This window comes from Leucoraja erinacea, chromosome 23, assembly GCF_028641065.1.
Source record: "Leucoraja erinacea ecotype New England chromosome 23, Leri_hhj_1, whole genome shotgun sequence".
In the NCBI taxonomy this organism is placed as follows: domain Eukaryota; kingdom Metazoa; phylum Chordata; class Chondrichthyes; order Rajiformes; family Rajidae; genus Leucoraja; species Leucoraja erinaceus.
Genome location: NC_073399.1, coordinates 5,465,181 through 5,753,538, shown reverse-complemented (window position 1 = coordinate 5,753,538; position 288,358 = coordinate 5,465,181). Strand labels below are relative to the sequence as shown.

The window sequence follows — 288,358 nt, the reverse complement described above, 5'->3', positions numbered from 1 at the left end:
ATCCAGTCTGAAATGGAAGAAACTATCCAGGAGTCAAGAAATGCTGAAGAGAAAGCCAAGAAGGCTATCACTGATGTAGGTCATAAATTATTTTAACAATTTGAATTTAGTTTTCAAATATTACCTCAATTAATTACGTTGATAAAATTAGAATTTTGAACATGTAATGATTTGCCCAATTGTGTCATATTGCAAGGCTGCCATGATGGCTGAAGAGCTGAAGAAGGAACAGGACACCAGTGCTCACCTTGAACGAATGAAGAAGAACCTCGAGACGACAGTGAAGGACCTGCAGCTTCGCCTGGATGAGGCTGAGCAGCTGGCAATGAAAGGAGGAAAGAAACAGCTCCAGAAACTGGAGGCCAGGGTAAATCCTGAGACTGTTTTACTGTGCACACTGAAACTTTGGATATAATATGAATATTATGGAATAAATCCCGTTTTGTGGTTGTTTAGGTGCGCGAGCTGGAAAATGAGCTGGAAGGCGAGCAGAAGCGAGGTGCTGATGCTATTAAAGGTGTTCGCAAGTATGAAAGAAGGGTCAAGGAACTATCTTATCAGGTACTGTACAATTAATAATCAATTGGTGCACTTAATTCAGCCAAAGCTCTGGAAGGATAACAGTGTTCCTGTAGCTATACCCCTGCAGTCAGCATGATTGGTGTCCTGACCACCCTACAACATTTGCTTTGTCCTTTGAGGTTAGCCCATTCCCCGAAAGGTCCTGTTTGAGTTGTTACTTTCCCAATCTTGGTTGATTGAAGAAAGTGTTGTCATTTGTATGCACCAAGTAACAGAAGCTTCCAATAGAAGGAATCTGGTGGGCATAACACAAGTCTTGTGGTAAAGGCATTTTGGGGTTGTACAGACAATTAACCTTTGACTGGGTCACTGAAAAGAAACCCTTTCTCAACACTAATCAGAGGGAGGGTCCTGCTGTGAGATGATGAGTGGAGCCAGAAGAGGCCATTGGTAATGAAGTGAGTGGAGCACTGAGAAGGCAGCAATGTAAATATCACAGAAGGATGAGTGGGTCAGCAAGAACCAGGATATGTATCTTTAATGCGCTAGTAGGCATAGCATGATTGTGTCATAAGAATACAATAAAATGAAAAATAAAACATTTCAAATGTTGCTTCTTTTGTGACATTCAGTCAGAGGAAGACAGAAAGAATAATCTGAGACTACAGGACCTGGTTGACAAGCTGCAGATGAAGGTTAAGGCCTACAAGAGACAATCGGAGGAAACTGTAAGTTATTATGACTATAACTGCAATTTTTCAAGAAAATTATTTTGTATGACATTAAATTTTAAGATTTTTGTATAATATAAAGAAGAACTTAACACAATCTACATTAATAGTAAGGTGGGAATATCATGTCTATGGGCAGAGCATTAAAACACCATCTCTATTCATTGTTCTAGAAATGTTTCAATTAGATTCTTTCCCATTGCTCTAATCTCAAAAGAATAGAATCCTTGTGAATATCTGAGCTCTGAAATATTTGTCATAATATAAGGCTCATTATCATAATTCATGAAAAGCTTGTTTTTAATGGGCCAGTTAAAGATTAACAGCATTATATGTAGGACCAGGTGTAGCATAGTAGGCTTATCAGCCTTCACCATTCAATAAGATTAAATCCGTTCTTTAATTTTTCTATCCATTTTCCCGTATCGAGAAATCCACCAGGTCCAAGCTGGAATGGACTTGACAAAGTCTTTTGTGTTGGAAATTCTAAAAGTATTTGCTTTTTCTCAGTCCTAAAGTTATTCTAGTCTCTTCAGGCAAATTCTCATCATCTACTTTAACAAATATCTCAAGAATTATAAATAGTTCAAGAATACCATCTCCTGTTGTTCAAAATTCCAAAGAATGTGAGCATGTTTTATTATGTACAGTATCTGCTCACATGACTGGTCTCACCTCAAGAAAATCATAAAACGGGCAAGTGGAATGCTAGCTTGATTCAGAGGACTGAAGGACAATTTATATTGCAGTTCCACAAAACATTGATTAGCCCACAGCTGAAATAGTGCAAACAGCTATGAATGCTTTACCCGAGGAAGAAAATATTTTCCTTTGGATGAGATTAATCAGAATGACACCTAGACTCCAAAGGTTACATTTTGAGGGGTTTACCAAACTAAGATTCTATACCATGAAATTTAGATTAAGGGTTGCCAAGATTGTGTGGAAATCAAGAGGATTGATGTAGGAAAACTGTTACTATTTGAAGCCAAGCACTAGTAGGCATAGCATGATTGTTTTCCACATTAGAAGTAAATAGCTAATCATTTCTTTGAATCCATGTGATTTACTAATAAATTAAAGTATCTTAACCCCAAAGTGTAAGAGATCAACACAAAGAATGTTTCAGAAGAGACCTTCATCCAATCTAAACTAAGTAAAATCATGTATTTTGTGCAAAAGATTGATTAGTGCAGATTTGTGCATTATCCAATCTTGATATTCAAAAAGTAAAGCCGGCAGACCTTCATCCAATAAAGCTCAAAAACTGTAAATTTCTTAATTAGTTGGTCATCAAAAGTATAATGGTGTTTAGCAATCACCTGGTAAATAATTTTCATTCTAAAAATCTGAGCTTTTACACTGTTTTCCTACAGGAGGAACAGGCCAACGTTCACCTGTCCAGGTTCAGGAAGGTTCAGCATGAACTGGAGGAAGCCGAGGAACGTGCCGACATTGCCGAATCTCAAGTCAACAAACTTAGAACTAAAACCCGTGACATTACTATCAAGGTACAGTAAAAAGTATTCAAAATGGTGATTTATATCAACATGGAGGAATAGATAAAGCGATCCTTATTTCTGTCATTAATCAATGTATAAGTAAATATGAAAGGCACATTTATAATCATTTGCATTTCCTTTTTACCTATCAGAGCGCTGAAGAGTAGATGACAACTTGAAACGGTCCAAAGAAGAAATCTACAAAATGTGTATTTCTTTGTAACATAGTTTTATAAATGTAGCAATATCAACAAAAATAAACGTGCAACACGAAATTGTTTCCTTGTTTTATTAAGACGATGCAATAATTATAGTCCATCTCAAAGCCTCTTAAATGCCACCATTAAATCGTCCTCCACTGCCACCCCTGGCCGCACATGCTAAGCACCAACCACTCTATAAGAAAGAAAACTTACCCTGCATGCCTCCTTTAATTTTTCCCTCTAACTTTTAAGATGTATCCTATGGTCTTTGACAGTTCCACCCCAGGAAAATGGTTTTGTCTACTGCATATAATTGTGTATATGTGTATACCCCTCATAATTGTATAGACGTTTATCAGGTCTCCCATCAACCTCCAATGTTCAAAAGAAAACAATCTAGATTTGTCCAACCTATCCTTGTAGCTAATACTTCACCTTCCTTATGGCTCTGACAAAACATTTTATGTGGTTAAACAAAAACTTCTGTCTTCAGTCATTATGTTCGTTTGCAGAAACAATACCTTAATAGATCACGTGCATTTCCTACGCACCAAAATATCTGGAAACATACCTAAATAGTTCATTTCTTCCTTATTTATATTCCTCAATTTCAGGTAAAATTGAATGTTCTAATTTAAGTAACTAACCAACAATAACAAACCTTTCCCCTTCCCCATCTCCTTCCACCTATATATCTCTTCCTCTGGCTTCACATGTCATGCTTCTTCTCTCCTGATCTCATTAGTTCATAGCCTTTTGTCTTTTTCCATCTCTGGAATTTGTCCACCCATCTACTAATCATCACCTGTATCCTTGCATTGTCTAGTCCCCATCTCTCTTCTAGCTTTCTCTTCCCCCTCCACCCCCCCAACTACTATCATCTGAAGAAGGGTCCCGACCCAAAACGTCACAGCCATGAAACAGAGAGACATTTCAAATAGGTGTCTTTGAAGCCTGGGAATTTTGTCTCCCAATGGGCCTCATGGATATAAATTTGCTGAATCCAGTCCAAATAATGAACATTTGGATGACATGAGATTAATTTCAATTTTAGGTCATTTCAATCATTATAGCATCAATCATTATAGCATCCCACTTTTCCAGCTACACATTATATTTGGCAAAATTCGCAAGCCAATTGTTTCAACAGATGCCCACAGTCATTTTGAAAATAATTTCATGAAAATGTTTCCTGGTCTTAATGTTATGGAAACATTCGAGGAAACATCAAAACTCAAAATCCTCAACTGGAAGAGAGATAATTGTGATAACTGCAGTCCAAAGTGATCGGGAACATCTGGAACCCTTGGATAACAATGGGATAGTTACTAAAATAAATAGAAATGGCGCATGCTAAATTTCGACTATTGAAAAAAGCAAGAAAATAGGCAGTGCAGATGGTGAAGAGCAGCACCGAGTGAAGATCGCAAGGATGGGTTAATATACGCACCTTTTTGAGCCAATGATCATTTCATGTGTGATGGCAGCCTTTATTAAATTTTCCTTCCTACAAATTTATTAAAAGAGAATTTGATTACAAGACTGATATTCCAATTGTATTAACCGTTGTGATAATGCATTTAGAAAATTGCGCACAGCTTGGATTCCCAAACTGAGAAAAGATACACATATAAGTTGAGTACAGCTGAGGTTCACCAAATTCATTTACAATATATATTAATAATTTATTCGAGGGAATTAAATGTAACATCTCCAAGTTTGTGGATGACGCAAAGCTGGATGGCAGTGTGAGTTGTTTCCTCCTGGGTGAGGAATTTTCAGTCAAGTACACACAACTCCAAGAGACTGCAGATTAAAAAATAATGTTTAAGCTTCTGGAATTATACCCATTGTTTTATTTAATAGCCTGGGATATAGTAGCGTTGGTTAAAGATTTTATCCGGATATATTTAGCTGCTTTCAAAGATGCCAAATCCCTTAATATCTCCTATTCTATATGGCTTATTCCATCCAATATTTTACATATTTTCTCTTTAGCTAATGCTTCACCACTTTTCCTCTCCTTTGTAAATAAAGTAACAAGGTATCCCTTTAGAATGTTACTTTAGCTATGCAGCCGCACATGGGTTATTCTTTTAGTCCCTTTGTCATCCTCTTGCCCTTTATATAGATCACATGTTTTTGTTTCTTCCTTGATATTACCTTCCTGGTAAAATTTCTCTAGTAAAAATACATGTATACATACATAATAATAGATACAAATATTTAAAAAACAAGTATTTCTTACACATGTTTAAAGAGAGCTTCATTTATTATAAATACCATCTACCTAACCTTCAATGGTACTAACTTTAAAATTTTAAACGTTCAGACCAGATGTAATTGGTTTTTGTTTAGTTTAGTTTATTATTGTCACGTGTACCGAGTAAAGTGAAAAGCTTTATGTTGTGTGTTATCCAGTCAGCGAAAAGACTATACACGAGTGTACTGTACGCCTTGCTGCCTTACAGGGCAGTCCCGGTGGCACAACGGTAGAGTTGTTGCCTGACAGCGAATGCAGCGCCAGAGACCTGGGTTCGATTCCGACTACGGGTGCAGTCTGTATGGAGTTTGTACTCCATGATCTGCGTGGGTTTTCTCTGATATCTTCCGTTTCCTTCAACACTCTAATGAAGTACAGGTTTGTAGGTTAATTGGCTTGGTAAATGAAAAATTGTCCCCAGTGGGCGTAGGATAGTGTTAATGTCCGCTGGTCGGCACGGACCCAGTGGGCCGAAGGGCCTGTTTCCGCGCTATATCTCTAAACTAAATTAAACTAAATGAGTCTGAAGATGGGTCTCGAATCATTCCCTCTCTACGGAGATGCTGCCTGTCCCACTGTCGTACTCCAGCATTTTGTGTCTATCTTCAATTTAAACCAGCATCTGCAGTTCCATCCTACACATACATAATTACAATCAAGCCGTCCACATTGTACCGATACAGGATTAATAGTATAATGTTTATTGCAAGATAAGGTTCACTAAAGTCCAATTAAAGATAGTTCAATGGTCTCCAGTGAGGTAGATGAGAAGTCAGGACTGCCGTCTAGTTGGTGAGAGGACAATTCAGTTGCTTTATAACAGCTGGGAAGAAATGTTCCTGAATCTGGAATAATATGCTTTCAAACATCTGTACCTCTTGCCTCGTGGGAGAGTGGAGACCACGGCGTGACCAGGATGAGACTTGTCCTTGTTTACCTTGGAGGCCTTGCCATGGCAGCATGAAGTGTAGATGGAGTCACTGGAAAGGAGGTTGGTTTGCGTGATGGTGTGGGCTACGTGCACAACCCTTGGCAATTTCTTGCAGTCTTGGATGGAGCTGTTCCCAAACGGTGCTGTGATTCATCCCGATAAAATACTTTCTATGGCATCTGTAGAAATTGGTTAGGGTTGTGAGGTTGTGAGGACATTCTGAACTTCCTAAGCCTTCTAAGGAAGTAGAGACATTGGTGTGCTTTGGAAGCCATAACTGCGATATGGATTGTGATATTTATCATCGGAATCAAGGTATATGGGGAAAAGGCAGGCACGGGTTACTTATTGTGGATGATCAGCCATGATCACAGTGAATGGCAGTGCTGGCTCGAAGGGCCCAATGGCCTCCTCCTGCACTTATTTTCTATGTCTCTATTGCTAAGAACTTGAAGCTTTCAAGCATCTCTACTTCGGTGCAATCAAGGTATACCGGGGTGTGTGTGACATTTCGCTTCCCGAAATCCTTCACAATCTCCTTCGTCTTGTTGACATTGAAAGAGAGGTTGTTGTCTTGCAGTACGAACTTTCAGCATGAACACTGAAAACTAGATTCTCAGAATAGGTTCCTGACCACTGTCAGCATTCTTTATGTCCACTGACCATTCCTCAAATGTTTCACCAACATATGTCTGTTAAAGATACTACACTACAGTGGAGTCTCAGAATAAAATGATGTAACTTTAGAAAGGAGATGAGGAATAATTTATTTAGTCAGATGGCAATGAATGCAGGATAATTTCCATTGTGGAGGATGATTTCCATATGCAAGTCCTCATGATTAATGGAGAAGGCTGTGTGGATGCCAAGTCAATGGATAAAGATACTACACTACAGTGGAGTCTCAGAATAAAATGATGTAACTTTAGAAAGGAGATGAGGAATAATTTATTTAGTCAGATGGCAATGAATGCATGGGATTAATTTCCACAGAAGGCTGTGGAGGCCAAGTCAATGGATAATTTTATGGTGGAGATTGATAGATTCTTGATTAGTACAGGTGTATGGGGTCGAGTGGGGTCAAGAGGGAAAGATAGATCAGCCTTGTTTGAATGGCAGAGTAGACTTGATGGGTCGAATGGCCTAATTCTGCTCCCACAACATATGAACTTATGGAGTGTATCCCTAGGCATATCTCCAGGTGGTACAGTCCCTCAATATGGCAAAAACAAAATAAATTGCCCCATCCACCAATGACTGTAATAATTTCTTAGTTTGGTGAAACAATAATCATTTTAATCTGCTTGGGCCAAGAAAAAATCTTCACTGAGGAGTCATTTCCAGACGTCTCATTTACCACCCCGAAATCCCTTTCACCATTTTGAATCGTCAAAGCCAGAGTTCACAGATATCGACAGCCTTGAGGCTGTGCATCTAGAGCACACAATGCCCCACCTTAAGCAGTGGAGGAAACACCTCAGAACTGCCTACCCAATCACCCTGAGAGTCACCAACAGTCTCACCCATGTAAAAGTCTGTAATTCTCACATTGGCCTCTTCCGCCACCTCAGACCACACAGAACTGGAATGGCAATGAGCCATCCTCAATCTGGAGAGAATCATTATGGGGGCCTGTGATTACATCATAATATTGTGATCCTGTAGGCCAATTTACTTTGTAATTACCTCATCAGGGCATTCTATGCATAGTGAGCTAGCAGATCAGCTGTTTTCACACTTTCAAGCCATCACCATATTCCTATGATGCAATTTAAATTGGTATATTCATATTAGAAGTGTAATGTTACAAGAAACTTTATAATGGTTTATTTTTCAAGCACTTTTAGAGTCACTCACAACCATTGAAATGTTTGGCAAACAAAAAAAATATTGACATGTTTTGCAGAGGACACAATAATTTCTACAATCTTCAATTAACAATGGAAGGTAACAGAAAAAAATCCTTTCCAAAATACAACTGAAATTAATCTTGCAATCCCATTTCGCAGTATGAGAAACATAGCAGTTGCTTAATGTCAAGAATAATCAAATGTTGCTAATAGATTTTAACATCCTGTCGACATAGTAAGTTTTAAAATGCAATACCTTGTTCATCTGAAGCCTAATAAATAAGTTTAATATAATATTTAATTTTCACCGAAACGGAAATGAAACGTTCCTCTTCCCATGGTCACTTTGTTATTACTCTAAATAATGTATTAGGATATTTGATAAATTATAAATAAGGAATATATCATCCCTAAAAGAGCTTCAACGTTATTTTGCAACCTTAATTACAATCTTCTAAGTTAATTCCCCTTTACTTTGTGTTATATGCCATCCAGGTTGCCTCCCGAAGTAGTCTATACTCAGATATAACTCTTAACCTTTAGACACTAAGCTCATGGATAACAATAAGTGTCTAAAGGTCAAGAGTTATATTACAGTGTGTGTGAAAATCTTTAGAACATTGAATTGCTGTGAGTGCTTTTAGTTGCGGACTATGATGTCGGCTCATTCAGGTCTACAACTCAGCACGTGTCCTAGCCAGGTGAACATATGCGAACCCATTTTCAAGGATGGTTAACCCCACATTGATTAACAATTGGACACAAAAAAGGTAGATATTTCTTTAGTGTGATGAATATTGCTGGATTTGAATATTTCAGGAAAGTAACAGAAACAAAAATATCAATAAATTACTTAAAATTAACAAACATTAAACGGTAATAAAATAATAAATAATACCAGAAATAGGTAAATATTTTCATTTCAACAGCTTGGAACAGTTGTGTGTCAACTTCGCCAATGAAAAACTGCACTGGTTCTTCAACACCACTTTTGTTCCAGAACAAGTGTATGGGAAGAAAATAATTGTTAGGGAATTCATTAACTTTGTATGGAATTGGTTGTTTGCAATAAAATCATTGAGAAGGTGGGTACTATCATAGAAAAGACCAATAAGAGGTGAATAAGAGTGTGAAGACAAGAGTGTCAAGTTTGTTTAAATATCATATGCACCAGGAATGGAACATTGACATTCTTTCTTGCTGCAGATTTACTGACACAATAACACAATACCACAAATACAAATATAATAATCAATAACTAAATATATTATCTGTCATACCAAGTAACCAGACAATAATTGTACAAACGGAAGTACATCATGCATCCAAAACAAAATCCATAGTAAATTGTAGCTGAGGTAGGGTTGTAGTTAGGGTTGTGTAGTGTGGTTAAAGAAACCTGATGGTTGATGGGATCTGGAGGGTCTCGGTTCTTACACTATTTTCCCAATGGTCATAGTCATAAAGTCATACAGTAATTGAACCTTGTCTGGACCTTGAGTCCATAATAAAGTTTATTATTATTATTATTAATAGAGTGGGGAAAGAGGCCCTTCAGCCCAACTCGCCCACACCCGCCAGCAATGTCCCAGCTACACTAGTCCCACTTGCCTGCGCTTGGTCCATATCCCTCCAAACCTGTCCTAACCATGTCCCTGTCTAACTGTTTCTTAAACAATGGGATAGTCCTAGCCTCAACTACCACCTCTGGCAGCTTGTTCCATACACCCACCACCCTTTGTGTGAAAAGGTTATTCTCGGATTCCTAAATAAATCTTTTCCCCTTTACCTACTCTGGGCAAAAGACTGTGCATCTACCCGATCTATTCCGCTCATGATCTTATAACCTCTATGATATCACGCCTCATCTTCCTGCGCTCCATGGAATAGTGACCCAGTCAACTCAACCTCTCCATATATATCTCACACCCTCTAGTCCTGGCAACATGCTCGTAAATCTTTTCTGAACGTTTCAAGCTTGACAATATCTTTCCTATGACATAGTGCCCAGAACTGAACACAATATTCTAAATTCGGTCTCACCAACATCTTATACAACTTCAACATGACCTCCCAACTTCTATACTCTGTATACTTTTGGCACTTCTATACGAAAGTGCCAAATGCGTTTAGACCACCTTATCTACCTGCGACTCGACCTTCAAGGAACCATGCACCTGTATTCCTAGATGCCTCTTCTCTACAACACTACCCAGAGGTCTACCATTTACTGTGCAAGTCCTGCCCTTGTTCAACGTCTCAAAATGCAACACCTCACACTTCTCTGTATTAAATCCATCAACCATTCCTCCGCCCACCTGGCCAATCGATCCAGACCCTGGTGCAATCTTTCACAGCCATCTTCACTATCTGCAAAACATCTAACTTTTGTATCATCAGCAAACTTGCTAATCTTGCCCTGTATGTTCTCATCCAAATAATTGATGTAGGTGACAAACAGTAACGGGCCCAGCATCGAATGCTGGGGCACACCACCAGTCACAGGCATCGAGTCTGAGAAGCAATCTTCCACCATTACCCTCTGCTTCCTTCATGGAGCTAAATTGCTATCCATGCAGCTATCTCTCCTTGGAACCCATGCGACTTAACCTTCCAGAGCAGCCTACCATGCGGAACCTTATCGAACGCCTTACTGAAGTCCATGTGCACAACATTTACAGCTCCGCCTTCATCAACCTTTTTGTTCATGTCCTCAAAAAAATCAATCAGATTTGTGAGACACGACCTCCCACGTACAATACCATGCTGACTATCCCTAATCAGCCCTTGCCCATCCAAATGCCTGTATATCCTATCCCTCAGAATACTCTCCAGTAATTTACCAACGACAGATGTTAAGCACACCGGCCTATAGTTCCCAGCATTTTCCCTGCAGCCCTTCTTGAAAAGAGGTACAACATTTACCAACCTCCAGTCTTCCAGCACCTCTCCTGTATTTAAGGACGACTCGTAAATTTAAACAGGGCTTCCGCAATTTCCTCTCTAGTTTCCCACAATGTCCTCGGATATATCAGATTAGGCATGGAGATTTGTCTACCTTCAAACAACACAGTACCTTCAGTACTTCGACAGTAACACTGACTGCTCTCAAGACACTTCCAGTGAGAAATACTCATTTAGTACCTTGCCCATCTTCCGTGGCCCCACACAGAGGTGAATGCTTTGATTCTTGAGAGGTCCCACTCTCTCTCTAGTTACCCTTCTCCCCTCATGTATTTTTTAATTATTTTGGGATTGTGCTTAATGCTACTCACCAGAGCTATCTCCTGGCCCATTTTTGTCCTTCTAATTTCCTTTTTTATTTTACTCCTTAGCTCCCGAAACTCCGCCAGGGATGCACTTGATCCCAGCTGCCTATACCTGTCCCATGCATCCATCTTGTTTTTGACTAACGTCTCAATTTCCTTCGTCAGCCAAGCTTCCTTACGTTTGTTTGTTTTGCCTTTCACTCTAACGGGGATGTGCGTATCCTGAGCTTTTGTCAGCACACTTTTAAAAGCATCCCACTTGGCCAATGTTCCTTTCCCATCTAATAACCTGCTCCAGTCAGCTTGAGCGAGATCTTCTCTCATACCCTCAAAGTTGGCCTTACCCCAGTTGAGCATTTTAACATGTGGACCCTCTCTGTCCCTATCCATACCCATCTTAAACCTAATTGAACTGTGGTCACTGGTCCCAAAAGGCTCCTCCACACACACTTCATTAACTTCCCCTTCCCAATATTCCAATACAAGATCCAGTGTTCCCCTCTCACGTGAGAGGGCCTCCACATACTGTTTAAGAAAACTCTCCTGAACACTTTTGAGGAATTGCACCCTATCTAAACCCTTCACGCTATGATTTTCCCAGTCTATATTGGGAAAGTTGAAATCCCCTACTACAACAACCTTATTAGACCGGCAGCTGTCTGCAATCTCTCGGCACATGTGGTATCAGCGTGATGAGAGCATGGCCAGGCTGGAGTGAATCTTTGATGATATTAGCTGCTTCTTTGAGGCCAAGATGCCCAACTAAGCAACTTCAAATTGCATCCATCCCTCTAGAGATTCCCTGTCAAAGTACCCTGTCCAAACGTCTTTTAAATGCCTTTACTTTACCTGCTTCAACCATTTCCACTGGATGCTCAGTTCACATGCATACCACAAAAAAGTTGCCCCTCAGGTTCCCTTTTAAATCTTTCCACTCTCACCTTAAACCTATGTACTCTAGTTCCCCAACACTACGAAGACTGTGTGCATCCACCTATGACCCCCATGATTTATACACTTCTATAGCATCACCCCTCATATGTTCCAAGTAGTAAAATGCTAGCTAGCCTGTCCTACCTCTCCCTCTAACTCAGCCCTTGAGTCTGGGTAACATCCTCAAATCTTATCTGCACTCTTTCCAGTTTAAAGTTTTCCATTCAGAGTTTTTTCCAACACCCTTTTGACCAAGAAAAAAAAATTTTTCCACCTTTATGGATAAACCCAGCAATGAAAGTAATTTGAACCTGATTAGTGGGAAAATATACAAAAACAACAAATTTAGTATGAATTTGTTAAAGGCATACATTACCTAACCTAGCGCAGGCTCGGCGATCGTTTCACTGAACACCTCTGCTCAGTCCGTCTTAACCTACCTGATCTCCCGATGGCTCAGCATTTCAACTCCCTCTATTATTCCCAATCTGACCTTTCTGTCCTGAGCCACCTCTGTTGTCAGAGTGAGGCCCAGCGCAAGTTGGAAGAACTGCACCTCATATTTTGCTTGGGTAGTTTAGACCCCAGCAGTAGGATCATTGACTTATCTAACTTCAGATAGCCCTTGCTTTCTCTCTCCACCCCCTTCCCAGTTCTCCCACTAGTCTTAGTCTCCGCCTACATTCTATCTTTATCCCGCCCCCTCCCCTGACACCAGTCTGAAGAAGGGTCTCGACCCTTCTCTCCAAAGAAGCTGCCTCACCCGCTGAGTTACTCCAGCATTTTGTATCTACCATTACCTAACTAAGTTGATAGAATTTTAATAAGTGGCCAATAAAATTAATTGCTGGGAAGATTGAGGTTGTTTTGGCAGGATGTAGGGCAGAATACCAGTGGGCAGAATACTTTCCCTCAGTTAAGGCTGTGTCACACCTGGATGATGTTTACTGTATAAACTTTATATTCAGTAGAAATCACATTACTGCCATTTCATCAACTTTTAGTTCATCCAGAGATACATCTTAGGTACAACTTCCTTCATTAAGACACCAGCGCCATTTCTATCCTGGGTGAAACTTTATGTGAAATACTCATTTAGCAGCTTCACCAATCCCTCTCCCTCATTTCCTTGAGTAAATTTCCTGTTTGGGCTCTGAATGGCCGAATCCCTGTGTTCCACATCTTTTCATGTGCTTCCCTGTCCACATGTTGTTGAATCCCCTTTAATGCTTATTGCCAGTCTGGCCGAGGTCCCCTTATGAGCAAGCTGATAAATCTGGGCAATTTGTTAAACAAGTTTATCACCAACCATTTCTTCTTTGATCGTCATCCGTCCCATCTCATGACATTAACAATGATCTGGTACCATTGATAACGGAGGCTCTCGTTCGCACAGGCATCGTATTTAAACACGTCCCGAACTTGCACGTAATGTTCTTTAAGGTATATCAAATTTGTGTCAAATGTACCCGTCTATATTTTATTAAGATGTGGAACACAGTGCAACATTTGGAAAGTTTCCTCAATTATCTGAGCACGTTAACAGAAGTTACTTCAATCTAACGATTCCCGCTTTGAGATTTTTTTAAATATTGACTAATTTCTGCGCTGATGTAAATTCAGGAAAACGCTCGCGTTCTGCGCAGTAGGATATATAAAATGATGCAGCTGATTATGCTAATAGTGATATAGGACCCTGTGAAGGTCATTTCTTAACCAGCTGTTTGAAGGACAATCAGTGTGCCAGTCAACAACGTGTAACATTGCAATTGATCATAATCAATTTTCCTATTTAATTCTATACAAACGGTTATTTTACCTTTCACGCAATGCAACTTGTCTGATTCCGCCGATTCCTCTTCATCCAAAGATGCGGTAACAATCTGCAAGAACAGAAATAAAGAGGAACCGCCGTGATTATTAAAACCTAGAGGCACATTTTGGAAATGATAACCACAGGGTTTGTAAATTAATTTCATTTCATCGGAGCCATTATACAAATACCGTCTCAGAATATAATCGCAAATGAAAACCAATACAGATCCATCATGTTATGCATAACGGAATATGTGAACAACTAATTTACAACACGGCAAATTTTATCGTGTATAATTATACCAAAAACTCCCGATTAGCGTGAAGAAAGTCAGGGAGGAAGAGACCCGTTGGTTGCACCCCAGAAGCCGCCAATGTACTGTCAGGCAATTTATATACCCCTTTTATTGCCTGTGCAGCAAGCCTGGTCCCTATTTGGACTTTGGGAAGCACGACGGGTGGATTTGGTTGTGGGATTAACTATCGTTTTCTCGTATCAGGATAAATTTAGAGAAGCTATGTCAGTAGTTTTGGAGGAATTCTTCAGCGATTAATCCAATCATCATCATGTGTCCAGAGACTTTGCACGGAAAACATGTGACATGTTTCTGTGGTCATAAGAAACTTCCAACAGATGGAACATTTGGGCGAAGAACTCTGCATCAGCAGAAAGTACAAACACGTGTAAAATGCGTTACCGTTTCCTAATCGTTGCTGGTTTTAAAGACAAAACCAGAAACTTAATTTGGACGTTATGCTAATATATGGCGTTTTCCTGAATTGTATCCAATAAATGAAAATACAGAGCGTGTTTGCCCCCAAACTTTGCACAAACCGCTTGCAGAATAGCATGGAACTAGATTGAACGGGTGATCGGAGTGGACTCGGTGGGTCGAAGACGGTGCAGAAGAAGGGTCTTCAGTCTGCCCCCTTGGTAATCAGGCATCCCTGTAGAATGTGTCAACTACACTTCGGAGTTCAGCGTGGACGGAGGAAGCGCGGTCTGACCAAGCCAATCATAGAATTTGTAAAATCATTTAACCAGCAACTACATCTTCAAACCAGCATGTTATTGATATAAGCAGTGGAGAAATACATTGATTCACCGTGACAAAGATGGATCCAACCTCCTGTCTACATCTTTAGTTATTAGCAGTTATGGACAATGCAGAACTTACATGATGCAGGACCAGATATTGGTGGTGTAATAGCTGTGTCAGTAACTTTCTTGTAATCAGTTTCCTATCTATTCCTATAATTATTATATCCTTACAGGATGGATATTCCAATGTGGTAGTTATAGGGATTTTGCCAAGTAAACTGCATTCCTGTTAGACCAATGGAAAGTTCTGCATTTCATTTCTGGCATTTACATGTTAATTCTAAGAGAGAACAAATTAAAGCCAGATATCCAAGTTGTCTACTGACAACCTTGCACTAATTGGACTAAGTTTTCTTAAGATTCTCCTAAGTTTTCTGAAAATCAATTTAGAAACAATACAGTGGCAGTGATTATTTATGACCACAAGAACAACTAGTGTAAGATGCAGATATTTGTGTCAATAGAACTTCCTAGATGGATCTTTATGAGAGGGCAAGATACAAGAGCAAGATCTGAAAGTCTGGAAGAGATAGTTCATGTTCATAAGTTATAGGATCAGAATGTTCTATACTTCCCCATTTTCCCGCCTCATAACCCCATAAGAATGTATCAATCTCTGCCTTAAAAATAATCCATTGGCTTGGCCTTCATAGCTTTCTGTAGCAATGAATTCCACAGATTCACCACCCTCAGACTCATAATCTCCTTTCCAAAGATATGTCCTTTTATTCTCAGGCATTGCCTCTGGTCCTGGGCTCTCCCCGTACTGGAAACACCCTTTCTACATCCACTCTATCCAGGTCTTTCACTATTCAGTAAATTTCAATAGATTAGCATGGGGCCCCTATGCTCATGGGGCCCCATCAACTGCCCAGCGTGCCCTTGCGTTAAGACGGCCCTGCTTCTAGTTCTCTCGAAATAAATGCTAGCATTGCATTTTCCTTCCCAACTACTACTTCAACTTGCAAGTTAACTTTTTGGTTGAATAGGCACTTCGGATCTGTCTTCACTAAGGAAGACACAAACAATCTCCCAGAAGTACCGGAGGACAGAGGATCTAAGGGGGTCGAGGAACTGAAAGAAATTTTCATTAGGTGAGAAATTGTATTGGGTAGGCTAATGGGACTGAAGGATGATAAATCCCCTGGGCCTGATGAACTGCATCCTAGGGTCCTCAGGGAGGTAACTCCAGAAATAGTGGATGCATTGGTGATCATTTTCCAATGTTCAGTTCCTGTGGATTGGAGGATAGCTAATGTTACCCCACTTTTCAAGAAAGGAGCGAGAGAGAAAACTGGGAATTACAGACCAGTTAGCCTGACTTTGGTGGTGGGAAAGATGTTGGAGTCAATTATTAAAGAGGTAATGATGGAGCATTTGGATCGCAGTAAAAGGATTAGTCCAAGTCAGCATGGATTTATGAAAGGAAAATCATGCTTGAACCATCTTCTGGAATTTTTTGGGGATGTGACAAGTAAAATGGATGAAGGGGAGTCACTGGATGTCGTGTATCTAGATTTTAAGAAAGCCTTTGATAAGGACCGCACGGGAGACTGGTGATTAAAATTAGAGCACATGGTATTGGGGGTAGGGCGTTGACATGGATAGAAAATTGGTTGATAGACAGGAAGCAAAGAGTAGGAGTGCACGGGTCCTTTTCAGAATGGCAGGCAGTGTCGAGTGGAGTGCCGCAAGGCTTGGTGTGGGGGCCGCAACAGTTTACTATATATATTCATGATTTGGAAGAGGGAATTAGGAGCAACACTAGCAAGTTTGCAGATGACACAAAGCTGGGAGGCAGTGTAAACTGTGAAGAGGATGTTAGGAGGTTGAGTGAGTGGGCAGATGTGTGGCAGATGCGGTATAATATAGATAAATGTGAGGTTATCCACTTTGGTGGCAAAAACAAGGGGGCAGATTATTATCTCAATGGGGTTAGGTTAGGTAATGGGGAGGTGCAGCGAGACCTGGGTGTCCTTGTATACCGGTCACTGAAAGTTAGCATGCAGGTACTGCAGGCAGAGAAGAAAGCTAATGGAATGTTGGCCTTCATAACAAGAGGATTTCAATATAGGAATAGAGAGGTTATTCTGCAGTGTTTAAGAAGGAACTGCAGATGCTGGAGAATCGAAGGTACACAAAAAAGCTGGAGAAACTCTGCGGGTGCAGCAGCATCTATGGAGCGAAGGAAATAGGCAACGTTTCGGGCCGAAACGTTGCCTATTTCCTTCGCTCCATAGATGCTGCTGCACCCGCTGAGTTTCTCCATCTTTTTTGTGTACCTTCGGTTATTCTGCAGTTGTATAGGGCTCTGGTAAGACCACATCTGGAGTATTGCGTACAGTTTTGGTCTCCTAATTTGAGGAAGGACATCCTTGTGATTAAGGCAGTGCAGCGAAGGTTCACAAGATTGATCCCTGGGATGGCGGGACAGTCATATGAGGAAAGATTGAAAAGACTAGGCTTGTATTCACTGGAGTTTAGAAGGATGAGGGGGGGGGGGGTCTTATAGAAACATATAAAATTATAAAAGGACTGGACAAGCTAGATGCAGGAAAAATGTTCCCAATATTGGGCTAGTCCAGAACCAGGGGTCACAGTCTTAGAATAAAGGGGAGGTAATTTAAGACTGAGGTGAGAACACACGTTTTCACCCAGAGAGTTGTGAATTTATGGAATTCCCTGCCACAGAGGGCAGTGGAGGCCAAGTCACTGGATGGATTTAAGAGAGAGTTAGATAGAGCTCTCAGGGCTAGTGGAGTCAAGGGATATGGGGAGAAGGCAGGCACGGGTTATTGGTAGGGAACGATTAGCCATGATCACAATGAATGTCGGTGCTGGCTCGAAGGGCCGAATGGCCTCCTCCTGCATGTTTCCATATTTTCCATGTTTCGATGTTTCTATGTGATACCGCCACAGAAGAGGAGGATTTGTGAAGTAGATCAGCCATGTTCCCATTGAGAACATGACAGTCTTGTGGAACCAAGTGGCCTACTCCTACTCCTCACCATTATATTTTGGTGCTATTACTGTTCTCTTTTAACCAGGATTTACACCAGGATATAGGGTACAAATTACATCGGATGATAAGAAAGGCAATGTTACGTAAGGTGATCATGGGGGATTTCAATGCGCAGGTTGACTGGGAAAATCAGATTGGTACTGGACCCCAAGAGAGAGAATGTGTAAAATACCTACGGTTGAGTGAGAGGTTAAAAATGTCCGCAAAAACTCCAGCCATTCTATAAGATATCCCCTCATCCTTCTAAACTCCAGTGAATTCAAGCCTAGTCCTTTCAATCTATCCTCATATAACAATCCCACCATCCCAGGGATCAATCTCGTGAACCTACGCTGCACTGCCTCAATCACAAGAATGTCCTTCCTCAAATTAGGAGACCAAAACTGTACACAATACTCCAGATATAGTTTACAATTCCCTGATTGTTCAAGAAAAATGTATCTACTTCCTAAAAGCCCCCACTGATCCAGCCTCCACTATAAACTGGGGCAGAGTTCACCAATCTCCGTCAGAAGAAATTCCTGTCACTTTTAAACTACTTGGTCCCCTAATTTGAGGAAGGACATTCTTGCTATTGAGGGAGTGCAGCGTAGGTTTACAAGGTTAATTCCCGGGATGGCAGGACTGTCAAATGCTGAAAGAATGGAGCGGCTGGGCTTGTACACTCTGGAGTTTAGAAGGATGAGAGGGAATCTTATTGAAATATATAAAATTGTTAAGGGTGTGAACACGCTAGAGGCAGGAAACATGTTCCCGATGTTGGGGGAGTCCAGAACCAGGGACCACAGTTTATGAATAAGGAATAAGCCATTTAGAACGGAGACAAGGAAACACTTTTTCTCACAGAGAGTTGTGAGCCTGTGGAATTCTCTGCCTCAGAGGGAGGTGGAGGCCAGTTCTCTGGATACTTTCAACAGACCCACTGCGTACTGATTGGGGATGATCAGCCATGATCAAATTGAATGGCGGTGCTGGCTCGAAGGGCTGAATGGCCTAATCCTGCACCTATTGACTATTGTCTATTGTCTATTGTACTTATTTTGAATATGATTATCTCATTTGTGGAAACATCTGAACACCTTGTTCCCTGAGGATTTAAAATGTTTGAATAAATTTACTTTTATTTATTCTAAACTGCAAAAATACATATCTAATATTATTTAGCTCATTGTGATGGGACAACCCAGGAATTAGGTTTGTGAATCTCTTCTAGGCTGCCGCATAGAGTCATAGAGTCGTAGAGTGATACACTGTGGAAACTGGCCTTTCGGACCAACTTGTCCACATAAGCCAACATGTCCCAGCTACAATAGTTCCACCTGCCTGCAATTTATCACATCCCACCAAAACTGTCCTATCCATGTACCTGTCTAGCAGTTTCTTAAATGTTGGGATAGTCCCTACCTCAACTACCTCCTCTGGCAACTTGTTCCATACACCCACCATCCTTTGTGTGAAAAAAAGTTACCCCTCAGATTCCTATTAAATCTTTTCCCCTTAAACCTACGGTCCTCGATTCACCTACTCTGGGCAAAGACTCTGTGCATCTACCCGATCTATTCCTCTCATGACTTTATAAACCTCAATAAGATCACCTTTCATCCTCTTGCACTCCAAGGAATAGGAGTCCCAGCCTATTCAACCTCTCCCAATTGCTCAGACCCTCTAGCCCTGGCAACATTCTCGTAAATCTTCTCTATACCCTTTCCAGCTTAACATTATTCCTGTAACATGGTGCCCAGAACTGAACACAATACTCAAAATGTTACCTCATGAATGTCGGACACAACTGCAACATGACCTCCCAACTTCTGTACTCAATATAGACTGATGAAGGCCAAAGTGCCAAATGCCTTTTTGACCTATATACCTGCGACCATGTTCAAGGATCCATGCACCAGCTCTCCTAGAATCCTCTGCTCTACAACACTCCCAAAAGTTCTACCATTCATTATGTAGGTCCTGCCCATGTTAGACTTCCCAAAATGCAACACCTCACATTTCTCAGTTTAAATTCCTCAGCCCATCTAGCCAATCGATCAAGATCCTGCTGCAATTTTTTCACAAACATCTTCACTATCTGTAAAACCACCCACTTTTGTATAATCTTTATTGATATGAATGACGAATAGTAACGGGCCCAGCACTGAACCCTGAGGCACACCACTCGTCACAGGTCTCTAGTCTGAGAAGCAACCGTCTGCCATCACCCTCTGCTACCTTCCATAAAGCCAATTTTCTACCCATTCAGCTATCTCTCCCTGCAATCTAACCTTCCAAGGCAGCCTACCATGCGGAACCATCGAATGATTTGCTATACAACATCTACAGGTCTGCCCTCATCGACCTTTTTGGTCATGTCTTCAAAAAACTCAATCGGATTTGTGAGACATGACCGCCCATATACAAACCCATGCTGACTATCCCTAAATAGTCCTTGGCCATCTAAATGCATGGATAACGTATTCCTTAGAATAATCTCTAGTAACTTTCCAACTACAGATGTTAAATTCACTGACTTATAGTTCCCAGCATTTTCCCTGCAGCCTTCTTGAATAGAGGCACAACATTTGCCACCCTCCAGTCTTCCGGCAACTCTTCTGTATTTAAAGATGACATAAATTTCAACAAAGGCTCCCGCAATTTCCTCGCTGGTTTCCCACAATGTCCTAGGATATATCTGATCAGGCCCTGGAGATTTGTCTACCTTCTTGCCATAGACATTCTTGCCATAGAGGGAGTACAAAGTGGTGGAAGAGGGAGAGAGGGATAGGGGAAAGGGGTGGGGGGGGAGAGGGGTGGGGGAGAGAAGTGGAAGAGTGGGGAGGGAGGGGAAGAGGGGTAGGGGGTGGTGGAAGAGGGACAGAGGGGTAGGGGGAAGGGGGCGCGGGATGAGAGGGAAGGGGTGCGTTAGAGAGGCTAGGGGGTGGGGGAGGGATGGGGGTGAGAGGAGGAGGGAGAGGAGTGAGGAGATGGGGGGGGGAGGAGAGAGGGGAGGGGGAGAGAGGTGGGGGGAGGAGGTGGGAGGGGGAGGAGGGAGATGGGGTAGGGAAGAGAGGGGGAAGAGTGTGGAGGGAGGGAGGGGGAAGACTGGGGAAGGGGTGGGGGGGAGAGGGGAAGGGGTGGGGGAGAGAGGGGGGGGGGGGGGGGGGGAGAGAGGGATGAGGAGAGGGAGATGGTGAGGGGGGAGGAGAGAGGGATGGGGAGGGAGGAGGGGAGAGAGGTGTGGGGGAAGGGGGGGAGGGGGCTTGGGATGGGGGGAGGGAGGGAGGGGTGGAGGGGGATGGGGTAGAGGAGGGAGAGGGAAGAGTGTGGAGGGTGGGGGGGAGAGGGGGGAGAGGGGGAGGAGTGGGGAGGGAGAGTGGAAGAGGGAGGGGTAGGGGCAGTCCATCTATTCCCCATTCCCTAACACCCTCAATCCTCTTTCTCTATTCCCACACACGCGATCACGCACTTCGACACAGGCTGCCGGGGGGCTGGGGCTGGGGCTGGTGCAAAGGCATATGTAAATGAGATCCATTCCAATTGGACATCTGTGAGGGATAGCATTGTGACATCACACGATGGAACGTTCACCAACATTCTATGGGTGAGAGCTGTTTTTTTTAAATTTTGGGGTGGGGGGTGGGGGGGGGGGATGGATTTTATTTAAAATGTGTACATAAAGACGACAAAATTTAATGAGGAGTGGTTTTGAGAATGTAAAAGTGAAATCTCTACCGAAATACAAAAAAAACACGGAGTTTCAGCGAATGGTGTTGGCGGACCAAGGAATCAAAGGGCAAAAATCTAATCTGAAAAAATATCTGAAAATGGAATCTGACATACACACACACAGAGGATAGATAGATAGATAGATAGATAGATAGATAGATAGATAGATAGATAGATAGATAGATCGATAGATAGATAGATAGATAGATAGATAGATAGATAGATAGATAGATAGATAGATAGATAGATAGATAGATAGATAGATTAGCTAAAAGGAGCAGTTTCATGAATGATTGATTTCATGAAAAGCCAGTGGTTTAGGGGAGACCTGACAGTAGTATATAAAATTGTGAGAGGCAATAAATTGGGTAGTCATAACCCTTATCCCAGGGTGGAAATATCAAAGATTCGAGAGCATAACTTTAACGTGAGAGTGGCAAAGTTTAAAGGAAATATCTGGGGCTTTTTTTGTACCCAGATGGTGGGGGGTGTCTGGAACACACTGCTAAGGGCAATGGTGGCATCAGATACAATAATGGCATTCAAGAGATTTTTGGGCAGCCACATAGATATGTGGGGAATGGAGGGACATGGATCAGTGCAGGCAGATGAGATTAGTTTCTCTTGGCATCATATTTTACACAGATATTGTGAGTCAAAGCGACTGATCCTGTTTTGTAATGTTCTATGTTCTTATGAATAAAACATTATATTATTGTAGGGTTAGCATAAATAGTTGGTTGATGGTGTGTATTCTGGGTTGAAGAGCAATTTATTTGTGCTGCATCTCTATGAATCTCTCCATGAATCTTTGACAAACATAACTTGACAAGCTGTCATTCCCTTGCGCAATAGCTTATGAAAGGGACATAAATACTCTGCATATAGTATTCAAATGTAGGTATTATATTACTGGATTATCATAACTCAAATAAGTGTTATATTTCACACTGAAATGTAAACAAGACTTGCTAATGCTAACAGGCCTAACATTTGCACCATCCACATTTTAGAGGCCAATGTAATGTAAGCTTTTAAAAATATTTATAGATTTGAGGAGTCAGTTACTCTAGAAGAAAAATGATGTTAGTCCTTCCATACATCTGTAGATTGATTGAAAATTATTTAATTTACTCTCTGTTCAATGCATATTTAAAATAGGCAGCCTATTGTAGTCAGAAGAAACTACATGCAAGAATCTTAAGCAAAAAAAAAAGCTACTAAAGGAACTTAGCAGGTCAGGCAATATCAATGAAGGGTCAGCACCCTTCTTCATCAGCAGCTTTCAGTTCATCCAGGTTTATCTTTTACCTTTATTTTTTGATATTTTTAATCATTTTCAGAACTTCCCCAGGATGCCTGCAGTCAAGACGATAATCAAATGGAAAACAATAAATGGCAGGAGGATCGGGCCTGGCAACTTAATATTCAGGGTTATACATCCTATAGAAAGTACAGGCAGGTGGGCAGAGGCACCTGGGCATAATCCGGAAGACGCAGGATCATTTCATTCCAAAAAGGAAGAAAGATTATAAGGGGAGTAGGAGGCAACCGTGGTTGGCAAGAGAAGTTAAGGAATAGAATAAAACTAAAAGAAAAGATGTATAACACAGCAAAGAGTCTCAGGAAGCCAGAGGATTGGGAAAATTTCATAGGACAACAGAAGGAAACAAAACGGGCAATACGGGCTAAAAAGATGAAGTACGAGGGGAAGCTGAATGTAAAGAAGGACAGTAAAAGGTTCTTTAAATATGTTAAGGGAAAAAGAATAGCAAAGTCAAATGTGGGTCCCTTGAAGGTAGACACGGGTGAAATTATTATGGGGAACGAGGAAATGGCAGAAGAGTTGAAGAGGTACTTCGGATCTGTCTTCACTAAGGAAGACACAAACAATCTCCCAGAGTACTGGAGGACAGAGGATCTAAGGGGGTAGAGGAACTGAAAGAAATTAGTTGAGAAATTGTATTGGGTAGGCTAATGGGACTGAATGATGGTAAATCCCCTGGGCCTGATGGTCTGCATCCCAGGGTCCTCAGGAAGGTGGCTCTAGAAATAGTGGACGCATTAGTGATCATTTTCCAATGTTCAATAGATTCAGGATCAGTTCCTGTGGATTGGAGGATAGCTAATGTTATCCCACTTTTCAAGAAAGGAGCGAGAGAGAACACAGGGTATTACAGACCAGTTAGCCTGACTTCGGTGGTGGGAAAGATGCTGGATTCAGTTATTAAAGAGGTAATAATAGGGCATTTGGATAGCAGTAAAAGGATTAGTCCAAGCCAGCATGGATTTATGAAAGGAAAATCATGTATGACTAATCTTCTGGAATTTTTTGAGGTGTGACAAGTAAAATGGATGAAGGTGAGCCAGTGGATGTAGTGTATCTAGACTTTCAGAAAGCCTTTAATAAGGTCCCGCATGGCAGACTGGTGACTAAAATTAGAGCACATGGTATTGGGGGTAGGGTGTTGACATGGATAGAAAATTGGTTGGCAGACAGGAAGAAAAGAGTAGGAGTGAACGGATCCTTTTCAGAATGGCAGGTGGTGGTGAGTGGAGTGCCGCAAGGCTCGGTGTTGGGGCCACAACTGTTTACCATATATATTAATGATTTAGAAGAGGGAATTAGGAGCAACACTAGCAAGTTTGCGGATGACACAAAGCTGGACGGCAGTGTGAACTGCGAAGAGGATGTTAGGAGGTTGCAGGGTGACCTGGACAGGTTGAGTGAGTGGGCAGACGCGTGGCAGATGCAGTATAAGATAGATAAATGTGAGGTTATCCACTTTGGTGGCAAAAACAAGGGGGCAGATTATTATCTCAATGGTGTTAGGTTCGGTAAGGGGGAGATACAGCGAGACCTGCGTGTCCTTGTACACCGGTCACTGAAAGTTGACATGCAGGTACAGCAGTCAGCAAAGAAAACTAATGGAACGTTGACCTTCATAACAAGAGGATTTCAGTATTGGAGTAGAGAGGTTCTTCTGCAGTTGTATACAGTAGGGCTCTGGTAAGACCACATCTGGAGTATTGTGTAGTTTTGGTCCCCTAATTTGAAGAAGGGCATCCTTGTGATTGAGGTAGTGCAGCGTAGGTTCACGAGATTGATCCCTGGGATGGCGGGACTGTCATATGAGGTAAGATTGAAAAAACTAGGCTTGTATTCACTGGAGTTTAGAAGGATGAGGGCGGATCTTATAGAAACATATAAAATTATAAAAGGACTGGACAGGCTAGATGCAGGAAAAATGTTCCCAATGTAGGGTGAGTCCAGAACCAGGGGGCACAGTCTTAGAATAAAGGGGAGGCCATTTAGGACTGAGGTGAGAAAAAACGTTTTCACCCAGAGAGTTGTGAATTTGTGGAATTCCCTGCCACAGAGGGCAGTGGAGGTCAAATCACTGGATGGATTTAAGAGAGAGTTAGATAGAGCTCTGGGGGCTGCTGGAATCAAGGGATATAGGGAGAAGGCAGGCACGGGTTATTGATTGGGGATGATCAGCCATGATCACAATGAATGGCTGTGCTGGCTCGAAGTGCCGAATGGCCTCCTCCTGCACCTATTTTCTATGTTTCTATGAATGGATAAATCTTGGGAAGACAAACATGATCTTCTATGGTTATTGCAAACTGTGTTCCCTAACCACTGACTCCATCCTTCATCCTGGTCTCAGTGTGAGACAGAACAAGACTGGCTGCACCATTAGTGGTTGTTTTGACCCAGAGATTGAGACTGTACCTCATATCATTGCTGTTGTTAACACCACCTAACTCCACCTTTGGATTATCGCCATGGTGAACATATTCACAGAATCAACAACTTCTGTTGAATATTGACCAGGTGGTCAAGATGGGGAGGCATAGCTCCAACCAAAGATCCCTATAAGATCTTTGCCTCCAACCCTCTCACCCTGAACACATTATCCCCCCAGGGTTGCGTCCTCTGCCCCCTACTGCATGGGCGTAAATCACTTTTAAAACATGGGGGACACACATTTCCTGGCGGCCTGATGACAAATGTGCATGACAACTAACAACTTTATCTCCTCCCACTCCACCCCCCCCTCCCCCCCACCGCACACAACAAGCTCCCACGCACAAAACACCAGATAATCTGTATTTTGTCAATTTATTTGCAGTTCGTTTGTTTTTTTTGAACTCTGCGCATTTAACAGCGGTATTTTAGCAGCGGTGTCAAGTCATACATTTTTTCCCCCCAGCAGGTACAGCTGAAGGGATTTGGCACTCTGAACATTAGAAGATTATCTGAGCATCTTGAAATCAATCTCATGAGCACGAGTCAGGTAGTGAAAGATAGCCGGGCGGCGGGATATCAATCAGCCCACGTCGCACAGAGTGGAAAGGAATGAAATGGAAATTGCAAATTATTCAACTGCAACTTTCCACCTTCCCTGACACAAAGGCAGCAATAACATATTTGCCACATGTTTAATCTTTTTCCCAAATATGCATAAATGAGGCAGTATATCTATATATATTACCTCCCCCTTCTTCTGACCATGTCTTATGCAATATTCAGCAAGCCAACCTGGACAATTAGTTTGGTGTATTACTTGTGTTGGAAGGAACTACAGATGCTGGTTTAAACCGAAAATGGACACAAAAAGCTGGAGTAACTCGCACCATCTCTGGATAGAAGGAAAGGGGGTCTTTTTGGGTCGAGACCCTTCTTCAGACCTGAAGACAGAGTCCGAAGGATCTTGACCCGAAAAGTCACCCATTCCTTCTCTCCAGAGATGCTGCCTGTCCCACTGAGTCACTCCAGCATTTTGTGTATATCTTTGGTGTGACAGTTGTCTCATTTTATCGGCTTCATGCATTGCACGCATGGAAGAGATGCTAGACATTTACATGTTTACATGCTGCTTGCATCTATTCATCCAAGTGTACTCTTAATTAAATCGCAAATCTTTGCGAGGGAGGGATGGAATGGATGTAACCACCGGCTAAAGCAAAGGCATAATTAGGACAGGGAAATAATCCCACCACTTAATTAACTAGGCTCCCGAATGTAAGAACTATTTATACATGTAGCATTTTTGTTTTAAAATCAATGTAACTCTTTATTGAGTTTAAATGCCAAGCTAAAATCCCGTCCTGTGGGAAGGGTTTGCGGCAGCTGGTTTCATAGTGCCTTCATTGTTGGCAGGTGCTGACCTTTCACATGGGCCGCTGTCAGTGACAGTTTTACCAATTTCCATAGCCGCTCTGCATTAGTGGAGTCAGACGTGAAAGTATCACTTGACACTGGCGCTCGAAATTTTCAGCATGGAGGAAGCCGTGCTCATAAACATAGCAAGTCATAGAGTGATCCAGTGTGGAAACAAGCCCTTCGACCCCTTGCCCACACCGGCTAACATGTCCCAGCTACACTAAATCCACCTGCCAACATTTAGGGGTGTAATATGAATTTAAAATATCCGATTGTTTTAGTCTTCCAAAAGCTACAACCAAAACGTGATAAATAACACTAAATAAAACTGAAGCAAATAAAGACAAACAGAAAAACTTACCTGGGGGGGGGGGGGGGGGGGGGAGGAGAGAGAGAGAGGGGGGAGAGGGAAGAAGGGGGAGAGGGAAGGAGAGAGAGAGAAGAGAGAGAGAGAGGAAGAGAGAGAGAGAGAGAGAACACACACATACATTTTTCACAAACTAACAAAAACATACATAAAGAAACTAACAAAAATAAACTGACTAACACATTTTTAAAAATTCATATAACATCCCTAAATGATGGATAAATTTACTAAATAACGTGGGTGAATGAGGGACTGTACCTGCACGCTAGGAAGAATACCGTGCTCGCGGTCTGGAGCCCTTAATGACAGTTTTAAGAAATTCTCAAAACACAATTATATTTACTGAGGAATGCATATCAATGTATTGGTGACACATTGTATAACTACTTGTTAGCTACTGGCAGTGGTAGTTAACAAATCGTTTTTGTCTCAGAGGAATCAAGTTATACACGACTCCAGTCGTTCGCTTTTAAAAAACAAAATTCCAAGGTGATTTTGAATATTACTAAACATGGGGGGGGGGGGGGAGGGAATTTTCAAAGCAAGGAGCTGATTGGGGACTTTCCCACCCAGTATTTCCACCCATGCCTTTACTGTACGCCCACAACACATGACGAAGACGTATAAACCATTATCAAGTTTGCTTTGAAATGCTGCACTGATCGAATGGAAGTCCTACCTGGAGGAGGTGGTGGTAACTCTGGTGCACAACTTCCTGTTTGCACTGTATATTGATTTTAGATAAAACGCTACCACTTACGGCTGTGATCTTTGGCCATCTTACTCAGTTCCCTTCCGCTCATCAGGTGCAGATGATTCTTCCCTTCAATGAAAAATAAAAGTGTTATTAGTGTTTAAAAAAATGTTGAGAATCTCACTCCTGTCAATCATGCCAGTGAAGGCCATGCCCTTTCCAGTGGGAGGGGGAGGGATTATAAAACCCGAAAGTGTGGGTATGGCTCAATCTCTGCAAGATGGGGGAGGGAGAGGTCACGACTGTCTGAGCTGTGAATCAACTGAACACACTGAATGTCTACTGAACTGTGAGTGTGGTGTTTATGTGGTGTTTTGTGTGGTTTTATGGTGGTTTCACCCTGCTTGAAATGGAATGAAACTGCATTTGAATGTGGTGGCCTTGCACCCTGCATGAAATGGTATGTAACTGCACTTCAGTTTGACTGTCTTGCACCCAGCTTGAAGTGGTATGAAACTGCACTTGAATTTGGTGGCCTTGCACCCTGCTTGAAATGGCATTAACAGCACTAGCATTTGGTGGCTTTGCACCCTGCTTGAAGTGGTAGGAAACTGCACTTGAGTTTGGTAGCCCTGCACCCTGCTTGAAGTGATATGAAACTGCACTTGAATTCGGTGGCCTTGCACCCTGCTTGAAGTGGTCGGAAACTGCACTTGAGTTTGGTGGCCCTGCACCCCGCTTGAAGTGGTTGGAAACTGCACTTGAGTTTGGTGGCCCTGCACCCCGCTTGAAGTGGTCGGAAACTGCACTTGAGTTTGGTGGCCCTGCACCCTGCTTGAAGTGGTATGAAACTGCAGTTGAATTCGGTGGCTTTGCACCCTGCTTGAAGTGGTAAGAAACTGCACTTGAATTTGGTGGCCTTGCACCCTGCTTGAAATAGGATTTCAAGGAATAGCCATGAGTCAACTGCTCGCCCACCAGCCGTGAGTGAGCTGCCAGCACATCAGGCTTGAGTGACTGAGCTGTCACCCCAAGAATCCATTTGTCCCACAATGTCCATACTAGCCCTCTGGAAACCAGTCCCTTCAGCTTAAAATACCCATACTAGTGCTCCAGAAAGCCCCCCCCCCCCCCCCCCCCCCCACCCACTGGCCAACAATATTGGAATTGGTGGATGGGGTGGAATATTGCGTTGGGGGACCAGCCCTATCGTGTGAACATGGGACCCAACAGGTCCCACTTAGTCTAGTATGTTCTACATCTCTCTATATCACTGACTATATCTCTCGTTTGCCTTTCTCCTGTAACTGCTTTCAAATGCTGCACTGCAAATGGTTGTGGGTGGTAGTAACTGCTTTCAAATGCTGCACTGTAAATGGTTGTGGTAACTGCTTTGAAATGCTGCACTGCAAATGGTTGTTGGTGGTGGTAACTGCTTTGAAATGCAGCACTGCAAATCATTGGTGGTGGTGGTGGTAACTGCACAACTTCCTGTTTGTACTGTATATTGATTTTAGATAAAACGCTACCACTTACGGCTGTGATTTTTGGCCATCTTACTCAGTCCCCCTCCGCTCATCGGATGCAGAGGATTCTTCCCATCAATGAAAAATAAAAGTGTTATTAGTGTTTAAAAAAATGTTGAGTGTGGGTGTGGCTCAGTCTCTGCAAGATGGGGGAGGGAGAGGTCATGACTCTGTCTGAGCTGTGAATCAACTGAACAAACTGAATGTCTACTGAAGTGTGGTGTTTATGTGGTGTTTTGTGTGGTTTTATGGTGGTTTCACCCTGCTTGAAATGGTATGAAACTGCATTTGAATGTGGTGGCCTTGCACCCTGCATGAAATGGTATGAAACTGCACTTCAATTTGGTTGTCTTGCACCCTGCTTGAAGTCTCGACCTGAAACTTCACCTATTCCTTTTCTCCAGAGATGCTGGCTCACACGTTGAGTTACTCCAGTTTATTGTGTCTATCTCGAGTCTGACAGGATGGATGTCATTGCCCTGTTTGCCTTTTGTGCCAAGTGAGAGATAGAATGCTTTAAGTTCAACAAGGAGGGCCACACTATCACCAGCGATGGTGCCTGACCGTATTGCAGCCATTTGTTGTATTCAGGCCTTGCCACAGTCTACGGGTGTCCAAATGATTCTACTGGGACCCAAGATTGTCCCGGTATTGTGTCTTGGCATTCCTGATGACTTTGCGAAGATCGTAGTGAGTTTTCTTGTACTGCTCGAGATCATTTGACTTGTACACAGTTATCTAGACCTTCACCTGGGAATGTACCAATTGTTCATCCATTGAGTTTCTGAAAATCTGGGACATCCGGTGGCGCTGTTACTGGCTGCCTCTGCCTTCAGTCTGGTATCTTTTTTATTTTTTGGTGTGTTTAAAGTATGTATGTTCTTTAGGTTTTTTTGGTGTTTTATGTGGGGGGAAGAGGGCAAGGGGGAAACCGTCCTTCAGTCGCTTCCTGGCGAGGATGCGACTATTATCCGAGCCGTGCCCTCGCCCCCCTCCTCGCAGTCTACTAACTGGATTGGCGCGGCCTTTCCTACCGGGACCGACCGGAGCTTCATCAGCAGCGGCGCAGCGCTGGATACATCACGGAGCGGGCGATGCCTCATCTGGGATCGCCATTTGGAGCTCCGGAGTATTGGGCCTGCTGCATCGACATCGCGGAGCTGTGGTTCGCGGAGCTCTCAGCGTTGGCAGTGCTGACTAACATCACGGAGTCCTGGGACCCTTTGTCAGAGGTCACCAGCGTGAATCTCCGCCACCTCGGCCTGTGGACTTCGGGAGCCGCGGACTCCGGTGGGAGGTGGCCGATTCAGAGGTCCAGGCAGCTGAGGATGTCTTATCTTTTGACGTCGGGGTTCCATCATTCCCGGCGAGAGGGCCTGAACATCAGGCCGCCCGTAGCGGCAACTGCGGGGACTCGGGAGGCCACGACCATAGGTGAACATTGGGGAACATTAGCGAGGAGGTTGACTGGACTTTGGTTCCTTCCCTCACAGTGGGGAACTTTGGTGCCGTTGTGGGGATGTTTGTGCTGTGGACTACTGTATTCTGTGTTTTGTGGTTTTTTAAATTTGTATGACTAAGGAAAATAGTATTTTGTTGTCTCTTAATTGAAGACAATGACAATAAATATGCCCTCCTCTGGAAAACTGCTCCAGACCATCACAACTTGGCCTGATGGTGCCTCTCAGCAGCTGCAGGACTGCTTCGACAGGACCAACTGGGATGTGTTTGAACACCAGGACCTGGAGGTGTTCACAGACAGTGTACTATGTTACATTAAAAACTGCATGGACACTGTCACAGTGGACAAACGCATCCGGGTCTACCCCAACCAGAAGCCCTGGATGACACGGGAGGTCCAGCGGCTGTTAAAAGAGAGGAACACCGCTTATTACTGGCGATAGGGCTTTATACAGCACGGCCCGAGCTAACCTGAAGAGAGGCATCAGAGAGGCCAAATCAGACTACAGGAGGAGGATAGAGGACCACTTGGACAGTAATAACAGCAGGCAGGTGTGGCAGAGGATCCAGTATCTCACCAACTACAAGACCAACCTTGGAGCTGCTGAAGGTGACGCCTCGTTGGCAGAGGAGCTGAACCTCTTCTTTGCTCGCTTTGAAGTGGAGCCACCAGAGACAGCCACATCACACCACATGGTCCACAGCAGCTTAACCCTCAAAATAGAGGAGCATGAGGTGAGGCGCACGCTGCGGGCCATCAATCCGAGGAAGGCTGCTGGACCCGACGGCGTCTCTGGACGCGTGCTGAAGGACTGCGCAGACCAGCTGGCTGGAGTCTTTACGAGGATTTTCAACCAGTCTCTGGCCCAGTCCACTGTCCCACCCTGTCTGAAGTCCTCCACCATAGTCCCCTTGCCCAAAAAAACCCACATCTCCAGCCTCAACGACTACCGGCCAGTCGCACTCACACCAGTGGTGATGAAGTGCTTTGAAAAACTGGTCCGGGGTCACATCACATCACTCCTGCCCCGAAGCATTGACCCCCACCAGTTAGCGTATAGAGCGAACAGATCCACAGAGGACGCTGTAGCCACAGCCCTCCATGCTGCACTGTCCCACCTGGAGCAGCGGGGGAGCTACGTGCGGATGCTCTTTGTGGACTACAGCTCTGCTTTTAACACCATCCTTCCCCACAAACTGGTGGACAAACTGGGGGACCTGGGACTTCCACACTCCATCTGCATGTGGATAAATAGCTTCCTGTCGGGTCGCAGCCAGAGAGTCAGAGTGGGCCATCACACATCCACGCTCCTCAGCCTCAGTACCGGCTCTCCACAAGGCTGCGTGCTGAGCCCCCTGCTTTACACCATCTACACATATGACTGCACCCCCGCCCACCACAGTAACACCATTGTCAAATTCGCGGATGACACCACGGTGGTGGGGCTCATCTCTGGGGGGGATGAGTACGCCTACAGGGATGAGGTGGAGCAGCTGACAGTGTGGTGTGGAGAAAATAACCTGCTCCTCAACACCTCAAAGACCAAGGAGCTCATAATAGACTACAGGAAGAAGAAAACGGACATTACACCATTAATCATCAGAGGGGACTGTGTGGAGAGGGTGGCGGATTTCCGCTTCCTGGGAATCCACATTGAGGAGAACCTGACATGGAGCGTGAACACCTCTGTGCTGCTGAAAGAGTTCCAGCAGAGACTGCACTTCCTGAGGGTGCTCAGGAAGAACAACATCACCCAGAGACTGCTGCTGTCCTTTTATCGGTGCTCCATAGAGAGCATCCTAACATACTGTGTATGCGTGTGGTACACCAGCTGCACAGCGGCTAAGAGGAGAGCGCTCCAGAGGGTTATTGACAACGCCCAGAAGATTGTCGGCTGCCCTCTCCTCACCTTGGAGGACCTACACAGTTCCCACTGTCTCAAGAAATCCCAGAACATTATAAAGGACATTTCCCACCCCGGACACTCCCTGTTTGAAATGTTGCCGTCAGGCAGACGGTACAGATCAATGAGGACAAGGACAAACAGACTCAAAAACAGTTTTTATCCCACAGCACTAACTACACTTAATATAGCCACCAAATGAGCGCAGGTGCGCTACATACCAAAGGGATTGTGCAATCGACAGAAGAATGTATGGTTGTGTGTTTATGCTTGTTTTTTTCATGTTATTTATTTTAGTTGTTTATTTCAGATATCTCTCTTTTACGTATCGTTAGCTTTTAGATAATGTGTGAATGGTGCACTGACTGGTTGGCATTTTAAATTTTGTTGTACATGTTTACATGTTATAATGACAATAAAGCACCTAACTAACTAACCTAACTAACAATGACAATAAATTGAATCCAAATCCAAAATTGAATCCAAAATAAATAAGTTTGAAGTGTAAAATGCTTCATATTATCTATAGACTTGAACTTCCAGTCTTAGAATTGCCATGGTGAAAGAAGTTTGTCATGGATTATAGGAAAATTGAAATACACATGATTAAGAGGATGCATCGGATTTTGCATTCAAGATGATGCTGCCTTGGATAATATATAGATCTGATCGCACACGTTGGGTGAAACTTAGATTATTTCCAATACTTCTATCCCTGCTAATTTAAGTTCTATGATCTGTGGGGGACTCATCTTCCACTCTCATCTCTCCCTGATGTTTTGTGCTTCCTTCCCCTATGACTTCTCTATGGAAGACCAATGAAAACCCAAAGGCATCTAGTGGGTGCCATGCATTGGGGGAGGGTAACAAACAAGGCAATCCATCACAAGTCATGTGACATGGCACATGTTTGAGAAAATTGTCAAGGGTTTCATTATCTTGTGTTTGATGATTGAAAGAATTAACTGAATTCAATTTGATTATTTCTGTTGAAAGAGGCTATGAACAAGAAATTAATTGAAAGTAAAACAGAACTTTGGGTGCTGCTGAAATTTATGTTACAGAGTCTCACAGCGTGGGAACGGGCCCTTTAGCTTAGTGAGACCATATTAATCAGCAAGCACCTACTTACTCCAATTCACAGTAATCCCATTTTCCTGATGCGGGGCCTCGAACTGAAGTGTTAGCTATCCCTCTGCCTCCACAGATGCTGCCTGACCTGCTGAGTTCCTCCAGCAATTTGTTTCTTTTTCTCCAATTTTAATTCTCTCCACAATCCTGCTACTGACACTGCAACTGTCATCATTCTAAGAGAAATCAGAACAATACTGGAATTATTGTCAATTCTGATTGAAGCATAACAATGTGGTAATGATAGGTTTCATAGAAACATAGAAAATAGCTGCAGGAGTAGGCAAATTGGTCCTTCGAGCCAGCACCACCATTCAGTATGATCATGGCAGATCATCCAGAATCAGTATCCTGTTCCTGCATTCTCCCCATATCCCTTGATTCCATTAGCCCTAAGAGCTATATCCAACTCTCACTTCAATACATCACTTTGTTATTCCACTGTTGCAAAAGAAGGCTTTTAGTTTACAGATACAGTGCGGAAACAGGCCTTTTGGCCCACCAGTTCCGTGCCGACCAGCGATCCCCGCACATTAACACTATCCTACACCCACTGGGGACAATTTTTACATTTACCAAGCCAATTAACCTACAAAACTGTACGTCTTTGGAGTGTGGGAAGAAACTGAAAATCTCTGAGAAAACTCACGCAGATCACGGGGAGAATGTACAAACTCCTTAGAGACAGCACCCATATCTGCAGCAACTCTACCGCTGTGCCAACATGACCACCTTTATGGTTCTTACTAATTCAGAGACAGCTCAGAAAAATTAGCTTTCCTTTTCTAACTCTTGATTGAAAACTAGCTTTAAATTCCTCAAACTCCCTTTTCAAAATGAATGTGAACGTGACATGGAAGTCCCCCTTGGATTCTATTAAAAGACTAAAACATCAATATACTTTAGACATTCTCAGAAACACGCACCATTTCATTTAATATGTCTAGCCAGAGGCAATGCAATGTATCATCACCATTATAGAAGCCAAAGCAATACCAGGAATATTTCTATGTCACTTAATATATCACAGATTAAAGAATAATTTTATAGTGGTGCCATTCAAGTCTTATATTTTATGTGAGCCATTAAATTCATAAATTAATCGTGGGGATCATGTTTTCTTCACAATGAAAAGTTAGATCCCATAATTGTGTGTTAAAGTTATTAACATTTATCAATGTAGAAATAATGTTTTATCATACGATGAGCCTCAAGATTAGATTTCATGGGCATGGGCCTCACTTTTGCAGGGTAGGATGAAATTAGGGTGGATTAATATATGATAATCATGCAACCCAAATTATTTCAGTGCATTCTTGAGTACTGCATCCATCAAAGGCAGAAGTGGATTTAAGTAGCAGGATTTGGTGCTCGTAATTGGTAAAGTTACCAGAGAAACTAAGGAAAACCTGGGATAACCCCAGTTACAAAAAAAGCCTCAAATGGAATGAAGCTTCAGTACTAGATCTTTTCCCATGGTTACACTTTCCTGACATTATAGAGTAATTTGGAGAGAAATCGAAAAGAACACCAAAGCAAATACTACAGTGGTTGTAAATCTGAAATTAAAACAATATATTTGAACAATATATTTGAAACATTTAAGAACATGAAATTTGAAACATATAAGATTGTTATTGAAACATATAAGATTGTTAGGGCTTGGACACGCTAGAGGCAGGAAACATGTTCCCGATGTTGGGGGAGTCCAGAACCAGGGGCCACAGTTTAAGAATAAGAAGTAAGCCATTTAGAACGGAGACGAGGAAACACTTTTTCTCACAGAGAGTGGTGAGTCTGTGGAATTCTCTGCCTCAGAGGGCAGTGAAGGCAGGTTCTCTGGATGCTTTCAAGAGAGAGCTAGATAGGGCTCTTAAAAATAGTGGAGTCAGGGGATATGGGGAGAAGGCAGGAACGGGGTACTGATTGGGGATGATCAGCCACGATCACATTCAATGGCGGTGCTGGCTTGAAGGGCCAAATGGCCTACTCCTGCACCTATTGTCTATTGTCTATCTATTGTCTATTGCATATCTTGCTGCCTAACCTATCCTAATGAATAAAACTGAAACTTTTTGGTTGATAATTCCTGTAGGTAAATTGTTGGTCTTTACTGGGCAAAAGAGGAGGGAGGTGAAAGTCACAGAAGCAGCAATGTATTTTCGACAGATCTTGAACATTCAGCACAAAATGCAGCTTGAAAAATGCCTTCCATAACTAAGAAGATTTGTAAGAGGGATCAGTGCTTTTTTCATCCGTTAGGGCAGTACACCTAGTGAGGAGATAACTATTTGTGGATCGCGGCAGCTTCCTTGAGGAAGACTTGGTTCGAGGTGCGATGATATGATGTTCACTATCAAAGTTGGCATTGCATTGAATTTCTTCACGTACACACTTCCTTCCCTGCCCTCAACAACCACCCCCCACCACCACACATCCATCACCACTACTCTTCAAGCAGAGACAGGTGAAAGTTTTCGAGGATTGTCATGGTATCTCATGTGTGGTCTTTTGTCTTCTACAAATTCAATTGACTCCAAGCTTCTCCATCAATTCCAAACAGCACCAGGGCTTCAAGGAATGGGAAAATTAATCATTAGAATATGTCTTGCATCTTCTCACACGTTAAGGAACTTCAATTTTTTTTTTTTTAAACCAAACCTATCTGTTTTAACAAATTCACTAATTATGGGAGCAGAATTAGGCCATTCGGCCCATAGTCGACTACATCATTAATCATGGCTGATCTCTGCCTCCGAATGCCATTTTCCTGCTTTCTCCCTAAAGCCTAGGACATCTGTTCTAATCAAGAATTTGTCTGTATCTGCCTTACAAAATACCCAGTGACTTGGCCTCCACAACCCTCTGTGGTAATGAGTTCCACAGATTAACTACCTTCTGATTAAAGACGTTCCTCCTCACCTCCTTTTCAAAAGAGCACATTTTAACTCTGAGGCTATGACCTCTGGTCCTGCACACTCCCACCAGTGGAAACATCCTTTCCACATCCACTCTATCTTTGCGTTTCACTATTTTGTAAGTTTCAATGAGGTCCCCCCTCAACCGTCTAAACTCCAGCAAGCAAAGACCCAGTGCTGTCAAACACTCATCATATGCTAACCCACTCATTCGTTGAATCATTCTTGTAAACCTCCTCTGGACCATCTCCAGAGCCAGAACATCATTCCTCAGATATAGGGCCCAAATTTGCTGACAGTACTCCAAATGCGGCCTGACCAGCAACTTATAGAGCCTCAGCATTACATCTCTGTTTTGTATTACAGTCCTCTCAATATAAATTGACAGCACCTTAATTGATGGATTGAAAGATACAGCATGGAAACAGACCCTTTGGTAAATCGAGTCCACGCCGACCATTGATCACCCATTCATACTAGTTCTACATTATCCCACTTTCGCATCTGCTCCCTGCACTCTTAAGGAAATTTACAGAGGCCAATTAACCGACAAACATGCACGTCTTTGGGATGTGGGAGGAAACCAGATCGGTTACAGGGAGAATTTGGAAACCTCATTCAGACAGCATGCAAGGCCGAAATTGAACCAATGTCCGTCTGATACTGGAGGAGCTGCACGCTGTGGTCGACAAACACCAGACGTCTTACCCCGAGTCATTTACAACCATTGCTGGGGACTTCAATAAGGCAAACCTCAAGAAATCACTCCCTAACTTCCACCAACACGTCTCCTGCTGCACCAGAGGACCTAACACCCTCGACCCAAGGGTTCCCAATCAGAAACCTTGGGTGAACTTTGAGATCTGCACTCTTCTGAAGTCCAGACACAGGGCATTCACTTCCGAGGATACAGTGGCCTACATGAAGTCCAGATACAACCTTGGTAAGGCCATCAAAAAGGCCAAAAGCGACTTCTGCTCCAAACTGGAGGATGAGACAGATGTTCGGCAGCTGTGGCGGGGCCTGAATGCAATCACCTCCTACAAGGCAAAACCAGGAGGCAGCTCGAATGTCGGCGAAACATCACTCCCTGGCGAGCTCAATGCGTTTTACGCACGCTTTGATAGGGAGAATACTGATGTGCCTTCCCGACTCCCCATTCGCTGTGATGGCATTTCAGTCTCAGTCACAGAGGCCGACGTCAGGAAATCCTTCAGAGGGGTGAACCCCCGAAAAGCACCTGGACCTGATGGTATACCCGGTCGTGTTCTAAAAACCTGTGCGGACCAACTGGCTGCACTTTTTACGGACATTTTCAACCTCTCACTTCTGAGGTCTGAGGTCCCCACCTGCTTTAAAAGGGCATCAATTATACCAGTGCCCAAGAAGAGTAAGGTGACGTGCCTCAATGACTATCGACCAGTGGCACTAACGCCGGTGGTGATGAAGTGCTTTGAGTGGTTGATCATGGAGCAAATCAACTCCTACCTCGACAAAAACCTGGACCCACTGCAGTTTGCTTACCGCCACAACAGATCAACGGTGGATGTGATCTCGCTGGCCCTCCACTCCGCTTTGGACCACTTGGACAACAAAAACTCATATGTCAGGCTGTTATTCATCGATTATAGCTCGGCACTTAACACAATCATCCCCTCCAAGCTGGTTAACAAACTCGCAGAACTGGGTCTCTGCGCATCCCTCTGCAATTGGATCCTCGACTTCCTCATTCACAGACCACAGACTGTTCGTATTGGTGGAAATGTGTCAGCCTCGATAACAATCAGCACGGGAGCACCTCAAGGCTGTGTGCTCAGCTTCCTGCTGTACTCACTCTATACTCATGACTGCGTAGCCAGTCACAGTGCGAACTCCATCATCAAGTTTGCTGACGACACCACTGTTGTCGGGCGTATCACTGATGGGGATGAGTCAGAGTATAGAAGAGAGATCGAGCAACTGTCCATATGGTGCCAGCGCAATAACCTGGCCCTCAACACCAGCAAAACCAAGGAACTGATTGTGGACTTTGGAAGGAGTAGGAGGGGGACCCACAGCCCCATTTATATCAATGGGTCGATGGTTGAAAGGGTCAAGAGCTTCAAATTCCTGGGCGTGCACATCTCTGAAGATCTTTCCTGGTCCGAGAACACTAACGCAATTATCAAGAATGCTCATCAGCGCCTCTACTTCCTGAGAAGATTACGGACTTGACTCCAGGACATGAGCTTCTCAATCTCTCAAGAATGAATTTTTGGTAATTTTTTTTTGCACATTCTGGTTAATAACGAAACAAGGGCCAAGTTGCTGAAGATTTGCTTTTATACTGTAGTACAAAGAATCCTTAAATTATCAGTCCAGGCCAAATACATTTTTCAGCTTCAACTGATTACATTTACATCGCATGGGATTCAAGCAGAGATAGCTGAATATATAGAAAATTGGTTTCATGGAAGGAAACAGTGGGTGATGGTGGAAGGTTGCTTTTCAGACTGGAGGCCTGTGACTAGTGGCGTGCCTCAGCGTTCAGTGATGGTTGTTATCTATATCAATAATTTGGATGAGAACATACGTGGCATGATTAACATGTTTGCAGATAACACAAAAGTGGTTGGTATCATAGATAGTGAAGATCATTGTCAAACATTTCATTAGCATCTTGATGCAATACAGAAAAATGTGAGGTTTTGCATTTTGGGAAGTGTATTCCTTGGTGCACAGGCAGATAAGGGGTGATCTTATAGGGGTGTACAAAATCATTAGAGGAATAGATTGGGTAAACACATAGCATTTCTTGCCCAGAATCGGGGATTTGAGAACCAGTGGACAAGATTAAAGGTGAGGGGGGGGGGAAAAAGATTTAATAGTAACCTGAGGTGTAACGTTTTGGGTTGGGTTGGCGGCGCGACCGACGTCACAGCGGCCTCTGCAGTCCGTCAGTCTTTTTTTTTATTTTTATTTTATTGTCCTGTTGAGTGTATAGTTTGTGGTGGGTTTTTGACTGTGTGTGTGTGGGGGGCGGGGGGGTGGGTGGGGGAAACTTTTAGATCTCTTCCCTGTACGGGGACCCGACCTTTCCCTGTCGGGTCTCCGTTGCCGTTGGGGCCTAGCAACCGGAACGACAGCTCAAATCACGGAGCCTGCGGAGCTGCGGACCTACCATCGTGGAGCTGGCCGGCTTCAGAGCGTGGAGAGCTGCGGTGGCGCACTGCTGCGACCCAACTCTGGTGGATGGTGACACCGGGAACTCGCGGGTCCCCGGTGGGAGACCGCTTTGCGGGGCACCAGCAACGGCGACTTCTCCCGCTCGAATTGCGGGGTTGAACGTGACCTGGAGCTGGGCCTTACATCGCCCGGCGCGGCTTTAAGTCGCCGTGGGACTTGCTAGCGCCCACCGGGGGCTTTGACTTTGACTTTGGGAGAGGAATGGAGAGCAGGGGAGAGACAAGACTTTGCCTTCCATCACAGTGAGGAGGAGATTCACTGTGATGGATGTTTGTGTAAATTGTGTTGGTTTGTGTCTTGGCTCTTTACTTGTATGATTGCAGAAACCAAATTTCGTTTTTTAATTTCATGTGAGGTTCAAATGACAAATAAACGGTATTGTATTGTATATTGTATTGTATTTAAACATAGGGTGGTGGGTTTATGGAATGAGCTGCCAGAGGAGGTGGTTGAGGCTGGTACTATCGTAATGTTTAGGAAATATTTAAACAGGTCACGTGGATAAGATAGGTTTACAGGGATATGGGCTAAACACACAGGCAGGTGGGACTAGAGTAAATGAGACATGTTGGTCAGTGTGGGCCAGTTGGGTCGAAGGTTCTGTTTCCACCCTGTATGACTCAATGACTCTCTATGACTCCATGGTGTAATTCTGGCAACAATTTAAATCACTGCAATGCAGCACCTCTTGTTCCTTATCCACTTTGTCCACTGTTCTGTACATTTGACCAGCCAGATTCCTGGCTGCCAACCTATGCCTTGCTGGTCATCCCCCTGAACACTACACGCTATCTCTCAGATGATGACTTGGTGCTCCACAATGCTGAACAATGACTGGAAGAAGCAATAAGAGAAGCAAGATGGCTGAATATACAGCAACTGGTTTATGAAGCCATCGCACCGACTGAGCTCACCCTATCCTGATGGATATGGTCTGCCAGAATGGGTCTCAGGCAGTTGGTGAGTGAACCAACACAAGTTTGATAATTGACTTTGTTCTCATCGGTCTACCTCTGGCAGATTAATTTGTCCTTGTTTGTGGAAATGACTGCTGTACAGGACTTAAGACAAAGTCCTGTCTTCACAAGAGAGACTTCCTCCATCAGGTTGTATGATACCACAATCATGCATAAAATCAGAAAAGATCTGGTATTTTATCAACGGGCATTCAGGAGACAGTGGAAAGATTCACCAGTACAATCTGTAACCTCTCTCCCAGCATATCCCTCACCATATAAGCATACATATTTTTAGCTAATAACTAAAAAATGACTACTAGCTAGCGATAAATCTGGGTTCAAGAACAATTGTAGAAAGGCATGCTGAAAACAGCACGAGCCATACCTAAAAATGAAAGCACAAGAGAATGCAGATAATAGAATCTTGAGCAAAATACAAAATTCTGGATGAACTGGGGAGGTAATGGACATATGTTAGTTTCAGGTCGGGGCCCTCTGCAGATTGACTGACATCATGGAGAGAAATCTGGATAAGATCTGGGTTCGAGACACAGCCTGACAAATGATAGGTGAATACAGGTGAGGGGGTTTAATTAACAGATGGGTATGGTAAGTGACATGAGCTTGATATAAAAAGGTTGTCGGAAGTAATGGAGAGATTCACCAGTACAATCTGTAACCTCTAAGTGAAATGTAAAGGCAGAGGGAGGGATATGGAGGAACAGGCCAGAGGGGAAGGGAAAGGGGAAAAAGTGAAGAGGAATTTGGGGGTGGAAAATGGATGAAGGTGGGGAAAGATGCAGGGTGAATGAGAGATGGTGGGATAAATGAGTAGGGGTGCGGGGCTTAGGAAAGAAAGATGTGGTGGAGGGGATATTAATTGAAGTTGAAGAATTCAGTGTTGTGCTTAAAAGTGGTGTGGCTTGAGCTTAATGATGTTGCAGCACAGAGCTACATCCATAGTAAACTGCAAAAACAGCATGATATAAACAAAGCCACCTGAATTAACAATCAACAGTTCAGATCCAAACTTTGCAATTCTCCTATACCTAGACATAAATGGTGGAAAATTAACCAGCTAACAGTATGAGGGACATCAAAGAACATCCCCATCCTCAACAATAGCAGGATCTAAGATGTGAATGCTAAAGTCAAGGCTGAGCCCTGGTGAGCAATGCACTGCAGAAGGTCCCAGTGAGTCGCATGTAGTAGAAGGCCCTGGTGAGCCACGGCCTTGCCCCAACAGCAGACTGGCCGTGGAACCTGGGGAGGGAAGCTACTGAGCTCAGCCATCGTTCACCCCAAAGACTGGGAACTGGAGCAGAGGTGGGGGAAGTCGCCAACGGCCGCAGACGCTGGGCAAGAGATAGTGGGAAAATCCAGGGTCTTATTTTTCCGTGCCTTCAAGGTTGGCAACGGGTGCTGCCCCTGGGACACGGATGTTGAAGATGTCCGGGCAAGGAGGGGGACGATGGTTTGCGGAATGACCCTATGGAAGCGATGGCTGCAACAGGTCTTTCTGGCCAGCTGTCGTTGAGACTGTGAAATGGAGCCAAAACCTGCCGACTATTGTCTATAGACTCAGTGGTTTGTTTCTATGCAAATGTGCTTAACAGGGAATGATCTTACTAATCTGTATACAAACAAAAATCTCACTGTACCTTGGTAGACAAGACAATAAAAGATCCATTGAATCATTGTATTGGCAACCATGTTCAGATCTACCTTGACTTCCTCCTGTGACTATCACTGTCAAAGACAGTTTCAACTAATTGATTCACTCCATCAATACTGGACAAAGAAAAGATTATGGCGAACAGAAAATCTACCAGCTGTAGTAAAGATCTACTTGTCAGAACAGGCTGTGCTTCTACCCATGCTGTACCAATACAGTTACACCATTGGCACCGACCCAATAAAGTAAGAAATTGCCTTGACTTGCCCTGTCAACACATAAGCAGGACAATCAGCTATTTATAAAAGATTAAATAGCGCCACATTTTGAAAGCAGTAAAAGGATCAGTCCGAGTCAGCATGGATTTACGAAGGGAAATCATGCTTGACTAATCTTCTGGAATATTTTAAGGATGTAACTCGGTAAATGGACAAGGGAGAGTAGATGTAGATGTACCTGGACTTTCAGATAGTCTTTGATAAGGTCCCACATAGGAGATTAGTGGGCAAAATTAGAGCACATGGTATTGGGGGTAGGGTACTGACATGGATTGAAAATTGGTTGGCAGACAAGAAACAAAGAGCACGGATTAACGTGTCCCTTTCAGAATGACAGACAGTGACTGGTGGGATACCACAAAGCTTGGTGCTGGGACCACAGCTATTTGCAATATACATCAATGATTAAGATGAAGGGGTTAATAGTAACATTAGTAAATTTGACGATGACACAAAGCTGGGTGGCTGTATGAGCTGTGAGGAGGATGCTATGAGGATGCAGGGTGACGACTGCAGGTAGTATGAGTGGGTAGATGCATGGCAGATGCAGTTTAATGTGAATAAATGTGAGGTTATCCACTTTGGTGGCAAGAACAGGAAAACAGATTATTATCTGAATTGTGTCAAGTTAGGAAAAGGGGAAATACAATGAGATCTAGGTGTCCTTGCACATCAGTCATTGAAAGTAAGCATGCAGGTACAGCAGGCAATGAAGCAAGCTAATGGCATTTTAGCCTTCATAACAAGAGGAGTTGAGTATAGGAGCAAAGATGTCCTTCTGCAGTTGTACAGGGCCTTGGTGAGACCACACCTGGAGTACTGTGTGTAGTTTTGCTCTCCAAATTTGATGAAGGACATTATTGCTATTGAGGGGGTGCAGCGTAAGTTCACGAAGTTTATTCCCGGAATGGCGGGACTGTCATCTGTTGAAAGAATGGAGCAACTGCGCGTGAATACACTTGAATTTAGAAGGATGAGAGGGGATCTTATTGAAACATATAAAGTTATTATGGGATTGGACACGCTAGAGGCAGGAAACATGTTCCCGATGTTGGGAGAGTCCAGAACCCTGGGGCACAGTTTAAGAATAAGGGGTAAGCCATTTAGAACGGAGATGAGGAAAATCTTTTTCACCCAGAGAGTTGTGAACCTATGGAATTCTCTGCCTCAGAAGGCAGTGGAGGCTGATTCTCCGGATGCTTTTAAGAGAGAGTCAGATAGAGGTCTTAAAGATAGTGGAGTCAATGGGATATGGGAAGAAGGCAGGAACGGGGTACTGATTGTGGATTATCAGCCTCAGAGTAAGAATGGATCGACTGGGTTTATTGATATGTATCTATATTACTAAAAGTCTGATCTTGACCACTTCCTGTTGTTCTGTATAATGATTTTAGAAAACAAACGCTGCCACTTACAGCTGTGATTTTTGGCCATCTTACTCAGAGTCCCCCTCTGCTGCGCAGGACAAGAGGATTTTCCCCATCGATTAAAAATAAAAGAGTTATTAGTGTTTAAAAAATGTTGAGATTCTCTCTCCTGAAGGCCATGCCCCTTCCGGAGGGAAAATAAAACCCGGAAGTGTGGAGGTGCCTCAGTGAGCTGCCAGCACAACAGGCTTGAGCGACTGAGCCGCCAGCCCAAGATTCCATTTGGCCCAAAATGTCCATACTAGCCCTCTGGAAACCAGTCCCTTCAGCCCACAACATTGGATTATATGTGCCCTCAAAGAGCCTTCGTAAAACTGAAGTCAATTGGCATCAAATATATAACAATGAAAATGAAAGATGGTTGTGCTTGTTGGTTGTAAAGCAGCTTAACGCCTTGGCAACATTGCAGAATTTCCTTAGGGCAGTGTCCTAGGCCGAGCGCACTTCAGGTGTTTCATCAGTGATAGCATTCTGCCATGGGTTGACAACTGGCAAGGAATACTCATGATACAAAAGTGTCTGGCAAAGTCCATCTCCAACAAGAGAGTCCAAACATCTATCCATTCTATTCAATAATGTGATCACCACCGACTCTTCCACCATTAGTATCCTTGGGATTAGCATTGACTAAAAATTTAACTGGACCAGTTGCCTAAATACCACGGCTAAAAAAGCAGGTCATGATATCCTTTGGCAACACCCCAAGATTGTTCTGCCACGCTCAAGACACAAGTCCATATTGTGATATAATTTAATTAAAGTGGAGATTACTTTAAAATTATTTCACGGTCCCCATCTCAATCAGACATCCAATTATTATTTTACAATTGTTTTTCTTTTTTGTAATTTCCATAATTCTCAGATCTCTCAGGATTTTGGAAAATAAAAGTGGTGAGAGCTTGCAATGTGTTTGTGCCATGATTTTTAAATTTAGATTTGGAATGTCCACGGCATTTGACACAATTTGATTAAGTAATGAGATGGCAGGCCAATAGACAATTTGGCTATTTTACAGCAGCAATAAAAATATATGAGTTATCAACTAACTCACTTGGAAGACATCAGTGGCATGATGCCAGAACAATGTATTTTTGTTATTACTTTACTCAAACATTTAATGTCAATAGTTTGGAGACACAGCATGGACACAAGCCCGTTGGCTCATGGTGTCCATGTTGACAAGCAATAATTCGTACACTAGTTCTATTCTACACACTAGGAAACATTTACAGATGCCAGTGAACCTACAATCCTGCACATCTTTGGAATGTGAGAGGAAGCATATAATATTACAAAGATTAGTGGGAAACTAGAGCATTGGAAAGCTTTGAAAAACCAACAGAGGATGACTAAAAGGTTATACAGGGATAAAAGATTAAATATGAAGGTAAGCTAGCAAATAATATAAAAGAGGATGGCAAAAGATTTTTCAGATATTGTAATAAGGTCAGTCATACGCACAACATGGTACAACGTGTTTATTAAAGTCCACTCACAGTATACTTCAGCATGGTGTTAAAGCCAGCTTAGCAGCTTCTCAGACTGACTATATGAAGTAAATTCCGATAATATAAACCGCGTAGTAAGCGGAGCTTCTACTAATAGAGCCCTACAATTGGTTAGTATGAAGTAGCCAATCTACATCTTTCCTTGTAGAAATATGATAAAAACATAACTAAATTGCGAATCAATAAGCAGGAATATATTAATACGTGATGGCCAAATAATACAGTCGTCGAATTGGTATAAATGCATACACAGACGTATAGATGATTACACAAAATCTCCATATCTAAGGGATGGCCTACAGACCCAACCGGCGTGCGTGCGGTATAAATCCACGTCTCCTCCTTTCTGGGAAGCGACTGGGGAAGTGATCGGTGACCCGCAGGGAGGAGGCGGCGAGCAAGGCGCAGAACGTTGTGGAGAGACCGCAGGTGTCATGGTCAATGGTTGTTGTGCAGCGCACAACATGGTACAACTGGGTGCGAGGGAGCAGTCGGCCCGGCCGTGGGAGGGTACATCAACCGTGCGACCTCTGGATATGGAGCAGCAGGACGTAGTTCCTTCACAGGAAGGAGATGTTGACGGTTGCGTCTGTAAAGGCCTCCATCCGCGCTTACCAGGGAAGAGAGCGTTTTTTTGGCAGGGCTGTGAATGTGGCCCAAACGGCCATAGCCCTTGTCGGTCTGAAGGCGAACGATCTGTCCACTGGAGAGAGGAGTTTTAAGTGGTTTGCTGATCGTTTTTGTGCATCACGTTTCAGCTGGAGTTGTTTCTGGACCACGGGTGATGAACAGACCTGTGGCTGCAGCAGCTGCTGGGGTACGGGCAGGGCAGCACGGGTTTGGCGGGACATCAGTCGTTGGGCTGGAGAACCCAGTATGTGATCGCGGGCAATGTTCCTCAGGTTGAGCAGGTCCAAGTAGACATCAGATTTAGCAAGTTGTGTACGCTCCTTTAATTGTTTTGTGCTCTGGACAGCCCGTTCTGCGAGTCCGTTGGACTGTGAAAATTCAGAGCTGCTGGTGATATGTCGAGAATCCCATCGTTGAGTGAAGTTTCTGAATTGCTGTCTGGTGAACTGACTGCCGTTGTCAGATAGGAGATGTGCAGGTGAACCGTGCATGGAGAGTGGCGTGACAACTTCTGGATGACTGTTTCAGATGTGATAATTTGGAGTAAGTCTGTCCATCCTGGCCAAAATAGAGCTAATATAAATCAAAGATTCATGCATCTATAGGGCCTGTTGGAAGAAGCTGCAAGCTGGTGCCAGAAAGTCCAGGTTCCAGATCAATACACCAGATAGGAGGGTCCAGCTGTCCATCAATTGATAATATGTATGAGGACCTTGCAGAGAAACTCTAGGGTGTTGCAGATGCATGGGTTTGATTGGATTACTGCAAAAGGATTGTAAATAATGTTGCAAGACAGTTGGTCTGCTGTTTGGTGATTAGCCGAAGTATGAAGCCCTGGCTGAATTGTAAGTAGTGCCAGGGTAAATGTTGCATTATTCAGTTAACTAATTCATTATCCAGTTTCCTTCCAGAAGCTTCTGGAGAAACATTGTTTGGGACTCTTTGTAATTGTGTTGGGGGACTGTCAATAATACTTTAATGTAATCGATATGTGTAATTGGCTTGTAGGGGGAACCACTCCTATGTAGTTCGGCCCCTCAGGATTTGTTGATCTATAAAAGGTAACCCCCATTTGGATCGGTGTCGATCCTCTGGAAGGGCACTTGGGACTGCGTAACCTTTTGGTAATGCCTGCTTGCACGAGGCTGAAGGGCTTGGCCAGGCAGAGACAAGGATCGAGGACGCGGTGGTTTAGATATCGTATAGGGGGATTTGTTGTCCATTCAAAAATAAAGTTTAGTTGTTCCAGTGCTTGACTCAGTGGTTTTACTGAAATAGTCTAAGGAGGGTTAGCTTTAGGAGCGTATTTACAGATCAATTTCGAACCAGCCCGAATACGAGTCGACGAGAACTATGTAGTGTTTTCCATGCCATTCGAATATGTCGATGGCGATCATGAACCATGACAGAGGAGGAACCGGGTGCGAGAACAAAGGTTGTTTCTGTTGGTGTGGCGCTAGGCTGTTGCAGATTGCGCAGACTGCAGCTTTTTCTCGTATATACTTGGACATACCAGGCCAGTAAAACATGCTCTGCGCCTGTTGTAAGATTGCCTCCACACCGGGATGGCCCCTGTGGATGACATCATAGTATTTGTCTCGAAGAACAGCTGGGATGACTGTTTTGTGACCCTTGACTATAATCCCGTCCTGTAACACTTGTTCATCGCGAACTATGTAGTATGGGCGAATCATGAGTGGGGTACTGTGTTGTTTATCCGGCCAGCCACGCCGAATGATGGAAGACAGCAATTGTAGAGTCTCGTCAGCAGCCGTATGCTCTGCCAGACTGCTGAGGCATTCAGTGGGAACATACAATACCTTCATTACCGAGAACTGGTCCTGTTCAGAGGACTGTTGTTCGCAGGTTTTGCGTGGGGCCCTTGATAGCATGTCAGCTATGTGCATGTCCTTGACCTTTTTGTAGACTATGGTGAAATCGAAACGTTGTAGCTGCATCATCATTCGTTTCAGGCGAGCCGGAGCGGCGTGGATGGGCTTGTTTAAGAATGTGACCAACGGCTGGCTGGTGGTCTGTTTCCACAGTCACAGATTTTACAAAAATAAAGTTCTTGAATTCCGTGCAGGCAAAAACCACTGCAAGTAACTCCTTTTCAATTTGGGCGTAACGTTGTTCAGTATCAGTCAGGATGAGGGAGGCGTATAGCATCAGGCCTGTGGTCACCATCGGTGGAGGCTTGGAGGCAAGCAGTGCCAAGTCCGTACTGGGACGCATCACATGTGAGCGTCACTGGCAACTTTAAAGCAAAGTAAGCGAGGGTGGGAGTGCTGGCCATATGCAACTCGAGGATCTCAAAAGCTCTCTGGTGCTGTGAATACCAGGACCATTCAGTGTCTTTGTGTGTCAGTTCCCACAGGAGGACAGATATATCGCTGAGGTTGGGAATACTTCAGCATGGTGTTACAGCCAGCTTAGCAGCTACTCAGACTAACTATATGAACTAAATTCCGATAATATAAACCGCGTAGTAGGCGGAGCTTCTACTAATACAATTGGTTAGTATGAAGTAACCAATCTACAGATATATAAAAAAGTAAGAGAGAGGTAGAGTTGACTTTGGGTCACTGTAAAATGATGCTGGAGAAGTAATAACGGGGATTATAGAAATGGCAAATTAATTGAATATGTTTTTATGTCAGCCTTCACAGGAGAAGACACCAGCAATTTGCCTGAAACCTCAAAACGTCAAGTGGCAGAAGTTAATGGAGTTGCTATTACTTAGGAGAAGGTGCTTAGGAAGCTGAAAGGTGTGAAAGATAAGTCACTTGGACCAGATGGACTATTTTTTAGGGTTTTGAAAGAGGTGGCTTTAGACATTCTAGAGGCATTAGTAGCGATCTTTCAAGAATCACTAGAGTCTGGTCCTACAAGATTAGAAAATTGCAGACATTACTCGGCTGTTCAAGAGTGGAGTGAAGCAAAATAGGAGAAACTATAGGCCGGTTAGCCTGACTTCAATGGTTGGTAATATTTTAGACTCCGTTATCGGGTTTCCGAGTACTTAGAAGCACAAAAAATAGGCTGAAGTCAGTATGGTTTTGTGAAGGGGAGATCTTGTCTGACATATCTGTTGGGCATTCTTTGGGCAAGTAAATGGCAGGATAGACAAAGGAAAGTCAGTGCATGTTGTTTACCTGGATTTTTAGAAGGCCTTTGATAATGTGTAACATGTGAGGCTGCTAACGAAGATAAGAGACCATGGTATTATAGGGAAGACACTAGCATGGAATAGAAGGTTAGTAAATGGCAGAAGACAAATAAAAGTTATTTTTCTGCTTGGTTGCTAGTGACTAGTGGGTGGGTGCTGATGCCGCTGCTCTTCACGTTCTATATCAATGATTTGGATCAGGGAATTGAAGAACAGGTTGGAAAAATGGGCAAAGAAGTGACAAATTAAGTACAGCATTGCAAATTATGTAGTCATGCATTTTGTGAGTAAGCACTAAAGGTGTACACTATTTTCTAAATGGGAAGAGTATTCAGAGATGAGAGGTGCAAAAGGGCTTGGCAGTCCTGATGCAGGATTTACAACAGGTTAATTTGCAAGTTCAATCAGTAGTCAGGAAAACAAATGCAATGCCAGCATATATTTCGAGAGGAATAGAATGTAAAAACAGCGATGTAATGCTGAGGCTTTATAATGCACTGGTCAGGCCACATTGGAAGTATTGGGAGCATTTTGGGCACCATATCTGAGGAAGGATGTGCCAGCATTGGAGAGGGTCCAGAGGAGGTTTATGAGAATGATTCCGTGGCTGATTGGATTCATATATGATGAGAGTTTGTCAGCACTGGGTCCATACTCGCTGGAGTTTAGAAGGATGAGGGGGTACTTCATTGAAACTTACCGAACAGTGAAAGGCCTGGATAGAATGGATGTAGAGAGTCTAGGGCCAGAGGGCACAGCTTCAGAATTAAAGTACATACCTTAAACAAGATGAGGAGGAATTCATTGTCAGAGGCTGGTGAATCTGTGGAATTAATTGTCACAGACAGCTGTGGAAGCCAAGTCCTTGAGTATTTTTAAGGTGGAGATTGACAGATTCATGATTACTAAGGGTGTTCAGGGTTATGGGGAGAAGGTAGAAGATTGGGGTTGAGACGCAATGATAGATCAACCATAATTGAATGGCGGAGTAGACTTAATGGGCCGAGTAGCCTAATTCTGCTAAAAACTAGAAACCAGAGCACCCGAAGAAAACAAAGGCAGCATAGTGAGTGGCACAGCTTGTAGAGCCACTGCCTCACATCACCAGAGACCCGGGTTCAAGTGTCAAGTGTCAAGTGAGTTTATTGTCATGTGTCCCTGATAGGACAATGAAATTCTTGCTTTGCTTCAGCACACAGAACATAGTAGGCATTTACTACAAAACAGATCAATGTGTCCATATACCATCATCTAAATATATACACACATGAATAAATAAAATAATAACGTGCAAATAACAGATAATTGGTTATTAATAATCAAAGTTTTGTCCGAGCCAGGTTTAATAGCCTGATGGCTGTGGGGAAGTAGCTATTCCTGATCCTGGTTGTTGCAGTCTTCAGGCTCCTGTACCTTCTACCTGAAGGTAGCAGGGAGATGAGTGTGTGAGCGTTTTTGAGGCAGCGACTGCGATAAATCCCCTCGATGGAAGGAAGGTCAGGGCCGTGTTTACTACTTTTTGCAGTCTTTTCCTCTCCAGGGCGTTCAAGTTGCCGTACCAAGCCATGATGCAACCGGTCAGCATGCTCTCGACTGTGCACCTGTAGAAGTTAGAGAGAGTCCTCCTTGACAAACTGACTCTCCGTAATCTTCTCAGGAAGTAGAGGCGCTGATGAGCTTTCTTGATGATTGCATTTGAATTTGAAGCTCTTGATCCTTTCAACCATCGACATGTTTATATAAATGGGCCGTGGGTCCCCCATCCTACTCCTTCCAAAGTCCACAATCAGTTCCTTGGTTTTGCTGGTGTTGAGGGCCAGGTTATTGCGCTGGCACCATATGGACAGTTGCTCGATCTCTCTTCTATACTCTGACTCATCCCCATCAGTGATACGTCCCACAACAGCGGTGTCGTCAGCGAACGTGATGATGGAGTTCGCACTGTGACCGGCTACACAGTCATGAGTATAGAGTGAGTACAGCAGGGGGCTGAGTACGCAGCCTTGTGGTGCTCCCGTGCCGATTGTTATCGTGGCTGACACATTTCCACCAATACGAACAGACTGTGGTCTGTGAATGAGGAAGTCGAGGATCCAATTGCAGAGGGATGCGCAGAGACCCAGTTCTGCGAGTTTGGTAACTAGCTTGGAGGGGATGATTGTGTTAAATGCCGAGCAGTAATCGATGAATAACAGCCTGACATATGAGTTTTTGTTGTCCAAGCGGTCCAGAGCGGAGTGAAGGGCCAGCGAGATTGCATCCACCGTTGATCTGTTGTGGCGGTAAGCAAACTGCAGTGGGTCCAGGTTTTTGTCGAGGTAGGAGTTGATTTGCTCCATGATCAACCACTCAAAGCACTTCATCACTACCGGTGTTAGTGCCACTGGTCGATAGTCATTGAGGCACGTCACCTTGCTCTTCTTGGGCACTGGTATAATTGATGTCCTTTTAAAGCAGGTGGGGACCTCAGACCTCAGAAGTGAGAGGTTGAAAATGTCCGTAAAAACTCCAGCCAGTTGGTCCGCACAGGTTTTTAGAACACGACCGGGTATACCATCAGGTCCAGGCGCTTTTCTGGGGTTCACCCCTCTGAAGGATTTCCTGACGTCGGCCTCTGTGACTGAGACTGAAATACCATCACAGCGAATGGGGGCTCGGGAAGGCACATCAGTATTCTCCCTATCAAAGCGTGTGTAAAACGCAATGAGCTCGTCAGGGAGTGATGTTTCGCCGACATTAGAGCTGCCTCCTGGTTTCGCCTTGTAGGAGGTGATTGCATTCATGTCCCGCCACAGCTGCCGAACATCTGTCTCATCCTCCAGTTTGGAGCAGAAGTCCCTTTTGGCCTTTTTGATGGCCTTACCAAGGTCATTATCTAGACTTCTTGGAGGCCACTGTATCATCGGACGTGAATGCCCGGTGTCTGGACTTCAGAAGAGTGCGGATCTCAAAGTTCATCCAAGGTTTCTGATTGGGAAACACTCGGAAGGCTTTTGTGGGGATGCAGTCCTCTACACATTTCTTTAAGAAGTCTGTAACGACTGTGGCATAATCGTTCAAGTCCACTGCCTAGTCCTTGAACATAGCCCAGTCTACAGACTCCAAACAGTCCTGGAGTTGTTCCTCTGCCCCCCCCACCCGACCAGATCTGTACTGTCCTCACTTCTGGCGGTGCGCTCTTCAATTGCTGCCTGTAGGCAGGAAGAATTATGGTCGGATTTACCGAAGTGAGGGCGAGGGATAGAACGATAGGCATTCTTGATGGTGGTGTAGCAGCGGTCGAGGGTGTTAGGTCCTCTGGTGCAGCAGGAGACATGTTGCTGGAAGTTAGGGAGTGATTTCTTTAGGTTTGCCTTATTGAAGTCCCCAGCAATGGTGGAAAACACCTCGGGGTAAGACGTCTGGTGTTTGTTGACCACGGCGTGCAGCTCCTCCAGTGCCAGACGGATGTCTGCCTGGGGTGGGATGTAGACCGCGGTCAGGATAATGGAGGTGAATTCCCTTGGGAGGTAGAAGGGACGGCACTTCACAGCCAGATGTTCGACAGCTGAATTCTACAGCTGAATCCATTTTGTAACTTTTAAATCTTTTAAACTTTCTCATCCTTCCTCTTTATCAGTTATAACATTCACAATCCTCGGTAGGTACATAATGGTCGCAACAGTTAACAATAAAAATCAGAGAGATGATTAATAAAAAGATAGAGCCATAGTGTAATAAAGTATTCCAGAGTCTATCAAACCAACTGAATGGCCAGCAGCTCCCCTTTCCTTCATTGTACCCATGCATTTCACTGCCAATCTTATTCTCAAATTCTTGGGAAATGTGGGTAGCAAGGTCCGTGATATTAGAGGATTCTTCAGGGATCTAGGCACAACTCTCGTCTTATTACAATACAGGTGCCTCTTTGTTGATCTTTATGATCAATACTTATTTTATAGTAAGAAAGTTTTTTAATATACAATAGTTGTAAAACAGTGAAAACTATTACGTACAAAGATTATCAAGAATTTTTGCAGTTTGACAATGACAATAACCTGGTCGAAGACTTTTGTCAAATTCATGTTGTGAGATTAAAAACGTAAATAGCATACTTTATGACAAAACAGTAGGAGTAAAATTTTGTGTCTCCAAAATTATCACATTAGTATTTTAAACTCTATTAATCTCATGGTCATTCTGAAATGAGGATGGAATGATTACCTAGCTCTTTGTGGGTTGTGAATCTGCAAAGATGGTCTTGTTGAAGTTCATCCAAGTACTGTAGCTGTATGACAAAAAGGACACTCAAAAGGACCCTTCCATCCATAGAATTCAAATAAGACATTTGTGCAAACCTAAAGAATTTGGTGGATTAACACTCCCTAATTTTTTGTATTATTATTGGGCAGCAAATGTCAAAAATATGATTCACCTGTTGGACAACTCTGCCCAGCAGGTGGATTGGATAGTAATGGAGAGAGAGGATTACTCCCCTTTTAATATAGGAGCAATCCTTCTCTCACCAATAAAATTGAATAATACAAAATACAGTAAAAATCCAATTATTCATAGTACAATTAGAATTTGGAAACAAATAAAATTAACATTAAAACTAAAACCTATCGCTTCTTTCTCCAATAGTTAATAATCCGTTGGTTAAACCATCTATTATAGATAAATCATTTACATACTGGGAAAGCAGAAATAGGAGGATATATGTGGTAGAGGGAAGGGTACAAGAGCAAAGAGGCAGGGGGGTGTAAAATGAGGGTAGAAGAAAGAGGTAGCAAGGTGAAAAGTAAAAGTGGCAGGCAGACAAAACCAGGGCAAAAATCAAAAAGGGCCACTTCTCAACATAATTGTATAAGGGGTAAGAGAGTTGTAAAAACAAGCCTGAAGGCTTTGTGTCTCAATGCAAGGAGTATTCGTAATAAGGTGGATGAGTTGAACGTGCATTAATGATTATGATATAGTTGGGATCACGGAGACATGGCTCCAGGGTGACCAAGGCTGGGAGCTGAACATCCAGGGATATTCAATATTCAGGAGGGATAGAGAGAAAGGAAAAGGAGGTGGGGGTAGCGTTGCTGATTAGAGAGGAGATTAACGCAATGGAAAGGAAGGACATTAGTTTGGAGGATGTGGAATCGGTATGGGTAGAGCTGCGAAACACTAAGGGGCAGAAAACGCTGGTGGGTGTTGTGTACAGGCCACCTAACAGTAGTAGTGAAGTTGGAGATGGTATCAAACAGGAAATTAGAAATGCGCACGACAAAGGCAAAGCAGTTATAATGGGTGACTTCAATCTATATATAGATTGGGTGAATCAAATTGGCAGGGGTGCTGAGGAAGAGGATTTCTTGGAATGTATGCGGGATAGTTATCTAAATCAACATGTAGAGGAACCAATGAGAGAGCAGGCTATTTTAGACTGGGTATTGAGTAATGAGGAAGGGTTAGTTAGCAGTCTTGTCGTGCGTGGCCCCTTGGGCAAGAGTGACCATAATATGGTTGAGTTCTTCATTAGGATGGAGAGTGACATTGTTAATTCAGAAACAATGGTTTTGAACTTAAAGAAAGGTAACTTTGAGGGTATGAGACGTGAATTGGCCAAGATTGACTGGCAATTAATTCTAAAAGGGTTGACGGTGGATATGCAATGGAAGACATTTAAAGACTGCATGGATGAACTACAAAAAATGTTCATCCCAGTTTGGCAAAAGAATAAATCAGGGAAGGTAATGCATCCGTGGATAACAAGGGAAATCAGGGATAGTATCAAAGCGAAGGATGATGCGTACAAATTAGCCAGAAAAAGCAGCATACCGGAGGACTGGGAGAAATTCAGAGACCAGCAGAGGAGGACAAAAGGCTTAATTAGGAAAGGAAAAAATGGATTATGAAAGAAAACTGGCAGGGAATATAAAAACTGACTGCAAAAGTTTTTATAGATATGTGAAAAGAAAGATTAGTTAAAACAAATGTAGGTCCCTTGCAGTCAGAAACAGGTGAGTTGATCATGGGGAACAAGGATATGGCAGACCAATTGAATAACTACTTTGGTTCCGTCTTCACAAAGGAAGACATAAATAATCTGCCGGAAATAGCAGGGGACCGCGTCAAAGGAGTTGGAGGAATTGAGTGAAATCCAGGTTAGTCGGGAAGTGGTGTTGGGTAAATTGAATGGATTAAAGGCCGATAAATCCCCAGGGCCAGATAGGCTGCATCCCAGAGTACTTAAGGAAGTAGCTCCAGAAATAGTGGATGCATTAGTAATAATCTTTCAAAACTCTTTAGATTCTGGAGTAGTTCCAGAGGATTGGCGGGTAGCAAACGTAACCCCACTTTTTAAGAAGGGAGGGAGAGAGAAAATGGGGAATTACAGACCAGTTAGTGTCTTGTTCAAGTGAATATGTTTTTTAAATATTTTTTTCAAAATAATAGTTGGTTTAAGTAATAATGATGAATAATTTTTTTGTAGATAATGTCATGTAAAAAAAACGAATTATCATGAATGTCATTCTATTTGTCAAGCATATATAATATTTTGTCGAGATGACAGCATGGACAATGAATTACAGCTGCAGTGGGAGACCAGTGAAATCCCCAATTGCCTCATCTGCTGCAATTTTCCTGGGTCATGAGGAATTTTGGGTCAGAGTTCCAGAGCTGAATTCAAATTACATGCCTTCAAAGCTGTCACTGAGAGTCAGAATGTGAAAGGAGTCAACAGAGTTTCATAAAACTAAAGTACTATTTAGATTCTGGAGTAGTTCCTGAGGATTGGCGGGTAGCAAACATAACCCCACTTTTTAAGAAGGGAGGGAGAGAGAAAACGGGGAATTACAGACCAGTTAGTCTAACATCGGTAGTGGGGAAACTGCTAGAGTCAGTTATTAAAGATGGGATAGCAGCACATTTGGAAAGTGGTGAAATCATTGGACAAAGTCAGCACGGATTTACGAAAGGTAAATCATGTCTGACGAATCTTATAGAATTTTTCGAGGATGTAACTAGTAGCGTGGATAGGAGAGAACCAGTGGATGTGGTGTATCTGGACTTCCAGAAGGCTTTCGACACACAAGGTCCCACACAAGAGATTAGTATACAAACTTAAAGCACACGGCATTGGGGGGTTCAGTATTGATGTGGATAGAGAACTGGCTGGCAAACAGGAAGCAAAGAGTAGGAGTAAACGGGTCCTTTTCACAATGGCAGGCAGTGACTAGTGGGGTACCCCAAGGCTCAGTGCTGGGACCCCAGCTATTTACAATATATATTAATGATCTGGATGAGGGAATTGAAGGCAATATCTCCAAGTTTGCGGATGACACTAAGCTGGGGGGGCAGTGTTAGCTGTGAGGAGGATGCTAGGAGACTGCAAGGTGACTTGGATAGGCTGGGTGAGTGGGCAAATGTTTGGCAGATGCAGTAAAATGTGGATAAATGTGAGGTTATCCATTTTGGTGGCAAAAACGGGAAAGCAGACTATTATCTAAATGGTGGCCAATTGGGAAAGGGGGAGATGCAGCGAGACCTGGGTGTCATGGTACACCAGTCATTGAAGGTAGGCATGCAGGTGCAGCAGGCAGTAAAGAAAGCGAATGGCATGTGGGCTTTCATAGCAAAATGATTTGAGTATAGGAGCAGGGAGGTTCTACTGCAGTTGTACAGGGTCTTGGTGAGACCACACCTGGAGTATTGCGTACAGTTTTGGTCTCCAAATCTGAGGAAGGACATTATTGCCATAGAGGGAGTGCAAAGAAGGTTCACCAGACTGATTCCTGGGATGTCAGGACTGTCTTATGAAGAAAGACTGGATAGACTTGGTTTATACTCTCTAGAATTTAGGAGATTGAGAGGGGATCTTATAGAAACTTACAAAATTCTTAAGGGGTTGGACAGGCTAGATGCAGGAAGATTGTTCCCGATGTTGGGGAAGTCCAAGACAAGGGGTCACAGCTTAAGGATAAGGGGGAAATCCTTTAAAACCGAGATGAGAAGAACTTTTTTCACACAGAGAGTGGTGAATCTCTGGAACTCTCTGCCACAGAGCGTAGTTGAGGCCAGTTCATTGGCTATATTTAAGAGGGAGTTAGATGTGGCCCTTGTGGCTAAGGGGATCAGAGGGTATGTAGAGAAGGCAGGTACGGGATACTGAGTTGGATGATCAGCCATGATCATATTGAATGGCGGTGCAGGCTCGAAGGGCCGAATGGTCTACTCCTGCACCTAATTTCTATGTTTCTATGTTTCTATGAAAGAATAGGAATTGAAACGTTTGGAGACATGTATGATAATGGAAATGTTTTATCGTTCCAACAACTACAACTTAAATACAATCTGAGAAGTAATCAATATTTTGAATATTTTCAAATCCATGACTATTTGAAAAAATATACACAAGAATATCAAAATTTGTCTCCAGACCTATTAGACGAAGCAATGAATATAAAGGCGGAATCAACTAATTTAATATCATACTTGTATAATATCATCCTGGATATAGAAATACCATCATCCGATAGATTTAGAAGAGATTGGGAACAAGAACTAGCTATAAAAATTTCGAAAGAGAGGTGGGATAAACACTTGCTATATGTGCATAAATGCTCGATCAATGTAAGACATATTCTAATCCAATTTAAAACTTTACATAGACTATATTACTCAAAACTAAAATAAGTAAACTTTTTCCAAATGTCTCCCCCATCTGTGATAAATGTCTATCCCAAGAAGCAACTACAGCACACTCCTTTGTTTTTTGTATAAAAATCCAAAAATTTTGGAATTAAATCTTTGAAATTTGTACAAAATTATTTAAAATAAAACTGAAACCGAACGCAGAATTGATTATTTTTGGAACAATTGAAGCCAGCTTTGAGCTGACTTCATTCCAAAAGAGCTTCCTTAATTATGGCTTAATAATGGCAAAAAAAACGTATACTTAAATTCTGGAAAAACGCTCCCACACCAACGATAAAAATGTGGATTTCAAATATGTCCGAAATGTTACACCTGGAAGACATGAGATTCCTCCTAGCAGGCAAATCAGACTATTTTCAAAAGATTTGGTCTCCATTTATCAACTTATTACAAGTATAGGGTGCAACATAACTTTGAAAATAAATGGTTTCAGGACCTGGTGAGGGGTGTGTAAAGATATGAAGTAGGTATATCCCTTTTATCTTATTTTACTTTCTTATATCTTCTGTTCTCTATTTTTCTCTTTCTTTTTCTTTGGTTTACTTTTTATCTCTTTTTCGTGTTTTACGTTTCTACGGCTCTCTCTTGATCTCTCTTTCACGCACTTACTATCCTAACTAACTCTCTCTACTTTCCTTATTTTTAAAGTTTAAAACAAGAAGTGGTACAGGAAATGTATTATGTTATTTTTGGCTTATATACTGTAATGTACATTCCACCTAATAAATAAAATATTTTTTTTAAAAAGGACCCTTCCAGCTCTCCCACAAAGCCTACTGTCTCCGCCTTTTCCTTTCTTTTTCCCGTCCTCTCCCCGCTCCCCCTGCCCCCCCGGAACATCAGTCTGAAGAAGGGTCTTGACCCGAAATGTGGCCTTTTCCTTCTCTCCATAGATGCTACCTTACCCGCTGAGTTCCTCCAGCATTTTTTGTCTACCTCAAATCTTAGGTTGTTCCCAGGGATGCCGACTGAGACAAACGTGAATTGGTGCTGGAGGATCATTAACACAGTAAATGACGCACTGTGTACTGCCTGAAACTTGTTGGTCTTCTTGTGCAACATGATATACTAGCAGAAACAAGGATTATATACCGATAGCTTGTATCATCCTAGGCCACATGAGCGGCAAGGTGCTCGATACACAGAATATATTAACAGTGCAGATGTGTAGAAACAATTACACAATGAGTATATAGATTATTAGCATAATGAAAGCCATATACTGTTTTTGTATTCAAGAAGGAACTGCAGATGCTGGAAGATCGAAGGTACACAAAAATGCTGGAGAAACTCAGCGGGTGCAGCAGCATCTATGGAGCGAAGGAAATAGGCGACGTTTCGGGCCGAAACCCTTCTTCAGACTGATGGGGGGTGGGGGGGGGGAGAAGGATGGAAAAGGGGAGGAGTGCTCTCTCTCCCCATCCCTGCACTCGCAACAAGGGCAGAGTCCCTCTGGCCCTCACCTTTCACCCCACCAGCCGGCAAATACAACACATAATCCTCCGCCATTTCCGCCACCTCCAACGTGACCCCACCACTCGCCACATCTTCCCATCTCCCCCCATGTCTGCCTTCCGCAAAGACCGCTCCCTCCGCAACTCCCTTGTCAATTCTTCCCTTCCCTCCCGCACCACCCCCTCCCCGGGCACTTTCCGTTGCAACCGCAAGAAATGCAACACCTGTCCCTTCACCTCCCCCCTCGACTCCATTCAAGGACCCAAGCAATCGTTCCAGGTGCGACAAAGGTTCACCTGCATCTCCTCCAACCTCATCGACTGCATCCACTGCTCTAGATGTCAGCTGATTTACATTGGGGAGTCTAAGCGTAGGTTGGGCGATCGTTTCGCCGAACACCTCCGCTCAGTCCGCAATAACCAACCTGACCTCCCGGTGGCTCAGCACTTCAACTCCCCCTCCCATTCCCAATCCGACCTCTCTGTCCTGGGTCTCCTCCATTGCCAGAGTGAGCAACAGCGGAAATTGGAGGAACAGCACCTCATATTCCGCCTGGGGACCTTGCGTCCGGATGGCATTAACATTGAATTCTCCAAATTTTGCTAGCCCTTGGTGTCTCCTCCCCTTCCTTAACCTTCTAGCTGTCTCCTCCCACCCTCCCATCCGCCCGCCCTCGGGCTCCTCCTCCTCCCCTTTTCCTTCCTTCTCCCCCCCCCACCCCCCATCAGTCTGAAGAAGGGTTTTGGCCCGAAACGTCGCCTATTTCCTTCGCTCCATAGATGCTGCTGCACCCGCTGAGTTTCTCCAGCACTTTTGTGTACCTTACTGTTTTTGTATTTCTTGTCGATATTTTTTCAATAATGGTTATTTTTGAAATATTAAAGAAGATTCTGTATGGTCAACTCCTGCCATTTCTTATGTTCTTTGGCAAGCTCTTGTCCATGGTTTGTACAAAACTAATACTGCAATTTATTGCCGGTAAGAGTTACTAGCTTTTGTAGTCAGAATAATAGTGAGGATGATCTGTATGTAAATGGTGTAAGGAACGATGAGAGGCAATTACTGTATACATTAATCCTCATCATTCTGAATGACCACATGGATTATCAGAGCACCTTGCAAATCCTCCAGGTGTTTCAAATGCGTATAGCCAATTATGTTTTTTTCTATGTGTAGTCACGGGTGGAATATAGGAAATCTCAGACAGATGTTTTCTGTGAATATATATTTGCCCCCCACACACACAAACACTATTTGTTGCTTTATTATTTACATACAGGTCACCCTCAACGTTACTATGAGTATTAAATCAGGTAAATCTTCTTATATGTAAATTTAGCTGGTTCATATGAACTATGGACAAGAACTTACCTAAGAAAATAAGAAATAGGACAATTTGATTATTCAAATTTGCTTTGCCTTAATTATGGTCATAACTGATCTTTTTTTCTCAATTACATTGTCTGACATTGTCCCCGTGTCTTTTTAATTCCTCCATGTCCAAAACAAAATGACTGAGGCTTCACAGTGCTAGCAAATTCCATATTTCAACCCTCTGAGTGAAAAAATGTCACCTTTCACAACCATAATACTGAAACGTTGGTCTTAAGCTGTGCCCTCTGGTCCCAGACTCCTCAGCCATGGAACATTTTGCTTTAATAGTGCCCTTTTAAACCTTGTTATGTTTCAATGAGATCATCCTCATCGAAAGATTACAATCAGTGTGGATCGGTAATAAATTCTAATGCACAAGAATGCAGGAAGGTGAACAGAGTGCTAGACTCAGCCTGGCCCATCAGAGGCAGAGCCCCATCCACCTCCACTATAGGATATTTGCTATCCACCATCGAAAACATCTAAATAAGGTACAGCCTCAGAAAGTCACATGAGTGGCACGGGTGGGGGACATTTTTGTGGAATTTAAAAGACATAAACTGTATTGAACAATCTCTATAGCCTACAAAAATGTCGGATGGAATTTTCGAACTGTGCACACATTGTATATATTTATTACTTGGACAGGGGCCACGAGTGGGGGACAGTTTTGGTGGAATTTGACGAATGTAAAAATATTGTACTGAAAAAAAAAAATTGTATAGTCTCCGAAAATGTCGGATGATTTTTTTTTGTTCAAATGGTTCATGAATTGTGTATATTTATCAATTGAATAATGTCTATTTTGAAAAAAAAACAAAAAAACATCTATCATCAAGGATCCCCACTATGCAAGCCATGCCTTCTTCTCACTGCTACCACTGGGCAGGCAATACAGATGCTTTAAGCCCCACACCACCAGATTCTGGAACAGCTACCTTCGTACATTAACCTCACCCTCCCTCAGCAGTGGAACACGGTGGACCACCTCTTGAACGACTAAGGACTTGCTTTCGCATTGTGTCTTTTTGAACAATTGTCCGTTTTTGGAGTATTTTTCTTTTTGTCTTGCTAAACATCTGTAATTTATGTATGGTTTATGCTTTTGTGTGCTTTCTAAGTTGATGTGCGCTTGATGCTGCTGCAAGCAAGGTTTTCATTGTACGTGTGACAATGTAAAGTCAACTTGACTTGACCTTATCTTGCTAAACTCCGAAGACTATATCCATTGTTTACTCAATCCTTCCGAAAACAAATCTACCGGCACTGGATCGAGTCGAGTGTGTAGCCTCCCCGCAGCCCCATACAATGAATTGAGCGCTATGTAACATTTTCTAACATTTGTTTTACCAAATTATGAACATGTGCAATGTTGCCTTTTAATTAAACATACACATACTATGTCCATGCAAGTATCGTGGAACAAAGTTTCATCGTCGATATTAGGGACTACAAGGGAATTTATAAACTTCAAGGTTTGTTATTGAATAAACATTAACATTATAAATGTAGCTTGCGCTTATCAAGAAAGCACCGTATGGTCAGCAGAAGACTATTTTAAAGATTCAATGGAATTAAGATACTAAAACGTGGGTTTGTTATTTGTCAGCTTTACAGCTTCAACTTATATGGCTACGTGTGGTGTCAATCGGATTACTGCTAATGAATTCCAAAGCAAATTGCTTATGTTGCTTGTCTAATTATATCCCGATATTAGAACACCAGTCAATGCAACAAGAAAATCTGCTCATCAGGCTTTTGTATACTAATTATAGGAATCGGACATGCTGTGCTCACAAAAAAAAAGTATATATAAGTTGACCGGAGCACAGAGAAAGCTGCTGGTGCCCAACCATCGGGGTAAGTTTCTCACTTTCTTCATAAACATTCACTGGCGAAGCCGGGAAGGGGAGGGGGGGGACCCCATCACTTCTCTCGGGTAGTAAATGATGAGGAAGAAGAAATCTATCCAGAAAACCCCCACAATTAGAATAGACCAACCAACATAAACATTTTGGCTCATGTAGATCAGATCCCGAGATCAGATCCCGAATGATGTAAATTAATTAATTTATTATTTTCTTTTGCTAGAATTGAGTGGAATCTTTTATTCTTCACTGGGACTGAAAAAGGTAAAGGATGATTGAGCAAGCAAATGTTCTAACAGAAACTTGTGATTGATGAAACTGCGTTTGATTTTTAAGAATTGATAATCGTTCGGTGATAACGCAGAACATTCGAATACGTATAAATGCACTTTAATGATAATAATGTACGAGTTGTTATTGAACACCGCATTAAAAGTAGTTGCTTCAACATTCACCGGCGCAGCGAGATGTATCATGTATCACGAATAGCATAAACGCTGCACATATTCTGTGCAACAGCGGCGAGGTGATCATCATTCTCTACAGTTACAAAGCAAACGATTCACAAATATTTAATACCAATGAAAGGTGACCAGTGCATATAATTTACTTTGTAATCCGTTAACACGATATTTGGCATTCTAGAAACGGCAGGGGGTTGGACGCTGCATTCGAAAGATTTGTTATACGCGATTCTCGAACTATTTTATCGTGTATATTTGCTCTGCCCTGGATTTTGGATTTTGGACAAATTATGCGCAGGCACTTTTTTAAATTTTGCAGAATTACAAATTTGGGATTCCGGTGAGAAACATTCCCGTTGAAAATACATGGCTCGTCACAGGCCTATGTTCTGAGTATCTTGTCAATCTCGTCACAAGGATAGTAGGCAGTTGAAATTTACACTGAGCAAAAAAAGGCTATATTTAAGTTAAACTGGTAACGCGGTGCTGTGCAAATGAATTTGCCAAAATAAACTAGCCAGGCATAACAATATTAAAAATGAAATAATGAAGATACAACGTCAAAAGAGACTGACAAGCTGATTTCATCCATTCCGTTGTGGTTTGTTGAAAGAATGTAATTGTTTTCCCAACAAGTAATAACTAATTAGGTGTAGTTCGAATAAGAGCCCTGTTTCCTTCTCGTGATTCATTTACTTATGTTAAAAGGAAATGCTTGAATGCCGCTGATGTGATTATGTGCTGATGCATTTTCCTTGTGCTATCCAGCAATAGACCGAAGCCATGGGGGATGCGGAGATGGCAGTGTTTGGGAAGGCGGCGTCGTATTTACGGAAGACTGATAAAGAAAGGCTTGAAGCTCAGAACCGACCGTTCGATGCCAAAACCGCCTGCTATGTTGCCGATGAGAAAGATCTGTTCGTGAAGGGAATCATCAAGAGCAAGGAGGGCGGCAAAGCCACCGTGGAGACCTTATTAGACAAGAGGGTTCGTTGAATAGTTACACATAATACTGTATTCGGAAATGAATATTACTGTGTGTCTGCAGCGTACGCCAATGACACATTTCATTAAATTTGATTGTTGATTATTTTCAGACCGTTACTGTTAAAGAGGCTGACGTCCTGCCGATGAATCCTCCAAAATACGATAAAGTAGAGGACATGGTCATGATGACTCACCTGAACGAGGCATCCGTGTTGTATAACCTCAAAGAGCGTTATGCTGCCTGGATGATCTACGTAAGTACAGTTGTTTGATCTTGCAAAATGACCATGCTGGCCATAATGATCAGAATTTGCCTGATAAATGCTCATTACATTCTCCCACCTTAGACTTACTCTGGGTTGTTCTGTGTCACTGTGAACCCCTACAAGTGGTTGCCAGTGTACGACCCACAGTGCGTGACGGGATACAGAGGGAAGAAGCGTCAAGAGGCTCCTCCTCACATCTTCTCCATCTCTGACAACGCGTATCAAGCCATGCAGACGGGTAGGTGGTCAATTGGTATTTTTTTCGTTTAGAGCCTAATTACATTCGAATTGTAATTTAAATATGGAGCAAATTCATGAAGCAAACAAACAAAATAACCAGCGTCTATAGTCCTTGTGTCTCCGACGAAACTATCTCTGTGGTTTGAACTCTGGATACTGATGTTGTTTTCTTTTCCCCCAGATCGTGAAAACCAGTCCATCCTGATTACGTGAGTGTTACTGAGTTCAGAGCTTGCGATAGTGTGACTATTTTCTGATAGAGGTGTCATTATTTATTTTTGCATATCCATCACATCGTTAATATCATCACGTAAATACATTTTCTGTTGAAACCCACTTTCCTGCTTCCTCGTCGACCCCAACTGCCGTCCACTTCTACAATCCAAAAACCTCTTCAATTCGGGGAAAGCGGAGCAGTCCCCCTCCCCATTCATATCCAGTCATGTTTACTTCTGTGCTCACAACCTTCCCAGTAGCGACACCTCATTAATTTTCACAATTTTTCCCTGACGTTCTCTTCGGCTATATCTTCTATCCATGTAATCAGCGGACATCTGCAATCATTCAATTATACTCCATGCGGGGCTGATTTTAAATCACTCTACGTTTTTCAAAAATAAAAATAAACGATAATTGTATAAAATAATTCCAAAAGTTTGCTTCTTACGCATGATCAGAGCTGAGTAGTGTTCACAACACCAGAGGGTTTCTTCGGAGTTTATACATAGTCTCATCGACCTCCCTTCCAAAACCCTCAGTGTTTCTTCTTCATGGCGATGTGAAACCACATTCATTGACCAAGCTTTTTTTGGAATTGTAGTTCACTTGAATATTTATTCCTTCAGTCTGTCTCGCTGTTAGTTTGGTAATTGTTCACTTCGTCACGTTCTTCATGCAGCGGAGAATCCGGTGCCGGGAAGACTGTGAACACGAAACGTGTTATCCAGTACTTCGCTTCGGTTGGAGCAGTTTCCGACGCCAAGAAGAAGGAAGCTCAAACTTCTGGGAAGATGCAGGTGAGACAGAGTTGGTACCACGCACAATCTGACACCTTCCTGCAGTTTACTTCTAACTTAATTTAGTAAATTAGTAAATTCTAGATTCTAATATCGAAAGTATTTTTGCAGGGATCACTGGAGGATCAAATCATCCAGGCTAACCCACTGTTGGAAGCCTTCGGTAATGCCAAGACTGTGAGGAATGATAATTCATCTCGTTTCGTAAGTTTCCTGAGCAGTTTCATTACCCTCTTGTGTGCAGGCAATGATTAACAGAGCAGTGTTGATTAAAATGTTTCACACAACTAAATCGGTTTCTGATATGCATGTTCTTTATATTTCAAGGGTAAATTCATCAGGATTCACTTCGGTACCACTGGTAAACTGGCTTCTGCTGACATTGAAACCTGTAAGTGCAGTGGAACTGGATTTGTAAATATTGTTTGTAAATCAAATTGTTGACTAGTTTGACACGTTCTTTGTCAATTCTATATTTGTTTGTCTCACCAGATCTCCTGGAAAAATCCAGAGTGACATTCCAGCTGAAAGCTGAAAGGAGTTACCACATTTTCTACCAGATGATGACCAATCACAAACCTGAAATCGTTGGTAAGATTCAAAGTGTTGAACTGAAGAATTAAAAGTAATTGGGTTACATGTTGTCTTTCTGTAGTTGCTCACAAGTCTTTCCACAAAACATTTATTTTGCAGAGTCATGTCTAATTACCACAAATCCTTATGATTATCCTTTCATCAGCCAGGGTGAGATTACAGTCAAGAGTATTGATGACACAGAAGAATTGGTTGCAACTGATGTGAGTAGTTGCTCTGCATATATTTGTACCTTCTTAATTTGACTAATACATTATAATACATTAATATATTCAAGCCATCATCGACATTAATCTATATTGACACAAAAGATATTCATAACTGAATGAAGATGATTTGATTTAAAGAAAAATAGTGAAAATAATTACAATGGTTGACCTAGGAAGTGTTTATGTATATGGAAATAAGAAAAATAAACCTGCCATCTCAGACTTTCAGGTAACACATAGTAGGCTGGATTGCACCCCAAATGTTGGGTTGGGAACAGCTCTGCCCAGATCACAAGAAACTGAGAACAGTTGTGGATGTAGCCCAATCCATCACAAAGACCAGACACCCCACCATTGACTATATCTAAATTCATGGTGGCTTGGAAAAGAGTCAATATAAACAAAGACTTGTCCCACCGCTCTCATTTGTTCCTCTTTTCCACTCCCATTGGGCAGAAGATAAAGAAGCTTTAAAGCGCACACCACTAGACCCAATAACAGCTTCTTTCCCTCTGTTATTAGGTTTCCGATTTGACCTTCTGTAAATATATGTAAATTGGAGCGTTGATTCGACAGTTTCTTCATTTTCACCTGTTTCAGACGTTACCCTTATGGTAAAACTTGCAGGATTCTCCAACACCACTGTGAACGAGTCGGGGTAGATGGACTCCAGCGCCATTAGGGTACAGTTAGGGTACTGTCTGATTCACCTTAACACCATTGTGGACATTGGACTTTGTTTCTGGAACTGATGCACACCAATGCAGATAATTATATTCTGCACTCTGCATCTTTCCTTTGCTCTACCTATTGTACTTGAGGGTGACTTGATTGTATATATGCACAGTATTATCTGATTTCATTGGGTAGCAGGCAAAACAAACATTTTCACTGTACCTTGGTTCACATGACAATAATAATCCTACACCTACAAAAATGACTACTCAAAATAGTTTTTGGATGTGTCTACAGGTACTAGATAACTGATGTGTTCAATGCATTAATATTGTTTTGGATTCTAACCATTTTGTTGCACAGACTGCCATCGATATCCTTGGCTTCGTCATTGAAGAGAAGTGGGGCATCTACAAACTCACTGGCGCAGTGATGCACATGGGCAATATGAAATTCAAACAAAAACAGCGTGAAGAGCAGGCAGAACCAGACGGCACAGAAGGTAACAGTTCATTTCACTTCCGCATTTATCATTATTTACAAATTCAAAATAATACGGACCTTCAGTATAATGTAATCAGTGCCAAAATATTTTTGAAAGATATTCCACCTCCCTAACAAATATCTACAGAGTTAATGTTCGCCACCAGAATGTTGCGCTGTTCTGTGTTCTTTTTCCACCCTAGGCCCATCACAAACCAACTCATTATATTGTTCATCAGTAATTTTATGTTAGCTACTTGGTACAATATTGATATATTGTGAAGAAGATGTTAAAGTAAGGTTGGTTGAATCAGGCAAACAGCTTGCTGTGCACAGATCCAGATATTCCAGTGTATTGCCAGCAGTTCCACACAGAGAAAATTAAACTTCCTGGCAGTTGTTTAGTGAAATTTCTTGAGTGAATGCCTCAGTGTATAGAATGCTGGAATGCAGCAAACAGCCCGTGAAGGAATGGGCATAATGACATTGCTTCCAGGGGAGCTAGCAGGATTCAAAAGGCTTTTTGGCTGTCCGTGTGTCTTTATGAGAGAAGATAACATACAAAAGTTATTTTCTCAAAAGAACACAATTCACTGCCATTTCCAAATGTAATAATTTGCCTTTGTCTTATGTTAGATGCCGACAAAGTTGCCTACCTGACCGGCCTCAACTCAGCAGATTTGCTAAAGGCATTGTGCTATCCACGAGTAAAGGTTGGCAATGAATTTGTGACCAAAGGGCAGACGGTTCGACAGGTACGGTTACCATGATAGTTCGTAAACTTTTAAAATACTTTATTTAGAGTGTTACCTTCAACTAAAACACATATTATATTCTTTTAGGTCACCAACTCAGTTGGTGCTCTTTCCAAATCTGTTTTTGAGAAAATGTTCTTATGGATGGTCATCCGTATCAATCAACAACTGGACACAAAGCAGGCCAGACAGTATTTCATTGGTGTGCTGGACATCGCTGGTTTTGAAATTTTTGATGTATGTTTCAGAAATATAATCAATAACAAAATACATAATTATAAATTTCGAACAGTAAAGACGAGACACTAATAAGTGAGTTGATGATATGTATTTGTTTAGTACAACAGCTTGGAGCAGTTATGTATCAACTTCACAAATGAGAAACTGCAGCAGTTCTTCAACCACCACATGTTTGTTCTGGAACAAGAGGAGTACAAGAAGGAAGGAATTGAATGGGAATTCATTGACTTTGGTATGGACTTGGCTGCTTGCATTGAACTCATTGAGAAGGTAGGTAATATCATGGAAGACATAAAAGAAAGTAGAATGTAAATCTAATTTTATATTAATGGCAAAGACTTAAAAAATAAACATTGGCATTGTCCACAGCCCATGGGTATCTTCTCAATCCTCGAGGAGGAGTGTATGTTCCCCAAGGCCTCAGACACTTCCTTCACGAATAAGTTGTATGATCAGCACCTTGGAAAGTCAAACAACTTCTTGAAGCCCAAGCCTGTCAAAGGAAAGCCTGATGCTCACTTCTCACTGGCACATTATGCTGGCAATGTGGACTACAACATTACTGGCTGGCTGGATAAGAATAAGGATCCACTGAATGAAACTGTAATTGGGCTGTTCCAGAAGTCATCAGTGAAACTGTTGGGTGTTCTCTACGCTGCAGTCCCTGAAGGTAAATCTCTGCTATAAACAGCTGTTAGCAATGGTATTGCTTTCTCGCCTTTAATAATTTGTTAAGAACAATTAAATGTGTTGCTTCTTTGTCACAGACAGTACAAAGAAAGCAGGCAAAAAGAAGGGTGGTTCATTCCAGACAGTGTCTGCTTTGTTTAGGGTAAGATTTTTCCTTGCACATTCACTTATCACTATGTATTGAACAAATTATATGAATCGTGAATTAATTTGTAAATTATTGACTGAAATGCATCAGACTAATGTACAATTGTGTAACTGTCTGTATTTTTTAACATCACAGGAAAACTTGGGCAAGCTGATGGCTAACCTGAGAACCACACATCCTCATTTTGTGCGCTGTCTCATCCCCAATGAGACAAAGACACCAGGCAAGTCGTAGTTCCATCTATCCAGTCAATGTGTCATAGAAAATAATGTTGTATTCTACTTTAGTTGTTTTATATTAATGTTTTAAACACCAGGCATTATGGAAAATCACCTTGTCATACACCAGTTGAGGTGCAATGGTGTGCTGGAAGGTATCAGAATTTGCAGAAAGGGATTCCCAAGCAGAATCATCTACGGAGACTTCAAGCAAAGGTGAAATATCTCAAATTCTACATTTTTATTTTCCATTCAACTAAATTGTTCAATATATTTAGTTCTAATAAAAATCACCAATAATGTATATAAAACTCTCATGCAACAGGTACAGAATTCTAAATGCAAGTGCCATTCCTGAAGGCCAGTTCATTGATAGCAAGAAGGCATCTGAGAAATTACTGGGATCCATTGATGTAGATCATACCCAGTACAAGTTTGGACACACTAAGGTAATTATGTTGAAAGTGTAAGTTTTGTAATGTGAAATAACGAGATGAATCAACAATATACTTTTGAATGGAATCTTAGGAACAGGTGATTTGAAAAGCATCTTTGTTAATATGTAAGTGGATATATGGGGCAAGTACAAATCCACTAAAACCTGCTCCATTTGTTCAGTTCTGCAAAATACTTATTCTATGTTGACATTCTGATATCTATTTTTATGAACAAGAACTATGCTCCTAAAATGTTTATGTTTTCAGAATTAAATACTGAAACCAATCCCTTACTTTGTTTAAGGTGTTCTTCAAAGCTGGTCTCTTAGGGCAACTTGAAGAGATGAGAGATGAAAAGTTGGCACAGCTCGTTACCCAAACTCAAGCTATATGCCGTGGCTTTTTAATGAGGGTTGAATTTACGAGAATGATGGAAAGGAGGTAAATAATACCTAAAAATATATTTACACATAAACAAAAGTTATACATTCATAGATCATTTTACTAAATAAACAAAATATGGTTATAATCTCTATTCATTTCTCCATGGCATTTAGGGAAGCTCTATATACTCTACAGTACAACATCCGTTCGTTCACCAATGTCAAACACTGGCCATGGATGCAACTGTACTTCAAGATCAAACCTCTCCTGAAGAGTGCTGAAACTGAAAAGGAAATGGCAAATATGAAAGATGAGTTTGAGAAAACTAAGGAGGCACTTGTTAAATCTGAAGCACGGAAGAAGGAATTGGAAGAGAAAATGGTGGCTCTTGTGCAAGAAAAGAATGATCTCCTACTTCAAGTCCAATCGGTACCCACATTGGCTATCTTTGCATGGTTATACATGTATACAAAACACATGGCCTGGTATAATTCATTGTATCATTTTATTGCAGGAAGGTGAAACTCTGGCAGATGCAGAAGAAAGATGTGAGGGGTTGATTAAAAATAAGATTCAACTAGAGGCTAAAATGAAGGAAGCTAATGAAAGATTGGAAGATGAAGAGGAGATGAATGCTGAGCTGACAGCTAAGAAAAGGAAACTGGAGGATGAGTGCTCAGAACTGAAGAAAGATATTGATGACTTGGAGCTCACATTAGCCAAAGTTGAAAAAGAAAAACATGCCACTGAGAACAAGGTATTTAAGGGTGATCTTGATGTCAAATTGATGTACTACTCATGAAAGATTTCTGATGATTGCATGTCATTATTCTATTTATTTTGTTTTGCTGAGCATAGGTTAAAAACCTCACTGAAGAGATGGCTAGTCTTGATGAAAGCATTGCTAAAGTAACCAAGGAAAAGAAAGCTCTCCAGGAGGCCCACCAGCAGACCTTGGATGATCTCCAGGCTGAGGAAGACAAAGTCAACACTCTGACCAAAACAAAGACTAAGTTGGAACAACAAGTTGATGATGTGAGTATTTTAAAGCATAACTAAATCAAATATTTGTTTTTACAATTATCATTGCTTGATCTAATAAAACATACTGTTTCTTAAAAAGCTTGAAGGTTCTCTGGAGCAAGAGAAGAAACTCCGCATGGATCTGGAGCGTGCTAAGAGAAAGCTTGAAGGTGACTTGAAGCTGTCTCAAGAAGTAACAATGGACTTGGAGAATGACAGGCAGCAACTGGATGAAAAACTAAAGAAGTCAGTATTAGATCTTTTTCACAATTCTCTGTTTAAAATTGTATCCCACTTGTCTTGTTCATGTCATGCAATGCTTATTTTCATTAGATGTATAACTTCTGTTGGAAAATATTAAGTTGTACGTATTTAAGATTCTGTGATTGTGCTAAATTCTCATTACTTAAATGTACATACTTTCAAAGAAAATATGGTGATAAATTTAAGGTTTATATTTGGTATCTGTTACCACTATTAACTATTTAATTATTTCTTCAGAATGTCAGGGGAGTAAGACACTTTTGTGCAAGTTTATTCAAAATAAATAAGTTAAATATTTATTTAATTAACTGAATTCTGCATTTTCACTATTAAAGGAAGGAGTTTGAAATCAGCCAGCTTCAAAGCAAAGTTGAAGATGAGCAGGCTATGGGTTCCCAACTGCAGAAAAAGATTAAAGAATTACAGGTGATGGATAAGTCCAGTAAAATTATCAATGCCTTTCAGTGAAAGTCATGCACATGAATTGATAATACTGGTTCCATGATTATAACCAATGCATATTTATCTTAAGGCTCGTATTGAGGAGCTTGAGGAAGAAATTGAAGCTGAACGTGCCTCTCGCGCTAAGACTGAGAAACAGAGAGCCGATCTTTCTCGGGAACTTGAAGAGATCAGTGAGCGACTGGAAGAAGCTGGTGGGGCAACAGCAGCTCAGATTGAAATGAACAAGAAACGAGAAGCAGAATTTCAGAAAATGCGCCGTGACCTGGAAGAATCCACCCTCCAGCACGAAGCCACAGCTGCTGCTCTTCGCAAGAAGCAGGCTGACAGCGTTGCAGAACTTGGGGAACAAATCGATAACCTGCAGCGGGTGAAGCAGAAGCTTGAGAAGGAAAAGAGTGAACTGAAGATGGAAGTTGATGACCTCGCCAGCAACATGGAATCAGTGTCCAAAGCTAAGGTACAGTGATAGAGGACACTAAATACTACACATTTATAGTTAACTTTGAATTGTTGGTGTTGTTCGGTTGGTGTCGCAGCTCTTGAAAACTGGTTGCTTTGGTTTCAGGCAAACCTTGAGAAAATAGCACGGACACTAGAGGACCAGGTCAGTGAAATGAAGACCAAACACGATGAACATCAACGGTTGATCACCGACTTATCAACTCAAAAAGCCCGTCTTGCAACAGAAAACGGTATTGATCTATACCTAAATATACTTTTTATAACGTGCAAGAAAACACAATCTCATTTTTTTATTTTTCACTTGCAATCTCGTGTAATTTGCAGGTGAGTTGAACCGCCAGGTGGAAGAGAAAGAGGCCTTGGTATCGCAGCTGACAAGAGGAAAACAAGGATATACCCAACAACTTGAGGAACTGAAGAGGCAGCTGGAGGAAGAAACAAAGGTAGCTGTACCAAACTAATGTGGATTATTTGTCTCAGAAAGGGAAACTTTACAAAAATACATTCGTCATAATTTGATTTTTAAAACTGTGGAACTATAAATTAATTTATTGTGAAGTAAGGATATCCAATAATAATTTATTTTTCAATGTGACCAGAAGCAAATTTGCAAGATTTAGTTACCTACTGATAATTGCAATGATATTGAATAACACTTCATTCATGCCAAATTGTAATCATTTCAGGCTAAGGGAGCCCTGGCCCATGGTCTGCAATCTGCCCGCCACGACTGTGACCTGCTCCGTGAACAATATGAAGAGGAGATGGAGGCAAAGGCTGAGCTCCAGCGTGGAATGTCCAAGGCCAACAGTGAAGTGGCTCAGTGGAGAACAAAATATGAAACTGATGCAATCCAGCGCACAGAAGAACTAGAAGAGGCCAAGTATGTAACAAAGAGGAGCCTATGTTCAAGCACCATATTCTGTCAAATGGTTTTACTGTAACATTCTCTGGATTTGTACTTATCAGGAAAAAACTTGCTCAGCGTTTGCAAGATGCAGAGGAGCATATAGAGGCCGTGAACTCCAAATGTGCTTCACTGGAAAAGACTAAACAGAGACTGCAGAATGAAGTGGAGGATCTGATGATAGATGTAGAGAGGGCAAATTCAGCAGCAGCAGCTCTGGACAAGAAACAAAAGAACTTTGACAAGGTAAGAGCCACATCCCAAAGTCAGTCATATTACCTATATTTTTCCTAATATTTGTAACATGATATTTCCAATTTTAAAATAAAGGTTCTGGCCGAATGGAAGCAGAAGTTTGAAGAATGCCAAGCTGAACTGGAAGCAGCACAAAGGGAATCTCGCACTTTGAGTACAGAGACCTTCAAAATGAAGAATGCATACGAAGAGTCTTTAGATCATCTTGAGACTCTTAAACGAGAAAACAAAAACCTGCAGCGTAAGTCTTGTTCTTTTGATTTAATGTTTTTTAGAGATCTAAGAATATTATCATTTTAGAATACCTATATTAATATCAGAGTGTTTTTTCTGACAACTCTGTGTAATATACATTTTATTCTTAATAGAGGAGATCTCTGAGTTGTCGGAGCAGTTGGGCGAAAGTGGTAAGGCTTTCCATGAGCTGGAGAAAGCAAAGAAAACAGCTGAGCAAGAAAAATCTGAAGTCCAGTCTGCTCTGGAGGAAGCAGAGGTAAACATCAAAATTACTTCTGAAACATTCATTAGACATTTATTTTGGAACAGAATGTTGAAATTAGCTATTTATATTATAAATAAATCTTATATTAAAATTTTAATAGCATAAAAAAGTTATCTGTCTGCAATGATTAGTAATGATTTTTGTCAAATATTTATTGTCAGATATATCAGGATGTTGCATTATTTTTTTGTATCAACATTAGTTACAACTTGACACACACCCTGTCACCCAGATCTGCCATCACTAAAGGTGCAATAGGTTACAATAATAACTCCCCTAGCAGTTATTTTATTACATGGTTAAAGCAGTCAAACCACTTGCTCTCATCACTACTATCTATTAAGCCTGGCTTTTGTTTCCTCAGCATTGCTCCAATTCAAGTCACTGACTCTTGCAACCTTTATTCACATCACCATCTGATTCCATTTTTGCGTTGTCAGATGCTGGGCAGCTCTGAACCTTTACTCAAGCATATCTTTCTCTCACCTCTCAGGTCCGAATCATAATTTAAAAGTTGTGTTTAAATAGTCCAACAGTCTTTTGCAATCTTCAATCTGCCTGCTCCAGTTTATTTTTAAACCATTCTGACATATGGCCCCGAGATCAGAGAGACAGCAATAGATGGACATGGCAAAGCAGTAGGTGATGGCACAATTATTATAGTACAGGTAGAAGGTTCATCATCAAATTTCCGTGAGATGTCTATTAGTTAGTATATTTTGGAGGCAATAAAGTTGCAATATTAGTTTATGAATAATGCATTTAAAAAATTTCAATCCAGTCATCTAAATATCTTTGGTAAATTATAGGCTGAGTGATACAGGAGAAAACATTGTAAAGGATCTTTCAAAGTACAGTTCACTTAACCTTGGGTCAAGATTATTAATTTTCAGTCAAGACGCATTCTAAGTTTGGTTGAAAATGAATCTTCTTTTTGTGAAATTTAAAGTGTTATAATATGTTCCTCATTAAAAAGCTGGTTATAATGCATCGCTAAAGTGGGAGAAATGTCGATAAAGCATTGAAGGAGTTTCTAGCTGCTTTCAATTGATCCCAATTTTCATTAACTAATGTATTTTGAAATCTGACATTCAATATATAAGGGCAATTGACTCATAAAAATACTCATCAACAGAAACCATAAACTTTCTGCAATCAGTCTCCTCTCCATTAAAAATAACATAGAACAGAATAACGTAGGGATAGATCCTTCAACCCACAATGTCCCAGCCGAACATGATGCCAAGTTAAACTAACCTCCTCTATGTGCATGTCATCCATACCCCCCATTCCCTGCGTATCCATATGCCTATCCAAAAGTCTCCTAAATGTCACTATCGTATCTGCTTCCACCAACACCTGTGGTGTGTTTCTGCGTATTTCAGGCACTTTCTTTGTAAAAAAGCTGCCCCCCCACATCTCCTTTAATCTTTGCTCCTCTCAGCTATGCCCTCTCATCTTTGATATTTCCAACCTGGGAAAAATGTCCTGTCTACTCTTTCTTTGCCTCTCATATTTTATATAATTCTAACGGGTTTTTCCAAAGCCTCTGACGCTCCAGAGCAAACAATTCAAATTTGTTCAACCTCTCCTTATAGCTAATACCATAAAATACTGGCAGCATTCTGGAAAACCTCTTCTGCACCCTCTCTTAAGCCTGCATATTCTTCATGTAAAGGAGTGACCAGCCCTGCACACAATATTTCAAATGCAGCCTAACCAAATTCCTACAACACTGCAACATGAGTTCCTGACTCTTAAACTCAATAGCTTGACCGATTATAGCAAGCATACCATTCGCCATCTTTTCACTTTATCTATTTCTGTTGCCATGTTCACGGAGCTATGAACATGTGCATCAATGCTGTTGAGGGTCTTGCCATTAACTGCATACTTTCTGAATTCCATACTCATTTGAATTCCAAAGTGCAATGCCCCACAAATAAAGAAAAGTTTGCAAAGAAAGGTTCCTACAGCCCAACACGGACTTCCATCTGTATATATGTATATATGTATGTAGCGCCGCAGAATGTGTGCACCTATTCCACCCCCCATCTCCCTTCTGTTTTTTGTTTTTTTCTGTTTCTTGTTTTTTGTGCTAAATTGTATGTATGCACTGAGTACGAGCAGCTTTCAGTTTCACTGTACATGTATAGTGACAATAAATGGCATATCTATATATCTATATCTATAATAGGTGCATAGCAAGATTCAAAATATGCCATGTGTGAACCTTTTTGTGTTTGGCAGGCATCTCTGGAACATGAAGAGAGCAAGATCCTTCGCGTTCAGCTGGAACTGAACCAATTGAAGGCAGATGTTGACAGAAAGATTGCAGAGAAAGATGAGGAAATTGATCAGCTGAAGAGAAATCATCAGAGAGTTGTGGACACAATGCAGAGTTCTTTGGAGGCTGAAGTCAGGAGTAGGAATGATGCTTTAAGAATTAAGAAGAAAATGGAAGGAGATCTGAATGAAATGGAGATTCAGTTGGGTCATGCTAATCGCCAGGCCTCAGAAGCTCAGAAACATCTCAGAAATGTTCAAGGTCACATAAAGGTCTGTACTATAGGTCATTGGTGTTTGATTTTTAACTATTCATATTTAAAATCTTATGCGCTTTTAAGTAAATGCATTGTTTCTTGTCAATATCTTTGTAATTTGGATCAGACTTTTCTGGGTTTCCATGGCATGTGGAATTGCAAAAAAATCTCACTCTAAATGCTGGCAAGGTTTGGGATTCCTGACTTAGTGTAGACCAGCTACAAGCGCTACAGAGTCTGCGTGGAGTCAAACAGCAGATTAATAACTAATATTCCCCAGCAGAAATGCAGGATATGTATTAGTATCTGTTCATTTGAACAGATATTGCAGGGCTACATGGAAGAAAAGTAAGAGTAAGGTAAATTACATTGCCATTCATCCCCTTCCCCCCATCTGTATCATATCACTTGCAAAGCTTTGCCACACTCACTTCTCTCTTTTCTAGCATTCTCTCCCTTGATCCAAAATCTGAAGAAAGGCTCCGACCCAAAACATCATGTGTTCATTTCCCTCCACAGAAGCTGCTTGTCATGCTGATTTCTTCCAGCACTGTGTATTCAGCTGAATCTTCCAGTATCTGCATTCTCTATCCCTTCTTTTGCTTTTGTTTGGTTCATCGTTTTTGATTTTTAATAACATTTATAATCATTAGTGATTTTTACTTTATCACTGAAGAAATTTGACAGGCTGCACAGCTATGGAACTGTTTTTGCCGCATGTTAATAATTTCCAGAGGAGTTTTCTGAATTTTTTGTGGTCTGCCCTAGTTAATTGAGGTTCTGTCTACTCTCTTGGTGTGCCACTCAGCTGCAGAAATATCTGGTTTAGCAGGATTAACTTTCCAGAGCTGGAGAAGATGTTTGTATGAATGGAGATTGTATGCAATGAATGTATGTTGTGGTTTCCATTAAAGAAAATCCATTCTTGAATGTATACATGCTTACATATGTTCCAAATGTTAAATTTACAATCAATTCTTACATCCTTATAATTGTTTCTGCTTCTACACAGGACACCCAGTTACAGCTGGATGATGCCTGCAGAAGCCAGGAAGACTTGAAGGAGCAACTGGCCATGTTGGAGCGCAGAAGCGGCCTGCAACAGGCTGAGATTGAAGAAATGAGAGCCGCTCTAGAACAGACAGACCGAGCTCGCAAAATTGCTGAACAAGAGCTGGTCGATGTCAGTGAGAGAGTTCAGCTGCTGCACTCTCAGGTTTGTTCATAAATTTGTGTAAATTGGATGGACAATGTTTTTTTACGGTTTACATATCCGACAAAATAACTTGTTGGAAATTGTTTCATCTTGCAGAACACGAGCCTCATCAATACAAAGAAGAAGCTGGATTCAGACTTGAATCATCTCCAGTCTGAAATGGAAGAAAATATCCAGGAGTCAAGAAATGCTGAAGACAAAGCCAAGAAGGCTATCACTGATGTCAGTCAGAAGTTATTTTAACAATTCATTGAATTTTATTTATAAAAGTTACTTCATTTAAATTACATTAATATCATTTGAGTGTGAATAATGATTTGCCCAATTGTCTCATATTGCAAGGCTGCCATGATGGCTGAAGAGCTGAAGAAGGAACAGGACACCAGTGCTCACCTTGAACGAATGAAGAAGAACCTCGAGCAGACAGTGAAGGACCTGCAGCTTCGCCTGGATGAGGCTGAGCAGCTGGCAATGAAAGGAGGAAAGAAACAGCTCCAGAAACTGGAGGCCAGGGTAAGATGCAATACCCTGCTGTCGTATGCTGCATCCTAAAGCTTGCGGATATGTTATAGCTCTGAAACAATTAATCCTACTTTGTCAATTATTTAGGTGCATGAGCTAGAAAATGAACTGGAAGCTGAACAGAAACGGGGCATTGATTCCATCAAGAATGTTCGCAAATATGAAAGAAGAACGAAGGAATTATCTTATCAGGTACAGCACACGTTTTGTTATGCCCATTGTAGATTTCCTAAAAGCCAAATTATCTGACAATGTATTATAATTGATTAAATATTATTTTCATGAAACATGGAAAAAATATATTGTTCTGTGCTTTTTACAGTCGGATGAAGATAGAAAAAATATACTGAGACTACAGGACTTGGTTGACAAACTGCAGCTGAAGGTTAAGGCCTACAAGAGACAATCTGAAGAGACTGTAAGTCATTTTTCAGGACACCTGTTACATTTAGATTCTCTTAAGATATGTTTATATCATGAAGATATATAGTAAAGTTGTTCAATATTGTTTCACTCACATCTGCAAGGATAATCCAGTTTTTGTTGTCCCTTTACAGTTATGAATGTATTGTTGCATAATGAAAAAGATTAACGAGAAAAGACACCTACAAGGCATTTATTTGTGAACTGCCTTAATGTTTAAAAATGGGTTTTAAATGCACCAAAATTCTTGAAAGGAGTTCAAGCACAATACCTATGCCTTCCCTAACCACATCATAAATTGCTTTGCTCAAATTGTTACTTTCTCTTTCTCTGATGAAGGCAGAGAATCCATTGTTTATGTTATATTCGATATTCCAGTCATTGTTTCAACCTGCGTTCCCGTCTTCACAGTCATAAATGAATTATTTTCTAAGACCACAGGTTAACACAGACAGATGGCTTATAGTTACTGAACTCTAGACTTACATTTTGAGCAAATCTTCCAATTTTGTATTTTTGTCTAAATCGGGGAGCTTGCTTCAATGTCAACTGTGTTGTTCAGAATGTTAAAGATTTGAATCATGCCCTTCAAATAGTCCAGTGGTGGGGAACCTTTTCATTGTGGAAGGCCGCATTAAGTTAGCTGTAATCTAATAAGGCCGCACCCAAGAAACTTAATTTAGATATACTTCAAAATGTTTTAATTGTGGCCGTCAGTCAGAGAGGATTATTTAGTTGAATCTTCTTTTACTCTTTGATATTTGAAATGCGTTCATTTTAAGATTTAAATAAAAATAATAAAAGATGAACAAAAACATAATAATAATAAAAAGATTTGTTCTACTAAATTTGGATTCATTCAAAAGGTCACACTTAATGGCATAGAAGGCCGCATGCGGCCTTAAAGCCTCATGTACACACTACATGGTTTTGTGAAGTAAGGAAAATTGTTTGACATGCAGATCTCTATATGCATTAATAAAGGAAGAGTCTTGATATAATGAACAAAATAGTTGGTCAGCTAACTTTGTAAAGATGTAAACGATGAAAAGACAAAACAAAACCTTTTCACTTCTTCATGAAATAAAGTCAAGCTAATGTAGCAAGATCATGGTAATTGTAGTTACATTAGAAGTCATAGATAGAAGTGCATGACTTTTTCTATGATTCTATCCATGACTCCAATGCAAATATAGTTCCTTTTTTGCACCCTGCTGTAGGAAGGATGTTGTTAAACGGGAACGAGTGCAGAGAAGATTTATAAGGATGTTGCCAGGACTTCAGGGCCTGAGCGATTTGGATAGGTTGGGCAGGCTAGGACTTTATTTCTTGGAGTTCATGAGGATAATGGATGGCCTTCTAGAGGTGCATTTGATTATGAGGGGGATTGGGTAAATGCACAGTCTTTTATCCACAGAAGGAGAATCAAGAACCAGGGGACATACAGTATGTTTAAGTTAAGAGGGGAAAGATTGAAAAGGAACCTGAGGGGAAACCTTTTCACACAGAGAGTGGAGGGTATATGGAACAAGCTGCCAGAGGAGGTACAGTAGTTAAGGCATGTACTAAGGCATGGATATGAAAGATATGGAGCGATAGGAAAGGTTTAGAGGTATGTGGCCCAAATACGGGTAGATAGGACTGGTGTAAAGGAGGCATCCATGTTGCATGGGCAAATTGAGCCAAAGAGCCTGTTTCCTTGCTGTAGGACTCTATATTCTTATTCTAGAGCTTATCCCAAATTGTAAATCAACTGAGCAAAATGCCAATCAAATTTCTCCCTGGGTTGATAGAATATTGCCTTTTGACTGGTCGTTAATTATAGAAAATAATATGTTGATTTGAATCTCCACAACAGATCTAATCTAGATGGAACATTTTTGTAATTGTCGCAATTATAAAATAAATTTATCCCAGTTTTCTAATAGGTCAGCCTGGAAGCCAACCATCCAAGATCCAATCTTAAGTTTTAAGAGTGTCTGTAAAAGTGTGTTTGCTATTTGTGAGTTGTCACTGGATTTTCAATCTCAGTTTGTTGTTGTAAGCAATGGAAAACATTTGCTGGAACCATTTTTTTATGCATTCCCTTTAGGAGGAGCAAGCCAACATTCACCTGGGCAAGTTCAGGAAAGTCCAGCATGAGCTGGAGGAAGCTGAGGAACGTGCTGATATAGCAGAATCCCAAGTCAACAAGCTTAGGGCTAAAAGCCGGGATGTTAGTGTCAAGGTAATGCAAACAATTTTAAAATCGCTGTACTGAATTACAATAAGGCTCCCTTATACTACCATTTTAAAATTAATGCAAGGTCATTTGAATGCAGGACAAATCAAAAATGCAACATGGGAGCCAGATCTTTCAATTGACTCTCAAGAACACTAAAACAACAATTTAATGTTTACTTTGAGTATAACAAACCTAATGTAATGTCCTCAAGTTCCATTCTGTTACTCGACAAGGTGAACTAGCTCAGATCCACTGACTAATTATTCAATTCAATAAATACTGTTGAGAGACTGTTATATTTTTGTGGTTTAAATGATTTAAACATTCTTTATATTAATTTAATAACATGCATTTTCTTTTTCACATTAGGCAGCTGAAGAGTGAAGAAAAGTGAAATAGATCCCAGCACATTCAGTCAAGAATTGTAGAAGAACCTTCAAGCTCAGTGCGCAGGCAAGACGCGGCATACTTCCAAGCAGCTTTGGTGTGGTAATCACATACAAAGATAGACACAGTTATTAAGATGAAGTAAATCTGTATTTTAGTAAAGATTAAGGAGACATCAGTTTCACTAGTTTGATCTATATAATGAGGGTTGGGGTGGGAGCGGAGGGCACGTAATCCCTCATCGTAACTCCTCATAAAATACAGATCAAACTTCGAACTGGTAAGTTCTCGTTTAATCTTACTATTTTACTTCGGAGTCACGTGAGTGATTCCGTGAAGACTTCAAAGGTCTGTGATTTCAAACCGTGTAACAGTTTTATTTCACTCACTGCCGAAGTTCTTGAGGGAGGAAGTGTTATCGTAATCAACCAATGGATCTGTTTTTTCAAGAAACAGAAAGGTATTTATTAACAATAACAAAAATAAATAGCTCCCCTGAGCTTAAATTAAATATTTGCAGTTTGTAATATTCTGTCTGCAAATAAGTCAGGCTTTATCAACGGTTTATTATAAAAACATTCTGAACGTCGTTTCCCTCGACCATCCTGCCGTATTGAGAATGTGGTCAACCGGGACGTCCATTCGTTCAGCCACTGATGTCGATGCTGCCCTAGTGGAATGGGATTTAAATGTATTAGTGTCTATTCCGGCAGCTTTCAGTACCTGTTTGAGCCACCGTGAAGTGGTTTGGCTCGTTACCCCGCCATGAGGTTTCTTGTGGCTGACCCATAGGGCTTTTTCTCTCTCTCTGAGATTGTGGGTTGTGTCTATATATTGTTGTAGATGGGTCACCACACACAACCTTGGCTCCGGTGTGTAGGCCCAGAATAACACCAGTGAATTGGGCGTTCCTGGCCTGCTTTGTTGCACCAGACCTAGAATGATAAACGTAATCTGGTCTGGGGCGACCTCCATGTTGTCCAGTCTTAATTTGTGCAGCAACTGGATCCTCTGAGCGGCTGCGAGTGCCATTAACATGAGCGTCTTTAATGTAGATATCTCGAGGCTGAGGGATCTAGCTCGTGGCCATTCCCTGAGGTATGTCAATACCACACTGATATCCCAAATATGGGTATACCTGGGTTTAGGGGCTTAATATTAAAATTGCCCTTCATGAGTTTTACCACCAGAGGATGGGATCCCATGGCCTGCTGTCCTGCTGGTTTTAGGTAAGCAGACAGGCCGCTTTGTGCTGTATTGATGGCACTGTAACTGATCCCTTCGTCATGGTGTAGATGGGCCAGGAACTCCAGCACGTCGGTGGTTGTGGCAGTTGCATATGTTGTCCCTGTTTCCTGGCAGTACTTCTCCCATTTTTGATACAGGTTAAATACTGCCTCCTGGTGGATGTTCGCAGGGATGCCGACATGGTGGTGATAGTTCATTCGGATAATCCCAGTCCCTGGTAAGGTCTATTCAAAACCTACAACCCAGGAGTTTGATGTTTTCATGGCATGGGTGGCTTATGCCTGATACTGGGTGAGTCAACAACCGTGGTCCACTAGGGAAATCCATAGGTGACTCGACCACCATGTCGTGATGAACTGGGAACCATGGCTGTGTAGGCCAGTCGGGCACCATCAATATCCCAGAAGCAGAGTCCATCTGTATTGCGAAGTACCCGACTGATGAGGCAGAAGGGAGGGAAAGCAAAAACCCAGAAATTCCCCCCCCAATCCAGCGTGTAGGCATCTACCGCTGCTGCCTCTGGTCTGGTTCCCAAGTCACATACATAGGTAACTGGTGATTCCGTCTTGTTGCAAACAAATCGATATCTGGCGTTCCATATTGCTTAATAACTTTAGCAAATATTTTGGGTTTAACATCCATTCGATGTTATCATTAAATTTTTCCGTGACCTGGTGTCTGCCACTGTATTTAGCTTACCTAGTAGATAGGCAGCCGATAGTAAAATATGTCTTTCGACACACCATTGCCAGATCTGATTGACCAATTTGTCGCACGATAATGATTTTATGCTCCCCATATGGTTAATATAAGCCACCACCGTAGTATTATCAATCCGTAACCGCACATGCAAGTGCTGCATTTTAGATGCATATGCTTTTAAAATCATAATACTCAACATTTCTAAATTGATGCCCAGTGTGTGTGGTAATGATGACTCTGGTTAGTCCATCTGGCACCTGTGCTGGATATGGAGTTAGTTGCCCCCCCCCCCCCCCCCCCCCCCCCCCCCCCCCAGGCTTGAGCACTGGCATCTGATTAATAACTAAAGTAGGGTTAGTGGTGATGATAGGGCTGAAACTGTGCCACACATTCTCTGCCCCCCCCCCCCACTGTAGCTCTGATATAGCTCCAGTGGGTAATTTCATGATTCGATCATAGTGACCCGAATATCGTTTTAGTGCATGTACCTTTGTTCTTTGTAGATTTTGATAGTGCAAAGGTCCGATTTGTCCATGGTAGTACATGGCTTCAACCTAGATTTATCTGGAGTAGGACGAACCCCAGTGTTTCAAGGAGCTGTTTTGTAGCTAATACTGCTGCCACAGCCAATTCCTTTGTTTCCCTACTATGAGAATATCATCCAGATATGCTATGACAATATGCTTTTGTTTCCTTAGTATTCCCATGGCTACTTTTAATATTTTGGTGAATTGTCTAGGGGCTGGAGTTAGACCATTGGGCAATCTCTATACTACCACAGCTGCCCCAACCAGCTAAATTTTAGGTATCTGCAATGATCCTTGTGGTATGGGTATTAGATAGTAAGCATCTTTAATATCAATGCTTGCTATAAATTATCCTTTGGAGATCAGTTGTCTGACAGTAACAAACGTCTCCAACTTGAAATGTATATACTCAACAAACTTATTTAGTGATGTTAAGTCAATGATGATGCGACTTCCACCATCTTTTTTGGGCCAATGTTGAACATGGCGATAATATCTCCCTGATATAACTGAATTTTGCTTGTATCCACTAATGTTGTTGAGTATATACTAGTTATTTGTGACATTCCCCCATGCTTCTTTAAACCAGTGTAATCGCCCCCTGTTAGTAGAGCACCCTTGTTGTCTATATGCTGGCAGGAACCAGACCCACCTACCTCCATGGTTATGGGTATTCTTCTGTTTCCTCCTGGTCCAACGAGTCTTACACGTCGTATGACGTGGTGGGGGTGGCGCATTTTCCCTGGGGTCTGCTCTGGGCCCTGGCCTGAAAGGCTTACAGGATTGGCATGCAGGCCCCGAGCTTTCAGATTCAGATTCAGATTCAGATTCAATTTTAATTGTCATTGTCAGTGTACAGTACAGAGACAACGAGTACCAGTACCATAAGGTATACCCAGCTGGTGGATGCATTAGAGGTACTGCTGACTGGTTTACGTGTGGTGCTCATTCCAGACACTGCCGCCTTACCCCGATATTTTTGACACGTCTTCCAGTATTTTGAAAAACTTTGTTTGAAGAAGGGTTTTTGGCCCGAAACGTTGCCTATATCCTTCGCTCCATAGATGCTGCTGCACCCGCTGAGTTTCTCCAGATTTTTTGTGTACCTTTTTAAAAACTTGGCTTGATCACGGATCCTTCTGTCTGGCTAAGTTGTTGTGTCGGCGTTCTCACAGTCTTGTGAATTTTGGTTGAAGGCAGGTTTTATAACTTCCTGAGAAGTTGCGGGGCACTGCGAACAGTAGGGTCAGGTGTTTTGCCATACTACCCTGACCTCTGGAAGAGCATGTGAATGATAGCCGACATCAGGCATATCAAATTCATTTTTAAATATTGGGTGTTTTGAGAGCGATGCTCAATGTATCCCCCAATAATGGTGGGCACTTTGAGTAATGTAATTTAGGGGAGGCGTGATGAATCCAACACCTCATGACTACCTGTCTTGGAGAGGTTCTTTTAAAAGAACAGGTAGTAAGCTGGTCTGTCAGTCGAGACTGAAATTTATCTCGCTAGTGGTGAAGCCACATAGCGGCCACACCCAGCAGCTGTTCCTGATCCTGTACCTCAAGCATACTCCGGATGTTGTTCAGCCAGTGACCCCTCTTCTTTGACCAGCCCAGCTCTGGTCCCATCAATCCCTCGACAAGGGAGATGGCCAGTGCAATAGCACTGGAGTGGGAGTGTTAGCTCCCTTGGCAGTTTTTCTGGAGTTTTTAGCTCCATGACCTCCTCTGGCTTGGGGAAACAGACATACTTGTTTTTTGTATGAAGTGCTGATCCCATCTTCCGTGTCTGTCTCCAGCCTGAGGTTTGGTCTTACCTTGTTGTTAGAGGCTGTCTGCCGTTTTTGGGCGGCATTTCAGCGGTTCTCGGGCGGCGAGTCTCCTTGTCGGGAGTCTGCAGGGGTGCCGGCCGGTTTTTAAATTTCCCTCCGGTCCGCTGCTGTTAGTCAAACAGCTGTTTAGCGGACCGGGCATCAGCGCAGCACCCGTGTCTGTGGACCGCAGCGTGTGCGGTCCCGTTGCCGCCTCTCCCCCCTCCACTGTCGGCTCCTTCGCTGGAGTCGAACGGGGGCCGCTTCCCTCTGCAGCTTTGCTCCCCCTGGAGCAAAAACACAAGGAAAAGACCGATGAAGGTAAGTACTTACCTAACGTTCCTTTCTTTCAGGCTAGTTGCGGGAGCGCCCGACTCCCGTCTGGCCGCTGTTGCGCTGCTGGCGTTGATGCCGCGCCTGCGCACTGAGCGGGTTCTTCACGGAATCACTCACGTGACTCCGAAGTAAAATGACAAAATAAATCAAATGAGGGTTCATGGATATGTGAACATTGCAGGCATTCAGATAAATAAGAGGAAGGGAAAAAGACTAATCAGATTGCTCCCCTGGAAGCCAGCTTTGACACAATGGGTCTGAATAGCATTCTTCTGTGCCATTATAATCAGATGCATAAGAAATAATGATAACCCATGTCAGCCCCATCCTGTGCTAAAAACCATCGCATAGGCTCATCTTTAGGTAATCCCATTCACTCAGGAAATAGCAGACATGCCTTGGCTCTAATAGTGTCTTGGAAAAGTGCTCAATATTTATTTTCAAGTAATATATCTTGCCAAATCATGTTGGCACAGTTACAGAAAAAGTTACTCCAGCACTTTGTGTCTTTTCCTGTACTCCAAGGATCTGCTCGACATGCTGATTTTCAGCACTTTGTGTCTTTTTTTTGTACTCCAGTGATGCTGCCTGACCTGCTGAGTTACGCCAGCACTTTGTGTCTTTTTTGTCAACCAGCATCTGCAGTTCCTTGTTTCTACTGTTACAGCTACAGTATTGGCATCAACATCAGGTTGTGGAAAATGGCCCGAAATTGTTCTGAGCATCAGCAACATGATAAATCAATTTTGGCTAGTGATCATCATCCAACATTGAGGGTTTTATCATTAACAGTGCCATCAAGTGCCTCTTAGCTGATTACAATTCATAATTTATCTAACCTCGTCCTTGCTTCTCCTCCCCTCTACCCACACAGACCCTCTCGCTCCTTCCAATGTCCTGAACTCCCTATACAATGATCATCAGTCATTTTCTCACCTCACACATCAAGGTTTTTCTCGAAGACAGACACGAAATGCTGGAGTAACTCAGTGGGCCAGGCAGCATCTCTGGAGAGAATGAGTGGGTGACATTTTGGGGAAATCTGCAGTTCTTTCCTACACAAGGCATCTTCATTTTCAGTCACCCCTTTTTCTCATTATTTTTTATTAACTATCCTCTCCAAATATTCTCACCTTCTTATCATCCCTCAATCTCTCAATCACTATGCTTTGCCTGAGATGCTCTTACCCTGCTGAGTTCTTTCAGCAATTTATTTTTTGCTGATTTCAGCATCTGCAGTCTCATGTGTCTCCATACTTCTCCTTCATTGTAAATTCTCTAATCTATGCCCGTTTTTCTTCCCCTCTTCGACATGAGTTCTGTAAGTCCCTCTCTACTGTTTGCCCTTTCTTATTTCTATTTTACTTCTGCTCTTCGACAACATTTTTAAAAAGAACTGGACAATCTCTCATATTCTGGCCCCTGTTGGAACAATATTGCTTTTGCTCAGCTTCTCCATTTCCACGACATCCATTCTCAAGATGAGGTTTTCCTTCTTCCAGAAACACAACTTCCCTTCAGCCATAAATGTGAGTGCCCTGCATACATTTCCTCCCTTTTCCACATGTATGGTCTCGCACCACTCTCCCCAGGTCAAACAGGGATAGAGTTCCCTTCCTCCTCCTCTTTCATCCAACTAGCTTCCACATCCAGGATAGCATCCTTCACCACCTTTGCCAACTCCATTAGCATCCGACCACCAGTCACATCTGCCCCGCTCCCACATCTCCCATATCTCCCTCCACTTTCTGCTTTCTAATGGAATCACTCTCCTGGAAAAATCTCTGGTCCTCTCATCCTTTCTGTAATTCAAGGCATTTTCCACTGTAATCATAGGAAGTGCTGCACTTGTCCCTACATATTCTTCCTCATCACCATCCAGGGATGTAAACAGACCTTCCAGCCAAGATGGAGATTTATGCGCACCTCCTCAAACTTGGTCTATTGAATTTGAAGCTTATGAATTTGCCCCTCCTCTACGTTGTAGACTAAGTGTATGCTAGACGTTTTGTGAAGCACCTGTTCCCTTGTCCGCAATAGCCATCAGGAACTTTCAATTGCATGCCATTTTAAGTAGACATAGGTAACTGCAGATGCTGGAATCTTGTGTGAAACACAAGGTGCTGGAGTAACTCAGCAGGTCAGGCAGCATCTCTGGAGGGCATAAATAGGCAGCGTTTTGACCCTTTGTTACACTGAAATTCAATGTTCATATCCATTTTCCTTATCAATGTTCTCTTCATCATCTCTCTAATGGGAGTTCTGTGAGACCTCTCTCTCATTATGCCCCCTCTCTAAAGAAGAGTTCTGACACAAAATGTCATCTAACAAAGAGTTTAAAATCTCTGTGTAGCATCTCTGTCCCTATCTTCAAATTACCACTTTGAAATAAAATACAATTTTCGAGTTAAAAATTTTGTAGCAGGATCGCGATTAGTCGATTCCCACGTATTTTCAATCATCGTTCGATTCAGTGTAATTTTCACACCTGGTTGATATAGTTTTTTTTTAAATATACAATACATTAAAATAAATAGTTTCAAGCATACCCGGTACTGAACGCATGAACATTAAGGTGGTTACTGATGTTACAAACTGTTATAAATGAATATAATGTCAAAGATTTAAATCAAAGTGAAATAGGAGATTTCCGTGGAAAGATTATTTAACCAGAAAATGGTGAGGTCGCTGCAAAATGCTCACTTAAAACAATACGCCGTCAACTCAGGGTTGTTTCTTAGCCCGCTGACAGGTGTTTCAATCTCACCTCGTAGCTCGCTGTTAATCGATTCATAGCTATTAATTTTCATTCCTGGTCCGTATCGAACTTCTACAAATGTAAACGCTTCAAGTTACGCTTCTTGTGTGGTGGTAAGGGGGGGGGGGGAGATGCTAGGATAAAATACCATATATTTGCATTTATATAGCGATCCTGCTGCGAAATTTTTAAGTCGAAAGTTGTATTTTATTTCAAAGTAAGAATTGGAAGATGAGGGGAGAGAAAAGACTTGCCTTCCATCACAGTGGCTTCACTGTGATGGATGTTTGTGTGGATTTAATTATGTGTATGTCTGTAAGACAGTGTCTTTGTTTGTATGGCTGTGGAAACAACATTTCGTTTGAGTCTCACTGGGGCTCAAATGATAATAAATTTGTATTGTATTGTATTGTATTGTATTGTATTGTATAGGGACAGAGATGCTACACAGAGATTTTGATAGGAAGGAAACATTACAACAGCTGAGTAAAAGATCGGTCAAATGGAAGATTCAATGAAGATCGGGCGAGGGGGATTGGGGTGGGGGAAAAGTATCTGTAGCTTGAGACTTGCCTAAATGAGCACGAAGATGGATTATCATTCCACACCAAATTTCTTATACAATAATACCTTTTATGCAATTATCACAATAGTTTGTTGGATATGGATCAACGGACTCTGTATGGTACATACTCGTAAATTAGTAAAACAAATGTTCTTCATTAAGTACTGTTGTGTCTGGGATGGGGTGACTGATGACAAATAACCTACATTCTATATTTTGTCATAATGTGGCTGAAACAATGGCATATTTTGTGATATTTATTGAGATAGAAAGATACAACTGAGTTTGGGCAAGATATTACCTTGCAACATTCTGTATGTCTGATACATATCTTCTTGTTTCGTGTGGCGTGCACAGCCTAATGTTGTTGGACAACTTGTTCTATTTGATCTTCCGTTTGTGCACGTTGAGTAGATCGCATTAGTCGAAACAGGGCGGACCACGTGAAGGTTGCAATCTTCCACCCCCTGATAGATATTGTGAAATGGTACTCAGAAATTATGGGAGGATTACATAAAACTACAATTCAAAGGTAATGAATATACAGAGTATTCTTATTTCCATCATGAACATACAATAGTGATATAGGACACCAGGTCCTACTACGGCATACTCACGAGCTGCTACGGTATGACTATGTGTTAAAAAGTATCACATTTTTACATCCTTAGTATATTTTACTCATGGACATTTTTCAACATGTTGAAACATCTTCACGAGTTATCACGTTTCCCAAGTACCTGCCGTTAGCACTAAGAAATGGCATGTTGGCCTTTATATCAAGACAAATCGAATATAGGAGCAAAGAGGTCCTTCTGCGGTTGCACACAGTTCTAGTGAGACCGCACCTGGAGTATTGTGTGCAGTTTTGGTCCCCTAACTTGAGGAAGGACATTCTTGCTATTGAGGGAGTGCAGCATAGGTTTACAAGGTTAATTCCCAGGATGGCGGGTCTGTCATATGCTGATAGAATGGAGTTGCTGGGCTTGTACACTCTGGAGTTTAGAACGATGAGGGGATCTCATTGAAACATATAAGATTGTTAAGGGCTTGGACACGCTAGTGGCAGGAAACATGTTCCCGATGTTGGGGGAGTCCAGAACCAGGGGCCACAGTTTAAGAATAAGGAGTAAGCTATTTAAGACGGAGACGAGGAAACGCTTTTTCTCAGAGTGGTGAGTCTGTGGAATGTTCAGCCTCAGAGGGCGGTGGAGGCTTTCAAGAGAGAGCTAGATAGGGCTCTTAAAAATAGCGGAGTCGGGATATGGGGAGAAGGCAGAAACAGGGTACTGATTGGGGATGATCAGCCATGATCACATTGAATGTATTTGATATGAAAGTGAATTAGGTTTCGAATTAAAAATCTTTTTATGCTTATCTTATCATGGGATAAATTGCAGACTTGATTTTTAAAATTTCAAAATTTTGTAACATTGCTAGAAAATGTACCCGCATCTTGGAGGCCGAGGGTAGCCAAGAAAGATAGACTTTGTTATCCCTCAGTACAGCAACATCAAGAACGAAGCACAAGGCATTGGGGGTTCAGTATTGATGTGGATAGAGAACTGGCTGGCAAACAGGAAGCAAAGAGTAGGAGTAACGGGTCCTTTTTTCACAATGGCAGGCAGTGACTAGTGGGGTACCGCAAGGCTCAGTGCTGGGACCCCAGCTATTTACAATATATATAATGATCTGGATGAGGGAATTGAAGGCAATATCTCCAAGTTTGCGGATGACACTAAGCTGGGGGGCAGTGTTAGCTGTGAGGAGGATGCTAGGAGACTGCAAGGTGACTTGGATAGGCTGGGTGAGTGGGCAAATGTTTGGCAGATGCAGTATAATGTGGATAAATGTGAGGTTATCCATTTTGGTGGCAAAAACGGGAAAGCAGACTATTATCTAAATGGTGGCCGATTAGGAAAGGGGGAGATGCAGCGAGACCTGGGTGTCATGGTACACCAGTCATTGAAGGTAGGCATGCAGGTGCAGCAGGCAGTAAAGAAAGCGAATGGTATGTTAGCTTTCATTGCAAAAGGATTTGAGTATAGGAGCTGGGAGGTTCTACTGCAGTTGTACAGGGTCTTGGTGAGACCACACCTGGAGTATTGCGTACAGTGTTGGTCTCCAAATCTGAGGAAGGACATTATTGCCATAGAGGGAGTGCAGAGACGGTTCACCAGACTGATTCCTGGGATGTCAGGACTGTCTTATGAAGAAAGACTGGATAGACTTGGTTTATACTCTCTAGAATTTAGGAGATTGAGAGGGGATCTTATAGAAACTTACAAAATTCTTAAGGGGTTGGACAGGCTAGATGCAGGAAGATTGTTCCCGATGTTGGGGAAGTCCAGGACAAGGGGTCACAGCTTAAGGATAAGGGGGAAATCCTTTAAAACCGAGATGAGAAGAACTTTTTTTCACACAGAGAGTGGTGAATCTCTGGAACTCTCTGCCACAGAGGGTAGTCGAGGCCAGTTCATTGGCTATATTTAAGAGGGAGTTAGATGTGGCCCTTGTGGCCAAGGGGATCAGGGGGTATGGAGAGAAGGCAGGTACAGGATACTGAGTTGGATGATCAGCCATGATCATATTGAATGGCGGTGCAGGCTCGAAGGGCCGAATGGCCTACTCCTGCACCTAATTTCTATGTTTCTATGTTGCTGTACTGAGATATTGCCAAGTCAATCCCTCATTGCTAGCAGCTGATGGGAAGCGGCTGTGAAGTGGGAAGCGGCTGTAAAAGGACAGCGCTGCGGGGGGCGGGGGAGGGGAGTTCATTTCACTGCGTGTGGGTAGTCTGTCCAGGGGTAAAGTTGCAGGGAGGGCAGGAGGGTTGAGATGGAGGGGGTCGGCAGGGGATTATCCAGCTCAAGAGCGGGTCAGTGGAGCTTACTCCATATGTCAGGGCGAGTAACCTCAATTGATCCCTTGTTCGCGCTGTCACAGAAGTAAGCTCCATCGCCCGCTGTGATGTTATCCATCACCCGCTGACCCACTCCGCTCTATGATCTTTGCTCTTGAGCTGGTCCCCTCACTGTTCAGACGGAGAGCACTGCCAGAGGTGAGCGGGCCGGCAGCAGGAGCTGGGTTCAGCTGTCCGGTGATGGAAGCCACTGGTAGCCACACGAGCTGCTTCCCTCCCCGGGCAGCGGTGAGTGAGTGTTACTGGCATGAACCCCGACCCTCTCCTCTCAATGCTCCCGCAACTTTATCCCTGGCTAGACTCCCCACACGTGACTTCTTTATAATTATTTATTTATATTTCTACGAAAACATTTCCCAATTGGGCCCCGCACCTCGTCAGGCCGGCACTGTGTACGTCACCGATAGATCACAGCGCAGCTCTTCCTCACGCTCCACTGATTCGTTGACTTTATAAATGCTCTCCAGCACGGATGGAAGTCGATCGGTGCAAGACGGAGACCAACCGCCCCCTCGCGCCCTCTCCTCCCCGCGCTCTCCTCCCCCTCGCGCCCTCTCCCCCCCCTCGCGCCCTCTCTCCCCCCCTCGCGCGCTCTCTCCCTCCCCCCGCGCTTCCCCTCCCCCCTCGCGCCCCTCCCCCCTCCTCCCCCTCGCGCTCTCTCTCCCTCCCCCTCGCGCCCTCTCCCCCTCCCCCCCTCGCGCTCTCTCCCTCCCCCTCGTGCTCTCTCCCTCCCCGCCCCCCCCCCGCGCACCCTCTCCAACCCCCCCTCCCTCCCGCGCTCTCTCCTCGCCCTCTCCCCCCCCCCCCGCGCCCTCACCCCCCCCGCGCTCTCTCCTCCCCCCCACGCTATCCCCCCCCCCCGCGCTATCCCCCGCACGCTCTCTCCTCCCCCTCGCACCCTCCCCCCCCACGCTCTCCTCCCCCCCCCCCCCCGCTGTCCTCCCTCCCGCGATCTCCCCCCCTGCGCTCTCCTCCCCCCCCCCGCGCGCTCTCTCTCCCCCCACGCGCGCTCCCCCCCCGCACTCTCGCGCTCTCCCCCCGCGCTCTCCCCGCGCGCGCTCTCACCCCCCCGCCCTCTCCCCTCCCCCCACGCGCTCTCCCGCCGCCCGAGATTCAAATCGAACGCGGGTGTCGCGCGCGGCCAGCTCGTATCAAGCTCCTCTAGTATCTTTGGTCCGGCCCGATCCTCCAGTAACTTTGGGCCGGACTAACTGACTCGGCTCCGCTCGCGTTATCGCCAACGGCCCTACCGGCTGGACCCTGACTCGGCGCCGCTCTAGTTGGCGGAGGTACATCGCTCTCCCAACCGCATCAGCAGCAGGTGCACGGGCTCCCCTCCTGTCACTCACCGGGAGCTGCCTGCGGCGGGTGGTACCTCTCAGGCCTGATGCTGGCTGTGAACATCAGAGTAATTACAACACCGCGGGGAGCAATATTTTGTCCCAGCAGTAAAAGCAAAGTGAATGCACCATGAAATCCTCCCTTCGCTGGCACATCTCAGAAGTAAGACTAGTCCACCCCCCACCCACGCCAATAATTTTGGATGACATTGATTGTCAGTAAATTAGTTGATGACATCAAAGTTGATGATGTGGTGGACAGTGAATAAGGCAGTGAATAATTTTACAACAGGGTCAAGATCAGTTGGGAAGGAGGCATGGTAAACGGAATTTGACATAAATGAGAGATGTTTCACTTTGCGTCAGACCCCCAGGGCAGAGTCTGCACAGCAAATTGAGCTATTTGGATAATTGGATCCTCGACTTCCTCATCCACAGACCACAAACTGTTCGAATTGGTGGAAAAGTGTCAGCCTCGATAACAATCAGCACGGGAGCACCTCACCTCAGGCTTGCTCTGCCCCCTGCTGTACTCACTCTATATTCATGAATGCGTAGCGGGTCATAGTGCGAATTCCATCATCAAGTTCGCTGACGACACCACTGTTGTGGGACGTATCACTGATGGGGACGAGTCAGTGTATAGAAGTGAGATCGACCGACTGACCAAATGGTGCCAGCACAATAACCTGGCCCTCAACACCAGCAAAACCAAGGAACTGATTGTGGACTTTGGAAGGGGTAGGATGGGGATCCACAGTCTCGTTTATATCAACGGGTCGATGGTGGTTCAAATTCCTGGGTGTGCACATCTCTGAAGATCTCTCCTGGTCCGAGAACACTGATGCTATTATAAAGAAAGCACATCAGCGCCTCTACTTCCTGAGAAGATTACGGAGAGTCGGTATGTCAAGGAGCACTCTCTCTAACTTCTACAGGTGCACAGTAGAGAGCATGCTGACCGATGGCTTGATTCGACAACTTTAGTGCCCAGTAGTGAAAAAGACTACAAAAAGTAGTAAACACTGCCCAGTCCATCATCGGTTCTGACCTCCTTACCATCGAGAGGATCTATCGCAGTCGCTGCCTCAAACACGCTGGCAGCATCATCAAGGACCCACATCATCCTGGCGACACACTCAGCTCCTCGCTACCGTCAGGTAGAAGGTATAGGAGCCTGAAGACTGCAGCGTCCAGGTTCAGGAGTAGCTTCTTCCCCACAGCCATCAGGCTATTAAACTCAACTCAAACAAACGCTGAACATTAATAGCCCATTATCTGTTTATTTGCACTTTATCTGTTTATTTATATAATGGTATATGGACACACTGATCAGTTCTGTATTCATGCCTACCATATTCTGTTGTGCTGAAGCAAAGCAAGAATTTCATTGTCCTATCTGGGACATATGACAATAAACTGTCTTGAATCTTGAATATGATAGTCCCACCTGCCTGCATTTGGCCCATATGCCTCCTATCCATGTACCAGTCCAAATCTATTTTTAAAAGTCATTATAGTACTTGCCTCAATTATCTCCTCTGGCAGCACATTCCATATACCCACCACCCTCTGTGTGAAAGCGCTTCCTCTCGGGTTCATATTTAATGTTTTCCCTCTCACCTTAAACTTATGTCCTCTTTTTCTTCCTTCCCCTACTCTGGCTAAACGACTGCGCATTCACCCTATCTATTCGTCTCATAATTTTGTACACATTTATAAGATCATCCATCAGCCTCCTGTGCTCCAAAGAATAAAGTCCTAGCCATAACAATCTCTTCCTAATAAATATTCTCTGCATTCTCTCGAGTTTAACAACATCTTTCTTATAGAGTGACAAAAAATGAACACAATACTCTAAATGCGGCCTCACCATCATCTTGTACAACTGTAACATAACATCCTAACTTATGCACTCAATTTCCTGACTGATGGAGGCCCATGTACTGAAAGCCTTTCTTGACCTTTCTCTACCCGTGATGCGACTTTAAGATTTTCCAAAAAAAAGAGCATTTAAATCATCTTGCGAATGGGCTTTTCTGGAACCCGATCAATTGGAACGTTGCATTTGCAGTGAATTGGAATCCCATATCGGCAGGAAAAACACTGCCGGTTCGTATGGGGCCCAAATCACATTTTAGCAACGTAACATGAGATTAAAGTCATCCCAAGAAGCAAGTGTAAAATACACGACTTACGCTTTATTTTGTCCAGTTCTTACGATCTGTCACGTTGTAGGCGTTGAGGGCGTAAGAAGTCGCTTTTTATTTTAATCTAATTATTAAATTGTCTCACGATTTTAAAAAATTGGGTACGGAAGTCCGATCGATTATTCTTCAGCAGCTAGCAGCACGGGGAAATCCGCCTCGGACAGGCAGTAGAAAACTGGATTTTAATCCCGCCCCCCCCCCCCCCCCCCCCCCCCTCAAAATCACGCACACGGCCAGTGGCAGAACTGCAGTGCCGCTGAAGTTAAGTTTTGTAACATCGCTAGTAGATGGAGTTTATCCCGCACAAGTGTGAGGTGGTACACTTTGGGAGGTTGAATGTATGGGGAGAATATACAATTAATGGCAAGATCCTTAGCAGTATAGTTCTGCTGAATGACCTTGGGGTCCAAGTTCATAGCTCACGAAAGGTGGCATACGGTGGTAAAGAAGACATATGGTATGCTTGGCTTCATTGCTAGGTGCATTGAATATAAGAGTCAGGAAGTCATGATGCAGCCCAATACGACTTTGGTTTAGCTGCATTTGGAGTAATGCATGCAGTTCTGGTCACCCCATTACAGGAACAATGTGGAAGCTTTGGAGACGGTGCAGAGGAGGTTTACCAGAATGTTGCCTGGATTGGAGGGTTTCATCTACAGGGAATTGTTGTCTCTGGAGCATCGGAGGTTGAGGGGAGACTTGATAGAAGTATATGTAAAATTCTGAGAGTCATAGATAGGATAGACAGTTAGAACCTTTTTCCCAGGGTGGAAATGTCCAACACTAGAGGGCATAGCTATAAGGTGAGAGGGGAGGAAGTTTAATAGAGATGTATGGGGCTTTTAGATAGACACATGGATTTTCAGGGAATGGAGGGATATGGATCACTTACAGGCAGATAAGATAAGTTCAGCTGGGCATCATGTTCACCACAAACATTGTGGGCCAAAGTGCCCGTTCCTGTGCTGTACTGTGCTGTTCGATGTTTGATGTTTTGTTGAGGAATTATTTGGTATATAAACAATTGGAAACAAGTATCATTAAGGGGGAAAATTTTCATGCTCTACCCTTCAATACATTACATTTTGATCCTAAGTACCAATTCAAATTCCTCAATGCTTTTATTTATTCAGTTAAAGTTTCAATATGTTCAATGCCAGTTAAGAAAACCTATGGTCCTCTTGCCTGCTCTTACCTAATTTATTATAGTCAGAAAGGACTTGTGTGCAGTTTTGGTCCCCTAATTTGAGGAAGAACCTTATTGCTATTGAGGGAGTGCAGCGTAGGTTCACCAGGTTAATTCCCGGGATGGCAGGACTGACATATGATAAACGAATGAGTCGACTGGGCTTGTATTCACTGGAATTTAGAAGGATGAGGGGATCTTTTAGAAACATATACAATTCTTAAGGGATTGGACAGGCTAGATGCAGGAAAAAAAATTCCCAATGTTGGGGGAGTCCAGAACCTGGGGTCCCAGTTTAAGAATAAGGGGAAGGCCATTTTGGACTGAGATGATGAAAAACTTTCTCACCCAGAGAGCTGTGAATCTGTGGAATTCTCTGCCACAGAAGGCAGTAGAGGACAATGCACTGAACGTTTTCAAAAGAGAGTTAGATTTAGCTCTTATGGCTAAAAGAATCAAGGGATATGGGGGGAAAAGCAGGAACTGGGTACCGATTTTAGATGATCAGTCATGATCATATTGAATGGCTCGAAAGGCTGAATGGCGTAATCCTGCACCAATTTTCTAAGTTTCATTTAGAACATTGTAAGAATGGAAATCATGAATTATTTTCCCCATTTGAAATCTTTGAGCAATTAGAACAAATTATCTATTAGTTTTGTCAAATAGGGCAGTCTTCTAAAAATATAGAAAGTATTCAAACTGCTTCACTTTTTCCACATTTTGTTACGTTACAGCCTTACTTTAAAATTGATTAAAAAATGTTTTTATCATCAATCTACACATAATACCCCAGAATGAAGAAGCAAAAACAGGTGTTTAGAGTTTTTGCAAAGTAATTCAAAATAAATAACTGAATTATCCCATTTACATAAATATTCAGACCCTTTGCTATGACACTCAAAATGAGCTTAGGTTCATCCTGTTTCCATTGATTATTTTTGAGTTGTTACTACAACTTGATTGGAGTCCATCAGTGGTAAATTAAATTGATTGGACATGATTTGGAAAGGCACACACCTGCCTATATAAGGTCCCACAGTTGACAGTGCATGTCAGAGCAAAACCCAAGCCATGAGGCAAATAAATTGTCCGTAGACATCCGAGACAGGATTGTGTCAAGACACAAACCTGGGGAAGGGTATAAAACAATTTCTGCCGCATTGCAGGTCCCGAAGAGCACAGTGGTCTCCGTCATTCTTAATGGAGGAACTTTGGAACCACCAGGACTCTTCATCGAGCTGGCAGCCTGGCCAAGCTGAGCAATCGGGGGAGAAGGACCTTGGTCAGGGAGGTGACCAAGAACCCGATGGCCACTCTGACAGAGTTCCTCTGTGGAGATGGAAGAACCTGCCAGAAGGACAACTATATCTGCAGCACCCCACCAATCAGCCCTTTGTAGTATATTGGCCAGACGGAAGCCACTCCTCAGTAAAAGGCACATGACAGCCCGCTTGGAGTTTGCCAAAAGGCATAAGAAACAAGATTCTCTGGTCTGTTGAAATCAAGATTGAACACTTTGGCCTGAATGCCAAGCGTCACGTCTGGAGGAAACCAGGCACCGCTCATCGCCTGGCCAATACCATACCTGGTGCATGGCGGTGGCAGCATCATAATGTGGGGATGTTTTTTAGCGGCAGGAATTGGTAGGAATATAGGAGTTTTCACCTTTCCAACAGGACAACAACCCTAAGCACACAACCTAAACAACTCATGAGTGGCTTCGTGACAAGTCTGTGAATGTCCTTGAGTGGCCCAGCCAGAGCCTTGAACCCGATCGAACATCTCTGGAGGGACCTGAAAATAGCTGATCATCGACGCTCCTCATCCAATCTGACAGAGCTTGAGAGGATCTGCAGAGGAATGGGATAAATGACCCAAATACAGGTGTGCCAAGCTTGCAGCATCATCCCCAAGAAGAGTTGAGGCTGTAATCATTGCCAAAGGTGCCTCTCCAATTTACTGAGTAAAGGATCTGAATACTTACGTAAATGTGATATTTCAGTTATTTCTTTTTCATTACTTTGCAAAAAGTTCTGAACACCTGTTTTTGCTTTTTTTTATTGTGGAGTATTGTGTGTAGATTGATGATTTAAAAAAAATGAATTTAATCCATTTTAGCATAAGGCTGTAACGTAACAAAATGTGGAAAAAGTGAAGGGGTCTGAATACTTTCTGAATGCATTGCCAATCATTAAATGCTTCTGCTCATATTGCTGAACAGTGAAAAGTGAATGTTGTTATTCATATGTATCCTCCTGATTCAATGTTGTTTTTTTCCGCAGTTTGATTCATTGGTCAACACATAAGCATCTTTGTTTTTTGGAGTTTTGCTGTATTCATATTACCTATCTGCATTACAACGCTGACAAATGTTTAACCCAGACTTCATGAAATGTAAAGTGATCTTGGATATCCTGACATTGGGGAAAGTGACATGCCTGGATTGGATAAAAAATATCCTCAAACACTTTGTGCGGAAAACTGATTTTTCTTTGGCCCAATTCTATTCCTATGACCTCTTCTTAACTAATTTTTAAGTTTAGGGCATGTACAATTGATCATGCATCATTGATTCTTTTCTTACAAAATCCACTTTTTTGACTCCTAACCCATCGCATTCTACATCCCACTCTGCTAAAGAACGGTCTTGATCCGAAACGTCACCCATTCCTTCTCCCCAGAGATGCTGCCTGTCGCACTGAGTTACTCCAGCTTATCTATGTCCACTCTGCTGAAACCCTAACAGCTCCCCCTCAGCCCACTGTCTTCGCCTCTTCCTTTCATCTTCCCGCCCCTCCCCCCACCCTCACATCAGTTTGATGAAGGGTCTCGACCCGAAACGTGGCCTATTTCCTTCGCTCCATAGATGCTGCCTCACACTCTGAGATTCTCCAGCATTTTTGTCTACCTTCGATTTTCAAGCATCTGCTGTTCCTTCTTAAACAAGCTCTGATCTATGGTCACCTCGCCTGTGACTTCCTCTAACTGCAAAGTCTAGGCCTGCATGCTCTATTGCACACAATCAGAAAAGCAAACGAAACCCAAATCACATATAATTTTCAAAGGAAAGTTGGATAAATATTTATAGATTAAATCTGCATGGCTATAGGGCAATGCTGTCACAGAAGTGATACAGGAATGATGTGGAGATAACCTGTTTAAAAACAACTTGTTCCATAATTCTTCTTATACTGTTTTAAATCAAGACAATCTTTATAAATATTATGCTTACACTCATTTTCATGCCCACATATCATTTGGGCAAGTATGTGGAACACGAGCAGTGAGAACATTTAAGCATTTAAAGGACTTGTTCTAATTAAAAATGGCAGAGCAAATTACAGTTTTAGCACAATATAATGTTGTCCACAATGACCTACACTGCACAAGGAGTATCGCACTACTGCTGCTCTCTCCAACATTCCAACAATTTTAACAGCTTTCCTATTGCATGGAAATTAATTAATTTAATTTGAAATCTCCTTGCCATTTATTTTGGCCACTGGATAAGTATCATTGGCAATACAAATGAGAAATATAATTGGTTTACATATCATTTTGATATCCAATGGCAGATTTATCTTTTTTTCTCCCAAATGGTTCAGCACTACTGTCAAAAGGAAAGACATGACAAATTTCAGCAGGTTGAAACTGTCTTTATTAATAATGCATTACCAACAAAGCCAACTTACTATACAAAAATAAGTTACAAAGAAATGCACATTCTGTGAATTTCTTCAGTGAACTCTTCAAGCTTGTAATTACTCTTCAGACTGGACTACCATCTGTAAAGCAAAAGATTTCATTTACCAACCAAAGATCCAATAAATGAACCATATTTTAGGGAAGTATTTGCATCTATGTACAACCCCTTACTGCCATTTCTCAATAACCACTATATTTACGTGAGAGCGTGTTCACAATACAAAATAATTATTTGCTGTGCAGTCACGCAAAAGTGCCACTATACCTCCAGAGTAATAAACCAATACTAGTTTGAGAGTCTACAGCCCTCATTCGTTATGCCTGAAGTCACATTACTTGCTTGATCAAATCTGGTTTGGAAATCCTTACAGTTCCAGTTAATATCTGCTATTATTCCAACTTTATAGATATTTTAGCTTTTAGGAAAGAATCAGCTCATTTGCCTTTTCTTCGGGCATCCCAACAAATGATCCTGAACATGATCACTACTGGCAGTCAGATAACCTGCAGCTGTCTAGCTGGATTCAGGTTGCAGTTCTGGTTAGGATCTATCTATTGATCAATGTCATATATACTAATGGATGTAAGATTACAATAGGCACTCATATTATTAAACATATTTAAACCAAAGATTTTACCTTGATGTCACGACTTTTAGCCCTGAGTTTGTTAACCTGGGATTCTGCAATATCCACACGCTCTTCAGCCTCCTCAAGTTCATGCTGTATTTTTCTAAACTTGGACAAGTGAACATTAGCCTGTTCCTCCTAGAATCATGTCAAAAAGGGTTACAGTAAGGGATATTATTCACATGTTCATTTTTTGAGTGGTAGTATTGCACATTTTTTTTCTTTGGATATTACACATTTATTAGCTAATTATCCAATTATAATTATCCAATGATACTTACAGTTTCCTCTGTTTGCCTCTTGTAGGCTTTAACCTTCAGTTGTAATTTGTCGACCAGATCCTGCAGCCTCAAGAGATTTTTTCTATCCTCTTCAGACTAAAAGGAGTGTAAAGGACATAGATCTTTGTTGATCGCAAAATATATTGAATGGCAGGACGTCAATGTCATTCATTTGCAATGTTTGTATTTCAAATATAAAGTTGAATTCCCCACCTGATAGGTAAGCTCCTTGATCCGTCTCTCATATTTACGAGCACCTTTGATAGCATCAGCACTGCGCTTCTGCTCTGCTTCAAATTCACCCTCCAATTCATGCACCTAAGGCAGGAGAGCATTCACATTAATAACAAGCAAAACAATTGTTGCTGATTTATCTTTTTGCATTCATAGAAACATAGAAACATAGAAAATAGGTGCAGGAATAGGCCATTCGGCGCTTCAAGCCTGCACCGCCATTCAATATGATCATGGCTGATCATCCAACTCAGTATCCTGTACCTGCCTTCTCTCCATACCCCCTGATCCCTTTAGCCACAAGGGCCACATCTAACTCCTTCTTAAATATAGCCAATGAACTGGCCTTAACTACCTTCTGCGGCAGAGAATTCCACACATTCACCACTCTCCGTGTGAAAAAAGCTTTCCTCATCTCGGTCTTAAAAGATTTCCCCCTTATCCTTATACTGTGACCCCTTGTTCTGGACTTCCCCAACATCGGGAACAATCTTCCTGCATCTAGCCTGTCCAACCCATTAAGAATGTTGTAAGTTTCTATAAGATCCCCCCTCAATCTTCTAAATTCTAGCGAGTACAAACCGAGTCTATCCAGTCTTTCTTCATATGAAAGTCCTGACATCCCAGGAATCAGTCTGGTGAACCTTCTCTGTACTCTCTCTATGGCAAGAATGTATTTCCTCAGATTAGGAGACCAAAACTGTACGCAATACTCCAGGTGTGGTCTCACCAAGACCCTGTACAACTGCAGTAGAGCCTCCCTGCTCCTATACTCAAATCCTTTTGCTATGAATGCTAACATACCATTCGCCTTCTTCATTGCCTGCTGCACCTGCATGCCTACTTTTAATGACTGGTGTACCATGACACCCATGTCTCGTTGCATCTCCCCCTTTCCTAATCGGCCACCATTCAGATAATAGTCTACTTCCCTGTTTTTGCCACCAAAGTGGATAACCTCACATTTATGCCCATTATACTGCATCTGCCATGCATTTGCCCACTCACCCAGCCTACCCAAGTCACCTTGCAGCCTCCTAGCATCCTCCTCACAGCTAACACTGCCCCCCAGCTTCGTGTCATCCGCAAACTTGGAAATGTTGCATTCAATTCCCTCGTCCAAATCATTAATGTATATCGGAAATAGCTGGGGTCCCAGAACTGAGCCTTGTGGTGTCCCATGAAACCTTCAGCCATTATAGATTGAAGCATTCTGAAACAAATACAAAACATCCTACCTGGATGACCCGAAACTAAAGCACATAACTAGCCAATTACCCAACTGCAGCCAATCACAAAAGTGACCATTGTGACGGAAATAGTAACAAACACCCATACTGCCCTGAAAATTCAAAAATGTGACATTCTCAATATCACAACCTTAACATTATTCAATCGAGTAATTTATGCTTGAGTATTCTTACATACCCTGGCCTCCAGTTTCTGGATCTGTTTCTTTCCTCCTTTCAAGGCCAGCTGTTCTGCTTCATCCAGGCGATGCTGCAGGTCCTTCACTGTTTGATCAAGGTTCTTCTTCATTCTCTCAAGATGGGCACTTGTATCCTGCTCCTTCTTCAACTCCTCTGCCATCATTGCAGCCTTATGGTAATTACATATGATATATTCAGTCATATAATCAGCCTAAATTATCAGAGAGCAACTGTGAATATAAAACTTACATCAGTAATTGCTTTTTTGGCCTTCTCATCAGCATTTCTAGCTTCCTGAATGGCATCTTCAACTTCAGACTGAAGCTGGGATATGTCTGTTTCAAGCTTCTTTTTGGTGTGGATAAGATTGGTATTCTATTAAAAATGAAACAGAAGCCCTCGATGACATTGGAGCAGAATCAATTGTTCACAGGAAATAGCATTTTTAAACAATGGTGCTCATAATCTGTCCTGCATCAAAGTACCTGAGAATGAAGAAGTTGCACACGTTGATTGGCATCAGTCAGCTCTTGTTCAGCCAGCTTGCGAACTCTTTCTGTTTGTTCCAGAGCTCCTCTCAATTCCTCTATTTCAGCTAGCTGAAGATTGTTTCTGCGTTCGGCCAAACTCAACTGCTCCTTAAGGTCTTCATTGCTTCTTAAAGCATCATCTATATGTATCTGTGCCTCCTTAATAAAGATATAAATAAAAGGAAATAAATTGTTGCAATTACTATAAGTACACTTTGTAAAAGCATTTATTCTGAAAACTGAAACGGCAGACTTTGCTGTTCGGGTGAGTGGGCAATATTTGCCACGGGATTCAGAAAAAGAATAACCTTATTTTTGCCTCGGCCTTTATGTCAACTTATTGGTAAGTAAATATATAATCCAAACTACCAAAGCCCTGTGCAGGACAAGGCCTTGTGCTATCATGTAGATATGTGACAATAATCCAAACCCATGATTCTGCTTAACTAATCTTTGACAAATGGCAAAGCTTTTATGGCTGTCAAATGTGTAAAGTACTGTGAATGCTTCTGAATGCCCTTGACATTAGTAGTTAACAATAATGCAATAATTATCAAATAAATATAATTTAACTTCTACAAGTCACTTAAAACACTTTTAAACAATTAAAAATTGTGAACAATTAAAACTATTTCAAATGGCATATATATTACCCTAGGCCGTAAGATCTTAATTCATTCAAATGAATGGGCTCAGTGTTTTTGTGCCAATTTTAGCTCGCTCTAGCAGGTGAAGTCATCATAACTAGTGGGGATTCAGCAAGTCTGCACTACGTTGCTGGATTCTGGGAGGAGTCTAACAGCAGAATGAAGCTGAGAAATCGTCTGATCAGCTCAGCCAGCAAGTTCAAGATTTCTATGTTCATATGCAAATCTCAAACCTGGTGCTTCTCATGGAAGGAGAGGTAACCTCTTGTAGTCGGGCGTAGAATTGTATGCAATTTTTCAGTAAATTCTAGATGACCATTTTTCACCTGGGGGTTGCTAATTTAATTTCAATATTCATTTCAGGGATATGAAGTGATATGACAAAGCAGAACTGTACATTAAATTACCCATACCTTAAATTGAGCCTGTATATTCCTGAGATGCTTCGTGGCTTCTGTAGCCTGGCGGTTTGCATGATTCAACTGAATCTCCATTTCATTCATATCACCCTCCATTTTCTTTTTGATTCTCAGAGCATCATTTCTGCTTCTGACTTCTGCCTCCAGTGATGCCTGCAGTGCTTCCACAACTCTCTGACTGTTCCTCTTAATTTGATCAATTTCCTCATCTTTCTCTGCAATCTTTCGATCAATTTCAGATTTTATTTGATTTAATTCAAGTTGTATACGAAGGAACTTGCTTTCTTCATGTTCAAGAGTTGCCTGTACAGAAAGAAAATGTTCACATGAGTATCTGCATGTTTTACTCACATTCAAAATTGTTGGAAATGATGGAATCCTGTCAATGATAATATTGACCATCACTAACATACCTCTGCTTCTTCCAAGGCACTCTGGATTTCAGCCTTTTCTGTCTCTGCCAATTTCTTAGCCTTTTCAATCTCATGCAAGGCTTTGCCACTTTCTCCAAGTTGTTCAGTCAAATCAGAGATCTCCTCTGAAGAAAATAATATTTTCAGTGAAGTTAGTTCCTCCTTAACAACAATTCTTATAAGGTGCGTTAACGCAGTGAAATAAAATTTGATACCAAGCAACTGAAGATGGTTCAAAAAGTTATGTTTTAAATCAAATCGTATTGATGGAGCCTTGAGGCAGTATGTTTTAGAGCCCTTGCGTCATTGGGCTATACAGTGCAGAAACAGGCCATTCTGCCTACCTCATCAATGCTAACTATGAAGCCCATCTAAGCTAGGCCCCTTTGCCCACATTTGACCCATATATTCCTCTAAAACTGTCCTATCCATGTGCCCAGGTACACAAAAAAAAAAGCTGGAGAAACTCAGCGGGTGCAGCAGCATCTATGGAGCGAAGGAAATAGGCAACATTTCGGGCCGAAACCCTTCTTCAGACTATCCATGTGCCCATCCAGTTGTCTTTTAAACATTGTTATTGTACCTTTCTCAACCACTTTCACTGGCTCATTCCATATATATACTAGCCTCTGTGCAAGAAGGTTGCCCCTCAGGTTGCTAATAAATCTTTCCCTTCTCAACTTAAGTTCATGCCATCTGGTTCTTGATCTACCCGACCCTGGGAAAAAGACTATGTATTCATCGTATCTATGCTAGTCGTGATTTTATTCACCTCCATAAGATCACCTCACCATCTCCTAGTCCTAACCCCAATCTCTACCAATAATTGGCCATCAAGACCTAGCAATATCCTCAAATTGTATTTTTCTGAACTCTTTTTTGTATTTTAATGCCACTTTTCCTATAGCAGGCAACCTCACCAACAACTACGTCTTCAGTGAGACCATATGCCTTTTCACTGTACCTCAGTACATGTGATAATAAACTAAACTCAAATGCCCTGTAATTCATAACAAATGAATTGCAGGGCATAGGGCCTCACTGGATGCATGACTGTAGATGTTTTAACAAAATAAAATCAACATTGAAAAAGAGACCATAACAGACAAAACTAAAGGATGGTTGCAAAATAACATACGTTGAAGATTCTTGTTCTCCCTTTTCAATGTTTCAAGATGGTCCAATGATTCCTCATAAGCATTCTTCATTTTGAAGAGTTCAGTACTCAAAGAACGAGATTCCTTCTGGGATGCCTCTAATTCAGACTGACATTCCTCATATTTTTGCTTCCAGTCCGCCAGTATCTGACAGCACACAAGTGTAAACAATTTTCAATTTATTTTGGATGAAATTGACTCTTATTTAAAATCTTACCTATTCAATGCAAAGATCTGATTTATACCTTGTCAAAATTCCTCTGCTTTTTATCAAGAGCAGCTGCAGCAGCATTAGCTCGCTCCACATCGATCATTAGATCTTCAACTTCATTGTGAAGCCTCTGTTTGGTCTTTTCTAATGAAGCACATTTTGAGTTCACTGCCTCAATGTGATCCTCCGCCTCTTGGAGTCGCTGGGCAAGTTTTTTCCTGGAAAAGATCAATGTGCAAAGTTGCAATACGGCGTGATTGTGCAGAAAATTGTACTTAAACAATGAAAGGATAAAGCACTTTCATTCAAATGGAATGAATCCTGACTATGCTTGCTTAGAGTGATGCAAAAAATTAAATTGTCCTTATTACCATAAAATGGGGCATAGAGAAAGTGTAACAAGATATACAAGAAGGATTGTAGCATTGAGACGTACAGTAACTATCATGAATTGTTTAATGTGCTGTAAGTCTTTTCTCAAAAACAGAAGATTGTATAATTGAAGTAATAAATGTACTGTGGATGATGAGCAGCGCATGACTTATCTTGTGAGATCTTCAAGAACTAAAAGTAATTGATGAAATGTAAGGAATTGTCCATTTGAGATGGTAATGATGTGAATTTTTTTCCTTCAAAGGGATCACTAAATTTTCTTTTTTTTTTCTCAGGGGACAGTGACATTTAAATATGTTAAAGTAAAGGTAGATAGATTTAATGCAAGCAAGGGCTGAAAGGTTATCTGAGGAGGTAGGAATATGGAATTAAGATACCATCACATTAAATGTACTCAGTGAATGGCAGAACAAGACTGAAGGGCTTCTGCTCTGAATGTTTATGTTCATAAGTTTGTTAACTGGTGAAGAGTTTTGATAACTCAACATTAAAAAAAAATCACTTATGGTGAATGTCAAAGCAAAAGAAAACACTGGAGTAACTCAGCGGGTCAGGCATTAGGTCTGGAGGGAATCACACCACTAGGTCGGGATCCTTCTTCAGACTTTGAAGGCAGGTCCCGACGTGAAATGATACCGGCTGGCCTGCTGAGTTACACCAGAACTTTGTATTTTACTCATTATTCCAGCATCTATTGTTCCTCATGCCTCGCTATAACATCTTTATTAGTCTTAATCATCAATCAAAGTGGAAATTCCAATTTTTTAGTCAGCGAATGTTTAGATGGATAACAAGGAATAGTTGCAGCATATTGAATAGATATGTTTATGGGAAATATGATAAATATATGAGGCAGAAGCTAATAGATATGTTGATAGGATTAGATACTTTAAGGTAATATGGATCTAATGTAGGATATATAAACATTGGCAAAGCCCAAATTGCCCATTTGGCTAAATCACTCATTTCTGAGTTTTTAAGTTGTAAAACAAACAGCAGAGAATGTGGTCATTAAAACACACTTGGCCTCTTCCAGTTCCTCTGTGCGCTGGATTGCATCAGTTTCATATTTTGTTCTCCACTGAGCCACTTCACTGTTGGCCTTGGACATTCCACGCTGGAGCTCAGCCTTTGCCTCCATCTCCTCTTCATATTGTTCACGGAGCAGGTCACAGTCATGGCGCGATGACTGAAGTGCATGGGCCAGGGCATTCTTAGCCTTTACGTAAGTAACAGATATGGTAAAAGGTCAATTGATAATATTAAAATGTTATTTTATTTCCAATAACATAGATATCAAGCATTCAAGAGCCATTACATCGTGTGGAATAACCTGCCATGCATCAATTTACTGCATTATATTCAGTGTAATAAATTATAAGCATTAATGCAAAGAGTAAGTTAGACAATGTAAATGTTAGATATTATATTTAATCAAGATGTTATTAATCAGCTGATGGCACTAGCATGCCACTAGCATGTGCAAAACTTAAAAGATACACTTGATACCTTGTCAAACTGTTTCTCATTTCAGCTCCTGAGCGTAAGAGCCAAATTGCCAGAAGAATTACCTTAAGTTCTTCTTCCAATTGTCTCCTTAGCTCTTCATTCTGCTGAGTGAATGCTTGCTTTCCCCTTGTCATTTGAGAAACCAGGGACTCTCTCTCTTCCATTTGTCGTGCATATTCACCTGGAAATAAATTCACCTGGAGTTAATGCCAAGTTCAATGTAAAAATATGTGGTGAGATCAAATGTTGTTAGAATTCTTTCCAGGTCCTACCATTTTCAGTCTGCAGTCGTGCTTTCTGGGATGATAAATCATTAATTAACCGTCCATTCTCATCATTCTTTGCTTTAGTTTCACTAAGTTGGTCCTCTAGGGCTCGACACAGCTTTTCAAAATTTGCCTTGAAGGAAATAATAGTGGTACGTTATTATATATATACTATGTATACTATACTATATCTATATATATATAATGAAACCTCTGATCTTGACCACTTCCTGTTGCACTGCATATTGATTTTAGGAAAAACGCTCCCACTTACGGTTGTGATTTTTGGCCATCTTACTCAGAGTCCCCCTCCGCTGCGCAGGGAAAGAGAATTTTTCTCATCAATGAAAAATAAAAGACTTATTAATGTTTAAAAAATGTTGAGATTCTCTCTACTGTTAATCACGTCATGAAGGCCACACCCCTTCTGGTGGGAGGGGGGAGGCACTGGTGAGCTGTGAACAATACTGAATACATGTCTACTAAACTGTGAGTGGTTTTACTGACCTGTCAGTGCTCTTAATGTGGTTTGAAAATGTAGTTTAAAAATGCAAAAGGTTTGGTTTGAAAATACAACAGGTTTGGTTTGAAAATGCAAAAGGTTTGAAAATGCAACAGGCTTGGTTTGAAAATGCAAATGGTGGTTTGGTTTGAAAATGCAAATGGTTTGCTTTGAAAATGCAAAAGGTGGTTTGCTTTGAAAATGCAAAGGCAAGTGTGGTTTGCTTTGAAAATGCAAAGGCAAATGATTTAAAGTCAAATCTTGACCACTTCCTGTTTGCGCTGTATATTGATTTTAGAAAAATCGCTACCACTTATGGTTCTGATTTTTGGCCATCTTACTCAGAGTCCCCTCCAGCTGTCAGAGCCAGAGGATTTTTCCTATCGATGAACAATAAAATACTTTTTTAATGTTTAAAAAATGTTGAGATGCTCTCTCCTGTCAATCACGCCATGAAGGCCACGCCCCATCCAGTGGGAGGAGGAGGAACTATAAAACCTGGAAGTGTGGACATGCCACAGTCGCTGCAAGATGGGGGAGGGAGAGGTCACAACTCTCAGTCTGAGCTGTGAATAAACTGAACACTGAACACATGTCAGGCCTGAGTGACTGAGCTGCCACGCTCAGTGACTGAGCTGCCAGCCCAAGAATCCATTCGGACCACAATTTCCATACTAGGCCTCTAGAAATGGCCCACAAAAAACCCAGTTTAGCGCTCCAGAGAGCCCCCCCACCCCCAGTGGCCAGCAATATTGGAATTATTGAAGGTGGAATATTGCATTGGCGACCAGCCCTCCCATGTGAACATGGGACCCAACGGGTCCCACTTACTCTAGTATATATATATAAAATTAAAGAACGTCATTATTTCTTAATGTGACCAACAATAAAGGACTTTTAAACTAACCTTAGATTTCGAGACAGATTCCATGTTGCTGGCGAGGTCATCAACTTCCATCTTCAGTTCACTCTTTTCCTTCTCAAGCTTCTGCTTCACCCGCTGCAGGTTATCGATTTGTTCCCCAAGTTCTGCAACGCTGTCAGCCTGCTTCTTGCGAAGAGCAGCAGCTGTGGCTTCGTGCTGGAGGGTGCATTCTTCCAGGTCACGGCGCAGTTTCTGAAATTCTGCCTCTCGTTTTTTGTTCATTTCAATCTGAGCTGAAGTTGCCCCACCAGCTTCTTCCAGTCGCTCACTGATCTCTTCAAGTTCCCGAGAAAGATCGGCTCTCTGTTTCTCAGTCTTAGCACGTGCGGCACGTTCAGCTTCAATTTCTTCCTCAAGCTCCTCAATACGAGCCTAATATGCAAATTTACACATTTACCAACTGTAGGGTGAAATTTACTCAAATTGGAAGTGTGAAAATTACTCAAAATCCTATAAACTATGTTTTTATATTAGGACTTGCCTGGAGTTCTTTAATTTTCTTTTGAAGCTGAATGCTTAGAACCTGCTCATCCTCAAGCTTGCTTAGAAGTTGACTAATTTCAAACTCTTTCCTGCAGTGCAAATAGATTAAATTAATGCCTTCAGAAAAAATAATACAAACAATTCAAACCAATAGCACCAATTCTCACTTTTTCAGCTTCTCTTCAGTTTGCTGCTTGTCATTTTCTAAATCCATTATTGTTTCTTGGGATAGTTTCAGATCACCTTCAAGTTTTCGCTTGGACCTTTCATGATCCATCCGTAGTTTTTTTTCTTGCTCCAGGGAACCTTCAAGCTGATTAAAAGCAAATGTATATTCAACGAAAACTCTGGAATAAGGACATGAAAGAATGATATTTTGTTGCAAAAGATGCTTACATCATCAACTTGCTGTTCCAACTTTGACTTAGCTTTGGTCAAAGTGTTGACTTTGTCTTCCTCTGCCTGCAGATCATCAAGTGTCTGTTGGTGGGCCTCCTGAAGTGCTTTCTTTTCCTTTGTTAACTTAATAATATTTTCATCAAGGCTTGCCATTTCCTCTGTAAGGTTCTTGACCTGTTTTTGCCAATGTGTATATCAATTACATCTCCATCTACTGCAGTAGCATTGCCCATATAAGTGAACTATTTTATCATGTAAGAGGAAAATAAATCTGCCATAATGCTTTTTTACCACCCTGTAAAAGGTCAATATTATCCGGTTCTAAAACCATTGCATGATTGGCATACTCCTGGCATCTCCAAATAATAATTTTTAAATGATGTATTTTATACCTTATTTTCAGTGGCATGTTTTTCCTTTTCAACTTTGGCTAAGGTGAGCTCCAAGTCATCAATATCTTTCTTCAGTTCTGAGCACTCATCCTCCAGTTTCCTTTTCTTAGCTGTCAGCTCAGCATTCATCTCCTCTTCATCCTCCAGCCTTTCATTTGATTCTTTGAGTTTCGCCTCCAGCTGAATTTTGTTTTTAATCAGCCCCTCACACCTTTCTTCAGCATCTGCCAGAGTTTCACTTTCCTAGCAGTCAAAATGTACAAATTTACCATGTTTTAAACACAAACAGAAATATAAAGAAACTCTATGAGCTGTAAATGTCATTGTACTGTATAAAGACTAGATCAAAACAGGGTTGCTAAAGATCTTAAACAAATACAACATTTCAAATAAGCTTAATTATGGCAATAAGTTAATGTATTTTCCAACTTCTATTATTATAGACCAGTGATGTTAAGTTGGTCTTCTGAGCTCTAAGACCCATTCTGTTGAGATAGCTAAAATGAAATTACCTTATTTCTAAATTCTATGAGAAAAGTTGGCATAATCTTTTCTCAGCACAGAATTCTCTTGGTTTGACAGAAATTTGAAATATCTCCCAAGGGTTTAAATATGAGTGACTGGAGTAAAAAGTGGAAATTTATTTTCAAAGGGCAGCACGGTGGCGCAATGGTAGAGTTAGTGCCTTACAATGCCAGAGACCTGGGTTCGATCCCGACTACAGGTGCTATCTGTACAGCGTTTGTACGTTCTCCCCATGGCCGGGTCTGGTTTCCACTTACTCTCCAAAAACATACAGGTTTGTAGGCTAATTGGCTTCAGTAAAAATTGTAAATTGTCCCTTATTTGTAGCATAGTGATAGTGTCTCGGCATGGACTCGGTGGGCTGGAGCCTGTTTCCAATTCTGTATCTCTAAAGTCTAAAGTAAATTCAAAACTATTATCAAAGGCAATCAGTGTGTGCAAAATAAAGAGGATGATTTATTTGTGTGACAGCAAGGCAAACATTTGTTCTTCTCAGTAAGTACAAAATTACAATGATAAATGGCGCGTATTAAATGAAATATAAGAACAGTTAAAATATTATATTTAGCCAATCATTTTATCAAATATATTGTTGATGAATGTAAAAATATATGTGATATTTTATCCAGGAGAACATACCGCCTGTACTTGAAGAGCCAGGTCATTCTTTTCCTGTACCAGAGATACCATTTTTTCCTCCAGTTCTTTCCTCCGTGCTTCTGATTTGGCGAGTAACTCCTTAGTTTTCTCAAATTCCTCTTTCATGTTCTGCATTTCCTTTTCAGATTCCGCACTCTTTAGAAGAGGTTTGATTTTGAAGAAGAGTTTCATCCATGGCCAGTGTTTGACATTCATGAATGCTCGAATGTTGTATTGCAAGGTAAATATCGCTTCCCTAGAAGAAACAGATACAATCTCAATTGCACCACCAATGGCAAGGTTTACTTTTCTTTAATTAGCATTCCTTAAAACAAAACGTCACATCATTTGTACATTCATTTTACCTTCTCTCCATCATCCGCTTGAATTCAATCCTCATGAGTACTCCACGGCTGACGGCTTGTATGCGAGTTACAAGTATTGCCAATCTTTCATCTCTCATCTCTTCAAGAGTACCCAGAAGACCAGCTTTGAAAAATACCTGTAATGGAAATATACCTGCATGGTAATAACAAGAAGCTGTAGATGCTGGTTTATTCCAAAGATAGACAGAAAATGCTGGTGTAACTCAGCAGGCCAGGCACCATCTCCGGAGAAAATGAGGAAGGGTCCTGACCCGAAACGTTACCAATCCATTTTCTCCAGAATGGTGTTTGAACCGCTGAGTTACTCCAGCATTTTGTGTCTTTCTACGGAAGAAGTAACTTCTTCCGTAGAAAGAATGCATTTCGTTGTCTCTGTACTGTACATTGACAATGACAATTAAATTGAATCTGAATCTGAATCTGAACTTCAGGTTGTAAGCAGATCTCATTTTTCTCATTATAAGTTAACTGGAATACATATTTCTTAATTGTTTTAATTCACTTTATGGATGTCAATTTCAGGCCAGTACATTGCTCATCTCTAACTGAGAAGTGCTGATTCACCATTTCCCTATATCTTTGCAGTCTGTGTGGTGAAGCTAAAGAGCTTTAGCATTCAGACATCATGATGATAATGAGGAATGTATGGGAATATATTTCCAATATTTGTAAAATGTGTGACTTGGTGTGAGTTACATCTTCTCTCCTTATCCTTCCTCGTGATAAGAGTTGGCGCTGACAATGAAGCCTCAGTGAGTTACTGAAGTATATTCTGTTAATGGTACACACGACAGCCACAATAAAATTGTGGTTGAACCTATTGTTTAGGATGATACATATTGTGCCAACAAAGTAGGAAGGTATGGGTCATTGCAGAGAATATTGATGTTGTTTGGAGCTGCATTCTGGTATGTGAAGAGCATTCATCCACACTAGGAACCTATGCCTTAAAGGTGTTAGAAAGTCTTTGGAGAATTTGGAAGCGAATTATGTGCCTGCAAGATACCCAGTCTCTGATCTACTTTTGTAACCGTGGTTTATTTGTGGCTGATCAATTTATATTTCCATTTCATGGTGACCGACAGAATCCTCATGATGTGTCGAATCCTTGATTGAAATTAGAGTCCGGCTACACAGCTTGAGCCACATGTATTTGCTGCAAATACATTCAGATTTGGGTGGAGTCGGGTTGTTACAGGCCATTATTTTTTGGACAGGAGGCCTATGACTAGTGGTGTGCCTCAGGAATTGATGCTGGGTCCATTGCTCTTTGTGGTTTACACCAAAGATTTCTATGACGAGGCATGATTATTAAGTTTGCAGATGACACTATTGTAGATAACGACAACGGTTATAAAAAAATGACTGCAGGATCTTAATCAGTTGAGCAAGTGGACTGAGTTATGGTTGATAGCTTCTAATACAGATAAATGCTTGACGTTGCATTTTGGGAAGTCAGACCAGGCCAGGACTTTCACGGTGAATTGCAGGGCTCTGGCGAGTGTAGTCCAGCAGAGGGATCTCGGAGAGTGTACATAGTTCCTTGAAAGTGGAGCCACAGGTAGATAAGGTGACCAAAAAGTATTTTGGCACAGTGGCCTTCATCATTTCCCATTTCCTAGAGGGAAGGTCATTATAAAAATCATCTTACCTTGGTATGACCAAACTTATATTGTGTACGATCAATATCGATGGAATTCAGGAGTTTTTCTGATGCCTTCTTACTGTCAATGAACTGTCCTTCAGGAATTGCACTTGCATTCAGTATCCTATATCTGTTCAATTTAGTATTTGAATGTTTTACAAAAAGAGAAACTTTAAGCCACTTTTCTTTTGTATAGTTTTTATTAAATCAAAATTTGCAATATTTTGTAGTTTTGTATTTCATTTAAATAAAAATCCTCACCTTTGCTTAAAGTCACCATAGAGAATTCTACTTGGAAATCCTTTTCTGCAAATTCTAATTCCTTCCAGCACCCCATTACATCTAAGTTGGTGCATAACTAGGTGATTATCCATGGCACCTAAGATATGCAAACATTTGGAAGAATAGATTTGTAAGATTATTGGATTTTCCATATTTTAGCCACACATTTATCCTAACAAAATTTAATTGATTTTATATTCATGAGTGTGCATAAAAAAAGATTTTGGAAAGATAAAGAGACCACATCTGGAGCATTGTGTGCAGTTTTGTTCTCCTAATTTGAGGAAGGACATCCTTGCTATTGGGGGAGTGCAGCGTAGGTTCACGAGGTTAATCCCTGGGATGGCAGGACTGTTATATGAGGAAAGATTGGAAAGACTGGGCTTGTATGCACTGTAATTTAGGAGGATGAGAGGGAATCTTAAAGAAACATATAAAGTTATGTAATATAATACAAAAAACATATAAAAGGACTGGACAAGCTAGATGCAGGAAAAATGTCCCCAAAGTTGGGGAAGTCCAGAACCAGGGTCTACAGTCTAAGAATAAAGGGGAGGCCATTTAAAATTGAGAAAAAACTTTTCACCCAGAGAGTTATGAATTTGTGGAATTGTCTGCCACGGAAGGCAGTAGTGGCCAATTCACAGGATGAATTTAAAAGAGAGTTAGATAGATCTCTTGGGGCTGGCGGAATCAAGGGGTATGGGGAGAAGGCAGACACGGGTTACTGTGCATGATCATCCATGATCACGATGAGTAAGGGTGCTGGCTCGAAGGGCCGAATGGCCTCCTCCTGCACCTATTTTCTATGTTTCTATAAGAGAAATGCCATGTTTTAATACGAGACATGCTTTCTTGTATTATTAAAATGGTCAATTTCAGTTACCTGGTGTCTTTGTCTCATTGGGAATTAAACATCTCACAAAATGTGGGTGAGTGGACCTTAAGTTAGTCATTAACTTGTTCAGATTTTCCTGTAGATGACAATATAATTTCAATATTTTCCCAGCATTTTTACAGTTGTATACAGTATTATGTAGTATTGTTATAAATGAATGGCTATTCATTAGACTAAAGAAGGTCCATCTGTCTCCTCAGATTCTGGTGAACTTCTACCGCTGCCCCATCGAGAGCATCCTTAGCAACTGTATCACAGTATGGTATGGCAACTACTCTGTCTCTGACCAGAAAGAACTGCAGAGGGTGGTGAAACCTGCCTAACGCATCACCGGTTCCTCACTCCCCTCCATTGAGTCTGTCCAAAGCAAGCGATGTCTGCGGAGGGCGCTCAGCATCGCCAAGGACTGCTCTCACCCCAGCCACAGTCTGTTTACCCTCCTCCCATCCGGGAGGCGCTACAGGTCTCTCCGTTGCCAGACCAGCAGGTCCAGGAACAGCTTCTTCCCTGCGGCTGTTACATTACTTAACTCTGCACCTTGGTGATTGCCAGTCACCCCCCACCCCGGACACACCTTCCCCCAGAAAAATTGCACTACTACTACTGTATGTATGTATATATATTTATTGCTCATTATTCTATGTTCGCTCTTCTGGGGAGATGCTAATTGCATTTTGTTGTCTCTGTACTGTACACTGCACAATGACAATAAAGATTGAATCTGAATCTGAATCTATTCTGATCTGTGTTTCATTTGTATTATTATATATAATACAAAACTGAGGAATGTTCAAATTGTTTCTTAGAGTAAATTTTAATTTCCATTTCTTTGGTTAACATAGCAAAAACCCTTTAATTTGTGTATTATTTTATCCATAATGATAACACAGTCTTGATATGTAAGTAAACTTACCCTAAAAAGTGCAGATACAGTTTGGAAAGACGAACCCTTCTTTTTCCCTCCTTTCTTGCCACTATTTTCAGCTGCAAAGGGCATTTTCAAAAATATGTAATTGAAAAATGATGGACAATAATAACAATTTGTCAAGAAATTCTTCAAATTAATCAAGTGGTTGTGAGCTAATCAGATCATACCTTCTTTAGTATGAGAACTGTAAAGTGTTTGCAAGAGTTTCAGTGCAGCCTTTTGGTACAGTGTAATAACTGTTTCATTGAGTGGATCTTTGTTCTTTTCCAACCATCCATTAACATTATAATCTACTGTGCCAGCATAATGAATCAAAGCAAAGTGAGCTTCAGCCTTCCCTTTGCCAGGCTTGGGTTTCTGGAAATTGCTTGTCTTTCCAATATGCTGATCGTACAGTTTATTCTTAAAAGTAATGTCTGTGGCCTTGGGGAACATACACTCCTCTTCCAGGATTGAAAAGATCCCCATGGGCTGTTAATTGAAAATGATATGCATTGAATTAAACATTTATTAAACTACAAACATGTGAGACAGTTACAAGCAAGATGGCCCAGATGATATTACTTTATGCACACTCAACCATATTTGCTCTTCTGGAATTGATCTCATAAGAAGATTGGCCGAGATTAACCAGGAGATCCCAGGATCAAGCAACAGAACCTAAACAGCTGGTGGACCTTGACCAACATAATGGAATGAGGTGGGTGAGTCAGTACATGCCTTACCGACAACCTCCTTAGTAACCTTTGGCAGTGGACAAAAGTCCCTTTTCCTGATGTGAAAACATGCAAGGTTTTCAAAGGACAAATATAATTAAGAGTTACCAAAAATAACATAAATTATAACTTTTTGAATAACTTGCACTCACTTCTTCTCCTTATTCAGAATTGAGGATGACTTGCTTCTACTCTGGTTATGTGCAGTTCTGAGATAGCTGACGAGGCTAATGTGGGAAACACTGTCTCTGCCACAAATGGGACAAGAGGTAGATGACTGGACATGTGGATGGTTACTGAGTCAGATTGTGCCCTCCACCCACCACTCACGTAGGGGTTCTGTCACTCTCAGTGCATGGCCTCATGGTGCACAATATCATCCCAAATGCACCATCTCCACTTTGAGACATTGTGGGCCGACAGTTCCCTGGAGTCAATTGGGAGCATTGCAATTCTTCAGTGAAGTTATGAGCACATTCTTGTATAGGTTTCTCTGTCTACATGGTAACCTCTTCCCAGGACAGAGCACAGAATAAAATGTATCTTTCAGGTGTCTGTATCTTTCATAGGAGATGGTGGAATCGGATACACTTACAATGTGGAAGAGGCATTGGACACACTTAAATAGGCAAGGCATCGAAGGATACAGTCCCAATGCAGGCAAATGTAATTAACGTAGATGGGTAACAGGCTAGAATCAATGTGGTGCACTGTTTCTGTGTTGTAGTTCCTTATAAACTATAGAAAATATAGTTCACCACGAGTAATAATGGGCCTGTCCCACTTAGGCGACTCTATAGGCGACTGCCAGGGACTAATTTTAATGGAATTCACCTACAACACCAGGCGACAGCCTACAACAACACTTACGACAAGCTGTGCTAGCATATGACAATATACAACAGCAAAAATTGTCGCCACTGTCGCCATGTTGAAAATGTTGTGGCAGTCGCCTGTAGTCGCTCAAAAAATCGCCTAAATGGGACAGGCCCTTAATGGGCAGTGCTGGGAGAAAGTGTTAACGTAGATGTCATAGAGCGTCGGCAAAGCTCAGTGGAAATGGCTGACTGAGTTGGGACAGCAAGTTTGGGATTGCTGAGATTGGAACAAACTTAAAATTACCAGCGATTGTGCTGCGAAATATTGGCAGTTCCACGCAGACCTCCCAGAAAAACCTGAGCCATATTGTGTAATTATTAGCATTACATCTCAAGTACAAAGCACTTTGACTTTCTTACCTTCTCAATGAGTTCAATGCAAGCAGCCAGATCCATACCAAAGTCAATGAATTCCCATTCAATTCCTTCCTTCTTGTACTCCTCTTGTTCCAGAACAAACATGTGGTGGTTGAAGAACTGCTGCAGTTTCTCATTTGTGAAGTTGATACATAACTGCTCCAAGCTGTTGAACTGAACATAGAAGGGAACATATTTTTTATTGAATAACTATTATGTTAACTACATTTATTTAAAACCAAATACAATCTCCAACCACCTGTTATATATTACAGATAAGACCTGCCTTTTTTTTCCAAATGCACTCCTATTGTAGAAATTACCCATATAAAGGGGCTGTCCCACTGCATCCACTTGAATGAACAATTCAATTTGGCACTTAATATTCCATCGAATTTTAACATCTCCAATGATATTACTCTACACTTAAGTGTCAAACTACATTATTGCTCAACTCCATGGACTAATACTACAATCGTCTTCTTCAGAAGCAAAGGTGTTGCCACTTAAACTTGGCTAGCACCATTTATTCACCAAATAGCTAGGCTAACCATTAGTGGAGATACTGAAATGATCCAGGTGACACAAGAATCTATTTACAGTTTAGCATGCGCATGTTAGAAGATGTTATTATAAATGCAGATATAATAATTCATAATGAAAAGTATTTTATATATAACAAAATGGATGCTTTACAGTAAACTTAAAATAATGTATGTCTTAGCTCCAATTCACAAAAGATAACAGTTAAATAGATATAGAATGTTAGATATTCTGATAACTGTTCTATCCCTTACATTAAAAATTTCAAAGCCAGCGATATCCAGCACACCAATAAAATATTGCCTGGGTTGTCTTGTATCCAGCTGCTGATTGATACGCAACACCATCCACAAGAACATTTTCTCATAGACTGATTTTGCAAGGGCACCAACAGAATTGTTCACCTGTTAAGGTAAAACATATGTTAGATGGAGAATACATGTCAACAGTTTTATTTAAATCTTAACCATTTCAAAAGAATCTCACTTTAGAATCAGGTGAATTCTCATTTTAGAATTAGTGAATAAATACCTGCTGCACGGTTTGGCCCTTTGTCACATATTCATTGCCAACTTTTACTCGTGGATAACACAGAGCTTTCAGCAGCTCAGCAGAGTTGAGACCCATCAGGTAAGCAGTCTTGTCAGCCACTAAATAGAAAAAAATGTTTAAATCATAGAATACTAAAGCACAGAACTGTGTAGAATACTAAAGCACAGAACAGAATATGTGTTTCATGGGCAAGGTACAGGTGCACTGGAAAGCAGATAAGATGGTACAACAAAATTAAAATATTAAAGCTGCAGGAAGACACTCAACATGTTAGGCATACATTGAGCAGAAAGAAGCATTTAATGTTAAAACTCAATGTTAATTCTATTTGTCTATTCACAAATACTGCCTGACATCTGAGTATTTCTAGTATTTTTTTTTGTCTGAAGTTCATACTGTGGTTGTACTGATGACTTAATAATGACAAAGATATTGACTAAATAATTGCAACTCAATCTGACACCAAAAGTGTCAACCGAAAAAGTTAGGAAGATATTATGTGAAACTTGTCTGTGTGGTTAACATTGTGAAAAACAAAAACTATTGATGGCAAACATTATTGGATTGGCAGCAAAGTGCAAAATGGAAATGTGAATCTGTGGAGATCTCTGCCACAGAGGGCAGTGGAGGCCAATTCACTGGATGTTTTCAAGAGAGATAGACCAAATCTTTTACCTAGGCCGATACTGGCAAATAAATACTACTTGTAAATATGAAGAAATCTACATCAAGACTAAAATTTGTGGAATAAATATTGCTCACATATGGACTCATTTTAAAATAAAAATGAAAACGTTAGAAGCACTCAGCAGATCAGGCCATATCTTTGGAAAGAAAAATAGAGCTAATGTTTCAGGTCCAATCCTTCCCTTTGATGGACAAGAAATAGTAAATCAGTTTTTCTTTCTGTGGATGCTGTTTTACATGTTGAGTATTTCCTAGTATTTTCCATCACAGGGTTCTTGTGTTATTTCCATTACAATTAATTTTATTTAAATATTACCTTCTGTGCCATCAGGCTCAGCTTGTTCCTCTCGTTGCTTCTGCTTGAACTTTAGATTCCCATAGTGCATTACTGCACCAGTGAGTTTATAAATGCCGACTTTCTCATCAGCTGTAAAGCCCAAAATGTCGATGGCTTCCTGGAGACCAAAGGGAGCTATTAATAACTTGTTAACAAAGCTAGCAAGTGGTGGAGAATTTAATTCACAATTATAGTGATCAAACTTACATCAGTAGCCATCAGTTCCTCACCATCATCAATACTGGCCACAGAAATCTCACCTTGGCTAACAAAATGAAAGTCGTAGGGATTGTTGGTAATGAGTAACATTTCTGAAATCAAATAACAGATATAGATTGCATTATTTCAAATGCTAACGTATTTTAAAACATATAAATTAAAAAATGTTCACGCTGTGATTTATTACCAATAAGTTCAGGCTTTTTGTTGCATGTAATCTGATAGAAAATGTGGTAACTTCTTTCTGATTTCAGCTGGAATGTCACCCTGGACTTCTCCAAGAGATCTGTAATATGTACATATAAGGTTAAAGAGAATATTGTACAAACTATGAACTGCGGATCTTGGTTTACCAAGGAAAGACAAAAAATACTGGAGTAACTCAGCAGGTCAAGGAGAATCCCTGGAGAACATGGAGAGGTGATGTTTTGGGTCAGGACGCTTCTTCAGTCTGAAAAAGGGTCCCGACCCTAAATGTAACCTATCCATGTTCTCCAGGGATCCTGCCTGACCCATTGAGCTACTCCAGCATTCTTAGCGAGAATACTGCTCTCTCTACTAAACGAATTTCAAATGTTTTGAACCAGTGAATACTTACATGTTTCAATATCAGCGGAGGACAGTTTCCCTGTAGTTCCAAAGTGAATCCGAATGAATTTACCCTTAAAATCAGAATGTTAGAATATGAATCAGCTACAGTTCAAGAATCAAGTGTTTAATTGCCATTTGTGCCAACAAAGGAATAATGGATTCTCACTCGCTTTACAGGCCCGTAAAAACAATACGCACCGATATATATTTTTTTAATTCAGTAAATTATTAATTGTAATACTAAGTAGTTATAATAGTGCAAAAAACAAAGTCTCTAGTGCAACCAAAGACATGGTCCATAGCAGTTTGTGGTTGTTGAGGTTAATGATCTCCAATGTTCAAGATGGTTGCTGGGAAGAAGCTATTCTTGAACCTGGTAGTTATGGGTTTTCAGGCTCCTGTACCTTCTTTCCAAGGGGAGAACTGAAATGAGAGCATGGCGTAGTGGTGTGATATCTTTGATGACATTGATTGCCTTTTGAGGCAGCGCCTCCTGTAGCTCCCTTGGATGATGGGGAGGTCAGTACCTGTGATGGACCAGGCAGAGTCCACCACTCTCTATATAGTCTCCTTCATTCATGGGTGTTCAAATTCCTGAACGGTGTCTCAGCAATCGAGTGGTTTGGTTGTTTGGTTACTTTCATAGTTTATTAGACACCATGTGAATAATTTTAATATTATATATTTGCATTGCCACACACTTACAAAGCGAGACGAGTTGTCATTTCTCACAGTCTTGGCATTACCAAAAGCTTCCAGTAGAGGGTTTGCCTGGATAATTTGATCCTCCAGAGTTCCCTACAAATACAATCGGCAGGTGTTAATAATGAGACTGATAAACAATATATCAACAATACCCCCACTGGTATGAAATACCAAAACCACATTTGACTTTCATCCGATCAAAAGTGATTATGGTGAAGATAGAAGAGGATGCAGATGCTGTAATTTGGAGCAACTGGAGGAACTCAACAGGCCATCTGTGGGATGGGGGGTGCAATGAACGGCGTTTTGGGTCAAAATCCTGCATCGAAATCCGTTTAGTTGCTCCAGCAGATTGTCTCTTACTCCTAATTACCGGGTATTTAGGTCACGTGGGGAGGAATTTGAACCTTCAAGGCTGAGAGGTGCAGATATCCAAATTCCCCTTTTGAGGTTTAGGTTGGTGGGAAGACTTAAAATAAAACAAAATCTGATACAATTGCAGGTACCACCTTAACATTTAAAAAAAATGCATAATTCGGTTCGATTGATGGATAATACGAAATTATACATGGTGCCAATGTCAACACTGTAAAGCGCCAACAGCAACATAGAAAATAGGTGCAGGAGTAGGCCATTCGGCCCTTCGAGCCTGCACCGCCATTCATTATGATCATGGCTGATCATCCAGAATGATCAGAATGAACGGGGTACCCCGTTCCTGCTTTCCCCCCAAATCCCTACGAGCTAAATCTAACTCGCTCTTGAAAACATCCAGTGAATTGGCCTCCACTGCCTTCTGTGGCAGAGAATTCCACAGATTCACAACTCTCTGGGTGAAAACGTTTTTCCTCGTCTCAGTCCTCAATGGCCCTACCCCTTATTCTTAAAGGTAACATCGTTGGGTACAAGGACAGATTTCCGATCTGAGGTTTCTGTGCAATTCTATGAGGGATGTTTTAAGCATTTATCCAGCGCAGACCGCACCTTGAGCGAACTGGCGTTGTGTTCCTTCTTCTTCGTCTCACCAGCGGCTGCAATTGATGCAAAGTACTGGATGACCCGTTTGGTGTTCACCGTCTTCCCGGCACCGGATTCTCCGCTGAAGGCAGTAAGGGGCATGGAGCGTTATATAGTTTAACAATTATTTGCAACTATTAAATATATATATATATATATGTGACAAACAAAAAACCTTACGTGATGAGAATGGACTGGTTTTCACGGTCTGTGAAAAGAAAACCTGAATGTTAGCGATCATGTAACATATAACTGGGATTTTAATTCAAGCTTAGCGAAATTGAGCTATTGACATGTGTAGGAAGAATCGTCAGATGTTAATTTATACCGAAGATAGACACAGAATGCTGGAGTAACTCAGCGGGACAGGCAGCTTCTCTGAAGAGAAGGGTCTCGACACGAAAAGTTACCGATTCCTTCTCTCCAGAGACGCTGCCTGTCCCGCTGAGTTACTCCAGCATTCTGTGTCGATCTTTGATCTATTGCCAATTATTTTTTTCACAAATTCTTAGCAGAGTTGGCGTGTTACCGGTTGCCATGAACTGATAAGCGCTGTCGGAGATGGAGAAGATGTGGGGTGGAGTTTCCTGACGCTTCTTTCCCCTGTATCCAGCCACGACTTCCGTGTTGTACACGGGCAACCACTTGTAGGGGTTCACGGTGACACAGAACAACCCAGAGTAGGTCTAAAGGCAAAGAAGAAAAAGGTTGCAGAATTATGCAAAACGTGTGGCATTCCCTTTAACATTTTACTTTTCCAGTTTGACTCACATAGATCATCCAGGCTGCATAACGCTCTTTGAGGTTAAACAGCACCGCCGGCTCACTCAGATGAGTCATCATAGCCATGTCCTCGATTTTATCGAATTTTGGAGGATTCATTGGGAAGACTTGGTCCTCTTTAAGAGTCACAGTCTGCAAGATAACCAACATAGCGTTCAGTGTTTTGAACAAGAATTCCGACCCCCAACCCCACCAAATCCGAACAAGAATGAACTGCTGTAACCACGTGCCTGTTTCTCTTGTGTTTCAACAACCACTTTGCCGGGTTCTTTGCTCTTAATGGTGCCTTTAGTGAACTCGTGCTTCACGTCGACGCAGAAACACGCCGTTTTAGCATCGAAGGGTCGATTTTGGGCTTCAATTCTTTCTTTTTCCGGTTTTCGCAGGAATATTGCGGCCTCGCCGAAAATAGCCATTTCCGCGTCCGAACTCATGGTTACAACTTACTGTGGAAACCAAAGAGCGTGATTGTCAATGTTTGCAATGTTCCCTCAACGGCTTTACTTGGTGCATTACGCTTTCCCGGTATCAATGAAATATAAAAAATGTTGCCAAAAAAAAATCAAAATTGCTGGAAGAACTCCGCGGGTCAGGTGGTATCAGTGGAAGGAAATGAACAGACGACGTTTCGGGGCTGGAAGATGTTGTCTGCCCCCCCCCCCCCCCCCCCCCCCCCCCCCCCCCCCCCCCCCGTTGTTTTGCTTTGCTCAAGATTCCAGCTCTTACAGTGTCTTGTGTCTATAACAAATTTTTCACGTTTGTCCTTCTTTCGTTGTTCATAAGTTCTTAATTTATAGGAACAGAAATAGGCCATTTGGACCATCAACTGTACTCTACCATTCCATCATGACTGGTCTATCTTTCCCTCCTAACCCCATTCTCCTGCCTTCTCCACATAATACCTGACACCGTACCTATCAATCTCCGCCTCTAATATATCCATTGACGGCCTCCATAGCCATCTGTGGCCACAGATTCACCACCCTCTGACTAAAGAGATTCCTCATCATCACCTTTCTATTTAATTCTGAGGCTAGGCGAGACTCTCTCACTAGTGGAAACATCCTCTCCGCATCCTCTCTATCCAGGCCTTTCGCTATTTGCTAATTATCAAGGAGGTCCCCTCATCCTTCCAAACTCCAGCGAGTGGAGGCCCAGTGTTCTCGGTGCGAGGGGAAATAATGTAAAGTAGTGTTTGATCTAACCACCTGATGTCATCCTGCAAACTAACACAGATCTGGTGGATTGACTCAGCGGGTCAGGCGGCATCCCTGGAGAACATGGATAGATAACATTTCGGGGCAGATTAAAGAAGTCTAAAGAAGCATTCGGACACGATGGTGGGTCCCGAACCTGTGCTGCCTCAACTTGTGGTGTTTCCAGTATATATATATATATATATTCCAGACTTCCGCTATCTATAGTTTTATTTAAGATTTTCAACCCGTGGTTAACACTACATTTTTGAGGTATCCCGGAACACAGTAAAGCCTCTGGAGTTGAATTACTAGGGGTAACATCTTAATTTAGTAGAACAGTAGTCATGAATCAGGCTTGGGTTTGAGATATTCTAAACCGACATGTTCTAAACCAGGCGAAACGTTTCACCTTCGATTATAATTTCATGGCGTTTTTGAAATGATTACATTATTTGTGCCTACATTCTCATTACCAGTTTGAGAAAACGTGATTCAGTGTGTATGCTCCAAATTTTAGTCTAGGCTATCAGTTGAGGCAATGTGCTGCCCGAAGATACGGCATATCTAACTCTCTCTTGAAAACATCAAGAGATCCCTTCAGATTCCTATTAAATATTTCCCCTTTCATCTTAAACCTATGTCCTCTGGTCCTCGATTCACATACTGTGGGCAAGATACCCTGTGCATCTACCCGATCTATTCTTCTCATGATTTTATGCACCTCCATAAAGTCACCCCTCATCCTCCTGCTCTCCATGGAATAGAGCCCCAGCTTACTCAACCTCTCCCAATAGCTCAGACCTTCTAGTCCTGGCTACATCCTCGTGAATCTTCTCTGTACTCTTTCCAGCTTTTCAACATCTTTCCTATAACATGGTGCCCAAAACTAGACACAATATTCTAAATGCGGTCTCACCAACGTCATACAACTACAACATGACCTCCCAATTTCTATACTCGTCTCTCAATCCCCCCCCCCCCCCCCCCCCCCCCCCCCGACCAGTTCGACTGTCCCCCTGATTATATTTTTTGTGCCTTGTTGTCACTTCTCTAGCCTACAATCATCTATTCCACATTTTCCATGATTGCCGTCTCCTTTGATCTCTCGTTTTCACACCCAAACCTTCCATATCTCTGTGTCTCCCTCTCCCCTGACTCACAACCTAAAGAAGGCTCTCGACCCGAAACGTCGCCCATTCTTTCTATCTAGAGATGCTGCCAGTCCCGCTGATTTTGTGTCTATCTTCAGGGCAAAACAATAGGTCGATTTAATGAAATCTGCTCTTGGAACGATTCTAAAAATCGTCTTAGTGTGATTAAAGACTCGCGATCCCAATCAAATAGCTGATAACAAATGATCAAAAAAACAATCGAGACCCTTCCTCGCCTAACCATTTCCCTCCGTGGATGCTACCTGACCCGCGGAGTTTCTCCAGCAGATTGGTTGTTTTACTTAAGATTCCAGCATCTGCAGTCTTTGTTTCACCGGTCGTTAACAATTGTCCGAGAAAGTACCGCACCACCGCAAGACACCCCCAAATAATGTTTCACAAAAGCGTTGCGACGCCCGCGAGATTAGATGGCTACATGTCCTGCCTTCACCCGGCATCAAGACTCATGCTGCACAGTCGAGTTATGTGAAGACATCAGGTCAGTGCTACAATTACACGGTTTGTTACTTGAGTAATGGTCCACAACAACTGATGCCTGCAAGAATGTTTCTCCAACCTAACAAAGGTCATTTAGCAGCATCAGCATTTTCAGCTGTTCTATAAAAATGTGCATATTTATAGGAAAACCATTCAATTTTTTGGATACTTTTAAGTGATCAGTTGGACTCCACATAAACAAATAATTTGAGCAATTCTAACAAAACCTTTTATAGCGAAACGTTTCAGAAAATACTATTTGTGTAAAAGTGGCAGTTTATAGTAATTGTCTGTTACGTGGAATGTTATCAATCACTGCTTTGCAACGGGTTTATAAAGTTTACATGTTAAAACATAATTAGACTTGAACATCTCATGCAAAAACTGTGTAATAGCACAAGGAACAACCTACTATTGCGCATAGGTATCTTACAGCCCAACGGTATGAACGTTAAATTCTCCAGCATTACACAGCCCCCTTCCCTTTCCTCTCCTCATCCTAGTGCGCTCCCATTTCACCCATTATCCACCCCCTCTTTCTCCCATCCCCACTCCCCCGTCCACGCCCACCCATATCCTCCCCTCCTTTGCTCTACTTATCTGACACTCTTTTGCCTTCCCTTCACCTCTAGCCTTTGTCACTTGCTCCACCCATCTGGCAATCAACCCTCTCACCTGTATGTACCTATCATCACGAGCCAGGCTTTGTCCCATCCCCAAGATAGATACAAATACTGGAGTAATTCAGCGGGACAGGCAGCATCTCTGGGGAGAAGGAATCGGTGACGTTTCGGGTCGAGACTCTTCTTCAGTCGCGCACCCCCCCCCCCCCGATCCCCCTTACAATCAGTCTAAAACAGCGTCTCGACCTGAAACATTGCTTATTCATTCCCCCCACAGCTGCTGTCCGACCCGCTGAGTTACTCCAGCACTTTGTGTTGTGTTCAATATTCTAGCATCTGCGGTCCATTGTGTAGTATTTACCTTGTTTCGTTCAAGTAACTGGAAGCAGTGAAAAGTTGCCAGAAGCTGTAATCAAACATGATGCGGGTAAGTTTCATTAACCATTTACGTGAATTATAGCCAAGGAAATTCATTCATTTCGTGCTTTAATTGATGCCGCTAAATCGCTCATCAGAATGTAACATGAATATAGTAACAATAAAGTAAGGCAGCACTAATCAGGGTCACAAGGCAGGCTGCGGGGGAGCGAATATTGTAGTTAGTTGTCTGATACATGTTATTTACCTTGTCTTTCAAGTTGCAATTGTCGACGCGGAGTAAGTAATCTAAATCTTTAGAGATCTGATGTGATCCCTAATTAGTGCTCTTCCACCACAGAAGTCACCCCCATCCTCCATAATCTTTCACCACAGTAATTGTGTATTGCCTGATGTATGACTAACATCCACAGAGCTAACCACCTCCGCCCACGTTTTATAAGATGGGTCCACAATGCGAGTCATTTGGTCCACTGCCCCAATGATGTTACTCAGTGCTACCGCTAAGGGCACTAGCTATGCGGTTAGGTGGCATGTAAAGCGACCCACCCCAAGAGAGAATGAATGGGTCTGGTGAAATATTTTGTAAAGCCCCTTGGCATTTTTAGGGTGGGGATCGCCTGCTCAAACACAAAAAAAAACACGAAGAAGGATCCGGACCCGAAATGTCGGCTGTCCAGTCCCTCCCCAGATGTTGCTTGACTTGCTGAGTTCCTCCAGTACTTTGTGTTTTGTTCAAGATGCCAGCACCTGCAGTCTCATTTGTCTCCACAAATAAAGAGTATTTCGCAATAAGGTAGTTTTTTGGTGACAGTAACTATTCTTATGTGTATATTACATCCATTCAATTACAAATACAGTGAGAGGACCCGTCAGAACCTACCTTGCCGCCCGCTCACTGGAGGATGCACAGCACACCCACAACACTTGCTTTTAAAACAAGAATGTTGTCTGTTGAACAGCTGTCTTCTCCATATATGGAAATACAATTGGACCGGTTTACAGACCCGAACAGGTTGTCACCGATCATTTTCACAGGGATGGGTTATAATTAGTTGAAATGTATGTAACTAATGACATAGCCATAGAATTCACTGCCATAAAAGAAAAGGCCAATGCACGGGGCATTTCTTCCCACAATCACATAAACAGGGAATGATGCCGGCGCTAACTTACCTAATTGGTGAGACGAATCATTCTGAATTCACTTGCCATTGGTAATCATTTCAAACTAATCTTAGTTCAAGAGTCAATAGTGTTTTATTGTCATATGTCCCAGATAGAACAATGAAATTCTTACTTTCAGCAGCACAACCGAAAATGTAAACATGGTACACCGCAAACAATATAATGTATGCATGGTTACAGTTATTTATCTCCTCAACATGTGAGGATGATAAATTCATAGCTATACAATCAATTTAATTTTTAGCTGAACAGGAAACGGTGTACATGAACAATAAAATCACCTGAAGATGACTGGAAATGAAGAAAACCTGCCTACATTTAAGCGTGTCGGTTGTCAAGGTGGAATTACATAGAAATTAGGTGCAGGAGTAGGCCATTCGGCCCTAATAATTACCTGGTTATTATTGTTTCATTTTGGTTTTAAAAAAGTGCATTTTTTATTTATTCCGGATTATTTGCAACATTGCTCGAATTTTATTTGTTGTCCCAATAAAATATTTTTTCACAGTATGAATTGGTACTCAGAAATAGTTTATTGCATAAGACATCGATAAAATTATAAAACTGTTCAGTAGATTAGACAGTGATTGCAGTTAAAAGAAGTTCCATTCGCTTCAGTAAACTAATAGAATAGAATTCAGTTCACCAGGAAAAAACACTGAAATATTGACGGAGATACCAGAACCGGTACAAAGCAAGGGCTACATTTATCAGCGAAAAATATTAGACGAGGAAGATAGACACATAATGCTGGAGTAACTCAGCGGGACAGGCAGCATCTCTGGATAGGAATGGGACTAGACCCTTCTTCAGACTGAGTGTCAGGAGAGAGGGAGACACAGAGATAAGGAAGTTTTAAGGTGTGAAAACGAGACAACAAAAGTGATGTGGTTCAAGGAAAATGTAGTATAGATCAGTGTTAGCTAGGAGAAGCTGATAACAATGTTGTCTCCCTGTGTCTCTGTGCCTCTGTGTCTCCCTCTTCCCCGACTCCCAGTTTGAAGAAGGGTCTCGACCCGAAACGTCGCCAATTCCTTTCCTCCAGAGATGCTGCCTGTCCCGCTGATTTAGTCCAGCTTTTTGTGTCTCTCTTCGGTGTAAACCAGCATCTGCAGTTCCTCCCTACAGGTCAGATTAGGACAACGTTTACAATTAGGAAGAAAAATCTGCAGACTGGGCGGCTCCGGGACAGCCTGCTTTTGCGGAATCCGCTTTAAGATCTGTGGAGACAACTCTCTGTCCTTGCACCAAGGCGACAATTTCCATTGCAACTTGAAAGACAAGGTATCCCTGTATCAGACAACTGCAGTGCCCTCTCTCATGCAGCCTGCCCCGTGATCCTGGTCATTCCCGCCTTACTTCATTGTTACAGTATTCATGTTACACTCGGCTGTGCGATTGGCTGGTCCATCACTCGCTTGGGGGCAAGTATATAACGGGTACAGCAATTATTCCATTTGGAGTGAAGTGGCGTTGGACTGAGCTGAAGACTTGTTGCTATTTTCTTAATGCAATATGAATCATGGCCAGAAGTGAATTTCATTTTCAAAAATATCTCGTTTAAATAGATTTTAATTGCTCGTTAATAGTTACTTTTAGTAAATAATCAAGGGCAAATAGAACATGACAGATTAGGAATGAAATGGTTATGAGTTTGGTGAGTAGATGGAAATAAAACGTTAATAATTGCATATAAAATGCAATTCTGTTCAATACCAGGCTGATAGTGACGGACTATCTACGATCCGATATATCCATCCTTTGTACTTTAACCACGCAACCAACCTATCTCTAAACAAGGGGCTCTGCGCATGTATTGTCTATTTGAGAAACGGCCGAGGTGAAATTATTATACCTCAGCCAAAAATAGATACACATTTTCTTAAGACGAGGGTTTGGGCAGATTAAAGCGTGGAAAGGCTAGCTTTGTTTGACAATGTGAACGAACAACTGGTGCATTGTGAAATTCGGAATGTAAATCTAGGTGTTATAAATTAAGTCTTGCTTTGGCGTCGCCATTCTTTTTACACAGGGTTTAAGTGCGGAATAAACAGTACATTTCGGCTTTAAATTCATGTGTTAGATCGGTACCAGGCAGTGTCTTATGTTAAAGACTGACACAAATGGCTGGAAAAACTCAGCGGGTCAGGCGGGTCTGGAGAAAAGGAATAGGTGACGTTTTGGGTCGAAACACTTTTTCAGACTGAGAATTAGGGGGAAAGGGAAATGACAGATATGGAAGGTATATTGAACAAATGAATGAAACATATTCAAAAAGCAACTATGATCAAGGAAAGGTGGAGTCAACAATGGACCAGAGTTAGGATCCGGTTTCCTCATGACAATGCTTAGGGACAGCAGGAATCTGTTGGTCAGCACAATTTTGCACGGTCATTTAACATAAAACTCTAGGTCGGGGATGGGGCCCTGGTATGCCTCGAACAAGAACACCCACACACAACTGACTGACTTCATCTGCTTCACCACTAACTTCCATCTGGCACTCAAATACACCTGGACCATTTCCGACACTTCCCTATCATTCCTTGACCTCACTATCTCCATCGCAGGTGATAGACTTCTGACCGACATCCACTATAAACCCACTGACTCCCACGGCTCTCTTGACTACTCTTCCTCCCATCCTGCTTCCTGTAAGGACTCCATCCCCTACTCCCAATTCCTCCGTCTACGCCGCATCTGCTCCCAGGATGAGGTGTTCCATACCAGGGCATCGCAAATGTCCTCATTCTTCAGGGAACGGAGGTTCCCCTCCCCTACTGTAGATGAGGCTCGCACCAGGGTCTCCTCCATACCCCGTAACACTGCACTCTCTCCCCATCCCCCCACTCGCAACAAAGGCAGAGTCCCCCTGGTCCTCACCTTTCACCCCACTAGCCGGCACATACAACAAATAGTTCTCCATCAGTTTTGCCACCTCCAACGTGACCCCACCACTCGCCACGTCTTCCCATCCCCCCCCCTTCCCCCCCCCCCCCCGCTCCCCCCCCCCCCCCCCCCCCGTCTGCCTTCCGCATAGACCATTCCCTCCGTAACTCCCCTTGTCAATTCTTCCCTTCCTCCCGCTCCACCCCTTCCCCGGGCACTTTCCCTTGCAACCGCAAGAGATGCTACACCTGTCGCTTTACCTCCCCACTCAACTCCATTCAAGGACCCAAGCAGTCGTTCCAGGTGCGACAGAGATTCACCTGCACGTCCTCCAACCTCATCTATTGCATCCGCTGCTCTCGATGTCAGCTGATCTATATCGGTGAGACCAAGCGTAGGCTTGGTGATCGTTTCGCTGAACACCTCCGCTCGGTCCGCAATAACCAACCTGACCTCCCGGTGGCTCAGCACTTCAACTCCCCCTCCCATTCCGTATCCGACCTCTCTGTCCTGGGCCTGCTCCATGGCCAGAGTGAGCAACACCAGAAATTGGAGGAACAGCACCTCATATTCCGCTTGGAGAGTCTGCATCCTGGTGAATTCTCACAATTCTGTTAACCCTTGCTGTCTCCTCCCCGTCCTACCTCAACCCTCAGGCTCCTCCTCCTCCTTTTTCCTTTCTTCTCCTACCCCCTCTCAGTCTGAAGAAGGGTTTCGGCCCGAAACGTTGCATATCACCTCTATAGATGCTGCTGAGTTTCTCCAGCATTTTTTGTACCTTCGATTTTCCAGCATCTGTAGTTCCTTCTTAAACACTTCTTCAGTGGCAATATGGTTCTCTGTTAGAGGATCTGCCATGATCCTATTGAATGCTACAGCAGATTTGCAGACAGAAATGCTTACATTTTCCTTGTTCTTATATTTCTACGGGTACCACAGAAACTGTCCAGGCAGACTTTTGAAATGAAATTGATTAATTTATTTGCATTGACCAATCAATCTGAATATCAAGAAACTACATAAACCTTCTGACACTGTAGATGAGTAGGGAAGGCAATGTAGATATATATAGTGTTACCTTTTATTTCAATTATAAATTAAAGTTGTACATAAATCCACACAGAAATATTACAGACGTGTTATTTAATGTGTGCTCTCCTAGTCCCTTTCCCTAGTGCATTTGGCAGAACAGTCCCTCATGAAGCCATTTGTTCACCATACACTTCTCTGTGTACATTTGGCCTGGACACACACACACACTGTGCTTTACCTGCACCTCTAATCAAATGTAATCTATGAAAAGGGAGATATTTCTGATTTCTGCCTCTAATTCCAATCATTATAGATTTCCTATTTTATTATTGAATAGACACACTTTTTTTTCCTTTCTAATTTAGATACTCAAGTATAAATTTCACTGCTTTATATAATTGAATTAAGTGCTGTATTATGAGTACTCTGATCCAATGAGTTAATATTATTCATTGGTCACCTAAATTAAGTTCCATGAGAAAGTGCAGAAAGTGAGAGGCTGGATATTAGGAGAGTTGGATATTAGGGGAGAGGAAATTTTAACACTGAAATTGGATGTGTTTTAGAGAGGCCAGAGGATTAAATTTACAAAACATTAGTTGGTCAAGGTCTAATATAAACGGCTGATTTCCAGATTTGATAGAAATTACGCGTAGCAATGCAAAGCTCCCCACAATAGAGGCAAGTTACAAACTTAAATACATGAATTGCTCTTGAAGAGTAAATTTATTTACCTGCAGTTTTTCCTGCAGATTTCCTGAAATCTATGACATTAAGCTGCAAACCGGTGACAGGGATATATAAAAGCATTGGTCCAGAGTTGATAATCAATTTTGACATTGCAGTCATGCAGATACTGTTGTGTGACTTTGTGAAAAAAAGTCCTGTACAACTGTGTTGTATTTATCTAACGAAAACCTTTGGAGCATGCTTTCAAATGATTGGCCCTCATTTTCCCAACTTTGTTATTTGGTTTCAATACTTGGGTCTGCCTACATACTTAGCGTGTTTAGCAAGAAGACATGAGCAGGTATCACAATGGAGAAGTACCATTGTTAAGTAGCAGTAAGCACGCATACACACAGATTCAGGAACAGCTTTTTCCTCTCTATTATCTATTAAGTGATAGGGGCAGAAATAGGCCATTCGGCCCATCAAGTCTATTCCTCCATTCAATCATGGCTGATCGATCACTCCCTCCTATCCCCATTCTCCTGGCTTCTCCCCATAACCCCTGACACCCATACTAATCAAGAATCTATCTATCTCCGCCTTTAAAATATCAATTGAAATGTAGACACTGAACTTTTCCCAGCCGCTGTAATGCCACAATGCTGTAAAACAGTATTCTACACTCTGGTATTTTCCTCTTTGCACTACCTGTTGAATTTGTATATGACTTGATTGTACTCAAGTTTAGTATGATTTGAGTTAATTGGATAGCATGCAAGCAGAAGCTTTTCATTGTATCTCAGTAATACTAATAAACCAATATCAATAATGAGACAATGAGGGACAATCACAGAATCTTAAAGTAGAGCAACAAGTTCATCCATACTCATGGTCATAAACAACAGAGGGGTTTACAGCAGAGATACAGCTTGCTGCTAGCCATCTCCTACATTGCAGTGTATTCAGGCTGAGCATCAGCCCCTGCACTGATCACCATCTCTGCAGATAATGGTAGATGGCTGCAGCTTCCAAACACAACATTCTGTTGGTGGTTGTAAATGTGACCATGTTCTTCAACCTCAATGCTTCAGCATTCTTGCAGAACTCTGCTGGAGAGATCTCTTTGACTTTATACTCTGCTACTCAGAAATGGATCATATCTGAAATGGATACAGATTTTCATGAAAATTAAAAATTCTGCATATGCTGGAAATCTGATCCAAAAACACTCAGTAGGTCAGGCAGCGTATATGAAAGCAGTATCATAATTAAATTCCGTGGAAAGAGAAACATGGTTACATTTTTGAAAGGTCTCTGACTGAAGAGACCTTTCAAAAATGTTACAATGTCTCTCTTTCCACTGATTTATTTTAGTTTTTACGTCTTCATAGGACCAAGAAGGAATATTCACCCTAGAATGATTAAAATATTGAAATACAAGAACTGGCAACTTACACTTCAAAGAGGTAGAACCAAGATACCAAGGTGTGCAGTAATTTATGACTTACGGTATAATAAAACATAATGAATTTGGAGAATATTTTATGTCAAAATCAGTTTTTAAATCATTTTAGTCAGCTCATTGACGTCTGAAAATGTCACCAGAAAAGATTCCAAACATGTGATGTGACAGGAATTCAGCTGCAGCAACTTCAGGATCTTGGTATTAGAATCACAAACCACACAGGAGAATTTTAGGCCATTGTATTTATTCTGGCCTGTACTCTCATACATTGAGGTTCCTTGTACATTCAACGTATGTTTTATAAATGAGCAGTTCTGCCTAAATCCCCTTAAATGAAAATATTTTCCATAACTGCTCTCTAATCTTATTACCTGGTACTATAAGTATGTGCCCTCTATTTTCTCTAATCTTTATTTCCCTGCCAAAGGAAGAAGCTTCAGAGTACTCATTATTTTACCCATTGATTAAAACTCTTTTTTTTTTCTAAGGAAAACATCCAAGAGTATTTAAAGCTTCTTAAGGCTCAAGATATGTATTAAACTGCTCATCAATTAAACACATTGGCTTCATTTGTTTATCATTCCACTGTAGCTAACTCATCACAGATGTAATTGTTTGCTTAACCAACACTGCCATCCTCTTCCAGTGAAGATACTCAAAATGTTGGAGTAACTCAGCCAGACAGTCAGCATCTCTGGATAGAAGGAATGGGTGACGTTTCGGGTAGAGACCCTTCTTCAGACTTATTCGTTATGTTATCTGATCGCGGTGACTAGGAATGTTGTGTTGCTATTTCTGCAATTCTTTAAGCCATGTTTCAGTAGAAAGCCATGACATCATGTCTATCTGTGTCACTTGTGTTCATTATATAAAGTTATACATAGCTTTATTATCTTATCTCCTTGCTTTGAAACATATACCACTAAACTCTGCCAAACATCTCCGCTACAATTTTTCCTCCTTTGCCTAGTCTAACTTCTAATTTCATTAAACATTGTAATTTTCACAAACCACTTAGAGAGTCCAACAACAAAAAATGAAGACATTTTTGCAAACGTTATTGCAACAAAATCTGGGACAACATCTCTCAGATGACGTTTAAACTGAGGCATGTTAAAGAACTGCATTGTGAGCAAGGAGTCAAATTGATAGGAGGTCACCCACTGAAACATTATCTCAGTTGCTCTTTCTTGAGGTGCTGTTGGCCTGCTGAGTTTTCAGGCAATTTATTTCAGATTACAACCATCTGCAGTGTTAGTTTCTCCAAGGGTCGGCACCTTGTTGTAGTGGAGAAGCTTGCGTGAGCCTAATCCTGAGAGCTAAACCACCTGGAGTTATGCTCCTGACAGGGTCACCAAGGTGGCCAGGTCAAGGGGGCAAAGCGCAGCCCAAGGAGACATCAATGATGAAACGGGTGGAGGATGGTGGTTGACCAATAGGTGGAGCACCACTATGGTTAAGAAGACAGAAGAAGGCTACAGTAGGACAGACTCCCAACCATCATAGAGTCCATGCCATTGGACCCGGGTCTGTCTTCATCAAAGAATATGCGGTAACTGTCTGTGCATCAGTCTCCCCACCTGGAGGGACATACCCACTGCAACAGCTCTTCAGCCATCTCAAAATCCACAGATAGGACCTACCAGGAGGACAATCACACTTGACTTTGATGTGATTGCCAATGATGACCTGTGCATTATATGACTGCTGCATGCAACAGGGATCAATCTATTCATTGCTTTAACACTCAGAAATGTGCCCAATTTCACGAGTGGCTTGCACCACTTAATGCTCAAACGGATTAGCGATCAACAATGCAAACAGCCGTAACCTTATTGAACGGCAGTGCAGTGGCAAGGGACAAGTTCCTGCATTAATTAACACTGCCATGAAATTGCAAAAATTGAGACACTGGTATGCATTCAGAAATGCATTCCAAACTGGGAGACAGTTCACATGAGAGAGACATTTTCACTGTATTCTTGAGAGTGCATGATATGGAGAATGGTAGACACTGCACCATTCAAGGCTGGGCCTTCTCTGTCCAGAACTCTGCACATTAATCTTTTAAGGCCATCTGCAGTTCCCACGGCTAAAACTCAACATACTTTCACCAGGCAAACTGTAGCCATTGGGGTGCCAAGTGTATGAGCAAAGGATACGCTATGACATAGAGATTATGGGCGCTAATGGACAACACAAGTGTAATAAATTTTCATCTGAGTTTAATACAGATTGCTTTGACATAGATCTAACATGTTACAATTTATTTTGTGTTGGATTTTACTTTTGTTGGATTCCCAAAGGGATGCTGCGTTGACAAGCAATGGGGTGGTGAAGAAGAATGCTTCATTGGTGACTGGGAAATTTGAATGATGTTAATTTGTGCCTCTGCTGGATGAGTTCATCTCAGGCAGCCCTTTAAGAAAGGGTTGGTATAGATTTGTTCTTCCAACTCCTCTTCCAGCATCTCCTCATCCTCTAAGATCCCCAGGGCCTGATCCTTAGATCATGTTGGAAGCTAGGCAGTAATTTGTGATACACTTGCAAGGATATTTGCATCAACTTCAGCCACAGATATGAATTATGAATTGTCAGCATGGCTTTGTGCATGGGAAATTGTATCATTCTACCAAGACCATTGGGGACTCCCATGCAGTCCACGACATAACTGAGTTTTAAACATGTCAAAAGTTCTAATGCTCTAAACTATGGAATTAAGACATTAGTTAGATAGGTCAACAATTGCAAAATGGCACAAGAAAAATGTTTAAAACTGCTAAATGATATTCAAGACTCAGATAAACCAAGCATCTGACCTATTAAGAACTGGCACAGTAGCCTTGATTAATTAGAAAAGTGAATCTAATTCAGCTTCCTTCACTGGCTTTATCGCATTTTCCATTATCTTCGCCAAATGCAGGTTTTTATTTTAAAAGCACGCCAACTATCCACATGTCACTGTGGTGCGGGCGGCACTTTCCATTTATAAAGCAGCTGCTAATTCATTTTTGCAATAAATCATCAGCTGTTCTGCATACTTCCTGGCTGTCTACATCCAGCAACTTTTCTCATGCCTGCAGCCAGTAACACTATTTCCACATCATCCTCCTCCAGCTCCTCCCTGTCATTGTCCATTTCACCATATTTACCAAGGTCCATTATTTATCCACAAATTTGTCATCCGTGGTTTCAACAACCATCTTAAACCGCCATAAACAATCTTAACCACGACCCAAGCACCAAATCATGGGGGACTTTATCTAAGGGTTGCACTACATTCTTCCGCTTGCATTCTTATGGTCCTAATATAACTGATCATTTATTGTATTATTATCTATCTATACATAACTAAAGCTCTGAACTTGTGCTCTTCTGGTTTGCAGGGTTTTTCTATTTGCGCAAAAATGGTATGCGATAGCACTGCGATTTTTCGCCCCCTTACTCACCATTCTCCTGTGCTAGGAGTGCAACAAGTTTCGTTCCAATTGATGGTATATTGTTAAAGTTATCGAGGTTTAAAAATAGTAAAAAGCTCGCCTGCACAAATTGCTGTCAGTCGCTGCCATGCAGATTGGTCTCCTCTCCTGTCACTCAGGAAGAGGCGTCTCCGGGATGGTGAACAAGGACGAGCCTGGGTCCAGGGTCAAGGACGAGCCTGGAGATGAAGTCGGGTGGTGGATTGGAGCCCAGGCAGCGACCAAGCTGCGGGCTGGAGTCGTGCCCAAGCCAGGGGCCTGGTCAAGGTGCACCAGTGCCTTGGGGGCCACCCAGCCACCACCATCCTGCAGCACAGCCTCCACTTCCTGCTCTGCGGGTAGCTCTGGCTCGGCCGCCTGCCACCCTCACCCCGTCCTCAACCCAGCGAGCCCGGCTCTGTCAAGGCCCAGGTCCCCGATTGCTTTGGCCGCCTACAGCCAGGGCCAGACCGAGTACAAGAACCAGGCAGAGTTCTAGGCCCTGGCACTGCTCTAGGACCTGGGTAGGTGCTGGAGTAGGGAATAGGAGGGAGGGGAGGAGGATGAGGGAGATGAGGGTGGGGAGATGGGGTGGTAGAGGGAGGGGGGGGGGTGGGGGGGGGGGGGGGGGGTGAGCAGCGCCAAGCCCCACCGTCTACCCAGGAGATTGACAGATACTTGATTAGTTAGGGTGTCAAGGACATTGTAATTGTAATTAATTTATTAGCCAAGTTTGTAAAATCATGCAAGGAATTTGTTGCCATACAGTCATAGCATAAAAGCAACACACAACTACATAAACATCCACCACAGCACACGGTGATGGAAGGCAATAACGTATTATCTTCTTCCCTCCTATGGGGAGAGGACGGAGAATGGGGTTGAGAGGGAAAGGTTGATCAGCCATGATTGAATGGTGTAGACTCAATGGACTGAATGGCCTACTTCTGCTCCTATGACTTATAAAACTTATGAAGCATTTGAAATTACATTACTTATGGCTTTTGCAAAAGCTGCTAGTTTTGAAACTCAGTATATGCCCAGTATACCCATCCCCCACCAGGTATATGCCCAGTATATGCCCAGTACACTCCATCCCCCACCAGGGTGGCCTCAAAGCCCTCCGGTTCTTCCTCGACCAGAGGAGCAACCTATACCCAGCCACTGACACTCTCCTCCGCTTAGCGGAGTTGGTCCTCACACTCAACAACTTTACATTTAACTCCTCCCATTTCCTCCAAACACAAGGCGTAGCTATGGGCACCCGCATGGGCCCCAGCTACGCCTGCCTCTTTGTCGGGTACGTTGAACAATCCCTGTTCAATACGTACCAGGGCCCCATCCCCGACCTCTATCTCCGTTACATTGACGACTGCTTTGGGGCCACCTCCTGCACCTACACACAACTGACTGACTTCATCCACTTCACCACCAACTTCCACCCAGCACTCCAATACACCTGGACCATTTCCGACACTTCCCTACCATTCCTTGACCTCACCATCTCCATCGCAGGGGACAGACTCCTGACTGACATACATTACAAACCCACTGACTCACATGGCTATCTGGACTACACGTCTTCCCACCCTGCCCCCTGTAAAGACTCCATCCCCTACTCCCAATTCCTCTGCCTACGCCGCATCTGTTCCCAGGATTGACATTCCATACCAGGGCATCAGAAATGTCCTCGTTCTTCAGGGAACGGGGATTCCCCTCCACCACCATAGATGAAGCTCACAACAGGGCCTCATCCATACCCCGTAACACTGCTCTCTCTCCCCATCCCCGCACTCGCAACAAGGGCAGAGTCCCTCTGGTCCTCACCTTTCACCCCACCAGCCGGCAAATACAACACATAATCCTCCGCCATTTCCGCCACCTCCAACGTGACCCCACCACTCGCCACATCTTCCCATCTCCCCCCATGTCTGCCTTCCGCAAAGACCGCTCCCTCCGCAACTCCCTTGTCAATTCTTCCCTTCCCTCCCGCACCACCCCCTCCCCGGGCACTTTCCATTGCAACCGCAAGAAATGCAACACCTGTCCCTTCACCTCCCCCCTCGACTCCATTCAAGGACCCAAGCAATCGTTCCAGGTGCGACAAAGGTTCACCTGCATCTCCTCCAACCTCATCTACTGCATCCTCTGCTCTAGGTGTCAGCTGATTTACATCGGGGAGACTAAGCGTAGGTTGGGCGATCGTTTCGCCGAACACCTCCGCTCAGTCCGCAATAACCAACCTGACCTCCCGGTGGCTCAGCACTTCAACTCCCCCTCCCATTCCCAATCCGACCTCTCTGTCCTGGGTCTCCTCCATAGCCAGAGTGAGCAACAGCGGAAATTGGAGGAACAGCACCTCATATTCCGCCTGGGGACCTTGCGTCCGGATGGCATTAACATTGAATTCTCCCAATTTTGCTAGCCCTTGGTGTCTCTTCCACCTTCCTTAACCCTCTAGCTGTCTCCTCCCACCCTCCCATCCGCCCGCCCTCGGGCTCCTCCTCCTCCCCTTTTCCTTCCTTCTCCACCCCCACCCCGCATCAGTCTGAAGAAGGGTTTCGGCCCAAAATGTTGCCTATTTCCTTCGCTCCATAGATGCTGCTGCACCCGCTGAGTTTCTCCAGCAATTTTGTGTACCTACCCATCCAAGTCATTCATTGTACAAACAGAAGCATTGGCCCAAGCATCTAACTTTTTGACCTATATAATTGTTTACATTCATGTCATTTATCTTATCAGGTTTTGCTTTAGTCTTCAACTGTTAAACAACTTTTGAAAGTCTATGTAATAACCTAATAACCTTTGGCAGCGCCTGCTCAATTCTTAATCAATGACAGTGTGTCTTTAATCAGTTTGTGTTCTTTCACCTAACATCCAATATTTCAATTACCAGCAATTCATTTTAAATTGTATTATAGTTTCCCCACATTAGCCAATACCTAATGTCATGTACTACTGAGATTTACCCCCTCTGCTTTTCTAAGTGGTGTGTAAGATCTGCATTCCTCTGCTCCAGTTAAACCAGCTTCATTTCCAAGGAGTCTTAGAAGATTAGGATCAGAATCTCCATATTTTTTGCTCAATATTCTAGAATGCATTCAAACAGAAATGTGTGACTTTCCAGATACGTCCCCAAATTTCACTGAACCACATAATAGTCTATTTATAAAAGTATACCTTAATTGTTTTATTAAAGCTCCCAGATCGGTGCACATGGCAGAAGCTCCCAGCAGACTGCGGCCAAAAGGGGGACAGTCGCCAAGTCAGTCCCGGTAGATGTGGCCCGCAGGGGTTTGCCACTGAGCCAGCCCCTGGGCGTAGGACCTGATGGATCATGGCCTGGAAGGGAGAGCCTGCCAGGCTGGCCCCTGCTCGTCGTCCGATGACCAGGAAGATGGATCAGGACATGGCCGGCAATGAGGCGCCTCCAAGAAACAAAGGTAGACAGCCGAGGGGAGGGATGTCAGTTCACTGGTCGATTCTCACATCCAAGGGAAGGCGATGGCTGGAGGCCCACAGCAGCCTGGGGCTTGCCTGGAACATGCACCACTCATAATACCAAGAGCGTTGATTGGACTTTGAAAATAGTGCCAAAGCATGGTGCCTCTTGCATGCGGGATCAGCAGACTGTTTCTGTACAATTTGCTAATCAGGGATGTGCTTAGATCTGGAAATACTCTACTGGATTGTTTGTAAGAAAATAATTTCACTGTACATTTACACTCTACACATGTGATAATAAAGCACCATTGATTGATTGAACCATTATTTATTTTATAGAATACTATTAAATATATGATCACCCATATAAGTTTAATTGATATAAATGAAATGAGATTCTGCAAGTAGCTGCATTAGAAAAATAATCTCTACCAAATTCACCAGTGAATTCATGAATTCTTCATATTATTTTAACCTGATTATACTTTAGTGGTAAATCTTTATCCAATTATTTCGCCCAGGTCAGATATAAATGAAGAAATAAATTTAGAATGAACTACTATCTTATATGACTCAAGCAGCAATAGAGTCCTTATGCCCCTGTCCCACTGAACGGAAACCTCTGGAGACTTTGTGCCCCACCCAAGGTTTCCGTGCGGTACCCGGAGGTTGCAGGTGGTTGCCGGAGGTTGCAGGTAGTGGAAGCAGGTAGGGAGACTGACAAAAACCTGTGGTTTTATGTCACAATGTAAAAAACTGAAACTCAGAGGGCTGTTTGTTAAGCAAAATTAAAAATCAAGCAAAATTAAAAGGAGAGAATTGTACAAACACCGCTGGAAAGGGAACTAACCCTGTCCTATTGGTGACTTGTTTGACCAAGGGGTACCAAACTAAACATACATGATAATCCCATGTTTTATTTCTGTTCGGAGTTATCTGATAATGACAGAAGGAATGACTGAAAAACTACAATCAAACTTGGTGTTCCAGGGGTTTCATGAAAATCTGGGCAAATGATTGTTGGCCCAAATATGGCATTGGAATTAGCTAAAGGTTTATATCCTGTCAACATGTATTGATGCAAGAATTACTCTGGAAATTAAAACCTTAGAGCAAGTGAAGTACACCAATTATATACCAACGCAATTCTAATACAAATGAAAGTAAATCAACAAAGCAACACTATCTCTTGTTATCATAGAAAAGAAGGATTATATGGTGTGGACTAAATTAAACAGATGGATATGATGGAACAGTCAATCAAGTGAATTGTACAACAGTTAACAATAAGGGAAAACTGATAGTGTCTTCAACTAGTAGTGAGTGCAACTAAATACCTTCACAAAGTTCCCCATGCCAACATTTAGTTGTTTTGTTGCTAGTGTCAGAAAAAAGTCAAAGGAACAATGTGCAGTTTTCTAGCAGTACAGATTATTTTCAATCTATGGTTTTGCATTTCAAAATTTTGGCCATGTACTGTTGCTGGCAAAACAACTACAATCACTTCACACATGGCATCTTTCACATCAAATCATATATTGTACAGTGAAAAATACCAAATGTGCATTGGCATGACTATAGTGAGTCTATTACTAATAATATAGCAAAACAAATATAGAAAGTTAGAATTTAATCCTTAAAAATTGCATTAGCAAATGGTTCACTGAAATGATTCTGAATTGAATTAAACAAACTGTACAGTATGCTTAATATGATACCACCACAGCATTCAAGGAATGCAAATGTCTGGTGTAACTGCACCAGTAGGAAAGTGGTCAATTTAGTTTGTTTTAAGAATGTTAAGACTTTAGAACAGTTGAATATTAACAACCTGATTTGACAGCTGTGGGATAAGTATGACTTTAAGGATCTTAAGACTGTTCTATTTAAAGAGAGGACTTGAGTTCTGGAAGCAGGTATCTTTCAATAGGAAATTTAAGACTTCAATGCGTTTGTCATAAAGATATTTTAGTTTTAGTTATCAATGCAAAAAATATATTTTGCAAAAGTCCATCGATCTGTATATAATAGATATAAACATATATTTTAATATATTTAATTAAAGGGCATTTGATCCTCCATTCCATCTTACGTAATTAATTTTTTGAAATGTTTCAACAAAAATCATACCACATTTTCTAATAATGATAAATCTTGTAATATCTTCAACCATGTTTCCAATTTTAGTAAATAATATAATAACTGGACCCTGGCTGAAAAAAATCTATAAACATTGAAATATTTAAATCTAGCATTCTGTTTTCCATCTGAAAGAGGTACTGTTCCTTAATAAAATGGTCAAATATAGGCAATGTTGATATGCTGACCCATAGAGTCAATTTGCATCAGCATGCAACAACATATGAGCACATAACAATTGATTAAAAATTAAACTGTAATATAACCAGATTTTATCAACCCCTCTTTACATTACAGACTGCGTGTATTTCATTCAATCTACACATAATTACAAACCTGGTCAGTAACATTATTTTGATATTGTACAATGTGTGTCTGTTCTTTAAATAAGAACTTTAGGGTGGCACCGTAGCACAACTGGTAAAGCTGCTGCCTCACAGTGCCAGGCCCGGGTTCGAACACGTTCTCGGGTGCTGTCTATGAGGGGTTTGCAATTTCTCCCTGGAACTGCATGGGTATCTTTCGGATGCCACGTTTCCTCCTTCAAGACCTGCTGTTAATTTTCCTCCTTCAAGACGTGCTAAAAATAGGTTATATTTTTCCTCTGGTGTGCAGGGTGTGGAAAGGAAAGTGAGATGACATACAACTAGTGTGAACAGGTGATCGATAGGCAGCATGTACTGGGTGGGCCGAAGGACCTGGTTCCATGCTGTATCTTTCAACCAAAAAAAAGTTGGAAGTGGGTATATATTGTTTATATTTAATGTGAATTAAAGGGGTTTTACTTAGTGATGGGATAAATAATGACATTTTATTGAAAAGAATGAACTCTACAACCATTACTCGACAGTTATGCCTTTTTGGGGGCAAATTCTCGACTCTTGGGATATTAAGATTGTGTTCCGAGGGCATGAGAAACATGATCACCGAAATAACACAATCTAATTTAGAGCCATTTGAAAGTATTTACTCGTCAGCGATATTCATTTTGGTAACGTATCAAGGATCACTTTACACCGACATCTTCAAGGATCAATTTACACCGACATCTTAACAGAGTCGCGAGGTCAAAGCTTGGAATGTCCCAACAGCGCGGAAAATTCCCCCGAGGCCGCTGCAACTGGACCTTAGAGTCGACGGCCAGCTGTCGCCGACCAAGTGAAGACATTTGTCTCAGCCTCCATTTAAAGTCACCGGTAGACCATCATGTAGTGAGTCAGTTTCTAATTCAGCGCAGTCACATTTTGTTCAAAACATATCCCATCTCTATCTGGTTGCCTAGTGATTCTTGAAAAGAACAGTTTACACCTGCTAATTGCCAATCCGATTAATTTGAAGTATTGGTGGCCCTTTAGGTATAGAACCTCGCTCAACTCAATCAGCCCGTGTTTGATAACATCTTCGTGTTGTTTTCAGATTTCCTCCAGTATTCCAAATACACCGATTTTAAAACGAAAATGCAGGAAACATCCAGCAGGTCGGGCAGCATCTACGAAAGGGGAAACAGAGTCAATGTTTCATTTTAAAAACCTGACCAAGGATCTTCGACTTGAAACGTTAACCCTTTCCACGGATGCTGCCTGAGCTGTTCAATGTTTGGAATAATGTATCTTTCCGATTCCCACCGTCTGTGATATTACTTTATGTTGTTTTCATGTAATGGCTCCCATATTGAAGGCGCCGTTCATAACTAAATATTGAATGACCATTATTTATACAGTTGGCCGTGAAATCTGCCCGTGGTGCTACAAAATGGAAAGCTGCTGAGATGTGTCGCTTCCTTCTCCCTGACTATGTTGGCGATGTCACGCGTTTGCTGGTCTTGAGAAGGATATTTTTAACAATACTTTCGACTGCTGATAGTGTGCCCATATTTGGCAAATAGAAATATCTTCGCCTGGGCAACAACAACTAAATGAAACGAGGTTATTCCGGCGCCTACTGTTACGGGTGGGTTATGGGATGTTCCGTAGCTTGGCGAGATGAAAGGAATCAACATTTTTCGCCCATTTTTATTAAAATGCTTCTAAATGTACATCCGCAATGTACTTTAACCACGAACCTATCCTTCATTTTAATGGCGGTTTGGGGAACAATTTAATGAGCCGAAATTATTTCAATGTGCCATGATGTATGGGAGTGAATCAGTAGAGGCCACACCTTTAAATTGCACGGAGCTGCAGCCTCAAGATGGCTCAGACAATCTTTAGTTTCACGGCTCCTTTCTGTTTAAAGCTCGACGCTAGGGTCATTAATGGAGGCTTTGAAGGAGCAGGAATCGTTTAACAGATGCGGGAAGCGGAGGATCAGGGATCAGTCCTCCAAAGTGTAGTACCTGGACCAATAAAGCAGGGAAAATATGGAACTAGGGCTGTTACATCTGGGCATTGGTGTTCGAGAAACAGTGTATGCATTCCTCTTACGGCTGATTATGTTACTGCCCAAATCTCAGCACGACTAACGCCGGGCAGCAGAGGGACTTCACTACCAGATACTAAACGCGTGTGTCAATCCAACAGCTTGTTCTACACTCCCCGTGCGGGCTATTTACTTATGTAGTAATGATGTAAAGACAACATGGTTGCCATGAGGGTACAAATATCCCATCTCGTGCCAGATTTGAAAGTGAGATGAGTTTATATCAACGCTTTGCAATGAGCGCGTATTTACGCTGTAACTTGTAGCAACTAACATGGATCGGGAATCTTTATATCACACAAGGGAGTCCTGCTCTTCCTTGCTACACAACCCTGCTCCAGTTCTATCCAGGTGCCGTAGAATGAGCCAAAGGCGTTAGATGGATAGAATAAACTGCAGATGCTGGAAATCTGAAATAATTAAAGTGCTGTAAAGCGAAGTGCAACTTGTGGGAAGAGAATCAAATTAGTATTAAGTTAAAGAACGAAGGAAATATGTAATGGGGTGGATATAACATAAGCATCTCACCCTATGGGGTACTTTCTTTGTTCAATCCTCCTACCCGCAACTCGTTTTCTCTTTCCTGGTTCTGCCCAAAGGTCTTCAACTTGAAATATCGAATCTGATTCTCATTCCACAGATGCTGCCCGATCAGATTAGTTCGTCCAGTGCCGTTTACAAATGTGGGGTTTAAACTAAAGCGGTGATTTCAGTACCACGGTACATGTACACTTTTATTTAATTTTAATTGACCCCCCCTCAGTGCACTTAAATTGCAAACATTAATTTTGCTGGTTCCAATGAAACAAATGGTGATTAAAATACTGAAGGTACACAAAAATGCTGGAGAAACTCAGCGGGTGCAGCAGCATCTATGGAGCGAAGGAGATAGGCAACGTTTCGGGACGAAACGTTGCCTATCTCCTTCGCTCCATAGATGCTGCTGCACCCGTTGAGTTTCTCCAGCATTTTTGTGTACCTTCGATTTTCCAGCATCTGCAGTTCCTTCTTAAAAAAACCCCATTAAAATACTGAAGTTGAACATCTGTTCCTTAATGCCATATTTCCTTATGACATAAACCTGTATTCATAAAAAATACTTTGGCTTAAATATCAATATATATATATATATGTATGTAGGTTGTGCTGTTTATTACGGGGTTTTCAGGGTACTCTGGTTATATATTCTCTTGTGCTGCTGTTGCAAGTAAGAATGGCATTGTTCCGTTTCGGGACATCTGACTAAAACCCCTATTGATTATTGTACCTTCTTGTGGAATGCGGTGCACGGTGCCTGTTAGACATTCAGCAGCTCCCATTAGACCAGTGGTTCCCAACCTTTCTTTGGCCATGCCCCACCTAATCACCTCTAAAATCCTGATGCCCCCCCACCCATGTGGTGATATATAATTCTTCTTATCATTTAAAAAGTGAACTCCGTTTCAGATGAAGAAGCTTAAAACGCCAATACCTTGGTTTAAACAAGCTTCAAAAGCTACATATGTTTACCTGATGGAAAATCCAAAAAAATAAAAATCGAAAATTTGGACCCAGACCTCCTCAGTCGCGCTCAATTGTCCCCCCCCTCCCCCCCCCCCCCCCCCCCCCCCCCCCCTCCCCCCTAAAAATCAAATTGCCCCACGTTGGGAACTACTGCATTAGACTGTTGTAATATGAATGTTTCTGACGTTGTTACCCTGCAGTGGGCGGTCGGCGATCTTTGTTTGTGAGGATGCAGGTGATACGGGTCGCCACGGAGGCTGCGCCAGGTGCTTCTGATGCTGAAAGGATGAAGGCGACACGGGTCCAATCCTAACTCCAGGTTGTACCATTGTTTACTCCCACCGCTAAATACAGCGTTAATTGGCCATTGTAAATTGCCCCTGGTGTGAATCTTGGGGAGAGCTGGTGATATCGGGGAAGACTAAAATGGGGATTTGTGTAATGGTAGTGTAAATGGGCGTTAGGTGGCCGGCGTGAATCTTTAGAACTTGCGCTCGTTTTACTGCACGTCAAACCAAGAATGGTAAAAAAAAAAGGCACCCAGGCTGTGTGTTTCAGCGCGTTTAGCGAAGTATAACATTGGCTGCCAGCTTTATAGTGGGGTGGGAGATTGCAACCTTTACGTGGTCCGCCCTGTTTCGACGAATGCAAACAACCCGGTGTACACAATCAAATAGAACAAGTTATCCTACAACTTTAGGCTGGGCACGCCATACGCAAGAAGAAGAAGAAGCTTTATAGTCTGCAGGTTTCCATATTCCTTGAGGCATCAGGTTGTTTAATCTGTGGCTTTTCCATTACAAAAGCCCCTTTCCTGCTGATTGTGATGCCAGTCCTTGCAAGCAACTTAAAGAAACACAAGCACTTTCATTTCTGTCACGTTGAAAACTTTATTATCGCTACTCACCTGCCGCTCATTGCTCCAGCTCACGTCGATCCGTGATGGTCGCCAACTACCACATACTGTTGGAAATGTAAATGATGGCAAGAACTACTGAACTCAAACCAGACCATGTCTCTGGGAATGGGAGTGAGTGGAACATTGCCATATCATGGTAACAATCTGTCTCTGTTCAGTCGATGGTGACGCTTCCAGCATCCCGTTTTATTTATTCCAACGGGAGACATCATCACCTTCTACATTACGGGTTTACACGGTTGACCCACTCTGTATATATTTTTAAGATTAGGTACCAAACCCCTGATTACCCTCTCACTCTCTGTTCCACCCCCACCCTAGTTCTATGACTAGTTTCACTGTCCTCTCGATTAATTTTACTGTTTGTACGCCTCGTTGCCAGCTTCCCCTCAGCTAACAATGAACCATGCCTTGAACATCGTCTGCTTTGATCTGTTCAAGAAGGAACTGCAGATGCTGGAAGATTGAAGGTACACAATCGAAGGTACTGCTTTGATCTGTCGTTTTCTCACCTAATCCTTCCATATCTCTGTCTCCCACTCCCCTGACTCTCAGTCTGAAGAAGGATCTCGGCCCGAAACGTCACCCATTCTTTCTCTCCAGAGATGCTGCCTGTCCCGCTGAGTTACTCCAGCATGTTTGTGTCTATCAGCGGTGTAAACCAGCATCTGCGGTTCCTTCCTACACATTTCTTCCACTGCAACCTTGTTAAAAGTAGCTGCCAACTGGTTCTCCCAATATATGTGTGAGACACACACTGTGTGCTCGGGAACATGATGGTCCAGTGAACTCGAGTGCTCTCGTTTAAAAAAAATTAAATGGTTCTGTGGCTTGCATTGTATCAATTTAGCTACCAGTAACAAGCTGGCTTCGCCCGCGTTTAAAACAAAATAAGAGTATGACAAGAAGTTCACCAACAGTTAGATTGTTGTACAGAATATGTTGTAACGTGAACTCGCATTGCGGATGCATTGCAGGTAAACAGTACAAGCTATGGTTCAACACCTCAAGCTGGCACATCATAGCATCTTCTTACCAGCTGGTATCTGGCAACTGAATCATCCCACCACAACCAGAGAGCTGTGCTCAACTACTATCGACTTCATTGGTGACCCTCGGACTATCCTTGTTGGGACTTGGCTGGCTTTACCTTGCACTAGACATTATTCCCTTACACTACACTCGACTGTAATCATGTATTGTCTTTCCGCTGACTGGATAGCACGCAACAAAAGTTTTTTCACTGGACCTGGGTACACGTGACAATAAACTAAACTGAAAGGGAGACAACTGGATGGGCTCAACATTCGGGGCGAAATAGCGATGAATGAACCATGGAGTGGTCTCTGGGGAAGAAAAGATGCGCCAGGTGGTATAATCGCGTTGTAGCTGACGGGAATGTTGAGGAATGATGTGCCGGATGTCCACCTCTCTTCCAGGTGACCATCGGGATCCAGACATTTTATTTCCCAATCTCACACAGAACTCTCTGTCTTCCGCCTCTTCCGCATAAAAATAAAACGTCTGAGGAATATTTCCACTAAGGCGGAGAGCGAGGGATTTGCAAAGGGAAGATTTGTAGATGGGAAAGGTTGGTCGGTGTGGACAAGTTGGACCGAGGGTTTCCACACTGTATGTTAGACAACTTGTCAAAATCAAGGGGAACAAACAAGTGTGCAAGCAAGGTAAAAGAGACAAATGGGAACCTTGTCAGAGAGAGGAGAACATCTTCTTCAGGGGGGGGATAGGCACAAAAAATGAGGCAGTGTATCAAAGTGATTGCAAAGTAAAATAACGTTGAATAGAAAATGGTGGAAATTCTCTCTTTTTCAGGACAGAGCTATAGTCATAAGGCATGGAAACAGGCCCACATTGAACAAGGTGCCCCCACGACACTACTCCCACCTGCCTGCATTTGCCCTCTATCCTTCTGAATGTTTCCTATCCATTTAACCATATAGCTATGCCCTCAAGTGTTGGATATTTCCACCCTGGGAAAAAGCTTCCGTCTCATAATTTTATATACAGTACTTCTATCAAAGTCTCCCCTCAACCTCCGATGGGCTGTTGAGATGTTCTGGGCTGTCGAATGCTCCTCTTTTGTTTGGGGAATTTTGACTAATGGCCCTTCTCATCACACAGCCAGAGACTGAAGAACATAGAAATCTGAAAGAAAGCAAAATGATGAAAAAATACAGCAGTGTGGAGAGAGAAACAGAATTTAGGTTTTAGGTCAACGGCCTCTTGTCAAAATAATAAATTGCTGCAAGGCCATATTTGGAGCCCAGCATCCACCTTTGGTCATCCTGGGATTGGAAAGATATTGCTAAGCTGGAAAATGTGCAGAGGAGATTTACGAGGATGTTATGGCTCGAGTGCCTGAGCTAAAGGTAGAGGTTGCATACGCTAGGACTTTAATCCTTGGAGAGCAGGGGGATCAGCGGTGACCTTGTAGAGGTGTACATAAAACATGAGGGGAATAGATAAGATGAATGCACGCACCTTTATCCAGAGTAAGGGAATCAAGAACCAATGGACATAGGTTTAAGGTGAGGGGGAAAGATTGAAAAGGAATCTGAGGGGTAACATTTTCTCACAGAAGGTGGTGAGTTTATGGAATGAGCTGCGGATGCAAGTAATATAACATTTTAAAAGTTTATAGGGATATGGGGCAAACACAGGCAGGGGGACTAGTGTAGATGGGTATCTTGGTCAGCATTGGCAAGTTGGGCCGAAGGGCCGGTTTCCATTTGTATGACTCTACATAGACTATGATAGAGTCATAGAGTCATACTCATACAGCGTGGAATTGGCCCTTCAGCCCAACTTGCCCACACCAACCAACATGCCCTATCTCCACTACTCCAACCAGCCTACATTTGGCCAATATCCCTCTAAACCTAACCTATCCATGTAGGTTTCAGTGTTTTCTTATATTAAATCATTAAAAATAGATAATAAATGTCATGTACGATGTTTGCCTCACACACTTAATGTTTTTCAGAGGCAGATCATTTCATGATCATTAATTTGGCATTTTTCTATTCTTGGAATTTGTTTCACATTGAAATGTAAATGACAATACGGCAACAATTTTTGTTGGTAGTGCTCTTCAATCAGAAAATATTTAATGTTAAATCAGTTCCTGCCTCTCACATTAAAGTCACTTTCATAGCTGTCACATTTTCTAAATTTAATATAATTTTCCAGTTGTCTTTAATACTAAGGTTAGAAGTTTCCAAAGCAATTATAGAGAACTTCAGTTAAAGTCCAGCAGGTTTGAAGCTAAGAGACTTCACATTTTAAGTGGTGTCAAACCACTGGTTGAACAATGCTTCCACCAGCAAACTAACAATCTCGTTGCTGGCATTCCAGCTGACTACAAGCTTACCTTCTGCAGATCCACCAGCATTGACTTGCGAGTCCATGAGCAACATGTTGTAGTGAGGTCACTAGTGGGAGGTTGGGTGGTGGGTTAGGGTTGGGATTTGGAGAGTGGGTGGGTGAGTGGGATGGGATGGCCGTACAGTAGAAACTCTCCCCTCGAAACATCTAAAAGAACTTCAAAAGGTGGCAAACTGTCAAGGATTTTAAAGCTTCTGAGCATTCCAGGCATTCAATAACATTAAAAAATTAGATAATATCAATTAAGCAACAAATATTCTTAAAATTCGTAAAACATTTTTTCAAAGTTAAATCAAAAATAAACACTAACATCACATTTAAACAAAGGCATTAAGTAAATTGACAAGGGAGTTGCGGAGGGAGTCAATTGTCAATTCCCCCCCTTCCCTCCCGTACCACCCCCACCCCCTCCCCGGGCACTTTCCATTGCAACCGCAAGAAATGCAACACCTGTCCCTTCACCTCCCCCCTCGACTCCATTCAAGGACCCAAGCAGTCGTTCCAGGTGCGACAAAGGTTCACCTGTATCTCCTCCAACCTCATCTACTGCATCCGCTGCTCTAGATGTCAGCTGATTTACATCGGGGAGACTAAGCGTAGGTTGGGCGATCGTTTCGCCGAACACCTCCGCTCAGTCCGCAATAACCTACCTGACCTCCCGGTGGCTCAGCACATCAACTCCCCCTCCCATTCCCAATCCGACCTCTCTGTCCTGGGTCTCCTCCATTGCCAGAGTGAGCAACACCGGAAATTGGAGGAACAGCACCTCATATTTCGCCTGGGTTGCTTGCGTCCGGCGGGCATGAACATTGAATTCTCCCAATTTTGCTAGCCCTTGCTGTCTCCTCCCCTTCCTTAACCCTCGAGCTGTCTCCTCCCATCCCCCCACCCTCGGGCTCCTCCTCCTCCCTTTTTCCTTCCTTCTCCCCCCCCACCCCCCATCTGAAGAAGGGTTTCAGCCCGAAACGTCACCTATTTCCTTCGCTCCATAGATGCTGCTGCACCCGTTGAGTTTCTCCAGCATTTTTCTGTACCTTCGATCTTCCAGCATCTGCAGTTCCTTCTTGAACAGAATAGTGAAAGGCTTGGTTAGAGTTGATGTGGAGAGGATGTTTCTACTAGTGGGAGAGTCTAGGACCAGTGATCATAGCCTCAGAATTAAAGGACGTTCTTATAGGAAGGAGATGAGGAAACATTTCTTTAGTCAAAAGGTGGTGAATCTGTGAAATTCTTTGCCACAGAAGGCTGTGGAGGCCAAGTCAGTGGATATGATAAGGCAGAGATAGATAGATTCCTGATTAGTACAGGTGTCAGGGGTTATGCGGAGAAGGCAGAAGAATGTGGTTAGGAGGGAGAGATAGATCAGCCATGATTGAATGGTGGTAGACTTGATGGGCCGAATGGCCTAATTCTACTCCTATCCCTTATTACCTTATGAGAATGCCAATGTTATGGGTGTTTTTGTTGGAAATTAGCGGTGAAATTCAACAGGATTGGTGCAAATATTTAGCATGACTGATTTGGGAAAGCAACAGAATTGGATATAATTAACTTAAAACAGTGATTTATCATTTAGGATTTGCTATGTCAAAAGTCAATACTGCACCTTTTGTTCCCACACTATTATCTCTCCACTTTGGAGTGTAAGAGCAGGGGTCCAGTGGTGGAGAATAGTATACTGTTAAAAACATCTCCACTATCAACACAAAGTCTGTCCACAATCAGTTGTTATTTTATTTTTATTATTTATTTTTAGGTGATATAATTTCCCTGGTCTCTACTGTTTAGTATTACTGCCTTTATTTGCTGCTTCCAACTGGCGGAAGCAGAATGTTTTTTTTATTTAGATAACCCATGAAAAACATTCTGAATAGGATTAGATTTAACATACCTTGTTGTCCAAGTTTGCACCCGACCATACTTAGACTTTGCACACAGTAACCTTACCCAGATCACTGAAGAAAACTCAACAGGAGACCAGACTCAGTCCCACAGCATAGGGGAAATCACCAAAAGCTAACATTGGCTTTGCAAACATCTGACATCTGAGCAGAAGATCACCAGCAAATATGGACCAGAATAAGTTCTCATTTTCCAACCAGAGGATATATTTGAATCCTGAAGAAACCTAAACATAAGGAGGAAAATGGGATAAGGAAATTAAGTGCCTCGCTTTGCAACAGAAGACATAAATCAGTGCTTGCCTTTTGCATATAGAGTGCACACATCTGCATACTAAACACAATTGCCACATTAACTGCATTCAACACAATATTGGGAAAACGATTACATTAATTGTCAAATAAAAATTGTTGCAAATCATAGACCTAATTTCACATAATTTCAAAGCAAATAAATATGTTAAACACGATCAAGAACGCATGCAATTATCAAGCAAGAAAATCCAGATGTATATTTATAAATTTTGGTCAGCTACATTTTTTTAGCAGTGGAGACACAAGAGGCTGGAATCTAGAGTAACAAACAATCTGTGGGAGGATCTCAACATGTCAAGGGCATCTGGGTGGGGAATAGGAATTGTTGATGTTTTGAGTTGAGACCCTCAATTAGATCATTAGATCACCTGGAGTATTGCGTACAGTTTTGGGTCTCCAAATCTGAGGAAGGACATTATTGCCATAGAGGGAGTGCAGAGAAGGTTCACCAGACTGATTCCTGGGATGTAAGGACTGTCTTATGAAGAAAGACTGGATAGACTTGGTTTATACTCCCTAGAATTTAGGAGATTGAGAGGGGATCTTATAGAAACTTACAAAATTCTTAAGGGGTTGGACAGGCTAGATGCAGGAAGATTGTTCCCGATGTTGGGGAAGTTCAGGACAAGGGGTCACAGCTTAAGGATAAGGGGGAAATCCTTTAAAACCGAGATGAGAAGAACTTTTTTCACACAGAGAGTGGTGAATCTCTGGAACTCTCTGCCACAGAGGGTAGTTGAGGCCCGTTCATTGGCTATATTTAAGAGGGAGTTAGATGTGGCCCTTGTGGCTAAGGGGATCAGTGGGTATGGAGAGAAGGCAGGTACGGGATACTGAGTTGGATGATCAGCCATGATCATATTGAATGGCGGTGCAGGCTCGAAGGGCCGAATGGCCTACTCCTGCACCTAATTTCTATGTTTCTATGCTTCTATCATGATACAAGCTCTTGATCCGAAACATTGACAATCCCCCCCCACCACCCATTCCCCTTCGATGCTGTTCGATCGGCTGAGTTCCTCCAGCAGGTTATTTGTTGCTATACAATCACTTTACTATAGTCCATTTGTCAGTTAGTATTCTCGTTAGAAATATGCATTAGATCACTTGTGAAGCATAGGAATCTATCCCACTGCTGCAGTAGAAATTGCAATGCTGACAGTGGAGGAGTGCAGAGGATTTGATACAACAAACAAAAGCTCAGGCTGCGTGATGCATAAACGAAATGCACAGGAGAGGGCAGCATTTTCATCTGCAATTGAGAGGATGAGAGTCTTCTCATTTGCACATATCTTTAATAAGAGAAAACTCCCTCAGAAGTTATTTTTTGAAAGACATGATTCTAAAATAGTCTATCATCATAATTTATATTTTATTTTATATTATAGATTACACTGATAATATCAAATTACCAAACAAGCAGACTTTATGGGTCATTATGCTATTACAATTAGTGTGTAGGTTAGGAATAAACTCATATGTCTGAATAAACAGGTCTGCAACAAGTAAATCAATAAGATGCTGAACCCAGGAATCAACTGTTGCTGTCTTCATTACCGGAGTAATTGGGAGAAATTAGGTTTTCTTTTCCATAAAAATCCATCCAGAAAATTAGAATGTACAGAAGGTAATGGTAAGTTGAAGCAAAATACAGAGATCATCAAGCAGGGAAACAATGAGTGCGTGATGATGAGGTTTTGTTAAATAAAATTGTATATTAAAGTTGGAGAATATGTGGGGAGATAAAGAAACGCAGCCTTGGAAAAGAATGATTTGATATTGACAAAGTTGAATTATCCTCATTAATCTAAAAATTCAAAGGTTTCTTCAACAACTTGTCACCACAGCAATGCTGGCTCTGCCCTATCAGAAGCCCCCCCCCCTTCCGATACGTCTTCAACTTAACAGTAACTCGATTTCTTCCTTCCCAGACCTGAAACATTAACTCTATTTCTCTTTCCACAGATGCTACCTAACCTGCTGAGTGTCACTAGCACTTTCGGGTTTTATTTCAGATTTCCAGCATTTAGATTTTTTTTTAATACCATGATATTAGAAATCATTGCACATGTTCAAGGTCTATTGTGCATTCCACGTTGGACACGAGGAGGAAAACAGAAGGAAAACTGCAGGCATCACAGTACAATCTGCAAATCCTTGATTTTTATTCACATTTTTTCTTTGTTGAAATTGGGCCATGTGTTACCACAAGAACATATGTTACACTATCAAATTCCTAGGAATGAAATCTAATTGACTGCAAGGTATTGAGATAGCACCCTCTACAGGGCGACTTAGATCTGTGCATTGGGCAATCCTCATCCAAAGAGACTGAGGATTGAACAGTGAAGAATCTGAAGCAGGTAAAGGAAAGTAGAATTTAGTATTGTCAGGTCTAGAAAATAAAATAGGCAAAGAAAGATTTGGCTTAAAGAGGAAAACGCAACGTGAAAAGACTCATTTTAAAAATCTCGACCAATTAAATATTAATACCCAAGGAAAGGATACCCATGCTGAAAAATACAGGCCCGAACTTTGCTTTCTGAGTTTAGTTTTATGCAACATGCAAGTGCTTGAGCTTTTAAGTTGCATAAATGCAGGGACATCACACTGCAGGACTTCACACATGAGCAGGGTATCTCAGATAGCAATTTGTATGTTTCTGACCAACACACATCAGTTTCCGCGTGTAATTTGTACATCAATAACCTCACAACGATTGTGGCATTTACACACCTATTAATAAACATCAGCAAATAAACAGAGAATCCAGAAAAACGAAAAGTTGAAGCCAAAAGCTCCTCTGTACGCAATGAACCCATTTGAATGTATCGACATAGCTATGAAAATCAAAAAAAAACTATAGGGGCTGTAAATCAACTACAGAAACAGATAGAATTAAACATTGAGAAAAGCACAAATGTTGGAGTAACTCAGTGAGTCAGGCAGCAATGTTTTGTCTTTCCATTTGCCTTTATTTAGAATCCGCATTTTATGTTTTCCTCAAGATTTCGGTAACTGCAGTTCCTTGAATCTCCACAGAACTGAACTCTGTTGTTCTATTTCATCCTGGACTTGATTCATGCTACATATACCACCAATCATCGTGTTCATAAGTCGTAGCAGCAGAATTAGGCCGTTTGTCCCATCGAGTCTACTCCGCCATTCAATCACGACTGATCTACTGCCTGTATATTACCTTCTCAATCCTCCTGCCTTCGCCCCATAACTTTTGACACCTTACTAATTATGAAACTTTTAAACTCCGATTAAAAAATAAGTCTTAGCCTCCACAGCCATCTGCGGCAGTGAATTGCACATTCACCACCCAAAACATCACCTATTCTTTTTCTCCAGAGATGCTGTCTGGCGCACTGAGTTACTCCAGCTTTTTCTGTCTATCTAAAGAATTTCCACCTCATCTCCTTTTCTTCTGAGCCTGGCCTTCTGGCCCTAGATTCTCCCAGTAGTGGAAACATCTTCCCCACATCAGCTCTATCCAAGCCTTTCACTATTTGGTAAGTTTCAATAAGGTTCCCCTTATCCATCTAAACTCCAGCGACTACAGGCCCAGAGCTGTCAAATGCTCATCACACGTTAACCCTGGGATTATTCTCGTAAATCCCCTCTGGACCCTTTCCAATGCCAGCATATCCCTCCTCAAATATGTGGCCCAAAATGCCTTTGGCCTTTTTCCAACTTGTACAGAGGACAAACTTTGGAAATCCTTCACCTCTAATTCCATTAATAGGATTAAAGCATTCAGTCACATAGACACTCAGCTCATCAATGACATCCATTCCCAATCTGCAGAAACACTTTGGTAAAATAATTGAAACATAAGAAATAGGAGAAAGAGTGAATTGTATAGCCAGCCCCTCATGCCCCTTCTGTCAATCAATATAAATGTGGCTGATCTAATTTTGGCAACTTTACTTTCCCACCTATTTCCAAGGACACTTGGCTTTCCTTCAGTCCAGAAACCTGCCAATCTCAACTTTGAATACCTTAAATGAATGAGCTTCCATCGCCTTCTTTAGTAGAGCAGGGCATCAGGGGTTCTGGGGAGAAGGCAGGAGAATGAGGTTGACAACACATTGACTTTAATTTACTTTGTTATAATTATCTGTTACTTAATCATTATTTTACAAAACAAACATAATATTTGCTTTCTCCATTCAGTTAACTGAGAACTATTTCATAGGCTGGGGTGGAAGATTGCAACCTTCACGTGGTCTGCCCTGTTCTGCCGAATGCAATCAACCCGGCGTGCACAATCAAATAAGATCAAATAGAACAAGTTGTCCTGCATCTTTAGGCTGTGCACACCATACGCAGGAAGAAGAAGATTATGGGCTGGCAATACAGGATGAAATTTATGCAGGCATTGAAGTCAGACAAAAGTGCTGAAGTCACAGAAAGTATATTAGGACCAGTGGTTTGAAACCATTTCTGTTTGGTAACTTTACACCATTTCAATATTTCACTGCCTGGAATATAGTCACAGCAGGTGCAGAACAAGATTTTATAACCATGTCACAGCTGGAAACATTTCAAATGGCTTTTCTGCATTTTGTTTTTAAAGCATATTATTGAAGTCTACTCTCTGCAAGGTTATTGGCAATCAGATGGTACATAGGAAAACTTTCATCATGTTGACAAGGACAAATGAGGGGGGTCTATTTCACATACTGGGGAAATGGCAAGCACTGCGACAACCTATAACATTTCTCCACAATAAGCAGGTGCCATCTCCAATGCCAACGCAGCGCCATATTGTCCTAAATCTGCCTCTTGTGTTTTTTAAATTTATTTTTTAGTTATTTGTTCAGTCATTCAGAATAGTAATATAATTCATCAGAATCTCTGACTAATATCTCTCTTTCATTGTTAGATGGTCAAAAGGTCAAAGGTCAAAAACTTTATTTGCCGTTTGTGCTTACACACATAGGAACTCTTGTGCGGTTTGTTCAGAGAGTCAAGTCAAGTCAAGTTAAAAAGACACACAGAAGACACATAATCTATAAAAACATATAGAACTAAAAAAAAAAGAAAATGCCTAAAACCCTATATAAAGGGGAAAGTGAGAGCATTGTAAATTACACAAACCCTATATAAAAAGTGTCGATTGCATTGTAAATTGCACAGGCCCAGGAGACAATATAATATAATATAATATGATGTGCTATGAGGTAGGTCAGGACATTAGTTCATTTTGTTTTGGCCAAGAGTCTCACTGTGGCACAGTCTATTCACTGCATTACTAGGAATGTAAGCACATTACCCAGTGTGTGATCGAATTGTTATAGGTAGTATTTCAAAACTAGACAGAATGTTATAAAATGTTATTAGTGGGTGAGTGCTGGGTAGTTTAGTTTTAACATGCGTTTAATTAGCAGCGAGGAATATTACATCAATAGGGTGCTTCCTATTATTGCCAACAGTAAATTCTAGTCTAATAATTTAAATATTAAAATACTTAAGCGCACTAAAATGCTACAGTTCCAGCAGCTACTGCAGAGTATTTTACTGATATCTTAGCGCCGTTGTTGGGGATGCAGACAATCGTGATTCCACTGTTAGCTATTGTTAAGCAATATAGTGCAATGATGAAGTGAAATCATCGTTTGTCCTGACATAAGCTGCAGAATGCGCGCATAGTGGTTATCAGGGAAATGTCCAAAATATACTCGGACCCCGTCCACTGTCGATAAAGGCAGTTTTGTATATTCGATTGAATTTGCTGTTCGAATGGGAACTTGTCTAAACAGAGTGAACCGCACATCCTTCATTCGTTTGGAATTACCGGATAATTTTTCTTCCATTCAAACCTTTCCAGCCACATCCCCGGAGACTGGTTCCACTTCTCACCTTCAGCTGTGCGGCATTGAGGGCTTGGTGTTGCGTTTCAGCGGCCCGAATCTACCTCGCCAGATTCTATCCGATCAAAACACAAGAGCATGTTATTAGACAGGCATCGGAAAGCCCTTAATATGCATTTAATTCACATAATACTAACTAGTGGATCCAAGTTTTAAACCCCAGACAAATGTAACGCACTCTAAAAATGCTTGTAAAATCTCACACGTTCCCCCCGATTCAATTTCCTTAATTAGTTTTTTTCCGCGCAATTTGGCAATCTCTAAATTGAATTGAAACTCTAAATATTCCGTTTACCTTCGGCAGTTGCTTGAGCTCGGCGTTTCACAGCCGCAGTGCTGCTGTTTCCCCCAGATGGTGCCTGCATTTTCCATCAACCTGTCTGCTCAGATCTCATGTATGTGCAGTGGCGGCTAATCTCCTCGTTTTCTGCATGTACAGCAAATTAACCTTCAATGTGTGGTTTTAAATAGGTTTCGACGAAGAAAACCAGATGTCATATTTGTGCCGAACACTATTAATAGCTGGTCAAATATCCGCTAATTTGATTAGCTGCCATATCACCATGTTCTCTCGGCTGGAATCGGATTTCCAATGTAAAAATCCTAAAATATTTTACGGTCAATACCCATGTCAACATGATTGATCTCATCAAACATATTAAACCGACTATAGTGTGTTGCTATTGGGTTGAATTTATTGTGCATACAATCTGACAGCATCCCACATCGACTAAACAGTGGAGCCAATCAATTCCATTTGCCCCAGAGACGTCAAGTCAAGTCAAGTTTATTTGTCACATACACATACGAGATGTGCTGCAGTGAAATGAAAGAAACGTAGAGCTTATACAGCATGGAAAAACGCCCTTCAGCCCAACTTACCCATGCTGCCCAAGTTGGCATTCTGGGCTGATCCCATTTAGTCTACATCCATATACATTTGGACATATGCAATCAATTCAAATATGTGTTAATTGCACAGAAGAAAGTAACCAAATATGGTTGACTGTAAGTTTCAAGTAATTTCTCTTTAAGAGATACTCGTGTTGCAAATTCCGAGGCTAGGCCCAGCCACTCTTCCCATGGTGGATAACTTCTTTGCCCCCTCTTCTCTTCCATGCATTTCTATAAAAGTAATCTTTGTGGCATTATTCCCAAAAATCTATCTCAATGTAGATTTTACATGTAGACTGTAAACTTAATTTTAAGTGAGTACATCAATGTGAAGAATTTGGTTAACCAAATTTCAAGTGAGTTTATTGTCATGTGTCCCTGTATAGGACAATGAAATTCTTGCTTTGCTTAAGCACACAGAAAATAGTAGGCATTTTCTACAAAACAGATAAATGTGTCCATATACCATGATATAAATATATACACACATGAATAAATAAACTGATAAAGTGCAAATAGCAGAAAGTGGTTATTAATAATCAGAGTTTTGTCCGAGCCAGGTTTAATAGCCTGATGGCTGTGGGGAAGTAGCTATTCCTGAACCTGGTTGTTGCAGTCTTCAGGCTCCTGTACTTTCTACCTGAAGGTAGCAGGGAGATGAGTATGTGGCCAGGATGGTGTGGGTCTTTGATGATACTGCCAGCCTTTTTAAGGCAGCGACTGCGATAAATCCCCTCGATGGAAGGAAGGTCAGAGCCGATGATGGACTGGGCAGTGTTTACTACTTTTTGTAGTCTTTTCCTCTCCAGGGCGCTCAAATTGCTGAACCAAGCCACGAAGCAACCGGTCAGCATGCTCTCTACTGTGCACCTGTAGAAGTTAGAGAGAGTCTTCCTTGACAAACCGACTCTCCCTAATCTTCTCAGGAAGTAGAGGCGCTGATGAGCTTTTTTGATAATTGCGTTAGTGTTCTCGGACCAGGAAAGATCTTCAGAGATATGCACGCCCAGGAATTTGAAGTTCTTGACCCTTTCAACCATCGACCCGTAGATATAAATGGGGCTGTGGGTCCCCCTCCTACTCCTTCCAAAGTCCACAATCAGTTCCTTGGTTTGGCTGGTGTTGAGGGCCAGGTTATTGTGCTGGCACCATATGGACAGTTGCTCGATCTCCCTTCTATATTCTGACTCAACCCCATCAGTGATACGCCCCACAACAGTGGTGTTATCAGCGAACTTGATGATGGAGTTCGCACTGTGGTTGGCTACGCAGTCATGGGTACAGAGTGAGTACAGCAGGGGGCTGAGCACGCAGCCTTGAGGTGCTCCCGTGCTGATTGTTATTTTGATATTTAGGCCCTCCTAAAGGAATAACTTTATTCTAATCGCCAAATTGGTATTAGTAATAAGAGCTGTTCTTGCTAATTAAAACAAAGTAAATTAAAAAAGTCTGCAGATGTTTAAAGGCTATGTTTTCCCCCCATTTATATTATCACATTTTTTATTTAATACCTGTAGGAGCAAATGAATGTAAAACGAGCAGTGTGTTAGACAAAAAAAATCACCGGTCTTTGAAATATGTTACATATCAAAGATTAATAATAACATTCACTGATTACAGCTAGAACTAAATGTAAGAAAGGAATACTTCAGTGACTCCAAAATATAGACAGATTATTTGAGATTTTATACAATTAATTGCATTAAAACTTTAAATAAACATAAAGTAGCATTTTACTACATCAATACGTACAAACTTTAGCATCTCAAAAACCTCCAATACTATTTATTTTCAATAATCTAATTGAGCCAAGATATTTTTGAGCTATGTTTTCTAGCATTCAGTGTTATTCATCTTAGCGTACTTTGCTTGCAATTTAACTTTACACTGCAGTTAATATATTTAAAGGCACTTTCCAATATTTGTTCCCACTCCCTATCGCATTAATCTTCTCCAACTTATAAATGTCCAAAAGTCCTAGCACAATCCTTTAAATCTCGCTATAACGTTTTTTGGCCTTGGAGATGAGACTATTCAATTTTTTTGTCATCCTTGACTGGGATGGGTCATTTTCTTTATGTGATAAAGTTAATTGAACATAGAACAGTACAACACTGCAACAGGCCCTTTGGCCCATATTGTCTATGCTGAACATGATGCCAAGACCAGTTCTCATCTGCCTGCACACAATCCATATGTTTCCATTCCCTGTGTATCCATGTATCTATCCACCAGTCTCTTAAATGCCTCTATCATATCTACCTCCACCCCCACACCTGGCAGTGCATTCCAGGCACTCACCACCCTCCATGTAAAAAACCTTCCCCAACAAATTTCCTTTGAACTTTGCCTCTCTCACCTTAAAGCTATGCCCTCCAGACTGACATTTCCACATTGGGAAAATGGTTCTGACTGTCAACCCTATCTATGCCTCTCACAATTCTATATATATATATATATCTAACAGGTCTCCCCTCAACCTTCGGTGTTCTAGAGGAAACACTCCAAGTCTGTCCAACCTTTGTTGCTAGTAACCCCCTATAGCAGACATTATTCTGATAAATCTCCCTTTTTAAGTCCCTTTACTCAATCCTTGACCAATGAATGCAAACAAACCATGTGCCTTCTTTACCACTCTATCCATTTGTGTTGCCACTTTCGGGGAGCTATGGACTTGTACCACAACATCCCTCTGTACATCAATGCTGTTAAGGAACTTGCCATTAATAGTATATTTCCTCCTTACTTTAAACCTCCCAGTGTGCAACACCTCACACTTGCTCAGATTAAATGCTAATGACCATTTATCGCCCATTTCAGTCACTGATCTACAGTATATCCTGTTTTATACTTGGACAGCTTCCTCTCAGTCTGCGACCCCAACAACCTTGGTATCATCTGCAAATTTAATAACCAACCCTTCTGTATTTATGTCCAGGTCATTTATGTATATCACAAACAACACAAGTCCCAGCACAGATCCCTGCAGAACTCCAATGGTCACAGTTCCCCAGTCTGAATAGTGTCCTTCCACCCACCTCTCTGTCTTCTGTCAGTAAGCCATTCATAAATCCATATGACTAAGTCACTGTTAATCTCATGCACCTTGGGATGATCTAATACATTAAAAAATACTACCTGGGTAGCTGTTAATGTATCCTTCATTAATTCATCCTCTTACAATAATACCTTTGCATGTTTTTATTGGTTAGCATATAAAACAGGACTGTCACAGCAGACTCTTTGTTCGGGTAACATTGGCCTGGTTCTCATGATCACCAGCTGAGCACTAGTACTCACTGATGGCCTTAGTGAAAGCTCCACATAAAATCCAAGCAATCTCTATGGCATTAGCTTTCCCTTGCAGTATAGGTCAGTGTCAAGCATCAGTTCTAATGGATTCTTGCTATTCAGCACAGTGGTATGAACATACAAATTGGACGGAGTAGGTCACACTATAAGCTCTTGACAACTCCGATTTCTATAGATGGTTGCACAACAGTGTACAATATGGCAGAGTTAATATCATCTTCTGGATTCCTACATTTAAACTCCATCCTACAACACCTAGTCATATTCCATAAGTTACTGTATCTATAATGAACATGGACAGTTTCCATCAAAGTCTTTATTGTATTTTGGTCGAGTTGAACTAACATTGTAGGTGACAAAATCATTTAAATGGAAAAGGAATTTCTTGCAAATTCAATGGAAATTTAATGTTCATGCACAATAGATTAAAATACTAATTTATGAGAAGATTGTACCTGTTTTAGTTATCTTTTTCTTTTTATAGATAAGGTAGAAATATATAATTTTCTTTGGAATCACCAATGTGAGTGGGTGGGCGTTGACCGACGTCGCAGCGGCCTCTGCAGTCTGTCTTTTTTTTAATTTTTTTGTCCCGTTGAGGGTATAGTTTGTAGTCGGCTTTTAAATGTGTATGTGTGGGGGGCGTGGGGGAAACTTTTAAATCTCTTCCCTGCACGGGGACCCGATCTTTTCCCTGTTGGGTCTCCGTTGTCGTTGGGGCCTAGCACCGTGGAGCGGCCTCCAACCGGAACGACCTGGGGGCTCAAGTCACGGAGCCTGCGGAGCTGCGGACCTACCATCGTGGAGCTGGCCGGCTTCGGAGCGTGGAGAGTTCGGAACGTGGAGAGCTGCGGTGGCGCGCGGCTGCGACCCGACTCCGGTGGATGGTGACACCGGGAGCTCACGGGTCCCCAGTGGGAGACCGCTTTGCGGGGCACCGGCAACGGCGACTTCTCCCGCCCGAATTGTGGGGTTCAAAGTGACCTGGAGCGGGGCCTTACATCGCCCGGCGCGACTTAAACAGCTGCGGGACTTGCTAGCGCCTGCCGGGGGCTCCAACATCAAGACCCGGAGCAGGGCCTTACATCGCCCGGCGCGGCTTCAAATGGCCGCGGACTTGCTAGCGCCCACCGGGGGCTTTGACTTTGACATCGGGAGAAGAATGGAGAGCAGGGAAGAGACAAGACCTTGCCTTCCATCACAGTGAGGAGGAGATTCACTGTGATGGATGTTTGTGTAAATTGTGTTGGTGTGCGTCTTGGTTCTTTTCTTGTATGACTGCAGAAACCAAATTTCGTTTGAACCTCATGTGAGGTTCAAATGACAAGTAAATGGTATTGTATTGTATGTAATGTTAAATTATTAAGTAGACAGATTATAATTTCACATATAAAGTTATGTATGATACGATACAATAGGATAAAACTTTATTCATCCCCGGAGGGAAATTGGTCTGCCAACAGTCACAACACACAACACGGTACACAAAAACATGAAATTAAAAGTGAAAACAAAAAGAAAAAGACAAGCGCCTGTTGGCTGGCTGTCGTGAGCACAGCGCCTTCACTGGAACATACCGGAACGATCGAACGAACAAACAAATGAACACAGACTTATCCCCTGGGCATGGGATTCTAAACTAGAGTGCCCCTCCCCCACATCAGCTCCCCCCCCCCCCTTTGTATTAATCTCTCTAAGAATTAAAGGGCCATACGTACCAGTTGGTTTATTTTACTGGTCAAATGATCTGATTTTTGGTGGTTTCAACTGTAGTTGGAAGAGAAAAGGAAACCACACTTCAAAATCAATCAGATTTCCAATGTTTTGCTTGGACACTTGTCAGTAAAACATTGGTTTACTACAAATATTAGATTAGATTAGATTAGATTAGATTCGTTTATTGTCATTCAGACCTTTCGGTCTGAACGAAATTTTGTTTCCCTAGTCATACATATAATTTTAAAAAATGACAAAAACACATAGTCAACACAAATTTAACATCCACCACAGTGAGTTCACCAAACACCTCCTCACTGTGGTGGGAGGCAAAATCTTAAAGTCTCTGGCTCTTCCCTCTTTGTACTCCCTCTGCTGCCGCCACAGCTCCAGGGCCGAGTCAGGTCTCCGCTGCTGCTGCTGCCGCTACAGCTCCGTTGCAGCCAGCTCCGCCATTAGGCCTCGGCGCAGACGGAGACGGGGGATACGACCGAAAAAAAAGTCGCATCCCCGAAGGAAGAGGCCAAAGCATGTTTCTCCCACCCCACCCACACACATACACAACTTAATAAAACAAAATTAACTAAAACATGACAAGGAACAAAACGAAAGAAAAAAAAAAACAGACGGGCTGCAGGTGGGCTGCAGCTGTTAAGCCACCGCCGCCATCTTGGAACCAAAAGATATTGGAACATATCCAAACGTTTGTGTTGTATTTATTGTTCTTTTTTTCCCAAAGATACAATTGTAAACTGTATGTAAGGCTGGTAATTGGCAAGAGGTTTAATTCTGTGAACAAAATGCTTGTCAGCAGCACCATGGGAGCAGATTTGCAGATGTGCCATGAAATTGCATTTATCATTGCTTGAATGTTTGAATGTTATCCAAAATGAAAAGTTAATTTGTTAGGCAAGGGATGGCAAAGATCCAGTGAAGCAGTAGAGTCATAGAGCTATCAGTGCAAACTCCGCACTGACTGTCAACCCATTTGTAATCATTTTAAATTCTATAATAATCCAATTTTATTCTCCCCACATTCCTGTCAACTCCCCTCAGATTCTACCATTCACGAACACTCCAGGGGCAAATTAGAGCAGCCAAATTACATACAGACTCGCACATGTTGGGATGTGACAGGATACTGGAGTACCTGGAGGACACCCCTGCATTCAGAGAGAACGTCTGCACAGACGCTACTGAAGGTTAGGACTGAACCAGAATTGTTTCTGCTGTTTTCCTTCCTCTCACACCACAAAACACGCTATTCTGCGCATGTGAGGTCAAGAGAAGCTGAGGGCTTGTGTTTCAAACATTACGTTGGAAGTCTCCCATCTATGGCTTCTGAGCACTTGGACTGAGGTCGTCTGCAGTTGTACAGAGCCCTAGTGAGACCACACCTGGAGTATTGTGTGCACTTTTGGTTCCCTAATTTGAGGAAGGTCATTCTTGCTATTGAGGGAGTGCAGCGTAGGTTTACAAGGTTAATTCCCCGGATGGCGGGACTGTCATATGCTGAGGGACTAGAGTGGCTGTGCTTGTATACTCTGGAGTTTAGAAGGATGAGAGAGGATCTTATTGAAACATATAAGATTATTACGGGTTTGGACATGCTAGAGGCAGGAAACATGTGCCCAATGTTGGGGGAGTCCAGGACCAGGGGCTACAGTTTAAGAATAAGGGGTAAGACATTTAGAACAGAGACGAGGAAACACTTTTTCTCACAGAGAGTTGTGAGTCTGTGGAATTCTATGCCTCAGAGAGTGGTGGAGGCCAGTTCTCTGGATACTTTCAAGAGAGAGCTAGATAGGGCCCTTAAAGATAGCGGAGTCAGGAGATATGGGGAGAAGGCAGGAACGGGGTACTGATTGGGGATGATTAGCCATGATCATATTGAATGGCGGTGCTGGCTCGAAGAGCCGAAAGACCTACTCCTGCGCCTATTGTCTATTGACATTTTGTGTGTCCTAAGGCTTTTAGCATCCTCAGTCTCACAATATGCTGATGACAATTAAAAAATATATATTTATGTTTAAGATTAACATTTTCTTAAAATGTGGAATCTTTGCTTGGCTCCCATTTATTATAAGAAATATGCATTCATTAATACAGTCAGAGGCATTAAACCCAATCTTTAAGTAAAGGTCATCTAAAGGTCTTAACGTTTTACCCGTGGTATTAAGGTGTTAATTCCTTGACATTTCACTTCCCAAGTATTTGAGATGAGAGCAATAAAACACCAACATAATTTTTCTACGTCATGGAACGGAGGCACATGCAAATTATCCTTGACTTGAAGGGACTGCTTAAGAAAGACAAGTATATAAAAATGTTTTTGATTGGTATTTTAACACAGGCATTTACATGTTTAAATAAATGTAATCCAGTTTCGATCCCGACTATAGGTGCTGTCTCTGCGGAGTTTGTACGTTCTCCCTGGAACCATGGGCTCTGGTTTCCTCCCACATTCCAAAGACATGCAGGTTTGTAGATTAATTGACTTCTGTAAATTGTATGTAAGATAAAATTGTTGTATGGTTGAGCAGCGCAGATTCGGTGGGCTGAAGGGCCTGTTTCCATGCTGTATCTCTAAACGAATAAACTAAAACTAAACTAAAAACTAAAATTATAAGAGGACAAAGGAAGAAGAGTTTAGATCTTTTTTTCTTGAAAAAGAAAAATCTGTCTCAGATTTGGGAATTTTGACATTGAGATTTGAACTCACAGAGGGTGTTGTATAAACAGAATTCATTATTTTAACATAAAATACATGCTTCATATCTATCTCAAAATACCTTTAAGCATAAAAACACGGAGGTCTTGCTGCAGCTGTACACAGTATTAGTGAGACCACATTTGGAATACTGTGTACAGTTCTGGGGTCCATACTTAAGAAAGGATGTACTAGCCCTGGAGTCAGTGCAGCGAAGGTTTACAAGATTAATTCCTGCAATGAGGGGATTGACATATGAGGAAAGGTTAAGTAGGCTGGAACTCTACTCTTTGGAGTTTAGAAGAATGAGAGGCGATCTCATTGAAACATATAAGATCGTGAGGGGCCTTGATCGGGTGGATGCACCGAGGATGTTCCCAATGATCGGGGAAACTAGAACTAGGGGACATAGTTGCAGAATAAGGGGGGGCTCTTTTAAAACTGAGATGAGGAAGAACTTCTTCACCCAGAGGGTGGTTAATTTATGGAATTCACTGCCCCAGGGAGCAGTGGAAGCAGAAACTTTAAATATATTTAAGACTAAAATAGATGTTTTTTTAGCTGCCAAGGGGATAAGGGGCTATGGGGAGAGGGCAGGGATATGGACCTAGGTATGGTTAGTATAGTAAGACCTGAGTGATCTCCTGGACAAGTGTCGATCGCCTAGATTGGGGTCGGAGAGGAATTTCCCGGATTTTTTTCCCGAATTGGACCTGGGTTTTTATCCGTTTTTTTGCCTCCCCCAGGAGATCACGAGGTTCTTGGGGTGGAGAGGGGTGATAGCGGTATAAAGGGGAGGGTAGTGTCTTGTGTTCTGTGTCTTGTGTCTACTGTTTGTGGGTAAGTGTGTCTGTTTAGTGTTCAGCCATGAGCGAATGGCGGTGCGGGCTCGATGGACCTGGTGGTCTGCTCTCGCACCTACTTTCTATGTTTCTATGTTTCTATGTTTAAGCTGATGTAATCCATGTCCATAATTTTAGACCATCTTTGCATTGGCTTGATGATTAATTTCAGATACATTGCTGAAAATGTTGTTGAATATTATTCAGCTTGCAGTCTCATATTTCCTTGAAACATGTATTTACAATCCTGTAAGTATTCCATTCTAATGCTTCAACATGACAAGCATTTGGCAAATGATTTTAGACCAATTATAGTTAAAATCTCCAATGATGGATGAAGCCAATGATTTTTGATCATAGATATTTCTCATTAATAATTTTTGAAAATGCCAAGACCTTGACCTACAATGTTAATAATAAAACGTTAATAAAAGGCTACATGAAAACTTTATAACATAATTTGGGGTTTTTTTTGGATGCTGGTGAACATTGTCCATGTGTAGGATTGAACTGCAGATGTTAGTTTAAACCGAAGATAGACACAAAACACTGGAGTTACTCAGCGGGACATACAGCATCTCTGGAGAAAAAGGAATAGGTGACATTTGGATCACCTATTCCTTTTCTCCAAAGATGCTGTCTGACCCGCTGAGTAACTCCAGCTTTTTGTGTCTATCTTCTTTTGAGGAAACCTTGACGAGCTATTGACATCTCTTTGACGGATATTAAGCGTCTCATTTTCTCCTTGGATGGGTCAAAGAGATTGAGTAGAGCTTTAGTTCTATGGGTTCTGAGGTGACTGATAGTAGGAGCCACATTCTCTGGCATGTGAGGCCGGAGGTGCTTGGTTGAGTGAGCCAGTAGCTAGGGTGTGAGTTGGGCAATCACGGAACAGGGGTTTCCAGCGTCAGTGGATGGACGACTTTCCAATCTTTTCATCCAAAAATAGAAATCGCTTTGTTAATAGTCAGACACATTCAATAATTATTTAAATAATTCATTGCAATCACAGCTGGCTGAACCCCACCCCTGATTTTGCTGACTATAAGGGCCTCTCTGAGAAGGCCCAAGTGAAATCTCAACACCATGATGCAGCTGCCCAATGGTCAATGGTCATTCATCTCACCTCACTGGATCCAAGGGTGCAGCAGTTTTGCAGGTTAGATCCTTCCACCCTGCCCTAGGAACATCCTTGAATCTTCTCCCCCATTCACCTGGTAGTCTCCTTCAGTGAACGAACCTCAGTCTCATACCCTCCTGCCCACATTACTCCCTCCCCAGGCACTTTCCCCAGCACCTGCAGGAGATGAAACACCTGGCCCTCCACTTCATCCCTCACAACCTTACAGGAACGCCAGCATTCCTTCCAGCTGAGACAGTGACTCTAACCTCGTCTACTGTATTTGGTGCTCCCAATGTCACCTCCTTTACACCAAACAACACCAAGGTAGGCTTGACGATCGTTTCGCCAAACACCTCCGCTCGGTCCACATTAACCAGCCTGACCTCCCGGTGGCTCAACACTTCAACTCCCCCCCCCCATTCTGAATCCAACCTCTCTGTCCTGGGCCTCCTCCATGGCCAGAGTGAGCACCACTGGAAATTGGAGGAGCAGCACCTCATATTCCGCTTGGGCAGTCTGCACCCTAGTGACATAAACATTGAATTCTCAAATTTCCAGTAGCCCTTGCTGTATCCTCCGCTTCTCAGCTCTCCCTCAGCCCTCGGGCTCCGCGCCTCCTTTTTCCTTTTTCCTTTCTTCTCCCCCCCCCCCCCCCCCCCCCCCCCCCCCCCCCCCCCACCCCCTCCAGAGGAAGGGTTTCGGCCCAAAACATTGCCTATTTCCTTTGCTCCATAGATGCTGCTCCACCCGTTGAGTTTCTCCAGCACTTTTGTCTACCAAGCATAGACTAGGCCACTTTTACGCTGTCCACTTAGCCCTGCGGGATCTCCCAGTTGCAAACCATTTTAACACCCTTTCCTATACCGACCAAGACTTCCTCCATTGCCAGTCTGAGACCACATGCAACCTGAAGAAACAGCACCTCATATTTTACTTGGGCAGCTTACAACTCACAGTATGAATATTGAACTCTCCAAGTTTAGGTAACAACCTAATACCCCATTCTCCTTTCTCCCCCGTCTTCCCTGTGTCCCTCCTTGATGTGCATCCATTTATCCCACTATCCCGTCACCTTTCCCCTGAGCCCTTACTACTATATTCTTTCCTCTGGCTTCACACTTCTCTCTTCTTCTCGCCTTATCCTACACCCTTTTTACTTCTTTTCATCTCCAGCCTTTGTCTACCCATCTGCCAATCAACCGCTCACCTGTACCTACCGATCACTTTCCAGGCTTTGCCCCGCTCCCACCTCTTTTCCAGCTTCCTTCCCTCCACTACAATTAATCTGAATAAGGGTCCCGGTCTGAACCGTCACCTATCCTTGTCTTCCAGAGATGCTTCCTGACCCACTGAATTACTCTAGCGCACTTTGTAGGGGGGGGGGGGGGGTTTTGTAATTCAGCAGTTCCTCGTGTCTACATTTTGATTTTACTGTTAAACTGTAGACTACAATTCATCACATTTTCAAGTAAATTAAAATGTAATTAATTACATTTTTTTGAAAATGAGGCGAATTGTACCCTACAATTTAACAGTAAACCAGAATTATCAATTGCTCCAAAAGCAATTTTCCTTTCTCCCACGGAAGGAATAATAAATTATGGGTTATATGTAATTTGTGTTAGTAGTTTTATACAAGCGTAATCCAATCTGTGTTAATTTTGAAAAGTTTATGACTATTTCATAGGTTCTTGTACAGATTTTTATGATGGCAATTTTGTAATCATTGACTCAATCTGGCATTTAGCAAATTATCAGATTACAATTTGTGGCTGACATGCATGGTTTCATAAATAGATTAGCACAGATGAAGAGTGTTACATTGACCTGTGTCTGATCTGTGTGACGTAACAGATGGTCAACACATTAATGTTCCAAGTCATACTGAAATATCACGCCGAGCAATGATATCCATAAAGTTATTATTAATTAAACGTCCTGGACTGAAGTGTATTCAAGGAGATAGACACAAAAAGCTGGAGTAACTCAGTGGGTCAGACAGCATCTCTGGAATCACGGAGATTGGGCTGAGGATCCACAGATCAGGTGAATGGCTACCAAAAGAGAAATGAATGTGAAGATGAATAATATGGATAAACTTTTAAATACTTCGTGTTTGCTTACAAAAGAGAAGAGTAACACAAACAACAATGTTAATGAAGTTCATGAAAAAGACATGGACATGTACACTCAACTAAATTAATTTTGTAAGCATATATTTTTGTTGTATTGTGAACTGGTTTTAGCAAAGCATTTGAGAAAATACTGCACTTTCGGCTGAGCGGAAAAGTAAAAGCCCAAAATTGCATCCGTGCCGGCAATGAAAGAGGAAATGGTTGCCAAGGAAGCTGTGTACAAGGGTTTAGCTGGGCTCAGTGCCAGCTCCTTTGCTTTGAAGTTTCCCACTTCAATGACATTAGGGCTTGATGGAGAAAGGTTGCAAGAAAAGGTTTAGCTGATTGTACCAAAATTGTCCTCATCCTTCACGCCTGCTCTCACACTCTCTCTTTCTGGACAGAAAACGTAGCTCTCCTCGTCTTCATCTTATACTCCCTACCCATATTCAACCGCACATCATAATCAGTCTGAAGAAGGGTCCCAACCCAAAACGTCACCTATCATGTTCTCCAGAGATGCTGCCTGACCCGCTGAGTTACTCTACCACTTCATGTCTTTTTTTGTAATTCAGCTTCTGAATTTCCTTGTTTCTCCATTGAATTCTACAGCTTATGTATATTCTGTCTGAATCAAAACTGACCACTTTTTCCTGTGGTTTACACTGTCCAGATCTTAGAGCTTCCCCTAATGCTTTCTTGCCTTATGTTTTATATATAGCTGTAGTCATAAACTTAACAAGACCAGGGTTTTACCAGGTGTAGTACACTACCCTCATTTACCAAGTCCCTCAGACGTAGTCCAAGCACGTTATAGAACATTCTTATCCACACTAACTTCAGTTATGGGTTTCTACTGGTCAGCCTTGTGGAGAGATAACATTTTTAATTGGGAGATATGTCTATTCGATCTCCAGTGACCCCTGCTGGGCGATGCATGTAGTGGACGTTTGGTAAGGGCAGCCTTACCTCCTGGTGGTCAATAGTCAAACTGCATCTCCACAAGCAACAAGCAGACTGAGCGTATGTTTTCAGCGACCCGATCACCGAGCCTGCGCTTGGTCTCGCCGATATACAGGAGACCACACCTGGAACAGTGGATACAATAGATAAGGGGGGGGGTGGGGGGTGATAGGTAGAGATGGTTGGAACAAAGGTCAGAGATTAAAATAGGTGTGAGACAAAAGGATAGTAGAGATACAAATTGTGAAGCTAGAGGATGGAATGTGGGTTGAGAGGGAAAAAACTAGGTTCAGGCGGTGGTCTGCAGCGACTTTCACTCCAGACCTGAGAAGCTCTGGTGTAAAAATTATTTGATCAGCAGAATGAGTCCATGCAAACCAGAAACACTTCATCCCAGCAGGGGGCGTGGTCAGTTGAAAGGGCAATGCAAAATAGTTTAACCTGATCTACCGGTCTAATGCTGGAGCCCAGGTGCAAAACTAATGTATTTCCCGAGGTGTTTCCTGAGATCAATCCAAGGCCACTTTAGAAAATCCCTGTAAATAACCAGTTCAGTTGGTGAAAATACGTATTTCGAATTTCATGTAACCCTTGTTTTCCGTCCCTCCCCCAAACTAGTTCTACTAGTTTCACTGTCCTCCTGATTAATTTTATTGTTTGTATGCCTTCAAGTTCCAGTTCAAGAGTTTATTGTCATGTGTCCCTGATGGGTCAATGAAATTCTTGCTTTGCTTCAGTACAACAGAACATAGTAGGTATTGACTACAAAACAGATCAGTGTGTCCATAGACCATTATATAAATGGTCCACATGCCTTGTCACCTTATCCTCATTCAACAATGAACGATTGTACATTTCCTTGGGCCTCATCTGTTTTGATCTGTTCTTTTCACGCCTTCATTCTTTGTACCAGTACATATCTCGTTCCCTCTCTCCTGTCTCAGTCTGAAGGGTCTCGACACAAAACGTCACCAATTCCTTCTCTCCAGAGATGCTGCCTGTCGCTGAGTTACTCAAGCATTTTGTTTTTCAAATGAAATCTTTTCATTAGTCAAGGGGAACCCATCAGCGTGACAGTGTCTTCAAGGGTAAAGTAACAGAAATAGTAATTGGCACTGCTCGCTGAAGAGATAACAAGTGGGAACAAGTTCGTACATGGAATTAAGAACATGAGAATTCTCTGTCGAACCCACGGTCACAAAGCAACAAGATGGTGCATACAACAAAGAGGAAAGGAACTAAATGAGATACTGACTGGAGGGCAACACTGGTGAACATTTGTTGAGGCATATGAGCTGCAATCATTTGGAGTCACACAGAAACATAGCAAATAGGTGGAGTAGGCCATTCGGCCCTTTGAACCAGCACCACCATTCAATATGAACATGGCTGATCATCCAAAACCAGTACCCTGTTCCGGCTTTTTCCCCTGTGTCCCTAGATTCCCTTAGCCCCAAGAGCAATATCTAACTTTCTCTTGAAGACACCAAGTGAAATGGCCTCCACTGCCTTCTGTGGCAGAGAATTCCAGATTCACAACTCTCTGGGTGAAAGCTTTTCCTCATCTCAGTCCTAAATGGCCTACTCCTTATTCTTAAGAATATTCTTAACACCCCTAGTCTTAACGAAGAGAACGTGTATCAAACATTATAACAAATATTTTCCTTTACTTAGGTTGAGTATTCGCAGAATTGTTATACATTTATTGGTCCTTTATATGTCTTTATCTTTGACATATATTTACAATTGCCTGAAGCAGCAAGATAACTTTCCCAGCCAATAATAATTGTACCAATTTATTTTTATTTGTAGTAATGTACACTTTTATCCAAAATGATCAGCCAGGCTTTGGTAGGTATTTTGTGCAGTTACTTATTTTCACTACCGTTTTTTAGCTTTTCTCATATGTGAAGCTATAGATGCAGAAATCTCTGCACTTGTCTTGTTCTGACCATAGTAGTCCAAGAATTCTCCACTGGGGCCAACAAGATACATGATTATTGTATGGTCAACCTGAAACAAATAGACAACAGAATTATACATTGAAATATTTTAACAGATGTAGAGGTTTATTTCTTAAATAGTGCCAAGAAAAAAAGATTAAATGATCTTGCTCATTTGCATAGGCTCCAGTGTCAACACCATTTGAAGAATCATGTTTTGAGGCAGGACTAGAAGTCGTACAGATTTGTAGATCAATTGCCTTGGTAACATTGTAAATTGTTCCTAGAGTGTGTAGGATAGTCATAGTAAGTGATAGGAGCGGAAATAGGCCATTCAGTCCATCAAGTCTACTCTGCCATTCAATCATGGCTGATTTATCTCTGTCCCACTAACCCCAATCTCCTGCCTTCTCCCCATAATCTCTGACAACTGTACCAATCAAAAATCTATCTATCTCTGCCTTATAAATATCCGCTATTGTGCGGGGATTGCTGGACGGCAGACTCAGTAGGCGCGTAGAAATGAATTTACTTACAATGTAATCATTGTCATCATCTTTGGGTCCTTGGCTATAATAGACTCGGTATGCTTTCGATACCTGGTTTATTTGATCTTGCGAGCCCGTCAGACCGATTAATTTTGGAGAAAACTCTACGGAAAGAATCAAATATTTATTTGTACCACAAAACAAAATTCTTTTTTTTTTTTTTTAAATAAAATCTAGCAAATTGAAACTAGGAACTTGTACTTATACGTGCTTTTCACATCAACAGGATAACCCAATGCAGTGCTTCCACACCTCAAAAAAAAACCAAACAATTCCTGAAATAGAATTCCAAATGACCTGGAATTTGATGGTATTTCCCAGCCCTGTGAGACTACCGCCCCAACTGCGCACGCACGGATACCGGGCCCACTGCACATGCGCCGGGAGTCGGCGTCCCTGCTGCATCAACGGCGCCATTTTCAGTTGTGACGCGGTTGACGGGCCTCCCCCAACTGCGCAGGTGAGGACGGTCATAAATATACATGTACATACTTTATTTCCGCAAATCATCCCGCGGGCCAGATTGGACCGTTTGGCGTCACCCCTCGCGTGCGCAGTGGGCCCGGATTCCACGCATGCGCAGTTGGGGAAGAGTTACTTGGGCCTGGAAATTTCCCAAAATTATTTCATTTCCCTAAAAGTACCCGAAGACAACCAGAATTGCCCGAATTTCAGCTAATTCCCTTCAAAGTGGAAACACTGACCCAAAGTGCTTTCTTTTAAAATTCGATCATGACTATAGAGATACTGTCAATGTTGAGAAACCATACTTTCTTACAAAAGTGGACCACAATGTACCCTAAGTTGGAGCAGAAAATGCTAAATTACGCAATCAGCATCTATATATGAATAAAACTTAATGCGTTGCATCCGTAATACATTTGCAGAAGATAAACATTTCTGGTTCATCAATAATTCTCATTTATGGGAAGTAACTGTTATTTCAGATTCTTAGAGTTCAGTTGAAAGAAAATATAGAAACTTAAAGTATTAAACTTGGATATAAAATCCCTACATTCTACCCTTCTCACCAATATCTTCACTACAACTGAAAACCACCTTGCTCCTTCTCCTTCACTGTTATGTCAAAGGGCTCAGACCAGAAACATTCATTGTTTGCCTTTTCACAGATGCTGCCTGATCTACGGAGTGTTTCTTGCATAGTTCAGATTATAAGCACCTACAGTTATTTTTTAGATCTCTTGCTTTATGGCAGATTTTTAAAGATTTTATAGATGTTATTATTGATTTTCCAGAGTAGCAAATCAGTCAGGTACAAAGAAACACCTAGCAAGTTTGAGGAATCAGGAAAGGGAACAAGTGTTTGGATCACAGACCAGAAATCAGAAATATTAAAGACTGGTTTGTTCATAATTGTAATTCCAGTATTTTAATTTTTTCAAACAATATTTTAACCATCCTACCTTGGACATATCTTGCCATGGCTTCGATATTATCCCGTTCTGGATCAATTGTGATCAAAAGAGGCGTCAGACTTGATAAAGAGCGGATTCTGTCTGAAAGATACAATACAAAAAAAGATAAGATCACTGAAATGCCTTTTATTTGGTTAGGAAAGGTAGAGGACAATTGGGCCGTGGCCTATCGAGGGAGCCGTCTCCGAACTCGGCCCTGAGGCACCGGCGTCGACAGACACAAGGCTGTGCGGGCGTTTGCAAAACCCCAACCGCAGAACCTGCCTGGAGTGGGTCTGAATCTCCTGCTCGCCCCCCTCACCCCCAAAGACCTGGAACCAGATGGCGGGCAGGTAGGAAAGGTTCTAACCTCCTTCAACGTAGGCTGCGATAGGAAGAAGTTGCATACGCTAGGACTTTGTTCCTTGGAGAGCAGGAGGACCTGCGGTGATCTTGTAGAGGCGTACAACATCACGAGGGGAATAGATAGGATGAATGCACTTTTACCCTTAGGGGAATCATGAACCAAAGGACAACCTGACAACGCCCCCCCCCCATGGAGAGGAGAGGGACGGATTGCTGACAAACCGTATGAACGGGAGACGCTGAGAACAATGAGGGACCAGCAGGACTCTAATGATTTTTGTCATTTTGCTGGTGCCAGATGCATGGCGACTCATTGTGTACTTTATGTATTGTATTCGGAAACAAACCCTGGACCTCGGTGCAAGTGACAATGACTTATCATTAAATCATGGGCGGAGATAATAGTAGGAATGAGATGGTTTGGAAAAGGACATGGATTGGCTCCAACAGGACCTGCACCTGATTGCCAATCCAAACTTCTAGTCCTAATAACACACAGTCAGGCTCATGGTAAGGAGGAACAACTGAGGAAAGATTCCCACCCTGGATGGGGGTTGATGAAGTCTAGGAGGTGCTGCAGGTGGTGTTCCCATCACTCAGGGTCTGCAAGGAGTGCTATTAATGTTCTCACCCCCACCAAGCCCCACTGCCCACCACGCCTGCTGAAACGAGGCCTCACTAAATACTAGCAATAGCAAAATATGCAATGCCAGTTTAATCAGACTCTTCCAGCCTCATTATCCTATTAAATTGTGAGATTGGCCTGCTAGAAACAGATTGCCTGTGCCACCTTTCTTGACCTCAATAAAAAAAGCCACTGAGGGGGAGTTGAAGTGGCCCAGCTGTTCAAATCCCCCTCCCATTCCCAATCTGACCTTTCTGTCCTGAGCCTCCTCCATTGTCAGATTGAGGCCCAGTGCAAATTGCAGGATCAGCACCTCATATTTCGCTTAGGTACTTTACACCTCAGAGGTATGAATATTGACTTCTCTAACTTCAGATAGCCCTTGCTTTCTCTCTCCATCCCCTCTCCCTTCCCAGTTCTCCCACTAGTCTTACTGTCTCCACCTACATTCTATCTTTGTCCCGCCCCTTCCTGACATCAGTCTGAAGAAGGGCTTCGACCCGAAACATCGCCCATTCCTCCTCTCCAGAATTGCTGCCTCACCCGCCGAGTTACTCCAGCATTTTGTGTCTACCTTATCAGTGACAGTCAGTTCAACCCAAAATACTAACTGTGCCTCTTTATCCACATATGCTACCTGACCTGCTGTGTGTTTCCAGCATTTTCTATTTTTGATTCGTATTGAAGGCATCCATGGCGGGCCTCTGCCTCAAAAGGGAAGTCAAAGGCTGCCATTACCCTGGCCATCCACTCATTTCACTCCCACCATTCAGAAGGTAGTGTAGGAGTCTGAAAACTGTGACCACCAGGTTCAAGAATAGCTTCTTCACATCAAGATTTGAACACTACACAAATCAAACCTCAACTATCAACTTCCATATGACAATTAAACACTCCTGACTTTCCCTTCTTTGTCATAACAGGATATACATTATCTGAATCTATATTTAATAATCCTTTATCTTAAGGAAAGTAATAACTTGTTAACTGGAGAAGTCCCCCATATAGTATGCTGTTTGATAGTATGCTAAATAATTTGGTAATATAGAACATAGAAAATATGTGCAGGAGTAGGCCATTCAGCCCTTCGAGCCTGCACCGCCATTCAATATGATCATGGCAACTCAGTATCCTGTACCTGCCTTCTCTCCATACCCTCTGATCCCTTTAGCCACAAGGGCCACATCTAGCTCCCTCTTAAATATAGCCAATGAACTGGCCTCGACTACCTTCTGTGGCAGAGAATTCCAGAGATTCACCACTCTCTGTGTGAAAAATGTTTTTCTCATCTCGGTCCTAAAAGATTTCCCCTTTATCCTTAAACTGTGACCCCTTGTTCTGGACTTCCCCAACATCGGGAACAATCTTCCTGCATCTAGCCTGTCCAACCCCTTAAGAATTTTGTAAGTTTCTATAAGATCCCCATCAATCTTCTAAATTCTAGCGAGTACAAGCCGAGTCTATCCGGTCTTTCTTCATCTGAAAGTCCTGACATCCCAGGAATCAGTCTGGTGAACCTTCTCTGTACTCCCTCTATGGCAAGAATGTCTTTCCTCAGATTAGGAGAGCAAAACTGCACGCAATACTCCAGGTGTGGTCTCACCAAGGCTCTGTACAAACTGCAGTAGAACCTCCCTGCTCCTATACTCAAATCCTTTTGCTATGAAATAGTAAATAGTATGCTAAATAAGTTCTTGGGGCCTATTATTTACAGATTCACTGTGCAGCAATGTAAACCTGCAATGATGCATTAATATTAGTCGGACAGAAATATTTTCCATATCCTACTGAACATTGTGAATCAGCTAGTTTTTAATTACACATTGTCAGTGAATGAATCAGATGTCCAGACCAACACCAAACAAAGCCAAAAGTGTCAGAACTGTAAATTGTAGCAACTTCCCCTGACAAACTTACCAATAAAATACTGCAAAAGCAGAATAGTGAAATACCAATTATTTGCGTCAAACTCAAGGCGATCTCTACAGCAAGCTTGAAGAACAATGGAATTGCAAAATCGTTCTTCATGGAATAGCATCAGCAGATAAAATAAAATAATTTGGAAATGCAGAGACTTTTTACAGACTCTGATATACATGTTAAATTATTTTGTATTGCATCCTTTGTATAAATGTTTTACCAATTTCATCCACAACGGCAATCATTTTCTCCACTTCTTCAGGGCAAATGTCTGGACAGTGTGTAAATCCAAAGTATATCAAGACCCACTGTCCAAGGTAGTCTTTGTCTGTCTTGGGCTGCCCTCTGTGATCAATTAATGAAAAGGGTCCTCCAAGTGCTGCCTTCCCAAGGCTACGTGTCCGCTCCTTCTCAAGCTCTAGACAAAGTCAATCGGAGATGGTCAACAGCTTGATATATATCTCATAACTTCAAAAAGGTGTTTGTCAAGTTTATACATTTTCATTAACAATTTCAAAACCATTCTCTTTAGATAAATTGTAATGTAATTAATGTAATAGCAAACAAAACAAAAACATTTGAGATAGAAAAATCTCTAGAGAATTATCGGTAATGCTGGAGACGTTACACCTTTACATCACACTCGCACTGAGCATTCAATAGGAATGTTTTCTATGCAGTGGGTCAGGTGTACGCTCAGCATTGCAACATTAGAAGGCGCACAAGGCAAGGAATTTCTACACAACAAAGCTGCTTGTGTAACACTGTGCTTCACTGCAGTACCTGGTCACATTGTTTGGCTGAAGCAATCAATCCCAGATCTCTAACATCAGTACATGTTTGATTGCGGTGACCAACTTCCCACTTGTGCTAGCAAAATTGTATTGCCAGAAAAATTGGAATTTCTTCTGTTCTAATTTGTGATGCTGAAATACTTTCAATGTGAGACTTTACGTTGCATGTCAATGGGATCTTGGCATCTACCTCTAAATCCATCGTATGCGTCAAATATTTGAATCCCCCTGGTGGTAAAAAGTCTATCATCCTTAGATTTACATGCCAGCATTGACCTAGTGTGATTAACCATTTGCAAAAGGTGATTCACACCATTTGTCCACCGCCTGTTGAGAGAAGAGCTGGTGCGTTACTTCATCCCTGAAAGTTTGCATTGTAATCCGCAGATTATGTCCCCAGCATATACTTTGCTGCCACCAGAAAAAATTCTCTAATGGTCGGAAACGCGAGTTATTTTTATCTTGAATGTTCAGGCACAGAATCCTTATTTGCCTGGATAGCACGCAAAACTAAAACGTTTTTCACTGTATTTCTGCAAACTTGACAAAAATAAACCAATACGGACCAACACCAATTAAGTGATCGCTACATATAATTTAACCTTTTGCCTCCACGTATCACTCTTCTCAGCCCATTCTCCTGCCTGCTCCCCATAACCCCTGACACTAAATCCTATGGTCCAATCTCTCCACAATGAACACTGTCCCCCTTCGGGAGTAATGCTCATTGAACAAAGTGTTACAAGATTAAGCTAACTGGTTCACATAAAATTGACTATTCCATTAACCATTTGATTAATCTTTGCATATACCCATGGTAATTAATGACTTTTGTGCACAGACCTTGTCTCTTCCCACCTCCATTGTTTTTTTATCCCCACCATTCTGGAAGTGCCCTGATTTAACCCTTCAACAAAAGTACGTTGAATGCAAAGGCTTACTTTCTTCTTTTTCCTTCTTAAAGTATTTCATGACGACTAGCAGTGCTCCTCCTATAGCAAAGGTGACCGCTAAAGACTTCCATGTGACAGGCTACTAAGAAAGAGGAAAAGTGCCTTAGATAAACCAAACGTTAACAAATTAAAAATAACCAAATTTTTAAATTGTTTCTGTACAAATGTAATGGTAAATGCTATTAAACATCAAACAGTGGAAAGTAGAAGTTATTTCTTAAGGTTCACTTAGAACCAAGAGCAGGTACCTATTTTTAATGTGTCTATAGTTTAATAGTAATATGGAAAACTGTTAATGTTTTGTTTGACATCATCCCAAAGATATTTACTCATCAGATCTTAATCAATGGATAAACTGTTTCTTTCAAGTATTTGGTAACTTCCACTCTAACAACATTATGAAATAGCCAGACCTTGCACAACATGTGAAGATGTCTTGTTGCATTGACAAAAGACACCTTGAATTGTTTGGTCTTATTATGGATGTCAGGACTTTCATATGAAGAAAGATTGGATAGACTCGGCTTGTACTCGCTAGAATTTAGAAAATTGAGGGGCGATCTCATAGAAACGTACAAAATTCTTAAGGGGTTGGACAGGCTAGATGCAGGAAGATTGTTTCCGATGTTGGGGAATTCCAGAACAAGGGGTCACAGTTTAAGGATAAGGGGGAAATCTTTTAGGACCGAGATGAGGAAAACATTTTCCACACAGAGAGTGGTGAATCTCTGGAATTCTCTGCCACAGAAGGTAGTTGAGGCCAGTTCATTGGCTATATTTAAGAGGGAGTTAGATGTGGCCCTTGTGGCTAAAGGGATCAGGGGGTATGGAGAGAAGGCAGGTACAGGATACTAAGTTGGATGCTCAGCCACGATCATATTGAATGGTGGAGCAGGCTCGAAGGGCCGAATGGCCTACTCCTGCACCTAATTTCTATGTTTCTATTAGAGAGGGAGAAGTGCGTAAGCAAGGACCTGGGCAGGTACAGTGCAACTACCACATAGTCTACAGGATTATTTGACCACAAATATACAAACAGCATGGTAGTCGGCATTGAAAACATTGCTGTCTCTCATCTCCAGGGACCCGAGTTTCATCAGGAACTCAGGTGCAGACTATGTAGACTTTGCATGTGCTCCAACTCTCTGAGCTTTCCAAGTACTCCCATAAACCAAAGATGCGTTGCTAGGTTTATTAACCACCAGGAGGTTAGTGGAACGAGAGCCAAAACAGTTAATGGGCATGCTTACGAGAGAATAAAATGCCAGAGGTACAAAAATATATGGGGAAAATGCGTCGTGAGATTGCTTCCCTGGGAGCTGGCATGGACCTGATGGAATGAAAGGCCTCATCGTGTGTTATTACAAGAACATTTCCACCTTACCTACCAAGATTAAATTACTTACCCCATCCTTTTTAGTCCTCGGGTTTTTTTTCCCTCCAGTTGGTGGTGGAGGCATTGTACTGAAATAATGCAGACTGCAAATGGAGTGTTTTGTGTGCTGCCATAACGGGCAAAGATGACTTCTGAACTGTTCCAATACAAAACAAAAGCAAACATACAGTTAATCAGCGTCACATATACTCAGTAAAGCACCATCAATAAATTACTTTGAAATTAAGTTCTTACTGTTCTGCATTCAAATGCAGCTAATCAATCCTACGAAAGGACACGGTGTTAACTGTTTTAAATGCTAAGACACTGAGCGAATGATTTTGCAAAGAGTGCATTGAAAACCTTTTCAATTCACTTTACCAGAAAGACGGGGATTCAGTTTGAACCTTGTATGAGAGACAGCAGCTATACAATTTTTGCTTAGTGGAGAATAATCAGGTGATTTGGAGCTTGGTGCTTGGAAACCCGACATTCACTTCCAAATCAATAATTTGGCCAAGAGGATAAAATGCCATTTCCCCAAATTTGCTGACCATACTAAACCACGCAAGGTTGTGAGTACAATGGAGGATGCAAAAATACTTGAAGGGTATTTGAACAAGCTGAACAGGTGGGAAAGAACATGATGTACATCGTGGAAAAATATGAGGTCATCCATTTAGATGGACTAAAAAAGCAAACTATTTGTTAAATGGTGACAGATTGGGAAGTAACGAATATTCAAAAGGACATAGATGAGGGGCAAAATGCAAGTGAAGCAAGTGATTGAGGATAAATGGTACATTATGCTTTATTAAAAGAGTGTTTGATTACAAAATAAAGGATGTTTTAGGTCAGTTGTGAAGAGTCTTTGTGGTTCTGCATGCTGACATCCCTGTATAATTTTAGTTTTCATATTCAAGAAAAAATGCACCTGCCATAAAAGTACAACAAAGATTCACTAGACTTGTTCTGGAGCTGGTGGGCTTCCAGATGAGAATAGTTTGATTAGACTGCATTCTTTAATGGTTAGAACAAGAGATCTCCTTGCAACTTTACAAAATTCTTAAAAGGCCTTGTAGAAACAAGGAACTGCAGATGCTGGTTTACTCAGCAGGTTAGGCAGCATCTCTGGGCCCGCTGAGTTACTCGAGCACTGTGTCTTAAAAGGGCTTAATAGTTAGAAGCAGGGAAGGCATCATCCCTGATTGAGGCTGAGACTAGAAAAGTTTGAAACTAATAGGTAGACCATTTTAGGACCGAGATGAGGAAATCCTTCTTCTCTCAGTGCCATGACCATTTGCAGTTTTCTATTTCTAGAGAGCTACATTTGGTTTTCAGTTGTTATGTTCATTCAACACTAAGATCAACGGATTTCTTGACATTAATGGAATCAAGGATTATGGGGATAGTACTGGAAAATGGTGCAAAAGTCAAAGATCACCAACAATCTAAATGAAGATTAAGTTCAAAGAGCCCAGTGCCCTGATCATAATTTATAAACAAAAAAAATCTGGTCTGACCAGTGTGTCATAGAACATCAGCATTACATCCCTGTTTTTCTATTCTAGTCCTCTCGCAATAAATGCTAGGTGGAAAATTATTGTGGTAACTATGGGGCAATCTCCCCACAGTGTCGCAAATCTCCAGGGTACTCTTGCTGAAGAGCTGCTCCCCACACTCTTGCTTCCACTTATCAAGGCACATAACAAACATGATCTTCACTGCCTGACAACTACCAAGAGAAAAGCGGGGAGACACTTTACAAAACCATTTAATCCTGTTGACCATGGAGCAGCTATGAAATTCTTCCTCAATCCCAGCTGCACTCTGAAATTCACCTCCAGGCTTTGAATCTTGAATGATTAATTAAACGAGGCAGGCATTCTTGTTGCAACCCTCTTCTCAATCTCTCTCGCTGTAATGTTGTAAACTGCCCACTGAGTGGAGCTATTCTACAGGAGGAATGGGAAATGGTTCAACCTCCAGCCTGTACACTCTAGAAGCAAGGCCACTCCAATTTTGTTCAGAGTTGAGTACAACAACACTAACATTTTTGAAACATCTACAACCTTTCAGGTTGTAGGCAGGCAGAGGTGCAGCGGAAGTGTTGCTGCCTTACGGCTCCAGAGACCCGGGTTTGATCCTCATTATGGGTGCTGCTGGCTACGTGGAATTTGTATGTTCTCCCAGTGACAGTGTGGGTTTCTCCAGGTGCTCCAGTTCCTTCCCACATTCCAAAGACATGCACTTTGTAGGATCATAAGTTTCAGTAAATTGCCTCGTGTGTAGGATGTGAAATTAAGATATAGCGTAGAACTAGATCTTTGGTCAGCACACACTCAGCTGGCCAAAGGGCCTGTTTCCATGCTGTATACTAAACTAAACTCATTCAAAGATCAATGGCCTGTCTGAAACAGTGGCAAAGGCCTACAGTAACACATCCCCACTGAACATCATCAACCTCCCATCTGCAATTGAAGGTACACAACAGGCCTATGGAAAACATGAACAATCTCTTGGTACCACCCGAGTGAAAGCAGACATGCATGACAAAATCCACTACCAGCTCCAGAACACCTTTTACTGTTAGTGGAAAACTGAAGCTCAAAACCTCCACCCAAGCACCTACTCTGCAGAATTCAGTATATTCTGTACCAAACTTCAAAGTTAGCGGCTCATCTTTTCATTTTGCAACCGTAAAATTGCTGAAACCACATGGCAGGAACAAGCCACCTCCAACTTGTCACCACCACTCAAGCCTTTTCACTAACCCGTGCGGAAATCCCTAAAAAATACTTTAAGAGCTCGTTAATTGTTGTCTAAACATCAGTTTTGCCTAACATCCGACGTGGGCACATGAACAATTAAAGTCTTGCCAGATGTTCAAAGCAAAGCTCTGGTCCAAGATCTTTGGTTCAAAGGATCAGGATCCAACGTGGAGACTAAAGGGTGGTGGACATTCGCGTCGAGACCATGCATCTGGACCTCTTGCCTCCACCGATGCTGCTCGACCCGCTGAGTTCTTCCCAAAGATCTTTGGTTCTTCCTGCACAAAACACAAAGGGCTGGAGTAACTCAGTGGGCGAGGCAGCCAGCATCTGTGGGAGGAGTGACCTTCTGTGTCGGGAGTCGGACCCTCCTTCTCTAGTTTGCTCTCTGCTGTAGACTCCAGCACCTGCAGTCCCTCTTGTGCCGAAGAGAGAGACACAAAATGCTGCAGTAACTCAGTCCGCCTTGTCCAGCCCGTGTCCCGGGAGCCGGTACATGGTTGAGTGATCGCTCCCCAGCTCCACAACTCACCGCTGCTGTTGCTGTTGCTGTTGCTGTTGCTGTTGCTGTGGCTGCCCGGACGGGGATAGGGCTGAGGATCAACCCCGCCCCGGCCACCCCGCACCATAGCCCCCGGCTCAGCCCCCTGGGGAAAGCCGCTGTCCCCCTACACAACTGCAACAGCAGCGCCATTGAAAGCGAAGCGACGTCTGACCTTCCCTGAATACATCCGGTAACACAGCCCAACTCCGCCTCCTGCAAACGCTCATCACCAAAGATCCTATAGCGGAGCAAAATAGACCACTCCTGCTCAATGCAATGTATGCTGACGTGTATGTCCAAGTTCAGGAACAGCTTCTTCAACTTTTTAAAGTCTTAACTCATTTTAAAATTCAGATATACACTCTCCTTTATTCAAACATGCAAACTATATCAGTAGTTTGTGAGAGTGTAAAATGTACAGTAGAGTTACTATATTCAACAGTGAAATTAACTAAAGATTTGCTTGCCTACAGCCATCAGGCTATTAAACACTACGACCTCAAATAAGCTCTGAACTACAATAGACATTATTGTCATTATTACACTACTATTGTTTCTTTTTTGAGTGTGTGCGTCTATATTTGTGGGTATATATAACAATAATCAATAGGTGCAGGAGCAGGCCATTTGGCCCTTCGAGCCAGCACCGCCATTCAATGTGATCATGGCTATTCATCCACAATCAGTACCCCGTTCCTGCCTTCTCCCTATATCCCCTTGACTCCGCTGTCTTTAAGAGCTCTATCTAGCTCTCTCTTGAAAGTATCCAGAGAACCAACTCTTGACTTGGACTTTAAAAAAAAAAGGGTTATTGGGGGATAAAAGAGCTACCTTAAATTTAGTTGCATCTGGTTGGGTAACTATGGTAGGGTGAAGACTATTCCATGCTTTAATTGTGCGGGGGAACTCCATGGAGCAGCCAGCAACTCTGGACAGAAGAAATTGGGTGACGTTTCGAATAGAGACCCTTTAGGCTCCCTCTGGTTTTAGTGTTTTTAGTTTAATTTAAAGAAACAGCGTGGAAACAGGCCCTTCGGCCCACCGAGTCCACGCCAACCACCGATCACCTGTACACTAGTTCTATCCCACGCGACGTAAGTCAAGAGTGTTTTATTCTCTCACGTCCCAGTTAGAACAATGAAATCCTTACTTGCAGCAGCACAACAGAATGTGTAAACATAGTGTTTAAGAAGGAACTGCAGATGCTGGACGTCCCAGTTAAAAATGAAAACTCCGGGTGCAGGAGCGAAGCAACGCGGGCCGACAGAATATGTAAACATAGTACGAAACTGTAAACTCCATAGATGCTATGAAAAACATAGACTCTGTAACAATGTTATAAAAACAAAATGGTGTATATTTATATATGAATATATAACTATATAAGTATATATATGTGTGTGTGTGTGTGTGTGTGTGCGCGCGTGCGTGCGTGTGTGTAATATATATACCACACACAATTTCCCTCCTGGGACTAATAAAGTGATATCATATAGTATCGTGTGTGTAGGAAGGAACTGCAGATGCTGGTTTAAATTGAAGATAGACACAAAAAGCTGCAATAACTCAACAGTTCAGACAGAATCTCTGGACAAAAGGAAAATATTACGCTTTGAGTTGGGTCTGAAGTAGGTTCCTGCACACCTTTGGAATGTGGAAGGAAACAAGAGCACCCGGAGAAAACCCATGCGATCAAAGAGAAAAGGAGCAAACTCCATACAGACAGCACCCATATTCAGGATCAATTCCGGGTCTCTGGTACTTTTAGGCAGCAACTTTATGGCCAATGTACTGCCCCATAGTCTTGAACTGAATTAAAACATACAGTATCTGTAAAAGGGGACATAGCGTCACTTGGATATTTAAGACTGAAAATGGATATTATCTTTTTTTTAGTAACCAAAGTTATCAACGTATAATTTTTTGTGTGTTGGAAAACAAAATTTAGCGGCACAGCTGGTAGACTTGCTGCCTCACACGCCAGAGATCTGTGTTCGATCCTGTCCTCGGGCACTGTGTGTTGAATTTGCACATTCTCCCTGCAAGCGTGTGGGTTTCCTTCCACATCCCAGATGCATTGGGTTTGTAGTTAACTTGTCTCTGTAAAATTGCCCCTAATGTGTAGGGATTGGGTGAGGAAAGTGGGATAACAGAACTTGTGTGCATGAGTAGACAAAAATGCTGGAGAAACTCAGCGGGTGAGGCAGCATCTATAGGTGACGTTTCGGGTCAAGACCCTTCTTCAGAAATGTGAAGGGTGGAGGGGACGGGAAGAAGAAAGGAAGAGGTGGAAACAGTGGGCTGAGGGAGAGCTGGGAAGGGGAGGAGAAAGCAGGGACTACCACTGGGGTGTAAACTGCCCAAGTGAAATATGAGGTGCTGCTCCTCTAATTTACGGTGGGCCTCACTCTGGCCATGGAAGAGGCCCAGGACAGAAAGGTCGGATTTGGAATGGGAGGGGGAGTTGCAGCGTTGAGCCACCAGGAGATCAGGTTGGTTATTGTGAACTGAGTGGAGGTGTTCTGCGAAGCGATCGCCAAGCCTGCGCTTGGTCGTACCGAGGTTGATCGAGGCTGAATAATCCAACCCCATTTTTGTTTGGAAATGGAAAGAAATAATAGAAATTGCATTCTTTGCAACGTGTAAAAAGAGTTGAGATACTGTATCATAATTTTGCTGCATATCATTGTGGTATATATCATGTCTTGATTGGTGAATATGTTTAGTTTGTCACTTTATTTGAAGCAGAAATAATATGTGAATGCTTCATTGAGCATAATTCCGACTGGTAACTATGCACTTCGCCCGAGCACATTATCGCACGCCGTCTTAAATGACCACTTAAACGGTCTTAAACCTAAAAAGCTGCCAAGGTTGCCCGGCTGATGACAGAGAAAAAAAGTTAAGTGAGAGCCCTGCAAGGTGTATAATTTTGTTTACACTGTATTAGGCCTTTCTTACATATGCTGTCACAACGCACTGTAGTCTCTAAACAACCCTTCAGTAATTTTCCTTTCCCTCCATTTCAGAATAATAGTGTTTTAAGCCGACAACTCGACACTAGCACGGGCAATAAATAAATAAATAAAAATACGCAGTTTTCCAGCCCCTTATCTCATTGGCCACTCTCGGCTGCAAATTGGTGTCAATCTGTTGGACCATCTTCCTCTAGTCGTGGGGGTGGGGGATTGGGAGGGGCCTCACAAGTGGAACAGCCTAGGGCCTCTCTTCATCTAAATCCGGCACTGATAGCCTCCCATTTATCCACATTAAACTGCATCTGCCATGCATCTGCCTGCTCACCCAACCTGTCCACGTCACCCTGCATTCTCATAGCATCCTCCTCAGAATTCACACTGCCACCCAGCTTTGTGTCATCTGCAAATTTGCAAATGTTACTTTGAATTCCTTCATCTAAATCATTGATGTATATTGTAAATAGCTGTATGTATATATGTGTGTGTACTTGTAAGCATGTATATATATAAACACACTGAACTTTTCTCTCTCGTTTATCATATTGTTTATAGAAACATAGAAACATAGAAATTAGGTGCAGGAGTAGGCCATTCGGCCCTTCGAGCCTGCACCGCCATTCAATATGATCATGGCTGATGTGTACTATGTTTACATATACTGTTGTGCTGCAACAAGTAATAATTTCATTGCTCTATCTGAGACACATGACAATAAAACACTCTTGACTCTAAATCGTTTAGCCCAGAAATAATACCAGCTTTCACCAGGAGTAACATTAACTATAGTCAAAATTGAAATATGAGCTTCTCAGGCATAGCTCCAGACACCAGCCACACTAAAGGCACTCATGACCAAAGATCTTTGAGCAAACCAAGTTGGGTACTCCTCCTAAATACAATGGGCTGACGTGTAGTACGCTATGGAGGGGATCCTGGGCATTTTTTCCCCGCCCGCCCATTTTAGTAACCGGAGCCTACCTGCCCCGACCCGACTCGCAGTGTAATCAATGTTACGGGGCAACAGTTTGTGTGTGTGATATAGGGTTAGATTCATAATTATGTCACTTCATACTTATTGTCAAGAATTAAATTTAACTGTGGTAATTGTCTTTTTTTAATAGTTTTTTAAATCATTTATTTTTAAATGGCTTACAAGCAGTGTTTGAGTTGATTTTGTAGTAACCGGAACCGACCCGACTCGCAGGGTAATTGGCATTGCGGGGGAAGTTTTTGTGTGTGACATAGGGTTAGATTCATAATTCTGTTAGTTCATAATTCTGTTAATTCTTGTTAAAGAATAAAATGTTTATAAACACACATACATGAATGTGATATAAATGTATATAATCATATAACACACACAATTATATTTGTTCTGATCCAATGATGAACTTTATTTCAGACTAGACAAGGGACATTAAATAAGAAGCATTGTAAACCTCCCCGCAACTTCACACACACTAGGCCTTACCCCCCCCTCCCCCCCTACTATGCCCCTCTCTCCCGCTGCCCCCCCACACCCCCCTCCCCCCGGGCCCAACACACCCTCTCCCCGGGCCCCACGCCCCCTCTCCCCCGGCCCTACTCCCCCTTTCCCCGGGCCGCTCACCCCCTCCCGCTGCGGAAACCAAAGGTCCTGTAACAGAGCTCTGCTATAGGATCTTTGTCCGGAAGCAAGATGGCGAAACAAGATGGCGGGGACTGGTTGCTAAAATGAGCCCTATAATTCCCCATGAATCCGCCCATGAGCGGCCTACACCGAATGTTTGGGCCAAAGATCCTATAACAGAGCTCTGCTATAGGATCTTTGCTTTGGACTACACGTACTGCGTTTGCGTGAGAGTAACCCATCTTGCTCGGCTAGAAGATCTTTGCTTATGACCCCTTCCCGTAAAATAAACAAAAACAGAATATATCACGCGCTAAGGAACCATAGACGATGCCTGACCCGGTACATTACTCCAGAATGTTGCTCATTGTCGTGAACCATCTAATCCCATCAATTAACAAATGATCCCACAGATATAATGAATCAAACATTCCAATAAACAGGCAGTGACTCGTTATTTCAACAAAACCCTTGTCTCCGTCTACCAATGGGACAACGCGCTGACACAGACGCCAAGGCCCAGCTCCACCCGGAAACAGCCCCATGGGGCCAGTTGTACCCAGAGAGGCATTGCGCGAGTGACGTCACGCGGGGGCGCGGCGTACTGCGGAAGTGACGGTGGGAGTGATGGTGAGGCGCAGGTGAGTGAAGCGGAGCTAGGCCCGAGGACCGCCCCCCCCCCCCACACCCCCCCCTCATCCCCCTCACACCCCCACACTCCCCTCCCCCCCGCACACACACCCCCCCCCCCCCCCCCCCACACCCACACCCCCACACACCCCACTTTCACACTCTCACCTCTCCCCACACCACCCCCACCCACCCCCCACACCCACCACACTCCCCCTCCTCACCCCCACACACAACCCTCCCCTCCCCTCACCCCCTCTCACCTCTCACCACACCCCCCCCCCACATCCCCACACACACACACACACACACCCCCCCCCCCCCACACACACACCCCCCCCCCCCCACCACACCCCCACACCCCCCCCCCCACACACACACACCCCCCCACACACACACACCCACACACACACACCCCCACACACACAACCCCACCCCCCCACACACACATCCCCCCACACACCACCCCCACACACACACCCCCCACACCCCCACCCCCCACCCACCCACACTCACCCCCCCCACACACACACACACACCCCCACACACACACACACACACCACCCCCCCACACACACACACACACCCCACACACACACACACACACCCCACACACACACACCCCCCCCCCACCCCCACACACACACCCCCCCCCCACCACACACACCCCCCCCCCACAACCCCCCCCCACCCCACATCCCCCCCCACCACACCCCCCACATCCCACCACACCCCCCCCCACACACCCCCCCCCCCCACCCTCACCCCACCACAACGCAACTCCCCACAACACCCCCCACACACACATCCACCCCACCACACCCCCCCCACACACCCCCCCCCTCAACCTCCCACCCACACCCTCCCACCACACACACACACACACACACACACACACACACACCCACACACCCCCCCACACACACCCCCTCAACACCCCCCACTCAACCCTCCCCTCACACCCTCACCACCCCCCCTCTCACCCCCCCCCCACATCCCCCACACACATATCCCCACACCCCCCCCCCCCCCACACACACACCCCCCCCCCCCCACCACCCCTCCCCACACACACACCCCCCTCCTCACCCCCCTCAACCCTCCCCTCCCCCCCCCACACCCCTCCCCCCCCCCACACCCCCCCTCACCCCCCCCTCAACCCCCCCCCCCCCCACCCCCCCCCCCCACACACGCACCCCCCCCCCACCACACACACAACCCCACCCCCCACACACACACACACACACACACATCCCACACACACACACACCATCCCCCCACACACACACACACACACACCCCCCTCACCTCCTTCCCCCCTCCCCCCCCCCCCCCCCCCCCCCCCCTCCTCACCACCCACCTGAATGGATGGCGCTTCGGGTTCAGTCTGAAGAAGGGTCTCGACCAGAAACGTCACCCATTCCTTCTCTCCAGAGACGCCACCTGTCCCACTCAGTTACTCCAGTATTCTGTGTCTATCCCTGAAGACGTTCTCCTCTCTCGGACCAGAGTTCTGCCACATCCTCTCTCTGTGTGATTCTTCCCCCTCTGCGACCACGTTTAGCCAAAAGATCTTTGGTTTAACCATTCTACGTTTCCTTTATCACCGTCTGCTTTGATGTGCCGTTTTCACGCCTTACATTCTCTGTCTCCTTCCATATCTCTAATTTCCCCCTGAATGGCAGCATTTAAGAGACTTTTGGATAAACATGTGGAGGTAGATTATCTGTTGGCAAATAAGGGCCGGTCTTGGCATCATGTTGGGCACTGACATTGGGCTGAAAGCCGTGTTCTTGTGCTACACTGACTCTTCTATATTCCATGTAAGCCATCTTATGCATGGCATGTCCTCAGAACATTGATAAATGCCAAATAGCCTGTCTCTGCAGTTTATGGACAGAAATTGTCACCAAGCATACTTGTGGGAATGTTGCAGTTCTTTGAATAATGTCCTGGGATTTTTTGTCTACAGGAGGAGTTCAGAAAGATTATTTTAGTCAAAAGATGTCACTTCCTGCTCAGGTCATCAGGGAAGCTCTCAGCAACCACTGACATCTTCACTGACATCGCTAAGGGATAGACAAGGTTAGGATTGTGCTTTGTTACTTACTGTTTTATTCACCTAATGAAGTGGGTGTACCTGAGGGGGAATGTGGTGGCAATAGTCATAAGGTTATATGGAATAGTAAAATTAGGTCATTTGGCCCATCATGTCTACTCCACCATTCAATCATTGCTGATCTATCTATCTCTCCCTCCTAACCCCATTCTTCTGCCTTCTCCGCTTAACCTCTGACGCCTGTGCTAATCACACATCTTTCTGCCTTAAAAATATCCACTTGACCTCTACAGCCTGCTGTGGCAAAGAATTCCACAGATTCACCACCCAATTGCGGCTGGTATTTAAAAAAAAAATCCTATCTGAGCAGTATCAAGAAAGCACAACTGCCTCACCAGGATCACACAATCAGCATAAATCCATATTGTAGCATTTTGAAGACACAAGAGTCTGCAGCTGGTGAAATTTTGAGCAGAGCACAAGGTGGTAGAGGAACTCAGCGAATGAAGCAGCCACAAGGGAGGGAATGGACAAATGACATTTCGGGTCAGGACCTTTCTTCATCCTCAGATTCTGCCTGACTCGCTGAGTTCCTCCAGCACTTTGTGTTTTGATGTATTTGCTTATGCAGTTCTCCAGTCTGCTGTGACCTTGCGTACAACTGACACCCTGTTTCATGTTAAATCCCAATCACTCTCTCCACTTTACCTCTTTTTTTAATTAGGTGGTGGACATGTGGAAGTGAATTATTTAAAGGAATGGAGACAGAAGCAGCTGAGAGTAATCTGTACTTCACCTTTGGGGTGATCGCCGACATTCAATATGCAAATGTACCGAATGGCCTTAACTACTCAAGGACTAGAGAACGTTACTATAGAAACAGTCTGTGTCTGTTGCGTGGTGCTATCAAGGAGTGGAATGAAGAGTGTGTCGCTCCCAAGTTTATTCTGCAGCTTGGTGATGTAATTGACGGGTGCAATTCCCAGATAAAGGCCTCTGAAGAAGCTCTTAAAACAGTAATTAATCATTTTACAAACTGTGTGGCTCCAGTGCATCATATCTGGGGAAATCACGAATTTTACAACTTTGACAGGACACAATTACAGCAATCGGCTCTCAACAGCAAGCACCTGGAAGGTGACATTGTTTCTGGCAACATGTCTAGTTTCAATGTTAAGCCTGAGATTAACAATGATGATTCTGAAGCATTTTATGGCTACCATTTTAGTCCTTTTCCAAAGTTTCGATTCATAATAACTGATGCATATGATCTTAGCATTCATGGAAGGAAAAAGAGCAGTAAAAAACACAATGATTCAGTTCAGATACTGAAATCAAACAACAAAAATGAAGATACCAATAGTCCTGAAGGTAAAAATCATTAGCTTATATTTAACCTGTGTAACCTTTATTTTACCTTGTATATGCTGCCTGCCTATTTTCCCCATTTCAATTGTTTGGCCATATTGGAAGGGGACAATTAGATGAAAAATGTCTGCTATTGAAGCTGCTACATTGTAGTAGTGGAAGGTGAGCATATTTACACTGAATCATTTATACGACAGTTTAAATGGGAGATACAAATGTCAGGGGAAAATGCACACTTTGATCAAATTATCTTGATTTCCTCTGGTATCATATACTGTTGTATCCTTCTGTTCGCAACAGCACCAGTGCTAGCCAGTTTAATCTCAATCTGAGATTGTAGCAGTTGGTACTGAAGGCCCCGTGTGTGTGCGCTGCCGACCCACAGCCCGTGACAGTGCGGCCCACAGGGGGAGACGGGGCAGGGGGCAGCCGTGGCCGTACAGCGCTGACCCCGGGGGGAGAGTGGGGGCTGTCCCGAGGGATGCGCTCCTTCGGCCGCTTACACCTTGGTGCTCGGGTTCAGAGCAAACCTTCCCGCTTTCAATGACAGCAGCCACAAATATTTATAGTGCAAAAAGTGATAATTTCAGCGGTTTTTAACAGGTAGGAAGGTACGCGTTCTGTGTGATGACAGTGTGTGCCGGAAGCTGCCATGTCCTCCACATGGATTGAGCCGCTCCGTGCATCACGCCCTTTGACCCGATGACCTTACGTGCAACCCCCTATATCAATTTTCCCAATCTTTATACTTAAGATCCCACTTTTTGGTATTTTCCTTTGATTTTTGTACAAGATTTTTCCATGAACTTCACGCTGCTAATCTGTTTTATTTTCTCATAGCTGTGTAGTTTTTATGATTCTTGCAATCATACATGGCTGGTAATAATGTGTTTTGTAAAGCGAGTATGTTATAACATTTATTTTACTATAAACCATAAACAAAGTTAGATGATTGAAGAATTTATTTCTAAACCCAACGTTGCTGTAGCAATATTAATTGATCTGTGGGACAAATTTACTTTCAGAGAATAATCATTTAAATATGCATTTTCTACGAACACATGTTTTGACAAATCTTGCATAATTCAAAGGGAAATGCTGTTGGTAATTTTTTGTAAGAATTCAATTTCCATGGAAAAGTATAAAATGGTCAGGTCAAAACAAATTAAAGTGCTACAAAGTTTAAGTATGTAAGTGCTCATACAGAGATATCTTTTGTATCAATCCATGCAATCATTATTTTAATCCGCAGGCCTTGCTGAACCGAATTTACACTTTTTGGGATTTAATGGAGGTTTTAGTCAAGACCAACTTGAATGGCTAAACAATATATTAAATTTCTCTGATTGTAATCAGGAAAAGGTTACCGTCATTGGTAAGTAATTTACCATCAATCCCACTTAGGGGAGCAAGAATATCCATGCCAAAAAAAAGGGTAAAATGCAAGCTAAGACGCAACAACATTTCTGCATACAGGAAGGATATGATCACACACACAAGTACAAAGGAGATTCATTGGGAGAGTTTCATGCGAGCATTCAGGGGAGAATGCTGCCTAGGTTGATGAATTAGTTCTGATGGATGATTGTCTAAATTGGGTTTACTTGTTTGGAACAATATTGGCACGGGGGAAATTTAATTCAGGTCCAATAATAAGAAAATCTGAGAGAGAGTGAACAGGAAGGACCAGATTAATGTTCATTTTTTATTTAGTTTATTGTCAAATGTAATGAAATGAAATTCCTTGTTCATGTGAAGCTCGCAGAGTTAACAGTATACATATATTAATGATAAATACAACAATAAATACGAGTGCAAGAAAGCAGAACAGGGCAAACTTTTCATGCAAAAGAATCCTGAAATACAGGTTGAACACTGATTTTCCAGCACACTCTGTTCCAGAGCCTTTCTGGATTTTCTGTTGTTCCGGACAAGCAGGTTGCGTGGTAATGAAACTACAATCCACCCCTGGCCTTCTAATCACACTCCTCCCGTGTCTCTAAAGCACCATGGAGTGCCAGAAACATAAATAAAACAAATATAAAATGCAAGCTGAACATGAATAGAATGACCTGCCGACCCATCCCCGGCTCCCACCGTCTCGCCGGCTGTTTGGAGCCCCAGCTTCCAACCCCACTCCCGACTTGTAAGGTGCACCAGCAAGCCCTTCTTCACCCACTGGATGACACGGTTGTTGAGGCTCACGTTGTTGTTCCTGGGAACGGTGCTTTCTTCAGGCCGGCGTCACTGACAGAACACACTCGGTCACCATGGGGTTCCCTCCCCTCTCACCTGCTGCTGTTTCCTGCTGTCGGCCGTGGCTTTGACCGCTACCCAGTCGACTGGGTAAATTAAAGCATCGGACACGATAGTTTATAACATAATCATGCCCACAGCAGTATCAAAGTTTCCCACTGTGAGGGAAGGCACCAAAGTTCAGTCAACCTCCTCGTTGATGCTATCCTCAGCGGCTTGGACCTCCGAATCGGCTACTTCCTACCGAAGTCCGGGGCTCCCAGTTGGTAGGCCGCGAGGAGGGGGGCGAGGGCGCAACGTGGAGAATAGTCGCATCCTCGCCAGGAAGTGACTGAAAAACGGTTTCCCCCTTACCCTACCCTCTCCCCACATAATACACCAAAAAAAATTCTCCAAAACATACTGCAAACAAACTAAAAATAAAAAGATAGAAAAACAAACAGACTGTAGGCAGAGGCAGCCATCATACAGCGCCCCCAGATGTCCATCTGGGCTGGGTTAGGGTTAGGAAAAGCAGATGTGAGATCTGTTACCGAGATGTGTGGGGCAGAGACCAGGGGAGGGGTGGGGAGCTTTATTCACCTGTTCAAAATGGGACAAAAATGCATTGAATCCATAAAATCCAGTAAAGATTTGTTGCTCAAGATATCTTCCAATTTCAGCTTATAAACTAAGATGGCATTCAGGCCCTGCCACAGTTGCCTAGCAACCACTTGACCAAATTAAGCTTTACCTTGCATCGGAGACTTACTGAGATCATAGTTGGCCTTGTTGTAAAGTACGGAATAATCCTTCTTGAAAGCCTTGGATCTGGACTTGAGCAGAGTTAATTACTTTGTTCATCCAAGATTTCATCCAAATTGTCTTTGTCAGAATACATTCATGATCGTATTTCTTGATGCTTTCTCACTTTCCAGAGACATCAATAATCAGAGGACATAGGGTTAAGGGAATTCAACGTTTCAGAGGTGATGTGAGATTTTTCATTTGTGGTTGGGAAACTCGCTGACTGAAAGTGGTGGAAGCCTGAAACCTGCTCCACACTTTGAAAAGAACGTGCAAATAGTTGATGTGGCCAAGCACTCAATATTTCTAGTTTGGCAGCTGGGAGGTATGATTAATGCAAGGTCTTTTCTGGGGTATGGACACCGTTAATTAATTTACTGCAGTAGATTTGTAATCTGCGATTTCAACGTTACATCAAACATTCAGAGCCTCATCGATGTAGAACAGGTCAAAAATGTCAAGTATGATGTCACGTAGATTGCTTCATTGTTTTAGCTAGAAACAGTATGTAAATAGAATGAAATTGGGTTTGATGTGGTGTTTTTTATTATCAGAGAGAGATTATTCCTATAGTTTGCACAAATGTTATAATTAAATCAGGGTTTACATGTTTTGGAAGGGAATTACTCGAATTTAGCTTGCTTTGCTTTAAGGAGTCAACATACAAGAATTGTCAACTCTGCATTGCTGTACCATTCTCAACTTGGTACTTGTCATGTGGTTACAGTTTCATCTCACACCATTAGCTTTGGCTGAGGCACTGAAACATGGACATAATAGAATTGTTCCTTTCATAGTTCAATTATTGAGCAATTTAGCTGTTAAAATGGATTTAAAATGATAACAATGCATAACAGTGAACTATTTCCTTACTGCAGGCCATCTTCCTGTTCACCCAGACTCTTCAGGCCCAATATGCGTTGCCTGGAACTATAATGAGATGCTTTCAATGCTCCACACACACAGTAGTGTGATATGTTTTCTAGCGGGACATGATCATGATGGTGGCTACCACTTGGATGACCACGGAATTCATCATCTTACCTTTGAAGGTGTGATTGAAACATCACCAGGCAGTCAAGCATTTGGTACTGTTTATGTCTATGAAGACAGAATGATCCTAAAGGGAAGGGGCAGGACTCCTAGTAGAGTTTTGCGATACAGAGAAAAGATAAATTAATGGATTTGTGAATTCATGTAGAACAACAGAGAGACCTCTGCAACCTTTGTACATCTGACAATCAGTTGCATAACATTTGCCTTCGATGGCTGCAATTTTACCAACCAAATACAAATGCCCAGCACTGCAGGAGGAGTTGAGGACATTCTCCAGAGGAAAAATTCTGCAAATGAGAGAAAGGGTCCTTGTATTTCCATGTTATTAACTGAAAGGAAAACCTGTGTATTTGCACCTTTTGTCATTTCAGGAACAATGGAATCTGAAATTAATTCTAGGTGTTATTCTGGATTGTTCAATGCAATTATTATATTACATCAAAAATGTGTTTTGGCCCATGAAATATTTTCAGTGTAATTTAGGAAACAGAAGAATCAGATTCCATCCATTCATTTCTCACAGGCAGCAATGGGTTAAAGATCAGCTGTTCTATTAATTTCTGATGTTAAAGTTGGGCTAGATATTGGCTAGAATACCTGAACCAACCAATATCTAGTAGTATGCTTTGAAAGTGGTTAACATGGGTAATTAGAAGCGAGGGAACTGGAATTAAGTTTAAAAATTCCCAAAGACAGATGGGAAAAATATCTTCTATATGTACATAACTGTTCGATTAACGTAAGATATTCTAATCCAATTTAAAATACTACATAGACTATATTACTCAAAAACTAAATTGAACAAAATGTTCCCAAATTTATCTCCCATCTGCGACAAATGTTTATTCCAAGAAGCAACTATAACACACTCCTTTGCCTCTTGCATTAAACTCCATAAATTTTGGAAAGAAATCTTTGAAATGTTCTCAAAATTATTAAAAACAAACTGGACCCCAATACAGAATTGATTATTTTTGGAACAACAGGCGCCTGCTCTGAGTGATCAATATTTCAAAGACGTTTCCTTAACTACGGCTTGATAATGGCAAAAAAAAAGGTATACTTAAATTTAGGAAAAATGCATCCACCCCAACACTTAAAATGTGGATCACAAGCATGTCTGAGACGCTACTTCTTGAAGATATGAAACACGTCTTAGCAGGAAAATCAGAGCAATTTTTAAAGATATGGTCTCCTTTTATTGATTCATTACAAGTATAGTATGGTACAACACAACTCTGGAATTAAACCGATTTTACGAACAGGGTGATGGTTGTGATGAGAAATGAAGCAGGTATATCAACACATAAGGGTGTCTTTTTTTATTTTTCTTTATTATATTTGGTTCTTGTCTTCGTACTCTTCTATAGGCTTTTACTTGTTCACTCCTGGACTGCACTATCTGCTGGTCTAGGGGTTTACACATCACTATTTCTCTCACTTTCTCGCTATTTCTTTTGTTCTACTTCTCTCTTGTTAATAGAAGACGTACATTAAATGTATTTTGTCATATGCCGTGGTCTATACATTGCTTCTAATAAAAATACAAATAATTTAAAAAAAGAAAGTGGTAACATGGGATCTTTGACATTGATCTCATTAGGTCATAGAGTGATACAGTGTGGAAACAAACCCTTTGTCCCAGCTACACTAGTCCCAACTGCCTGCGCTTGGTCCATATCCATCAAGGACCCACACCATCCTGGCCACAAACTCATCTCTCCGCTGCCTTCAGGTAGAAGGTACAGGAGCCTGAAATCTGCAACATCCAGGTTCAGGAACAGCTTCTTCCCCACAACCACCAGACTATTAAACTCAACTCAAGCAAAAATCTGAACTTTAATAGCCTATTGCACTTTATATGCTTATTTATGTGTGTATATATATTCAATGGCATATGGACATACTGATCTGTTGTGTATTTATTCATGCCTACTATATTGTGTTGTGCTGAAGCAAAGCACGAATTTCATTGTCCTTTCTGGGACACATGACAATAAACATTCTTGAACTTGTCCAATCCATGCACCTGTCTAACTGTTTCTTAAACGTTGGGATAGTCACCCACCTTGAACCTATGTCCTCTGGGATTCCCCTATTCTTGGCAAGATATTCTGTGCATCTACCCGATACATTCCTCTCATGATTTTATACACCTCTATAAGATCACCCCTCATCCTCCTGTGCTCCAAGGAATAGAGTTCCAGCTTACTCAACCTCTCCCTCTAGTCCTGGCAGGCAAAATCCTCATAAATCTTCTCTGAACCCTTTCAAGCTTGACAATATCTTTCCTATAACATGGTGCCCAGAACTGAATGTTAAGAGGTTGCAGGGTGACCTGGACAGGTTGAGTGAGTGGGCAGATGCGTGGCAGATGCAGTATAATATAGATAAATGTGAGGTTATCCACTTTGGCGGCAAAAACAAAGGGGCAGATTATTATCTCAATGGGGTAAGGTTAGATAAGGGGGAGGTGCAGCAAGACCTGGGCGTCCTTGTACACCGGTCACTGAAAGTTGGCGTGCAGGAACAGCAGGCAGCGAAGAAAGCTAATGGAATGTTGGTCTTCATAACAAGAGGATTTCAGTATAGGAGTAAAAAGGTTCTTCTGCAGTTGTATAGGGCTCTGGTGAGACCACATCTGGAGTATTGTGTACAGTTTTGGTCTCCTAATTTGTGAAAGGACATCCTTGTGATTGAGGCAGTGCAGCGTAGGTTCATGAGATTGATCCCTGGGATGGCGGGACTGTTAAATGAGGAGAGATTGAAAAGTCTAGGCTTGTATTCACTGGAGTTTAGAAGGATGATGGGGGATTTTATAGAAACATATAAAATTATAAAAGGACTGGACAAGCTAGATGCAGGAAAAATGTTCCCAATTTTGGGCGAGTCCAGAACCAGGGGCCACAGTCTTAGAATAAAGGGGAAGCCATTTAAGACTAAGGTGCGAAAAAACGTTTTCACCCAGAGAGTTGTTAATTCACGGAATTCCTTGCAACAGAGGGCAGTGGAGGCCAAGTCACTGGATGGATTTAAGAGAGAGTTAGATAGAGGTCTAGGGGCTAGTGGAATCAAGGGATATGGGGAGAAAGCACGGGTTATTGATTTGGGACGATCAGCCATGATCACAATTAATGGCGGTGCTGGCTCGAAGGGCCGAATGGCCTCCTCCTGCACCTATTTTCTGGTCTAAAGACATCGATCTTTAACATTAACTCCATTTCTCCTTCCAAAGACGCTGCCTCACCTACTGAGTGTAGAAGGTTCTTTTTAACAGCTAAAAATACCGAAGACTGTTACTAATAGTGTTAAGTGTCGATCAAAGCGATGGCTTGTTAATTTCTCTGGCTAAAAATGAGTCTCGACCCAAAACGTCACCCATTCCTTCTCACCAGGGCTGTTGCGTGGCCTATGAGTTACTCCAACTTTTTGTGCCTATCTTCTGTTTAAACCAGCATCTGGTCCCTTGTACAAGTTTCAATGGCTTGTCAGTTGCTATGGCCTCTGCGTTCTTAAAGAGACAGTCCATTATAATTGAAATCTGTTAAGAGGCCCATAATAGCGAGGGTTTACTGTATTTACTAACCCAGTCGTAGTACAGTATATAAACTTCATATTTTGTGCAATTTGAATTAAACTTGAGACATACTCAAGTGTTGACATAAATTATGCCAAGTCAATCAGTATAGAACCAGCAAGGCTTTGTGAAGTGTGGTATCACCATATCAATGAGTTCCCTTTAACTCAACGCTTGTAAAGACGTGTTTACCCGACTGGAAAGTTTGTATTCTACTAAATTACTTTACCTTTCACCCCATCATACAACACCGAAAGGTCTGAATGACAAATAAAGGATTCAATTCACATAATCCTGCAACATTTTCACAATCTCGAACGGGATTCCACCACTAGCCACATCTTCCCATCTCCACTCCTTTCCGCAGAGACCGTTCCCTCAGCAACTCCTTGGTTAACTCAGGCCTTCCCACCCAAACCAACCCTTCCCCAGGTACCTTCCTTCCCCTGCAACCGCAGAAGATGCAACACCTGTCCCTATACTTCCACCCTCGACTCTGTCCAGGGGCCCCAGCCGTCCTTTCAGGTGAGGCAGAGGTTCATTTGCAACTCCTCCAACCTCATCTACTGTATCCGTTGTTCCAGGTGCAGATTCCTTTATATCGGCGAGAGCAAGCATAGACTGGGTGATTGTTTCGCTGAACACCTCCGCTCAGTCCACATTGGCCCACATGATCTCCCGGTTGCCAAACACTTTAACTCCCCTTCCCATTCCATTCCCACACTAATCTTTCCGTCCTTTGCTTCGGCAGCTTACAACCCAGCGGTATGGATATTGATTTCTCTAACTTGAAGTAACCCTTGCATCCCCTCTCTGTCCCTCCCCCACCCTAGTCGCTGTACGAGTTTCACTGTTGTCCTATCAAGTTTCATTGTATTACTCATTATCACCGAGCCCAGAGGCAACAATGGATCGTTACTTTTTTGCTGATCTTCCATTCATCTGTTCTATCTCTCTCTTATCACAGTCTATATCTCTCGTCTCTCTTTCCCCTGACTCTCAGTCTGAAGAAAGGTCTCAACCCAAAACATCACATATTCCTTTTCATCTGAGATGTTGCCTGACCCACTGGGTTACTCCAGCATTTTGTGTCTATCTTTGGTTTAAACCAGCATCTGCAGCTCCTTCCTGCACATTCAAGCTCTATCTCACTGGAAAATGATCTATCCCAATCCAAACTTGAGCCACATCCCATTCATACAATATCCTTTCCTTTATATCCAGCGCTTTTCAGGCATAATAGTGCTCAGAATTTCTGCATCATGATTGCAGTCAGACGCTCCATCCATAAGCCAAGTTAATGCATTTGGTCCATAATACTCAGCTCATGTTTCAATCTAAATTAAATCTTCTACACCGAAACCGGGACTTCAATTTGCAATCTCTCTCAGATGTTAAAATGATACATTCATTATATATACAATCAACATAATTATTCGAAAATTATGTCATAAAAAATTATACAAAGACAGAAAATGTGTGTGAATCACAACTTTCTCTCACAGCCACAGATTATCTGCAATAGCAGTTCTAAATGGCGAGTAACTTTAAATAGCTACTCTTATCAATTCATTTAGGTCAAGGCCCTTCTCCGGGTCCCACTCTTCGCTTACATCCAGCTTAAATTGTGTTCTTACAGTGTTCTGGCCACGATGTTCGTAGCTCTTTATTGATGTAGTAATAGAACCAAGTAATGAATGGAAAAACAGTAATAAAAACGGCGGCAGAAATTCTAAAACCACTGAGATACCTGGAAAAAAAATAATTAAATTAATAACTAATTGAGATTGCACAATGGAATAATCCAATATGAAAGGCTTAAAGTAGCATATTGCTTTTAGTTTAGAGATACAGCGCAGAAACAGGCCCTTCAGCCCACCGGGTCCACACCGACCAGCGATCCCCGTACACTAGTGCAATCCTACACACACACGGGGGACAATTTACAATTTTCCTGAATCCAATTTTACCAAAGACAAACTTGTACGTCTTTGGAGTGTGGGAGGAAACCGGAGCACCTGGGGAAAACCCACGCGGTCACAGGGAGAATGTACAAACTCCGTATAGACATCACCCGTTGTCAGGATTGAACCTGGGTCTCTGGCGCTGTAAGGTGTAAGGCAGCAACTCTACCTCTGCGCCACCGTGCCTGCTCTTCTTAAACTGCAGTATAGAAATAAATATTTATGGTAGACAAAAATGCTGGAGAAACACAGCGGGTGAGGCAACATCTATGGAGCGAAGGAAATAGTCGACGTTTTGGGTCGAGACCCTTCTTCAGACTGATGTGAGGGTGGCGTGGGGGGTGGGGGTGGGGGAAGAAGAAAGGAAGATGCGGGGACAGTGGGCTGAGGGAGAGCTGGGAAGGGGAGGAGAAAGCAGGGACTTGGAGAAGTCAATGTTCATACCACTGGGGTGTAAACTGCCCAAGCGAAATATGAAGTGCTGCTCCTCCAATTTAGAAATAAGTAAATCATCTCTCTTGGATAAATTATAGGCAGCCTTTTGTTAATGTGTTGAGCCTGACTGACAAACACCATAGCCGAACTGAAATGTTTTAGAATCTACGTGCCTTTACAGTTGCAGCTCCTAGACTGTGGAACAGCATCCCTCTTCCCATCAGAACTGCCCCCTCCATCGACTCTTTTAAGTCAAGACTTAAAACTCATCTTTACTCTCGCCTTTCTTGATGTCCTCTGAGGGAGGGCTATATGTATGTATTTATGTATGTACTTAATCTATGAACCACTCTTGTGTAACGTTAGTACCTCCACCAATGTAATGCACTTTGGTCAACAAGAGTTGTTTTTTAAATGTGCTATAGAAATAAAAGTGACTTGACTTGACGTGCTCACATATGTGCTCCTTATAAAATTTCACAGTTTCAAGTCATAGAATAGTAATTTGGTTTTAACCACAAGAATTCTCCAATAGAACACAGTAACCAAATGTTTGGACTGTTATTTTAAACTAAGGAAGAAAAAGATAGGAGGCACTAGAGACTGTAAGTACTGAAATCCAGTGCAACAAACAATCTGGTGGAGGAACTCAGCAGGTTGAGCAGCATCGGTGAGGAGGAAAGGAATGGTGACGTTACAGGTTGAGACCTTACAACAAGACAGAGTGGGGAGGGGAGATAGCCAGTGCTGAGAGCGGGGGAATTGGATCCAGGGCAGATGGAGCCAGGTGGGGGAGGGGGAGGGGTAGATTTGGGAGGCAGATGCAAGTAGATGGAAGCTGCGAGAGGGGAGGGAACAAAAGGTGAATGGAGCAATGGGAGGGTGAAGATAGAGACAGCAACTAGAAGATGATGAACAATAATACAAAGGCTGCCAATGCTGGAATCTGAAAACTTATGCATCTCCTCTAACCTCATTTACTGCATCCGGTGATGTGGCCTGTAAATCAGTGAGACCAAGTGCAGACTCAGCAATTGTTTTGCTGAACACTTATGATTGATCTTCCAAGACCTACTGGATCTCCCAGTTGCTAACCATTTAACTCCCCTTCCCATTCTGACCTGTCTATCCTGGGTCTCCTCCATTGCCACACTGACCCCCCCCCCCCCATACCCAAGGTAGTTTGAGAAATACTGTTCAATACTCACTTTCCTGAATCTCGGCATAACAGCATCCATATAATGATTATTACTAATCCTAAAAATTCCCTGCAAAACAAACAATGCAAGATGAACTTATTTAACTGCAATAACTGATCTTATTTGTAACTATCTCAATACTGATTTAAAAACATAGGCAAGTCTGACATATAGCCACTGGATCTTTCACATCAGGCCTGGCAGCATCAAACTCCATCCAACTTCATGGATGGTGAATAATGAGTGGTACGAAAACACACAAACAGTGAAAAGTTAAAATATTAGCACAAAGTGTGATTAATGCAAAAAATCAAGAAAACGCGCAAGCTTTTAGCACAATTAAGAAACGCAAGTGCATCATTAAACCTGCATACCGGCCCTCCTCTTCATGGAAAATACTGTTCTTTGCATTTCGATGGAGGTACCAACCCCACAGTGTGGCCACCACGAAACACATGCAGATGTGCATCAATGACAGATGTTTCCAGATGAAGTTTTCTGAAAACAAAAGTTGAAAGTGTTCACAAAGAGAGTAAAACCATTCTGACCAGAAACATCAAGCCGCCCTGCTCCACAGGATTTTCTGAAACACTCAACTGGTTTATAAGTTTTACCCCATTTCTTACACAGATGGTAAATGAATGCATAATGGAGTGTGTTTATAGTTATTCAGGAGTTCAGGATACTCAAAAACACTTCTGGATTACCACTGTAAAAAAGGAAAATGCAGATAAAAGGTTTGCTCACAAGGCCCCAAACAATGGAATGAGATAAGCATCCAGACAGTCCATTTTCATGAAGTTAATGGAGTCAGCACTGTGGTCAGGGTTGTGGAATGCAGGTTGAAGCTACATCTTCTGGCCAAGATGTGAGTTTTTGAGACAAGGCAGTCAGTACGACCATGTACTTTCCCCATGTGCTGAGACTCAGCACCCCTATTTCCTTGAGCTAAAAACAGTCAGTGCCCGTTCAGTTATCGACTCAATGGCAATGATTGGAGGTGAAACTGTCCACCAAGAGGCTGTTACAACTCACTGTTTTTCGTTGTCTCTGTACTGTACACTGCGCAATGACAATAAAGATTGAATCTGAATCCGAATTTGAACAGAAAACATTTGGTATGAAATGACAACTCTTCCTCCTCAATAACCATCAGTACTGGAGCACCTCAGGCCTGTGTGCTCAGTGGTCTGTTCTACACACTCTATACCCATGGCTGTGTAGCCAGACACTGTTCTAATTCCATCATTAAATTTGCCAATAACATTGCCGCTGTTGGACTAATTATGGATAATGATGTGTCAGAGAATAGGAGGGAGATCGATCATCTGATTGAAAGGTGCCAGTACAGCGCTCTCAATATCAGTAAAACCAAGGAGCTGGTTGTTTACTTTAGAAGAGGATGGCAAGGCTTCACAAACCTGTCTTCATCGACAAGTTAGTGGTGGAGAGAGTCAACAGCTTCAAGTTCCTAATTTGCGGAAGAACGTTCTTGCTATTGAGGGAGCGCAGCATAGGTACACCAGGTTAATTCCAGAGTCCAGAACCAGGGGGTCACAGTTCATGAACAATGGGTAGGCATAATAGCTGGACTGAGTTGAGGAAAAACTTTTTCATCCAGAGAGTAGTGAATCTGTCGATTCTCTGCGCAGAAGGCAGTGGAGGCCAATTCACTGGTTGTATTCAAAGGACAGTTAGATATAGCTCTTAGGGCCAACGGAATCAAGGGCTATGGGGAAAATGCAAGAACATGGTACTGATTCTGGATGATTAGCCATGATCGCATTGAATGGCGGTGCTAGCTCGAAGGGCTGAATGGCCTACTCCTGCTTCTACTTTCTATGTTTCTTCCCAACAATTAAACACTATGAACTCCAACTAAACTCTGAAATATGAACTGCAGGGATTTTGATGTCTTTGTTTTGCACCATATTGGTTTTTGTGCATACTGTGTTTGCAAACCTGTTGCGAAAGAAGGAATTGCTTCATTTGACAATTAAACACTCTTGGCTCTTGCCGCATCTTTTCTGGGTGACTGCCAAGGTACAAGGACACAAGGTACAAGCAAATATTTCATGCAAACGCGCCATACTGATCATCTTGCACCCTTTACTCACATCACATTATCATCCCCTATAAAAACATGGGTGACAAGGTCAGCCTTAATTGTACTAGTATAATTCAGTGCAATGACAATGTGCTTTGTACCTGTGACTGGTGGATTCAAGCCAACAAGGAAGGATAATGCAGCAGGAATTAAGTAAGCAACCTGCGAAAGGAAGGAGATCAATTAAAGGAGACGTACAAACTTAAGGACCAGAACCAGAAGTCGGCCATTCAAACGATTGTGGCTGAAATTTCATGTTCATAAGTTCCAGGAACAGAATTAGGCCATTCGGCCCATCAAGTCTACTCTGCCATTCAATCGTGGCTGGTCTATCTTTTCCTCTCAACCCCATTCTCCTGCCTTCTACCCATAATCCCTGACACCCGTACAAATTTCCTGGACTAATCACTTGCACCCTGATCGTATTATATCCAAATATTCATCAATTTCTCTCTCGCAACTGTGTCTCCGTAGACCTTCCTAGTCTTGGATATTTGATCCCTAACTTTTAGAAAGTCACCCCAGATATTTGATGCCCCAGTCAGAGGACTCATCATCTTCATGTGTGCCCAGTCAATTCTATATATTTCAATAACATCAGCTGCAATTCTTCACAGCACAAAATATAATGGGCTTAGTGTTCCTATACAGCAAACCCATCATTCCAGATACCAATCTTGTCAATCTTCATTGCACCCTCTCAAACACATTATATCCTTCCTTAGACAGGGATACCAGACCTTTTTGCACCATTCACGATGTAGTCTCAGCAGGACCTTAAAGAGCGGAATGAGACATCTCTACTCTTCTGCTCAATTCCCCTGGCACTTGCCAGGCTTGGATCTGTCCCCACCTCTGTTTTCCCCCTTTCTCCCCCCCCCCCCCCCCCCCCCACTACAATCAGTCTAAAGAAGGGTTCTGACCTGAAGTATCGCCTGTCCGTTCCTTCACAGATGCTGTCTGACCCGCTGAGTTCTTAATGCACTTCATGGTTTCCGCATGCAATTAAGGATTACTTCCTCATTGTTTGCTGTATCATCAGCAAACGTGGACATACCGCATGGAATTTCTTTAGTAAGAGGGTGGTGAATCTGTGGAATTCATTGCCACAGATGACTGTGGAGGCCAGGTCAATGGATATTTTTAAGGCGGAGATAGATAAGATTCTTGATTAGTACAGGTGTCAGGGAGAAGGGAGAAGGCAGGAGAATGGGATTGAGGGGGAGAGTTAAATCAGCCATAATTGAATGTTGTAGACTTGTTGGGCCGAATGGCCTAATTCTCCTCCTATCATTCATGAAATCACATCAAAATCACAGATACGGATTGCGATGAGTTGGATTCCTACCATCAATCTCAGCAGGACCACATTATTCAGTCTTCCAACACAATAATGACCAGAGTTTATTCCTACTATGTTTTCTCTGCCACTGAACCAATTTGCAATGCATGCCAATATATTATCCATAATACCATACACTTTAATTTTATTCAATAAGATTTTGAATAATTCATTATCCCAAGGTCTTCTAAAAGTCTATTTGTGTTAAAAAAAAAATGCGTTTGAACAAATTTTGACAATTCAGTTAAATGTCCTAAAATTGGTTTGGGGAATGTATTCTGTGATAAAGCATACTTACAATCCAAATTCCTGCATCTGGATCATTAACCTGTGGACAATTAAAACAAAATCAGAATTGGTTTGCTGATCAAGCAACTTCATTTCTTCATAGAATATCAAGTGAAGAGATGTCAGTGGCATTTACATTGATGGTGAGTTCTTCAGAAAACCTGTTGATATTTCCCTTCACAGGCAACACCAAGGAGCCTTACTATTTGGATGGTTGCATGAGTGTGGCTTAAACTAAGAAATGTATCACTTTCCAAAATTTCTGCTGACTGCAGACTTTCTATATGCATAAGATTATATCATTTTGAACAATCAAGGATATAGATCAGACACAATGGGAGTCAATAAAGTGCACTCTTCTCCTCAGTTTAGAATCCCTATTACATGCAAGGAACCAGTTTACTGGTACGGTCAGTGTTAAAGAGGGAACTGCAGATGCTGGAGAATCGAAGGTTACACAGAAAAGCTGGAGAAACTCAGCGGGTGCAGCAGCATCTATGGAGCGAAGGAAATAGGCAACGTTTCGGGCCGAAACCCTTCTCCAGTCTGAAGAAGGGTTTCGGCCCGAAACGTTGCCTATTTCCTTCGCTCCATAGATGCTGCTGCACCCGCTGAGTTTCTCCAGCTTTTCTGTGTAACCTACTGGTACGGTCAAACTGCTGCATTAATGCTGCCTTCAGGAATTTTACAGAACTTCTAGATGCCTGTTCCCCTCAAAGAGGATGATAAGGATAAGTTCCTTATTATCCTGGTCTGAAACGGTCACTCTTTTATCGGGTGGAAATCCCCCACCTTTCAAAACAGGGCGTAGAACGTACCCCCCCTGTCCCCCCCCCCCGGGATTTCCGCCCCTGATTCCTGGGGCAAGCGAGCTGAGTTGGGCGGTACAGTCAGTCCCAGGGCAGGCGAGCTGCAGGTCCTTTGGCCCACCGTGTCCATGCCAACCAGCAATCATCCCGCAGACGAGCACCATCCGACACACTAGGGACAATTTACAATTTACCGAAGCACTTAACCTACAAACCTGCACGTCTTTGCATTGTGGGGCAGGCGAGCCGGCCTGGGACTGGCTGCAGCGCCCAGATCACAAAACATGGGAGGGGGGACTGTTCCCCACCTTTAAAACATTGGGGGGGGGGGCAGGTTCTCCTACGTCCACCAGTATGGACCCACCAGCCACCGCTCTGCCAGGGGTCATTTGTGGCCGGCCCTGATCGGTCCTGGTCTTTTCTCGACTCCAGCTCTTCAACAACATTACCCCCCCCCCCTTAATTTCAGTCTGTAAAACTGTCCCTAGTGTGTACGGGGATCGCTAATCAGCGCAGACACGGTGGGCCGTATGGCCTGTTTCTGCGCTGTATCTAAACCATCAGCTTCTTAAACCCACCTGCAAATCTCTAACTCTATCTCAGCATTAGAACACTACGTACCACCTCTTGCACTATCATGGACTTATCTTTCTAATTGAGTGGTGTATTAACGTCTTGTTTTTGCATTAGTCTTGTACTACTGATGTATTCACATGTTGTCCACATTGATGTGATGGTGCTACAAGCAAGGGTTTCATTGTATCTCTACCTTACCACACTTGTACATGATGATTGACTTGTTAGGGGCAGGCTTGGCCTTGGGAGAGCCTTGAACATAAGAATTACAGGCAGTCAGAGTAAGAGTCAAGTCAGGAAATTAAGGGAAGGATATTGAAATGAGACGTGGCACAAGTTTGGATTGGGACAGATTATTTTCTGGTGAGACAGAGCTTGATTCTTGGGTTGTACAGGAAGGAACTGCAGATGCTGGTTTAAACCAAAGGTAGACACAAAAAGCTGGAGTAACTCAGCAGGTCAGACAGCATCTCTGGAGAAAAGGAATAGGTGATGCTTCGGGTTGAGGCTTGGGTGGGAGACAGATAGAGATGGGAGCAGGGGTTACTTGAAGTTAGATAAATCAACATTCATACCGCTGGGTTGTAAATTGCCTGGAATACTGGAATGAATCTTGGAATGGTGGCATGACGATGGTCTACTTTAAAGTGAAACCTCGCAAACCGGCGGGGAAATGGACACTGGATTAGTGTTCAGTAGGCAGAAGCCTTGCAATGTGTGTGATAACTGTCCTGGACTCCACACAACTCACTCGGACAGTGTCGTCCCACTCTGGTGCCTCGCACTCAGGGCTTCCACAAGTACACAACTGGCCATTTATTTCACTGAAAATAAGCAGGTTCTCTAAGCATGTATAAAAAAGGGAATGTTAACTTCATATTTCCAGCACCTCAATGTTAAATCACGTGTTAAATCATGTGTGTAACTGCGGCTACTTTGCAACATACTGTGCTTATACATCTAAAAACACAAACTCAGCCGGTGAGGCTACAATTCCACGTCTCCACTGGGACCATAGATCTGTTCACAGTGTTGAGACAAACCTCTGGCAGTTGCCAATTGCTCAAACAGAGAGCTCTCTCTCTCTCACACACACACTCCTGTTACCCAGACTGATGAGCACACGAGTCCCATTAGTGTGAAACTTCATGCCGTGTACACATAACCAGGCTGGACTTTAGCCTGTATGTAGCCTGTGTGTGTGTGTGTGTGTGCGTGCGGTGAACAGGAAACTTACCTGCACGTAGGCGGCAAGGGCGAAAAAGAAAGCCATGCAGAGGTTGCAAACTCTCCAGCACGAAGAAGAGGAGAGGAGATGCAGAGGTTTGGCCCAGACTGTACGTCCATCTCCCTTCCGCTCCATCGCAGTGTTTACCGTCGCTGACGTGTTGGCGAGGCCGCCCCTTACGCTTGACGTGTCCCGCGGGGAGATGGACTTTGCTGCGGTTTCATCGCATTAAAACCTTAATACTAAAATGTGCTGCACTCAGATAAGTGCAGTTTGGATGAAAGTCCTGAGCTTTCACAATGGTGATAAATCCAGGAAACAGTCAAATAATATCAGTATCATGTAAGAACTTCAGGCAAACTTTACCCTGACATGACATTACTGGTACTAAGAGGAACTTTAACATTCAGACATCTTGCCAATGGCAACTCGTCGCTTAAACGAGGTTGAGCAAAATCATTCGGGATGAAACCATTTTTATTTCTACCTCGTATTAAAAAAAAATGTATCTTGTTTCTTGCTCCATGAAGATTGTTTAATGTTGATCACTGGCCTATTGATAACATTGTGTATGTAAAGCACAAATGGGGGAAAGGCAACACTAGAACATCCCGACTAAGTCAGTGGTCAAGCTGGGGAAAGGACAAGCTGCACATGTCGAGACAACCTGGAGCTCAGGTGAAGTCAAGCTGATTTTCCGAACGCATCATTGAGATGGGCCAGCACTTGAGCTGGATGTGAATCATCTCCATCCTCCACGTGAACTGATCCCAGGTAAAGTGGTGGCAGCAATATTCTCTCTTTTTTTGTATTCTTTTTAATTTTTTTTAAATTATTTGTATTAGAAGCAATTGTACAAGGATAAAACATTCGGCATCTAAAATTATCAAATTATTGTGCAGCTTCAATTTAAGAATACAGGCTGGGCTGGGCAGCCATACCCATCTGGATGGTGCCCCCTATTCTTTTAACTCTCTCCATTATTAGCCAGTTTACCTGTTGGCATGTATCGTCCATCCAATAATTACATTTTTAATATTCGTTGTCCAGTAATAGTAAAAAAAAAATTGGGAGAGCCAGTCTGCCGATTTCTTTGGGTTTACATAAATGTCGTTTATGAATTCTGTGAGATTTGTAATCCCAAATAATGTTTGTGATCACAGAATCGAGTTAAAAATAAAAATTTTAGGGAGAAAAATCGGTATGGATTGAAATAGGTACAGGATTTGTGGAAGGAAGATCATCTTTATGGCATTTATTCTACCTATAAGGGAGATCAGAAGCGTTTTCCAAAATTGAATAAGGGTGAAACCAAAATGTAGAGAAATGGCCTTTAATAAAATCTGATAATGTGCTCTTTAACCACATGTGACTTTTTCTTTTACAAATGTCAAATTGTGGAGTACCGAGGCCAATAAATAAACGATGGGTCTTTGTCCCCAAAATTATGGAGGTCGCTGTACCTGTCAAAATGCAATTTAAGTGTTGTTAAGAGGCTCTTAAGAGTAAACTACCACCTCAAGCTGCTTGTTCTATATACCTACCATCCTCCATGGGGAAAAAAACAAACTGCCCCTCAGGTTCTGAATAAATCTTTCCCCTCAGCTTAAAGCTATGTTCTCTAGTTCTTAGGAAAAGGACTGCATTCACCATATATATCCCTCTCATTATCATACACCTCTATTAGATAACCCCTCAACCTCCTACACTCCAAGCAATAAAGTCCTAGCCTACCAAGCCTCTCCCTGTAGCTCAGGCCCTCAAGTCCTGGCAACTTCCTCATAAATCTTCACTGCACCCGTTCCAGCTTAACATCCTTCTTATGACGAGGTGACCAAAACAACACAATACTCCAAATACTGCCTCACCAACGTCTTGTACAATTGTAATACAATATCCCAGCTTTTATACTCAATACCCTGACTGATGAAGGGAATGTATCAAAAGCCTTCTTGACTTCATTTACCTGTGAACCCACTTTCAAGGATAAGCACCTGCATTCCTGGATCCCTCTGCTCTACAACACTCCTAAGCCCCTGCTTTTCACCATGGTCTTGCCCTAGTTTGACTTCCTAAAATGCAACACCTCGCACTATCTGCTTTAAACTTAATTGACCTTTTCTCAATCCACTTGTTCAACTGATCAAGATCATGTTGTGATTTTTGATAACCATCTTTGCTATCTATACCACCTACATTAGTGCTATCTACAAATGTGCTAATCATAGGCACACAAAATGGAGTAAATCAGCAGGACAGGCAGCATCTGTGGAGAGAAGGAATGGGTGACGTTTCGGGGCGAGACCCTTCTTCAGACAGAGTCATCATGCCTTCTCCATTCTCATCCAAATCATTGATATAAACCACAAACAATTTGACATCAATCCCTGAGGCACACCACTACTCCAGTCCAAAAAGCAAATGGAAATTTTCATATTCAAATTTTATTTCAGACTTCCACCATATTTTTTTGTTTTGATAGTTTAGAATCATGTTTGTGATCTGAACAGTGGCATTCAGCAAAACTAATACCAGGAGTGTACTGTGCAAGTGAATTGATGCTTCATGCAGATCAATATGTTGAGAGTCTAGAATAGTGGTGAGGCATTATCCTACCAGCAGTATTTGGTTATCTAGCAACTTTCACTACCAGGCCTGGAAGCCACACCACCCAGCCGCTCTGTTGAAGCTAGCCCTGACCCACTCTGGTCCCTAGTCATTTCCAGGCCGCAAGCAGACTCCACCCGAAGGCCGCAATCCATCCCTACTAGGCTGGGCTGCCAACACCACCTTAGGCCCACACCGTATCCTTGGCCACTCCCAGGCCGGGCTGTCGACTCCTTCCCCGGCTCACACAGCCGGCCCAGCCACTTGCAGGCCAGATCTACTGCCGTTACCAACTGTGCACAGCTTCCTCGGCCACTTCCAGGCCATACCTACCGCCCCCAACCTTTACCTGCACTCCGACTGCCTGTGGGCAGTGAGTTATGACTCCACTGACTCTCGCCTCAACTCACCTGGATTCCAGACCCAGCTCCAAACTGAGAGTCTGATCAAAGGTCTCGATCCAAAACCTCACCTATCCCTGTTCTCCAAAGATGTGTCCTGAACGTCCGAGTTACTTAAGCACTTAGTGTACTGTTGTGTATTGTGTATCTCTGCAGTTCTTTGTTTCTACCACACTATACAATGAAACTCTCTTACTCTGTAATCCCTTACTTGGTAATAGTGGACAAAACGGCAATAACTGGCGTCATTCCGTCATTCCCCCCCCCCCCCCCCCCCCCCCCCCCCCCCCCCCCCCCCCCCCCCCCCCCACATGGTCCGTTATAATGAGGGTTTACTGTTTTACAACTTTCTTCTTGCATGGGTAAGTACTATGGAAACAATCCATAATATTATAACAGTCAAAACACCAATGTCGGATTTACAAGCGTCTGATTAAAAAATAAATGGCCAATTGAATCAGAATCTGCATAAAGCTGAACATCGGTTATTTGAAAAGGCAATTTTACATTAAGGTTGGAAGGCTTCAAATATATTCGCCACTATGGGATATATTGGTGAAAAACAGACGTGTTAAAGCACAGCAACGTTTCTTTCTCATGTGGGTGATTGGTGTTGTTATACAATTCAACCCAAATATGAACATTGAACAAGATACCCAATGATCAGGCTGACTGCAAATTTGTTGATACAGCTCAAATTATGGTAATTATTAAAAGATCAGATTGATATGTTGTCCTAAAAACACATCAAGTTGTACACTTTTTCCAGTATTTCAATTTGGAGTTTATTTTTGCAATTGTGTTTCAGACCTTACAAAACAAGAACAAGGTCACAGTCACGTTCTAGTTTTATTACAACTGACCTGCAGGCAAGAGTATAGAACTATTATATGAATATTTAAGATTCCATTTATAATGTTTTAAATATAGGAAGAAGTCAAACCAGTATACAGGATAAGAAATATCCATGAGCTCTGTAAAATAATGCTATGGTGATATTACTCGGCGAGCTCTATTTTCACAGACAAGTAAGGCGATATCCCTGCACATCAGCTTTGATATTTTTTATACATTTTCTATGATACAGGAAAGAAAAATTAACCAAAGTTCACAATGTACAGTTCTTATTCTATTTTCACAGTTTGTGACCATTTTACACCTTTTTAAAGATACACTGTAATATATTCCTCACCCATAATAGATTATAATCTAAGATTAATATACGTATAAACGGCCAATTTTACAGGCATTCCACTCGAGAAGTTTGAAGAAGTCTCTTGACTTTATCAAGTTCATTTCTCCACCAGTAGAATTCAACACAATGAACTGTGATGGGTTTGGGAAAGAGGAAGCATGTCTTACGTTGTGAAAGCAGGATAGAGGAACACAAATTTTGCATATTTAAAAAAAAAACTTCAGTGACATTTTGATGTACAAAGGAGATATATTGGATTTACTTGTCCATTACAAAAACTATCACCTGCTCCCCCCAAAAAAACTACCGTTCTTTCCACAGATGTTGGTATGAAAAATAGAATCTCACAAAGAATCCTTGTTTGTGCAGCACACAAATCCTGATATGCAGCTAAAATTCCTATCATGATCTGAAGCAATTCTTCCTGATTTGAAGCACCTGTGGAGATGGGCCATCACTGTGGTGTTAAACTAAATGGAAGACATTGCACCCAACATCCAAACTGTTCCATCTGTTTCTCTTATCCCTAAACTGTTTTGCTTCAGCAGACAAGTACAACCAATAATTAAACAAATAGTCAAATGGTGTCGATCCACCACTGATAAACCTGGAAAGCTTTTGGTTTCTCCAGGTTTTCAGCAGTCACGGATATACATTTACTTTTGCATAAATAATTCCTGGTATAAAATAGCACATTGAGCCACAGTATGAGCTGTCGGTGGGCAACATTTAAGTACATCACTGCCAGGTGCTCACTGCATAATCCATATATAGCCTGCTTTTGTCTAAAATCCTAAGACATCAATGTGTACATTTACAGACTGATAAACAGGAAAACATTTGTTGCTTCAACACAAGCTTAATTTCCCCCAACATGCTTTATTCAAAGCATGCTGCTCAAAGTTACACCGAGCCCAGTATCTTTAATCTAGATTTTAATAGTCAATTTATCTCAGATTAGTTGTCCAATTTTCCCAATGGTTAAAGATAATATATAGTGAATATCATTAAACTTATACAAAAGTTCAACTTTAAGGGAATATCTCCTTTTCTTTTGCATCAAACCTTTCCTGTATCAAATTTGTTTTCATTACAAACCTCAGTCCACACTTTTTTTTTGGTGAAAGACATGCTGTTCAATTTTGCGCTTATTTAAAAAAAATCATTTCAACTTTATTAACAGTAAAATACAGATGATTTCATTCCTCCATGATATACACTAACTATAAAGCAACAGAATTAAAATCAGTAAATCTATTGCACTTTGTTGAGCAAAATTCAAAGTTGCTTGACTGCACTGGAATATTGTTCGAAGTATCCTGTTCACGTGGAGCTTTTCTTTCATTGAAGACAAAGCAGATATCTAGGCGGCCTTGAAGGTGCTACCTAAAATATTTTATGCAATGGAGGGAAAAACTAGTCCAAGACAGTCTCTCCAGAATTGTACTGTGCCTGAGCATTTCCAGTATTTTCTGTTCTGAGACTGGTACTCAGTGGACTCCTGCTTCGATCTCCTCCCAGCACTGGGTGCACAGTATTCCAGCAATATTTAGATTTAAATGAAATCAACGGTACCTCCAATGTTTATCCCAAAAAGGCAATAAATATTTCAGGTCCAGTAACATCCTTGTGATGACTTGGGTACAATGAGAAGGATGCTTCGAATGGACATTGCGGGCAGACACAAGGAAAATGGAACACCAATTTTTATTGCACTGTTTGAGCAAGTTAAAAATAGAAACACTGCAATGTGTCATAAAACAAATCTTTACACCTTGATTTCTCGAAGCCAATTTAAGGCCATCTTTTCAGCAGCAAAATTAATCGACGTACATTGGGGAAACGGGAGTTGGGGGCATTTGATCCAAGATTTTGCCAACATAACTTGCAACGTCCACCCTGCGCTCTTCGTACATCGAGATGAAAGAATGTTTCTGAAATGACAACAGCAGGATGGTTTGGATACAGAAATAAAATTTCTCCTGAAGTATATCCATTTCTTATTTGATTTCTCAGCAAATGTACTTTATTACGATGTTAGTTTGTTAAAAAAAAAGACCAACGGAAGCTCCTTGTAAAACATCACCATCAAGTATCTAACATCAACTTTATCGAGCCATCGTACAGCAGTTTTACTTTGATGGCCATTTATCTTTGCTTTCTTTGCACATTGCTTTCTAAACAAACCTGAGCAACATGTCATGCAATTTTCCCAGATTTGATCATATAAATCCCTTCTTTGCTACACACTATTAAAATTTCAATCCATGACAATGAATTCCTTTCCTCCATATGGGATACCTTTTCCTCCAGACATTGTCTGAATACTGATCCCGGGGACTAATGTGCAGGATCAATATTAGAATAATTTATACTATACTCTGCCATTAAAAAAGGCCACAAATAAGTAATCTGTTTCTGTTCTTTAATCTTGTATCCACTCATTTAACCCAACTGGTTTCAGTTTTACAGTGCCCTCCATAACGTTTGTGATAAAGATCCATCATTTATCTATTTGCCTCTGTACTCCACAATATGAGATTTGTAATAGTAAAAATCACATGTGGTTAAAGTGCACTATGTAACTGTACACACTAATTTCTACATGGTGAAACCAAAATGTATAAGGCCTTTATTAAAATCTGACTGCATTTTAACCACATGTGATTTTTTTTCTATTACAAATCTCAAATTGTGGAGTACAGAGGCAAATGTGTCTTTGTCCCAAACATTATGGAGGGCACTGTCGCTTCTTTACACTTGCTCCTTGAAGTACACCAACATTTTGAAGTAAGTCTCAATCTCTTTAAATCCTTTCAATGCCTTGCTCCTCCGTCCATTTAATACCTCTACACTGGTTGTTTATGCATCTTTACTTGTTGCCCCTCCTGCTCTTGACCACCCAACATCTAAATTCAGGACATGTTTTCATGGTCTCTTTTCCTTCTCTAAGATGCTGCTCAAATATTTCCTCAGACCAAGAGCTTAGTTTTAACTGTTTTAAAATCTCTTGAGCAATGTTAATTGATGTCCCTGTGAAATGTTGATGGACAAACACTGATGGAGATGCTTGTGCTTTGCTGTTATTCGTGGAGTTCATTGACCATTTTGAAAATATATGCAAACAAATGCTATGTACAGTTAAAACAAAGAAAAATGTACGATAAAAGTTCAGTTTGTTACTTCGTTACTTACCAGAAGCTCTTTATACTTTGGCCTTTTGGACTCATCCTTTGTAAGGCTGAAAGAAATACAAACCATTAGATATTCAGAGGGGTGGTGTGAACTTAATTTCAAATGGAGGTTTTGTAACAGAGAGTTTTGACTGAATTCGATAGTTTGTCCTCACTCAAAACTAACTTCCCTTCTGAAGATAACAACTCCATATATCAGGATTAATAAGTCAACATTGTTATAGAAGCTTGCCAAGTAAACTGGCTTCAATTGTGATGGCCCAGAATATGTTAGCAGGTTATTCAGGAACAAAGTGGCTTCTTTGGCAACACCACCAGTGTTTAAGAAGGAACTGCAGATGCTGGAAAATCAAAGGTAGACAAAAATGCTGGAGAAACTCAGCGGGTGCAGCAGCATCTATGGAGCGAAGGAAATAGGCAACGTTTAATATTCCGCTTGGGCAGTCTGCACCCTAGTGGCATATACATTGAATTCTCCCATTTCCGGTAGCCCTTGCTGTCTCCTCCCCTTCTCAGCTCTCCCTCAGCCCTCTGGCTCCTCCTCTTCCTTTTTCCTTTCTTCTCCCCCCCCCTCCCCTTGAAGGCTTGAAGGGCTGAATGGCCTACTCCTGCACCTATTGTCTAGTATCAAAAAAATTGTAGCAAAAACCATCTTATTGGTTTGAACTTTAACTCTTCTTCATGAAGACGAGATTTGAAATAGGTCCAAAAACACACACACAATTAAGAGTATAGAAACAAATGGGTTTCCAAGGATATACATTTTAGATTAAATATAGTTGGTCAGTGATGTTTAAGAAGAACAGTGTTTGAAAATGCAGATTTAGAAAAGTACCATTCAGTTCCAAAACAGTTATTTATTTTAAACAAGACCAGAGCAGATTTAGGAAATTATTAAATTATATTCCACAGTGCCAAGTAATTTATCAAATGTCCTATTGAAACGCTTCTATTGACAGTGCATGCACACATTTATTGGATGGATTAAGATGAACTCCTAGGTATTGGAGAAACAAAGAACTTCAAATGCTGATTTACAAAAAAAGACAGTGCTGGAGTAACTCAGTGGGTCAGGCAGCATCTCCTGAGAACATGAACAGGCTGTTTCCGATCTGGCCTAAATGTTGCCTATTCATGTTCTCCAGTCGTGCTGCCTAACCTGCCGAGTTACTTCAGTACAGTGCGTCTTCATTTTAATTCTCAACAAAAACTAGTGGAAGATCTATGAAAGTATATCGAGTAATGAAATGCACACTTTGTAAGGGCTATTTGAATCACATGCTTCTACTTTTGCGCAAATGAATTTCAAATCCTATTTGAAGCCTCACATGCACACCAGATCAGCATCAACAATCTAACACATGCACATACTACAATGTCTACATTTATTGGATGGGTTAAGATGAACTCCTAGGTATTCACTGTAATGTACTAGAATAGATACTCCATGAAGAAAGCAAACCATTTCTTGCTAGGCCCCAAGGATGTAAAGAAGTTCTACATTGTTAGTATCTGGAGGTTTGTGTCAAATAAATATTTAATTACGTTAATACAGAAATTTGTCATTTGGATTCAACGAGTCCATCAATGCCCAACTCGCCATCTACTAGCATTTGATTATTTGATTTACAGAAGGGTTAGATGACAACATGGCAGTTACATTTTGGGGTGGCACAGTGGGAGAGTTGCTGCCTTACAGCAGCAGAGGCCCAGGTTCAATCCTAACTACAGATTCTTGTCTGTACCGATTTTGCACATTCTCCCTGTGACCAGGTTGGTTTTCTTCCAGTGCTCTGGTTTCCTCCCACATTCCAAAGACACACATGCATGTTGGCTTGGCTTTATTGGCTTCTAATTGTCCCTAGTCTGTGTGATATAACCAGTGTACAGGAATCGCTTGTGGGCCGATAGACATGTTTCCACACTGTATCTCTAAACTAAACTGCATTAATCTTCACACGTTCCATGAGTAGAATTAAATAAATTAACTTGTGTGAAGAGTAAAACAGCAGTTATCATCTAAAGTGAAGCTCCAGGATTAGATTATGGGACACAGAGATGAGCACAGATAATAAAGTTAGTAAAATTTGAGTAAATTCATATTAAAGAATGTTTCACACCAGTTTAGTGTAAAACAGGTGCGAAAAATTTAGATGTCTAAAACAGGGCTGGTCAGAGCAAAGGAAATGTCATTGAAATGCACATACATAGTTGAGAAAACTGAAAATAAAAAAACATTCTGAATCCTTCCAAATCGAATTCAACAGTCTAGAAAAATGAATGTTTTATTAAAGTAGCTTTTACTGCTTTCCAAATCAAAAACGCTTCAATATAACGCAATATGGGCCAAACGCAGGCAAGCGGGACTTGCTTTGATGAGGCATCGGTCAGCATGAACAAGTTTGGCCAAAGAGCCTGTGTCCATGCTGAATGTCTATGACTTATATTATGTCAAAGTGTGAACGTTGTTCTAGAGGTATGGATATTAATCTGGTTGCAGCAGGAAGACAAGAATGAAATTAATTTCAGCTGCAGTTAAGGAACTTCAAGATAGATGGAGCTAAGATGATGCTGCTTCATGATATTCGGCACATGAGTGCTTGCACCAATGTTAGAGCGTGACCTTGGAGGCAAATCGACAAAAGTTAAGTTAAACTGTAACAAAAATCGAAGAGGAAAATAAGTGAAATGATTGATGTGCCAACAAAGATACAACGTTATTTGTAACTAAATGTGAATAATGCTTACCACAAGTTAACAAAGTTGATGAAACTGGGAGAAAACTCTCTCTCTTCAGAATTGCTGAGTTGCGGGGGTTCACCTTTCACTACTTGGGTTAGCTGATCAAACACACTGTTCCATTTTGGATATGGGAATCGTCCAGTGGCTAGCTCATACTAAAGAACAGAATTTAAATTAAAAAAAAAAATCTTAATTGACTGACATTGTCATTATTTGTTCCACACTATTATTTTGAAAGTTAAATCGAGGAAATTTAAATTCTACATATTACTATGTTTGTGTTGTATCATTTCCACACCATTTACTTGTGAATATATAGAAACAGTACTTACTAAAGTGATTCCCAAACTCCAAACATCTGACCGCACATCATAGCCTTGTCTTGAAGCACTTGGATCTATTCTTTCAGGCTTTGGGGAAGGGTGGAACAGAAACAAAAAATATTTTTTTGAGAAATCAAGAGTATTAACCATTCACTCCCAAGCAGAAATCAATTAAAATGAGCATACAATATTCCAAAAATGTAAATTGTATTTTGTTTCTTAAACTGTACTTTCTCCGATTTGAGAAATGTTGATGTTTAGAAAAACACTTTTGGCTAGATGTTCACAAAGAATATTCAGAAGACTAGGATTGACTTTTTCTCTGGTTATGATGCCATCAGTGGAGGAGATCATACTTCCCCAAAGATCTGAAGCTCAGCATCGTTACAGAAAAACCTGATTGCAGCTTTTGTTGGCTCAATAAAGTTAAATCAGGATGTTAGCGGAATCCAATAACTAGTAGACATTTTTGAACAGGCTTGGTTCAATAAGCAGTATCTACGCAGCACATATTTTGAAGATGATTGAGGTATAATTTATAGATAATCCAAGCCCACAGAACTTAATCTATCACCTACTGTAGATCAAGTTAACCACTACATGCAGTGCATTACATTTGTGCACCATGAAAGTCTCAATGGAATGCTCAAGCACATTCAATGCATTTTCCCATGTCCGACACAAAAATTACATAAATCAAGGACATACATTTTAAAATTAAAATCTTCCTCTATCCGACTGCAACATATGTAAAGTGACATTTAGTCTACATGTTAATATTTTCAGTCCTTGCACCAACTATGATGATGTCCATTATACTTCCATTTGTCATTCCAAATCCGCAAACATATAATTTCTGCAGAATCCTTCCAACTGCAATTGAAGCTTATGTCCCAACAGTCTATAAAGTAGATTTGTTTTTGTACGGCGACGACCAATAAAGATAGTATATCTTGCATAGAAAATAAATTGAAAACCATGCATGCAAAGCCATTCTCAAAACTTGGGGGCATTAAATGAATTTTGGCGTTTCAAGCTTAATCATATTAAGATATTTTTTCATAATCAATGCAATTACAACGGTTACATTGTTGACCAAGCACACAGATTTCACAGATATTAAATAGAAAAATATCAACTTTTTTATAAACAAATATTATAAACTTGCTGCAGCTTAGTGTTCACCAAAAACAGAAAGAAATATTACACTTTTGTACCTGAGCTATTAAAACAAAAGTTGGCAGACTTCATGGATTTTTATTTTAGAGTCCACTCCATTTTTGCATACATCAAAAAACACGCCAAACTTGAAAATAATTAAAACCGTTTCAGAATGGAGGATTAATTTCAAAACCCCCCACTAAACTTTCGTATTTTTTTTTAATCGAAATGTTGTAGTCCAAGATTGTTTTAATAAAATCAATGCATGTAAAGCGTTTCTGAATGGCCAGAGGCCATCTTCTATTATTCTACAAGCTGGCAGTCCTGGAATGCCTCAATCCTTTTGAAATATCATAAATAACATGAAATATTACTGAGGTTTTACTGCGAAGAGGACTTTGCCAGTAATCAGGTTCAAAAATCTGGTTAAGAAGGAACTGCAGATGCTGGTTTAAACCAAAGATAGACACAAAATGCTGGAGTAACTCAGCGGGTCAGGCAGCATCTCTGGAGAGAAGGAATAGGTGATGTTTCGGGTCAAGACCCTTCTTCAGGGCATGGATCAGGGTATGGTGAGGTAAAAGATGAGATCAATTTTAGCGGATGGTTTCTAGGGTTTTGCTGACTCCAAGATACCAATGATGGGAAATTAGAATGCAAATTGAGAACAGGATGCATATAAAATAAATATTCATTATAATAAAAAGTTGAAATCTAAAAATACTGTATACTACAATAACCACAGACAAACTGAAATTGCAATAACCTTGTCACCATCATCCAGAATTCATATTTACAAGGCATTTCTGCCATTTTAAAATGCTTCAAGGTGTTTCACAGGGATACCAATTAACATTGCTCAAGAGATTTTAAAACAGATAACTAAGCTCTTGGTCTGAGGTAACATTTGAGCAGCGTCTTGGAGAAGGAAAGAGAACATGAAAACATGTCCTGAATTTAGATGTTGGGTGGTCAAGAGCAGACACCAAAAGAGGGGCAACAAGTGAAGATGCGTAAACAACCAGTGTAGAGGTATTAAAGGGAGTGAGGAGCAAGGCATTGAAAGGATTTAAAGAGATTGAGAATTACTTCAAAATGTTGGTTTACTTCAAGGAGCAAGTGTAAAGAAGGGACAGTGCCGTCCATAATGTATGGGACAAAGACACAGCATTTAGTTATATGCCTCTGTACTCCACAATTTGAGATTTGTAATCACATGTGGTTAAAATGCTCAGTCAGATTTTAATAAAGACCATTTTTATACATTTTGGTTTCACCATGTAGAAATTACAGCTGTGTTTATGAAATGCCCCATTTCAGGGCACCATAATGTTTGGGACACAGCAATGTCATGTAAATGAAAGTAGTCATATTTAGTATTTAGTTGCATATCTTTGCATGCAATGACTGCTTGAAGTCTGTGATTCGTAGACATCACCAGTTGCTGGGTGTCTTTTCTGATGATGCTCTGCCAGGCCTGTGTGGCAGCATATGCATGTTTTGGGAGCCAGTCCCCTTCGGTTTTCTCTTCAGCATATAAAAGGCATGTTCAATTGGGTTCAGATCGGGTGATTGACTTGGCCACTCAAGAAATTACAATTTTTTAACTTTGAAAAACTCCTTTGTTGCTTTAGCAGTATGTTTGGGGTCATTGTCATGCTGTAGAATGAACCGCTGGCCCACGAGTTTGGAGGCAATTAGTTGAACATGGGCACATAGGATGTGTCTATACACTTCAGAATTCATTATGTTCCTACCATCACAGTTGTATCATCAATGAAGATAAGTGAGCCAGTTCCTTCAGCAGCCATACATGCCCAGGCCATAACCCCCCCACCACTGTGTTTCACAGACAAGGTGGTATGCTTTGGATCTTGGGCAGTTCCTTCGCTCCTCCATACTTTGCTCTTGCCATCACTCTGGTATAAGTTAATCTTCATCTCATCGGTCCAGAAGGGTGGTTGCTATTTTAAGTACTTCTTGGCAAACTGTAACCCGCCATGCGGCTAACCAGTCGTTTGCATCTGGCAGTGTAGCCTCTGTATTTCTGTTCATGAAGTCTTCCACGGACAGTGGTCATTGACAAATCCACACCCGATTCCTGAAGAGCGTTTCTGATCTGTAGGACCGGCGATTGGTGATTTAAAAAAAAAATTTTTTTTAAAGAGAGGATTCTTCTGTCATCAGCTGTGGAGGTCTTCATTGACCTGCCAGCCCCTTTGCAATTAGTAAACTCACCAGTGCTCTCTTTCTTTTTATTGATGTTTCAAACAGTTGTGAACAGCAGCAAAACCAAGGATCTGATTGTGGACTTTAGAAGGGGTAGGATAGGGACCCACAATCCCGTTTATATCAACGGAATGATGGTGGAAAGGGTCAAGAACTTCAAATTCCTGCACATTTCTGAAGATCTTTCCTGGTCCCAGCACACTGATGCAATTATAAAGAAAGCACATCAGGGCCTCTACTTCCTGAGAAGATTACGAAGAGTCGGTTTGTCAGAGAGGGCTCTCTCGAACTTCTACAGGTGCACAGTAGAGAGCATGCTGACTGGTTGCATCATGGCTTGGTTTGGCAACAGTGTCCAGGAGTGGAAAATAATGCAGAAAGTTGTGACCACTGCCCAGTCCATCATCGGCTCTGACCTCCCCACCATTGAAGGGATCTATCGCAGTCGCTGCCTCAAAAAGGCTGCCAACATCATCAAGGAGCCACACCATCCTGGCCACACACTCATCTCTCAGCTACCATCGATCGGGTAGAAGGTACAGGAGGCTGAAATCTGGTACATCCAGGTTCAGGAACAGCTTCTTTCCCACAGCCATCAGGCTATTAAACTCGCCAACAAACAGACTCTGAACTGTAACACCTTATGGCACTTTATCCGTTTATTTATGTGTATATGTGTGGTCTATGCTATATAGATACACTGAAGTGTTCTGTATTTATGCTTACAACATTCTGTTGTGCTGCAGCAAGCAAGAATTTCATTGTCCTATCTGGGACACATCACAATAAAATCTCTTGACTTTACTTGACTTGATTCAGTCAAAACTGAAGCACGAATCTTCAGTTTTGCCAACCCAATCTTTGACAAACTTTTTCATCTTAAACAGATGTTTTCTTTTCTCCCTGTTCCTTTCAATCAAATCACAATCAAGGACTAGGGAAATTAATCTTTTAAACTTTCCACATTATATTCTGCGCAAATCAATGTGCTCTTCAATTTGAATATTTAAAAAATAACTTTAAATGTTATTATAACTTAAACACAAATGTACAACTGAGCAGAATTTCACCAATCTTAAAATACGATGACATTTATTGGTATACTATTGAGCAGGTATGTATAAGTTTATGAAATATTAACTGACAACAATCCTTTTCAATAAACTGAAACTAAAATCCATTTCACCATTCAATTTCAGAAGGCTAGCTTTCATTACCTGATCATGACTCGTACAATGATTTCTATGCTAAATTGTATTACCCGTTAGTTTAGCCATTGTGTGGATTTTAAGTATTACTTCTTTGCATTGATTTCATACACTCGAACAAAGAACCAAAGCAACATTCAGCCTCTGCGAGCTAATTTGTAACTTTTTGCCCTTTCCCTTTATGAGATACAAAATTGCAAGATGTTGAGAGCATTAAAAAAAATTTGGCTTCGAATTCTAACAACAATCTCAACTTTGCCCTTGATGGGACTGTTAATGCTTTCATATTTTAAGCAGAAACTCCAGATTGAGGTTATTTCAGTGAAAAGTGTTTCATGCTCAATGGTAACCTCTGTCCATTGAAGCAGGGACTTATGGAACATGCCTTAAGCACTTCCAAACTGGCAGAAACAATGCCACATAATTCTGACCTAGTCATGCATAAAATGTTACTCATTGAATCAATCACACATTGTTCAGATTTTTTTCGGTGGTCAAAACTAAGTTCATACTTAAGGCATTGTAGATTAACACAATTAAGAATCTGTTATCACTTTTAAAATTACAGACAGTGGCTGCAAGAGGCGGAGTAGAAACTAAACCATGGCACGAGTAACAAAGTCATTATACAACTGGCGCAGTGCGCACTCTCCAGATTTCATTTGTTTCAAAATAGTATGTTAATGTCTTCATTTATTTGTCTCTTTCAGACTGATCACATCACCATTTTGTGCATAAACAAAGCAACTTTAAACCTATTCCGATGGTGATGGAATAATTGTAATGAAAAAATATTAATGATTTATGCATGTACATCTGAAAAGCCCCAATGTTTCGCTTTTTTGGCAAAATTCCAGGATCGAAAAGGTGAAATGTTACTTAAAATCAAAACTCAACTGCAACAATGAGTTTAGAATTTACACCTTCAAAAAAATGAAACTGTACCATTCAAAGTTCCTCCTTATCTTTCCTTGAATTGTTATAAAGGACCAAGCACTGTGACCTCAGTTTTCAATCTTAAGGCAAACGGTACCTGGGTTAAAACCTATACATCTGTCATTCTTGGAAGTTTGATCTTCAAATGAATACAAATGCTATCAGCCGGTTAATAATTAAAAAATAATTGACTATTTGTTTTACACACCTCAGAGCAAAATCCAGGATTTCAACAAATTAAGAGCAGCAGGGAACAAGTCGCTAAAAATAGGCTTAGCATTCTCAGATGAGTCATGTAAAGAATATATTAAATAAAGTCCTGCTTTAAGGTCTTGGATGGTGGACCTATTCTTTGCTTCAGTTACCAATCCCCGTTTACATCTCATTTTGAAACTACTAGAAAATAAAGGTGGACTAAAGGTTCCACTCTATGACTCCAAATACGCGAAAATTAGTTGAAAATGGTACTGCTGCTAAAATTTCATTAAGTTTGGAGTTAATGCAGAGGATTGCAACAACTATTGGTCCATAGATGCTGCTCTCACCCCCCCAGCTTTTTTGTGTAGCACTCGATTCTCCAGCATCTGCCAGTTGCCCCTCTACTAATAGCAAGCTTTATTGTTGCTCTCCCCCCCCCCCCCCCCCCCCCTCTTCTATATAGCACCTGGTCTGCCATCTCTGGCCATCTGCCCCACTAATAAGAAGCTTTCAGGATTCCCTCCCCCTCATCTTGACCTTCCCTACTCTTTCCCCTCCCCTCCTCCACTCCCTTCCCTCACCTCTCCCCTACCCTGTCACCCCCTCCTTCCCTCCATAACCCCTCTCTCCTCCCTACCCCCTCCTCTCCCACGTAGCTGACGGGTTCCCATTGTGACGCCAGAGTTCTCGTTGTGACGCGAGTCACGGCAAACCTCCCCAAGGGCGCCTTGCCATCCCTCTTCCTACCCCTATCCTCCTCCATTCCCCCTCATCCCCAACACTTCCTCCCCCTCCTCACCCTCCCTCTTTTCCTCTCCTCCTTCCCTCCCCCATCTCTCCCTCCCTTACCTTTCCCCTACCCGCCCTTGACGTCATGGTGTGGTGGAAGTTGCTGTGTTTTTTAAAACAGATTTACTTTTAGTGTAAATGCCATCCCATTGTGCTGTCATTGTGGGGTGGAACACTGCTGATGGGCAGTTTATGTAAATGAGATCCCATTGTGGCGTCATATCCCATTGTGACGTCATACGCTGCTAACTGCCAGTGCAGACGGAAGAGATTCTTTCAAAGTGGGGTTTTGTAAAGTTTAAAATGTCAATAACGTGTAAAATATACCATCAATCTGGTCGAAACTTGACACAACACACCATAGGACAATGGCGAGTAAGGCGGGCCAAAAATTGAAGCACTATCGTGTACCGTTTTGGCATAATTCAGGTTATCACAGATACACAGACAGATAGACATAGAAACAAACAAGATGAGTGTATTAGTAATATATAGAGAGATAACCATCATTCCTATAAATATGCGGTTTGGCTAGATATTATAAAAACTTTGTAGGGTAATTTAGTTTTCGTATAGATGTGATTATGCATCACGGTTTGATCCATTTAAACCTAATATGCAACAATGCCATGCCTCTTTGCCAGCTTGGCTTCCAGTTGAGCGGACAGATACAAGTTTTTGAATTCATTTTCTATCAATATTTAAAATATTGTAGAATAGGTTTACGTTTCGGAAGCACAGGTAATTTATCTTAAAATTCCCAAGCAATTTAAGCAAGGGCAAAGTTAAAGTCTAACAATTCACTAGAGTTGTAAGTACCAAGCAAGACCTGGAGGCACCATTGGGCCAACTCATCTTTCGGTTTACTTGTTCTTATAATGCACTTCAGTAAAAAGATAAAGGTGACATTTCTAAAAAAAAAAAGCCTTTTGTTTCAAACGAACATTGATTTGAAAATGAGGAAATACTTTATATAAAATTCACCCTCGCGTTTTGTTCCCCTTTCCAACCAAGGTCAATTCTAAACATATTAATTTCCTTTAAATTTTTGAAGGAAAAGCCCTTGTCACATTTAGATTACTTTATTCTGTGTACCTTCATCAACAGTCCCATTCCCATCATAAACTCATATTTTATAGTTGATGGATCGTGCACAAGACTTCCTTTCCCCTCCACCAATTCAGAAGCTTTTGTTTTATTTGGCACTGTGAATGCCAAAAAAAGATCATTTTAACTGATTAGTTCCCACCACACCCCTCTTTTTCCTCTTGTATTGCACCTTAACTGCACATTTCATGCAAGTTATTTTTGATGTATAGGTGGTGATTTTTCACGTGGGAACTAAACTTTGAAAAGTAATTTTCTTAACTTCAAAACAGACACGTTTTTCAGAACTACATTAAAAATTCCCAATGTAAAATATTTATAGTAGTCCAGTATGGCATAAAGTTCACAATTCATTCCAAAAGTTAATGACTGCAATTTCCTGTGCAAACCGATTAAGCTATGCTAATTTTACAATTGTAAAACTATTTTTCTAATTTAGCATTGTCTACAACTTCTCCGACATAAATAAAAGCAGCTCGGTATCCTAACTGTTATTTAAACTTAAAAACCCATCAACATTATTGGGTTACACCAGTAAACAGAGTAGAGAAAACACTGCGAGCTTAATTAATACACAGACACTCAGATAATTTATCAGATAATTAAGCCAACACTTGATTTTGCATACCTGGGGTACTCTGAGCAGAATTAACTGAGCATATGGGCTGTTGATACCATCAGAATACCGCATCTGATATACCCTATGCAATTGAATGAATGGAACAGATCCTCAGCATTCAGCCATTTTGAAATTTACACACAACTTGAGCATAAACCCCACAAGGAAAAAGGGGGGCGCTGTCCTGTGCACGGCTGCCCAGCCAGCAGCTGTCTATCTTTTCATCTTTTTATTTTTATTTTAGTTAGCTAAGTGTTTTGTTTGGAGGTCTAGACTTTATGTGGGGGGTGGGGGGGAAGGCGGAAACTACTTTTCAGGGTCCCTACCTGGTCGGAGAGGCAGCTTTTCTCCGGGCTGAAGCTTCGACCCGTCCTCGCGGCCTACCAGCTGGCCTGGAGCGGCGTTTCCTGTCGGGGACCGCCCAGAACCTCGGCTTCGGCGACGGCCCAGCGCTGGAGCGCTATCGCGGAGCGGGCGATGCCTTGCCTGGGTCGCCGCGCTGGTGCTCCGATGGGCTGAAGATCGCCGAGGAAAACATCGCGGAACTGCGGAGCGACCAGCTGCGGGCGGTGGCGCTGAACTTTACACCGGGAGCCTGGGATCTCTAGATGAGATCGCTAGTTGTGGAGCTCCAACCGGCACGGCCTTGTTGGCTTTGGAAGCTGCGGCCTCCAGTACGGAAGCAGCCATTCCAGGGTTCCCAAGCCGCTGAGAGGACTCTCCCGACGCCGGAGCAACATCACCCGACGGGAACGGCCTGGAACATCGGGCCTCCGCAGAGGCAACTGTGGAGGCCTCAATAGGCCCGACTATGGATGAACTGGGGTTGGGGACTGGACTTTGTGCCTTCCCTCATAATGGGAACCATTGTGGGGGGATGTTCTTTATGTTTAAAACTCTTATTAATGTTATGTCTGTGTTCCTTCTTTATGTGCTGCAAAATGGCAAGAAGCATTTCACTTCACTACACCTAGGTGTATGTGAATGTGACCAATAAAATATCTTTGATACCTTTGATACAACAGAACTTTGCATACGAACCATGTTAACATATTAGTTCAATGCCGAATTATCACATTGCAAATGTGTAGTTTAATAAACATTAAGGAGCAAAGAGTTCTTCAGATATGCTGGGCAACCTCTCTCTCAGCTAACACCAATAAAACTTTGACTAATGCACATCAATTAACATACCTTCCACAGTTGAATAACATTAGCCATTTTTTTTAAAACAGCAGACCATCATGTATGCCTTGACATGTACAACACACAAATGCAAATTTTTATCAAATAATAATGTTACCAACACATTACGCACCTATCCAATACATATGACCATGAAAGCAGTTCATTTTTTATCTAGCACCGTGGAATGTATAGTTTTAGAGATACAGTGTGGAAACAGGTCCATCAGCCCACCTAGTCCGCACCTACCAGCGATCCTCATACACTAGTTTTAATGTGCACACTAGGGACAATTTACAGAAGCCAATTAACCTACAAACCTGCATGTCTTTGGAGTGTGGGAGGAAACCAAAGATCTCGGAGAAAACCCTTGCGGTCACAGGGAGAATGTACAGACAGCACCTGTACTCGGGATCGAACCCGGGTCCTTGGTGCTCAAAGCCAGCGACTCTACCACAGTGCCGCCCCAATGAACAGCGGAGAGATGAGAAATAGAACAAAGATAGGACTTGCCAATATAAATCTGGCAACAATATTAACAAACAGCAGTGTAGGACAACACTGGGCAACATTAAAAATTACCTTAAAGAGTGCAGGAAAAAAACATTTGCTAGAGGGATTGAACTATGTAAATACTCATGGAATGTCATAACTGATGTTTTTATTCATCTAAGAAGTGGGGGTAAAGGGAAAGGCGCATTAAATATATAGAGAGCCAAGGAGAGCACGACAAGGGATCCAGTGCGCATTGCAAAATTATTGGTGACCCAGATGCTAAACCAGTCGGGATTTCCAAATGGTCAAAGAGCTCGTTATTAAGGAATTTTACATTACTAAATATGTAGGGTATTTCATCCAGTCCTTGATTACATTCCTTGCTTATCTTATAATGTTTGCAAACTTGCCATTGGTAGCTTTAAAATTGAACTCTGTGTTCCATATTTCTCAGTGCCATTATTATTTCATATGTTTGTTAAATATTTAAATAGTCATTAAATACATTTTGAATAAACTGCATATCTTCAGAAAAGTGAATACATAGACATCTATAACCAGTCAATACTGCATGATCTTTCCACAGCAACTGAGGCAGCATGGCTATAATCCAGACTGCTGACATCACCACAACACAGAGCAATTCCTGAAATGTTAATGCTGTGACAAAAATCTACTTTATCAAAGAGATGCCAATGATGTCATCTGAATACTTGAGTAGTTCAAGATGAAAAAATACCTTTGCTCACTCATTCAGAAGTTGAATCGAGTGAATGATGTCATCTCATTTTAGGGCTTCTACTGCCCAAATTTAGAACATTACATCAGTTGATACCGAGCCAACAATAAAGTACTTGGTTCCAAAGCTTAGGTCATGTCTACACTTAGTAAATACAAAGCCGACTTGGCTTCAAGATTCTTCCAGTAAAGATGAAAATATCAGTATTGTGCTTACTACAAATTAAAAAATGCCTTACAATTAACAGACACCATTAAATGTTTCAGCTTAAGTCCAGATATTTCGAATTATATTTTATTATTTACATAAAGTTAAAATAATAACAGGAAGCGTCAGGTTCACATGCAAAATATTTTCCCCACTTGGTTTTATTTTAAAACAAAGTTTCATCCAGGATAGATTATTGTATCAAAAAGGAAGTATAATATTACGATAGGGGACACATGCCTCTTTCCAGAGTTCACTTGACTAGGAAAGACCAAGTCGCATAATAAACGTTGACATAAATGCACTTCAGTAAATGTACTTCAATCAATATTAGCACTAACAAGGAGTTTCAAGAAAGAAGCAGTCAGGAAATCAGTAGCATAAATCTTAGCATATTACACTGCCTCGAAGAACAAAACGGAAGCTAAATACAACAAAAACAACCCAAGACAAGATTGGTAACTCAGCACACATATCAAACAATGAACATGAGAATACTGTACATCTTACCTAGATAACAGTACAGAAATTCCTTTTCATGCTCACTTCCAATATTGCTTAATATGCACTTAATGTAAATACAAAGATTAAATACCAACTGTTCAAAACCTCTAGTCATCTATGATGTTTCTTGGAAGATAATTTCAAGCAATGTGCAGTACACATGAAATATGATATGAATTCCGAAGAAACAGAGAAACAGTGCCCTCCATAATGTTTGGGACAAAGACCCATTATTTATTGATTTGCCTCTGTACTCCACAATTTAAGATATGTAATAGAAAAAAATCACATCTGGCTAAAGTGCACATTGTCAGATTTTAATAAAGGACATGTTTATACGTTTGGTTTCACCATGTACAAATTACAGCAGTGTTTATACATAGTCCATCCATTTCAGGGCAACATAATGTTTGGGACACAGCAATGTCATGTAAATTAAAGTAGTCATGTTTAGTAGTTTGTTGCATATCCTTTGCATGGAACTACTGCTTGAAGTCTGCGATTCATGGACATCACCAGCTGCTGGGTGTCTTCTCTGGTGATGCTCTGCCAGGCCTGTATTTCAGCCATCATTAGCTTATGTTTGTTTTGGGGGCTAGTCCCCTTCTGTTTTCTCTGTAGCATATAAAAGACATGCTCAACTGGGTTTAGATCGGGTGGTTGAGTTGGCCACTAAAGAACTGACCATTTCTTTAACTTTTTCCAAAGATGATGGAAAGACTGGAGGAAAGACGAGGTGCTGAGAGCTCTCTTATACCTGCATTAAGGAGGCCATTAATCACACCTGAGCAATTACAAATGCCTGTGAAGCCATGTGTCCCAAACATTATGGTGCCCTGAAATTGGGGGACCACGCACAAACACAGCTGTAGTTTCTACATGGTGAAACCAAAATACATAAAAATGGCCTTCAATAAAATGTGACAATGTGCACTTTAACCACATGTGATTTTCTTTCTATTACAAATCTCAAATTGTGGAGTACAGAGGCAAATAAATAAATGATGGGTCTTTTCCCCCCAAACATTAGGGCACTGTAACTTTGAGATATGACAATATTTTTATTGTGGATTTACCGATGAGAAAGGAGAAAAAGGAATGACTAGAGTGTAAATGGTTCTTGATTATGTTGGCTAGTTTCCTTAAATAGCATTTTTGGGGGAAGATGGGCCTCATTTGTGTGGCAGACTGGACTATATCCACAACACTCCGCAATTTCTTGCAGTCTTGGATAGGGCTTTTGCCAAACCAGGCTGTGATGCATCTCAATTGGCACTGGGATGATGGTGGTCTTAAAGCAGATGGAAACCTCAGAATGGAGCAGTGAGAGGTTAAAGGGTCCGTGAATCCTCCTGTCAGTTGGTCTGCACAGGTCCCGAGCGCACGGCTGGGGAATCAATCTGAACTAGACGCTTTCCGTGGGTTCACTCGCAGCAAAGCTGATCTCACATCTGAAACAGTGACCACAGGTGCAGGTGCATCCGATGGTCGACACAGATTACATCATTTCACAGACCTTCTGATCAAAGCCAGCATAGAATTCACTGATCTCATCGGGGAGGGATGCACTGTATTAAGCTTTCCTCTTGATATCCCTGATGGCTTTTCATAGGTTGTAAATAGATTTTTTGTGCTGCTGGGTTCTTGGTGTAAACATTTTGTGATTCATGCACTATGATACATAGATCTTTTGCAGACTCCCCAGTTAAATAACAAATGAATCGAGTGTAATAAAATACATCTAATTTGTAATGTCGCTTTACCTCCCTCTTTGACTCCAACCAAGGACCCAAGCAGTCTTTCCAGGCGAGGCAGAGGTTCACCTGCACCTCCTCCAACCTCATCTATTGCACCCGCTGTTCTAGGTGTCAACTGCTCTACATCGGTGAGACCAAGCGCAGGCTTGCCGATCACTTCGCCCAACACCTCCGCTCAGTTCGTACTAAGCAACCTGATCTCCCGGTGGCTCAGCACTTCACCTCCCCCTCCCATTCCGAATCCAACCTTTCTGTCCTAGGCCTCCTCCATGGCCAGAGTGAGTCCCACTGCAAATTGGAGGAACAGCACCTCATATTTCACTTGGACAGTTTACATCACAGCGGTATGAACATTGACACCTCCAATTGTAGGTAGTCCTTGCTTTCTCCCTCCTTCCCTTCCCCTTCCCAGCTCTCCCACAGCCCACTGTCTCAGCCTCTTCCTTTTTTCTTCTCACCGCCCCCCCACATCAGTCAGAAGGGTCTCGACCCGAAACGTCACCTATTCCTTCTCTCTATAGATGCTGCCTCACCCGCTGAGTTTCTCCAGCATTTTTGTCTACCTTCTAATTTTAGAAAAGTTTGTTTCTGCAAAAATCTGAAACAACCCAAACAAGACGTGGGCAAGGTGAATCAACAAAACTTCCAAGTAATTTGTCCAACTAATTGCTATTCATAAGTTGACAGGGAGGAGCCACTTCCCATACAACAGGGGTTTGTGAATAAAAAAAAACAAATTATCAATAAAAGACGCAGATGATTAGGGGATAACATAATTGAAAAACACATTATTTTGCCTTACTGCCATGTATGGTCGACATCCTGCATCCCTCGTTTTGGCAATAGAATCGACTAGTTGTCCACTAATACCAAAATCGCAGAGTTTAATATTGCCATTTCTATCCATAAGAATATTGGAAGGTTTGATATCTGCAAAACAAACATTGTTTGCATAATGAAATAAAATTGCTGCGTTTTAAAATACACAAGGGTTTCTTTAAAATTAAGCCAGAATTAAAATCTTTCACAGCAGAGGCATTTCACTACAGAGGATAAATACAACAATGTGCAAATATCCAACAACTACTTGAAATACTGCTCATCATAACACAGAACCGATTACTCAGTGAAACATTGCTTTTCCAAGGATCAGTGGATAAAGGTAAAATGTTTATCCATTTAAAATATGTAAACTGTAAAGTATTGGCCATCTTGAATCCAAGAACTGCACTTAATTGTGTGATCTAAACCAAAAGCAGTTGTTTGTTCCCTCTTTTGACCTGTGTAATATTTGTTACGAATCTTGGGTGGTGAATGACAGCTAATCAGTTTGCACAAACCACTGGTCAGAGGAGTTCTACTAATGAATACCAGAATTTTAAAAATAGGATTAGGAACAAGACACATGGCCCCAACCCTGCTCAATCATTCAACACGATTAGGGCCAAAACAGTGATAGAGTTGCTGCTTACAGCACCAGGGACCAGAGTTTGATCCCGACTCCGGGGTGCTGGCTGGACAGAGTTTGTACGTTCTCCCTGTGACTGCGTGGGTTTTCTCCGGATGCTCCGGTTTCCTTCCACACTCCAAAGAAGTGTTAAATGGCTTTGGTAAAATTATAAATTGTCCCTGGTGTGTAGGACGGGGCGGCATGACCTTGGTGTCCCAACGGGCCTGTTTCTCTAGTCTAAAGATTAAATTTGAATCGCATATCATGTCCACTTTCTCATCTCATTGTTAGGGCCCTCAATTTCTTTAAGCATCTAAAACAAGAAAACTTCAATGAGAAATCAAGATTAAAACTCCACTCAAATAAACATCTTTGATACTCTTTATTCCAGGTTAATCCCCAAAGGTAGACACAAAAAGATGGAGTAACTCAGCGGGACAGGCAGCATCTCTGGGGAGAAGGAATGGGAGAAGGCGCCAAAGACTTGAATTTTTGCAAGAAGAATTCATTACACTCATACTCTATTAACCCTTGCAATAAAGTTCAACATAAGATTTGCTATCGAACTGCATAAAATACTTGGACAATACTCTAAAAACTAGTACATCAAGATTCCTCTTTCCTTGCAATTCTACTCATAATTTGTGAAGCACATTTCTGTTAAAAAAATTTGGAGTTTTGGATCTTTAAATAGTGATTCTCCGGGGTAATTGGAATGGTAGACTTAATGTGTGATGAAAAGGTTCAACCCCCCACATGCTTGGCATCATTCCATAAATAACATGCGGGCAGGAGTGAACAACTTCCGTCCACTCAGTCGAACCACAATAAAAATAGCAGATTTGAACCAGAACCTTCAACCCATTCAGCCAGAAATCAACTTAAAAAATGTATTTTGCGTTAATAACAATCGATTGCAGGAGACGCACCCTAATTTTAATATTTCCACAATAAATTTCAATTGAATTTCTTTTCACAGCCAGCAGTCTGAATCATTAATCAACTGAAGACCAGTAAATATAATTGATTAAATGCCCAATATCCTAGTTCTGATGGAATGGCTGCAGATATCATGTGGACTGGAACGGTGCTCCCAAAATCTTCAGGATTATCGAACAATAACAGTGCATTGCAAGAAATCAAATGTAGGCTTGACATTAGTTGTTTGGAAAATACTAGAAAACGTTACGGTCATGATGACAGGGCATTTAGAAAATCATAATATCATTAGATAGAATCAACACACTTTTATGTGAAGGCAATAGTTATGGACAAATCTGAGGTTTGTTCAGGGCCAGGTTGATAAAGGAGAACTACAAATGTAGAATATTTGTAGAAATGTAGAATTTCAAACATCTGATCAAGTGTTATGCAAAATATTGATTTAAAAAGATAACAGAGGGTTAAAGGCAATTTGAGCAAAGACAAAAGATTAGATAAAGGGCAGAAACCAATCATAGATAATTTTAGCTTTGGATGTTTTAATGCTGAGGTGTCCAAACATTAACTAACCTGTCTATAAAGGAATTAAGAAAATGACACGAGTAGCTAACAGAGTATCAGATGGGTCCATAAAGTCAAAAAATTAGGTTAATCATCATGGTAGGAAAAGTGCACTGACTGGAATAATGAAATTCCTTCTTGCTGCATCTTAATGGGAGCATTAAACAGCAAATATACCGAAAATTCGGCCTGACTTGCAACTCTAATGTCCAGGAATGAACGATACTATAGCGAATGGTAGACAATTCCTGGTCAGTCTAACACAGATACTGACGTTCCCACCATCAAAGTGATCAATAGGAGTCGATGCCTCAAAAAGGCAGTTTATATCAAAGACCCACAGCACCTCAGCCATGCATTCATTTCCCGACTACCATCATGAAGTTCGTAGAGGAGCCTGAAAAACCGTGACTATTAAGTTCAAGAACTTTCTTCCCTGTAACCATCAGGCAGGCGCTTGAACACTCCACAACACTAACCTCAGCGACTGTGATCTTCTACTGACCGTATCTTTGGCTGCACTACGGACTACAGTTATAACACTATAATGATTACGTAGTATTAAGGCCATTCATTTATTGTATTTTGATGATCTGTGTGCTACTGCATTTACGGGCATATTAAGCCACAGCAACCAAAAATTTCATTGTTCAGTTAGCGGTTCATATGATGATTAAACATTTGATTCTTGAAGCTGTTATTTTTCCTAATTCAATATACGATTTAAATATAAATAAAAACTGCACCCTTCGAAGCCTGTGTTTGAGAGACACAGCATGGAGACAGCAACTTTGGCCCATTGCTTCCACATTGACCACCAATTTACACCAATCCTGTTCTATCAACTAGAATTTTGCTCCCTCCCCTACCAGATTGCACTATTCACCCACATACCAGGGACAATTTGCAGTGGCCTGATGATCAGCACATCTTTAGGATGTGGGAGGAACCAGAGGACTTGAAGGAAACCTATGGGGTCACAGAGAGCATGTGCAAACTCCTCACAGAAAGCAACCAAGGTCAGTGTTGGACGTGGGTGGTTCTCCGATAGAGTTTGACTGCAGCTCCACCAGCTACTGTCCAACAGTTGCTGACAAAAAATTGTATTTGAGAGAGTTATAGTTGTCTTTCCTTTGAACTATAACTTAACACTTACCTCGGTGAATAATTTTCAAGTTTTCTTTTAAATAGTTAAGTGCTTTCACAGTCTGGAAAATAGCAGATGAATATTAGCATTGTGCTGGATCATTATAATATTGCATTTATATTGATCACTATCCCAATTATCAAACATAAATATTCCATTGTTCCAAGTGAAAACAGCAAAGAAATATAATCACTGTTCTTAAACCTACCAATACCAAAATATGCCATTTGCATTTCTCCAGAATGCTTTTAAGAATCAAAAGACCACTTTCAAAATAGCCAAGCCAGCTGTAAAAATGATTGATTATCCTCTGTCATCCAGCTGAATAAAGCCATTAGAACACTAGTATTTGTAAAAAGCACAACCCACCCCCCGCCCCACCCCCCTCTTTCATGCTTGTGGCCTTTCTCGTACCCATTTGATATGATTGCTCCATTAATGCCTCTGGTTTCAGAATTGTCTATCCAATCCCCATTCCTCTTCAAAAAGCTCCTCAAAGTAAGCAAACTTTTGATTATATGTTCATTTTTAAATAAAATTATTTTAGTCCATTGGAGCATTTTGCTGTGAAAGGTACCAAAGAAAGGCATACCTTGTTTTACCACAGTTCTATATGCAATAGATTTATCTTTAAAATGTATATACTAATTTTCTGGCAAACTATGATGTAGGTTGACATTTAAAAAGAAATACATTGCGGTTATGTATTTCATTACGGATCATTAATTGCAGAGATTAAAACTCACAGCTAACGTGATTTTGCCTAAGATTTCCTCTGGGATAACATCATCTAATGCACCATATACATATTTGTAGAATTTGTCAAAAGAGGTAGACATGAGCTCCATACATATCCAACAATCGCCCTGCAAAGAAACAAAATCAATGATCAGATTTAACCTCTTGAAAAGTGGCGATTTGGCACACAGAAGAATATTTTTTGAATTTAGGAATCAACTGAGGTAAAATGTCTGCCTTCAAAGTCACACATGTCAGGGTATGTTTTGCTGCAGTGTTACAGTACATGAATATCTCTCAAAAGATGCTGCAAAACAATTATTATATTCAGTTATCGTAATTTCTGTCATGATCACCTATTTTACATAACATCTTCAGAATAGAAATCAGTACCTAGCTTAAAAATGTAATTTAGTAACAAGAATTAGCTGACATTGAAACAAAATGCAGAACAAAATAGTCATTTTTTCATCTTAGTGTCATACTAATTATTACAAGAAATCTGGCTGGAATACATAATCACAATTGCCATAGGCTGGTTGAGATGTTGGGGATGAGAATGAATCTGGTTAACATTGCCCATATAATCTATCCAAATACCACACAAAGCACTCAAGGCAAGCCATTAGATAAATGCCAGGCTTTAATTATTAAAACATTTCTCAAACTACCTTTTCTTCTACAATCTGGGTAATATATCTCAAGGGTTAGGTTTGAGGCTGCTCTCCCCAGCATGAAAGAATACAGCCATGAGATATCACCTTAAAGAGACATGTAACATTCTTAAAGGATTGGTCAGGCTAGATGCAGGAAAAGCATTCCCGATGTTGGGAGAGTCCAGAACCAGGGGACACAGTTTTAGAATAAGGGGTAGGCCTTATTCTAAAACTTTTGTTTCAATGAGGAAAAATGTCTTAATCCAGAGATTTTTGAATCTGTGGAATTCTCTGCTACAGAAGGCAGTGGAGGCTAATTCACTGGATGTTTTCAAGAGAGAGTTAGATCTAACTCCTAGGGCTAAAAGAATCAAGGGATATGGGGAAAAAGCAAGAACGGGGTACTGATTTTAGATGATCAAAGCCAGTAAGAAATAGCCCACTCCTGCACCTATTTTTCTTTGTTTCTATTCTTCCACGCTGATCATCTATGAGAAAAAAATAGTGACATCATCAGCCAGCACAAGGGCTGATTTCCCCTAGTAAACAAACTTAAAGCACAAGGCATTGGGGGTTCAGTATTGATGTGGATAGAGAACTGGCTGGCAAACAGGAAGCAAAGAGTAGGAGTAAACGGGTCATTTTCACAATGGCAGGCAGTGTCTAGTGGGGTACCCCAAGGCTCAGTACTGGGACCCCAGCTATTTACAATATATATTAATGATCTGGATGAGGGAATTGAAGGCAATATCTCCAAGTTTGCGGATGACACTAAGCTGGGGGGCAGTGTTAGCTGTGAGGAGGATGCTAGGAGACTGCAGGGTGACTTGGATAGGCTGGGTGAGTGGGCAAATGTTTGGCAGATGCAGTATAATGTGGATAAATGTGAGGTTATCCATTTTGGTGGCAAAAACAGGAAAGCAGACTATTATCTAAATGGTGGCCGATTGGGAAAGGGGGAGATGCAGCGAGACCTGGGTGTCATGGTACACCAGTCATTGAAGGTAGGCATGCAGGTGCAGCAGGCAGTAAAGAAAGCGAATGGTATGTTAGCTTTCATTCCAAAAGGATTTGAGTATAGGAGCAGAGAGGTTCTACTGCAGTTGTACAGGGTCTTGGTGAGGCCACACCTGGAGTATTGCGTACAGTTTTGGTCTCCAAATCTGAGGAAGGACATTATTGCCATAGAGGGAGTGCAGAGACGGTACACCAGACTGATTCCTGGGACGTCAGGACTGTCTTATGAAGAAAAGACTGGATAGACTTGGTTTATACTCTCTAGAATTTAGAAGATTGAGAGGGGATCTTATAGAAACTTACAAAATTCTTAAGGGGTTGGACAGGCTAGATGCAGGAAGATTGTTCCCGATGTTGGGGAAGTCCAGGACAAGGGGTCACAGCTTAAGGATAAAGGGGAAATCCTTTAAAACCGAGATGAGAAGAACTTTTTTACGCAGAGAGTGGTGAATCTCTGGAACTCTCTGCCACAGAGGGTAGTTGAGGCCACTTCATTGGCTATATTTAAGAGGGAGTTAGAGGTGTCCCTTGTGGCTAAGGGGATCAGGGGGTATGGAGAGAAGGCAGGTACGGGATACTGAGTGGATGATCAGCCATGATCATATTGAATGGCGGTGCAGGCTCGAAGGGCCGAATGGCCTACTCCTGCACCTAATTTCTATGTTTCTATGTGTGCTGAAGATTGACAAGTGGCTTGGTGTGCCCGTTGGGATCTTGTTATTGAGCAGTGAGTCACATGTGGCTATAGACACTGGATTGTCCAATCATCAATTTGTAACAAAATCATAGGATATAATTCCAATATAAAAACTAAAAATGTTGGGAATGCTCAACAGGTTAGGCAGCATTTGCTGAAATACAAACACAGAGTTCATGTCTCAGACAGAAGATAAAGGGTGTTTTGCAGGATTTTCCAACTTCTGATGTCTGCAGTTTTTATATTTTAATTAAACCAAATATGCCTACTCTGATTAAAAAACCATTGCTGTATTTATTCTGAAAGTATTATGGGGTTAGATTTCTCTCAGAATGAGCAGCAATATGAAAGAAATCCAAGCCTTTCAATTTTGTCTGTATTTTAATCCTGTTTCACCATGGATTGATACTTGCATTTATCTCCCCATTTCATTATTTTTGTTGCAATACAATTTCAACAATTCTTAAGTAGGTTTGGGAAAGTTTTTCCATCTTTCTCCTGGTGTTCTGGCAACCCACTTGTTTAAATGCTCATTTTCAAACTTGCCCAAATTTGGTCTCTCACTCACCATTTATGTTCTCAACGGGTGGTTCTTAGCATTGGGTGATATCCCAAAAAAGGTTAGAGGGAGAAAAGCAACAATGCTATTCTGTAGGAGGATCCCAAGTCATTTTATTGTCAAGTGTCAGAGTTACTTTCTCTTCTCTCCTCAGTTCACACCACCTTTTCATACCTTTACTTATCTTCAATTTAGTTATCTATCAATGTTTTTGTTATTCAAATGCACTTCTACTGATTCAATGAAGTATTCTTTTATTTCAACCAATAATCTGCTGCCTCCTTTGGTCCAAAAACCAAATGTTGATGTATCCCGCTGTTTGACTGACATTATCCTGTCTTATTCCTTTGACAGTTGCTGTGATTGTCTAACATACATTTCAAATTCCCAACAAAGATTAAGCTAATAAGATAGTTCAGATCACATTCTATTTTTATTTACGTCATAATCAGTCTCAACTGTAAAATCTGGGTTCCATTTAATTATATATTGTACAGGTTTTTCTAGTAACTACAAAGATTTCCTATTTGAACATGAATTCACTTGGATTTTACCAAAACTATCCAAAATGATTCCATCCCGAAAGTTCAGAGATCAAACACCTTTTCTCAATTTTCTCACCTCTCTGAAGAGTGCGCCATAAAACTGAACAATATATGGACAATCACTACTCCTCATTACAACATCTAAATCCATCAAAAGTTGTTTCTGTTCCTTCTCATCCACCGTTGATCGAATTCGCTAGAAGTAAGAGTATACATTAAAAATATCGCAACAAAGCTTTTTATGCAGCTTGAATTGACTCATTTTTTTCTACAAAATAAATATACTGTAGCTTAACATCAAACCTTATGAATTGACAAATTGTTTTTTTCTGCATATTTCTGGTTGCTTTATCAGCAACATATGCCAAAGGTTTGACATTTTAAGCCAAATTTTTAATTAGAGGTGGAAACTTTTACAGAAAATAATCATAATACATTCACCAGTATTATTCAAAACAATCTACATAATGTTCTTATCTTTGAATACATATTATCTTTGAAATGATAAAATAATTCTGTACTGGTTTAAACATTCTTTTAGGTAGCATGTTTGTAATTGCTTCACCAGCGAAAAGGTTACAAGGTTAATTATATCATGCACTCCAATTCATAATATGGAAAGAAACCGGTGAATTTAAGGGAACACCAGATATATGCAATTAAGGGAAATGTACAAGCTAGCTAAGTTGACAGATTTACAGTGCCCTCCATAATGTTTGTGACAAAGACCCATCCTTTATTTATTTGCCTCTGTACTCCACAATTTGAGATTTGTTATAACAAAATCACAGGTGGTTAAAGTGCACATTGTCAGATTTTATTAAAGGGTATTTCTATACATTTTGGTTTCACCATGTAGAAATTACAGCTGTGTTTATACATAATTCCCCCCATTTCAGGGCACCATAATGTTTGGGAGACATGGCTTCACAGGTGTTTGTAATTGCTCAGGTGTGTTTAAATGCCCTCTTTAATGCGGGTACAAGAGAGCTCTCAGCACCTAGTCTTTCCCCCAGTCTTCCCATTACCTGGAAACCGTTATTGCTGTTTATCAACATGAGGACCAAGGTAGTGCCCAATGAAAGTCAAAGAAGCCATTATGAGACGGAGAAAGAAGAATAAAACTGTTAGAGACATCAGGCAGATCTTAGGCTTACCAAAATTAACTGTTTTGAACATCATTAAGAAGAAAGAGAGCACTGGTGAGCTTACTAATCACAAAGGGACTGGCAGGCCAAGTAAGACCTCAACAGCCGATGACAGAAGAATTCTCTCTATAATAAAGAACAATCCCCAACACCTGTCCGACAGATCAGAGACACTCTTCAGGTGTGGATTTGTCAATGACCACAATCTGCAGAAGACTTCATGAACAGAAATACAGAGGTTGCAGTGCAAGATGCAAACCACTGGTTAGCCGCAAAAATAAGATGGCCAGGTTACAGTTTGCCAAGAAGTACTTTAAAGAGCAACCACTGTTCTGGAAAAAGATCTTGTGGACAGATGTGACGAAGACTAACTTATATCAGAGTGATGGCAAGAGCAAAGTATGGAGGAGAGAAGGAACAGTGCAAGATCCAAAGCATACCACCTCATCTGTGAAACACAGTGGCGGGGGTGTTATTGCATGGGCATGTATGGCTGATGAAGGTACTGGCTCACTTATCTTCATTGATGATACAACTTCTGATGGTGTAGTAGCATAACAAATTCTGAAGTCTATAGACATTTCTTTCCTAAAAAATGTTCAACCCATTGATCCAATGAAAGATTCCACCCACAATGACTTGTACAATTTGCCAAATAAAGGAGTCAATGTAATTATTGTGGAAGATTGAGGTGAGCAAGGGATGGAAAACACATCACTGCTGTATGTTAATCTGAAACTGAAAATAAGCTACTGGAATGAAACAGTTTTACTTTACATTAATTGGACATAGCTCACATTTAGGACGTTAATGCTCAGTGCATAAAATGTGGACAAGGTGAAGGAAAAATCCAGTAAGAAATATGTGTGTTGTTTTCCACTTCATTTGAGGTTTGTTAAGCTCAAATTAATACATTTCCTATTGATCTTTAAGTACGTCAAATTTCTTATCACAGAATGTAGATTGAAATGCTTACTTTCACAGCCATAACCTGTCCGCTTGGGTTATGGATCATTTTGTTCACAGAACCGTAGGCTCCACGTCCTATTTCCCCAAGGTCCTTGAGGTCATCTGCAGTGAAGTCATACAATTGTTCTGGAGATATCTTCAATTTCCCCGAGGATTCAATGCTATGAGTCCGCAGCCTCTCTCTGAAAAACAATTTCAAGAATAACCATCAAACCTCTAGAAATTTGTCCACGATCAGATACAACCCATGCCGCTACTTAGCAAACTTCCTCTATACTGGTTATTCTCAAAAATATTCATTAAGTTCTACTTCCTGTAAATCAAAACAATGATAACAGATAGAAGCCTGTGCACTACAAATAACAAATACGTTATTACATCCTTTCTCTCTCTTTCTATAGAAACTAAGACTTTGAGTTTATAAAAACAAGCTGCTGTTGTTCCAGTGTTCTTGTTTTAGTGAGGCTATTTTCTTAAGTATCATCAAATGCAATCAGTGGTCACCTTTTCAAAGGTGTAGTCATGACAGGTTTCAATACTGTTTCTTGATTATATACTGTACACCAAAGACAGTCCAAAAAAGATTGAATACAGGTCCATCACTACCTCACATTATATCTTACCAAAAGCAGCCATAATGCCTGGTTTGATTCTATTTAAATTTAACAAAAGCATCTTTAAATCATTTGGCATGTTGTTTGTGCTGCCTGTGAGTTTTGTCCATTCAATAGCACCCTATTCACTTTTCAATTTTTACTTTTCAATGTTGCTTTGAACTCCCTAATAACCGACTTCCATTATTTGTCTGTGGCTTCCTAGTTTTTTTTAACATCATTCCTAATTTCACTGTATTCCACCTGGCCAATCATTCAACTGCCATTGCTGCACTTTGAGTATGCCTCTTCCTCCATTGCAAATCTCCCTTTTGAGTTTTTAAATCAGATCACCACACTTGAATCACCAAAATATCAGTTGACTTTGTACCTCTAAGGAATCATATAACCTATATAACCTTACAATCCTGCCTCATCCAACCCCCAAAAGATGACCTCCCATCAACACATCTATTAAGTTTGGGAAACAAAACAAACTTCTCACAGTAATCTATTTTCATGGAGCTGGTGCTGTGAAATTCTATTACTTGCAAATAAGTTGAAATAATCTGAAAACAGAATCCAAACAATCTAAAAGTCAACCACTGGACCTCCTATTATTTTCAAGGTTTGTATGTTAGGGGTGGAAAAGCTTAGTGAGTCAAATAGCTTGTAGACCTTACTGAACTTAGGTGACAAAGATATTGATGGTTCAATTACATGTCCTATTATGGATAAGATTGGCTAAACATGAGGTTAAAAGCTCAAGCAAATTTTCTTTTGGACATTTTTTCTCCCAAGCCCCCTCGAGTCTGAAGTAAATGGAAGCATGGAGAATTTCAGCACAGACTGTGCAGCATGAAAAGCCAAGCACTGATTTCATTTTAAAGCATTTAATATATGGGCAGAGACTCCTCTTGGTATTCTTATAAGACAACACTTCCAACATCACAGCTTTACCTCAGTCAGATTCAGATTAGTTTACTATTATATAAACAGGGTACAATTAAATTCATTGTTTGCATGAAGCTCAGAGTATATAGTATACATGATAATGACAATAAATATGATGAATGCAAAACAGCAAAATGGTGAAAAGATTATGGTGCAATATGTCTAGGTCAGATGTTATATTCTCTGAACTGGGGAGAGAAATTTGAACCCACTGAGTCGTCAAGTGTGCATCCATTGAGCCAAAATGGCATTTACATTTTTTAAATTCCAATTCAAAGTAATAATATAGAGGCTTGGGTGCATCAGAGAATATTAGAGGTCGAAGATGAAGGCTATGCACATCATGCCAAGTTACATCACAAAGTGTAATCCACTGTGACAGAAAATTCAGTTTGCTCAAAATTAACTACAATTCTCTCTTACAAATGGGCATTTTTGTAAACAAATCTCTTAGAGAACATAAAAGTAACAATGAATAATTGTTGAGAAATAAAAGCGTTCTTTGCAGAATAAAAAAAAATTATATCCAGATGTTAAAAAAAAAACAAAACAAGTAATTAAATAATAAAACATAAACGCATTTGGGTCAACATCACTATGCCGCTGTTCACATAGACATTATATTTTTAAACAATACCAGCTAAACATCACAATTCTGGCCTAATTTAATACAAACACCATGTTAATGCAAGGCATTGTTACACAATTCGATTATCGAGAAATATATTACTATTGATTGGCTCAGTTGCAGCACTCATCTCAATAAGGCAAAATTTAATACGTTGAAATCACACTACAGAATTTGGGTGATTAATATCGGCTGGCATTTCACAGGAGATTCTAAATCAAAGGTACAGCTGAAAAAATCCATGATGATTTTTACACTGTGAAGATATGCAATCTTCAAGGCAATTCAGAGGTTTGCTCGGTTGGTTTATGGCATGAGTTGTGGCACATGAATTGCAAAGTGCCATTATTTTACAGTTATGTCCATGTTTGTTATTTTCATCTGAATAAACACAACTATGTTCAAATTTGACATATGAACCACTTAATATTTAATGATCATAGCAAGTAATTTTGTTTGAAGTGAATCCGCCTCCCCACGGACCCTAGTTGTGTGCAAGGCAATTTCCATCCTTGGGTATCAATCTATAGAGCCATAGAGTGTGGAAACAGGCACTTTGGCCCAACTTGCCTACGCTGACCAACATGTCCCATCAACACTAGCCCTACACCTGTGCTTGGCCCATATCCATCTACCCATGAACCCGGCATATACCGATTGCTTCTTAAACTTTTGCGATAGTCCCTGTCCCAACTACCACCTCCGGCTGCTCATCTCCACCTTTTGTGTGAATAAGTTCACTCGGATTCCTATAAAATCTTTCCCCCCCCTCACCTAACCTATCTCCCTGATTCTCGATTCCCCGACTCAGGGCAAGAGACTGAGTCCTTGAATACTTTTTGTCTACTTTTTAGTTTTTTTTATACAAGTATGTTAATGTAGTTCAGTGAAGGTTTACAAGTTAAAACTAAGAATGCATATGTCTTCCTGATGAAAAAGTTGTCAGCATACGCTTCAGTTTACTTCAGTTTAGAAATACTGGATGGGAAGGGAAAATACTACATTGAAACATGCAACATAAAAAAAGATATTTTGATCTTTGGCTCTCGGCAGGACAGATGTGGAAAAAATATTTTCTCTTTTAGGAGTGTGTAAACTGGGAGTCACTGTTCATAAATAAGGTGCCACTCATTTAAGACAGATAAGAAAGTTTGAGGAGTATTTGGGACTCTTCTTCAGAGGGTGATAGTAAGCAGTCTTTGAATAATATCAGCAAGGGATTAGGGTTTAGAAAAATTACTGCAGGTAGATGGAAATTCAGCATTGAGGCTTCAATTAGATTAGGCTTGAGGTGTGAAATGGCTTCTCCCTTTCCTAATGCATATTAAAACAAAGCTGTCTCTTTTTCTCAATATCAATGGTTATAGATGCTGTTAAATTTCACAAATACAAAACGTAATACACATTAATCAGATGATTAATAATTTGTCCAAGAATTACAGTTCGATTTAACACATAATGCAAATCCTAACAAACCTTGTTCGTTTCATTTCCAATGATATGAAGTCTTCATCCACAGGAGCTGAAAGTTCCAAAGATCCAAGGTCTGGGGCCTGTTTTGGGGTGGGCCTGGACCTGCAGAAAATATCAGTGTAAAATCTTGTAGACTAATGGAAAAAAAGTGGTATGTTAGCTCTGCAAGTTTAGTCTTTTTTTAAAGAAAACAAATGGGATGCTTGTCAAATGTTAAAGATGATGGCTGCAATAAAAACACTGAGCTTTGTGACTCCATATTTTTTTTTACACATCATATGACTACGCGAATGATTCTGTGAACTATACATTTCCACAAGATATAAAGCAAAGCACCTTAACAGCATCTTTAGATGAATAGATATCAAACTCCATTAAGCCCATCTTAGAAGTGAAATATGCCAAAAACAAATGGAAAATTTAAAGTGAAAATTACTAAATTGAAATTTCACATACAATAATGGACAGAATTGTTTAATCTTTCCATTGTAGAAAATGTACTTTTTCTGCTTGTTGTATAAATACACCAGTGACAAACCTCGGATCAACACTGGCTAATGAATATGCCAGATACTTTGAGCTTTGTCTACCATTCCTGGCGAATTCATAACTTAACCCCATATACCTTCCATTACCTTATTAGCTCCTTCCAACATTGTCAACATTTTGATTAAAGTATTTCTAACCCAACATATAAAGAATGAAAGCAGAGTTTGCATAATCTATCCTCACATCAACCCTTTGAACCAAGGAACCTGTCCAGTAAATCTGCAGTACAATCCATCCATGAGTCTCCAAATTGTGATGCTAAAGCCCGCTCACAGCTCTCCTGATAGTATGTCACTGGGGTAACAGTTGTAACTGAACTCCTTAGTCAAGTCGTCTGAGAATAAATGCCATTGCTATTGTGATTAGTTTTGTATCTGTACTCCCTGAATGAACATAGACCAATGCTTCAAATTTAGCTTAGTTTAGTTTAGTTTAGAGGTACAGCAAGGAAACAAGCCCTTCGGCCCACCGAATCCACCGGCGATCCCCGCACATTAACACTACCCTACACACACTGGGGACAATTTACATTTATATCGAGCCAATTAACCTACGTCTTTGTGGAGTGTGGGAGGAAACCGAAGATCTCGGAGAAAACCCATGCAGTCACAGGGAGAATGTACAAACTCCGTACAGACAGCACCCGTAGTCGGGATGGAACCCGCGTCTCGGGCGCTGAAAGGCAGCAACTCTACCCCCGCTCCACCATGTTCAATAAAAATTACTAATTAAATTTTAGTTTCAAAAAACAAGAAGTCATCTGATCCATAATTTACCTTCAGAACTCATAATTCACCCATCTCACCTTCTGAACTCTGGAAATCTCACCCCAAGCCTTTTCAATTCTCCCCCCAACCTTCAGGGTGCTCCTTAAAACTCACCTTGATCCTATTGTCATGAGGTGATACAGGAAACTACAGATGCTGGTTTACAAAAAAAAAGTCAAAGTGCTGAAGTAACTCAGCAGGTCGGGCAGCATCTCTGGAAAACGTGGAATAATGATGTTTCAGATAGGGATGGGGTCTGTCCATGTTCTCCAGAGATGCTGCCTGACTCAGAGTTACTCCAGCACTTTTTTTTTATTTTTTTTAAACTAAGTCATGGAGCTAGATTCGATTTTATCTGAGAACACCATTGAGTGCCTTGGAACATTTAATCACATGAAAAGGCACGTTAATTCAATTTTTGATCAGCAGTCAAACTAATTACAACATCAAGCTTACGTGAAGCAAGTTTACACGCGACAACACACTGGCCTCCCCATCACAAACGTAACATTGCTTGAATCACTGCTTACAACTGTTCAGCTATAATATTTATGTTGTTGCATAGATAAACACAAAAAACACCCAGCACAGGGTTTCTGAATATTAGTATAATGATGAAAAAAAAATCATGCTTAAGATAAATTCCATTATACCCCCACACTAAGATGTCAACCAAAATGTTACTGTTGGAGATTTTGCACATTTATTATTTCATACAAACTGTTGGGTTTGTGTCCTAAGAAATGTGGATCCATTGGACTGACCCTTTGAAAACATATTTAGGCAATTTATATAGTGATGTAACCTGCTTTGTTATTAAGATAGAGTACAAGGTGCTTCAGAGCATGCATTTTAAACTGCAAATGAGTTTTAATGATGTGGTGGGTTGTGCAAGGTTGGTCTAAAAAGTTCCTAATCCAGCCCTTATGTGGCAAAATAGCATACAAATGTTGAAACTATTGTGCACAAATACATTTCAATACTCTAGGTTCCATCTTGCTGCAAAGCAACCATTTGGAGCCAGGCGGCCTAAATTAAAGTATAGCTTTTACAATGTGAATCTAACCACCAAAATAAAGTGCAAGTACAACAAAATTATTTTTGATAATTGTCACCACTGAGGCAGAATTCAGTGGGTGTTTTAATTATATTCAAAACAATTGTATGTTGTATAGTTATTGACATATGATTGATTCTTTTAAATTTAGTATCTGTGGTGCTAATAGCAGGCAGTTGAACAAAAGTAGCATCCTAGATGATAGAAATCTAAATTTTGATGACATGTTTGAAAAGAGCATCATTACTATACTCAGAGCATTTCTGTTTATAAAATTGTGGGGCTCCAGTATAATAGCTGACTAGAGTAAAACCAATTCATTTTCAGTGCTCTGTTGATTATTTCTGAAAGTTTGTTATTTCTTTAAGGGGAGAGGGTGTACAATTTAAAATTTGATTATTAAAGCTTGGTTATTTACAAGAAATACAATCAACTTAAAAGGAAAAGTGACTATTCTAGAGTCTTACTCCTTAACAAGTCAGAAAAAGCTAAAATGCCCATTTGATTCTAAACTCAAAGGATAATTTGTTCAAAGTTTTTTCTTGTCCGTTATTTCATGCAGACTTGAACCTGTTAACAATTGCAGTATGTGGTCCATCAGAAGTCAATAACCAACATGATGAACAAACCAAAATGGACTGCTGCACTTCCAAGCTAGTTACTGTTTTTTTCTCACATTTATAATGTGCCAATAAATGGATGGCATTTCCCGATTATAGATGGAATAATTACAGACATGTACATCAGCTTCCCTTCAATGCCTTCTGTAGATGATTTAGGTATGCTATCCCAATTATTGCAAGTTGCTGATTCAATTCAAGTATGACAAATTTATCTCCAAGGTTAGAAATCATAACTAGGCTAGTTACATTATCACTTTTCACAATGACAAGTCTCAAATGTGATTTGTAACTTGTACTCATCCTTCCTAAAGAATATTTTTCTGCACATTTTCTCTGCATTACATTTGTCTTCCATGTGTATCTATCCATTTCATTGCTATTAGCCACCCAGTCTCCAGCAGGCAAGAATGTTTGGAGTGTTAGATGATTATTCAGATACCAATAACATCAGGCTCCCATCTTTTTCCACCCTAGTCAATGTTGTCCGTGATTGAACAGTACCCAAAAACATATCCATTCTCGTCCTCTCTTCTTTGATGTGGTTGAATACAGTACCCTACATATTGCTCAGTTAGAAATCAATAACAGATCGGATATTACATTGGCTACATTTTTATCTGGTACAATTGTATTCAAAAGCAGCCGGTGGTTTTAGCTAGTTCATTATGTGATGGTCAAGGGTGACAATGCACAAAAGGGGCTACATCGAGGGTACAACAACCTGTGACTGTGGCACACAGACCCAAACATTGCGACACCTACTGCAATGCCCATTGCTGGATAATTCATGTACTACTGCAGACCTTGCACTTAACACTCCAATAGCGTAACGATGTGTACAGCAGTGGCGAGCCACTATATAGCACAAGGACACGAAAGAAGAAGATTGTGACTAATTTATCAATTTTTTGTATTTGAAAACAGTGCACATTAAGCACATTAGTTATAAACATGGATTCGCCTACAATTTAACAAATTGTTGCATACTTTAACTATTTTATAAAGTTGGTTGGCTTTCCTTTCTTTAAAATAAGCAATGCAGAAGACACCCAGGAACAAATCTGAACAGCTTTCCTGAACAAATCCCTTCTATTTTACAACCACGTAGATGATTCCAGAATACTGTCCCAATTATTCTAAGAACGACAAATTTATATCCAAAGGCAGAATCGTAACTGGGATAGTTACATATCAGTTTCACAATGACACGTTTGTAACTTGTCCTCTAATGTATTCTTTAACTGTATCAACTTTCCTAAAGAATATTTGACTGCAGATTTTCTCTGCATTACATTTGCCGTATGTATCTGCCCATCTGCTATTATTACTTGGTGTCATTTTACTAACATCTACTAACAATGAAACCAATCAAAGCTCCTCAGAAAATGTTTAAAGATGCTAAATATGTCATGAATTTAACAGTGCTGCAACTTGAATCCCAAAATAAATTTACTTCAATATATTAAGCTTTCAAACAAGATCAACATAGAACAAATAGACTTTCTGCACCAAGTAAAAATCCTATAAACTAATTTTGCAACATAAATTAATGATGGGCAATGTTTTATTTCAGTTTATGATTTCATGGCTTCCAATGTGACTTTAGGCGGATGACAGAAAAAAACAATGCAGCTAGCAAAAAAACTTACTTTCACAATCATAATTTTGTTCAAATCTTTTGAAAAGGATTATACATAAACTAATCATGACAAATAATGAACAGCTTTTCAAAAGTACCACACTCTGAATGTCTGGAATTTAAAATTATAAACAGAAAGGTCCGACTATGCTCAGCTGATCAGGCAGTCGCAGTGAGAAAGAATTAATGGCACAGACTTTCTATGAGATCTTATAACTTTCATGGATTCAGCAGCATTTCTCATGGGGCATGGTCTATGTTTTGTAGCACAAAAACAGTATTTGAAATCTACTGTTATAAACTGAACTGGTGTCTTTTTAAATGGGAATCAATATTGTCTAGAATCAGCCCACAAACACAGTTGTCCATTTGTAATAAAACAGACAAATGTTAAAGTAACCTAAAAATATTTGTCATACTCACTTAATGCATTCTGTAGTGCAAGTACAAGTTAATATCAATTATATTCACACTCAGCTCTTCCATTTATCGCTACAAAATATGAATAGGTCTTCCCCTGGCAAATAAAGTAATCTAATGCGCTCAACCTCACTCATGTTGTGTCCAGGGTATAAATTGCTGACCCTCACCTGAGTATCAAGCATTGCAGAGTGAAAAGGTATCTAACCAATAGAAGCACTGGGTCTCAGGTTGCACTACTACTCCTGATCAAAGCCACAAACTGAGACCGTTAACAAAAAACACCGAGAGTTACGCAAAAGAAGATTAAAACAGCTTCAAATTTACGAACAAAATTTCAGATATGCACCAAAAGATATGTAAAATGAAAAATGCTGAAAACACTCAGCAAACCAAGCTCCATCTGCAGAGAGAAATAGAATTGATACTTAAGGCAAAAGCATTTCAATGTTCTGATACAAGCTCTTAAGTTCACTTTTCTTCTTTCCTCAAATGTGGCCCAAGTTCTTGAGGGCTTATGATTTGTTAGAGGACAGGCAATTTCAACAGATTTTATTTCAACTCTACTCACATGTGTGGGTTCTGAAAGTGAACTCCTCCTGTTGGATTTAATGTGAGCCTTGCTGTTGTCTTGAAGGCTGGGTTGGCAAAATTCAACTTCAACGCTTTGCGTTTAACTGTTTGTAAACAAAAATGACAAAATGGAACAAAAATATTAAGTCATACCATCACTACACCCTAGATGCTATACAAAACCTGGGAATTAAAACATGGAGATGTCACAAAGAGATAGTTGTTGAAAGGGCAGAATATTTTCATGGATTTTCTTCCAGTTTTGAAACAATAACATGTAGCAGAAAATGAAAACACAATTGCTCTTCTGATATTTGCATTAAATTCTATATACTCTTTTGTCTGATGAATATTCTCAGGATATGAATTTGCATTAAATATTTCAAATTAGCAAAACAAAAGCATTTAACTGACATCCAGTTTTTCATTACATAACTGTTGGAAATGTATTTATACTATTATATAATATTTAGTATTTGCTCAAGGATTCAATTAGATAGGAAGGACAGTTTTTTGTTAATTATGCAATTATTAATAAATTCTAATGTTTTCTTTCGATTTATTAACTGCAAGAAAATGTAAAATGCCCTTTTATAAAGGAATTCGCTCATGTTGTTTTTTTACATTAAGGGATTAATTTCCACACCGATTATCAATGGATTTTGTGGAATTTTCTGTTTACAAAATATAATCCTATGATCAATGTAACTGCTAATTACATTTCTGCAAGCAGAAATGAGCGTGGAGGCAGTTGAGTAAAATTTTCTTGGTATCCAATACTACACCTCCCACCCAACAGATTTCACTAAAAAGTGATTAGGAATAAGAGCTCCAGCTGAATTTACTTCTCCTAACCCACAAGCTTTAGCATTATGTTCCTATAATCCCAAAATATTTTGGTCAAATAAATCTAAATTGAGAATTCAATCCGGGGCCACTCTAATGTAGGTGGCTCCGTACAGACCGTGTACCCATTGCATTTTCCCTTGCTGATAGTAGTTGGGATTGGAAGTCAAGATCACAATAGCAAAGGCACCTGTAGAGCAAGTATGTAGTTAGCTTGGTTGAGATGGCCAATCTGAACAGTCTGAATAGGCCAGTCTGAAGAAGGGCCTCGACCCGAAACGTCACCCATTCCTTCTCTCCAGATGCTGCCTGCCCCACTGAGGTACTCCAGCTTTTTGTGTCTAACCAATCAAATGTTCTGATTTGCCCAGAATAGTGCAAAATTTGAAAGACGTTGGGCTTGTTCTTCGAGACAAGTGGAGAATAGTTCATCACATTCAAGACTTGTACCTTGGTGATGGTGGACAGGCTTTGGGATGTCTGGAGACTGGTTACTTGCCACAGGATATGAATCCTCTGACTTGCTCTTCTACCCATGTTACTTAAGCAAATCCTCCTAGCTATGGACAGGAATTCTAAAGGGAACTAGAAGCATTTAACTTCAGTTAGTTATGAATTGGAATAGATTCTTCATAAGTCAGTTGACTGAAATACATTACTTTCTTGCTGAATTCCTCCAAATTAGACCAGAAAATGTACCTCTGGTCTTGCGTCAGGATTCAAGCTCTCATTAATTTCAATATGAATTCCTGACCTGGACAATGGGAAGTAATTTTGTTTAAAAAAAAAACTTACTTGAGAAGAAAGATTTTGACTAATATACAAAACACATAATACACATTTATTTACTATCAACAGTTATCGCAATTTTCAGGATTGCTGAGGTGTCAGGACTAATCACCTGAAGCCTACTTGCCGTTAAGCTCTCCCTCCAATTGAGTTTTAGATCATTGTTTTATGGGGATACTCCAGAACAAGAGCGGGGGACTTGGTAATAGTTTATTTTGAGTAATGTTTTATTTAGCTTGGGAATTGCAGAAATTAGTTATATTTTCCCAACATACTAAACTGCACAGACCATTGACCATTTTCACTTAGATACAGAATGCTGGAGTAACTCAGATGCTGCCTGAGATGCTGAGTTACTCCAGCATTTTGCGTTTACCTTCGATTTAAACCAGCATCTGCAGTTCTTCCCTACGACCATTTTCACTTTATGGACAATGTTATTTTGCCGTTTCAAAAGCTAAAGCAATGTAGTACAGCACCAAGGAGTACACATTTAACGTTTGCACCTCGACCTCAGCTGCAATTAACTAAAACACTGGATATAATGACTATAATTACATTATGAGCTATGTATCAGATTACGAGGGTCATCTCTTCTTAACTACAGCAGTATTGTTATATTCAATGTCTGAATGGTGAGCTGAAACTGCAAAGCAACTGTTTTAACTGGCCTGTGGCTAGGTTAGACTGATAACTGGAGAATGCCAATACAATGTGAATGCTTACAGCAAACAGTGTTTCATGTTGGCAAGTCACATAAAAAAAATAGTACATACACAACATTTCTTCAGCGTTTCTCCAATCCAATAATACTAAAGGGAAATAAAAGTTTAGGAAATACGTATTTTACTGAAAGTATTCTGGTAGTTAGTGGAAGAAAATGCATTCACAATAATTCCACCTGGTGTATCAGCCACTGAGAAAAATGCATGATCATCATGCCTCCAGAAACAGCTACATTATGATATAGAGGGAGGGACTATTTCAGACAAGTGCATTTTCTTGCAGTCCATAAGACCCACATCAACAGTAAATGCATTTTCACAAGATTCCAGCAGTTTCTTATGTCTCCAACAGTACAAATAGCTGTATTGGGGTAGTATTTTGCTTTTAAAAAGAGTTGTTCTGGTATAAAATCCCATTCAGTTCATCAAGACCATCCTCTTAGCGAGCTAACCAGTCTATTTTTTTTCATTCTTTCTCCACTACTGCTGAAAGCCCTAACCGGCTGTTTCCACCACAAAACAAACAGTAACTCCAGATTATAATCATTAGTTAAAATAATTTTCATTACATCCCGATTGTAACTTTTATCCATTAAATTCTTGTAATTGTTCCCAAATTATTTTAATGTATGCTGAACTAATACAATGTTGTACATCTATCAAATCGCCTCCCATTTTTCTAAGAATATAATCAACAACTTTAATCCAAACATTGCTAAAAGCCATGGATCTTTGAACCATTCTAGTTAAACCCCTGTCCCACGGTACGAGTTGATTCCAAGAGTTCTCCCGAGTTTGCCCCGATTCAAACTATTTACGGTAATGGCCGCTCGTCGGTACTCGTGGCTCTCATGGACATTTTTCAACATAGTGAAAAATCTTCACGAATCTTCCCATGCTTACCTGCTGTTAGCGAGTCTTCTCGAGTACCTGCCGTTAGTGGTACGAGCAGCTAAGAGACGTCCCCGAGCTCAGACATACCCGCTACGCTCATTCTCCGTGCTTACTACGAATTGGATTTTTTTTTAAACTCAGGAGAGCTCTTGGAATGAACCCGTACCGTGGGACAGAGCTTTTAGTCTTTTCTAGGCCCTCTCCAGGATCAAATCCTTCCTGGTTGGACAGTAGTGCAATATCTCACGTGATCTGACATGTGTTACAGTGTCATTGAGAGATAACACAGAAACAGAACCTATATTTCAACATAATCTTTGTATTCAATACCATTGGTAAATAAATCCAAGATCCCAAATATATTAAAGAATGCTCTCGAGAGTTATTTACATCCATATCCCTTTGTTCTTGTGCAGCGCTTAGAACTTATGCCATAAAGTCTATACCATATTTCCTGATTATATTTGGCAAACTGCATCACCCCTCTCTTTTCTGTATCAAATGAGATTTGCCTACAGTTGCAGCCAATACGTGCCCTGTTAATCCCACTACCAAGTTAAGTGTCACCTGTGCATTCTGACCTTTTCTCCTGTGTTCATATATCCAAGTTGTTCATATAAACAATAGTGTTCCTGGTAAATAAACCCTTATGAAACACTATCGCCTATCTGCCTCAAGTTAATAAAACAAAATACAAATACACCACTGCTTGTCATGAAGCCAATTCCTTAACCATGCAGCTACAGAGCCATGAACCTTGACTTGACGCCAAACTTTTTATGTAGGACTTCGTCAAATGTCTTTTGAAAATCCAAATACAGGTAGTTCCACTATAACGTAATAGTTCTTAAGAAATCTTGAATTATAAAGAAAATTGTGGCGAGGAAAGAGGTTAGGGGGCTTGGAGTTTCAGACTTGCAATAACAATTATTCTTACAGCATGATATTTCAAAAATAGGTAGAGGTTTATTTTGTTACCGCATGTTAAGAATACTAAAGGTAATATATGTAAAATAAAAGTAGTGGGAAAAGGCTATGTTCCACGCTGCACCGCTAAACAAAATTAATCACATTCTCTAATTCATCATCCACATTACATCCAATTTGTTTTATGGAAGCATGTATAGCAGAATTGCCTGATGCCATTTATTACATTCTAATCAACTTTTATTCTAATCCATTTTATCTCATTAAAATATTGAATCTGTTCTGTTGAATAAGATTTGCCTTTAAACAAGCCTTTGTTAATGTTTTCCTTTATGAAGTCAAAATGAATAGATTAACCGTTTCATGTTCCAACTCGCTCTTGAAACAAGGGTGCAAGGTTTGCTACCGGTAGTACCACACTTATACTTAGGGAGGATAGGAAGGTTATTATAAACTCTTCTTCAAATGTTACTTCTCCCAACAATCCACAATGCATCCTACCCAAACTATGCGACTCATTTGCTTTTAACATAGCCAGCCTGCCAACAATTCAAAATTTCTGCAAGCCCATTATATCTATTATCAAGAGATTTTGGCTACATCCTCTGCCTTGATAAAAGATAATAAAGGACACATTGAAGTATTTGTGCCATGTTCCCCCACCTTTATAAACAGTGGCATTTAGTCAATGATGGCGTCAAGGAGATAGACAAAATGCTGAGGCAACTCAGCGGGTCAAGCAGCAGCCTTGAAGAACATGGATATGCGTCAGGTCGGAACCCTTCTTCAGACTGATTGGGGGGGGGGGGGGTAAAGTTGGGATAAAGTGGCCAGTAATAGATGAACACAGGCAAGGGGGTTATTGGATTGGCAGATTGTTGGTCAAAGGCCATGGATGAGAAGGCAGGTGTGAGCTATGAATTGTTACTCAGGGATATAAAGGTTGTGAATTATGTATTCACGGCACAAGTGGAGTGGTTGGGAGTTGGGGGGGGGGGGGGGGGGGGGGGGATACAGAGTGATGTCAGTCATGTTTCCGGGGGGAAGGGGGGGGGGAGGGGGTAGAAAAGAGGGGATCTTGAGGGAGATAGGGGAGGGGGAAGGAGGTTGTTGTGGCATAGTAGTTACTTAAAATTGTAGAGTTCACAGTTCATACTGTTGGGTTGTACAGATGTCATTCGTACAGTTTGTGTATGGCCTCACTCTGGCAATGAGAGGAGGCCCAGGACAGAAAGGTCAGTATCAGATGAGAAGAAGAGTTAAAATAGTTGGCAACCGGGAAATCTGGTAGGCCTTGGCGGGCTGGGCACGAGCCAAAGTCGACAGTCTCGCCAATGTACAGGAGACCACATCGATGCTGTAGATGAAGATAGAGGAGACGCGTGTGAACCTCTGTCACACCTGGAAATGTTGCTGGGGTCTTCCATCACAGCTATGTGATGGATGTTTATGTAAAATTGTAATTATGTTGTGTCTGGGTCTATTTGTGTGTAATGTATGGCTGCAGAAACGGCATTTCGTTTGGACCTCTAGGGGTCCAAATGACAATTAAATTGACTCTTGACTCTTGACTCTCTTGGTCCTTAGATGGCGGAGAGGGAGAATTTATAGGTACAAGTGTTACATCTCATGCAGTTGCAGGGGAAAGTACCCGAGGAAGGGGTGGTTTGGGTGGGAAAGGATAAGCGAACCAAGGAGTGCAATGGCATCAAGGAGTCCCCCGTTAGATTGGGAAAAAAAAACCTCCACTGGTCGAAATCAGACCTGCCAGAAAGGTAAATAGTTGTAAAGGTAGACAAAAATGTTTGAGAAACTCAGGGGGTGCGGCAGCATCTATGGAGCGAAGGAAATAGGCAATGTTTCGGGCCGAATCCCTTCTTCAGACCCTTCTGAATATATCCTCCTGGTACTGTTCATTCCCCAAACTAAAAATCAAGAATTCAAAGCTAGACACAAACATTTAACTAAATTAAACAAATATTGGAGTGACACCATGGCGCAGCTGGTAGAGCTGCTGCCTCACAGCACCAGGGAACCAGGTTCAATCCTGTCAGTATGGAGTTTGCACTTTTTCCCTGTAACTGTGTTTCCCCTCCCACATCCCAAATAATAAGAGGCAGAGAGAATCTGACCAGAGCGCAAGAAGCAGGTCTTTCCCTGCAAAGACGGGCACATTATTTAATGTTGGCCAATTCATATGCCGTGCAAAACCTTGCAAAGTTCAATCCCAATGCTCTCTTCAATCTGGCAACCAGAACAGTGACTTTATTCATTCAAGAACACAACACAATATTAGGCTAAACGATTGCCAATAAGTAACAGCACTTAAACATAACCTACCTCCATTCTGTAACCAGATTTTATTGACAGAGAGTCAAAATAATTATATTTATGACCCAGGAGAGGATCCTACACAAGATTAACATCAAAATAATAATGAGCCAACTGCTGGTGAATGACAATCTTCACTTTATCACACCAAGTCACAATACAATTAAACCTTTCTAATAGAAAAAATATTCACAAGGAATATCACAGAACACCTATTGCTACTATGTGCCATTGTACTGATGTACAACATAATTAACTTCAAACTCACAAGTAGAGAGGAATATACCATAATTTGTAATGAATTCCTATTTTCTTGGTTTTCACTATTGAATGACGTTGGCATTCCAACAGAAAAATGTGTATGCATGTCCTGAAAGAAAAACAGATTCTTCTCAACAATCAAATAGAAAAATATTTGCAGGTGTTAGAAATCTAAAATAAGAACATAAAATACCAGAAATAAGTAGATCAAAAAAGAGCAGGTAATAAAAGCAGCATTTAGAGGGCTGATGCAAGAGTTGATTAAGATTACACCAGATTATATTTCTTAAATCATGCTTTTTAGGTCTGACTACGTATAGTTTTCTATACATTCCTTATGATAATAAAAATAGGTTAAATAATAAATATATGAATAATGGGTAACTGACAACTACCATATTTCATTACTTTGCTACTTAAAGATAACATGTTATTTACAATTAAAATGGATTAGTGAAGAACACCAAAAGAAGACATTCAACTAAAGCGAATCCTCATTATGCGCTATCCACGTATTTGCGACGCCAGGTGTATATTACAAGGTTCATTGGTAAGCATAGCACAATCTTCAAGGGACTTCACTTCTGTAGTCAGATGAATCATGCTTGCCATAAATTGGAGTGGATATAATGTCTTACGCTGGGATGTAGTGAAATATCAGGAATACCTGGAACTCAGATCATTGTCTGGGGTTATCAGGTTTGTTCTTATCTCCAAACAATGGTAACCCTCTCATTGCATGAAAAAAAGTCTGACAAATTTCCTCCACACTACATTCAGTACTTCCATATTAACGCTTGGGAAAGGGAACCAAAACGTTAACAGAACTGGTTAAATATTCAAATCCATGTGTAGCCTCACCAAAATCCAGTACAAAACTTAATTATTTCTACATTCCAACCCCTTTTTGAATTGAAAGTATTAAATTTACCTTCTAAACTATTTGCTACACGGTTTTGAGATGCACAACTACACTTCCATCCTTCTGAACTTCACTCAATTGCAAGGTCCACATTTAGATTACAATCCACCTGTTGATTCCTTACCAAAATTCCTTTCCTACATTAAATTTCATGTAGCAAGTTTTCATTCACTCAACGCATGTTCTGCTACAGAATCCAAATATCCTTATCGCAACATACCCTCATAACTACTTTTGTGTCATTAGCAATCCTGGGAACATCGCATTCTTCCAGGTTATTAAAATAGTGAACAATTTTGGGCCAAGAACTGATCCTTGGGGTACTAAATTACATCCGTTAAACCTGAATTAAAAAAAAAAATTCCAACAGTTTCCAACATAACAAGATTTCAATCTACACTGACACACTTTGTCTAATATCAACCCAGCTCCAATACCATAAGCTCTTGTGCAGCAGCAACACAGCAATGTGACATTACCACATGCCTTCTGAACTCCAAATACACAGGATCTACATATCTACAGGATCCTTACGACCAATGTTTCTTGTTATAATCTCAAAGAACTCGAGCAAATTTGTCAAAATGCAATGGGTATTTGGGAGATGGGGACATAACTTGTTTTGTGAATTGAAGCTTAAGTGTTTTATTTAGATCAAGGAGACTGAAACAGGAGAAAATAGATTATGAGCGTAAGCCTGCAGGTAAATTAAAGATAGCAAGAGCTTCCATAACTCCACAATTGAGGTGGAGGAGAAGCTTTTTAGGAGACAGAAAAGGCGGAAATATCCAGGACCGGACGGACAATGTTTCCCCCTCTACCCTCAAGCTCTGTGCCAAACTGGCACCAGTCTACACAGATATTTTCAACCTGTCCCTGCAAACCTGCACTGTCCTTGCCTGCTTCAAAGTCTCCACTATTGTTCCTGTACCCAAAAAGCCAAGGCTTATAGACAATAGACAATATGTGCAGGAGTAGGCCATTCGGCCCTTTATAACTCAAATCTGGGAAATGCATTACTGGTCTTAATGACAGCAGGCCTGTCACACTGTAATCATGAAGACCCTTGAAAGACGTGCTGGGTCCCCTGAAATATATCACAAACACCATGCTGGACCCCCTGCAGTTTGCATACCGGGCCAATAGATCAAAGGATGACACAGTCAACCTGGGCCTGCACTTCATCGTCCAGCGTCTAGACCGCCATGGGATCTATGCAAGGATTTTGTTTGTGGATTTTAGCTCTGCATTCAACTCCATTGTGCCTAAGCTACTACACACCAAACTCCTCCAGTTGACTGTGCCTGAACCCCTCTGTCAGTGGATTACCAACTTCCTGACAGACAGGAAGCAGCATGTGAGGCTGGGAAAGCACATCAAGGACCAGCATAGGAGCACCGCAAGGCTGCATACTTTCCCCTCCCCTTTACTCGCTCTACACCGATGACTGTACCTCCACTGACTCCTCTGTCAAGCTTCTCAAGTTGCGGATAACGCAACCCTGATTGGACTGATCCAGGATGGGCAGGAATCTGCCTACAGACAGGAAGTGACACAGCTGCCGTCCTGGTGCCATTGCAACAACCTGGAGCTCAATGCTCTTAAGACAGTGGAATTGATTGTAGACTTTAGGAGAGCTCCCCCTCCCCTTCCCCCACTCACCATCAACAACGCCAGTCACATCTGTGGAGTAATTTAAGTTCCTGGGAACCATCATCTCCAGGGATGTTAAATGGGAGGCCATCATCGACTCCACAGCCAAAAAGGCCCAACAGCAGATGTACTTCCTGCGGCAGCTGCAAAAATACAATCTGCCACAGGCAATGATGGTCCAGTTTTACACCCCCATTCTAGAGTCTGTCCTCACCTTCTCCATCATGGTCTGGTTTGGCTCAGCCACCAAGCACGACATCCGGAGACTGCAGCGCATCGTTCGATCAGCCGAGGTTGTTGGCTGCAACCTTCTCCCCATCGACGAACTGTACACTGCAAGGGCCAGGAAGCGAGTGGGTAAGATCATCTCTGACCCCTCTCACCCTGGCCACAGACTATTTGAAGCACTTCCCTCTAGAAGGCAACTCCGGACTGCCAATGCTGCCACAGCCAGACATAAAAACAGCTTTTTCCCCACGAACAGTAGCTCAACTCAGCAACCAAAAGTCTGTGGCCCCCTTTTGCTCTGGCATCTTATTTAATTCTTCACATGTTTCAATAATAATGTTTTATTTTTCATTGTCTACTTTACATCGTGTTGTTACTTGTGAGCAAAGCACCAAGGCAAATTCCTTGTATGTATACATACATGGCTAATAAATTGTATTCAATTCAATTTAATTCAAGATGAGTAGTGAAAGCACTATCGATGATGAAACTGGGGAATAAATAAAGAGAAAGCCAGACATAACAGATTTTAAGCAAATATTTCAAATCAGTTTTTATTAAAGAAAACCAATAAAAACCTCACAATACAAGAAAATACAAGAGGTAAAGAAAGAATACAAGACAATTACAGACACTGGAGAAAGTAGTAAACAAGCAAAAGTTGCAAAATGTTAAATTTCCTGGACCCGACAGCCTGCATCGTAGGGCCTTAAAAAATAGTGGGCTGTATTGATGTAAAGCACACTTCTATGAAAAGGTAAATATAACGTCTGTTCATAAAGAACAAACTATTAGCCAATGCCAGAGAAGACTGTAGAGGTGGGTACAATTACTATGTTAAAAATATATTTGGACAGAAAAGATTCAGAGGGATATGGGTCAAACGCATGCAAATAGACTAGCTTGGAGAGCGATCTTGGTTAGCATGGATGAGTTGGGCCGATGGGCTCGTCTCCATGCTGTATGACTATAGATCAATTCGCTATATAGAGAAAACTGTTGGGATTGAGAAATTAGCTGGACATACCGTAAATCAAATGCATTCAAGCAGAGTCAACAGACGTGATATTTGACAAATTTCTTAAAAGCCCTTTGAGGATGTAATAAGCAAGGTTGGGAAAGGGGATTTTGTGATTTTCTTTTTACTCATTCCATTCCTTTTCAGAATCTGGGCATAGCTCACTATGCTAACACTTACTATCCATCGCTAAAAGTGAGTGCCTAGCTAGACCTTTTCAGAAGCCATTTAAGAGTTCACATTTACGCTAGATCAGATGACAGATTTCCTTGTCTGAAGCACATTGGTGCACCAGATGGATTTTTTAAATGATCATGCAATGAATCTGGTCATTACTGCAACTAGTTGGATCTTTGCAAATTCAAAATATTAAATTAACTTACATTCCATAAGTATTAATGTGGGATCTAAACTTGGGTCTGTGATTTTCTTTGGAAGGACTCTGGATTACAATATTATCTTGTGTAAGATGGAACTGCAGATGCTGGTTTAAACAGAAGATAGACACAAAAAGCTGGAGTAACTCAGCAGGACTGGCAGCATCTCTGGAGAGAAGGAATGGGTAACATTCTTCAGAAGGGTAGAGACCCGTCTTCAGAATAATCTTAACCACTGTACCGACATTATCCATTTACAATCTCAAAAAACACTTTAATGCTACAACAGGAGGCAAACATTCACAGCATTGCACAAATATAAGACAATTAACCAACAGAAAACAGAATTGGGATATCTATGTGATTTACAACTTGACAAATGTTGACCTGTGTGGGCTGATGGGGGACAGGCATCAAGAACAGAACCAGGCGCCAAACTATTTACAATCTGTATTAACCACTGATGAAGTGACTGAGTAGAATGCAGTTCAAAATTTGCTCCAGATGTGGAGATAGATTGGCAAAATAAGTTGCCAATACAAGACACAAGATTTTGCGACTGAGCAATAATTTGACGAATGGGGTATAATATGGGGAAATGTAAAGTTATCCACTACCGTTGGACGGATCAAAAGGTAGAATACGACTTTAATGGAGAAATACTCCATATCATAGCTTTACAGACAGGTCTGGATGTCCCTTCAAAAAATGATAACATAGGTGCAGCACTTAATTAGCAAAGTGAAATGTTTGCCTTTACTGCAAAAGGGACGTGAATATAAAAGTAGGGAAACCTTGAAACTAAGTTGGATATTGGTTCGATCATACCTTTGAATCCCTATTAACAGAAGGTACACAGAATTGATTGGTAACATGAAGGGGTTTCCTAAAAAGTCCAAAGATTTATGCCTATACAAACAAGAGGTCAAGAGTGTTTTATTGTTATATGTAAAGAACGCAAGGTGATCTATAAAACAGTCTGGGGGTATTGTCACAGGAAATACTAAGAGCATTTTTCCTTTGAGGGAATCTAGAAGTAGAAGCTATAGTTTTGGAATAATGGGTAACCTATGAACACCAATGAGAAGGATTTTTTTCTCTGTTGACTATCTACTACACTTTCCTATTCCAGAGCTGTAGAGGCTGAATCACTAAAACTCTAGGCTGAAATAGATTGATATTCTATAGGAGAGTCAAGAGTAGACATGTAACGCTAAGGCTCTATAAGGCGCTGGTCAGGCCGCATTTGGAGTATTGAGAGCATATTTGGGCCCCATATCTGAGGAAGGATGTGCTGGCTCTGGAAAGGGCCCAGAGAAAGTTTACAAGAATGATTCCAGGAATAAGTGTGTTCGCATAAGATGAGCATTGGACAGCACTTGGTCTCTACTTGCTGGAGTTTAGACAGTTGAGAGGGGGGGGGATATTGAAACTTACAGAATAATGAAAGGCATAGAGTGGATATGGAAAGGGTGTTTCCACTGGTGAGAGACTCTAGGACCAGAGGTGATAGACTTAGAATCAGAAGGAGGTGAGGAGGAACCCCTTTAGTCAGAGGGTAGTTAATCTGTGGAGGCCAAGTCAGTAGATATTTTTAAGGCAGAGATAGGCAAATTCTAGATTAGAACGGCTGTCAAGGGTTATGGGGCGAAGGCAGGAAAATTGGATTAGGAGGCAGAGATCAGCCATGATTGAAGGGTGAAGTAGACTCAATGTGCTGAATGGCCTAATTCTACTATAACTTGGGAACAAGGGGTGAAGGAACAGCTTGGATTTGTTACCACCACTGAAGGAACACTTTTTTTTGTAAATGACAGTGCAAGTATTATTTCAGTTGCATTGGATTCCAGATCACAGGCATGAACTTTAAGAGCTCTAGTACTGGTTCAGTTAAGGAAATCTCAAATAAATAAACAAATCAATGCTACACCCAATTCATATTCCAATCCAGCATTCCTGAATGAAACAAATGTAATTCTCTAGGACTGTTAGTTGATTAGACCTTTAGTATTTTTGAAAAAAAGTGTTAAAACAGACATTACAAGGAATAATTCCATGGTTCTACTGCATAGAACAAATGATCCTTTGTTTCAATTTTTAAACGCTGGAATTTATACATTTTAGAATTAATCTCCATCTGCCAAGAAAGCAAAAATACAAAGTTGCAATTTGTTACTCGTACACAATTTACCATAAAACTAATTTCAAGAAGAAATAGACTATGCTTGCACTTTGCACTGAAGATATGGTCATCGGTGCATGTCACCACACTATTTAAGAAGGCCAAGCAAGCCACGGTAAAAAGAAAGCACTTGCTAGACCAAAATCCCGCATTCTGTTAGTTGGAATGGCAGCAGACAGATACCCACTACCCAGTTATCAGAGTCAGAAATAAGTTTCAGAATACAGTATCATGAAATAGGAGCTTACTTTGCTCTTTTCCACAGACGCTTAGCTGAACCCCTAAAGCAGAGAAAACAAAAACTTTTTTAGAAATAATTGCAACACAGCAAATTTCCACAGCTACCACTGTACCTGTTAAAGAGAGATTACTGAGCAGCCTCTTACCATAAATTCTTATCATTAGAACAAAAACACAACCACTGGAATTATTTGGAACAGAGAAGGGATCAGTCGCCAAATCACAGCAGGCTATTTTCATTCATAAATGATTCCTGCATATTACAATAAGTTAATGACTAAACGGAAATACAATATCTTGCACCATCACAATACTAACATGTTCCAAATATTTTCAATTCCCATACTATTAAGCAGCAGTTTAATGACACAACAATGTGACATGACAAATGAAATCCTTTGCTGATCATTATAGTGCAGTCAGACCCATTTGGCTCGTGTCCAAGCCAACTATCAACACCAATTTACACTAAACTGACATTAACCTGAAGTGACAATTTTAAATTCAATTCGTATTGAATTGCCACGCTAAACAAGAAACTTAAAAAGCCATGCAGAGTCATTTTATAGAACTTCCATCTGAACAATATTGGATATTTTCCAGGCCACCACTCAAATTCTTATCCAACATCAACACTTGTGTAGTCACCACTCAGCCTGAAATCCTTAAAGTAGTTCAGGTTCTTAAAGTACCAAATACACCAAAAATAATCTCTTGAAAGCCATGCAAAAGTGGAATAGACATTTGCATGCAAATGTAGCCCCCCCCCCCCCCCCCCCCCTTCATAAAGAAACTGTTTTTAAGAGTAAAAATATTGCAGTTTTAATTAAACATAAGCGAGTTGGATCTCCGAGTTTGAAGTCCATAATAAACCTAACAAACCTAGAAGACAATTTAATTCTTTACTATTCTGATTATGGATGCAAATTCACTTCATTAGAAATATCCTTTAATAGACCATAGGTGCTATAATGTATTTCAATGGCGTTCAATTGAAGTTACAAAAGTCAAATAGAGTAGCTTGTGCTTCAGTTATATTGACATTGGTGAACCAACGTATGGTGTGCTGTGCACAGTGTTAACAAGCTTCTAGCATAAGGAAGCTATGTGTTGGAAGCAGTTCAGAGAAAGTTTCTACGACTAATACTTGGAATGGGCAGGTTGTATCATGGCAAAAGCCAAAGCTTCCATCTGCTGGAGTTTACAGAATGATTTGATTGAGGGGTGGAGAGGCCTACTTCAGTCCTGCGTGCAAGTGTTAATAAAATGGCATAAACCCACGACAAATTTACATTGTTAGAAGAAATTTAATTTCAATTTATCCTCTCACAAATTATTGAGCCAATTGATTGTTTGCAGTAGATTAACTCCCGACATAGCACATTTTGTTTAATGCAGCAGGCTGGGTGCTGAGGGAGCAAGATGATGGGAAGGGATGAGGGAAATGCTGAGGTTGTGGTGATGCAGCAAATGAAAGTAGGGATAGGGAAAATAATCTATCAATCAGATCGATGGAGAACGGAAGATGCGATTAGAAATCCTGATCATTTTGAAAGAGGAAGAACTATTCCAATAACTAATCAAACTTGAGGAATAAAAGTTCAGCAATTCTCCATGTTGAAAAAATACTTATAAATGCACTAAGCAGAATGGATATTACACATCTTTAATCCTTTATTTGAAAAGATTCAAGTATAATAGATCTGCAGTTTGTTGACACCAAGAGCCTTTCAAAGGGAACAGTGACCAATTTAAAATTAGGTTGAAACATATCAGTATTACAGGCAAAATAAAACAGAAAATCAAAAATAATGGCTAGATGACAATATGAAAAAGGGAGACGCTAGCTAAACCAACCTATGAAAAATGTTTTGAGGTGGCGATAGCAATTATGCCTAGGCTCCGGTAAACCCTGACAAACAGTTGCCATCGATTCATTCCATTAATGAATGGAATTATAGCATGCAAAGTTACAGAATGAGCTTCAAATTGAATGCACAATAGAGTGGTGGTAAATAATTGTGGGCAAAGGAAGAAAGTGTGGTGGTACTGAAACAAATTGAGACAATGATAATTTTCTTGAATTGACAATATTTCTAATGTTAAAAGCAAGGTATAGTATTTTACTGCAAAGAAAGACAGCATGCAACTTGAAAGTAATAACGTAAATGTGACAGCAAAGCAAAATAATCTGAGAGAATAAATATATACATCACACAGTAGATAGATGGGCTAATATGGCTGTGACCAAAGTATTTTAAGTACTAGGTTTTATTGCCATAGGGATCTAATTGAAAAGAAGAAAATTATGCTGAATGCTTCAAACATTGGTTGCACCATAATGCAAGTTATATAATTTAGGTCACCATATTAAGATAGCCAACTCCTACCTCATTCCATCTACCTTGAACAGTTGATTGACTTCACTATATTTTTGTGCACATTTATGACAACTGAAACACTTTATTCAGTTATTTTACAATTGAAGCAATTACTAAAAAAATCTGAAGAAACGTGCAGAGCCAGTATCATCTTGGAGTCAGCAACCAATACCATTATATATATAATTTTTTTAAATTGCTTTGAATAGAATTGTCTTATTTGAAGCAGCCCAAATTCAAGTAGACATTTAGACAGGATGTACAATCTGTAGTCTGGAATAATGTCATGTCACACAGGCCAAACTAACTAGTATTTAATTTCAGACAAGTGAATATTCAATTCATTTTCAGGAAAAGTCTGAAATACATATTAAACCCCGTTTTAAAAAAAATCAAAGTGATGAACTTTTCCCAATATTTCCAATCTTCATTCTTGATTTACAGGTTACTGTAAAGTTGGTCAATTTAAAAATTGCATGAAATTCTGATCTAAAAAACACCAACCTTAACATAGTCACTGCATTTTATAAAGTAGAATGTCAATCCACACAAATCAAAATATGTCCAGTTTTGATATTGCCAAAATCAGTATCTCTGACACTGACAATTTCATGCTTTCATGTATTCCAATAGGACAACCACATAACATCTTACAAAATCAATCACATTTTTAAAAAAAGAGCTCATAAAATAGATAACATTTTAATATTCTTAAAATAGAGAGCATCAAGAGTGTTTATTGTCGTATCTCCCAAAATAAAACAATGAAATTCTTATGCCCGTCACCTGACAGGTATGTCAAGTGCAGAGTAAACAAACTAGAAATATTTCACAACCAAGTAGCAAGGAACAAAATCATTGTCAACAACTGCAAGTGTGATGCATCAATTACAAGCATAAACAGCTGCTACAGGAAAAGGAAGACTTTCAATCACATGTTCTCAATTTAAATTCTGGCTTTCCTTTCACCATGTCTAGTTTAGTTGGAGTACTGATACTTTGTTAATAGTAATAAATGGCTTCAGTTGATACAGTAGGTTGATACATTACTGCCAATGCTAATGCAGTGCGAGGAAATTTAAATTCAATGTTAGTATTGCCCTTAAAAAGTAAATGAACTATATATGGATTCATCAGAACAGTGCTTAAGATACATTTCCATCATTAGGTTTTTCATTTCACACCAACATTAAACCGACATTTGACATTTAGGAACTAGCCATTGCCACAACAAATGAGATACTCCTGCGGTGGCGTCTCCTACGACTTTAGATTGACAAGAAAGAACAAAACCTATTGCAGAATAAATATATTTGTAAACCTACCTAACCTTCATTTACATTTTTGGATTTGACTCCCATCTTTGTGCCCAAAGAAATTAAACATAGTTGTCACTGAAGCATTCAAACAATATGGCAAAACTGAAGCACTGCTTTAAGTGGAATATAATCAGAGTATTTTTGTCTATATAACTGTAACATCACTTCCGTTTTCAATCATGACATCGCTCGCAAAACAAATACCAACATTCAATAAGTAATTTAAATGTTTTTGTCACATATGTTAACATTAATAAATGTACATTTAAATTTCTCTGACAAAATCACACTTATACAAGCTCAAAACTTATTATATTCAGAACTAATGCATCTTCCCTTTATGTAGTTTCAAACTTAATACCCCTACCACGAGAAGAGTTGCAATGATATTTTTTAATTAATTAAGTGATCTCCAAGCATCAAGGATTCCTTCCTCTTTTATCCCAACTACCATGAAAGAATGGAACGACTGGGCTTGTATTCACTGGAATTTAGAAGGATGAGAGGGGATCTTAAGCGATTGGACAAGCTAGATGCAGGAAACATGTTCCCGATGTTGGGGGAGTCTAGAACCAGGGGTCACAGTTTAAGAATTAAGGGATGGGCCATTTAGAACTGAGATGATAAACTTTTTCACCCAGAGAGTTGTGAATTTGTGGAATTCTCTGCCTCAGAAGGCAGTTAGGTCGATTCACTGGATGCAATCAAAAGAGAGTTAGATAGAGCTCTTCCGGGCTAGCGGAATCAAGGGATATGGGGAGAAGGCAAGAACGGGGTACTGATTGTGGATGATCAGCCATGATCACATTGAATGGCAGTGCTGGCTCGAAGGGCCAAATGGCCAACTCCTGCACCTATTTTTTTTGTTTCTATATTTCATTTCAAAAGTTAAACCTGAAAATTCTGATACTTGTCTCATTGGTTCCTTCCAAAAATCAAAAACTTGCAACATTAAAATATAAATAACTTGTTCCCCACTGTGCATTAAATCATTTATAGATGATTGAGAGGAATATGACTACATGTTTATTGCCATTTACTCCATCCACTAGTTTTCATATTTGTACTTATCCATTAATTAAAATGCAGAGTTACAGTTTTTTTTTCCTCTATTAGAACTCCCATTTAGTCACATCCTGTCATGAATCAATCACTTGAGAGATTCAGTGACCTTACATAAGATCAATAAGCGATAAGATAATGCAGGTCATTTACCAAAAGTGCAGTAGTCCTCATTTTTGGAATGAAGTTCTCCTCCACAAACCAACTTTCCCACCCGCCTCCCCTCAGGTTCTTGGTCTGGACTGAGGAAGGGCTTCTGTTTGAGATTCCTGTGTTTCAATTCTGTTAAAACAGTAAAATATAAAAACATGTAATAGATGGGACACCATTACCTTCCAAGGGAGACAAACAGGATACCTACTTTTTCATCATTGCAGCTGTATACAGAAAAAACAAAGGAAACTTCCTTCACTGGACAAATTAACAAGTTAATTGCATCTCAAGCAAAATGCTCCACAATTAAATGGTACTGAGGGAACACTGCACAACATAGAGATTAGGAGACTCACATGATGGGATGATGCAACATGCTTTTAAAGATGGATATTGCCAAACCGTGGAAAATCTCCATGGCCTTGGGCCACATTTATGGTAGATGGAAATGCAAATCCACAGCAAGAACATTATAACGTCAAAGTGCAATTTACATTTTTACAAACCTTGATTGCAAAGTCATTATGAGTTTTATAAGATCTGCTATAAGCTTCTTAATTACATAGTATTTTTTATTCATAAGCAAACCAAACAGCAAGACAGCTAAGATCATTTTGATTAATTAATCGATAAACTTGTCCAAAATGTCACTATGAAGCCCAAAATTTAGGTTTTTGTTATTGTTCAATGCGTTCACCCCACCAGCCATCATAAATACAAACTTATGCACTGTAAAATCATCTGCCGTAGTCTGTACATTGGCTCCACTATAAACTTGGTCCGTTGAATGATCTTTACATAAATCATTTTGACCTCACTCACCCAACCTCATTCACTTACCATCCACCCAACTCTCCTCTTCCCAGCATTGGCCTGCATGTAATCAGAAACCGTTTTCTGGAAAATTCTTCCTCATCTTTGGCTTGTTTCTAGCCATCATTAAATTATTTTAAAAGAAATTTTCTTAAATTTTTTTAAGTCAGTCCATTCTTGCTGAGATACAACAAAATTAATCTATAGTTATTTGAAGCATCTCAGCTTTTATTAACTCAGCTAAATTGCCGCTTTGGAGTTCATCACATTTCCTCATGTTTCTGAAGTACCACAAGACATTTTCTGTGATAAAGATGAATATTAATGTAAGTTATGATGATGATGAAGCAAGGGTACAATTACACAGTTTAACTCTAGCTCAATCAGCAAGTTTACAGAGTAAATCAACCCAATTTAAACATGCAGATCCACGAACATTATGTAAAACCTGCATGTAGTTTTGGAAAATAATGCCCTTTGCAAAATCTAGTTGAAAAGAGGTCTTATCTTTCAAGAAGCTCAAGATTGAAAATTCTTATTGAAGTCAACATGAAATGCTCCAGCAAAGTACTGAGAAAATAAATTGTCAGTTTCCAAATATTTAATTTTCTCCTAAGCTTTACATGATCTAAAACGAAAAAAGGAAGAGGAGGAGCCAGAGGGCTGAGGGAGAGCTAAGGAGAGGAGGAGACAATAAGGGCTTTTGGAAATTGGAGAAGTCAATGTTCATGCCGTTGGGATGTAAACTGCCCAAGCGGAATATGAGGTGCTGCTCCTCCAATTTCCGGTGGATCCTTGGAGGAGCCCCAGGATCGAAAGGTCGGATTCGGAATGGGAAGGAGATCCCTTTCATTTTTCCCTGTCGTTTCTTGCAGCTTATGATAGCATGTTTGGTTTTCTTTAAGCAGAGGCTCAATGATGTAGTTCAAAGTGGAAAGAATGCCCGAATTGTTTGTACAAAAATGCTTAGGTAACAATTAACATTTTTTAAACTGCTAATTTCAAGAGTTGAATGCATCCGTGAAATCAGATGGGCAGCTGAAATTCTACTTGAGGGTTCTGTTCTTAAAACTGGCAAAGATCATCAATCTACTTTAAAAAAATCTTTCTCTGAAAATAGTCTTGATGGTAAACCAATATAAATACATGTCCATCGAGACTATGTATCGAGTCAAATGATGGCCCAGTCCTCTCTGTAAACTTGCTGTAGTACGGAAATTCCAAGGATGTTCAAAGGCTGTACCCTGTTACCTACTGGTCACTTTCAGCCAAATGGCAGATTGTCTAAATGGTTAAAACATTAGAAACCACTGTTTCTCCCAGAACTGCAAGTACATTTTTCACTGTCCAAAACAAATAGATTTAAAGTCAAAGGGAATCAACGTCAGTAGCTTATTCACCTTGCGCAGAATGCAGCTTGTCAGAGAATCCTCTACCAGAATGGCCAAACCTAACTTTCTCAATGAAAGGCACAGGTTAAATTTAATCAGCCTAAACACAATCTGCACACATTGTGACACACTCACATACAGTGCATCAGAATCAACACAAGAGTTTTTTCCACCATCCCTTTCACTGGGAGCATGCATGCAACAATTTTACCGCATTAGTCATCTGCATTTATTTTTTCCTTTATGGCCTGGTATATGATTTTTAAAAATTAATCTTCTCCTAGTTGCAAAACAAAATTAGAAATGTTGGCAGAACTCAATCTATCAAGCAGCAATGGCAAGAAATTATTTAACACTTTGGATCAATAATCCTGTCTCGGAACTGTAGGAAAAACAAAGGCTTTACAGTTTTCTGAGCTAGGGAGGAGTTTCCAGCAATTCGTTTTTTGTTTCAGATTTCAGCAACTGCAGTTTTTTGTTTTCTCTCAGTTACTGGTTCTCCAAACCTTTCACAACCCAGTCTCTCTGGTCTTTATAAGCTAACCTATAATGCTACATACTCTTTATGGCATCAACTCTTTCTGGCATGGAATTTTGAAATGTATACTTTTTTTGTCCCGATGAACAATTCACGCAACAGTGAGTCCTACGCTAACATTCAGTTTATACAAATCCCATAATCCACATTAAAAATTCCTAATTCTTCCGATTCTTGAAAATTGTACATGCCCTTCGACACAGATCCAGACCACAACACTTTCAGACATCAGCGTTCTAGATGGTAGTTAGCTTTCAAAATATTTGTCATTAAAGAAAACCTTCCTTTAAACAAGGCACTGCATTTACTAGATAATTCTTTCATATAAAGGACTTGCAATCCAGATACAGTGCCATTAATTGATTTGCATAATCCCCATGCTGTCAGAATACTTTCACCTAATTGTAGATCAATTTTTTTTAAATAAGCAAGGCATTACTTTAGAAATTGTCATACAAATTGTATAACTGTCGTCTCACCTGGATTTAGAGCAATTGGCACCTGACAGGTAATAAAACTATGCTCTATTGTAATACATGAATTTTACAAATGCTGCATAGATAGGAGAAATTCCCCGTTTGATTCACTGTGCTTTCAGTTGATCTCATTGATTTTAAGTTCTAAAATTAAGTCAGCAACCATGCATTTTGGTTGTAGTGATTATCATTCCAGGCAAGGTCAAAGTCAGGTTTAGTTGTTGTATGTTCGGTGGTTCAGTTGCATGTCAAGACACCTTGCGATAGCTCATAAATAAATAATAGTCTCTTGGATAAAGTACTGGAATGTGTTTATTGATTATGTAACCATCAGGAATTTAATAGGTCAGGGTTAAGAAACTGCATTTCAGAAGCACTTGTGAAAACGGCAGTAGTTGAAATTAGAAAGACTGCACATAACTCTCAAAATTGATTTCTGGTCTCTGACAGCCGACCCCAAGGCTATGTACCACCTTCTGTGCCTGCACAAAACTAAGCTGGAGAAGCCAACTAAAATAGTCACCGCTCCTGTGATTTCCATTCTGTCAAGCATACGAGGGATACAAGGAAAATAAAATCAGACAATCACATGAAAGCTCTTCATTGTTTGTGTTTATACAAACAACAGTTTGATAGACACGCAAGAGGAATGCAGCTTGTAGAGAATCTTCACAAGAGTTGAGAAATATGGAGGGAAATATTTAAACTGACTCAAAAATAAACATCAATTTAATATCCAAATATCTTTGCGTGAATTTCCCAATTTTTTTTTTACTCTTTCAGGTCTTAGCCAAGCACTGCCATCACAATACATTCTACGACTTAGAACTACAGTCTTGCCTACAGAGTTCATTCTATTCGATTATAGAGCAATGTATTTGAGATTGACAAAAGATAACTTTACACAAGTCCCATTCAGAAGACAATTTGTTGGTTACATCATAGTAGAAAGTTAGAAAGACTAACTATCAAAAATAAAGGACCAGGAGTGTCATAAGCTGAGAAAGACATCAGAATAACATGACTAAAATACCACAGGTCATTTTATCTTCCTATTGGGATGCCAGAAATAACTTCCATATCTGCATTTAACCCATTCATTATCCTCATCAGCCTTTACAACTCATTCCTTGGGACATGGTTTTAAACTCTATCTAGTGGTCATGGGGAAAGAGGTGGGGGGGGGGGGGGGGGGGGGGGGGGGGGAAGAGGAAGGGAAGCAGAACTGGCTGAACTGGCTGCTCTGCTGGTGGCAAGCAGCAAAGGGATTGTGACATCAGCTGCTGGCCAGAGACTTTTTTTTTTTTTTTTTAAACGCGAGTTTGGTGATGAATTTTAGTAAATATCTTGGGGGAAAAATTAATCATTTTTACAGAGGAGTGGATTTCGAAAATCATAAGGTGAATCTACACTGAAAAAGTCAAAATTTCCCCGTCTGCGCGCACACACACACACACGCTAAAATGAGCCCAAGATCAATGCAATGTAAAATCATAATGACATATTTCTGCACGATTCGTCTCACTTTGTTCATTGAATCTATCACGTTTAAACATAAAGAAAAAACATTAAAATTATATAAAATAAAATGGTACCGTATTTTGGAGTTGAAAATTTTTGAAAAATCATATTACAAAAGGTCAACTCAAATGAGAATTTGTGAACATCCATACCATGTACACAGCTTCTGTAAAAATAATCTTATACTGCAAATTTAAACCTAGAGAATAATCCAACCTGAGCCAATAAGCCTGTTGGTAAAATAAAATTCCTAACTAGCTCCCAAAATTTCTTGAACAGAATCATTTTTGTTTAAACCTCTGAATACAATACTGGGAATAAAATAAATAGAGTCATCTGTCAGCTGAATCACAAGATAAAGCAACTAACTGTGCATAAGGATCAATCATAAGGGAAGGCACTAATAACTGATTAAGCACACTGCTGTTCACTGCCCTAACATTATGTTCTTTAGATTTGACTTCAAAAAGGAAAGTGGAGTTAGATCTGCTCAAATAATTAGCACAAGATTAGCACATTAGCACAAGAAGTTATGGTGGAGAGGACTGGTACACACAGTTCTAATTTGGGGTAAAGTTGATTTGAGGTATTAGCATAAACTTGCAGAGGTCATTGGGAGAATGTTTGTATGCAATTGGGCAGCTGACAAGTAAGGAGGCTTTCTAAAGTGAGGTAGCAATAGTACAGAGGTAGCATTCACCTGTTAGGGTAAAGGGCAAGGCTGGCAGATTTAGAAAACATTGGATGACAAGAAATGTTGACGGTCTGGTCAGGAAAAAGGAGGCAGCATGTATCAGATTTAGGAGTCAGGATCAAGCGAATCACCTCCGCGCGTTTGAGGGTAGCACAGTGGTGCAATGATAGTGTTGCTATCTTACAAGCACCAGAGATCCGGATTCGATCCTGGCTACGGTTGCCGTCTGTACAAAATGTGTATGTTATCTCGGTGACTGCGTGGGTTTTCTCTGGGTGCTCTGGTTTCCTCCCACATTCCAAAGTTGTGAATGTTTGTAGGTTGATTGGCTTCTGAAGTTATCCTTAATGTATATGACAGATCTAGTGTATGGTAATCATTGGACTCCGTTGTCCAAGAGCCAATTTTCAAAAATATATCTAAACGCTATAAACCGTTCAAGAGTACACTTAAGCAATCAGGAGGGCAAAAAGAGGACACGAAATGGAACTGGCCTTGCTTATCTTCACAGTTCAGGGGAAAGCAGAAGGACAATAAATGGCAACACTGAACATCAATTATCAACATCCATCTGATTTTGTCAACATAAATCACTGTCCAAGAAAGAGTGGGTTAACATATGAGCGTTTGACAGTACTGGGCCTGTAACATAGAAAATAGGTGCAGAAGGAGGCCATTTGGCCCTTCGATCCAGCACCGCCATTCATTCTGATCATGGCTGATGATCCACAATCAGTAACCTTCTCCCCATACCCCTTGATTCCACTTGCTGTACTCGCTGGAATGTAGAAGGATGAGGGAGGACCTCATTGAAACATAACGAATAGTGGAAGGTTTGGATAGAGTGGATGTGGAGAGGATGTTTCCACTAGTGGGAAAGTCTAGGACTAGATGTCGTAGCCACAGAATTAAAGGACATTCCTTTAGGAAGAGATGAGGAGACATTTCTTTAGTTAGAGGGTGGTGAATCTGTGGAATTATTTGCCACAGAAGGCTGTGGAAGTAAAGAATGGATATTTCTAAGGCAGAGATAACTATATTCTTGATTAGTACGGGTGTCAGGGGTTATGGGGAGAAGACAGGAGAATGGAGTTAGGAGGGAGATTGAATGGCAGAATGGACTGGGTGGGCCGAATAACCTAATTATCAGCATGTAGGCTGAGGAACATCAATACATGTCAAGGAAGTCTGCAATTGCTGTTTTATCTTTGTGCCTCGATCATCTATTAAGTCCAGTGGCTAGTCTCTTGGTGAAGTCCAGTTGATATAACGGAGGAAACATTTTGCAGCTCCTCAAACAGATATTAGTCAGTTCAGGGTACCATCTACTCATATTATCTGTGGTATATCCAATTTACTAATTTCAGTTAGCATTTGTAAAATTACCATAGGGATTGCTGCAAGCTTTGGTGCTTTAACGTGTTTTAGGAATGGCCCTTAATTTTAACCAGACTCCAATTTCAATTAAAATCTGCATTAAAATGTAGCTGCAGTAAAATGAACTCAGGAAGCTATTGGATTGTATTAAAGCTCAGCTTCATTTTAAGGTGTCATTATTGGGTCTAGCCCACGTGTGCCTGCATGAAGCATCAATATTGCTTGTTGCTGCCCCACTAAGTTGTTTAACCTAGTTGACCTTGTCCTCGCCAATCTTATCTGTCACAGATGCATCTGCGTGTCCCTGTGGAGACCATATCGCATCTTCATGAGAAAACTCAGTACTGTATGTTGTGGAACTGCCACTAGCTGCAGCTGTGTCAGTTGCAGCACACTAGACAACACTCTTGTGTTTGAGTTTGTAAACTGTGTGCCCTAATCCCCTTTGGAGATTTGAGAACATTCATTGAGCAGTGACACTGCTGTTTTGCTTTGTTGGGGTTTACACTATCAGGGACCGTGTCTTTCGTTTGTGATCTTGATTTGATTACACATCTGGCCGTTATGATGGATGCAAAAGATCCCAAAAATTCACTTTGCTTTGGGATTTCTTGAAATTGTGCAATGTGATTATCCTAATGCACATTGGAGCTGGGGCATAGTGGACCATCTGTATCGCCAGAGTTGTATTGCACCTCAGTCAACAATTTTATGACCCAGTATTTCCTTCACTCTCTCACACTCAAGCTGAATATTTCAGGTGACCTTTTAACTTCCTGGAAGATTTCAACATGTTGAGTGCGTCAGAGCAACATTAGATGTGCATCTAAATGAGATGATAATATGGCGAATTACAAAGTGGAACTGCAGCATGCTAAAGCAGCGAATAATTCTGCAGTAGATAGATCAGGACAAGACTGCAGACCCTAACATCAGATCTTTAAGGTGGGGAGCAGTTAATCAATTGATGGAAACTGGCAGCTGCACGAGTGCCCCATAGAAAATAAAAGTCTAAACTGTTCGAGTCTGTCGTAATCCAAAGGTCCCGAGTAAATTATCCTCCTTGGCTATCAAAGATCCATATCAGAGATGCCAACCAATTCAGTTCATTTCTATGTAACACTCAGTTAATTTAGGAACTAGACCACCATAAAAGCAAATAGTCTATATTCAGATGTTCAAAAATAGACCGAGGATTGGGTTGGGATGGAAAAGAGTAAAAACATAAATCTCTCAAGTGGATGCAGAAACTAACATCACCATGGTACAATCCAAGAGATTCATATACTTATAGAACCTGATATGGTTTAATAGGTTTGCATATCTTTGCTAATATTCAATGTTATGACGGATACCATTCACTTGGGTGCTGTACAAATTATGGCTTTTTTTTTACCACAATGAATTTTAACAGAACAAATTAAGAACTAAGTTTATGCTATCAAAAAAAATGCAAAATTTACAGAAATATTATTAGACTAAGCAAATAAAAATCCCTCACTTTAAATAATTTTCAATAAATATCCTTCAGACACCAAAAACAATTAAAATGACAGCATATTTGACAATCGGATGAATACGAAAATATTTCTTTGCTGTGTAGTTTACTATGTAGCAAAATAATAGTTCTGAAACATTTTCTTTACAAATCATTTTATCAACATCTAAATCTCGTGCAAGTTATGTGCTTGTCAACACTAAATTTGACATTCTATAATGGAAAGATTGGGTTTATTCTCACTGGAAAGAGTGCGGACCTTAAAATTTTAAATAAAATTTTGAACAGATGGTTGGAATCCTTCCCCCAGGACAGCCCTGGTTTTGAGGTGGAGGGTGGGGGGGATTGTAAAGATATGAGAAATGAATCCCCACAAAAAGCAGTGAAAATCTGGAGCAAGCTGCAAAAGATGGATACAATTTTAAGGGCCTGCCCCACTTAGGCGACCTAATCCACGAGTTCTAGCGAGTTTGCCCTCGACTCATACTCGCAGCAGCGTCGACACGAGGTCGTACGAGGTCTTCGTAACTCTATTTCATGCTCGAGAGTGGTATCCGCCTACTCGATGCCTCAGCTAGGTCGCAGCATTTTGTTCCATATGTTAAAAAATGCTCGCGAGTGAAAAAGGGTCGCCATGGAAAAAAATTGATACTTTTTTACGCGTAGGCTTAGTCGTAGTAGGTCGGCATGTTAGTTGTAGGTAATCGAGGGTAGTCGTAGTTAGTCTTCATCATAGTCGAAGGGAGGTCGTCTTCACGCTCCACTATTCGGTGTCCAATTTTCCTGAAGTTAGTTGTAGCTAGTAGAAGCTGGTCTTCAACATAGTCGAAGTAGGTCGAAGGAGGTCTTCTACAAAGTCGATGGAGGTCTTCAACGTGTCATTTTTTCAAACTCTTCTAAACTCGCCAATTAGGTCGCCTAAGTGGGACAGCCCCTTAAATGTTTAAATGGAGTTTGAATAATACTAGAGGGATAAGGGCCTATGAGTGGAAAATGAGATTTGTCTAGGATAAAAATCATGGTCAGCATGGATAAATTGGGCTGAAAGGGCCCATTTTCCTGCTGTACGATTCCATGAAAGAATTGGGCTCAGTTGTGAAAAGCCTGTGACAATATATCCATCTCCCAGTTACATGTTTATACCAAACAGCACTGTTTGGGAATGATGACACAAGTACCTCTGGGAGAAAAGCAGAAAATCTATGAAGAGCACCAAACTGGCTTTCTGGAACCTAAAAATAGGCCGGCTGCATACAACCCACCCTATGGAGCACACGGACACCACAGGAGGAAACGGGAAGCAAAGCTTCATAGGTGAACCAAACGAATGGATGGTTGACTTAATGTTATTAATTGCAAATTACTCAATTAATTAAGAACTCTGATGAACCACAACAGCAAACTTCAACAGTTCAATAATAACACAACTAAATTCTACTGCCTTCCAACTTGCAAACAGGTATTTGTACTGCCTAAACATTTTTACCAGTGTTATTTCTGCAATGTATGTAGCATGTTGATTCTCCTGGTGGCACCATGACATAGTTGAGAGATTAATAAATCAAAATGGGTGAAAGAATACATTCCTTTAGTTGTGTCATTTTTGACCAGTGCCAGGAAAAAATACCAGTCTTTTATCTAACATTCTACTAGCTACCAAATTATAAACAACCAATTATGCTGAATATTATAACAAAGTTTAAACCAAGTACTTAGATGTTAGTCTACATATTAATAGATCTGATAAATGGGTTATCATATCTGTCTGCGTCATTTTATTATCTGGCTTAATCAGAATAATTTTGCTTTTAATATAATGGTCTAGGGGCATTGTTGGTTGTAAAGGCCATCTTTTTACACTGAGGAATCCCAGAGTGCAAATGCTGTATCATTTTAGAGGAAATTAAAATGGAACTGAAAAGTAAACCATATCAGGTAGAAATAACTATTTTCTGATAACTAAGTGTAACCTTACTTCAGCAAAACAAACATTGTTTTACAGTAGCCGAGGAAAAATAACCATATAAATTTTCCAGCGATTACTACATTTTAAAATTTAATTTTGTGTTTTTTTTTTAATTTTTAACCAAAGAAACAGAAATGTGGAAGTAGCTCAAACATAACACGATTATCCCGAGTTCTGCACTCAAACTAACATTTCAAAGTAATTCAATGTTTATAACACTTATTATTGAGGAGTGCAATAGGCATCATTTAAGCACAATTATCTTAATTTATAATTTATTTGAGTAAAAGGAAAAGCAGGATGGATGACAATGAAAAGTTGAGGAAAACAAGACGTGTTGTACACATCGGCAAACTATAATTTTGCAATTATTGCCGACATAAAATTTGCTTCCACATATGATTTCATGAATGATAACATAAGAACAGTAAAATTAAAGCCACCTAACCCACATCCACACCTTATATCTCTATGCACAATGAAGAGGCTGCCTGGAGCTGCCAGTTTACCAAGGTATTAACACCCTCCAAAACAGAAAGGCAATAAGAAGGAAATCTACATTATTCATTACAAATAGCATTACACAAGAGTGCCGTGTGATGGCTTACCCTGCATGCAGGTGGTTGTGTTTTGTTGCTGACTCTGTTGCTGCTGTGCCGAGCTGCTGGAGTTGTTGCTGTAGCTGGGAGTCGCCATTGTACAGATAATATTCCAAAGGGGGCTGCAATGCAGCAACTCGGTCACTCGCTTCCTTCTTTTATATATATATGTATATGTGTGTGTGAAAAACACACAACACACACACACATACACTTACACTCAGTCCCCTAATGACTTAACAGGACCCAAATCCCACCGTCGCCGTCAAGACAAACGGTTAAAATCCTCTTGCAGATTTCTTTCGAGCACCATATCACAACCCCACACATACACAATTTAAAAAAAAAACTTCCCTGTATAATTAAAAGAAAACCCTTCCAAAAATCAAAAAAAAAAATTATGGTACACAAATTTATATTCAAACCAAGGTTAGAAATTATTGACGCGGCGCAACAGATCCCACAGGAATGTCCAGATAGTTTTTAACCGAATTAATTCTTCTCTTGGGGAAAAAAAAACAATATTGAAACTAGAAGCTGCCCGAGTGGCTGGAGGCGCCGCCACTGCAGCCGGACAAAGAAGCCATGGACGGGGGTGACTCCACGGCAAGAGACAACCCCTCTGTGTGTGAGAGCCTTCAAAAACAAAACTGAGATCTGTGTGCGGCCCCAGGAAGATGTAATCAGAGGAAAAATCGGGAAAATCCCATGAAGAATGCGTCTGTCCCGGCGTCAGTCACATCAGTGAGTGAGGGAACAAGATGGGAAAGGGAGAGGGAGGCGAGGACGGCAACCGCGCAGCCGCACTGCCGCGGCGGGGGGGGGGCATTGTGGGTTGTGTAGTCCCGCCCGCTGACAGGGCCCGCGCGCTATCCCGGCGGAACTTCCGCTTGCAAACTACAGCTCCCAGGATGCACGGTGGTCAGGGATGGGGGGGAAGGACGAGTGCCGCCCCTCGTGATGCGCAGATTGTGACGTAGGCAGGAGGCACAAGGCCGGCAGCTGAGCTGGGTCAAAGTTGAGAGTTGTGTGCACAGCCTGCAGGCTGCTGCATAAGCCATGAATATATTCTTTAACCAAAACCTCAGGCCC

The 288,358-nt window shown here is 41.4% G+C and overlaps 6 protein-coding genes, 3 long non-coding RNA genes and 1 pseudogene across 14 annotated transcripts in view; 3 read left to right on the top strand and 7 right to left on the bottom strand.

Annotated features, from left to right (window-relative positions):
- Positions 1-3,030, top strand: part of LOC129708212 (uncharacterized) — an 84,463-nt gene extending 81,433 nt beyond the window's left edge. Inside the window, 6 exon segments of the mRNA XM_055653833.1 lie at positions 1-75; positions 197-367; positions 457-561; positions 1,155-1,250; positions 2,630-2,764; positions 2,908-3,030. The exon segment at positions 1-75 is cut by the window's left edge and continues 51 nt beyond it. Of these exon segments, the coding sequence (XP_055509808.1) occupies positions 1-75; positions 197-367; positions 457-561; positions 1,155-1,250; positions 2,630-2,764; positions 2,908-2,922 (597 nt within the window). The 3' untranslated portion in view covers positions 2,923-3,030.
- A 1,947-nt stretch (positions 3,031-4,977) lies between these two features.
- On the bottom strand, positions 4,978-28,202 carry LOC129708141 (uncharacterized). Its single transcript, XR_008725294.1, has 3 exons — positions 28,158-28,202; positions 14,024-14,087; positions 4,978-6,331 (listed from the first exon to the last, which is right to left on the bottom strand). It is a non-coding gene; the product is annotated as an uncharacterized LOC129708141 (long non-coding RNA).
- Positions 28,203-63,514: 35,312 nt separating this feature from the next.
- Positions 63,515-82,308, top strand: LOC129708135 (myosin-4-like; annotated as a pseudogene).
- Positions 82,309-90,477: 8,169 nt separating this feature from the next.
- LOC129708137 (uncharacterized) lies at positions 90,478-93,691 on the bottom strand. The gene is made up of 2 exons (XR_008725290.1): positions 93,532-93,691; positions 90,478-90,702 (listed from the first exon to the last, which is right to left on the bottom strand). It is a non-coding gene; the product is annotated as an uncharacterized LOC129708137 (long non-coding RNA).
- A 7,841-nt stretch (positions 93,692-101,532) lies between these two features.
- On the bottom strand, positions 101,533-129,864 carry LOC129708130 (myosin-4-like). The gene is made up of 41 exons (XM_055653707.1): positions 129,843-129,864; positions 128,943-128,987; positions 125,341-125,556; positions 125,099-125,242; positions 124,857-125,013; positions 124,508-124,535; positions 124,295-124,409; positions 123,311-123,403; positions 122,613-122,676; positions 122,202-122,300; positions 122,003-122,106; positions 121,775-121,913; positions 120,751-120,869; positions 120,474-120,623; positions 119,680-119,850; positions 117,893-118,196; positions 117,711-117,781; positions 116,786-116,873; positions 115,879-115,996; positions 115,624-115,747; positions 113,952-114,088; positions 113,587-113,842; positions 112,423-112,665; positions 112,028-112,204; positions 111,799-111,944; positions 111,630-111,720; positions 111,131-111,520; positions 109,728-109,854; positions 109,518-109,636; positions 108,969-109,165; positions 107,588-107,771; positions 107,324-107,489; positions 106,186-106,310; positions 105,767-106,075; positions 104,662-104,865; positions 104,426-104,551; positions 104,175-104,345; positions 102,726-102,830; positions 102,513-102,608; positions 102,241-102,369; positions 101,533-101,682 (listed from the first exon to the last, which is right to left on the bottom strand). Exons 3-41 carry the CDS (start codon positions 125,542-125,544, stop codon positions 101,659-101,661), a joined length of 5,814 nt encoding a protein of 1,937 aa, XP_055509682.1. The 5' UTR covers positions 125,545-125,556; positions 128,943-128,987; positions 129,843-129,864; the 3' UTR covers positions 101,533-101,658.
- A 24,578-nt stretch (positions 129,865-154,442) lies between these two features.
- On the bottom strand, positions 154,443-162,355 carry LOC129708129 (uncharacterized). 2 transcript variants are annotated; one of them, XR_008725289.1, is made up of 4 exons: positions 161,885-162,355; positions 161,514-161,644; positions 159,715-159,768; positions 154,443-155,619 (listed from the first exon to the last, which is right to left on the bottom strand). It is a non-coding gene; the product is annotated as an uncharacterized LOC129708129 (long non-coding RNA). The 2 variants fall into 2 exon arrangements; XR_008725288.1 differs by having other exon boundaries at positions 161,514-162,355.
- Positions 162,356-177,046: 14,691 nt separating this feature from the next.
- On the bottom strand, positions 177,047-193,500 carry LOC129708128 (protein SCO1 homolog, mitochondrial-like). 2 transcript variants are annotated; one of them, XM_055653705.1, is made up of 7 exons: positions 193,444-193,500; positions 185,234-185,359; positions 183,816-183,906; positions 182,301-182,498; positions 179,179-179,271; positions 177,743-177,858; positions 177,047-177,276 (listed from the first exon to the last, which is right to left on the bottom strand). In XM_055653705.1, the coding sequence occupies exons 1-7, from the start codon at positions 193,483-193,485 to the stop codon at positions 177,145-177,147; spliced, it is 798 nt and encodes a 265-aa protein (XP_055509680.1). In that variant the 5' UTR covers positions 193,486-193,500; the 3' UTR covers positions 177,047-177,144. The 2 variants fall into 2 exon arrangements, with proteins under 2 accessions (XP_055509680.1, XP_055509679.1); XM_055653704.1 differs by lacking the exon at positions 193,444-193,500 and adding an exon at positions 188,506-188,682.
- Positions 193,501-193,670: 170 nt separating this feature from the next.
- Positions 193,671-201,952, top strand: adprm (ADP-ribose/CDP-alcohol diphosphatase, manganese-dependent). 2 transcript variants are annotated; one of them, XM_055653702.1, is made up of 5 exons: positions 193,676-193,745; positions 195,707-195,819; positions 196,518-197,164; positions 198,414-198,536; positions 201,082-201,952. In XM_055653702.1, the coding sequence occupies exons 3-5, from the start codon at positions 196,552-196,554 to the stop codon at positions 201,381-201,383; spliced, it is 1,038 nt and encodes a 345-aa protein (XP_055509677.1). In that variant the 5' UTR covers positions 193,676-193,745; positions 195,707-195,819; positions 196,518-196,551; the 3' UTR covers positions 201,384-201,952. The 2 variants fall into 2 exon arrangements, with proteins under 2 accessions (XP_055509676.1, XP_055509677.1); XM_055653701.1 differs by lacking the exon at positions 195,707-195,819 and having other exon boundaries at positions 193,671-193,745.
- Positions 201,953-202,460: 508 nt separating this feature from the next.
- tmem220 (transmembrane protein 220) lies at positions 202,461-215,560 on the bottom strand. Its single transcript, XM_055653703.1, has 6 exons — positions 214,794-215,560; positions 212,182-212,211; positions 210,643-210,703; positions 208,809-208,932; positions 208,444-208,503; positions 202,461-206,586 (listed from the first exon to the last, which is right to left on the bottom strand). Exons 1-6 carry the CDS (start codon positions 214,917-214,919, stop codon positions 206,457-206,459), a joined length of 531 nt encoding a protein of 176 aa, XP_055509678.1. The 5' UTR covers positions 214,920-215,560; the 3' UTR covers positions 202,461-206,456.
- Positions 215,561-218,624: 3,064 nt separating this feature from the next.
- On the bottom strand, positions 218,625-288,055 carry LOC129708125 (dual specificity mitogen-activated protein kinase kinase 4-like). Of its 3 annotated transcripts, XM_055653697.1 has the most exons (14): positions 287,276-288,055; positions 276,394-276,522; positions 271,487-271,519; positions 258,084-258,189; positions 252,461-252,559; positions 248,817-248,991; positions 246,769-246,888; positions 243,227-243,346; positions 242,490-242,541; positions 239,183-239,310; positions 225,256-225,333; positions 224,930-225,078; positions 222,183-222,228; positions 218,625-220,921 (listed from the first exon to the last, which is right to left on the bottom strand). In XM_055653697.1, the coding sequence occupies exons 1-14, from the start codon at positions 287,361-287,363 to the stop codon at positions 220,808-220,810; spliced, it is 1,437 nt and encodes a 478-aa protein (XP_055509672.1). In that variant the 5' UTR covers positions 287,364-288,055; the 3' UTR covers positions 218,625-220,807. The 3 variants fall into 3 exon arrangements, with proteins under 3 accessions (XP_055509672.1, XP_055509674.1, XP_055509675.1); XM_055653699.1 differs by lacking the exon at positions 271,487-271,519 and having other exon boundaries at positions 287,276-288,053; XM_055653700.1 differs by lacking the exons at positions 271,487-271,519; positions 276,394-276,522.
- Between the last annotated feature and the right edge of the window lie 303 nt (positions 288,056-288,358).

Coding starts and splice junctions, on each gene's coding strand:
- tmem220 (XM_055653703.1), bottom strand. CDS start 214,919: ATGGAGCGGAAGGGAGATGGACGTACAGTCTGGGCCAAACCTCTGCAT. Junction 212,212..214,793: donor CCCTTGCCGCCTACGTGCAG/GTAAGTTTCCTG, acceptor AATTGTCCACAG/GTTAATGATCCAGATGCAGG. Junction 206,587..208,443: donor TTATGCCGAGATTCAGGAAA/GTGAGTATTGAA, acceptor TTTTTTTTCCAG/GTATCTCAGTGGTTTTAGAA.
- LOC129708128 (XM_055653704.1), bottom strand. CDS start 188,667: ATGGCGCTGCTGTTGCAGTTGTGTAGGGGGACAGCGGCTTTCCCCAGG. Junction 183,907..185,233: donor CGAGGACTAAAAAGGATGGG/GTAAGTAATTTA, acceptor CTTTCTTAGTAG/CCTGTCACATGGAAGTCTTT. Junction 177,277..177,742: donor ATGATGACAATGATTACATT/GTAAGTAAATTC, acceptor TATTTGTTTCAG/GTTGACCATACAATAATCAT.
- LOC129708130 (XM_055653707.1), bottom strand. CDS start 125,544: ATGAGTTCGGACGCGGAAATGGCTATTTTCGGCGAGGCCGCAATATTC. Junction 117,782..117,892: donor CAGTTCTCATACTAAAGAAG/GTATGATCTGAT, acceptor TGCCCTTTGCAG/CTGAAAATAGTGGCAAGAAA. Junction 111,721..111,798: donor ACTGAAGAGAAGCTGAAAAA/GTGAGAATTGGT, acceptor TTTGCACTGCAG/GAAAGAGTTTGAAATTAGTC.
- LOC129708125 (XM_055653697.1), bottom strand. CDS start 287,363: ATGGCGACTCCCAGCTACAGCAACAACTCCAGCAGCTCGGCACAGCAG. Junction 248,992..252,460: donor TTGGAAATGAAACGAACAAG/GTTTGTTAGGAT, acceptor ATTGTTTTTCAG/AGAGAGGCTGCGGACTCATA. Junction 225,079..225,255: donor GGAGTTTGGGAATCACTTTA/GTAAGTACTGTT, acceptor TCTGTTCTTTAG/TATGAGCTAGCCACTGGACG.
- adprm (XM_055653701.1), top strand. Junction 197,165..198,413: donor AGATACCAATAGTCCTGAAG/GTAAAAATCATT, acceptor TTTAATCCGCAG/GCCTTGCTGAACCGAATTTA. Junction 198,537..201,081: donor GGAAAAGGTTACCGTCATTG/GTAAGTAATTTA, acceptor TCCTTACTGCAG/GCCATCTTCCTGTTCACCCA.